Below are 243793 nucleotides of genomic sequence, written 5' to 3' on the forward strand. Positions count from 1 at the left end.
ACCTGGCCCTTTATGTAACATTGGTATAGGGCCCATCTTGCAACTGAAATCTTGATCTTTGATAAGTAGTGTGTGAGTTTGTTGAATGGGCCCGTGTGGTCCAAATTTGTTAAATGGTTGTCACATCTATCAGTGGGGCTGTGTAATTTTTAAAATTTCATTCATGAGATGTGGTGTCACTGCCTAGGCCAGCATTTATTGCCCATCACCAACTGCCTTTGACAAGGTGGTGGTGAGCTGCCTTCCTGAATTGCTTTGGTCCATGTGGTATAGGTACGCTTACAGTGCTGTGAAAGAACAGCGATATATTTCCAAGTCAGGATGGTAAGTAGCTTGGAGGGGAACTTCCAAGTGGTGGTCTTCCCATCTGTCTGCTGCCCTTGTCCTTCTAGATGGTATTGGTCGTGGGTTTGGAAGGTGCTATCTAAGGAGCCTTGGTGAGTTCCTGCAGTGCATCTTGTAGATGGTACATACTGCTGCCACTGTGCATTGGTGGTGGACGGAGTGAATGTTTGTGGATGGGGTGCCAATCAGGGGGGCTGCTTTGTCCTGGATGGTGTCAAACTTCTTGAGTGTTGTTGGAGCTGCATTCATCCAGGCAAGTGGGGACTATTCCATCACACTCCTGACTTGTGCCTTGTAGATGGTGGACAGGATTTGGGGAGTCAGGAGGTGAGTTACTCCCTGCACAGTTCCTAGCCAGTTGTAGCCACAGTATTTATATGGCTAGTGCAGTTCAGTTTCTGGTCAATGGTAACCCCCAGGATGTTGATAGTGGGGTATTCAGTGATGGTAGTGCCATTGAATGTCAAGGGGTGATGGTTAGATTCTCTCTTGTCGGAGATGGTCATTGCCTGGCATTTGTGTGGCGAGAATGTTACTTGCCACTTGTCAGCCCAAGCCTGGATATTGACCAGGTCTCGCTGCATTTGGATATGGACTGCTTCAGTATCTGAGTCATCATGAATGGTGCTGAACATTGTTTGCTGATGATTGCACATCGCCACTTCTGACCTTGTGATGGAAGGAAAGTCATTGATGAGGCAGCTGAAGATACCTGGGCCTAGGACAGGATATTTAATAGGGTGCGTTCAGTTGCTTCTAGCATTCTCCGCATACACCCACATGACCATCCTTCTCAAGGTGTTGCGCTCTGTGGGCTGTGCCAGAGGTAGGTGATGGCAGCTTTCATCCCCAGGAGGGCAAATAGCTTCAGTAGCACAGCTGGTTCATCTGCATTTTGCACCCTTTAACTTAATTTCCATCTCCACAGATGATGCCTGAGTATTTCCAGCATTTTCTGTTTTCATTTTGGATTTCTAGCATCTGCAGTATTTTGCTTCTGTAAATATCACTTATTTGACCGGTATAAATAATACATCACCCACCTCTGTCCCTACCTCTCAGCCCAATTGTTGTTGAAAATTTTATCCAATATCATTCCCAGGCTTGACTTCAGTGCCTCACAGGCCACCACCCTACATAAACTCCAACTTATCCAGAACTTCAACATCCACATTCTAACCCATACTAAATTCTGCTCACCCATTGGTCACATTCTTCCAAACATTCAGTAGATCCCCATTGCCAATCCCATTGAATTTAAAATTCTCATCCTCAGGTACAAATCCTTTCAGTGTGCGAGCTACCTCGACTCTTCAACCGTCATCCAGCCCTATTCCTCAACTCTCAGTCCTCACTCTTGTGAGAAGAAATTGCTGTGCAGCCCCCTCATTCCACCATGTAGTAGGACTGCAGGCCATTATAGCCGAGCACTCTGCAATTCTGACCTTAAACCCTTGCTTCATATTTTCTCACCTTCAGTAGCTTCTTTGAAACTGTCACTTTCCCTAACCACCTACTCCCCGTTCCTGACAGGTGTCTATTACACTTCACCCGGGTCGTATAGGGGTAAGTTATTGTTGTAGATTGAGGTGTAACTTCCCCTTTTAAAATTAGGGATACTACATACACCACTCCCCACTCCTCCAACAGGACTCAGGATTCCCTGCCAGGGGCTGAAATCCAAACCTAATTTTTCATGTGTATTGATCAAAAGTCAGCTGAACTTTACTCAAGTCAGCAAAGTGTCTTGATTCCTGCTCTAGATAATTACAAATTGTCAGAAAGGCATGCTGCAGGATTATTTGGAAATTGAGAAACAAATACTTACACTAAATGCCTCATAGCAGCACATGAAAATTAAAGCATTTTGTTCTGCCTGCCTCACAGAAGTGTAACAATTTGTTTTTAAAACAGTAGTCTACATGTATCCTATTACCTGATTTAAAAAAAATGAAAATGACAAACTCAATTTGTTGTAAGTAATGAACTCAAAAGGCAAAGAACTGAGTGTTTCCCTGTGTAATTAATTTTATTTCATATTAGGAGCTCAGATGATACACAACATCCTGTTAATGCCATCTGTTGTCAACGTACTATTCCTGACACAGGCCATGCAAATAATAGTTATTTAACTATTGGTACTTATTTGCCCAGGGCATCTTGGGCCAAATATGGATTATGTTGCAGTGAGCTATTGTGTAAAATATTGAATTAAAACACGTTTTTTACTGCCACACAGGCCCCAGGCAAATTAAAATGACTGCTCTTTGCTATACTTCTGTAAAAACACACTTCTTTTTAATCGTGAAGTCAAGCCCAGTAGTTTTCATCTTGTAATGACAGCTTGTTATCTCCAGGTGTCACTAGAGGAACTTTAATACTGATGCAAAATTGAACTTCTGTTTTCACTTTGAGGTAAAGTTTTGCCTCTTTCTCCTGCTCTGTCTCCTAATTAACGGTGATAATTAATTTTCTGCTATGCTTTTGCTGCTGTGCTTTGGTTAAGTGTTTCCTGATTTTAAGTTGTTAATGGCCTTTAAAAACTAAAACAAAGGTTATTCTTTAAATAGCAGTCAAACATACCACTGCAGATCATTGTATCTCTAAGCTCTGTTCATATTTGAAATGTTGCATTTGGAAAAATACAACTATGTTGTTAATGATTGTTAGAAAATGAAAGAAATGACATTTTGAACAAATAAATCCGAAAACATAATTCTTACAAAACCAGTTTAACAAAAGTTAATGAAATTATTACTTGTTACAATTGAACAGTAACATTGTATATATTTGATATCTTTGTAAAGATATAATGATAAATAAAAGATACGATGGTTGATATGCAATGGCAAACATTTTTTAAAATCCTAAGTCACAACACATACAAAACACAAACCCTTAAAGAATAAAAAACCCCCCCAGGAAAAGTGGTCCAATGGTGGCTAACAAAATAAGTTAAATATAGTATTAGATTAAAGAAAAAGGCTTATAATGTTTCCAAAGCATATTAAGCCTGAGGATTGGGAGCATTTTAGATTTCAGCATAGGACAGCCAAAGAAATTGATGGAGAAAGTAAGTAGAAGATGAGAGTAAACTAGTAAAGGACATAGAAACAGATTGTAAAAGTATGTAAAAAGAAAGAGACCAGCAGGAGTAAACATGTGTCAGTTACAGGCAGACAGGTAAATTATAATAGAGAATAAAGAAATGGCAGAGACATTAAACAAATTCTTTGGATTTGTCTTCACGTTGGACGATGCAAGAAGCATTCTAGATAAAGAAGGATCTTGAGATTGAGGAGTTTAAAAAAAAATTAGCATTAGTAAACAAATAATTCTGGAGAAATTAATGGGGCCAGAAGCTGACAAATCCCCTGGACTTGATGGTCTATGTTGTAAGGTTCTAAAAGAGGTGGCTACAAAAATAGTAGCTGCATTGGTTTTGATCTCCCTGGATTCCCCAGCTTTTAGAATGGTCTCTTTGGATTGGAAGGCAGCAAATGTAACCCCGCTATTCAAGAAAGGGCAGAGGAAACAGTACTCATGGGATTGTGGACAACATATTAGCATGCATCAAAGATTAGTCAACTGACAGAAACCAGACAGTAGGAATAAACTGGGCATTTTTGGGTAACCAGTGATATACTGCAAGGATCAGTACTTGGGCCTCAGCTATTTATAATCTATATCAATGACTTAAATGAAGGGACTGAGCGTAGCGTGTCTAGGTTTGCTGATGAAGGATATACTTGCCTTAGAGGGAATGCAACAAAGGATCAGTAGACTGGTTCTTCACATGAGGGCATTTTCCTATGAGATCATTATAAGGCCATTAAGGACTGAGATGAGGAGAAATTTCTACACTCAAAGGGTTGTGAATCTTTGGAATTCTCTACCCCTGAGAGCTCAGTCATTGAGTATATTCAAGACAGAGATCAACAGATTTTTTAATATTCCTGGAATCAAGGGATATGGGAATAGGGTGGGAAGGTGAAGCTGAGGTAGACAACCAGCCATGATCTTATTGAATGGCAGATCAGGCATATGAGGAGCCAAATGGCCTATGTCTACTCCTTATATTCTTATGGTGTATTTAGCTGACTATATCTGCAACTTTTCAAAAGTTGATGATAAAAACAGGCTATCATGTTTCGTTTTCTTTTTATTTATGCAATGGAATCATTTGGATAGATTTCAGACTGTGCGCAGTCATCATGGCAAATGATAGCATTTCTGTATGGCATACTGCCTTCATTTTGCATAATTAGCTACAATATTGCCCTAGCTTCAGTTTCAAATATATCTTTACGCACAAAATTTCAGAATGTAATACACTCCATTAGCTAAAGGCCGGTTGCCTTAGCCAGGACAAATCACAAGTGGAATTAAGTAACAGCTATCAGTGTTTTGGTGTTTGAAATCTTAAGACATCCGGCGCGATTCAGGACGTGATCGGACAACATTTACCATCAATTGCAATGTCACCTTCTTTGCCTTGTGAACATTCAGTATCTGCTTCTTTATCAGGCGCCTGTTTTAGAGACTGACTTTTGCTGAAGATGCATTTGTCGTGTACTATAGTAGGACATGCTGAAACCTAACAGGCCGAGAAATAGAGCCGAGCCATGCATCAATGTGTCTGTGCTGTTCAGTGTCACTTTGCTAGCAGATCGACTCTAAAAGTAAAAAAAAAAGCAAATTATTATTAGTTAATTAGAATTTATCGCAATCAAAGTAAAGTGTCTTTAAACTTTAACAAAAATAATTAAGCACAATTATATTATAGGCAACTTGTTCATGATGATGAACAATCAATAAGTTCCACACTTGCTTACATATCATTCCAGGTAAAATGGATCAGGGCTCTGCCCATTGATAACATTAAGATTAATCAGAATGTCAAGGAGTCTGCTGGGCAGCCATCTATGCTGCTCCAGAGACCAAGTGTATGAAATTTTAACAATATTTGGTAATATTTGAAAATATTTGGATGTGCGCTTGCGATGCCATGGCACACAAGGCTATGGGCCTAGTGTTGGAAAAAGGGACTAGAATAGTTAGGTACTTGTTTGACCGGCGCAGACTCGATGAGCCGAAGGGCCTTTTCCTGTGTTGTAGACCTCTATGCCTAATAGAAAACCAGTGCTATTTTATTCAACTTGTGTTGCATATTTAGGACACACAGATTAATTGTTTAATTATTGTCATTCAACACACTGAACTTTTAAATGAGCATTTCAAAATGTCAACATATTTTAATAGCGGATCTTCAAAACCACAGAATATTACGCACTTCAAAAATCTTGGCTCAGCAAGTATCCCAAATTTAAAGCAATCTGCATTTTTGTGAAATTGTGCTTGATACAAGGTTTTTGTTTGTTTACAACATACCCTACAATTGTGTTAGAAGGGTAGGATTGTGATGCAAGGTCATAGCAGTGTGAAAGGCACTCAACCCATTCATTTGGCCAGCTGCTACTTAAGTCACTTGTTTGCCTTGGGCCTGCTCCACAGGAAATGAATAATCATCCAGACTTCCTAAATTATTCTCTGTTAGGCCTTTGTGACTATCTAGGTTGAAACAAAATTCCGGTCTAACTTAGCAGCAGAGAAAATGACAGATAATTAATTTTTTTGAATCAAGCGGAAAACAACTTTAGTTGAAAAGCTTTAGGTGAGTCCAAAAGACTGCCCCGTTAGAATGCCAAGTCAAATATTTCTGATCTCTAACAAGACTTTACTAATTCTATGAGTAGAAACACAGTACTATGAAAACAGTGATGTTATCCATTTACAAAAGAGGACTCAAAACAGGTTCAAAAAAATTTGAATAGTGAGACTAAATTAATGACCCAATTGAAACCAGCGAAAAAGAGAGTCAATTTCCAAAATAGCTTGAATACAACAGGATCCCCTTTGCGATCCAAATAGATCACAAAAGCCTGCAATGTTGCTGCCCAGGTTGCAAAAGGACACCTTGGGAATAATTATAAAACTCAGCCTGTATTGACTGTACAACATATTTGTGCTTGCAGACTTTCAGTAGAATGTTCTGATAAGCCAGTTATCGGGGTACAGATGCACATGGAGATGCTGCATCCTGTGATTTACTATGGCTATGGGCATGAACTGTTTAAGCACACCAGCTACTGAGGGGCTGAAGGATAGGACCAAGTCCTTCTCACCAGTTGAAATTGCAGTTGAGAAAATTCCAAGAGTATTCCCATGTTGGCACCAACTAAATGGGCAAAGAGTCATAGTCATTTATGGCACAGAAAGATTGTTACCCTCTCTCTGATAATATTAGGTTGTGTACATTGGTTATGATACTTCCTCATATAGCCCCTATTCTAGTTCCTGGTGAAAACCATTGATACAAAGCATTATTTAACCCAGATCTACCAGAAGAACCATCTGTGCTATGCCTAGGTATGAGTATCACTATCATTCGAAAGTGAGAGGATATTATGCCCACTAAAATATTGTAGTTGAATTACACCTTGCCAAACAATGAAATTCTTGAAGGGGATCTTGCTTAATTCTCACAATCATCTCTGTCAAATCACTCATGTTGTGCTGTTTTCCACAAAAGTTTAAAGAATTTCTGCACCTGCTTCTGAAATATCTTTTTTGTCAAAGATTAGCTACAATAACTACTGATCTAGGTCCTATGGGAGTGACATGAAAATAAACTCATGGCAGTCTGCACAGCCAAACACCCAAAAGCAATGGATTTAAGAACACAGGCCCTCCAAGGCTACGCCACCATTCATAAGATCATGGCCCCCATATCCCTCGATTCCCTCAGTATTCAAAAATGTATCAATCTCAATCTTGAACATGCCCAACAACTGAACTTCCACAGCTCTCTGGAGTAGAGAATTCCAACAGTTCACAACCCTTTGCGTGAAGAAATTTCTCATCTGTCTTAAATGGCTGACCCCTTATTCTGAGACTGTGACTCCTAGTTTTAAAATAAAAGTAAAATACTGCAGATGCTGGTAATCTGAAATAAAAACAAAATGCTGGAAAAACTCAGCAGGTCTGGAAGCATCTTCGGACAGAAAAAGAGTCACATTCGACTTGAAACATTAGCACAGTTTTTCTCTGCTGAGTCTTTACTCCTTGTTCTAGACTCCCCAGCCAGGGAAACATCCTCCCAGCATCTACACTGGCAAGCTCCTTAAGAATTTTATACATTTCAAAGAGATTACCTGCCATTCAGGAATATAGACCTAGTCTACTCACTCCTTCCTCATGCTACAATTCTCTCATCCCAGAAACCAGTCCAGCAAAACTTTGTTGCATATCCTCTAAGGCAAGTACATCCTTCCTCAAAAACTGAAACCAAAACTGTGCACAGTATTCCGGGTGTGACCTTACCAAGGCCCCGTATATTTGTAGTAAGACTTGTCAGTGGAGAAATTTGTTCAGCGACATTGTGCAGACTACGCGATTCCCCAGAGGTAGGCAGCACCATGGCCACTACTTGTAAGGCATTCTTCAATAATATCAATGAATAAAGCTACAAAGGCCATGCGCGTAGCAGGCTGTGCAGGTAGTACCTCGTAACGTTGTCTGCCTCCAGAGAATCAACGTGAATCTATGCAAAATAATTTTTACCCTTTTTACTCTTATACTCCAATCCTTCCGTAATAAAGGATCACATACCATTTGCTTTCCTAATTATTTGCTGTGTCTGTATGCAAAATGCAAAATGTGCATTTCCACTTCTACAGACTATGCGCACTGGGAAAGAGGCAGCAACTAACCTTGGAAAACATTAATTAGTAGGACTCTCAGTCCCTGTGGAGGAGAATCTCCTTGTGGGTCAGAATCCCCACTGACTACAGGAACCTAGTATTCTACATTATAGGAAAACTATGGTTCTTATTGATTTTGCCAAGGTACCAATAGTTCTGTACAGACAATGGAATTGGCCAAGATGTAATGTTTATTGTTCTCTGGCACACTGTCAGACAAAGGGCTTCAATTTGAACCCTTTCTTCCAATGAAAATGGTGCAGGCTGGGATCAAAATAGTACAGGTAGAAATATGTTCTTAGTGGAGAGCTGGGAGTTACTCTATATGGGGGGAGGATACCAACACTTTGTTTGAATTTTCCAAGAGCAATTAAAGTCTGAAGGTACTAGTGACAATTGCCACTTGGGTCAGTAATAACTTCCTGGGTGATGCTGGAACTCTGACCTGAGGAGTTGTCTTGTGCTATCACACCAATGGGTGTAATCTATTCTTAGGTTGCATAGAATTGGATGACGGTTGATACTGAGGATATCACTGTACCAATCAATAGCAACATTATTTTAGTATTGATCAACTCTCAGCAGCAAGGGACATAAAAGGGTCCCCAATATTGACTACAAAGTCATCGAGTCCTCCGTACTGATAGGTGCTAATTTGCGTCCAGCAATGTTAGTGGGATTTCTTAGCCTGATTCTGGATGTGGAAGTAATGGTGCACCTGTTCTTTATTGGTGTGTTTTATGAACCCAAGGCAAATCTGGCATAATGCTTCATCATGTTTGGATGACAAGCAATTTCTAAGATGGTCATGAGTGAACTATTCACAATATTCAAAGCCTTTGGGACATGTTTTTACAGAAATGCTCACCCAACTAAACAAGCATTTTGTTTCTTTTTCCCCCAATGAAGGCACTGTATTGCAAAGGCATATTGTGTGTTCACAGTCCAATTGGAAAATTCCAGCTTGTGCCAGAGCCTCGCGTACACCACAACTTCTGTTTGTTTGCTTCTTTCTGCTCTGTTTGCTTTATTGAGTGTCACTGAGTGGAGCATATGACTGGTCACCAGGTGACCTAACAAATCATGGAAAGGACAGCTAGAATCATATTTCTGGAAGCTTGTTGTCCAGTGCTGATGCCTTAAACACTTGTGAAACACAACAAAGAGAAACAAAACAAAAACAGGTAGTCAAGATCAAATAATACATTTGTCTAATTTAACCCATGTTGTAGAGAGGTGGTAGATTTTGTTCAAACCATGATGAGGTCTAACATGAAGAGAAAAGAAGTTTCAGCAATAGAAAACTGGAGTGGTGAAACTGCATAGGTCCTGGGGCCCTGTACAAAGTTGGGAGCTGCAAATTCATGGAAAATTTTGATCTATTCAGCATGTAATTTTCCCAGAACCTATCAGGCATGACTATACTCCCAGGATGTGTGCAGGATGTCGAGTGAAGGTGAGTTTAGCATATCTATAAAAAGTACCATAGTTGATATAGACTTAACAGACAGCTTCAAATTTTAGCAGCTTTGTTATTCAGTCATCAGCAATATTATCAATTAGCATTGGTCTAAAGTGGATGGATCATTGTTCTTTATAAGAATGTTTTGATTATTAATTGCATGGGGACTTTGTGACAATATAAACAGGTCTATAATGTAGTGCTTAACAATATTTATGTTTAAAACTACTGTATTCCAAATAATAATTGTACTTCTTGTTACATATGTGCAGATGAAACATTCTTATATAACAAAAACTTAAACTAATATTTTGGAACGAGCAAGTAAAGAGCAATATTTATTGTCTGAATTATTCAGGCACTTTCTGCTTGTTCCTATGCATCAGATGGATGTTAAAGGTCCCATAGCATTCAAAGAGCAGGGTGTTCTCTGAGGATTATGGCCAGCATTCCTCCTTCAACCAGTACCCAAAAAAAGCAGACTAACTGATTAGTACAACACAGATTAACATTCTATGACTGCTATTTGTGGAATCTTGGTGTGCATAAAATTGCTGCCGAATGTGCCAAAATAACAGGTACTACTTTGCATATGAAGCATTTCTGAGTTTCTGATGTTCACATACAATGAGATGATTCTGAGTCACATGAAAAGCGTACCATGGAATGGAAAAATAAATAGGTACCAAAAGAGTTCATTATTTTCATTCAATAAACAGTCCACAGGCGATCCTACTTTACATCAGTTATTAAAATGAAAATATGAAATCTATACTGAGTGTTTCAGTTACTAGTTACAGTTTGATTAAGGTAATAAGCAACCACTAGAGTTGTTGTTTGAAATTAATATTAATTTACAACTCAGCTAAAAGATCTCACCATGTTAATTTATCTTTTTATATTTTAAGAGCTAACCTACATGATGTATGGTTTTAGGATTTTCTGTTCCTATTTCAGATTTCCACTATTCACACCTTTTCTTTTATCTTATCACTGGCTGTGAACTATTAAACATGCCTATTCTCTTTCCAAAAATTAAGCTTTAATCCATCCCTTTGAATCAAAGAACACCTGAACATGAGAATGACTGTGTGTTAAGCTAAGCAGCTCAACAGAAGGAACAACATACATTCTGAATTTTATTTGGTATTATTGCTATTCACATTTCTGATTGCTGTCAAGTCACAGTGATTTTGGAAGCACTATTATGCTGCATATAAGTATGACCCTATGTATTATAAAATTCTATTAAAATTTTTTTACTCATAATCCCTTTGTTCCCACCATGATTGTTTGCTTTCATTTTTGTTTACAAATTGCTTAGCACCATTCAAAGTGTATGGATATAATACAAGATATTGTACTAGTAACCACACATTGTGATTTCCTTTTTAACATTGAAAGCTGTGGTGCTTTTATGTTGTGATCTTACTCAAAATGACAGAAACTCTTAATATTATCAGTAGTGAATGACATGCAATGTTCTATTAATAGTCTAATAATGGTGGCTTCTTACATGCACTGGAATGCCTCATGCAGAGCATCAAGAATGGCCTGAATGCCATTTATTTTAGCTTTATGGTGGTTTTGTGACATTTTCCATAATTTTAGTAAGTGGATCTCTATGATCCAGAATAAAATACATTTTTACTTCCTTTTTGTGGGAGGGAGAAGTGAGATGGAAAGAGATAACTTTCCAAATACTCAGCTAAAAGTATCAAGCAAAATGTTTTTCAGATTATTGTATCTCCTAAAAACTAGTTTCATTTATTGTACTTTACTACTGCATAAATTGGTTGTGGGTACATTTGAATGGCAAAAATACTGAAATCACAAACGAAAAGTACATTTACAATACTAGATCACACTGACTTGAGCTTCAAGCAAGTCCTTTAAATTCAAAACATCCTTTTCTAATGCTCACCTGCAACAGTCTGAAGTATCCAGGTATCATTGTTCGCAGTGGAATAAACATTTTCGATCAAGTATTTCTTTTTTGATGCTGCAGAGAGATTGGAGGTTATAAGCGAATTATCTCTTCATTAGGATCTTTGTTACAAAATTTCAGCTTCTTCACATTCAGTTTGAGATTGTTTGACACTGCAGCATATGACACTGCTCTGCACTCAATGGCCTTTGTAAGCTCTTTATATACAAGCTTTAAGAATAAACTGGATAAATTGCATGAGTTGTCACGTGTTATCAATCTGGGTGCTTATATGTTGGCAGAAGGCCTTGAGCTAGAAGGCTAAGATTGTCTGCAATGTATTTACAGAGGTAGGTTCAGCTTTATCAGATTTTACACAATGCTGATGGACAGATTAAAAATATAGGACACCTTGGCCTGGAAATTAGATTATGCCCAAATGCTGGTGTAGGGCGAGCACTGCTGGCAGGACCACAGAAAATTAGTCCACTAATTAATTTGTTTACTACTGGAAAGCTACTGGCACTAGTTACAGCTGTTGAGGCAACACAGTAGTCATGATGGGGTTGAGAGGGAGGGAGGGAGGGAGGCTGTTGGGCTGAGGTCTTCAAAAGGGTGCAGGATTTGAACTGCAGCTGGGAAGGAGTGGGACATTTGTGGTGAATAGTTGCCGGCAGTGGCCCGTGGATTTATTATGAAGCCAGAAGGTGCACTCCTGTTCTTCTTGGCTCTACATTAAGGGAAGGGGAAAAACTTAAAACTTAATTTTCAGATGGCAACCTCCAGCAGGATCTTAAAGAGCCTGAAGCAGAAAGTGTTCAGATTTGAACTGTCCCTTTTACTTGTCTTGGTTTCGTAATTCTTAATGCCCTCTCCAAGCCCCGGAGAAACCCTAAACAATATGGCAGATGTTCTACTTCCGGCATAACGAGGTTGTGCATGCTGCCTGCCTTGGCTTGCGTTTAAACAGTTCCAGGTCAAAATCTGATTTATGCAGAACACAGTGAATTTTTTAAACGATACTGTGCTCTTACTACATGCTGATGGCATTTTTAATTTGATAATGTTGAACCCATGAGGCTGGAAAACAGATAGCTACAGAGCCTGAAACTTAGCCAAGAAGCTCATCAGAACAGTAGTAGTACACTTAGCCCCACGGGCCTGCTCCATCATTGAATTAGATCAAAACTCATATGTATCTCAGCTTCATTTATCCACATTAGGTCTGCGTCTCCTTACCTAACAGATTCTCAGCCTTTAAAGCTCCAATTGTCCCAGCGTCCAGTGTCTTCGGCGGGGGAGAGAATTCCAGACTTCTGCTACATATTGTGTGAAAAAGTGCTCGCTGATTTTCCTCCCAAGAGGCTGTGCTCTAATTTTAAGATTCTCTTATTGGAGGGAATCGTTTCTGTCAGATAGATTTTCCATGTTGGGCACAATTGGCAATTCCAGCACAAAATGCACCCAAAAATCATGTCCATTTTGAAGAGTATGCCCACCCCACTCCATGTTCCCTACATATCACCAAATGCAAAATCTGCCATGAACCAGTGAAATCAGGTAATATTTTAAAATGTAAGCTTTTTAACTTTTGTTTTTAAAAAATATTCTGCAATATATTTAAGGGTATCTTGGTAAGGTTTGATTAATATAGCTGGAAATGGATTTATCACAAAAAAAATCAGCACTTTAAAATCAATGCCAATCCTTCCTTTTGTGAGTAAACTGATGTTAAATTACTGAAAGTGACTAAGAAAATAATTTTGTACTTTTTCAAGTGTCAAATCAAGTGCAACAAATTTGTATATTAGTAAATTTGACTTTGGGTGTTAGCGGAAAACAGTCAATATTGATTCAGCTGTTCGTTTTGCATCTCTCCTGATTTTCATTTCTATTGACTACAAGGGTGTTGGTCAAGAAGCACTTTCACTCAAAGGGTAGTAGGAATCTGGAACACTCTTCCCTCAAAAAGGCTAAATCAATTGAAAACTGTCATTAATATATTTTTGCCAGAAGAGGGCATTAAGAATTACAGAACCAAGACAAGTAAAAGGGACAGTTCAAATCTGGACATTTACTGCTTTAATTACCAGAATTCCAAAACAGCAGGTTATAACATCACAAGTGGCTCGCCGCTAACTAATGACAGCAGCCCTCCAATGGCTGTTGTTGCACAGCATATTCCACACAGCATTGCTCTTGGCTCAATCTGGGAAGGGAGCTGACCTCTCTTTATTAGCAATACACTTATGTGCTATCAACAGTTGGTTTTCAATTTTAGGAGATAACTGTATCTAGAGATTTATACTTTTCTTTCTGACTACTGTGAATTTCAAAACCCATTTTTTTCCATGGCTGGCAAGGCTACAACTGAAAATTTTTTCACTAAAGCTATATCACAAATTGTAAATTGAGTGCATTGTTGAACATAAGCACCATCTACATTTCAGTGAAAAAGAATACCATTGCAGTTTCAAATATTAATTTATTTTTGGCCTTATTAACCTTTGGCACTACATTTGTGATTTGTGTATCCCCAGATTCTGCTGCTCCGCTATCCATTTAGACTTATTTTCCAGGGAGTACATGGCCTTTTTATCTACCTTATCAAAATGTACCACCCCACACTTACCTATATTGAAGTTCACTTGCCAATTACAGGTCCATTCTATAAATTTATTAATGTTTTTCTGTGCTTTGTCACAATCTTCCTCCTTAGTAACTACGCCCTCCAATTTGGTGTCATCTGCAAATTTTGAAATTGTACTTCCAATTACTGGGTCCAAATCATTTAAGTAGTGAACAGCAGTTGTCCCAGCATTGATCCTTGTGGAATATCACTTCCCAACTTTTCCCAGTCTGCTTAACTTACTTTAGCCCCTACCTTCTGTTTTCTGTTTTGTAACCAGGTTGGTATCCATTTTGCTAGTTGTCCCCTGGCAAACCACATGTTTTGGTTTTAGACATGAGTCTACTATGCATTATCTTATCAAAAGCCTTTTGGAAATCATTGGGTGGGATTTTCAATCACCAACGAGGTCAGAAAGGGTTGCGGGCGCGATTTAAAAATTGTGTTTCTGGAGGGTGTCGCTGGGTCCCGATGCTTCCAGACTCACTCCAATCTTCAAAGGGCAGGAGGTTAGGGAACTCACTCATCTTCAATTAACAGCCCATCAAACTCCTCAAACAGCTAACTAATGGGCTGGGGAGGACACAAAGACAATTTTCTGCAAACCTGGTACATATTAGGCACAGCTGTTGGGTTCAATGCATGGAGAAGTGAAAGTTCTTTCATACAATAAAAAAATCTCAGGACAAGGGGGAACTGAGCACTGGAGATGCGCATTACCTTTGATTTAATGGTAAGGCCATTTTCATGAGCATTCATATTGCTGGCTCTCCAAAGAGCATGGCAGATTCTGGAGCACAAGGCTTCAGAACTATTGTCGGAATATTGTCAGGGCCCTTGGCCTTTGCCATTTCCAGTGTCTTCAGCTGTTTCTTGATATCATGTGGAATGAATCACATTGGCTGAAGACTGGCATCTGTGATGCTGGGTACCTCCGGAGGAGGCCGAGCTGGATCATTCGCTCGGCACTTCTGGCTGAAGATTGTTGCAAATGTGATGGAGCCAGGAGGCAAGTTACTTGCTGCAGGATTCCTAGCCTCTGACCTGCTCTTGTAGCCACAGTATCTATATGACTAGTCCAATTCAGTTTCTGGTCAAGGGTAACCCCCAGGATTAACATCCTGGGGGATTCAGCAATGGTAGGGTGTGGTGGAAGCAGATTCAATTGTGGTTTTCAAAAGGGAATTGGATGAGTACATGAAGAGAGAAAAGAAATTGCAAGATTATGGGGAGAGGGCCAGGGAGTGGAACTAGCTAAATTGCTCTTGCAGAGCCTCAAATGGGTCAAGTGCCCTCCTGCTGAGCTGTAACCATTTTATGATTCTATGAAATTCTGGCATGCACTTATACCACTAAGGATGCATGTTATGATCTCCCTAGTGATCAATATCATTTAAACAGAAATCCAAACTTCCAGTTAATAGCTGTAAGAATGGCACATCAAGATTTCACGTTTAAAAACCTTTACTGTAACAAATGACTAAAAGCACTAACACTATCTTCTTTACATAGGCAAATTATACAGAGAGAAACATTCCCCTTTTATACTTATCACACTCTCCATGGAATTACAGTCTTTATAGCAAACAGTCCACATATTTGCTCCTGGCTTCCAGTGGGATCCTGTATTCCCACTTCAAGTAGCAACTTCGAGTGACCATCTCCAGATGTTTTCCACAGTTTTCAGAGTTTCTTAAATCTACCACCAGCAGTAAATACTGTTCTAATGATTATTCTTTTCCTGACCATGCCAGAACAAATCTCTCAAATTCTGTAGAAGGCGTCTCTTCAACTAGAAACAATCTCTCTCCCCCGCATCCGGTTGTGCTGCCTCACAATGTCAAACAGCTGCTTCCCTCTGATGGCCAAACAGAACTGATGTTTATCTATGAGATTCATTGATTTGTAGTGAAGCCTAAAAACTGATCTCAAAATGGCTTCCCCTGCCCTCTTTCTCAAGGCAATGTGAAACATATTAACCTTGTATCTAGATATAAATGTAATTAGCTATCCTTAATCCCAACTCCGTTTCATTTTAGAAGTAAATGGGCAGTTTACAGCATAACTTTTTACAAACTGGTACCAGAAGGTACCAGTGTCTAAACTCAGACTGCTGCCATTGTCTCCAAGCATAAATGCCTTGCACTTTCTTCTTAGTAAAATATAAGCCTTCCTTTGATCTCTCACAATCAAACCAACCAGAGTTAATGTCAGGCAGACTTCAGAGCAGGTCACATAACCTCCTTCATTTACCCTAATTTTAAAGATACAGTCCCAAAACATCAATCTTATAAACCTCAATTATAACATGCATAACGGGGACCCATCAGATGATGTGGTGGAGGTTGCCCACTCTGGAGTAGGTGGAATGTGCAAAGACCAGTTCCCATTCACAAGGAAAACATACTTTACATAGCTCATTGGCTCTTTTTAAAAAGGTGGCTTAAAAAGCTTCACAGGTTTTCAAAACATTTAGAGGTAACACCATGACTCAGGCTTGCATCCTCAATTAGGATCTCCCCCCCACCCCCAATTCATCGCTACTGAAGCATATATGCTTTATTTACTGTGTGTATTGGCCACTACTGTTCCATTCAGTTAGGGGTGAGGAAGCACCTGACCAAGGGGTCTCCTCCCACAGCTCTTCAGCTAGACCTATGGCAAGTGTGTAGAAGGGGCATGAATTTTCAACCCCATGGAAATGAATAGGAACCTAGAAATAAACTTTATCTGGCTCCCGAGGCGCGATGATACACAACTCCACTCTCCATTAAGACAAACCAGTCATGCACTCCATGCTGACACTTCAGTGTAGTACCGTAGGGATCAGGGATGAGACACTAAATCAAGCAGTCAGTTCAGGTGGACCATTAATGGTACTTATGATACACGGGCAGAGCTGAGATTTCTCCTGGTATTCTGGCTCAACATTTCTTTCATAGCCAACACTACCAGAACAAAAATGAATCACTCATTCATCTCATTTGCTGTTAGTTTTCCCCTGATTTTCATTTCCACCAAACATAGGAACAGGAATATTCCATTCAGTCTGTGACCCTTTTGAAGTTATGAAACAAGACAGACAGGCAAATAACCAGCTAATCTATTGGGTTTGTCTCATTCTGGCATGATTGTAACTTAAGCACACCATCACCCTTATTCCCATAAATCTCAAGGGAGAGAGAGAGACAAGAAAAAGGGGGAAAATTGGCTAATTAAATAAAATCTCTGGTACATTCCTCCTCTTCCTTAAAGGTGATTGAACAATCTCCAGAAGAATAGTGTGACTGGGTGACAAAACCATCATCTACCTTCTACATGCAGATATGTTTGCCATTCTTAGCAACTCATCCAGCTCCCTTTGGAATGCTTGCAGCAAATGTTTTGCACTTGCTGGCAACTTAATTCAGAGATTGCTGACAAAAAAAAAAATCAAACCTGGTTCTATTCTTACCAGTGTCCTTTAATCCTTCCTAACTTCCCACTTTTTTCTGCTCATAAGATAAGGCTGCCGATAACAGAAGAGGACATGAAGGAAGGTCTCACAATTATAATCTTCTAGACAGATTTCAGGAGGTCCTTCTGGCCTTAGACACTGCCAAAGGACTGTGGAAATCAAAGGATGTGGAGGCTTCCTTCAAGTTTGACACCTGTGCAATCCTTTATTATTCTTCCTCTTCCAACTCACTTACTCACTTAGTAACAGATGCTGTACCAAACAGCATCACAATGTACAGATGCCATTTCTTGCTGCCAACATTCTAACATAAATGACTCTTTTGCAATATTCATCTCCATCATTAATGAGACAGTCATTATGAGAACAAAGAAGGTATCATCTTGCAACACCCTGCACCACTGATTACTCTCACTGGTGATGCCACCAGCACAAGCATACTTGATCTGACAGATTGTGATAGATTGAAAAAGAAGCACTGAACAAAAGTGTGGAGGAGGAAGTGAAGGCAGCAAGAAACTTGAGCCCACTGGCTGGGCCCACTCAGCTGCCAAACCCAGGGATTGGAACCTCATGGGATCTACGTCTTGAGGTAGGCTGCAATCTGAGTGCCAATGCTTTCTCCAGACATTTGAGAGCATGAGAAAAGTTTCCAAGGTCTGGTAGAAACTGTGAACAAATCCATCAATCATTTCTGCAATGCCGCACGATGTAGCATCCAGCAATTTCATGGAATCTGCAGCTAAAGCCCCAATGACAAAGACGCCAAGCCCAGTCAGTCTTATCTCCTGAACTGAAATTGAGACACCAAGGATTCCAATGTACAGAAATCTTATCAACTTGTGAAGGACTCAGTTTGAAAGAATTTTATTGCTGACCAGGGTTTTCTCTCCTGTCAGCCTTCAGATACCTTGTAGAACCACCAGTAACAGGGAAATTGAATAATGCAATCGGATTTTTTAAGTCCACCTGTGTTGGTAGATGGGGCTTCATTGTAACATTTCAGCCAAAAGTCAGCATTTCTAACAAATAACGGGGATAAAATGACTGCATTTTCTTTCAACTTTGTTATGACTTCACTTCTGACATGGCAGAATAAGGCAGCAGCAGATGAATGATAATAACATGTACCAAGATGTCAACATGTAGTTGATAACGGTTGGTATGTTTACTGGGTCATTGCATTGTTTACACGTTAGGACAGTGGCTAGCATTAATATGCTCTTACACGTTTTGAGAAAATACTCTTAATCCAGATTCCACTGGCTGCAAAATTGCAGATGGCTAGAATTAGGCCTAAAGTTAGCAAATTCATGGTTATAATATCTGCTAAAACAGCTAACTTGTTGTATAAAAGATGACAGTCTCTAACATTTTGAAAAGCAGTAACTTAATAATTCACTGTGCAAAGATGGAAATTTCCAAAGAGAAACATATTGATTATTTACCAGCTACTGACGTACATTTTACGTCAAACAGGTAACCTATTGTGCAAAAGGAGACCCTTTTGGATATTTTGAAAGCAATTCATTGTGCAAAGCGAACATTTCCAAGAATCAAAAAATTGATTAGTTGCCATTAACCTATTGAGTCAATAATTTGTATTGACAAATTGAATTGTACTGAATTAACAAACCATGTTTAATTGAGATTCATGTCAATCACAAATTAAACTAAATTAAAAATGCCTTTGTTTTGGGGCAAAAAAATCCAGGATCAGGCAGAGAAAGAAACTTTGATAAAATGGTTTGTACCAATATGGATTGAAATATTCTGTTGTTCAGCTCAACATCAAATTAAATCTTCAGTAGTTACTATACCACCTATCCTGTTTACTAAATACTGGTCCAATCTTTATGTATGAATATTATTCCTATTATAATTCTATTATATTATACTATTATATTCATAATATTATCCATTTAGCATTCTACTAAAATGCCGCTGCAGTTCTAGGTTCCAATTTCCATACCACTACGCATTTGTATTTGTAGTGGATCTACAGTTCCGGTTGTACAGAAAGTACTGTATTGTACTGTATCGGCAGACCAATATATGTTGGGTCTTTACCAGGGTGGAAAGAAAACCTGTACGATCCTCAACAAGAATGGCAGAGAAACTATGTTATCTATAAATCCAATATGGATTGAAGAAAACAAATGAGTCGCAGTTGCCAAGCAGGAGAAACAACAGATGGCAAGAGTATTCCATGTGCTCAGTTAGGGTGACACTGTTTTTACACTAGGAAACAGAGCCACTAGCACCAATGAAATTTGTAAGCTCACAGGTGAAATTATGGCAATTTTTTCATACAAATTTAAAATCTATGAGAAAAATTATGTTTTAAAGCTTCAGGCAAATCAGGGTCAATCAGAATTACTAAAAAAACTATCCTTTTGTACTGGAGTGTCAAAGTTAGAACAGCACAGAAATATTCCATTCGACTCACTGAGTCCATGCTGGCGCTGTATAGCATTCCAATCAGTCCATTGCCCCACTAAATCCCCATAGCCTTGCAAGTTTATTTCCCTCAAATGTCCATCCAATTTTCTTTTGAAATCATGAATCGTCTTCGCTTCCACAGCCTTCATGTATTCCCTACCTAGAACTCGCAATCTAAGGTCAGGGCAATCCCCAATTGATTAGAACATTAACTATTTTGACATTTCATGAGGAACAATAGAAGCCACAGTAGCTGTGGCACAGTTGGTAGCACTCTCACCTTTGACTCAGAAGGCTGTGAGTTCAGGTACTACTTCAGGGCTTAAGTATAAAAACCAAGGCTGGCACTCTAGTGCAGTATCAAGGGAGTGCTGCACTGTCAGATGAATCCCCATCTGCCCTCTCAGGAGGACATTCCATGGTACTATTTCGAAGAAGAGCAGGGGAGTTATCCCTGGTGTCCTGGCCAAAATGGATCCCTAAATCAACGTTGCAAAAACAGATTATCTGGTAATGATCATATTCTTGCTGCTTGCAGGAGCTTGTTGTGTGCAAATTAGCTGCCGCATTTCCTACTTTACAATAGTGATTACATTTCAAGAGTACTTCATTGGCTGTAGTGTGCTTTCAGGTGCCAGTGGTCATGGCGCTGTATAAATGCATATCTTTCCTTCTTTTTATCTGAATGTTTTTCCTTTCAAGATAAACATTGCAAGCACAAACTGCTGTAATAAAACTCCAGGCACTTATGGGAATTACATTATGCAACACAATCTGAAACATCCGAGCTTCCACAAAATCTTAATAGCATCTCTGAAGATTGCATTGGATAGTAACAGTGTTTTATTCCCAAAGAGGAAAGTATATTTAAGTACTTTACTTAATAACTGCTCTTCAAAAGCAGTACCAACCATTGTCAACTTATTTTTAAAATATGGGATGACAATCATAATTGGATGAAAGCCAGTGTGAATTCTATCTCAGTATCAGATTACTAAGGCTGCCATAGAGTTGTTTCAGTTTAGATTCTCCATTGCCAGGTACATCATATTGGACCCAAAAAAGATCCCTTACCCTGCTGGTCCCCAAAAAGGGGTCGTCGCTAATTGTCAAAACTTGTGAGCATTATGATGAGTAGCACAACACAACACATTATGTTAATGTATTGCTGCCAATACCATCCTCTTGATCACAGTATAGACACACACCACATCCCAAAACACAATTTCATTATTTCGAGGTACGAAATTTAAGCTCGAGATCTTATAGACAGTTGTTACATTCGAATATAACTATATTGTTATGTGCACGTATACATATATACCTAGAATGTCACATTGTTATGTAGTAGTGAACATTGAGCATTGAATAACAATTTGAACATGAACTTCCGCATTGTGGCAGAGTCCGCTCCTAGTTTCCTACCTCAAAATCCAGGCGATCCTTTCTCGCCTGACTTTCCGACTCAAGCTGGGTGAGAACGCCCCCTTTTTAAGGCATTTGCTGTTGTAAAGCAGGTTAAGTTTAAAGCTCCAGCCACTTTCAGAAGCCATGGAGAAGGTAAGTTTGTAAGGCAAGTGGGTAGGATTGGGGGCCAGGAGGGAGGGAAAGAAGAAAAAAAATTTGGGTGGTCAGGGGGAGTGTTGGCTGGTCAGTGAGTGGGGCGGCTGCTGGGTAGGTCAGCTGGCGTGGAGAAAAGAAAAGGTGGGTCGGGTGGTCAGAGAGGGGGTTGATCAGGCAGCTGTCCCATGGGGGTGTTGGCTGCGGGTTGGTGGGGCAGTGGTCAGTACTATAGTTACCAGGAATTAGAAGTGGTTTTAAATTTTCTACCTTCTCCTGGGTAGCTATTACTATAAGACAGTCGGAACAGTCTGAAGTTTGCAATTTAAATCGTACTTTTGGGTTGTTCCGTTTGCAGGCCAATCGCCCAACGGAAGCTTGAACTTCCCGGGCAATCCGGTGGGTGGAGGGGGGGCATTCCTGAGCACATCTTTGGGGTACTCCCTAGTTAAACACCCCGGAGCCCACAGGTCAATATATCAATCTGCCAGCTGCAAAGAGAGCTGCAAGAAATACACTCAATGAAAGCTCCAGTCTGTCTAAAAAAATGTGATTATTTCAAACTTCTGGGAACCACCAGACCTAACACCAGCCTCCTGGAAACAACTTCCAGCAATTGTCAATCTCAATTTCCTTACCAGTGTGGTAAGTGAACCTTTTGTCCAGGTCAGCTTATGATGTGTCACCAATTTTATGTTTTAAATGCCCAAGTCCAAGGCAAATGACAAAATCACCAGACTTGTTTGCTCCTAACTGCTTAATCAGATTTTGCGAACGATTTTGGCAAAAGGACATGTCAGTTGACAGATTGACTCCCAATCCTTCCTTCCAACCACTACGTACTGAGCTACAGATTAATGTAGACACTGAGCAAAGAATATTGGGCCATGAACATAAGAAATAGCAGCAGAAGGCCATTCAGCCCCTCAAGCCTCCTCCACCATTCAATTTTGATTGTGGCCTTAACTCCATTTTACTGTCTGTCCCCCATAATACTTTTGACTCCTTCGTCAATCAAAAGATCTATCTAAAAGCTAAAAGCTACTGCGGATGCTGGAAATCCAAAACAAAAACAGAATTACCTGGAAAAACTCAGCAGGTCTGGCAGCATCGGTGGAGAAGAAATCAGTTAATGTTTCGAGTCTTCATGACCCTTCGGCAGAACTGAGTATAGTTAGGAGAGAGGTGAAATATAAGCTGGTCTAAGGTGGGGGGGGCGGGGGGAGAGAGAAGTTGAGGGTGTGGTGATTGTGGAGATAAGCAAGCAGTGATAGGAGCAGATAATCAAAAGATGTCACAGACAAAAGGATCAAAGAGGTGTTGAAGGTGGTGATATTGTCTAAGAAAAGTGCTAGTTAAGAATGGAAGACCTTGATCCTGTCTTCCATTCTTAATTAGCACTTTTCTTAGACAATATCACCACCTTCAACACCTCTTTGATCCTTTTGTCCGTGACATCCTTTGATTATCTGCTCCTATCACTGCTTGCTTATCTCCACAATCACCACACCCTCAACTTCTCTCTCCCCCCGCGCCCCCCACCTTAGACCAGCTTATATTTCACCTTTCTCGTAACTATACTCAGTTCTGCCGAAGGGTCATGAAGACTCGAAACGTTAACTGATTTCTTCTCCACCGATGCTGCCAGACCTGCTGAGTTTTTCCAAAAGATCTATCTAAATCAGCCTTGAGTATATTCAATGACTCAGCTTCCAGTCGCTAGGGGGGGAAGTCCCAAACAATAACAGCTCCCAGAAAAAAATTCCTCATCTTAATCTTGAATGCAGACCCCTTGTTTTTAAACTGTGTCCTCTAATCTGTTTTGTTGAATCTTATTTGGACACATCTTAAACATAAGGTTAACTGAACTACAATTAGCTGTTTTTTGTCCCCTGTTGAATCACATCTAAGTTTAAGTTAGCATTCACCAAAACCCCAAGGTACTGACATGAATGACCAAGCGGAATGGGTAACCTTGGTGTTTTCTGATCACCCACCACCATGTGCCACTGGTTTTTCCTTTGTCCTGGATAGCAAACAGAGCAGATTAATTACCACAGAAATTGCCAACAACACAAGATCATGTGTATAAGGAAGCAATGCAACTATTTCAAAAATATCTGGAATAGTCATTCCAAGACCTCTAATTACAATACATTATTGACAAAGACTTTGACTGGGCCAATGTGGATAGTGGATAACCTTGCCTCATTGTTCTGTTGAGAAAAGTAGGCACAGGGTCTTCCAGTTATCTTTAGCTGTCAGCTTCTTTGCAAGAAATACATCTAGCACTTGATCAAAAGCCTTATTATAACAACTGATTGAAAACAATCTGTGCCTTATGACATCATCATCAGAAAAAGTTACAGCATCGTAGGGGGCCATTTGGCTCGTCATGCATGTACTAGCTCCATGACTGGATTTGACAAGCCAACACTACAAATTTCTCACTATCATCCAATGTGCATGCCTGAAGAACCACTGATATTTGAGATTGCTTCGTAGGTTTTAGTCTTAGGAGCCCTCTTATGATAGAAATTACAAAAGCATTATAGAACACCATCGGTATGGATGTTTGAAGCATCATCTTATCTCCCAGCCTCAGATCAGTCATGCGAGTTTGCGTTCCAAGCACTGATCACTAAAATATTGACCACCAGCTTGTAGGAATTTGTCATATTATCCATGTTTGTCACCCTACCATTAGCTAAGCAATTCGTCCCGGACTCCAATTCATCCCAATGAAATGATGCATTAAAACTAACCCACTACAATGGTTAGAATAAAACATTAATATGTGCAACTTACCTTTTGTTCCTTCATGCATACCAAGGGGCAGGGATCAGGTCAAAGAAAGGAAGTTAATTTCCACAGATTAATAAGAACTACTTCATTGCTGATGTGCAATATCAGAGTGTGATGTTGATCTTTGCTACAGTTGTGAATGAACGTTGGATTAATCTTAAGGTGTGCAGTTTTATGTACATTAAAATTAGTAGCCAAATTGATTTTATTGCCATTGATTATGTCCTATGGAGTAGTAGATATCCATTCATATCATTTCACCAATTTTCAAACATTTCCAATGTTTTTTTGCTCCAAAAATCAAGCTTGTGACTTGTTTTTTGCAGATATCAAAACTTAAAGCTGCAAGATGATTTTAAAATATGTTTAGGGTATGGCCCTTGCTTGAAGACAGCATGGTTTGAAAAATAAGCACTACAATTGTAGCCTCTTTCTGACTCATAATCCCTTCTTGTAGAATGATGGGCATCACAAAGTTTACCCATGCACTTTATGAATGATCAATGTTGCAAACTTAAAATAAGTAGCTTAAAGCTGGTAGTCTAATAGCATGCATACTCACCTGTTTAAGTTCATGTTGTAATTCATAGTTATGAACGTGCTATTGTCCTACAGTAAACAAATCAACCTGTAGGTCATTCCATGTCAAAACTCCAGTGAACAAGATGGAACTCCAAACAATAAAGCCCTACTTCTAATCTAGAATTATTAACTTTACACAAATATCAAGTTCGCCCTCCAAGTCCTTGCTCTTTTGATTATAGATGCCATCAGTTAAAATGCAACAAGGAAAAGATGGAAACAATGAAATTAATGGTTTTTCAAAATTGTAATTCTTTATCTGTTAATTATGTTCGATGATATGGATAACCATAAGATATAAATAGGGGTTCTTAAAAATGTGGCAAGCCACTCTGTTTAGAATGAAGGGCCATACGGACTTGAAACGTTAACTCTGTTTCTCTCTCCACAGATGCTGCCAGACCTGCTACGTTTTTCCAGCATTTTCTGTTTTTGTTTCAGATTTCTAGCATCCGCAGTATTTTGCTTTTATCTGTTTAGAACGTGTTGAGTTATGTAATTTTAATATATAGATTTGATAGAGGTATTCAAAATCATGAGGGGTCTGGACAGGATAGGGAGAAACTGTTTCCAGTCGTGAAAGGATCGAGAACAAGGGGCCACAGATTTAAAGTAATTGGCAAAAGAGGCTAAAGCAATATGAGAAAAAACTTTTTCATGCAACGAGTGGTTAGAGTCTAGAATACACTGCCCGAGAGTGTGTGGTGGAGGTGGGTTCAATCAAGGCATTCAGAAGAAAATTAGACTTGTTATCTGAAAAGGAAGAATGTACAGGGTTACGGGTAGAAGACAGGGCTGATCAGAATTGACTTGCCAGCCAATCAGGAACCTTTTCTCATGTAGCATAAACTGTTGTAATCATTTGAAGTTCAACATTCTTGCATATGTCCTGATGAGTGCAAGCTGAAAAGCTTTGGCAACATATCTCTCTTTTCAACAAATTTTTAAAGTTAAAAATTTGATTCATTTTAGCTAATATTTTCTTGTATTAAATTCACTTTCCAAAGGGTTTTTTCAATATTTCAATTAAAACAAAAGCTAAATGTAATGGCAGGTAGAACAAAAACATTGAAATTGTCCAGTCACCAATGTTATAGGATAGAAGATAGTACTTCTACCTGCATCCCTAGTCAAGCAAGTTAAGTGTGAAGAAAGCATTTGACAGAAATTCAACAAGAAAATTGTAAATATAACAGGGAATTACTTAGTGAAGTTTAAAAAGTTATAAATTTTCCAATCAGGGAGAGAGCATTGGGGAATTCTAAACTTAAACAAGAAACCAGATTTCAAGCTGCAATAATTTGAAGGTGAACCTTTGTAAAATGTATTTCAATTACACAAAATCTTGTTGGTTTTGAAAATGTGCCTTTTCAAATGAGAGATGATGTAATGCAGATTTAGTAGGACTTTAAAAAAAGTAGTTTCTGAAATGTAATGATTTTTTTGTGCTTTTGGATCATAAAGTTTGTTATATAAATTAAGGTGATAGCAAATGATCCAAGTGTTTTAATTATCTCCCTGTTCCAATATTCAAGCAATAATAGCACTTATGCACTGAACTTGTTACTATTTGCGAGACAATTAAGAATTTGGATTTGGCACATTACATTTTTGTTCTAGTTTTACACAGCAAGTTTAAGAATTGCTCTATGCTATACCAAGGGGAAAAAGAAGCTTTCTACCTACAAGTTAACTAGCTCAAGTCTCCACAGCATAACCAAGTCTGACCAATGTACCAATGAACAAATTATTCCTTTTTTTTTTAAACAAAATATATAAACGAGGATTTAAGTCCCAAGATTACACCATGAAAACATGGAAAACTACAATCAAAACAAAAAACTATGGTGTACTGCTTAATTATGTAGGGAATAATTGTTAGTGAATTATCCACCACATTCAATCTCATCAAGCAGCTCGAATGACAAAGCTTGAATAGCCCAAGGCCACCATCTGAAACTCAAGATGACAGCTTTTGAGTTCACCTGATCTATTTATTTTAAACATACTGTGAAGCTAACAGGACAGACTTAGTATATTGTAGATCCTTTCTTCACCAGCGATTGGCAAAGTGGCACATGCTATTCAATTCGGTTGATGTGCAATAGAACTACACAACTACTGAGTAATTTTCCATGATACAAACTTGGACTGTAATCAGCAGATTTACTGCTTCAGTGCTTTTGGTTCACTACTTATAAAGCATGGAAAACCATCGGTTAGCATTGTGCAGTTCTGCATTGGGAAACACCAAAATAACAAAGAAATCCCTCAAGTTTGCCCAAATTTATGACATGTTCTAACATTTCTGCACTAAAGAATCCCAGGCAGATTGGAGAAAGAGGGCGGGAGGGTTGGGGGATTGGAAAAAAAAAACTCAAAATATAATTGGAAATGGTAAATTGTTTAACTGGTGTACAAATGCAAGACTAAAGTGAATCACAATGTACAGAATACTTCCTCTTCAAATCCAAGCAACTACCGATTATGCTACAATGAACACTGACATTAACTATTTATTCATTGTAGCATCTATTTATTTACTCAAAACGCAGAGTAATGGAAAGCTCAAAATAACACTAAGATCTCAAATCTAGCCCTTCTTTAGTGTACCTTAAGTGAAAGTTCAATTTTAGTCACAGCCAGGCTTCTTAAGTGATTGCATATGGCAGATTATTAAAGCCCAGCTAAATTATAATTCTTCGTTTATAGAACATTTTACAGCCAGACGAGAAGCCATCTGGTCTTTTTTCACATAAGCAGTTACCTTAGATCTCTTCAAGTATTAAGAGATATTGTGGAAATTAATTTGCCAAGATTAATCCTTAATACATTCACGCAGCTGCTTAGCCTGAATAGATTAATTTATTAAAAACATGAAAATTACTGAGAAAAAAATATTCTGAGAGTTGTAAACTAACCCTCCACATCCTAATGAAACTACTTACAGCCTCTTACAGTTGACTAGACCACTCCCAACACCTCACCTCCAGAGTCCAGCAACTGGGTGGGACTGCCCTCATCTAGTTTCATTCCTATCTATACAGTCATAACCAGAGAATCCCCGAAATGGCTTCTCTTCTCACTCTGTTACCATTTTGGCCCGCTTTATCTCTCATGTGAAAACAGATCAAGTCACACATGTATCATGCTGACAACCAGCATCTCACCTACACCTCACTCGACATCACCTCTGCTTCTGATCTGTCACATTGCTTGTAATGACATCCAATATTGCACGAGCAGAAATTTCCTCCAGTTAAATGTTGAAAAGATCAAAGCCTTTGCTTTTGGTCACTGCCACAACCCAATTCCCAATACACTGATTCCATTCCTCTACCTGACCACTGTCCGAGACTGACCCAGCGTCCTTGCCATCATATTGGACTGAGCTGAGCTTACAAACCCATACCCTTTCCATGACCAAGACCACTTACTTGCGCCTCTGTAACACTGACACTCTCCATTCCTGCCTTAGCTCATCTGCTGCTTAATTCCTAATCCATGCCTTTGTTACTGCTAGACCCAACTAACCTCATGCTTTAAGATAAAAGCAAATTACTGCTGATGCTGAAAATCTGAAATAAAAACAGAAAACGCTGGAAAAACTCAGGTCTGGCAGCATCTGTGGAGAGAAACAGAGTTAATGTTTTGAATCCATATGACTCTTGAGTACTGAAGAGTCATACGGACTCGAAACGTTAACTCTGCTTCTCTCTCCACAGATGCTGCCAGACCTGCTGAGTTTTTCCAGCATTTTCTGTTTTTATTTTAGCTTCATGCTCTTCTGACTGGCGTCCGTAAACTTGAGTTCATCCCAAAACTCTGCAGTCCATATTCTAATTCACACCAAGACCAATTCACTCCCCACTCTTGCTTAATTAATCTACATTAACTCCCAGTCAGGCAGCACCTTGATTTTAAAATTCTCAACTCAGTTTCTAAATCTCTCAATGGTCTTGCCCCTCCCTATCGCTGCATCCACCTCCAACTCTGAAATCTATATACTCCTCCAATTCTGGTCTCTTGTGCTTTCAGGATTTTCATTGCTCCACCATTGGATCTGTACCTTCAGCTGCCTGAGCCCCAAAATCTGAACAACCTTCCTTTTACATTTATGCTTCTATAAATAACATGTTTTTATTTCTGTTGGACTGTGGATTAAAATTACAATGGCTTCAGTTTGAAAGATATATCTACTGGAACAGTGCTATGGATATATACAATGTTGCTGACTTGGAACAGAATGTGCCATGAAAGACAGGATGGTGCCAAGGAGTACGGTCTAATGGGGAACTGCCTGGCAACGTCTTAATTGGTGACCAGGGTTTGTGTGAGAGCAGTGCAGAGAAAAAAACTCCTAGCCTGAAAAGACCTAAAACCTCTTTTCCCTGTGTAAGATTCCAGTAATTCTGCAATAGCTAGCTGGGTTTTTTTCCTCATATCTCTATAACCTGCTCTCTCTCTGAAAAACTCCTGTCAAGAGGAAAATCACCCTTAGCGACATTGAAAAGCAAGTGCTCAACCAGTGAACTAAAGACAGAGTGTGCTGGAAAGTCCACCATACGTCATCAACAAAGAACTGAAAGGAATTTGGAAGACATCGATCAAAATCAACCCATCAAATCCTGTATTCCAGAATTGGTGCTATTGAACTGTTTTATCCCACCCTTAAAACCCATGTTTTTGTGTGTCTTGTATGTGTGTGTGTGCGTGTATAGGGATTTAAGGGGGTAGAGTTTAGGTTAAAGAGTTAGAAATTAATTCATATTTCTTTCTTTTGCCACTAGTTAAAGACAATTTGTTCAATAAACAGTTTTTACTTATTAGGTTTACAAACCTGGTGCTCGTATTCTATTAACCTAAATTAAACAATTAGGTGTTTGGTCAAACTTTTCATATTTGTCGTGACTCGGGGAGCAGTGAGGCTTGATATTGCAGCCCACTATCCCCAGTGAGTCGTGACACTACTCTCCTCCTTAATGCACTCCTTAGAACCTACCTCTTTTTGTCACCTGTCCTAATATACTTATTTGCCTTGTATCAAATTTTGTTTGATAATGCTCCTATGAAGCGCCTTGGCATGTTTTAGTACTTTAAAAAGTGTTTATGGAAATCCAAGTTTATAGTAACAGGACTAAGCCTAGATTAAAACTCTTAGTAAATTTAGTTTTCATAGCACTAATTTTTCAAAGTTTTCCTGATGTATATTGATTACACAATTAGCAATCTTAAGAATCCCTCACTATAATAGTTAACCTCACAAAACAAAGCTTTACTGTGGTAATAATAGGTGCATTTTGCTTCTATTGCAAATTAAAGCTTGGCTGTCTTCTTCCTGATATTATTTGGCAGATTCACTTAATGAGAAAGAGCCCAGCTATCTTTGAAGCTTGACTTGAGTAGCTGAAAAAAATTACCATCAACATGCGTATGTTACAAAATACACAGAGAATTCATGATGCTACATAATTTCTAGCAAGCATTTCTAACAAGACACTGGCAGGCAATATTTTGAAAGATAATTCACAAGATCTAAATGTTAATTTCAGTCTTCAATGCAAAAACCAATTTTCACAGTAATGTCATGTTTTTGAAAGTTGCCTGCAAACAATATATTTAAATTAATTCAGTTATCTTGAATGCTTGAAAAGCAAGCATAGTTCTTCACAAAAACATTTTTGCTATTTGAAAACCAAGCAAGTATTATCCTTTACCCATTTCATTTCCTAGCCTGATTAAGTCAGGATTTCAGTGATCGAAAAGTGGAATAAAAAGTAGACTGCATTGGCCTTCTCTGAAAGAGATCACGAAAGTGACTCAATATTTAAATATTAATAAGGTGCATCTTTAAAAATTTATACATAATTACAACATTCACAAATTAGTACAATTGTGTATCTGATGATTACACATGGATCCTCTGCAGTGAATCCTTTCAGATGTACTCTTGCATCTCCCCATTTTTTTTCTATGAAAAGTTAGGATACCTCTGGTAACACTGGTTAAAATCCACCATCTTCAGGTGACTCAGCCACAACTGCCATGCTAAATATCAAAGCCCTTGGTTGTTGCAAGGACCAGTGGCAAAATGAGTAATAGGATTATTCAGCATATTCTACAAGAAACTTTTAGCGGGAAATCTAGTACAGAAGGAAGCCTGTGAGCATGATGGGATAGGGGAAAATTAGAGTCCTTTTGTGAATGAGATGGTGAGAAAGTTTAATGCCAGAACCAATTGCAGCAGTGGATCATTTTCCATCAGAAACTGCACCCATTACAACAGTGACTGAGCTTCAAAAGTATTTATTTGGCTGTAAAATACTTGGAACATACCAAGATTGTGAAAGGTGCTATATAAATGCAGGTTTGTTCTTTCTCTAATATAACCGTCAGCTACTGAATGCATAATTCCACAGTGAACTCTCTATATAGGTAATAGAAGATCATTACCAATACAGAAGAAGGCCTTGCAATCAGAGTGGGGCAGATCATCTCATCTAAATGGCACTTATTCCTGAAAGGGACAACAAACCTAAACAATGTCTTTCCTTTCTTTGCCTCCCAATGATTAGGTGGATTTATTTTCTCCAAAAGTTTGTCAAGTGTAATGAACAAATTACTTCCCTCCTTACTTTTTTAAACTCAGTTAAAATCTCACTCCAAATCCAAAACTTTAGAAACAACTTCTATTTTGAATATGGGTAGACCAATCTACAAGTCTCATTGATGAAAAACTGAAGTCATTCTACTGTTTAAGCAGTGTGCATCAATGGACACACCTTCATCATTCACTATTTTCTTCAATCTAGATCAGAAAATAAAGTATGCTACATCTGGCATTAAATCCCTATTGTCCTTTCAGGCTTGAATAGCTAGGTAGATGCTGAGAGGCTGTTTCCCTTGGCTGAAAAGTCTAGAACTAGGGAGTATAGTTTCATGATAAGGGGTCGACCATTTATAACTAAGAATAGAAAGAATCAGACAAGTGACAATAGATTACATTAGGCAAGTGTAATGAAGCTAGGAATCAATATTTTAATAAGATCAGCCATATTTCAGCACTGATTAAATGTACTTTAAAAATTAGTGAATAAACCATTCAAGTCAAAGCTATAATTGCTTTACCATTTTACAAGTGCTACTTCCATAAAGACCTACTACTGTACAAGTGCTCCTCTACTGAGCGCGAAACATAAATCAAAATATTTCTTATAAATTTTACCATTTGCTTTTTTAAGGCTGTAGGGTAGGAACAAATTTTGAAGGTAGAGTAAATTTCAAATGGCCTTGGATTTGGTAGGCAGCACTTCTTAGGAACCAAAATTTGTTCAACAGCCACTAAAACCCACTCAGCAGCAGTAAGCCACTTAAGTCTATTTAACAGAAGCCAATGCTCCTTATGTATTCTTCAAACATTTTGCATGTAATATTGAAAACAGAGTATCTTGACTTCCTCCAAAGCCATGAAAATCTCTTAATATTGTGTCAAACAAGAACTATAGGTATTAGAGAGGTAGCATATCAGAAGATGGCAAGAAGCCGTAGCACCTTAATCATAATTTCCAAGATGAAAGACACAGTGCCAGTTTTAGATTACCATAAAATTATTAGAACAAATATTCTTAGTAGTGGAAAAGGAAGGAAATACTCATCCACAAATAGTGTTTTTTTATATAAAAAAAAGCACCACCATCCATTCTACCACATCAAAATATTAATGTTTCTTTAACATTCAGGTTACTTAAATTGATACAATAATTACAACAATAGGATACAGAATAATAAACATGGGTCATGAGTCACAATAGCCCAGATGCTATCCAATCTCAATCATGTCACTTGGTTTTTTTCTCTGTACGATCCCCATGTAAATCAGAAATACAGAACTTCTAGCAGCTGCTTCTGGAATGGTACTATGAAGGACATGGGAAAAAAAAGCCAGTGGCCATTCTTTCACATTCCTAAACTAGCCACTGAAGTTCTTGAGAAAAATACATCATGTTGCCTCCAATAATCTTGGTGGTTATTTCTAAATTCAGTAGTGCTCAGGTCAGGCAAAGGAAGAATCGGGCAACATGACATATAGTTTGCATCACATAAAAATTTAACATGTTATAATTGTTCCAACCTCACTTATTTTTTACAGAAATATCTGCGGCAGAAAAGGATGTTATATTTCAAAATATTTAATTTTTCATTAACCTAGCTACATAATTTGCAAAATGCTTTTCTTTTAAATGTGAAAGAGAAACCTTTTATAAGAGCCTTATCAGTCTACAAGGCACAAATAAACTAAAAAATGAAGCAGACTTAATTTGACAGCTGGAGGGCAGACATGCATGTCTTAACAAAATAGGCATTATCTTTAACAACTGGGCAAAATTATGCTTTCAATATAAAATCATTTAACTTTCTCTATATCTAAAAAATTACGTATACATTTGATGCCAAAAAACTCTGACATGAAAAGCACCAAGTCAGGTTACAACTTTATTTTTTTAAGATGCTGACTTAACTCCAGTTATAATAGATGCAACTTTCCAATCTTAAGGGAGAAGCCAGATTAAGAAATGTTTTAGGGGGCAGGGGAAATTGATGCTGAGAAAGAGATTGTTGAAGATTATTACATTAAAGAATGGCAGAAAATACCACCAGAAAAGCACAATTCCTATGTTGTATTTAACAAGTCAATAACCTCAGCTGCTTTATCACCTTCAACAGCACCTTCTTCACTACTGCCCTCGCCTGGTTGATATGTGAATTCCACAGCTTTGGCTCTGGGTACCAGCCCAGCAGCTTTTAGCTTTTCTTTATGTCGCTTCTTTTTCAATTTTCGTCTCTTGTTTTTAGTTAATATTTCTGCTCCAGACTTTGCAGAATCTAGTTGCAGTGTCTGCAAGATTCCTGTTTGCAACCCCTCTGGTTGCTGAAGTGCAGATTGTGCATTTTTATTGATGTGGTCCAGCAATGAGCTATTGAGCTTTCTTCTCCGCCGACGCTTTCTTGGAAATTTTTGTGAAGTTTCTCCTTCTGTAATTGAACAATCGTTAGTTGTAATAGATAACTTCCTGATACAAATTGTTGTCTATTACTAGATTACTAAACATTATGTGCACTGTTCCATTTTGTTCACAATATGAATAGTTGTCTATTACAGGTCAAGTATCCTTTATCTGTAAATCCGAAAACCGAACACATACAAAAAAAACACACTTTGAACCTCATCGACCTTTAGCGTGGAAAGTCTCTGACCTGAGCCCATACGAACCTCGCTGGCCACACCCGGCCTTTAGCACGGGGAGTCTACTTGTTTGCGCTGTTTACCTTGCGAACCCTCTCCTACAAGCAGAATCACAGATGGCACTACGGGTGGGAACTTATGGCAGGTACCCTGTATTCATTATTCAATGGTATATAAGACCATAAGACATAGGAGCAGAAATTAGGCCAATCGGCCCATCGAGTCTGCTTCACCATTCAATCATGGCTGATAAGTTTCTCAACTCCATTCTCCCGCCTTCTCCCCGTAACCTTTGATCCCCTAACCAATCAAGAACCTATCTATCTCGGTCTTAAATACACTCAATGACCTGGCCTCCACAGCCTTCTGTGGCAATGAATTCCATAGATTCACCACTCTCTGGCTAAAGAAGTTTCTCCTCATCTCTGTTCTAAAAGGTCTTCCCTTTACTCTGAGGCTGTGCCCTCGGGTCCTAGTCTCTCCTACTAATGGAAACATCTTCCCAACATTCACTCTATCCAGGCCTTCCAGTATTCTGTAAGTTTCAATCAAATCCCCCCTCATCCTTCTAAACTCCATCGCGTATAGACCCAGAGTCCTCAAACGTTCCTCATATGTTAAGCCTTTCATTCCTGGGATCGTTCTCGTGAACCTCCTCTGGACCCTCTCCAGGACCAGAACATCCTTCCTGAGATATGGGGCCCAAAATTGCTCACAATATTCTAAATGTGGTATGACCAGAGCCTTATAAAGCCTCAGCAGCACATCCCTGCTTTAATATTCTAGTCCTCTCGAAATAAATGCCAACATTGCATTTGCCTTCCTAACTACCGACTCAACCTGCAAGTTAACCTTAAGAGAATCCTGGACTAGGACTCCCAAGTCCCTTTGCACTCCAGATTTCTGAATTCTCTCCTCATTTAGAAAATAGTCTATGTCTCTATTCTTCCTACCAAAGTGCATGACCTCACACTTGCCCACGTTGTATTCCATCTGCCACTTCTTTGCCCATTCTCCTAACCTGTCCAAATCCTTCTGCAGCCTCCCCACCTCCTCAATACTACCTGTCCCTCCACCTATCTTTGTATCATCTGCAAACTTAGCCAGGATGCCCTCAGTTCCTTCATCTAGATCATTAATGTATAAAGTGAAAAGTTGTGGTCCCAACACTGACCCCTGCGGAACTCCACTAGTCACTGGCCGCCATCCTGAGAAGGACCCCCTTACCCCCACTCTCCACCTCCTGCCAGACAGCCAATCTTCTATCCATGCTAGTACCTTGCCTCTAACACCATGGGCTCTTATCTTACTGAGCAGCCTCCTGTGCGGCACCTTGTCAAAGGCCTTCTGGAAGTCCAAGTAGATAACATCCATTGGCTCTCCTTTGTCTAACCTACTCGTTACCTCCTCAAAGAATTCTAACAGATTTGTCAAGCATGACCTCCCCTTGATGAAACCATGCTGACTTTGCTCTATTTTACCATGCACTTCCAAGTATTCTGAAATCTCATCCTTAATAATGGACTCTAAAATCTTACCAACTACCGAGGTCAGGCTAATCGGCCTGTAATTTCCCGTCTTTTGCCTCACTCCCTTCTTAAACAGGGGGATACACTAGTGATTTTCCAGTCCTCTGGGACACTCCCTGACTCGAGTGATTCCTGAAAGATCACCACTAACGCCTCCACTATCTCTTCAGCTATTTCCTTCAGAACTCTGGGGTGTAATCCATCTGGTCCAGGTGATTTATCCACCTTCAGACCTTTCAGTTTTCCTAGCACCTTCTCCTTGGTAATGGCCACCATACCCACCTCTGCCCCCCCGACTCTCTTGAACTTTGGGGATGTTACTCGTGAAGACTGATGCAAAGTACCTATTCAGTTCCTCCGCCATTTCTTTGTTCCCCACTACTACTTCTCCAGCGTCATTTTCCAGCGGCCCAATGTCCACTTTTGCCTCTCTCTTACCCTTTATATATCTAAAAAAACTCTTGCAGTCTTCTTTTATATTACTGGCTAGTTTACCCTCATATTTAATCTTCTCCCTCCTTATTTCTTTTTTAGTTGTCCTCTGTTGGTCTTTGTAGGCTTCCCAATCCCCTGGTTTCCCACTGCTCTTCGCCGCATTGTATACTTTCTCTTTAGCTTTTATGCTGTCCCTGACTTCCCTCGTCAGCCATGGTTGCCTCATCCTCCCTTTAGTATGCGTCTTCTTCCCAGGGATGAATTTTTGCTGTGTCTCTCAAATTACTCCCAGAAACTCCTGCCATTGCTGTTCCACTGTCTTTCCTGCTAGGCTCATTTCCCAGTCAATTCTGGCCAGCAACTCCCTCATGCCTCTGTAGTTGCCTTTATTCAACTGTAATACCGTTACATCCGATTCCAGCTTTCTCCTCTCAAATTGCAGGGTAAATTCTATCATATTATGGTCACTTCCTCCTAAAGGTTCCTTCACCTTAAGCTCCCTTATCAAATCTGCCTCATTACACATCACTAAATCTAGAATTGCCTGTTCCCTAGTGGGCTCCACCACAAGCTGCTCCAAAAAGCCATCTCGTAGACATTCCACAAATTCCTTTTCTTGGGATCCACTACCAACCTGATTTTCCCAGTCTACCTGCATATTGAAATTCCCCATGATCACTGTAACCTTGCCTTTCTTACATGCCTTTTCTATCTCCTGGTGTATCTTGTGCCCCACATCCTGACTACTGTTTGGAGGCCTGTACATAACTACCATTATGGTTTTTTTACCTTTGCGGTTCCTCAACTCTACCCACACAGATTCTACATCATCTGACCCTACGTCATTACTTGCTATTGATTTAATTTCATTTCTTACTAACAAAGCAACCCCACCCCCTCTGCCAACCTGCCTATCTTTTTGATAGGATGTATATCCGTGGATATTTAGCTCCCAGTCCTGATCCCCTTGCGGCCATGTCTCCGTGATGCCCACCACATCATACCTGCCAATTTCAATCTGCGCCACAAGCTCATTTACCTTATTTCGTATACTGCGTGCATTCAGATACAACACCTTCAGTCCTGTATTTCCCGTCCCCTTTCTGATTGTCGTCCCTTTATCTAATGTGCTTGAAGTTAGATTCCTAGCCCTTTCCAAACACTCTGTCCTATTTTGTGTTCTGGAGACTTTAATAGCCTCTCCTGGGGTCTCCTTTCTTTTCAGTTTTTTCATAATTTTCCATGAAGTTGAATCCACCCTCCCCACACGCTAACCTGCTGCTTTGTTTCCCATTAGACATACTTCTTGGAGTTTTACCCTTCCCTCCCCCCCACTTTCTAGTTTAAAGTCCTGTTGACCACCCTATTCAATTGATAAGAACTCAGGACCGACATGTTCCTGCTAGGATGAAGGATAAGTATGGCAAGTTTCAGGAACCTTGGATAACGAAGGATATTGTGAGATTAGTCAAAAAGAAAAGGGAAGCATTCGTAAGGGCTAGAAAGCTGGGAACAAATGAAGCCCGTGGAGAATATAAAGAAAGTAGGAAGAAACTTAAGCAAGGTGTCAGGAGGGCTAAAAGGGGTCATGAAAAGTTATTGGCAACCAGGATTAAGGAAAATCCCAAGGCCTTTTATACATATGTAAAAAGCAAGAGGGTAGCCAGGGAAAGGGTAGGCCCACTCAGGGACAGAGGTGGGAATCTGTGTGTGGAGCCAGAAGAAATGGGAGAGATACTAAATGAGTACTTCTCATCAGTATTCACCAAAGAGAAGGACTTAGCAGTCGATTTGTCTAGGGAAGAGTGTGTAGATAGCCTGGATCATGTTGAGATCAAAAAAGAGGTGTTAGATGTCTTGAAGAACATTAAGGTGGATAAGTCCCCAGGGCCAAATGGGGTCTACCCCAGAGTACTGAGGGAGGCAAGGGAGGAGATTGCTGGGGCCTTGACAGAAATCTTTGTATCCTCACTGGCTACGGGTGAGGTCCCAGAGGACTGGAGAATGGCCAGTGTTGTTCCATTGTTTAAGAAGGGTAGCAGGGATAATCCAGGAAATTACAGGCCGGTGAGCCTTACGTCAGTGGTAGGGAAATTATTGCAGAAGATTCTTCGTGACAGGATTACAGGATTTACTACCATTTGGAAGCAAATGGGCGTATTAGTGAGAGGCAGCATGGTTTTGTAAAGGGGAGGTCGCGTCTCACTAACTTGATCGAGTTTTTCAAGGAAGTGACAAAGATGATCGACGATGGAAGGGCAGTGGATGTTATCTACATGGATTTCAGTAAGGCCTTTGACAAGGTCCCTCATGGCAGACTGGTACAGAAGGTAAAGTCGCACGGGATCAGAGGTGAGCTGGCAAAATGGATACAGAATTGGCTTGGTCATAGAAGACAGAGGGTAGCAGTGGAAGGGTGCTTTTCTGAATGGAGAGCTGTGACTAGTGGTGTTCCGCAGGGATCAGTGCTGGGACCTTTGCTGTTTGTAGTATACGTAAATGGATTTGGAGGAAAATGTAACTGGGCTAATTAGTAAGTTTACAGACGACACTAAGGTTGGAGGAGTTGCAGATAGTGAAGAGGATTGTCAAAGGATACAACGGGATATAGATCGGTTGGAGACTTGGGCGGGGAAATGGCAGATGGAGTTTAATCCAGACAAATGCGAGGTAATGCATTTTGGAAGGTCTAGTACAGGTAGGAATTATACAGTAAACGGCAGAACCCTTAAGTGCATCGACAGGCAGAGGGATCTAGGTGTACAGGTCCACAGGTCACTGAAAGTGGCAACGCAGGTGGATAAGGTAGTCAGGAAGGCATATGACATGCTTGCCTTCATTGGTAGGGGTATTGAGTATAAAAGCTGGGAAGTCATGCTGCAGCTGTATAGAACCTTGGTTAGGCCAACTTGGAATATTGCGTGCAATTCTGGTCGCCACATTACCAGAAGGATATGAAGGTGTTGGAGAGGGTGCAGAGGAGGTTTACCAGGATGCTGCCTGGTCTGGAGGTTACTAGCTATGAGGAGAGGTTGGAGAAACTCGGATTGCTTTCACTAGAGCGACGGAGATTGAGGGGTGACTTGGTAGAAGTTTACAAAATTATGAGTGGCATGGACAGAGTAGATAGTCGGAAGCTTTTTCCCAGGGTGGAAGAGTCAATTACTAGGGGACATAGATTTAAGGTGAGAGGAGAAAACTTTAGAGATGATGTGCGAGGCAAGTTTTTTACGCAGAGGGTACTGAGTGTCTGGAATTCGCTGCCAGAGGAGGTGGTGGAAGCAGGTACGATAGTGGTGCTAAAGAGGCAGCTTGACAAATACATGAATAGGATGGGAATAGAGGGATATGGACCCTGGAAGTGCAAAATGTTTTAGTTTGACGGGCAATATGATCGGCGCAGGCTTGGAGGGCCGAAGGGCCTGTTCCTGTGCTGTACTTTTCTTTGTTTTTTGTTCAGTACTCCAGCTGTGGTCTCACTAGTGCTCTGTATAACTGAAGCATAACCTCCCTACCCTTGTACTCAAGTCCCCTCGCAATAAATGATAACATTCTATTAGCTTTCTTAATTACTTCTTGAACCTCCATACTAGCCTTTTGCGATTCATGCACTAAGACATCCAGATCCCTCTGCATCTCAGAGCTCTGCAATCTCTCTCCATGCAAATTATTTCCTTCCCTTTTATTCTTCTTGCCAAAAAGGACAATTTCACATTTTCCCACATTATACTTCATTTGCCACGTTCCATTTTATCTGTTTTTCACAAGGTTGGTTCAGTTGAAGGAAGATTATTGGCCCTTTAGATCTCATCTTTTCCAGAGTATAGGCATTTTACATTCCCATTACAGCTTTATCATCCACTGAACAACTCCAAGTGATCATCATTTAATTTCACGTCTAAAAAGTAGCAATTTTAATTAGATTCCCCATATGTAGTTTGACCTTTACTTCCAGTAATACAAAAGGAACTTTATTGTTTGGGTTAAGGATCGTTTATATGAACAAATCTGACATTTAAAAAAATTCTGGAGGGCTTTTAAGCTTTGGTAAAAAAAAAACCCTCTGAAACATGGCAGTCCTTTAAAAGTACAATTTTTCCACTTAATTGAATTCTGGATAAATTAATATTTGTTCAGATTTCATAAAACAGAACATGTCAAAGTGTGGCTGAAATTAGTTTCATACTAAACTAAATTATTTCTTATCACGGTCATGAGCAGATGTGAATTAAATCCACCCAAGCAAACAAAATTGTCTGAATATGATAGATAATGCAGGTACAGTGGCTCAAATCTGGCTATCCGAAAACAGGCCTTTTTTTAAAAAAAGCAGGCCATGCAAGAATTTTAAGTGCTATTAAATGAATGGAAAAACTTATTGGCTTGCTCTGGGAGTTGCTGCATTGTTGTGGTGGAGTGCCAAGTAGTTATTTGCTTCCTACGCTTGTCATTTCCAGCACTCCAAGTGGTTAGAGCAACACTTGACCCCACCTGACTCAGCTCAGACAAGTTCAGGGAGTTGTACTTCTCTGCACAATATCCATTTTGAGTGTCTCCCTAATGCGCGAGTGAGCTGAAGTGAACACATTTTTAAAGCTGTGGCCTTACGAAAGAGCTATCCAGCTTCAGTGTGGCTGCCGTAAACTTGATTGCTATCAATCTTTATCTAATTATACTACAGGTACTGTGAAATGCCTCGGGACCTTTTCCTGAAAACCGGCAAAATCCGAAATCCGGTACAGACTTGGTCCCGAGGTTGCAGGGTGAGACACTCTACCTGCACAACCCATGCCTTGTCTGTGGACACATGAACATCAATAGTTTGGGCCATAAATTCTATAAAATAATGCAGGTGAAGTGTATAAACACAAGTGACTACAGATCATGTACTATTTTTAATAACCAACAAAGTGAGTTTGTAATAAATACATGTCTTAACTTTCATCGCTGTTTCTATGTATATAACCTGAAACCACATGGCTCAAAATATTTGTAGTACATCACCACCACACTAATAGGCTGACCCACATTCAATGTTTCAATGAGTGCAAAAGGGTGTGCCAGGGCATTCGCTATGTACACCTCAGGATGTGGTAATAACCTCAGTTATTATATAGGGCAACACACACTTGCTAAACACTAAAAGCAGAAGTCTATGCCAGATGGATCACATTATCAACAGGTCAGAACCAAGTTCTTTCACTCTAGGACATCCACTTGAGAATGGTGGTGGACTATTAGGCAACCAAGAGAAGGCAGTGGCATCAATAAATATTTCTATCCTCAGTGATAGCCCAAGCATTTGAATATAAGAGACTAGGCTGAAATGTTTGAAAATATCTTTGATTAAGTGTTGCAGAGATGATCTCACTCAGTTCCTCCTGAAGTATTGTAAGAATATAGGCTTATGATTAGTGGGCCTTGTGCAGAAGAAGAAAAAGATGTAGTGAGGGGGTTGAAGATAGCTCCTCCCTGTAAAGGGGTCATCTATAAGAAGAGGCTTATGAAGGTATTTTGGGGGATTTGGAATAGCTAGAGCTAGAAGGCTCTTAAGCTTTTCTCTAAAAAAAACTGTTCTGTAGAAATACACTGCTTTGGATTTTTATGCTGACTTCTGGCAGGTGCAGTATGACAAGTGGCCTTGTTATTATACATACTAATAATTATTGCTAGGAGAGGGGAAAAGAACAGTGTGAGGCTTAGAGTCATCAACAGCTTTATCTTTCTCTTAGTAAGAATGTGCAAACTCAAATATCAAATATTTTGTTATACTATTTTCAGCTTTAGGTTGTGCTAGATGACAGCTTAACATTAAGGCTGCTAGTTTTTACGTTTATTACTTTGGATTTATTTCTTATCTGTTAGAATTAGGGGAAAGTATGTTAAAATCTAGATTTTAATTATTGACAGAACTCTTGTCCTCAATGAACTGTAATGTGTCATCAACCAATAAAAACAGAAGACAAGCATAGAAAAAGCTTGTTTAAGGTTAAGAAGCAGGTAAAGGAAGCCCAAGGTTGATGCCTGAACACAGAACTTGAAGTGCCTTTGATTGGATGGATTGCTGTGCATTTCTGGGTTCTGGGTATATCCTAGTGGATTTGGGTCTTTCTCAGGGTACAAGGGTCAGGAAAAGCACCAGATGGGTGTAGATGCATATTTAAGTAAAAGGAATGAGTTCATGTCTTCTACCCAAAGAAACAAAATGGTTAATTTAATTCTCAACTACACTTCATAAACTGCGTTTGAACACTGCAATATATTAAATGTCACTTAGGTTTAAATAAAATCATAATTGTTACTGATATAGAGTTAGTTTACTACTAAAAACAGAGTCCAAACGGACTTACAGGACCCACTGTTACAGGTGTCAATGTCCAGACAACTTGGATTATTCTAGCTGATACTGGAAAGTGTATGTGTACACAGTATGTAGTAAAAGCCACGGGTTCTGACAACATCCCAATGTTAATGCTGAAGGTCTACACGCCACAGCTAATCGCTCCCTAAAACACATATGTCCATCATCATAGAATACCAGCTATCTATGTCCTAGCCATAAGATAAAAAAGATAAATCAATCTTGGTTGTCTGCCATCCTATCATCTTCTTTCCAATCAGTAAAGGGCCGGAGGCATCATCTAGAGTTTGATTAAGCTCAGGTTCTGCTAGAATCATATCTAACAAAAAATAGCGGTCTTCAGGATCACAGCTGTAGATATTGCTGCAGAAATTCAAGTATCCTTGACCTAATCATCTTTAGTAGCTTTATCAATGGTGCCCTCCATAAATTCAGGAGTAGGACCATTTGCTAACTTCTTGTATAATGAAACAATCCATGCCAGCATATCGCAGGTCCTTAATAACATCTAGGTTTGGACTGACAAATGGTAGGGAATATTTGTAACACATAAGCAGCAGGTAACACCCATTTTGAGAGAAAACTTAACCCCTTCATCATCCACTCCCTCCCCCAGCTTTCTGTTCTATCACCATAATCAAAATTCACACTAAAATGGATGACCATTAACCAGAATTTTAACTGGACTAGGAAGATCAACACTGTGGCTGAAATAGCAGGACAAAGGCATTGCGTCTCTTGATAAGTAGCTCACCCTCTGACCCCTCCAAAAACTGCAAGGCTCAAGTCAGGCATGTAATAGAATACTCACGATTTGCCTATAACCATAACAACATGCAATACAGAGAGGTTTGCTTGATATCAATATATACCACCTCAATTACTAGTATACTGTGGCTCCAGTTCACCTCTACCTGATGCTGAATAGCATTATCAACACACCATCATCATCCTGGGGTCACCATTCACCAGGTACTCAACTGGATCAGTCATATAAATGCCATGACTACCAGAGTAAGTCAAGTGCTGAGTATTCTGTAGTAAGTGGTTCACCTCTTGACTTACAAGGAACAAATCAGGAGTGTGATGGAATACTCTCCATTTGGCTCGATGGGTGCAGCTGGAACAACAGTCAAGAAGCTCAACACTATCTAGGACAAAGCAGTCAACTTGATACCATTGAAGGCATTCAACAAGATATTAAAAATCTTGATTACTGGGGCCAGAGGGAAGAGCGACAATGAATGTCTTGATAATTCAGACCTCTTAAGTAGAAACATAAGAAATAGAAGTAGCCTGCTCTGCATTTAATAAGATCATGGTTGATTCATGACCTCGACTTCTCTTTCACAGGCAATCCTCAATTCCTTTAGCCCAAAAATCTATCGAGCTCAACATTGAATATCCTCAACAACTGAGAATTCACAGCCCTTGAGAGTTCTGAAACATGTCATTAATTATAACCAAAAAGAGATTCAAGATACTCAATGGAATAAATTAAATCCCAAACAATAGATATGCCATGATAGCTGCACATGCGAACACAGCTTCACCTTTGCGAAGAACCAACTTAGGCTAACTATAAACATTTCTTTAAACGGGTACTCAACAGCTGAACAGGTAGTCCAGAAGAGCAGTTGAGGGCAGGACACCGACTCACTTATGAAATTACATGCAGGAAGACAAAAGGCCTGCTTTTTGCGGAGGACAAGATCAAATAGGGCAACGTTTGTTCATGTAAACCCATCTTTAGGATATAAATGTGTGTTATGAGTGAACTGCTGACACTTGACATCACTGTTGTCGTCCGATTTAAAAAATGATTAGAAAAGGAACAAACTGATGTTGTTCTTACCTTCCGGCTCTTCACCACTTGAATCTTGAGATTCATGCTGTTCATTTGATCTGGTTGAGCACGCTTCACTTCCAGGAGGCGGCAGGCTCACTGTATAGACTTTCCTGCATACAGGAATAATTTGTGCATCACCTATAGAAAAGATTTGCAACAAGCTTTTGTATTTGATTTCTTTGCATTTAGCATTTTAAATTACTTTTTGCTTTAATAATTTAAGAGTTTACAGTAGCTACAATACAAGTTCTACAGTTAATATTTATATTCAAAAGAAATGCACTGAAACTTTGTGACAGGCTAAATGAAGTTAATAAAGATTGGTACATAAAGCAAAATACTGCAGATGCTGGAAAATCAAAATAAAAACAGAAAATGCTGGAAATACTGAGGAGGGCGAGAATTTATGGAATGAGAAACAGAGTTAATACTTCCAAGTTGATGACTTTAATCAAGAACTGGGAAAAGTTAGGAATGTAATTGGTTTTAAGCAAATGAAAAGGGGCGGGGGAGAAGAGGTTGGAAGAGAACAAAAGGGAAAGTCTGATCGGGTGGAAGACAGGAGAAGCCCTTTGGCCATGCACCACCAATTCTTTGGTCATTTTATCTCCCCTGTCTTTGTGGTTTTGACCAGTTTTCTTTCATGCTGTTTCTTAGCCCATCAATCTCTTTCAAAGCTTTACAGTATTGTCATGACTTACATTTCCATTATAGACTCAGACATCTGCAGAAGGAGGCCATTCGGCCCATCATGTCTGTGTCGATCAACAAAGGCCTGTCTACACTAATCTTATTTTCCAGCGCTTGGCCCATAGCCCTGGGGGCTATGGCAACGCAAGTGAATATCTAAATACTTCTCAAATGTTACGAGAGTTTCTGTTTCAACCACCCTTTCAGGCAGAGAGTTCCAGACTCCCACCACCCTCTGGGTGAAAAAATTTCTCAACTCCCCTCTCAACCTTCTACCTCTTATCTTAAATCTATGTCCTCTGGTTATTGACCCCTCTACTAATGGAAAAAGTGCCTTCCTATCTACCCTATCTATTCCCCTCATAACCTTATACACCTCTATCAAGTCTCCTCTCAACCTTTGTTGCTCCAAGGAACACAACACCAACCTATCCAATCTTTCCTCATAGCTCAGGCCCTCCAGGCCTGGCAGCATCCTGGTGAATCTCCTCTGCACTTTCTCCAGTACAATCAAATCCTTCCTATAATGTGGTGACCAGAACTGCACGCAATACCCCAGCTGTGGCCTAACCAGCATTTTATACAGTTCCAGCATAACCTACGTGCTCTTGTATTCTATGCCTTGGCTAATAAAGGCAAGTATCCCATGCCTTCTTAACCACCTTATCTACCTGTCCTGCTACTTTCAGGGATCCTGGATATGTACATCAAGGTCCCTCTGATCTTCAGTACTTTCCAGGGTCCTACCATTCATTGTAATCCCTTGCCTTGATAGCCCTCCCCAAGTGCATTATCTCACTTTTCCACATTGAATTCCAACTGCCACTGCTCTGCTTATCTGACCAGTCCACTGTTATCCTCCTGAAGTTTATGGCTATCCACCTCACTATTTACCACCCTACCAATTTGTGTGTCATCCGTCTACTACTTAAATGTAGGAGGTGAGGTCAAGTCCAAATCATTTATGTACACCACAAACAACAATGGCCCCAGCACTGAGCCCTGTGGAACCCCACTGGAAACAGACATCGAGTCACAGAAACATCCCTCTACCATCATCTTCTGCTTCCTGGCTCTCAGCCAATTTTGGATCCAATGTGCCACTTTGCCTTGGATCCCATGGGCTCTTACTTTCTTGACCAGTCTGCCATGACGGACCTTATCAAAAGCCTTGCTAAAGTCCATGTAGACCATGTCAAATGCATTACCCTCGTCAACACTCCTGGTTACTGCCTCAAAAAATTCAATCAAATTTGTCAAACACTACCTTCCCTTAACAAATCCATGCTGACTATTCCTGATTAATCCATGTCTCTCCAAGTGCAGATATATTATATTCTGTCCCTCAGAATTCTTTCTAATAACTTCCTCACCACTGAGGTTAGACTGACTGGCCTGTAATTTCCTGGTCTATCCCTTCCTCCCTTTTTTAATAATGGGACAACGTTAGCAGCCCTGCAGTCATCTGGCACCTCACCCGTGGCCAGAGAGGATTTGAAAATTACTGCCAGGGCCCCTGATATCTCTTCCCTTGCCTCCCTCAACAGCCTGGGATACATCTCATCCGGGTCTGCAGATTTATCCACTTATAAGGCCTCTAAACCCACTAGTACCTCCTCTCTTCTATGTTAATTTCCTCTAATATTTCACAGTCCTCCACCCTGATGTCTATACCTGCGTTGTCCTTTTCCATTGTGAAGACCGAAGCAAAGCATTCATTGAGGACTGCACCCATGTCTTCCAGTTCCGCACACACATCACCTCTATGGTCCTTAATTGGCCTTACTCTTTCCCTAGTTATTCTCTTGCTCCTTATATACTTAAAAGACCCCTTTGGGTTTTCCTTTATTCTACCCACCAATGCTTTCTCATGCACTCTTAGCTTTCACAATTTCCTTTTTTAAATTCCCCTCTGCACTTTTTATACTCCTCTAAAGACTCTGCCAAATTGAGCCCTCGGTATCTGCCATTAGCTTGTCTTTTTTCCTTAATCCTAACCATTATGTCCCTTGACATCCAGGGTTCTCTGGACTTGGGCACCCCACTTTGTCTCACAGGAACATATTTGCCCTGTACTCTCGCTATTTCCTTCTTGAGTGCCTCCCACTGCTCTGACAGTTTTATCTGCAAGTAGCTGCTCCCAGTCCACTTGGGTCAAATTGCATCTCATCTTAGTAAAATTAGCCTTTCCTCCGTTTAGAACTTTTATTCCCAGCCCAACCTTATCCTTTTCCATAACTATCCTAAATCTAACTGAGTTATGGTCACTATCTCCAAAATGCTCCCCTACTGATACACCTTCCACTTTTCTAGGCTCATTTCCGAATATTAGGTCCAGAACTGCCCCCTCCCTTGTTGGGCTTTCTACGTATTGGCTAAAAAGGTTCTCCTGGATGCAACTTTAGAATGTTGCTCCCTCCTTACCTTGCACACTAAAACTATCCTAGTTAATATTTGGGTAGTTAAAATCCCCTATTAATGCCCTATTATTCTTACACTTCTCTGAAATTTGATTACATATTTGATCCTCTATCTCTCCCTGACTGTTTGGGGGCCTATAGTACACACCCAAAAGCATGCTTGCCCCTTATGTGTTTTTTACTTCTACCCATATGGATTCATTTGATGATCCTTCCAAGATATCATCCCTCCTCACTGCTATAATTGATTCCTTGATCAATATTGCAACACCCCACTCCTCTTCTATCCCCCTCTCTATCTCGCCTGAATACCCTATAACCAGGAATTTGAACTGCCAATCCTGCCCTTCTTTTAGCCAAGTCTTGGTCATAGCTATGATATCATACTCCCACGTGCCTATCTGTGCCCTCAGCTCATCTGTCTTATTCCTCAGACTCCTTGCATTAAAATATATTCCATTTAGCCTTGCTAAACTCACTTCTTTCCTATCTAGCCTATGTTTCTTCTGCCTTCCAGACTGACTTACTAGCGTTTTAACTTCTAATTCCATCTCAGCTTCCTCTGAACTGTTTTCAGGATCCCATCCTCCTGCCAATTTAGTTTAAATCCACCCTAACAGCATTGGCAAACCTCCCCGTGAGGATGTTGGTCCCGTTCCTGTTCAGACGTAACCCGTTCAACTAGTACAGGTCCCACCTCCCCCAGAAACGGTCCCAATGCCCCAGGAATCTAAAGCCCTCCCTCCTGTACCAGCGCTCCACCCACACATTCTTCTGCTCTATTCTTCTGTTCCGATACTCACTACTGCATGGCACCAGGAGTAATCCAGGGATTACTACCTTTGAAGTCCTGCTTTTCAGTTTCCTACTTAACTCCCTAAAGTCTGCTTGCAGGACCTCATTTCTCGTTCTTCCTATGTCATTGGTCCCAACATGGACCACGACCTCTGGCTGTTCACCCTCCCCCCTCAGAATGTCCTGCAGCCGTTCTGTAACATCCTTGACCCTGGCACTTGGGATGCAACATACCATCCTGGAGTCACATCTACGGCTGAAGAAGCGCATGTCTACTTTTCTCACTAACAAATCCCCTACTACTATTGCCTTTCCACACTTCTTCCTCCCGCCCTGAGCAGCTGGGCCACCCACAGTACCATGGCCTTTGCTCTGGTTGGCCTCCACAGAGGAACCGCCACTCTCACTGTTTTCCAAGGCCGAAAAATGGTTTGCAAGCAAGATTCCCTCACCACCTGCCTGGTCCCCTTCTTCTGTCTGGTGATCACCCATTCCCTTTCTGCTTGCACTTCCTTAAGCTGCAGGGTGACCATGTCTTGAAACGTGCTATCCACGAACCTCTCAGCCTTGTGAATGCAGCATAGTGCCCTCAGCTGCCACTCAAGCTCCAAAACCTGGACCTCAAGTTTCTCCAGTCGGAGGCACCTCCTGCACACATGGTCATCCAGACCTCCAGGAGCACCTAGGATTTCCCACATAGCACGGGATGTGCAAATCACGGGACTGAGCTCCCCAGACATACCTTAACTAAATAGAATACGGACCCTTGCTTTTATATTACCCTTACTTCTACTTGAGTATAGACTAGATGCTAGATCCTCTAGGTGCTGCTGACTGCCTGTCCCAGGGTCCTCCTCTCGCACCCTCCTCTAGCTGTTGCTGACTGCCTGTCCCAGGGTCCTCCTCTCGCACTCTCCTCCTACCTTGCCAAGTGCTAATGACTATTTTCTTTTAATTTTCAAATTTGATTGATTGTCTTGATTTTCCATGGAATTCAGCCTTTAAAATAGTCCCATTTCCCCTTTCATTGAATGGAAAGGACAGAAATCACGCAATTTACCTCAATGGTAAATACTTAAACAGACTATGGTTCTACTTAATTTTACCTTGCATTTAATCTAGGCACAGCGCCATCCTATCATGTTTCTCTCAGCAATAATCTATTTTTTCCAGTAAGTATCCCTGTACTTTTCTGTTCCAATACTGAACTATGATTGCCATTTTCCAAATGTTCCCCTCCTTTTAAATTATCTACCTGTAGCGCTTCATTACACAGAATCAGGCCAAGCATTGCTTCTTTTCTTTTTAGCCAACAACACTGGCAGAAAAAATAGCCCTGAAGATATTTCAAAATAAAATCTAAGCTTGTTCACATAAGAACATAACCATTTTTACTTTACCCTCTCTATTTTGTGTCATTAAAACTTGGCAGTTATAATTTCAATATGCCTGAACCAATTCAGCTAAAAATATCATCCTCAATGCTCTTTCCACTGTTGAGAGGTCTATTATATACTTCAAATAATGTTACTGGCACGTTGTTCCTTAGACCCAATCCAAGGGAATTAATTCTGGACTATTTCTTTATTAAATCCTTATGTACTAGACCTACATAATTTTTTGTTATCTGACAAAGAACTGTCACAACAAAAACAAAAATTACTGTAAAAACTCAGCAGGTCTGACAGCATCTGTAGAGAGAAAGACAGAGTTAACATTTTGAGTCCATTATGATTCTTCTTCAGTCATACGGACTCGAAACATTAACTCTGTCTTTCTCTTCACAGATGCTGTCAGACCTGCTGAGTTTTTACAGCAATTTTTGTTTTTGTTTCAGATTTCCAGCATCTGCAGTATTTTGCTTTTAAAGAACTGTCACATATCTTTTTACCATATTCCTTTGAAAAGTTTTTAAACTAGGAATATTTAATTGCCAATTATTATTAGTTACAATCTCATACCAGTAAGCATTAGGTTCTAGTTAAATGAATGAGTAGTTCCCGGATGTTGTTTCAGATAACTCATTTTACATTTCATTCTTCTATTTGTGTTTTCATTCCCAATTTCTTCTTTTTACATTCTGATTCTGTTGAGTGTATTTTAGATTGCTCTCTCCTTACTACCTCCATAGGTAAAGATGCACTTATCCTTCCAAGCTGCCTACTCTGCTTTCCAGTGTTTCTTCCCCACATTCCCCAGCCCCGCTGTTTTAAGTAAATTCTTCCCCCAGTTCACTTTTCAACATGGATACTGGTCTCAGCTACGTTCTGGTATATTGGCTACAATGCACCAGAGATCTGAGGCCTCCGTCCTCCACTTTACTTCTAGCTGCACATTTACCTTCCTAATCTGGTTGGTCCTGCACTGGCCAGCATGTGATGTTGGTAGTCATATTAACATCTGACACCCTGCTACTTAACCAATCACCTAATTTCTGGAGCTATTTTTTCATGATCTGGATCCTAATCTTCCCTAGGCTGTTGGTTCTGATATAAACTATGACTTCTGGCTGATCTTCCTCCCTCCCTCTCTAAAAACTTATGCACCACTCAAGTCAGATTCTTGGAAGGTAGCTGGCAGGGCTCACATTTATGGTTAGAGATGTGCCCATATATTTTGCTCACTATTCAGTCTTCCATTATCAGCGTGTTCCCGGATTTCTCCCTGTTGAGTAACTAGGTTTTAAACAGTACCATGGCCTGCTTATAGCTAGTTACAAAGACAACAATTTGTAAGAAGTGTTTAGTGCTTGCATGTAAAGATAACACCCTCAGGAGTCCCTCGCACTTCTTTCACTTTCCTCTTCTCAACAGATGGCAATGTGCTTTCAGTGTTTATTCTCTATTACTGGCAGTCTGGTCCTGACCAGTTCTTGGAACATTTGTTCCAGAAACCATTCCCACTTCCCAAACATAACTTTAAGGCTGAGCGAATGAAACTCGACACACTTCCTCCCAGTATGATTAATGTAGCTGCTCAAATCATCCAAAAAATCCTAAATCCATCTAGATTTGCATAGCACAGATCACTATTATGCTGCCATCATAATACTTCAATCTTTATCAAATATTATATCTAATAGATATATTAAAAAAAAACTTCAATATAAAAGTCTAAACAGTGGGTCTACCAACATATATTGAGTGCTTGTCTTAACAATACTAAGTTGGTGTATAGCTGTTTCTCTAAAACAGCAGGGTGAAAAAATAATCAATAATTCCATCAAGATAGATGCAATACACTTGGTGAAATCTGTGCAATTAAATTGCAAGGCTGCTGGGCCACAATAGCCTCCATATGAGGGTATGTGGTGTCTCAGCAGTGCTGTCAAGTTAACCTCAGTTGCGAAATGGTAAAATGCATTCACCGTACCGTATACAAAAGGGTCTACTATGGTTCATTTGTTGTGGTGGAATGTTACACAAGTTACCTATTGAGTCGCCAGTGATTTTGTTTCTTTCCTCCTCTTTTTGTTCTTGTTTTGCACTTGAAGTTTTTGTTGGAGCTTCCTGTATCCTTCCTTCAGGAGGTAGTGGTGGAGTATATAGTTTCTTTAACACCTTTTGTTCAAATACTGTAGGGGAAAAGACTTACAATGATTAAGTATACAGCAAGACGGCAAATTTATTCAGATGAGAAACTAATCTTTTCACAGTTTGAGAACCGATCCAACCAATCCAATCCAAGATTTATATAGCCTTTCTGTATAGCAAAGCATTCCAGATTATTTAACAGTTGGGTGTCAGACCTAAGCAAAAATAGTTGATAGTTAAATAAGATTATTCTAAAAAGGCTCAAGGTATCACTCCAGAGCAATGTCAAGCCAAGTTTTACAAGCTGCCAAAGGGTCTACTGGATTGCCATAGAACATTATAAACTCAAGCATAGTATGCCTTAAGTGTTTTGAGTGAACAGACAATTGTTTGAATACATTTGAAACGCATCAGTCTAAAGGTTACCGTTATTAAAGACAGTTGGATTTGCGATCTTAGATCACAGTATAGCTACAGCCTCCATTAAATTTGAAACTGCCAAGGAAGCAGCACTTTAGAGAGCTTAAAGTCATTAGAACGCAAGTATGTTTTGATCATTATTGATCACATTGCAGCAAGTTTAAAAAAAAATGAGCAGTGTATAACTAATCTCTAACGTACATCAAGCACAATTACATCATTTTTTCCATCAGCTGTATGGATACGCGGTGTTGAAAACTATATGCCTGGAGTACACACTTGATCATGTTTCACCTTTGCAGCTATTAGATTTGAGGGGTTTAAATGATATCCTCTTCTACATTTACCATTGGTCCCACAAAACTAAGGCAGCAGCAAATTTGCTTTTGGAGAAACTAACCAATAGTCCCAAATCATCCATTATGGGTAATGCAATTTTTTTTTAGAAGAAACTAATCAAGTATTATCTAGCTAGAAGAGATTGAGTGCTGTAGGGTTAGAACATTAAATGCTGTATTGGATACAATGGCTGCTGTAGTAAAATAAAGTACACTCTATAGAAAATAAATCAGTAGTTAAACAATGGAGATATGACTATCACCAGTGTGATGTACTTGACCTATTTGACACTCAGGAAGTAGATACTGTATATTGTGTTGTTAATAATAAAATGAGGAAAGGATGGTTAATGAAGAAATAGAATATATGTGGTCTGTAGAAGCAGGCTGAATGGGTTAAACGATTATTCTTTATAGTGAAAAAAATGTTCTTCAGTTAACACTAATCATAACAAGGATGTCAAAATGATAAATGAATAAGTTAAGCTGCAGGAGCTAAAAATGGAAAGAAATGAGAAAATTAAGAAAGGAAAAAGAAAGTATGACTGAAACTGCATGGAAGTAGACTGAAACAGTAGGATTGTGAAATGCCTACTGAGTTTACCCACACTTTTCTTCAGACGTAAAACTAAGCTCACTTTGTGCCAGCAGTCTGCAGTTAAGTTAATACTTGGGAATACGGAATATGCTCACTTATTATTTTTGGAGACTACTCAATTAACAAAGATTAAACGCAGCTTAGCCTTATCAACTTATCTCCATATCTCATTCATACTTTGTCTCAATTACATAATGTTCCATTCTCATTTGATTTATATTTCATAAACCACAAACAATTTCAGGACAGGCCATCCTCTTCATTGTATCGATTCCATCTCTTTGCTAGAGTGATCCCAAACTAATTCTACTGCCCTACTCTCTATTGTAAAAGTTGTACACTGGACAGGAAGGGACCTTCAAGGGAAAGATGGATCAAAAAAGAACATGGTAACCTGATTGCAAAGGCACAGAAAAGCAAATGACAAAAGTTGGCATGGCATAAGCAACCATCATTTTGATGAAAATCATATGGCTTTGTGGCAGATATGATCAATGATTATTTTGGTACCAAAGCCCAAACATTACTGTCAGTGATATTGGCCACAATAACTTGCATTTATATAACACCTTTAGCATAACAAACCTGTCCCAAAGCTCTTCCCAAGAGCAATAACAAGCAAATTTTGACACCAAGCCATCCAAGGCAACATTATGGAAAATGACAAAAGCTTGCTAAGAGGTAGGTTTTAAGGAACATCTTAAAGGATGAAAGAGGGGTAGAGAGGACATTTCAGAGTTTACGGTACAGGCAGCTGGAGGCATGGCCCCAATGATGAGCAATTAAAATCAGACATGCTCAAGGGGCCAGAACTAGATGAGTACACATATCTCAAAGGGTCTTTAGGCTAGAAGAGATTACAGGGGTAGAGAGGGGCAATGGCATACAGGGATTTGAAATCAAAGATAAGAATTTTAAAAGAGATATCTTGATTAACTAGGAGCAAATGTACATTCGTCAGCACAGGGGTGATGGGTGAATGGGTTTTGGTGCGAGTTAAGATGCAGACAGCAAAATTTTGGAGACAGTGGAAGGTAGAATATGCAAGACAGAGCTGAGCGATCCCACAACCAACAAATCAGATAAAAGCTCTTCAGTCCTGCCTTCCAGCCATGAATGGTGGTGGATAATTAAACAACTAAGCGGAGGTGGTAACTCCACAAACATCCTCATCTGCAATGATGGGAGAGCCAAGCAGTTAGTGGAAAAGACCAGGCTGAAATATTTGCAACTATCTTCAGCCAGAAGTACGAGGGGATGATCAATCTGTCTCCTCTCAAGGTCCCCACCGTTATGGTCTTCAGACAATTTGTTTCACTCCACCTGATATTAAGAAATGGCTGAAGGGGCTGGATACAACAAAGGCAATGGGTCCTGACAACATCCTGGCTGTAGCACTAAGACTCAGAGTCATAGAGGTCTACAGCACAGAAAAAGACCCTTCGGCCCATCGAGTTTGCGCCGGTCAAACAAGTACCTAACCATTCTAATCCCATTTTCCAGCACTAGGCCCATAGCCTTGTATGCCATGGCATCGCAAGTGCACATCCAAATGCTTCTTAAATGTTATGAGCGTTTCTGCCTCTACCACCCTTTCAGGCAGTGACTTCCAGATTCCCACCACCCTCTGGGTGAAAAATTTCTTCCTCACATCCTCTCTAAACCTCCTGCCCCTTACCTTAAATCTATGCCCCCTGGTTATTGATCCCTCCACCAAGGGGAAAAGTTCCTTCCTGTCTACCCTATCTATGCCCCTCATAATTTTATACACCTCAATCATGTCCTCCCTCAATCTCCTTTGCTCCAGGGAAAATAACCCCAGTCTATCCAATCTCTCCTCATAACTAAAACTCTCCAGTCTAGGCAACATCCTCGTAAATCTCCTCTGCACTTTCTCTAATGCAATCACATCCGTCCTATATTGCGGATTCCAGAACTGCACGCAATACTCTAGCTGTGGCCTAACCAGCGTTTTATACAGTTTCAGCATAACCTCCCTGCTCTTATATTCTATGCCTCAGCTAATAAAGGCAAGTGTCCCATATGCCTTCTTAACTACCTGTCGCGCTATCTTAAGGGACCAGTGGACGCACACACCAAGGTCCCTCTGATCCTCGGTACTTCCCAGGGTCCTGCCATTCATCATGTGTTCCCATGCCTTGTTTGTCCTGCCCAAGTGCATCACCTCACACTTATCCGGATTAAATTCCATTTGCCACTGATCAGCCCATCTGATCAACCCATCTATATCCTACTGTAATCTAAGGCTATCCTCCTCACTATTTACCACCCCACCAATTTTCGTGTCATCCGCGAACTCACTGATCAACCCTCCTACATTCACGTCTATATCCTTTATATATACCACAAACAGCAAGGGATCCGACACTGATCCCTGTGGAACCCCACTGGACACAGGCATCCAGTCACAAAAACAGCCCTTGACCATCACCCTCTGCTTCGATACAGTGGGTCTGCTTCATGCTCCAGAACTAGCTGCACACCTCACCAAGTTGCTCTAGTACAACTACAGGGCAGACATCTATCCAAAGTGGAAAACTGCCCAGGTATGTCCTGTCCACAAAAAGCAGGGCAAATCCAATCCAGCCAATTACCTAACACAAAGGAAGACAACTGTGGTTGTTGAAGGTAAATTATCTCAGCCCCAGGACATCACTGCAGGAGTTCCTCAGGGTAGTGTCTTAGGCCCAACCATCTGCAGCTGCTTCATCAATGACCTTCCCTCCAACACAAGAATAGAAGCGGGGATGTTTGCTGATGATTGAACAGTGTTCAGTTCTATTCGCAACTCCTCACATATCGAAGCAATTCCCATCCATAAGCAACAAGATCCAGACAACATTCAGGTTTGGGCTGATAAATGGCAAGTAACTTCTGCGTCATACAAGTGCCAGGGAATGACCACCTCCAACAAGAGAGAATCTAACCATCACCCTTAGTATTCAATGGAATTACCATCACTGAATTCCCTACAATCAACATCTGGGGCTATCACTGACCAGAAACTTAACTGGACCAGCCATATAAACATCGTGGTTACAAGAGCACGTCAGAGACTGAGAATTTTGCAGTGATTAAACTCACCTCCTGACTCCCCAAAGCTTGTTCACTATCTATAAGGTACAAGACAGAGTGTATCCAGATGAGTGCAGCTCTAACAACACTCAACGACACCAGCCAGGATAAAGCAGTTGCTCGATTGCCACACCATCCACTACCTTAAATATTCACTCCCTTCACTACTAGTGCAGGGTCTGCAGTGGACATCATCTACAAGGTGCACTTCAACAACTTGACAAAGCTCCTTCAACAGCACCGTACAAACCCACAACCTCTACTACTGCTGCACACCCCCACCCCCCACCCACCATCGCCACCACCACATGAGAAGAACAAGGGCTCATTGGCACAGCACATCAGCAAGCTCCCTTCCAAGTCACACACCATCCTAGCTTCGAACATTATTGCTGTTGGATCAAAATCCTGGAAAACCCTTCCTAATTGTGAATGTACCTACACCACATGGACTGCAGCAGTTCACCATCACTGCCTCAACAGCAACTGGAGATTGGCCCAGCGACGCTCACATCCCAAGAACAATTTTAAAAATGCTCAGAGTGCATCAGAATAGTCAAGCGTAGAGGTAAAAAGGCATGAATGAAGTTTCAGCAGACGAGCTGAGACACAGGCACAGAGGGATAATGTTAGGGAGGTGGAAATAGGCGGTCTTCGTGACAGGGCAGATTTGTGGTTGGAAGCTCACCTCGGGATCAAAGAGGACACCGAGGTTGCAGACAGTCTGGTTCAACCTCCGACAGTTGCCAGGGAGAGGGATGAAAACAGTAGTTAGGAACAAAGTTTGGAGCATGGAGTGAAAACAATGGCTTCAATCTTCCTAATATCAAACAGGATGAAATATCTGTGCATTCAGTGGTGGAGATCGGATAAGCAGTCAAGACACATACCCAGGAGGCGAAAGGCGCTCTGGAAATGCCAGTTCTTCCTTCCCAGAGGGAAATGAGGAAATCCTGAAAATACTCAGCAGGTCAGGTAGTAACAGAGAGAGAGAACGAACAACAGGAGTTCTAATAAACCCTGAATTTTTTTTCTCTCTCCACATGTGCTGCCAGATCGACTGAGCACTTCCAGCATTTTCTGTTTTCATTACAGATTCCAAACCTACGCGGAAATTGCTGGAAGCTGCCAGACTTGTTAGGGAGAGGGAAGGGTGCATTTACTCAGGTCCGGGCAGCGGGGACTAGTCTTCCGGAGGAGGGATTCTCTCTCTCTCTCCAAGCTGATGCCAATGGCCAGGCGATTCTCTCTCCCACCCCATCTCCTGAGCACTGACCTGACCGCCAGCAGTATTCACATTCGCATTCCCAGCGTCAGCAAATTTCCGCTTGTTTGAGATGGGGGAAAGGAGAGCCTGGCTCTCCGGCAAAACCCGCCGTGACCGCACCCAGTAACTCTTGGGCAAGTGGCCTTATCCCAATTCCAGGCCCAAAGCCTCGGCCTCCCGAGCCTTATTCCGCTCCTTACCGTCCTGTCCCGTCCCGTCCCCCACTGCCGCCTCTCCCCTTACCCCACTGTCTGTCCACCATCACATCCTCATTGACATCACCTCCATTCAAAGCCACAGCTCGCGCCCCTTTAGTTTAACCGACCTCCGCCAGGCCACCAGCGGGGAGGCGGGACCTGACCGAATTGGGAGCTCTCATTGGCTGCTCAATGGCCCCACCCGTGCGCCGTCGGCGAGGTGAACGAACTATGCATGCGCGCTCCCGTCTGCCGGCCCCCCCTTCAAGGCTTCCCTCTAGCGCGCTTGCGCCAACCAGCCGTCTTGCTGTCCGTGCGGCGCAAGCGCGGCAGCCTGAGCGTTGCCTGGGAAAAGAGGAGGAAAATAATAATAATCAGAAAAGAGTCTGTGTCAAAACCACAAATAAGAATCACAAATCGGGGGGCTGCGGATCTAAGCGTACCGTGCTTACAGTGTCATGCATTGCGTGCTGAAAGGGGGATGATACCATGTCAGCGTTGAAGAAGGTAAACATTTGTGAGTGGTTTTGGTGATTACAGAGCTCACTCACTTCTTGTCCATCCGGCGCTGAGCTTGGAACCAGAGGGGAGCTTGATAGTGCCTAGAGCAGAGTCGGTCTCTGTCAGTGTGTGTGTGTGTTTATAAACTGTCTCTCAAGTTGTCCGCTCCGCTCACTCTAACAGCTCCAGGTGAGTTGCTGCTCGCCCAGGTGCACCGAGTGGCCGAGGGCGGAGCGAGGCGGCAATGGTCAACCTCCGGGGCGGAGCAGCCAGCCCGAGAAAGGGAGTGTGCCCCAGGGCAGGAGGACAAGGCAAGGGAGTTGTGTGTCCTGTAGCAGGAATGGGGGTGAACTTGCAATCCGAGGGTGAAAGCCATTAAACATTGCACCAGCCTTTAGAGGGAGGCAGGTGCATGTTAGATTGGGGTGGCACTGGGGAGGAGCAGTTTGGAGGGAGGGTTGGAACACGGAGGATTGGCGTGAGAGAGAAGGGAGAACACTGCATAAAAAGACATGGCATTGATTGAGGGATAGTCTGAGTGAGTGAGTGCATACTGAACTCAGCAGTAAGACAGCCCAACTGAGCAGAGCACAGGGACACATGCCGTCCACCTAGGCCAAATGTAGTGTGCTGTGACTTGCATTGAAGGTCGATTTTATTGGCCTTGGGTGTTTAGCATAGTTGGTTAGCCTGCAGCTGAGTTATAGACGAAGGGTAGTGCTGGCTCACATCGATGTCTTTGCAGAAGTAGAGTTCTCCAGAAGGGAACAGACCAGTTAATACAAAGTGGTGTGCATGTTTTTACCATCAGTGCAGGGTCGCCTGGCTCGAGGTATTCAAGGGCAGAAGAGAGCATGCACAGCAGAGGGCAGCCTTGTCTGATCAAGATTAGCACAGGGACCATTCCCCCACTGGTATTACCAACCAAAAACATTAGCATATGTTGGACCAAAGGACAGTGGAGCTCAGGAGCTGGGGCAGAGTACAAATTATTTTGCTGGAGGAACTGCTCAAGTGCAGTGGAGTTTGACATTAACGATCTGGTCAAGGGATGACATTTTTCTTTTACATTAACAGTGCTTGGGACACTGAAGAATTATGGCTACTGGTCAGTGTCCCAGATTCCATGCAACAGCAGCAGATTTCAAGCACCTTGCTTGAAATCCAAAATAAAATGCAAATTTACTCACTCATCCCATCTTGTAATGTTATTTTGCCAGGATACAAATGTAGCTATGAAATGTTATCAGTTTCCACAATATTATTCTCTATCTTTAAAATTGAATGGTTGAAGTGGAATACGTAAAATTCCATACAGTTTCTGATCCACTTCTCACAAAATGGCCTGTCATTGTCCTGAAACAGTAATGTACTAGTGTATAATTTGGAAAAGCATTTTTAAAGTTTCTAATGACCCATACTAGAATTGCTGTGTGGATATAGTGTATTGCTCTAATATTGAAAATAGGGCAGTGAAATGATTGCAGCATCACTGAAAACTACTGAAATGTGAATGTTCTGCACAATCATAGTTCTCTCGAGGGAAATTAGCTAAAGATTAACAGCTTAGAAATTTTGTTTCTCTGCATTGACCTCTACTGTAGTTGGAAGGTTCAAGGATGAACAATAGTTATGAGGTGCATAGTAATACTTTATGGCACACCACTGCATATCTATTTACATATAAAAATGTCCTTGTAATGCTGTTACAAATGGTGCACAAACGGGTTAATATGCTTTTTGAGGATAACAGCATGGTGATGTTAAAACTATCCTGGTATCATTAAGAAATAGACAACATGAGTTCTATCTCTAAAGGAAATACTGTGTGTGAACATACAACTAAAACAGGGAAGAATTATGCATTAGCACTGTGACAGAGGATTTGGATTTTTCAAACCACAGCAGGAAATCTCTTACTTTATAATTGAAACTTATGAAACATTATAAACATGGAATATAAAAGCAATTGATTCATAGCCCACCGTCTTTTACATATCATGTACAATTTAGACAAGTAAGTGGAATTATAGCCTTGAAGTATCTTCTATGCATTCATTTTCTTGTTTTTCAGAGTTTTTGTTTGTGCTTTGCTGGATATGGGTGACCTCTGCTGATGCTGTGCTGTGTGTAGTTGATGGTTGGTTGTCTCTGGCTTTGACATCCTGGCACTGATAAACTTGCAGTGAAAGCATTAAAGTTATTAATTAATGGAATAAAGCATAGACTGTAAAAGAAACATGAATGAGATTAAGATCACCGTCTTAAGTTGAGGATCAGATGCAATTTCAAAAAGTTTGAGGTGAACTCGTATGGTTTATGATGAACCTTGATTAGACTAGAACCATCTGGGTATTCATTATTGAACAAAATATGTAAATGCACATCTTCACTGCAGTTAAAACTTTACTTTGTGTATTTTATTTAAATCTATATGATACTATTTAAAAGTCACAGTAGTGCACACAAGTTTGCAATTCATACTAATTGCTCTTGACATGCATACCTTCACGTTACCCTGAAGCAGACCTAGGCCACTCATGGACTATCCTGGAATGTGATCAAATTGGTCTGCATTGCCAGCAAAGATCTGAAATCTTTCTGAAGTGATGTGGGGCAGAAGAAATTATGTGTGAGATCAATAATACCCTCTAGCAGGAACTTTCAATTTTGCTTCAAATGCAATTATATTTGGGGAAATATTTTACATTGAAAATACTCTGATTTTTTATGTGTTCATTTCAAAGAACATTCTAATTTGATTTCAGTGTACTTTCTTGTGATTATTCTTACTTCAAAAGAGGTGAACAGTGAAAACACAAGTTTAATGTATTAAATTGTACAGTATCCTAAAATGATACTGGTAACTTATCTATCTAAGACATATAAAGCACAGAGCTAAATAGATCGGATAATTAATCTGTAAAGCTCTGTTTCTCATTAAGGCAATGCTAGTGAATGTTATTGTTACAGACTGGGACAGGAGAAAACTGAAATTCTTGTACCCTTTCCCTTCCTGCCCATAATCAGTGTGTTTTTGGAAAGGAAGGTGTGTATGTTTCTTAACCCCCTTGAATGTGTGCGGCCAATTAAAATGATACCAGCAAGCTTTCATGTGTTTAAATAAAAAGAGTTGTTTCTTTATGCATTCACCCTGAAAGTCTAAATACTATGTCACTCGTGTGCATGCATGCACAGACACTCGCAAGAGAATATTGCATTTTTACCAATTACAAACAAGGGAACAGTTCATAAGAAGCAGTCATTGTGGGTTTGTTTAAACAATGAGATTTCACTCCTGAATGGGTAGTTTTGGTAGATTCAGATGGCTGGAGTCATATATCAGAGTTGTTGCAGGATTCCCTTGAAGAGATGAGTGTTCAGCAGGTCACGAAGCTAGACAATTGTAGTTTTCCTACCAGGAAGTCAGGTTTTTCTACAGGTGGACTTTTAGGAAGGCTGAGAGACTTATTTGGCTTAGCAGTATCTAGGTTCTTTAAAAAAAATGGCACAGGTGTTACCGCCTGTCTGCTGCTAGTGTTCTCTGCAGATGGTGTTCTATGTAGACTGTCTGTTTCTTTCTGGAACTTGGGATAAGTACAATTCATTATCTTAAGACAGTTTTAGTCACATGATCGACTTCCATTGTCTGCCCAGAATGATCTAGAAATATGAAGCCATGGTTACACAATGGGGTAAGGGGTGAATTCTTATTATGAATTGGTTTTCCAGCTCTCATTGTTAAGGTTCAAACTCGGAGACTTGGAGTCTGGACTTGTGCTTCTGCTAAATCCCCAAACAACAGTGAGTGTAAATTCCACAGATAGTTTTCACCTTGGTATTTCCATTCAAGCGGAAGCACTCCATCAATAGACATTCAAGTAAGAGCTTTCTGGAAACTTGAGGTAGACTGTGTAGAAATTGAAAAAGTGACCTGATCCCTGACGGCCATCTTAGCAGCCTTGTAGTGTCCATTATCAAATAAAAGACAGTTCCAGAAAGTTATGTACTGAGTGCAGTCCACATTTAAAGCTATGAATAGGACATGTCTTCACTGGGCGTGATGTGATTTTGTGCCACGTTGTCTAGCTTTCGGATGGAATGTTAAACCAACCACCGTCTGCTCTCTCAGACGCACGTAAGAGATCCTGTGGCACTATTTGAAGAAGAGCAGGGGAGATATCCCTAGGGTCCAGGCTAATATTTATCCCTCAGTTATCTGGTCATTATGACATTGCTGTTTTTGGGAGTTTGTTGTGCGCAAATTGGCTGCCACATTTCCTACATTACAACAGCGATTACTCTTCAAAGATAAAGCACTTTATTAGCTGTAAAATGCACTCAGATATCCGATGGCCATGAAAAATGCTATATTAAATGCAAGTCTTTTTGTTTTAAAATCACTTTCATCTATGGGTGTCTTTTATTTGAAAAATAATTTTACAAGTGTGATACTAGAACTGAGAGGTTCTAACTATCAGCAAAGACTGAACAGTCTGGGACTTTCTTCTCTGGAAATGAGAAAGCTGAGAGGTGACCAAATAGACGTCTTTAAAATTATGAAGGGGTTTGATAGGGTATACATAGAGATGTTTCCACTTCTGCGAGGAAAGCAAAACTAGAGGTCATAAATATGGGATTATCACAAATTAATCAAGTAAAGAATTCAGGAGAAACTTCTTTCCCTAGAGAGTGGATTGAAATTAGAACTTGTTAACCAAATTATGCATTGTGGTGAATAACGTAGAAGCATTTAAAGGGAAACTAGGTAAATACATGAGGGAGAAAGGAATAGAAGGACATGCTACTCGGGTTAGATGAAGAAGAATGGGAGGAGGCTTATGTGGAGTATAAACATTAGCACAGACCAGCTAAGCTAAATGCCTTGTTCCTGTGCAGTAAATTTGTGTAGCAGAGGACTGATGTCCAAAGCAACTGTTGAACATTATATTCAACTTCAATTGTTAGTATTATCTGGACAGCTCTAGATCGGGGTTGGTGGACAGAAGTTCGAGGAAGAACAATTTGAGAAGGAGGAATCTGGTGACTGAAGATTTAGTGAGCAAGGCAACGAGACCAGGTAAACTGACTAAGCGTGATCGAGAAATTAATATTGACTAGAATGAAGGATGTGTAGGCAAGTGTGGGAACTAAAGTGATGTGACAAGATTGTGGCAAAAATTGGTCGGTCCTCTGGATATGTGGTGACCAGATTGGTACCATGAAAATCGTCCAGTCTGAAAGAAAATCCATTGCTCTTGAATCATGTATGATGTTTAAATACACGATAGCCCCAATGGTGACTATATATTTTGTTAACATGGTGGACTAATAAGTTGGTGTAAACATGCTTTGCACTGGTAGAAGAAATATTCAGTGAAAGTTTGCTGCTTTATAAGAACGAGAGAGTGAAAATTAATAGTCCAGCCTCGTTGACCTATTTGCTTAGTTCCTGGTGGTGAGTTATCAGGTGAAATGGGTAGAGGTCGCAGGAGCATACAGGGGTGTGCAGACCCAAAAGAAGACAAAATAATTAAAATGGATTTTCAAAATATTGTACAGTGCATAAAAGAAATCTATTTAGGAAAACTATTTTTATTAATGGCCATGTGAATGCTGATGTTGCTGCGTATAGCTTTTAAACATAATAGTGAAATGAAAACAAAGCAGTTATTAGTTGAGTAAAATTCTGTTGTCTTCCCATCCTCTTTCTCATAAAGTTTTATTGTGGTGGAAAGGAAGAGTGGTAACGTGAGATAAGCAGAATAGGCTTAAAAATGTAAATGAACTAGCTAAAGCTAACCTTGCTAAATGTGATTTTGCTATGTTATGGCTTAATTTATTGTGTATGTTTATGGTGTTCCTCAAGGTGAAAAATAATAATTGCAGTATTTAAATATTCAGACAGCACTCTATCCTTAAAGGGTCATATTGCTAGCTTTGGCAGTAGAACAAAATGCTTTAATATAGTAAGTATTAGGGCAAATATATTATTTTCACATAATTTACTGAACTTTATACAGCCAGACATATTGAATAAAACAAAAACATAAGGTTTTTATTAGTAGTAGAAATACTATCCAATTTTTTAAAGCTAAAATTTAATTGCTAATGTGACATAATTTGCATAGTAAAATAATGTTCATTAATGTTGCTTGCAATAAAGCACAATTTTTATTCAGAATGTAGCCAGCCTAATAATTTCCTTTGATTTTTGGGATGTGGACAAGGCTAGCAAGGCCACACTTATTGATCATACCTAGTTTCCCTGAGAAAGTGGTGGTCTGTTTCCTTCTGGATTTTGGATCAACTGGATGCTTTTCTGGGGGAAGTCGAGCTTCCTGAATGTTGGTGTGAGTCCGTCCTATGAGATGAGTGGTAAGCATTCCTTTAGACTTCTGATGAGCCTTATGCAGAGACTTTGCAAGGAAATTAAGTGAGCTGTTCATTGCAGGCTATCAGATTCTGCCCCCCTCATGTTAGGCATCGCTGGTCCGGTTCAGCTTCTGGTGACTGGTGATCTCTAGAATAATGACAGTGGAAAATTCTGTGATGGTGATATCATTGCAGTTCAGGGGAGGTGGTTTGATCTTTTCTTCTTGGAATGGTTACTGTCTGGCGTTGTGAATATTACCTGACACTTGTTGGTGCAAATTGAATGTTGTTCTGGTCCTGCAGTCCCCTTGTGTAGGTTGCTTCATTATCAGACGAGCTGTGAACAGAGCTGCATGTTGTGGAATGGTCAGTAAATACCTACGACAAAAGGTCAGAAGTGGGGCAAAGTCACTGATAAAGCAGCTGAAGATTTTGGGCCAAGGTCATTGCTTTGTGGATCTCCTGCAGCAATGTCCTAGAGCTGTAATGATTAGCTTTCAACAACCAACAAGCACTGGTAAAGGAACAATGCATTGATCCAGATTAGGTGTTAATAGCAGAATAAAGGTCAGCGCTGTCTGAAAGCAAAAAACATGAAAACAAGATACAGACTGGCAGTTAGAAGAGAAAAAAATCAAAATGGAAGACAGGGCTCATGGTTTGAAGTTGTTGAACTCAGTGTTGAGTCTAAAAGGCTGTAAGGATGAGGTGCTGTTCTTCCAGCTTGCATCTTTCTATCAAGTACAACTACAGTCACTAGAAGGTATTTCTCTTGGCATGGTGCTTGACAAGGCTCCACATATTGACACACAGCTCCTGAAGGATTACCTGGACCATCTGGGTTGGAAAAACATCAGGTGAGAATAGAGTCACATCAAGGATCCAGCAACTTTGGAGGAATACTGAAAAATCAGGTTACTCTGAAGGAATCTCACTAAATATAGAGAATGAGATGCCAACCAGCCAGACAAGATGAGACTCTGACCTGATTAAAATGTTGAGTAGTCCGGGGCTGAACAGTCCTGCAGCACTGGCCAAATGCTTTACAAGCCAGCAGTAATACAGTCACCTGGATATGCACTGTGCTGAACCCAGCCTTTAATACTTTGCCCAGGACAATCCTGTCCGAGAACTAGAGTAAGGCAAGAATGAGCGGGCATGGAGTTCAAGCTGATCATCACAGGGCAATGATTTTCAAACATTTTTTTTTTGTTGAAGGACCTCTTTTCAAATGAATTAGTAATCATGGCTCCTTGTCAGCTAAATTATAATACTTCTGAGTACTTGTGCAAATTATAGAACACACATATAAGATTGGTTTTTCACAGAAATGTAAACTATATTTCCACTTGTATACCATAGTTTAGTCACATTGTACTTGCATTCCGTAATTACAGCGTCTTACCTACAACACGTTCTGTGTTCAACTCCATTTATCAGCTCTTATATAATAAAAGCAAAATACTGCGGATAATGGAGAACTGAAATAAAAACAGAATATGCAGGTCTGGCAGCATCTATGGAGAGAGAAACAGAGTTAACATTTTGAGTCCAAATGACTCTTCTTCAGAGCCGAAGAGGTAGAAATGTGATGGGTTTTGTGATGTGGAGAAAGGGGAGGTCCAAGAGAAGCAAAAGAGAAGGTCAGGGATAGGTAAAGGGCATGGGAAATTAAATTACAAAGATGTCCTGGAACAAAACGCAAAGAGAGTGTTCATGGTAGTAGGAAAAGAACAAAGCATTGATATAGAGTAGGTGTTAATAGCAGAATAAAGGTCAACACTGTCTGAAAGCAAAAACATGTAAACAAGATACAGACTGGCAGTTGGAAGAAAAAGAAATTCGAAATGGAGGACAGAGTTCATGGTCTGATGTTGTTGAACTCAGTCTTGAGTCCAGAAGGCTGTAAAGTGCCAAATCGAAAGATGACGTGCTGTTTCTCCAGCTTGTGTTGGGCTAAACTGGAACATTGTAGCAGGCCAAGGACAGAAACGTGGGCATGAGAGCAAGATGTTGAATTGAAATGGCAAGTGACCAGAAGGTCAAGGTCATGCTTGCGGACTGAGTGAAGGCGTTCCACAAAGCAATCACCCAGTCTGTATTTGGCCTCTCCAATATAGAGGAGACCGCATTGTGAGCAGTGAATGCAGTTGACTAAATTGAAAGAAATACAAGTAAATCATTGCTTCACCTGGAAGGAGGATTTGAGGCCTTGGATAGTGAGGAGAGAGGAGGTAAAGGGGCAGATGTTACACCTCCTGCGATTGCATGGGAATGTGCTGTGGGAAGGAGATGAAGTGTTTGGGGTGATAGAGGAGTGGACCAGGGTGTTTTCAGAGGGAATGGTTCCTTCAGAATGTTGACAGGGGAGGGAAGGGTAAGATGTGTTTGGTGGTGGCATCATGCTGGATTTGACAGAAATGGCAGAGGATAATCCTTTGAATATGGACGCTGGTGGGGTAGAAAGTGAGAACAAGGGGAAACCAATTCAGGTTCTGGGAGGGAGGGGAAGGGGTGAGGGCAGAAATGCAGGAAGTAGGTCTTATATGATTGAGAGTTCTGTGAAACACAGTGGGGGTGGGAAAACTTGGCTGAGGGAAAAATACATGTCGAAAGCATCATTGTGGAAGATGGTGCCATCAGAACAGATGCGATGGAGATGGAGATATTGGAAGAATGGCATGGAGTCCTTACAGGAAGCAGGGTGTGAGGAGGTGCAGTCAAGGTAACTGTGGGAGTCAGAGTCTGTCCCAGAAATGGAGAGAGAAGTCAAGAAAGGGAAGGGAAGTGTCAGAGCTGGACCATGTGAAGGTGAGAGAGGGGTGGAAATTGGAACCAAAATTTATGAATTTTTCCGTTTCTTGATGAGAGCAGGAAGCAGCACTGATATGGTCATTGATGTACCAGAGAAAGAGTTGTGGGAGGAGGCCTGAGTAGGAATGGAACAAGGAATGTTCCACACACCCCACAAAAAAACAGGCATAACTAGGGCCCATGCAAGTACCCATAACCACACCTTTTATTTGGAGGAAGTGAAACAAGTTAAAGGAGAAATTGTTCAGTGAGAGATCAAGTTCAGCTAGGTGGAGGAGGGTGGTAGTGGATGGGGACTGTTCAGGTCTCCTTTCAAGGAAGAAGCGGAGGGCCCTTTGACCACCTTGGTGAGGAATGGAGCCATAGAAGGATTGGACATCCATTGTAAAGAGGAGGCAGTTAGGGGCAGGAAACTAGAAATAGGTGAAATGATGTAGGGGGTCAGAAGAATCATGAATGTAGGTGGGAAGAGACGGGACAACGGGAGAAAAATAGAGTCAAGATAGGAAGAAATAAGTTCAGTGGGGCAGGAACAGGCTTAAATGATGGGTCTGCCAGGACAGTCCTGTTTGTGGATTTTAGGAAGGATGTAGAAGCAGGCTGTATAGGGTTGGAGGACTTTGAGATTTGCAGCTGTAGAGCGAAGTTTTCCAGAAGTGATGAGATAGGTGACAGTCCTAGAAACAATGGTTTGATGTTTGGTGGTGGGGTCATGGCCCAGGGGAGGTGGGAAGAAGTGCCTGAGAGTTGGCGCTCGGCCTCTGCGAGGTAGAGGTTGGTATGCCAGACAACAACATCACCATCCTTGTTGGCAAGTTTGATAACAAAGTCATGGTTAGACCTGAGAGAATAGAGTGCACCAACTTCAGAGGGAAACGGGTTAGAGTGGGTGAGGAGAGCAGAGAAATTAAGACGGCTGATGTCATGCCGACAATTCTTAATAAGAAGATCAAGAGTGGGTAACAGGCCAGAGGGAGGGGTCCAGATGCAGGGAGAATACTGGAAGAGGGTGAAAGGATCCATTGAGGAGGGGGAGGACTCCTGCTTAAAGAAGTGGGCATGGAAGTGAAGGCGACGGAAAAGAGTTTAAAGTCATACTGAGCCATAAGTTCATTAAGATGGGAGTGTAAGAGGATAAAACTAAGTCCTTTGCTGAGCACAGATCATTCAGCATCAGAGAGGGGAAGGTCAGAGGGTATAGTGAATACATGGCAAGAGGTAGGATTAGAAGAAGGGATGGGGTCAAAGGGACGGGGAATAAGGATCCAGGGGGCATCGGTACCCACTGGTTGTTGGAGCTTGCTTTCCATAACGCTTGAAGGGAAGAGAAAAAGTTTCTTGTTAAGGTTTCTTGGATGAGATGAAGAATTAAATGAAATGAAACCTATCAGCTCTCAGATAGGATTAGAAAGCACATATCTATACTCAGTAATCATATACTCATTAGTGTTAAAGTATCCTTTTGCTGAAGAAGTCTTTCTGGCGTTGATACACAAATTTAAACCTCCAGTGACTAACTGAAAGACCTACTTCATAAGATTTCACGTTTTCAAACAAAAACAAACTGCCATGTATTAATAAATAAATAAATAAATAAATAAAGCAAGTGCTACTAACTTAATACTTTAGTTTGTAAAGACTTAGATTATAAATCCAGTTCAACTTTATGCCCCACACCGCCCCCCACCCACGCCAACCCTCCTACCAAGAGTTCCTTTTAACTTTACAAGAATCTTGAATGTTCATTCATTTCTTCTAGGACCAACCCAGAGGTATGCCACAGCAACTCGACTCACTTCCTCCAAATAAAAGGTGTGGCTATGGGTACCCGCATGGGCCCCAGTTATGCCTGTCTTTTTATTGGGTATGTGGAACATTCCTTGTACCAGTCCTACTCTGGCCCCCTCCCACAACTCTTTCTCCGGTACATCGATGACTGCTTCGGTGCTGCTTCAAGCTCTCGTCTGGACCTGGAAAAATTTATTAATTTTGCTTCCAATTTCCACCCCTCCATCATTTTCACATGGTCCATCTCTGACACTTCCCTTCCCTTCCTTGACCTCTCTGTCTCAATTTCTGGTGATAGACTGTCCACCATTTCATTACAAGCCTACTGACTCCCACAGCTACCTCAACTACAGCTCCTCACGCCCTGCTTCCTGTAAGGACTCCATCCCATTCTCTTGGTTCCTTCGCCTCCATCGCATCTGTTCCGATGATGTCAGAGGAACTATTTTTGAAAGTGGCATGTCTTCTTTCTTCCGTAACTGAGGTTTTCCACCCACTGTGGTTGACAGGGCCCTCAACCGTGTCTGACCCATCTCCTGCGCATCCGCCCTCATACCTTTCTCTCCCTCCCAGAACCATGATAGGGTCCCCCTTGCCCTCACTTATCACCCCACCAGCCTTTGCACTCAAAGGATCATCCTCCGCCATTTCCGCCAACTCCAGCATGATGCCACCACCAAACACATCTTCCCTTCACCCCCCTGGTGGCATTCTGCAGGGATCGTTCCCTCCGGGACATCCTGGTCCACTCCTCCATCACCCCCTACACCTCAACGCCCTCCCAAGGCACCTTCCCATGCAACCGTAGAAGTTGCAACAGCTGCCCCTTTACTTCCCCCCTCCTCACTGTGCAAGGGCCCAAACACTCCTTTCAAGTGAAGCAGTACTTCACTTGCACTTCCCTCAATTTAGTCTACTGCATTCGCTGCTCCCAATGCGGCCTCCCCTACATTGGAGAGACCAAACGCAGACTGGGTGACCGCTTTGCGGAACACCTTCGGTCTGTCCGCAGGCATGACCCAGACCTCCCTGTCGCTTGCTATTTCAACACACCACCCTGCTCTCATGCCCACATGTCCGTCCTTGGCCTGCTGCAATGTTCCAGTGAAGCTCAACGCAAACTGGAGGAACAGCACCTCATCTTCCGACTAGGCACTTAGCAGCCTTCTGGACTGAACATTGAGTTCAACAACTTTAGATCATGAACTCTCTCCTCCATCCCCACCCCCTTTCTGATCCCCCCCTTTTCCAATAATTTATATTTTTTAAATATATTTTCCTTTTTCCACCTATTTCCATCCATTGTTTCATCTCCACCTTTTAGCCTATTTCGATCCCTTCCCCCCACCTCACCCCTCACTAGGTCTATCTGTTACTTGCTCGTCCTGCTTTCTACCCTTAATGTCACCATTAGCACATTTCTTAGCTAATATCACCACCGTTAACACCCCTTTTTGTCCTTTTGTCTATTACATCTTTGGCAATCTCTCATTTGCCTCCACCTATCACTGGCCCTCTACCTGTCCCACCCCCCTCAACCAGCTTATATTTCACCTCATTTCTATATTCCCTCAGTTCTGATGAGTCATATGGACTCAAAACGTTAACTGTCTTCCTCTCCGCAGATGCTGCCAGACCTGCTGAGTTTTTCCAGGTATTTTTGTTTTTGTTTCAGATTTCCAGCATCCGCAGTATTTTGCTTTTATCTCCAAAATTCATTTTGATTTCTCCTTCGTGTTCCAGCCATTCTCTGAGGTACAAGATTTCATGGGGATCCTTCCATTAGCTATTGGCAAAATGACCCTCCAACTTTCCTTTAAGTCCTTGTGACAGTGGACTCCATAGCTCAAGCCTGGGGCCTCATTGCATTCTCACTTAGTGACTTTTAAAAATCAAGAACACCCCTGATTCCTAATGTTCCTATGTTCCTGTTTCCACAGCTGGTTCACAGTTCCTGTTTCCTGGCAGAAACCCTTTCTGCCCTCTTCCAAGCTAACTGTAGACTGCCTGCTTTCTGTGAGAAGCACCCAGATAACTTCAAACAAAGGAACCTCCTTAACCCTACAGCCCATCTCTGAGGCAACGTGGCATGATTAGGGATGCTCCAAACAGAAAAGTAAACTATTTTTTTACCTTAAAAACAATCTTATGTTTTGGTGACCCTCATGAATATATTTATATATTTAATGGATATAATTGCCCTCTGTCCGGACTTGCTGATTCCACTAAGAAACCCCCAAGTTTACAAAACAGCTTTCAGCTTCCTTTGATCTGGGGCTACATGAGTTATTTAATTCCTTAGTGAAATAACTGTAGACGTCATAGTTCTAGCAAAAGCTCAAATATAGGCAATCTATTATTTAAGTTTTACTTCTAACAACTCTGCCCTTATTGAATAGACACTGGTTACCTTTTAATTGTAATCAATCCAGGCTTATGTGGTTTGTATTCACTTTAGAGGTTTACCAGTTTTTCAATCAAGTGTTTCCATTTGCCTACATTTAAAAATAATCCAATTCCCAAACTAAAAATTATTTTCTAAAGCATATGAATTATTGAACTAGATACTTTCAACAACACTTGAGTGTTGAATTTATACATGCAATTACTTAATTCACACACACTGTGAGAAAAACACCCCAGAGTATAACACTCATATTAGGTGAAACCTTCATTATCTATTAACTGCAAATTGGCTGAATGTTGAATCCCCCTGTTTTGTAGTCTTACACATAGGGTGCAACAATCCCTTATGCAGGAAAACAAAATCAATTACCATACACATTTTAAAAAATATGTAATTTGCTGTCTCGTGTAAAGTTTTGACATATGAAAATCTTGGCATTCAATCATGAAGCCATATAATTGAAAGGCAGATAATAGAGGTTCCACTTTGTACAAATATTATATAAGGTATAAATCAAATTAATTTCCAAACCGTTTACTTTGAAACATGTGATCATTCAGGCAGCCTGCCATCTGTCACTATTTGTCATGACATAGACCCACCATCACAGGAAAAATGAAAGGTACTACCTCTCTGATTTGTGGCTATACCATACATGCATACAATATATAGATTGGAGGTAGAAACAGAATGTGCCAACCACATGTTCCATAAAGCCTGCCCTGCTCGGTGCTTAATTTGCGGAGCCCCTGGAAAGTCTCTACAGACCCCAGGTATCCACGGACTCCAGTTTGAGAGCCACTGGCATGTGGCATGTACACATTGCTTGGAGCAATCGGTATGAGCCTTGCTATAGCAGAGGGATGAGTTGGCCGATTCTTGACTTTGACTTCTCTCATGTTTTTAAATTAACATAACTCCCTTAACCGTTATTGTCCTTAATTTTCAGGTCCTTCTGGATGAGTACAATTGTTCTTTTGTCTCAAGAATAACATATGGAGCACTAAACAACAAGTTTAAAATATTCGAATTTTGATTTACCTGGTTGCTTAGCACTTAAGGGAATTGTTAGAAGACAGACTTTATATACTTTATTGGATTATTAAGCCTTCTAACATACCAGGAAAGTGGACTGCTATGGGCTATTAACCATTCAAGAATTTAAGAAATAGGAGCAGTAAGCCCTTCGACCCCTCAAATCTGCCCTGCCATTCAATAAGATCATGGCTGATCTGCCCCAGGCCTCAACTCCTCATAGCCCTCAACTCCCTGATATTTCAAAAATCTATCTACCTCCTCTCTAAATACTTAGTGATCTAGCCTCCACAACTCTTTGGGGTAGAGAATTCCAGACATTCATAAGAGAAGAAATTCCTTTGCATCTCAGTTTTAAATGAGTGTTCCCTTATTCTCTAACAATGTCCCCTAGTTCAAGATTCCCCCATGAGTGGAAACATCCTCTCAACATCTACCCTGTCAAGCCCCCTCAGAATCTTAAAAACAAAAAGCTAAAAGCTACTGCGGATGCTGGAAATCCAAAACAAAAACAGAATTACCTGGAAAAACTCAGCAGGTCTGGCAGCATCAGTGGAGAAGAAATCAGTTAACGTTTCGAGTCTTCATGACCCTTCGGCAGAACGTACGTTTCAATAAGATCACCGCTCATTCTTCTAAACTCTAATGAATAAAGGCCTAACCTGTTTAGCTGTTCTTGATAAGTCAACCCCTTCATCCCAGGAATCAGCCTAGTGAATCTTTTTTGAACTGCCTCCAATGCCAGTATATCCTTTCTTAAATATGGGGACCAAAACTGTACGCAATACTCCAGGTGCGGCCTCATCAACACCCTGTACAATTGTAACAAGACTTCCCTATTTTTGAACTCCAACCTCCCTAGCAATACAGGCCAAAATTCCATTTGACCATTGTTGGCAAGGATGCATACATCCTTGCCAACAATGGTCAAACCTTACTAATATTTACAGCATGAGCGAACTGTAATCTTCATGATTAGGAATAATGTATTCTTGGCTTTTTAATTTTAAACGGGATTTCATTGTGTTAGCAAATGGTTAAGGATTATAACATTCTTGGGGACTTAGATTCAGCTGATATTTGAACAGCTATCCCTTAAGGGAAAATTAAACCAGCTAATAGAGTTCATTTCAAAGTGGTGACAGAGAAATTATATCAGTAGCTTTTGTTAGAACTAGCTCACAGCTATGTAAACACTGATGTGTGCAATATTTATCCACCTAGTCATTACCGCTATTCTCGTATAACCAACCCTCGTAAGACTGAAATATCTTGTCATCTTGGACTTCTGAATCTTTTTTTATCTAAATTCAAGTCATAATGAAATCTTAGGGTTGCTTACTAGATTTCTCCTTATCTGACACAAATCTCTAGACTTTGTGTCTGTACCCTACAGACAATTGAAGCTGGACTGATTATAACTTCCTATATTTATACTTAATGCCCTGGATTTCACAGTTGTAATGATGGCAAAAACTGAGAGCATTCACTGTCAGCATTTTGTGAGACTGAGAGCAAGTTTTGGTATCTACATGTGCAGTTAAATGTGGAAATGACGGAGTTGACTCCCTGACACTAGTACAGGGCGTGCTGTTGAAGTCTTTGCAGATGGAAATCTTGGAAATTAGTAGAATTGACATGAACTTGCACTTTTTAAGCTCTAATCACATTGTGAGATCCTCCAGAAAGGTTAGGCCTTGTTGAATGAGGCGTAACTGGGTTGTTAATGGAGTACTAAGTTCATGATCATTGCTGAACAACCTCTGGCCCTGAAAAACTAATTATATATTTGTGGAATGTCAAACTTCTCTATTGTGCTTAAAATTCCTTTTTTTTTAAAGTTTATTTATGATATGTCTGTTTCTCCCTTAATCCCATGTGTATGTCCCAATCTTTGTTTCATTTTTTAGGCTAGTGTCTTTATGTGGTATCAACAGAGTCCTTCATTGCACAATGTTGACCTTTTGACTGTCCCACTTAAGCTGAATCATAACCTGGTAGCCTTCAAGATTTGTGCAAAACACCACAATTGACCTCTTTCACCAGTGACTCTTTTCTTTCTTTGGGCGATATTTTCTCCCACCTTATACCTCTGCCTGATTGACTGATGGGGGAGTTGGAGGGTGTGAGGGTAAAGAAGAGGGCTGGGAATAATATTCTGTTTATAGGTGAGGGGTTGTTTGGTGGGGGGGGTGCGGTGGTGGAAATAAAATCCTGTTAAATCTCTTCTGGAATTCCTGGTACCTGAAGATAATTATTGTTAATAGTTTGGTATTCACTGTGGAAGTTATTGCTTATTCTGAATAGCTGTCAATTGCCAGATGTTCCAGTGCTCTGCTTCCTGATTCCAGGACAGTAATGTCTGTTCTGAGAACTCGAACATCTTGGTTTCAGACAAGTTTAACTGATCTGTAAGTATGATCATTTATGATTTAACACAGTTCACTGCCGTGGTTCAGTCAGAACTACATCGCCAGACTGGTTTGTTATTTGCACATGTATGCCAAGCAGGAAACCCTTTGGGCTGGTATTTGATTTGGAATATTTAAATTCCTAAAAGTAATTTTTCTGTCCTTCTGCACCCAGGATTAAATAAACATCAATCTCTAATTCACTAATCCTAGCTGAGTTCAGGAATGTCAGGCAAAACCAAGTGATTCCACATTCTATATATTTTGTCTTGTACATAATATTGTATATCTTAAAATTATGAGGTCATAAGAAATAGAAGCGGGAGTAGGCCATTTGGCCCATTAAGCCTGCTCCACCATTCAATAAGATCAGGGCTGATTGTGGCCTTAACTCCACTTTCCTGTCTGTCCCCCATAAACCTTGACTCCCTTGTAGATCAAAAATCTGTCTAACTCAGAAATCTGTCTAACTCATCCTTGAATATATTCAATGACCCAGCCTCCACTGCTCTGTGAAATAGAATTCCAAAGACTAACAACTCTCTGAGAGAAGAAATTCCTTCTCATCTCTATGCTAAATGGGGGACCCCTTACTTTTAAACTTTTCCTTCCCTAGTATGGATTTTCCCACATGGGAAAACACCTCTCAGCATCTACCCTGCCAAGCCCCTCACAGTCTTCCATGTTTTAATAATATTCTTCTAAACTCTAATGTGTATAGGCCCAACCTGCTCAACCTCTTCATAAGACAACCCCTTTATCCTAGAAATCAGCCTAGTGAACCTTCTCTGAACTACTTTCAATGCAAGTACATCCCCCCTTGAGTAAGGAGACCAAAACGATACACAGTGCTTTAGGTATCGTCTCACCAAATGCCCTGAACAGTTGTAGCAAGATTTTCCTGCTTGCAATAAAGGCCAACATTCCAAAATCCCCCTTGTTTAGGAACATGGAGAGGAACTTTACAGCATAAATAACTTTATGGTATAAATTACCTTAAACAATGATGCAACATTGGATATTTCACTTTTTTTTAACAGCAACACCAACTGGTCATGTGCTCCAAAAGTATGAGATGGACTATTTGTAATTGCGTACTTCCTATTGAATATAATTGTGACAATTGACCTCCTCCTTAGCAGAAATATAACCTGTGACAGAATGACTTATAGCTCTCACACTATCCTTTTAATCTTGGTGAATGTTAGCTCAGAATTCACGTTGAGCGTGGCAATTTTGTGCTAGGAGTTGGTTTGATGTTAAACCCATTTTGCTTCCTTCCACCTTTAAATTGTTGTTCATTGTACTGAAATGAGTGGCAGTGTGTTTCTGTTTACACACTAAACCTAGCATTTTCCAGGTATAAACCAGGGTTAAAAGTGGGGTGTTCGTGCCTGTCCTGTCTACGAACATTTTTGTGCCTATGCAGGAAACATTTTCCTGCCTCTGCGGGAAAATATTCAGCTAAATCTACGTAAAAATAACGGTGATTTGACCTGTACCTTTGTCCAACTAATTAATCATGTCTCTAGAGTATGCTGCAATACACACATTGCTTTTATCTGACAATGTCTTTTGATTTCTTAGCTTCCAGAAAGCCTATTTTTGGTTACAGATTATGCACAAACGGTGAAGAAAATTGAGTCTTGCCAATCTCATTTTCCAGTAAAGAACACTTTAGTACCTCATATTTCAGTTGAAAAATAGCTTATTCCTGATCTCAAAAGTAAGTTCTGTTGTATTGTGCTTGATTTTAATTTAAGAACATATTGCAGAAGCCACATACCCTTGTGTTAGTTATTGCTTTTAATTTAGTTTTCTTGATTTAGTGGAATAACTCTCCAAAGTTCACTTCCTCTGTTTTCTTGTGTGCAGCCCCCTTAATAAACACATTTGACAATCTTCAATTTTTTTTCTACCAGTGTGCAAACCTATATTGTAGTTGCAGTGAATATAGTACAAGTAATGAATACTAAGATTATTGTTTTTAAGTTTACTTTGAAGGTTCGTAGAAGGGCCTTATGCTGCTTCTAGTGTCATCGTAAATCACTAAATATTAGATGATTGAATCACTGGGCGGAATTGTCCCAGATTTCACCAGGTGCGTTAGCAGGAGGGAAAAAGGACGTTTACCCGCTGGCCGCAATGGCAGCTTTTCACACCGTATTGTCTCAATCCCACTTCATTAATTATGCATTCCCAGGAAACACGCCTTTTCGTTGGCGGGCAGGCTCTAATTCGCCCATCATGCCATCATCTCACTACTTCATTATGCCGGGTGCCATATTTAAAGTGCAGCCGCGTGCATACCTCTCAGTGCTCCCAGCCCAGGACTGCCGCACAGAAGACATGGCCCGAAAGGCAGAAGACTGCAGCCCCCCCTGGTTTAATGACACATCCCTCGAGCACTTTTGGACACAGTGGAGGCCTGCCGTGATGTCCTCTACCCTCACTCTGGGCAAAGACCAGCAAGCAAGATCACCAACCCAGCATGGGAGGTGGTGGTTAGTGCCAATGCCCTGCAAAAGTGGACAGCTATCCACTGCCACAACAGGGTGAATGGTCTCATCTGTTCTGCAAGGGTAAGTCGCTCTACTCATCACTCTCAACTCAGACACTCACAAACCCTTCACGCATCCAGAGGGATCTCACACCTCAAGGGACAACACCACTAACTCTCACACATACCCTCACAACTCTGTCAAGCTCATATCCTCCGGAGCTCGCAGCCTCATCTCGTCCATGTCTCAGCTCACCACACAAACATTCCAGCCAGAGCCATGTGTCCTGCTCACACCCTCCCCATCTGTTTTCATACAGGAGAAGCTGGTTCAGCAGGGAGAGATCCCAGACCGGGAGTGGAGTGGACCACATTAGACCCCTCACTTTGAGGAGTGTACAATTGCGCTGACTGATGAGGATGTGGACCCTGCCTGCGGTGACAGTGAGGTCGGCAGCAAACACCCACGTGAGGATCCTGCACCACGTCATCCCTCTTTCAACGCAGATGAGTGTGCTCTCTCTCCTGATTTCGACTCTACTGCCATGCCCTAATTATCCCTTCACAGGGAACTCTGCCAACTGACTGGTGGCCTCAGCCAACCAGCCCCTCAGCTCCATCCAGGTCTTCACCTCCAGCGAAGAGGACTCCTTCTCCATTGAAGAGCTGGAAATAAGCAGCCTGGAAGGCTTGTCACAGCGCTTACCCATACCATCCACCAGCGCAGAGATACACACCTCAGTGGGACCTAAATCTACAACAGGCTCCGGTTCACAATCTGGTGGCCACCGCTTGGACACATGTCAGCAGCAGGAGGAGGCTGGTTCAGCTGAGGTCCCTGGCATTCGGAGGAATGCTGGTGAAGAGGCATCTATGAGTTCCGAGTCAGATGACGAGCCCCTGGATTTGACTGTCCATGCCATCCTGGAGAGGCAGCAGAAGGCAGGGGAACATCATGCAAAGCTGTTGGAAGCCCTCAACAGAGTGGCTTGCAAGTCGGAGGAGTGTGTCCGCCTGCTCTCTGATGAAGTGGTGCCCACGTGTGCACGTATGGAGGTCTCCATGGGGAGGATGGCGGACGCCATGGAGTCCCTGATCCAGCAGAAGATACGCGGAGATACACACAGACCTTAACTCCATCGCAGTAACCATGGGTGAGCTCCTGCAGTGGCAATGGAAGAGGGAAACAGTGCACCTTAATGTCCCCCCAGATGCTCCTTCCCCTCAAGGAGTCAGATCGGGGCCCTTGGGCACCTGAAGGGAGGAGGAGCAGCAGCAGGACACTGCTGGGTCATCCACTCAGGAATTTCAGAGGCTGTCCTCTCCCTCCAAGTCCCCTTTACCTGTGAACCCCTCAACCTCGTCCTCTGTCACCATTGAGGGAGCAGCTGGCCCACAGGAGGACAGCCAAAGCAAGCCGGGCCCCCTGGAGCCTCGGCTCTCTAGAGGACCCATGCCAAATTCATCAGAGGCATCGGCCAGCCATTGCACAGGCTGTCTCCACCCCTGCTGTGGATGTCAGGGCAGCACCTAGAGTTTAAGGCTTTCAAAAGTTAAGAAATTCTGATCACAGTTGGTAGCATGGGTGAACATATTTTGTCACTTTACAACCTGAAAAAATTCACTTTCACTGAATAATGTATAATGATGCCTTTGCACTTCATTGACAGGCTTCGCGAGTCCTCTCACCATATTTCACCCACCCTCACCTGCCTCCTTCGAACTCCTCCCCCTTTGGAACTCCTTCCCCTCACTTCCCCTTGGAATTCTTTCGCACCCCCCCACCCCACCCCACCCCAAGATTCCATCCTCCACCGCACCCCCTTAGTCCTTCCCCCTTCCTGACTCCTTCCTCCACCCTTACATCTTCCTCCATCCTTACTCCTTCCCCTCTCGAGACACCTTACTCCCTCAACACTCCTTCCCCCCCACAACACTCCTTCCCTCCACAACACCCCTTCACCCCACCCTGGGCTCCTTCCCCTCTCTGGACTCCTTCCCCCCGCCTCCGAACTCCTTCCATACACCTCCCCCCCCCCTTACACCTCTCCCTCCAATTGCCATCTTCTCCCCCGTTACCCCCTCCTCCCCCTATACATCCTCCGCCCCCAACCTTGGGGCCCCCCACACCTACGTTCGCCCCTCCCAACCTCACCCCCTCTGACACACCCTCCTCTCCCAGTCGAGCCTAGACCTTCCTCTCCCACCCCTTTCTCCCCGGTACATCTTGCTCTCCCAAACACAGCTGGACCTTCCCTTCCACCCCCGCAATGATTATCCGTTGTAAGCAGACCCTCAGTGGTGATTTTCCACCTTCCGTGAGCTGCTTTGCGGCAGAGCCATGCCCATGAGAATCCACCCAGCATGAGATGGACATTCCTCCAGGGACTGTTGCTGTTGGACTCCAGCACCTTCTGCTCCTTGGATGTCTATGATATGATCAAGGACCTGGCAGTAAGTCCCGACTTCTGCACATCACACTTGTCAAGATGTGTTTTGCACTGGTGCTGGGGCAGGATGATTCAGGTGGGCTGGACTTATATGATATGCAGATGCATTACAATGAAGTTCCCGGCGTCCAATGGCGGGAAACGCGGCCCACCGTTGATGGGCAGAGCAGATGATTGCAAACTAATTTCATGACATCGTGAAACGTTTGGCCTTTTCACCATATTGTCTGCTCACTCTTGATGCCAGAGGGCACGGAAAATTCCGTCCACTGACTCTGTACAGGGAGTGTTACGGACAGGAAGGGGATTAATTTAAACAGCCCTAATTTCTCCATTCACTACCTGTCCATAAACTGAAAGGTGTTTTTGATTTTTGATTTCCCCTCCTTATAAGGTTCTGTATTTTCCCCAATCCTTCAGTTTTGGAGTGATCCAATCCTCTATTAATAACCCCACAACAAACTCAAGATAAGATTAAATAAGAAGGGTAGTTTATTTTATGCACGCACGCGCGCACGCACACACACACACACACACACACACAAGCGCAAAATGCGGGGAGCAGTTTTGCAACATCCGCCCCTTTTGCGTTCACACAATAAAGGAGGGATAAGGGAAAGAATGGGCTTCAGGGCAAAGACCACAATAAAAATAAGAATTAAGGTTTCACGTGAGTCCAGAGTCCAGAATCACAAATCCAAGTGGTATATTCCTTCAGAGATTAACAGGCTGAAACTGTTGCTGGGTGATCCGACTTTCCAGAAACGAGGACTTCCATGATGGAAGAAGGCACTTAGAGATGAAGGAGCCTTTGGCACCAATTTCAGAGTTCCAGTAATCCAGTAGTACACAGTGTAGATGAGGGCCAGGCAGTTTACTTGGGCAGTTTTTTCTGCAGCCACCTGCTAGATGGTAAAATGGTAGACTGCCTGGATTTAGTTCCAAACGACAATATTACAGGTTCTAGCAACTTGGGGGAGGTCATGTGACATACCTCCCACTGTTCTGAGGAAGAGTCATATGGACTCGAAACATTAGCTCTATCTTTCTCTCCACGGATGCTGTCAGACCTGCTGAGTTTTTCCAGCAATTTTTGTTTTTGTTTCAGATTTCCAGCATCCGCAGTATTTTGCTTTTATACCTCCCACTTTTCCTGGGTGTTGGACAAAGAATGTATTTTCCCAGGTCTGGAATCTTGAGGTGTTTAATGGAGGATTCAGGGTCCTTTTTGTCCTTTGCAAACATACCGGCCTGAATTTTCCTGTTGGCGATTTGGGGGTGGGGCCCGCTCGCCCACAGGAAAATGACGCGGGATGATGTTGGGAGGAACCCCCGACGTCATCCTGGTCCATTTGAATATTGAGGAAGGCGGACGGACAGCGAAATCAACTGTCCGCCTGCCGACCTGTCAATGGCCAATTAAGGCCATTGACAGGATAATTAAGGTAGTTAAATGCCCTGCCTGTCCAACCTTTAGGTTGGCGGGCAGGCCAGGCACCCCAGCGGGCTTCTGATAATACATGAAACCTCATCCACTGTCCGTTTTTAAAAACATTGATAAAGTTTAATGCTTCTTATTAACATGTCCCATCTCGTGTGACATTGTCACATGAGGGGGACATGTTGATAATTTTTATATTTTTCTGTTTTTAAAGTTTTTTAAAATGTCAGTGATCTCCCTGAGACAGCATTTAGTCTCAGGGAGCAGTGCGCTCTTTCGCGCGCATGCGCGAAAAAGCGCACTTTGACTGTCGGAGAATTACTTCCCCCCCTCCCCCACACACAGGAAGCGCATAGCGCTTCCTGTCAGGCAGGCCACTGGGTGGGCCTTAATTGGCCTGCCCACTTAAAATGGCGGTGGGCCCCGTTTTGGCGGTGGAGTTCGGCTGCCCGCCCGCCAACCAAGGGCAAAATTCTGCCCACCGTCTCCATTGGCCGGAGCTCTGCTTTAGAAATGTAAAGAGAGTTGGTACATTTCTTTGTGAGTGCCAACAATCAAATTCCAGTGGGCATTAGCATCTCTTTAAGATAACGAGATCCCTACCCTGAAGAAGGGTCACACAGACTCGAAACATTAACCCTGTTTCTCTCTCCACAGATACTGCTAGACCTGCTGAGTTTTTCTAGCATTTTCTGTTTTTGTTTCAGATTTCCAGCATCCACAGTATTTTCTTTTATCCCTGCTGATTTCTGAAGGTTAGAAATTCCTCTGGTATGAGTTGTGGCTAATCAGGGAAAAGCCTTTGTCCAATTTTTAAAATAATAATTTTGCAGAGTAGCCAGGTTGACGTAGATATATATTTTCCTTCCAGTCTTCTGGCCGGGACAGGAGAAATCACTGCAGCATTCATTCTGTTTACTGTAAAATTCGGTGAAACCTTAACAGTCTCAAAATATTGTCCTGAATTCACTGAATTAGGCTTCTTTCAGTCACTTACAGAATGTACATTTTTCTAGCCTTTCAATTGTGCAATTAATAATTGCATAGCTAACAACAGTATAACAAACATTTGTGAAAACAAAGAGCCTGACGTCTTTTTTTTAAAATCTGTAATCTACCTGTAATCTGAAATACTGATAATTACTTTTGAAAATAAATGATGTATCATAAAATTGTGTCTGGGGTTTATAATACAAGAAGCTCTAGTTTTTCAAATAAATTAATATTGGCACTTTTATGAAATATGCACTGGCAGATTTTAAAAATTGCTACAGTAACATCAAATACTGGTTTGGGTGAAGAATTGGTAAAGCTTCTCTTGGAAACAAAGTTAACTATGGTGGGATTTTTAGCCATCTTGTAGGGCTAAGTATTTCTCATTTTGAAAAACTTAGGGGAGAATTCTCTCCCCATCGGCGGGGCTGGCAGGAGCGGGAGCTGGCACGGGTGGGCACGCAGCTGATTGCCGCCCGTGATCGGCTGCGCGCCGCCATTTTACATGGGCGGGCCAATTAAGGCCTGTCCAGCATGACGCACACCCGAAAACCCTCAGCGCTTCCTGTGCAGGTGGGGAGGGGGGGGAAATAGGTTGAGTTGGGACCTGCGCTCTTTCGCACATACGCACGAAAGAGCGCAGAAATCTCCCTGAGGCACAGAGCTGCCTCGGGGAGATTAGTTTGATTTTTAAAAATTTTAATAAAAAATAAAAAAATTTTTTAAAACATGGCCCCTCATATGATAATGTCACGTGAGCTGGGACACGTCAATGAACTTTAATAAAAGCTTTCATTCAATTTATAAACACTTCATGAAACCTCATCCTACCTGTGGATGAGGTTTCATGATAAATGCAAAGGCTGCCTGGGCTCTTTGCCTGCCCGGCAACCTTAAGATTGGTCGGGCAGCTCAGTTAATTGCTTTAATTCGTTTTTAAATGGCCTTATTAGGCCTTTGACAGCTCGGCGGGCGCGCAGCCGACTCCACTGCGCGCCCACTGAACTGAGGATCAGAATGACGCACGGTGACATCGGGATGCATGGCCAACGTCACCGTGTGTCTTTTTACGCATTGGCGAGCAGGACCCGCCCCTGCTCATCGAGCCAAAGATTCTGGCCTTGGATTTAATTGACTGAGGTGACTGAGAAAGAAACATGTGATAGTCTTTCGGACATACTATGTGAGAGCAATCTTTTTATTTAGTTGAAAGTACTGGGTTGTTCTTATTAATAAATCAGTTCAAAGCAAAGTCACATATTAGCCTTTCTCTGACATAGCATCAGAAAGAAGAAAATTAAGCCCTCAAAACATGGCAGCATTAGAAACAGGAGTGGGCCATTCTGCCCCTCTAGTTAGCTCCACTACTCATTTAGATCATGACTGATCTGCACCTTAAAACCATTTGCTCACCTTAAGTTGATCTCCCTCGATGCCCTTAGCTAATAAAAATCTATCTCAGCCTTGAAAGATCCAATTGCCCGTGCATCCACACCCTGTTGGCGAGAGAGTTCCAGATTTCTATTATGAAAAAGTGATTTCACTCCTGAATTGCCTAACTCTAAATATAATATTTTGATTCCATGTTCTTGATTCCCCTATCAGAGAAAATCTGTTTCTACCTTTTTAAATCCTTTTGGCATTTAAGGACCTTGATCATTCCTCAATCTTCTATACTCAAGAGAATATATGCCAGGTTTATACAGCCTGTCCTGATAATTTAGTTCTCTGAGCCCTGGTATCATTCTGATAAATCTGTGCTGCCATCTCTCCAAGGTCAGTACATACTTCCTGATGTGTGGTGCCCAAAGCTGAACAGAGTACACCAGATGGTATTTGATCAAGGATCTGTAGAATTGGAACATAGTTTTCTTTCCTTTTTTTAATTACAGTTCACTTAAGATAAAGGCCCACATTCTATTAGCACCAATGTACATAGAATATATGCATCATGGCCAGGATTTTACGGCCCCACAGCGGTGTGTCCTCCATCCCCACCCCCCTCCACCCCGGCGGATGCGGCGAGCCATTTAAACCTCCATTCAGTTCAGTGGGACCGTAATATTCTGCCGGGCAGGAGGGGCCATAAAATCCTGGCCTATGTCTCTGTTTAATTTGCCAAACAGGTTTGGCTGGAGTGAAGTTTCATCCTTGGTCCTTTCTAGAATGGTGGAGGAACTGAGGAAAAACTAAGTATGCTGGCATCATTGAACAATGATGAACATAATGATGTGCATTGATTGTTCCAGTTCTAAAAATGAATGACAAAGTCTAAATCGCAAAGGTTATTTGAAGCTGTGAAATAGAAAATATTCATGCTTCTTACACTTTTTGTCTCCAATTTGGCTGAAGTACACGTTTTCCTCAGATACATCATTCAGGATTTAGCAACTACTGTTACATCCAGATAAGGTCCTCGCTATCACCCTTTTTAGCCCATTCGGTACGCTATGTTTTGACCAATGCCATTTAGAATTACATCAGTACCAGAAATATTTCAGCAAAAAAATGATATTCCATTTAAAAAGACTGGAAGGGATTGTTTATTTTATTCATGAGATTCTTGATTTTGGAGCATCAGATGCTGTCAACGTTATATGTCTGGAGACAGTATTAAACATTCCTTTTTGGAGCTTGGATTGAAATTGAACAACTAAATAAGCCAATGTTGGATTGTTTTGGACTCCTCATTGGTGGAAGCCAATCAAAGGTCTATTGGTGAGTTCCACACCTGGAGGAATGTCAATGAATTATGATACATTTTAGAGAAGATCAACTACTTGGGTTTCTGCCAGAAATATTATCTGTTTTGCACTCAATAACCGTGATTTTCCACTTCCGTTTGCGGCAGGCATGTTTGGCAGCATGAGCGGAAAACATCGCGAGATGGCCCTCATCACGTTTCCTGGCGACGTAAATCCATGATGTGATTGTCCCCTCCCCCTGTCAGTGGCAGGCCGCGTTTCCACCGTCCAATGGCAGGAACTTAATTTTAATGCACTTGCATCTCACTATTGTGCCTGCATGCTGGAATCATCCCCCCCATGTCAAATTTAATTCCCATGTCGGCGTGACATCAGAACGGCATGATTTACGATTGCTTTTAAAAGGCGTGCCTCTGGCGAGCTGAACTTCGAGGGGAATTCGGAGGTGAGTGCACACAACCTTGCGCAGTGCTTGCAAGGTTTGCCCATCGGACATCAAGAAATCCATGCATTTGGGGTGGGGGGGCGGTTGGAGGGGCATACAGGCAAGTCAGTTTTTCCCGGCTGGCTTTTAGTGCGGTGCTGTGGCAAGGGCTCCAGTGTGGGTGGAGCCAGGGCAAGGGCAAGGCAGCGCAGACTGATGGAAGTACACAAGCACATGCTGGGGGGAGATGGCGAGGGAAGCGGCCATGCACTTGGAAAAGCTTGGCAAAAGTGAGCATTCTTCAGCAGCTGAGACTGTTCACCAGCAGCTCCATTGACATGCTTGGAGTCGGGCCTCTCTGCCCACTCAGGCAATGTAAAAGCTTTCCTTCCCACTCAGGCAATGTAAAAGCATGAATGTGCCACCAAATGCTCCAGAACTTTTCACCCCTTGGGCACAGACTGCAAATTAATGAGAGTTTTAGGGGACTGCAGAACAATTGGATGACTGGACAAATTGTAAAATCCCCTTGCAAACAGTGGGCATGGAACAGTGTAAGGAACATATCTTTTTATTTCTGTTGGACTGTCATAAAGAACATATCTTTTTACTTTCTGTTGAACTGTGAATTAGAATTACAATGGCTGCAGGTTGAAAGACATGTCCACTGGAATAGGATGAGACATATATACAATGTTACAGAGTGTGCCATGAAAGATAGGATGGTGCCGGAAAGGAGACCTGGACCAGGGGAGCTGCCTGACAACAGCATTTTAATTGGCTCCTGATCAGGTGACCAATGTTTAGTGTGAAGAGCAGAGCAGCAGAATAGCTCCTGGCCTGCAAAGAGAAAACAGCTCTCGTCCTCATATCTCTATCACCTGCTCTCTCTCTGAGGCAACCACTGTAAAAAGGAAAAGGGGAAGACCACTGTTAGAGATATTGAAAAGCAATTTCTCAACCAGTGAACTAAATGCTGAAAGTGCTGGAAGACCACCTCGTGCCATCAACAAGAACCAAAAGGAATTTGAAAGACATCGATCAAAATCAACCCATTGAATCCTGTACTCCAGATTATTGCTATTGAACTGTTTTATCCCATCCTTAAAGTCCATGTTTTGTGTGTCTTATGTGTCTTGTGTATGTGTGGGCATAGGGATTTAAGAAGAGCATAGAGTTTAAGTTATAGTGTTAGAAGTTATCAATTCATATTTCTTTCTTTTGCCACTAGTTAAAGACAATTTATTCAATAAACAGTTATTTATATATTAAGTTTACAAACCTGGTGCTCGTATTCTGTTAACTTAAATTAAACAGTTAGGTAGAATTGGGGCAATCTGGTGGTTTGGTCACACTTTTCACATTTGTCGCAGCTCGGGGAACAGTGGGGCTTGATATTACAGTGCACTATCCCCAGTGAGTCATGATAACAGTTACTGATGAAGGCACTCAGACCACATTGTAATGTCCTCATTAAGGTTTGGACAAGTCTCCCCCATGGTTCAAGCTAACAGCGCAGCCTAGCGGTCCGGGTTAGGAGAATTCCTGTGCCTGAACTGAGCACAGCATGCAGTCAATTGGCCAGAGCTGTTGCCAATCGGTCAAGTGGAGGTGGGTGGCATTTTGGACAGCTGTGAAGCACTCTAAACACTGGCAATCCAAGTGGTGGTAAGCACTCTCTGGCATGCATGAAGGGGCCTTGCTCTTCGCAGCTGGAGCCGGAGACTTGACCAAGAGAGGTCCTTAGGAGACATATGTTAACCCTCATTCCTCTCTCTTTGATACTGCAGGAGGAGAACTCAGGATCATGGAGCCTGGTGATCTAGCGGTATGCCTCATGGCTTACAGGGAGTAGAGAAAAAGGAGAAGATTGCGACAGAGGCGCCTGGCTCGGCAAAAGGAGAAGCAGCATCCTCAAGATGAAGGGGCAACAGGGCCTCTTCCGGATGCAGCTGAAGATCCACAGCTCGTAGGTGCCTCACTAGACCCAAAGTCTAAAGATGGCGCTTATCGTGCCTGCAGATGAACAAGAACCAGTGTCACAGAAGACTCTGCAGGTTACTCACATATGCCATCTTCTGCAGAATTTGGTGCCACTAGGACTTGGAGGGCATCCACTGCCAGCAGCAGTGAAAGTTACCTCGGTGCTCAATTTTTACGCCAGTGGCTCTTTCCAGGACTCCACAGGTGATCTGTGCGGGATCTCGCAAGCCTCCACCCACAAGTGCATCCAGGGAAGTTACAGATGCTATTTTTGTGAAGGCACAAACTTTGTGTATTTTGACTGGGATCAGGCAAGCCAGGAAGCAAGATTGCTGGGATTTACGGTGACCTCTAGTTTTCCACAGGCATTGAATGCCATTGAGTGCACTCACGTGGCACTTAGATCTTCATGGCAACAAGCAGTCCAGTAGGTGAATCACAAGAGCTTTCACTCGCTGAATGTTCAGCTGTTCTGCAACCAAATACAAATGCATCATGCAGGCCTGTGCACGATACCCCCGAAACATCCACGACTCATACATCCTCGGCAGGTCTCAGATCCCTGACACCTTCCAGGGTTCACAGGGGTTGCAGGGTTGGCTCCTTGGGGACAAGGGCTATCCACAAACGGCGTGGCTGATGTCACCCAGGCGGCAGCCTCAGACTTCAGCAGAGAGATGGTAAAACGAGGCTAATGTCACAACCTGGACTTTGGTGAAGCACACGATTGGCATCTTGAAAATGAGGTACTGGTGCCTCGACCGGTCTGGTGGAGCACCGCAGTACCATCCCAAGAGGGACTGTATCATCATAGCTTGCTGCACCTTACACAATCTAGCACTGCAATGCAGGAAGGACCTGGCTGAGGAGGACATGGAAGAGCTTCACTTTTCCCCCAATAACTCTTTTCGAGTTAAAACAATTAACTAAATTAACAAAAACAAGGGATAAATCAAGCACAGCCCCTAAGTCAGGTCAGCTGTAAAATCAAGGAAAAACTTTAAAGGAAACTTACAAACATTAAACCAAAATGTGGTTAAAGGGCCAACAAAACACCCCAGTCCCCACGGTGCCCACCGGGCACGGAAGGCCTCGATGGTGCCGGCAGACACCGCGTGCTCCCTCTCCAGGGCCACCCGGCCGCAAACGTAGCCGCGGAAGAGGGACAAACATTCGGGCGGGACTCTCCCCTCGATCGCCCGCTGCCTGGACCTGTTAATGGCCAACCTGGCCAGGCCCAAGAGCAGGTTCACAAGGAGGTCCTCCTCCTTCCTGACCCCCTTCCGCACCGGGTGTCCGTAGATCAGGAGCGTGGGACTGAAGTGCAAACAAAACAGTAACAGAAGGTTTTTTAAATAACTAAAGGGAGTGCAGCCTATCACACCCTACGTAAATGTGGTCCACGGACTCCACAAGACCATAAAAAGAGCAGGTGTCCTGGGAGTCCGTGAACCTAGTTTCCCCCAAAAAGGAGGACATCAAAGGGGATGAGGGTGATGAGGTCCTGGAAGGCGACGATGCTGGTGGTAAGGTCATCGCACTGACCAGACGAGGCAGGTGCGCTCGTGAGGCCCTAATAGCCGCAAGATTCATGAAGGGATGATGACGACATGAAGTGAGGACACACCTGACATCCTCACATTGTATCTGTGAATGTCTGATACCTGTCTGGCTGAGGGCAGTGCCTGTGACCAGGCTCATGTCATGGAGACGCAGCGGAGGTCCTAATAGTTGCAAGATTCCAGGATGATGATGATGACATGCAGTGAGGACACTCCATAGATCTTCACATTGCATCTGTGAACGTCTGATCCATGTCTGGCTGAGGGCAGCTCACTTGCTGTCTATGAACAGGGTTATATCACTGAGATGCAGTAATGATACTTCTTCAGCATCTGATTCTCTGGCAGCCTTCATCACCTGCCCCCTTCTGGATACAAGTGCTGAAGAGAAGCGGGCCAGCCCCACCTCAAAGGTGCAAAGAGCACATAGAAACTCACGGAACTCTGTGACACCCGCCCACGACATTCTGGTAGCAATGACAAGCCACATCAAGGTGCAAGCATCATTGATGTGTCGAGTGACTGTGAAGTCAGGCAATCTCTCAGCTCTGAAGGTTACACACACTGCACAGGGAAGAGGCTCTAGACTGAGACATTTGCCTTCATCTTGTGCAGGAACGAAGATTTCACATTTAAATGACACGGACACTACTCATCATAACAAGGAACCATAGACAAGGAGACATTCTTGGGAGTTTATTTACATTATGTACAAGTGATTAACACCCATGTCCACGCTGTGCAACTACATCTTCTCAACCTTCCTAACCTTGCCGCTACATCTTGGTGCTCTCGCCATATCCACAGCTGAGGTGGAGCCAGCCTGCTACCTTGGTGGGCGTCCTCTGGAGGCCCCTGGTTGCTTTTGGGGTGATGCGGTGTGGAGTGGCATCCTCCTCAGCCTGAGGAGCTGGAGCTGCAGGGCTCACAGGGAGAGGGGAATCGGATGGGCCGGGCACTCCTGGAGTCACCTGGGTGGAAGGCCCCTGGGTGTGTGCCTGCTGACCCTCCTCCCTATGGGTGCCCAAGGGCCCCTGGCTGACTTTGTTTGAGAGAAAGGGGCAGCTGGAATAAGTTTGAGATGCCCCGACCCCCCCACCCCTCCCTCCCTCGCGTTAACACTGATAGATGCCAGCAAGTGCCTCAGCGATGGAGTGCAGCTGCTGCAGCAGTGCAGGACCTATGTCCTGGACCAAGGACTCCATGGCAGTTGCCATCCTACCAGTGTTGACCTCGCTGCATTGGCATGCTGGCACCATCACCCCAGACTGAAGGTGGATGGACTCCTCCATTGTGCCTTGCAATCCGATGAATGCAGCAGACAGCCTTTCTTAATGTTCCTGAGCTTGTCGTTGCAACTCCAGCAACTGAGGTAGAACAGAGTCCAGAGGCTTGACATCTGACTAGGACTCAGCAGATCCCTGGCCTCCAGCTGTCCACCGAGTGCCAGCACCCTTGGATTTCCCTGCCTCCTCCTGCTGTGGATCAAATAGTGCAGTGTGCACACAAGATTGTGACCTTGAGGCTAATTTCAAACGAGGTCCCACTGAGGCCTGTGTCTCTGCGCTGGTGGAGGGTATGTGTGAGCGCTGTGAGGGGTCTTCAATGTTGATATCTGTGGATTCCTCTTCTGAAGTGTGCTCGGGGATGGAGTCAATGACTTTGCTCGTGGCTGCCCCCAGCTGCTTCTCGGATGTGCCTGCGATAGAAAAGAAAGATAATTAGTGCATAACAGGGGACTGTGAAACAGGAGATATCATTCACAGTATGGTTGCCTGATGGATGTTGCAGTGCAGGATCCTCACTTGGTTGAGCGCTGCCAGCCTCACTGTCTGCACAAGAACAGTCCACATCGTTGCCAGCCAGCTGGATGGCCCTATTTTCAAAGGCTGTGAGGACCTTCAGCTTAGAAATGCCACCCCCAGTATGGGACATCTCACTCTTGTTGTTGGCTAGCTTATCCTGCATGGAGACAGATGGAGAGAGTGTAAGCAAGATGCCTACCAGGCCAGATGAGAAAGATGCTTGGCGTAAGTCGGGTCTGAGTGGTGACATGGACAGGCATGAGGACACAATGGGCATGGGAGATGAGGGTGTTTGTGAGAGAATGAATGGTGATATCCCTTGAGCTGGCAGTGAGTGTGAACCCTGTGGATGTGTGATGGTTTTGTGAGTATACGTGTTGACAGTGTTGAGAAGAATGACTTACCCTGGCAGAACAGAGGAGATCATTCATCCTGTTGTGGCACTCGATGGCTGTTCTCTTCTGGACGGCGTTGGTGCTCACTACCGCCTCCCATGCTGGATTGCCCTGAAGGAAAAAACCGTTCGGACAAGCACTCTTATTTCCCAGTTTTTATTGTTTTTCCCTTCCGGATGGTGAGCTTGATGGCTGGTCTTCGCCCAGAGCGGGGCTAGAAGAGTTCATGGTGGGCTTCCACTGCGCCCAGCAGATGCCCCAAAGAGAACCATAGAAAAGTTAAGGTGCAGAAAGAGGCCATTCAGTCCACCGTGTCTGCACCGGCCAAAAAGAGAAAAAAGAAACTAGCCACTCATTTTAATCCCACTTTCCAGCACCTGGCCTGTAGCCTTGCAGATTATAGCACTTCAGATGCGGATCTAGGTACCTTTTAAATGAATTGTGTCAGGAAAATATAATAATTTTCATAACGTTATTTGAATTTATTGTAGAGTAATAGTGGGGTCTGTGTGTGTCTCTCTGCGCGTGTGTCTCTCTGCGCGTGTGTCTCTCTGCGTGTGTGTGTGTGTGTGTGTGTGTGTGTGTCTTAGTTGAATTAAAGGCAGCCGGTCTGAAGGCTTTGATGTATCAAAAGATAAGCTGGGTTTAAAATGTTAAGTAGGTAAACACTTGGGAAATTTTAGAATGTAAGATGTAAAGGCACATTTGCATTTTTAAATAAACCAGACTAGCTTGAATTCAAAAGAGGGAGTGAAATATTATACCTAGCCAGGAGAAGTTAAGAAACAATGTGTCTGTTTTTCCCAAGGATTGGTGGCAGAATTGGCACTTTGATGGATTTTTATTATTCGAGAGGTAAAAGTCCGAAGACATAGGGCAGCATTTCTCCCCCATTAGGGAGTGGGTGTGAGCAGGCGGGTTTCCCATTGACACTGCCATTTTACATGGGTGGGCCAATTAAGGCCCGCCCAGCGTGACGTCCGCCCGGAAGTGCTGTGTGCTCTCTGTGCGGGTGGTTTGGGGGGGGGGGGGAGGGTTGGTGAGCAGGTCTGTGCGCTCTTTTGCGCGTGCGCGCGGAAGAGTGCACAGATCGCCCTGAGGCAAAGTGCTACCTCAGGGAGATTGGTTGAACTTTAAAAAATTTATTAAAGGTAAGAAAACATTTTCCTGACATGTTCCCTCATGTGACACTATCACATGGAGAAAAATTTTCCCACCATTTGGGGGTAAGTGCAGGCACAGGTGAGCGTGCCTCCAATCGCTACCATTTTATGCGGGCGGGCCGATTAAGGCTGGCCCAGCATGAAGTCCACCAGGAAGCGCTATGCACTCTCTGTGTAGGCAGGGGGGGTGGTTTCCTTCAGCTGGGAGTGTGCTATTTCGTGCATGCACGTGAAAAAGCGCACTGATCTCGCCGAGGCATAAATGCTGCCTCGGAGGTTGACTCCGAATTAAAATTTGCAATAAAAATGATAGAAAAATTTCCCTGACATGTCCCCTCATGTGACACTGTCACATGAGTTGGGACGCGTCCATAACTTTAACTGAAACCTTTATTAAAAATTTAAATACCCTCATGAAACCTCATCCTGCCCATGGATGAGGTTTCATGCTTATTCTGAAGCCTGCCAGGGCTCCTGGCCTGCCTGCCAACCTTAAGGTTCCATCCAACTTCACCCCACATCACTTTATGCGTCGGCACGTGGGCCCCACCCCGCTCGCCGACCAGAAGATCCTGCCCATGAGCTGGGACATGTCCATTAGTTTTATTTAAAAATTTTCTGAACATTTTGATTCTCTCATGAAACCCCATCCCGCCCATGGATGAGGTTTCATGCTTTTTTAGAAGGCCACCTTCCACCTTAAGGTTGGACAGGCAGGTCCATTAATCATTTTAATTACTTTTTTAATGGCCTTAATAGGCCGAACTGAAAATCTAAATGATGCGGGGTGACGTCGGGATGCATGCCTGATGTCACCCCGCGTCATTTTACATGTTGGCAAGCAGGTCCCGCCCCTGCTCGCTGACCAGAGAATGATGCCCAAAGTGAAACTATGAGAATTTGCATTCAGAGGGGAAAATATGTATAAAGGAGCGAAAGCTGCGTGTAAGGACAGGAATTCTAAGGTCTAACAGATGTGAAAAGCCTCCAGCATCTAAGCCTCAAGCTACTGTCCAAAATGAACTGAAGCTGAAAAAAACTCACTTTGAATTCAACTGTTCAGGGTATTGTGTGTTACTTTGCCTGGGTCTTTTAGAATCTATGTGCCTCACTGTTGCCTTAACAGAGATGTAACTGGGGTTTAGATTAATTAGGGGATTTAGAGGTTATCATAGTAGTAATTTGTAGATCTATGTATGTGCTTAAAATCATTTCTTCTATTAATAAAGGTTTAATTTAGTTTCATAAGAAACGTATAAGATTTGGCAGCCGCCTTTTTACTGAATTCAAAGCCCACATCTCGAAATAAGTACAAATTGCAAATAGTTGTGGCAGCTGCTTCAAGTTTCTCTCTGGGATTTGGGCAGCTTGGCATTTACCATCCGCTTGCTATAACAGTTGAGCATTTCAGCCTCAACCACCAACTTAGGCAGTGAATTCCAAACTCCCACTACCCTCTGGGTGAAAATGTTTTTCCTCATGTCTTCTGTAATCCTTCTACCAATCACCTTAAATCTATGCCCCCTGGTAATTGACCCCTCAGCTAGGAGAAACAAGTCTTTCTTGTCTACCCTATCTTAGGCCCCTCATAATTTTGTACGCCTCAATTAAGTCAACCTTAAGCCTCTTCTGTTCTAAAGAAAAAAACCCTAGCCTATCTAATCTCTCCCCAATCTTCAAGCCCTGGCAACATTCGTGTAAATCTCCTCTGCACTCTCTCCAGAGCAATTATGTCCTCCCTGTAATGTGACCAGAACTGTACAAGAAATTCCAGCTGTGGCCTAACCAACATCTCTGCTTTTGTATTCAATTCCTCGTCCAATAAAGTAAAGCATTCCATATGCTTTCTTGACCACCTTGTCCATCCTGTCACCTTCAAGTACCTGTGGACGTGCACTCCAAGGTCTCTCACTTCCTCAACCCCTCTTAATAGCTTCCCAAATATTGATTATTTCCTTGCTTTGTTTGCCCCCCCCAAATGCATCACCTCACACTTTTCTGGATTGAATTCCATTTGCCACTTCTCCGCCCACGCAACCAAACCATTGATATCATTCTGGAGTCGACAGCTATCCCCTTCACTATCAACTATATGGCCAATTTTTGTGTCATCTGCAAATTTCCCAATTATGCCTCCCACATTTAAATCTATATCATTAATATATACAACAGACAGCAAGGACCCCAACACTGAGTCCTGTGGAACACCACTGGAAACCGTTTTTCATTCATTCAATCATTCATCGACCATTACCCTTTGTTTCCTGTCACTGAGCCAATCTTGGATCCAATCTGTCACCTTCCCCTGTATCCCATGAGATCTCACTTTCCTGATAAGCCTGCCAAGTGGGTTTTGTCAAATGCCTAGAGTCACTAAATTTGGGGGCTACTGTCACCTTTGCTTTCAGGGCCATCTGTCACCTGGAGCAGCCCTGGCCTGTAAGCATGAAGTAGGCTGTGCTCTGGTGCGCTTTAAATATGGTGTCCAAAGCGAGGAAGTACTGAGGTCACGGCGTGGAAGGCAAATCTGAGCTCACCCACCAGTGATCTGGCATGTTTCCCGTGAATGCATTATTAACGAGGCAGGACGCGCTGGGAAGCGGATGATACGGCACAAAAACCTGCCATTGCGGCTGGAGGGAAAATGTCACTTTTCACACCTGCCACCGCACTTAGTGCAATTCGGGGAAAATTCCGCCCAGTGACTTAAGAAAGGTAGAGAGTTTGGATTTGCAATCATGCCAAAGATAATGTGAGAAAGTTAAGAACATGGTTTCATCAATGCCCCCAGTGTTACTGTTTCATAACATAAGCAAACCAGTTACTGCTTGTCAAGGTAAGTTTGCACTGGTTGCATTTTGCTTCTAAGCTTTGAAAATGAAAAGAAGCTACAGGTACATTGAAGAAATTGCATTTTAGTATTACTGAGAAAAGAGGCATGCTGTTGAAGCTTTTCATCTTGCACTCATCAGGATAGGTGCAAGAGTGCCAAATTTAGAGAACAATGATTTATACTGCATGAGAAAAGGGTGCCGATTGGTTGGCCAGTTGAGCCTGGTCAAAGCATTGCCATGCACTGCATCAGAGAACAATTGTCCCCCCATGCTTTTGTTTGATTCAAAAGAGGGGCAGTGCTGGTGGACAGACTTGAGAGGTTTGCTTAATGTAGTCAAACACATGCAACTTTCAAGTTATTTGCCAGCTAATAACTTTTGGTCCCCATAATGAACTGAGATTTGGATGAAACTTTGTTAGAATATTGGAATGTCCCATGGAAAGAGATAATTGATGTACAATCGAAGAATCCTATTTCAATATATGTGTGTTATTACTGATAAAAAGGTACAAAACTATGTTGAAGCAATTAAAATCAACAATTGAATGTTTGGGCAGAGAGTTGAACTTCAGAGGCGTTAATTGCAGACAGAAAGTTTAAAATGACTACAGGCTGAAGTGGAGAAGAATGTCTGAAGTATATTCAAAGTGTCCCCAGCCAATTTAGAGTTTATAGTGTGCAGGAAGGTTTCTGAGTATTGGCTCGTATTGGACCATTATTCTTGGTGGAATGTTGAGCAAAATTTGTGGTAGAATCACAAGGGCCAACAGGATATAGTAGCGAAAGTACTTTCATGTGCGTTTTGGTGCACTAATAAACTAGCTCAAAAAACGAGCCTGTGACCCTACCATTACCAAGCTGACAGTTCAAAATTGAACAGAATTAGAACAACACCTTGCAGGCAGTTTTTTTCTCATTTTCAGATGCACAGATTGCCTGATCCCACTGCATAGAAGAAAATTATGAGAGTTAATATGCTTAATGATTACTTCCTTGAATCATTAACAAGTTACTCCTGCAGTGATATTGCCAACATTAATTCATTCTTATTAATGGACTTTGGTATAAGGACATATGAAATTGCAGGAGTAGGCCATTTGGCCCGACCAAGCCTTGACAGCCATTCAGTGACTTTATGGCTGATCTTCTGACTCAATTCCTGTCTTAATCCAAAATTCCTTGATTCCCTTAAGTGCCCAAAAAGACCTATCGACCTATTCCTTGAATATACTCAATAACTGAGCATCCATAACTCTCTTGGGATAGAGAGCTCCAAAGATCACAACCTTTCAAGTGAAGAAATTCCTTTTTGTTTCAATCCTAAATGGCTGACCCCTCATCCTGAGGCTGTGACCCCTGGTTCTAGACTTCCTAGCCAGGGAAACATTAATCATCTCTCATTCTTCTAAACTCTAGGGAATATAGGCTTGGTTTTGATGAGAGATGGACTAGACTATAGCCTTATCTCGGGAATCTGTCTACTGAAGCTTTGTTGACCTCCCTCTAAGGCAAGCATTTCCTTCCTCCGGTAAGACTAAATGGTGTGGTCGTGCCAAAGCCATATATAATAACAGTAAGATTATTTTGCCTTAAAACTTGATAATACCCAAAAGCGGATGCAGGAATCATGATAAGCATGTTGCTTCCAATACAGGTGGCACATGCATTTTGTGTTGCCTGCTAATTTAAATTATAGTAGTGTGCAGACAGCACTATGTGCACTGTTGAGTGGCTGCAAGCCTTGGCTTAAAATTGTGAGAGGCATGTGCAATGCAAAATAGCTTGCATTGCCATGAACCAGCCTGCATGTCTTAAAGGGGAGGTGCATTCTCACTGTAGCAGGAGCTGGAAGTCAAAGTGAGGTTCTTAGAACAGAAGGAGGAAGTCTCCATGTTAGACTGTGTAACTGTGTTTCAGGAATGACTCATGAGAGCCTGTGATGTGGCCCGAGAGCACTTAAAAATCTCACAGACAGCTATGAAAAAACAGGCAGACAAACATGCCAGTGTCTGAACCTTTCAGCCAGGAGACTACATGTTAGTGCTCCTACTAATACCAGGTGAACCCTTAGAAGCCCGGTTTAGTGGCTCTTACAGAGTAGCAAAGAAATTCGGGGAAGTAAACTATCTAACTGACCCCAATCAGGGGAAAAAGCAAAGGCTGTGTCATGTCAACATGATAAAGCTATATTACAGCCGAGAGGGGGACAAGCAGGTAACCATTGCCACTGACCGAGAGGATGAGGGTAGTGGTGGGGATGAATTGGAGATGCGGGTGAGGCCCACATTGAACCCCAGACTACTCGACTAACCAACACAGAGATACTAGTGGACTTAGACTCCTTATTCACCCACATAGGTGCAGAACAGCAAGCAGACTTGATGAGGCTACTCACTGCATTTAAAGGCTGAAGCCAGACTGCACCACACTAGCTCTACATAATGCACATTTTTTTTATTCATTCACAGGATGTGGGCTTCGCTGGCTGGGCCAGCATTTATTGCCCATCCCTAGTTGCCCTTGAGAAGGTGGTAGTGAGCTGCCTCATGAACCACTGCAGTCCATGTGGTGTAGGTACACCCAGAGTGCTGTTAGAAAGAGAGTTCCAGGATTTTGACCCAGTGACAGTGAATGAACGGCGATATATTTCCAAGTCAGGATGGTGAGTGACTTGGCCGTTAACTTGCAGGTGGCGGTGTTCCCATCTAACTGCTGCCCTTGTCCTTCTAGATGGTAGTGGTCGTTGGTTTGGAAGGTGCTGTCTAAGGAGCCTTGGTGAATTCCTGCAGTGCATCTTGTAGATGGTACACACGGCTGCCACTGTGCGTTGGAGGTGGAGGGAGTGAATGTTTGTGGATGTGGTGCCAATCAAGCAAGCTCCTTTATCCTGGATGGTGTCAAGCTTCTTGAGTGTTGTGGGGGCTGCACTTGTCCAGGCAAGTGGAGAGTATTCCATCACACTCCTGACTTGTGCCTTGTAGATGGTGGACAGACTTTGGGGAGTCAGGAAGTGAGTTATAGGATTCCTAGCCTTTGTCGCAGGATTCCTAGCCTTTGACCTGCTCTTGTAGCCATAGTATTTATATGGCTAGTCCAGTTCAGTTTCTGGTCAATGGTAACTCCTACAGTGATGTTCTGGAGCTGAGATGACTGAGATGATGGCTGTAATGAGGTCAGGAGCTGAGTGGCCCTGGCGGAGCCCAAACTGGGCATCAGTGAGCAGGTAATTGCTAAGCAAGTGCTGCTTGATAGCACTGTTGATGACCCCTTACACTACTTTACTGATGATTGAGAATAGACTGATGGGGCGGTAATTGGCCAGGTTGGATAAGTCTTGTTTTTTGTGGACAGGATATACCTGGGCAATTTTCCACATAGCCGGGTAGATGCCAGTGTTGTAGCTGTACTGAAACAGCTTGGCTAGGGGTGCGGCAAGTTCTGGAGCACAAGGTTTCAGTACTATTGCTGGAACATTGTCAGAGCTCATAGCCTTTGCACTATCCAGTGACTTCAGCCCTTCCTTGATATCATGTGGAGTGTATCAAATTGACTGAAGACTGGCATCTGTGATTCTGGGGACCTCCGAAGGAGGAGACCGAGATGAAATATCCAGTCGGTACTTCTGACTGAAGATTGTAGCAAATCTTCAGCCTTATCTTTTGCACTGATGCGCATGTGGGAGAGGCCTTTCCCAAAAGGTAACATTCCTTTCATCTAGGCCCAGAAAAGCTGGTCCAGGTTCGGGAGGAGATTAGCTACATGATGAAGCCCAGGAGCAGTAGCTGGAGCTCCCCAGTTGTGCTCGTGCCTAAGCCTGACAGCTCCACAAGGCTCTGCAACGACTACCAAAAAGTTAATGCAGTGACCTGAGCTGACTCCTACCCGATACCCCGGCTGGAAGATTGCATAGACATGGTAGGTAAAGCAGCCTTCATTGCAAAGCTAGGTTTTAGATTTTAAAAAAGAGCGCAGAGAGTGGGGAGATTTCTTTTTAATAAGAGCATGGAGAGTGGGGAGACTTCAGTTTAAAAAGAGCATAGAGAGCAGGGAACCTTAATTTTAAAAAGAGTGCAAGGAATGGGGAGACTTTATTTTAAAAAAGAGCACGCAAGGGAGAGAGTTGGGAGCCTTCATAAAGAGGATGAATGGTAGAGAGCAACGAGACTTCATAAAGAGCATGAGAGGTAGAGAGCAATGAGACTTCATAAAGAAAGCGAGAGGGAGAGAGCAGCAAGATTTCATAGAGACGCGTGAGAGGGAGGGAATAGTGAGACTTCATAAAGAGCGTGAGAGGGAACAAGCAGCGAGACTTCATAAAGAGCATATGGAATGTGCATCTTGTGGGGTGTGGGAAGTCATGCAGGCACAAAGTGCCCTCAATGACTACATCTGCGGGAAGTGTCACCAGCTGCAGAAACCTGAGCTCCGCATTGTGGAACTTGAGCAGCGGCTGGAGGCAGTGTGGTACATCTGTAAGGCTGAGGATTACGTGGATAGCACCTTTAGAGAGGTGGTCACACCACAGCTAAGAAGTACACAGGCAGAGAGGGAATGGGTGGCCAGAGTATCTAAGAGAAACAGGCTGGTAGTGCTGGAATCCCCCAAGACTATCTCGCTCTCTAACCACTTTTCCATTTTGGGTACTGGTGAGCAAGATGGTTCCTCAGAGGACTGTAGCAAGAGCCAAGTTCCTGGCTCCATGGGTGGCTCAGCTGCACAGGAGGGGAGGTGAAAGAGTGGAAGTGCTATAGTTGTAGGGGATTCCATAGTTAGAGGAGCAGAGAGGCATTTCTATAGCCGTAGATGTGACTCCAGTATGGTGTGTTGCCTCTCTGGTGCCAGGGTCAAGGATGTCACAGAGCAGCTGCAGGATATTCTTTTGGGGGAGGGCGAGCAGCCAGAGGTCGTGGTCCACATTGGAACCAATGACATAGGCAGGAAAAGGGACAAGGTCCTGAAAGCAGATTTTAGGGAGTTAGGAAGGAAATTGAAAAACAGCACCTCAAGAGCAGTAATCTCAGGATTATTCCCAGTGCCTTGTGCTAGTGAGCATAAGAATAAGACGATTGAGCAGTTCAATAAATGTCTGGAGAAATGGAGTAAGAGGGAGGGATTTAGATTCCTGAGGCATTGGTTCTGGGGCAGGTGTTTTTTTTTTAAAGAAATACAAGTTAAGACACTGAGCAAAAAATGGCTGATAATGCAAAGTGACCACTTTCTGGAAACTTCCTATGTGGATTATATTGACATAAAGATTATGAGGGGCATGGACAGGGTGGATAGGGAGCAGCTGTTCCCCTTAGTTGAAGAGTCAGTCACAAGGGGACATAAGTTCAAGGTGAGGGGCAGGAGGTTTGGGGGGGATGTGAGGAAAAATCTTTTTACCCAGAGGGTGGTGTTGGTCTGGAATGCGCTGCCTGGCAAGGTGGTGGAGGTGGGTTGCCTCACATCCTTTAAAAAGTACCTGGAAGAGCACTTGGCACATCATAACATTCAAGGCTGTGGGCCAAGTGCTGGTAAATGGGATTAGGTAGGTAGGTCAGGTGTTTCTCATGTGTCGGTGCAGACTCGATGGGCCGAAGGGCCTCTTTTGCATTGTGATTCTGTAAGACCTGTCCTGAGAAAACATGGAATATCGCACATGAAAAGGTGTCATGGCCTTCTTCAAGCAGAGACACTTGGAAGGGAGACAGGAAAGATGCGGAAGACTGAACTTTAATCTCCTGCAGTTGCAGAGCCAAAAAACTGATTTTCACGTCTCAGCAGACATCCGAAATACAACTCCTGTTGATTTATATCTCAGAATATGTAAATGGTCTGAGATGAAAAGAACATGGACTCTGGGTGAGAGTCATAGTTTTTTCACTTTCAGAGTACACAGGGAAAAATCAGTTAAAAAGCTGGTGTGCTGGCATGTGATAGCAAGCAGAAGAACAAGCTAGTCACCCCCATGCAGTTTTCAGGCAAAAGATCGCTCTTTCTCTCTCTCTTTGTTGCTGGAGGCAAAGCTCAGCAGAAGCCACAATCCAAAGGAAATACGACAGCCTTTCAGCCACCCTGCAGAACCAAGTGCCTCCAAACTAACTGCGAAACTGCCGAAGTCAGCTCTACCAGAATCATCTACGCCTCAGGGACAGCCAAAGACTGATTTGTATGCTTTTAAAAACTTTTATTTGGACTCTTTACTTCTCATTTCTGATCTCTGTGTATGTGTGTTGACTTTTTATTGTTTTTCTTGGGTTTTAGTAACTCATAAACCTACTCTTCCTTTGACTCAAGAAAGCCAGGTTAAACTGGCTCCTTCTAAAAAATAAATACATTTGGACTGGGAAGAGGTATCCATGGGGGAAGGGATCCCTTTTAAATTAACCTTGTTGTGACCAACCAAGGGGATTGAATAAAGGAGGGGAACCAGCTCATTCCTCCTCACCTGGGAGCTATACAAAATTGGGGCTCCATTTGGGAATTTAACAAATTGTGAGACCTCGCCTAGGGACCGGTTGTAACAAAAGTCATGCAGTTCATGTAGTGAAGTTTATCATGGCATAGTTTGGATGTTTAATTTAAAGTCAGTTTATTTATGTCTGCTTCAATTTAGAGCACAGTATTATTTCTTAAATTAGCAATATGTAATCTGAATATGCAAACCCAAACTATGGCTAGGTCCTGCTGCTCACTGTTGACAAGTTAAACTGTCTCTGTTCATGGCCTGCTACTAGTTCATTTTGTTTGGTGACCACAATTTTTCATATTCCCTAGATTTTACTTGATATCTACTGATTTTCTTCCCCAAGTTTTTAACCATCCTCGGGTCATTTTTCTTGGTATCAGTTTTCCTCTTTGACCTGTTTTAATCCTCGTCAAGATTCTTTTGCTTATCTTGATAAAGTTACCTGCAGCTTGGTTCCCATGTCCCATTTGTTTATTACAGATATCTTCCAACTTAGCCAGTTATTACTGTTTCTTTCTTCAGGCAGATACTTATGTTCCAATTATCATAGTTTCACACTGGAGCTCAGTTTAACCCAGACATTCAAGAGTGACCAATTCTCACTCACGGTAGCTTTTCAAGGGTCCTTTTATGGTCTTGTTCAATGTTATTTTTTTAATCCAGGATGCTCCCAAACTGCTTTCTTTAGCTTCAGGCTTACCAATTTTATAGATTCTTCTCTGGCAGTTCACTGGCTAGGCCCGCATTTGTTGCCCATCCCTAACTACCCTTGAGAAAGTGCTGGTGAGCCGAATCCTTGAACTGCTGCAGCCCAAGAGGTGTAGGTACAGCCTTAGTCCTGTTAGGAAGGGAGAATTTTGACCTAGCAACATTGAAGGAATGGCGATTATAGTTCCAAGTTAGGCTGATGTGTGGCTTGGAAGGGAACTTGCAAGTTATGGTGTTCCTATGCATCTGCTGTCCTTGTTCTTCTATTCAGTAAATGTTGCAGGTTTGGAAGGTGCTTTTGAAGGAAGCTTGACGAGTTGATGTATATGCTACACACTCATGCTACTGTGTATCAGTTGTGGAGGGAATGAATGTTTAAGGTGGTAGATGGAGTGCCAATCAAGCCAGTTGCTTTATCCTGGGCGGTGTTGACTATGCAATGCAAAACACAACACAAAATGAAATTCCAAGTCTCAGTAACCATCTAGAGTCAAAAGAGGAGTGGATGATTTCTCACAATTTGCTAATATGGAATTATATTATGGAGGGTGTTGTAGAGGAATGTTTTGAAATCCATACACAAGGGGAATAAATATATCTTTGGGGTCATGTCATGGGGGAGAACTGCGCTTACACAGAATGGAAAGCCATTCCTTGACAGGTAGAAATGGAGCAGTGGGAGTGGACCGCAGAGCAGAAGTGATTGAGGAGGATGGAGTAGTCAAGCATGTCAAAGCTTGCAGAATTTTTGCGGAATAATGTATTACGGTCACAGTCATACACAATATCAGTGATGATTATGGCCATCAGCTGTGGGGGGAGAGTGATAGCATACTTGGTGGAGGCCTGGAGCAGATGGTTCTGATGAGGAAGCTGAGCAGAATTGATCAAAAATACAATATACAAAAGCAAACATCACGTCCACTTTAAAAATGCGATTAACTAAAAATACTTATGAGTGAATAGAAACGTAATAATTTGAATGTATTGAGGACTGTGTTGAAAGTTCAAAATGTTGTCATTTCAAATATGTATAACGTCTTGCATGATTGAAGCTAAGATATATCTTGGGTTTTTTGTAACATTTAAACAGGCTGGCGGGGTCCACACTGTCTCAGGATAAGAAATTTATCCTTTAACCAATTGTTAAGATATTTGCTGCATTGAATATAATTAGACCTGATGAAGCTGTGTATAGAATGATGCCTACTTAAAGCATCATTGAGTAATAAATTATTAGTATATTTCAGCATTTTGTACTGATTACATTTCCAAAATGGTTCATATTCTGGCTATTATTTGTATCACTGTATTTTGACTAACTTGCTGAGTCACGCCTTCAGATTTGATCAACGGGAGCTTGAATGTGACCATTGTGTTCTTTGTAGACAGTTTCATTTAAGATTAGTTTGAAACACAGCACCAAAGAGAATTTATGCTTATAAACTATACATTTTTTTCTACAATGGAGATACCCTTGTAGATAATTCTGAATCCTAAAGCATGATATTCTACAAGTATTCTCCAGGAAACTTGGACAACCTTTTCTCCTGGAAAGGAGCTGTGTTAAGCAAATTAGCACTGAAGTACTTCCGTGGACTTCTGGCCTGTGACCATATTGCTTTGTGTTCAGTAGTGTTTAACCTCTTCTAATTTGAATGCTTATTTAATTTCTGCGTCCTTCCGTATTTGAAATGTTGTAATCTTAATATCTGTCCAGTGGAGTACCTGGAGACATTTGATGTGCCTATGGCAAAGTCAGTATTAATCTGATTTCAGTGGATGAATCATCAGAGTGGGCATGTGACCTTTAAGGATAGAATGTGCAAGATATACCTTTTACAAACATTGGGGGAAGAAGTGCTACAAAGCCATTAAAAGAGAAAACAATACTTGAACAAGCATGAATTGTCACAGGGGCTGCTTCACTTATGAGTTATGCAGTTAGCACGACTCAATGTTCATTTTCTGTGAATAAATATCATTTCTCTATCTGCTGTCATGTAACTTCTTCCAATCCAAACATGTACACAAATGAAGAATTAGCTTTATCATATCAAAGCATGCTATCAACAGTACCATGTTTATTTGCACAATTGGTTTTCCACAATTTGTAAAATTCTTGGGAATGAAGCAGAGTGTGTTTCAATGGGGAGTATTTGGGGAAGTGATCCTAATTTCATCAGGTTTGGAATAGTTATGGAAAAGAACAAGGATCAACCCAGTGTAAAAATAATTAACTTGGAGGATGGTTAATTTCAGTGAGTTCAGTGAAAAGGGATCTATCCAGGTGCATGAGAATCAAAATTTGGTAGGCAAAACAGTGAAGGGCCTTCAAAGAAGAGATGGTTTAGTTACAGTGTTAGTTATATTTCCAAGAGGGGGATAGGAAAGACTTACAAAGCTAGAACTTCCAGGATGACTAAATATATTGAGGTTAAAATGAAACAGAAAAATATGGCTTGCAACAAATGTAAGATTGCTGAAAAAAAAAGAGACATTTGTTTGTCGAAGCTTTTAGTCTTGCACTGATCAAGATAATTCATAAGAATACCAAACATAAAGGGAACAACAATTTATATTGTGTGAGAAAAGAGTGCCGAGAGCCCACTTGCCAACCAACCAGCACTCCCTTCTCATACAGTGCAAGACTAAGTGCTTTGACAAATAAATGTCTCTTTTTTTCAGCAATACTCAAGTTCTGTACAACCAAATGACTAAATATAAGATTCATAATAAAGTAGAGAGCCACACAGAATAAAGCACAAAAATAATCTAAAAAAGAGAATGAGGCGCAAAGTGAGTATTTGAGAATAGATTAACAGCTAACTTAAAGGGGAACCTAAATGTTTTAAATAAACATAGAAATAGTAAAAGGATAATCAAAGGAAGGTTGGGACTGAATACTGATCAAACAGAAGATTATCTTGAGGAGGCAGAGGGCATGGCTGAGACACTAAATGAGTACTTGGCATCTGAATACTGCCAAAGTATCAGTAAAGGAGGAGTAATGGTATTGGCTAGGATGAAAATAGATAAAGAGGGGGCACTAGAAAGACTGGTAACACACAAAGTAGAGAAGTCACCTAGTCCAGGTGGGATGCATCCTAGTTTACTGAGGGAAATAAATGTGGGCATTGGAAGATTCGGGCCTGAGAATTCACAATCACCCTTAAATATCATCCCTGTTCAAAAAAACCTCTGCCTTGTGTGACTCATTCTCGATGGTGTCAATCTCCATATCCACTCCTGTGGTCCCCTCTCCTGTGTTCCCTAAACCCTTGTCTCCATATAACTTGTTCTTCTCATGTTCACAGCTACTTTGTTGGCCCTGCAAATTCACATTGCCTTTCTACTCTCAGGATCCTGATCACAAACAAGGCCATCTCTGACCAGTTTCCTGCATCTCTCACCCTCCACATCCCCTATCCCTTTCCAAATTTACCACCTTCTATTTTCACCCCTAAAGAAAATACTTAACTCCCTGTGCTAACTTCTCCTACCCCTTTTGTCTGAGTCCATCTTGTCCATGAGACCCAGTTCCAACTCCCTTGACTCCATTCACACTAAACTGCTGACCACCCATTTTCTCTTCCTGGACTCCACACAAGCAGACATTGTAACTGGTTCCTCTTAGATACTGTCCTCCTCATTTTTGAAAAGGGAGTGGTGAGAATGTAAAATGGGATTACCATTGCTGAATCCTCCAACATCAACATAGTGGGGTCACCACTGACCTGAAACTTAACTGGACAGCTATATAAATATTGAGGCTACAAGAGCAGGTCAGAGTAGTTCTCCTGACTCCCCAAAGCCTGTCCAGCATTGACAAGGCACAAGTCAGGAGCATGATGGAATACTTTCCACATGCCTGGGTGAGTGCAGCTCCAACAACATTCAAGAAGCTTGACACTACCCAGGACAAAATAGCCTGGTTGATTGACAACCTATCCACTACCTTAAATGTTCATTCCTTTCACTCCTTTCATCACTTGCACACAGTAGCTACAGTGTGTATCATCTACAAGTTGCACAGCAGCAACTCAGCAAGGCTCCTTCGTCAGCACCTTCTAAACTTGCAAACTCTACTACCTAGAAGAAAAAGAGCAGTAGACACATGGGAACACCACCAACTGTAAATTCCTCTCCAAGTCGCACACCATCCTGAGCTAGAAAGATATTGCAGCTCCTTTAGTGCTGCTGTGTCAAAATCCTGAAACTCCCTTCTTGACAGCAAATGGACTGCCGTGGTTCAAGAAGGCAGTTCACTACTAACTTCTTAAGGGCAATTAGGGATGGCAATAAATACTGGCCTTGCCAGCAATGCTCACATCCCATGAATAAATTTTTTAAAAACTTGCTACCACATGGAGTAGTTGAAGTGAAAAGCATAAGTGCAAATAAGGGGAACCAGGTAAGTAAATGATGGAGGAAAGAATAAAAGAATATGTTGATAGGGTGTGATAAAGTAAACAGAGTGGGAAGGGGCTTGTGTGGAGCATATGGCTGTATGGCTTGTTTCTGTGCTGTAAACGTTATGCCATTCTGTGACTATATTTGTATCAAAATAACTCCCACAAATGAAAAAATATTCTTCAACCTATTTGGCCTTCCAAACCACCATGCCATTTCTAACTGCCTATTCCTCTAAAACTCTCAAATGTGTTCTTGTCTCCCAAATTTGAAAATATGGTGAAATATTTCCCGCAACTCCACATTCGGACAGCCCAATTGGGTTTCTGCTTTTACCACAATGTTGAAGTGATCCTAATTAAAGTAACACATACATCTTTTAATATCATGATGATGGTGCATTTTTTCCTCTTGTCCTCCTTGCAGTCTTTGACATGATTGACCATAGCATCCTCCTTCAACATCTCTTCCCTATTGTCTGGCTAAGTGAGACTGTCCTTACTTCATTCTATTGTTATCTATCCAATTGTAGCCTTGCTTCTCCTGCAGAGGCTTTTCTTGCACATACACCATTACCAATAGAGTCCTCCATTAACCCTTGATCCCCTTTCTTCTTCACATGTATGTATTGCCCTTTTGTGGCATCATCTGCAGATACGGGAGCAGATTACATATATACACTTTATAGTTCTGTTTTGCCATCATCTTTCTTGATTCCTCCCCTACCTCTGTTTTCAGATGACTTATTCAGTATCTAGTCACAGATGAGCTACAATTGCCTTCGCTAACTAATGGGAAGATCAAAGCCATTTTCTTTGTACCCCCAACCTGCCTCCCCATCCACCCTGCCACAAACTCAGCGCGCTTGCCACTTCCATCCCCCTCCAGGCCTTGTCTCTAGATTGAGCTAAACTGTTTGCAGCCGTGATATCCTGTTCAACCCTGAATGACTGCTGCTGACAATCTCATTTGTGTTTTTGTCACCTTCAGACTCAACTGTTCCAGTGCTCTCCTGGTCATCTTCCCATCCGTCACACTCAATAAGCTTAGCTAATCCAAAATTCAGTTTCCCTATACTGTCCTGCAATAAATTGTGCATACCATCACTCCAGGTCACTTGTGCATTCCTTTATCCCCACTATTGAATGCACTGTGCGCATTCATCTGTAAGGTTCCAATCTGGAATCAGTAAAAGTGATCATGAAATTGTCAGTTGGTTGTTAAAACCCAATTGGTTTAATAATGCACTTTAGGGAAGGAAACCTGTTGTCCTGACCTCATCTGCCTACATGTGATCAAGCCATTCGGTTGTACACATCTCAGTGACAAGCAGTGGCCAATAAATGCTGGCTTTGGCAGTGATGCCCACATCCAAAGAATGACTAAAGACACTCTGAAATTACTTCTTAAACCACTCTGCCTTGCTACCTCTTTCATCCTATTAAGATTCTCCTTAAAACCTACTTCTTTTACCAAGCTTATGACCACTCTAATAGCTAATATCTCTATCTTTGGCTCAGCATTTTTTTTTTGTTTCGCCTCTGGTAAGTGTCTTGGGATGTTTTTTCTGTATTGAAGGTGCTATATAAGTGCAAGTTGTTGTTGAGAAAACTGTGATTTGCTTTTTATATTGGCAAAGCTCATTTAGACATTCATAACTTCTAGTCTCATTCTACAATGTAACAGGTTATTAGATTCATGACTAAATCAATCATAAATTCTGTATGTATATGAACATTGTGTGTTAGAACTCCTCATAAAACTGCTGTCAGATAAATTATAATAAGCTTTGCAACATGTAACAAAATAGATTCAGTCTGCACAGCTGACTTGAAATTCTAATGGATATTGTGTGATTTTTAAAGGGGGCTGCTACCAGGCCAATTGTCTGAAATTTGTCACAGGCATATTTTGCTAAACATAATTTTCTCCATTTTCTTTTTTTTTCATTTGAGATTAACTTGTTATTTTAATACAAAGTGTTTATGAGAATCAAGTTTGTCTATGTCACTATCCAAGCCTTGTATTTGATTCTTTTCCCTGTTAATTGCCCATTGTGATCAACCCAGTCGTGTATCAAAAATTTTACATTTTAAAAAGTGTGTATTACTGCAGTAGCACATAAGTGATATAAGGAATGTAATTTTAGATATTTGATAAGCTTTGAAATTCTATATTCATCTCCCAAACACCTCTTCCCCACGACTTTTGGTTAGCCAAAAAAAGACTTTTTACTTGGACATGGAGACACCAAAGTTATGTTGTTTACAGGCAACATGTTTGAGATCAATAAAGTTTGACGCCCCATCAACACTGAACTCTGGAGAAAAAACTGTAGTACTCTATGTTGAATAGATTGTCTATTTTGTTTTAAAATGGTAAATGTTCATGTTAGGCTACATCAAAATACTAATCAAATCTGTTGTTCATGTAATAGAAATCATCTTTCATGGCATTAGGACTTTTCAACAGCAACAAATTGTACATCGTGCCTTTAATGTAATAAAACATCCCAAGGCAATTCACAGGAGCATTATAAATTGATATTTAGCCACACAAAGGGCGGAATCGTCCCAGATTTGCACTAAGTGCAAAACTACGTTTTACCTGCCAGCCGCAATGGCAGCTCTTCATGCTGTGTCCTCCCAATCCCGCCTCATTAATAATGCATTCCTGGGAAACGTGCCATTTTGATGGGCCTGTCTCTCATTCGCCCACTACGCCATCATCTCACCACTTCATCATGACGGGCGCCATATTTAAAGTGCAGCCGTGCACACTCAGTGCTTTCAGTCCATGACTGCTGCAAAGAAGACATGACCCTGAAAGGCAAAAAGACTGCAGCCTCCATGTTCAGTGACGCATCCCTTGAGCACATATTGGACACGGTGGAGGCCTCCGTAATGTCTTCTATCCCCACTCTGGCCACAAGATGGGCAGCAACATCATCAATCTGGCTTGGGAGGTGGTGGCAGTGGTGGTCAGCACCAGTGCCACAAGAAGATTAATGATCTCTTCTGTTCTGCAAGGGTAAGTCACTTTTCTCATCTCTCTCAACTCACACTCTCAAACCCATTACACATCCACAGGGATCTCACTAACTGCCAGTTCAAGGGACATCAACATTCATTCTCTCACACAACACCTTCATTGTCCTCAACAACAAAAAGCAAAACATGCTGGAAAATCTCAGCAGGTCCAACAGCATCTGTGGAGAGAAAGACAGAGTTAATGTTTCAAGCCTGTATGACTCTTCTTCAAAGCTCTGAAGAAGAGTCATATGGACTCGAAATGTTAACTTTGTCTTTCTCTCTGCAGATGCTGTTAGACCTGCTGAGTTTTGCCAGCATTTTTTGCTTTTGTTTCAGATTTCCAACATCCACAGTATTTTGTCTTTATTGTCCTCATCCTGTCCATGGGACCACTCACCACCCATACATGCCAGGCATAGTTATCATCTGGCTTGGCAGCCGTCCTGCTTATACTCTCTCCATCTCTATTCACGCAGGACAAGCTGGAAAACAATAAGAGAGAGAGGTTGCAGGCTGGTGGAGGAATGCCTGAAATTAACTTCCTCATGGACTTTGTAAACAGAGCCATCCAGCTGGCCGGTGATGATCTGGACAGTTTCTGTGCTGATGGTGAGGCCAGCGCTGCTCCAAGTGAAGATCCAGCAGTGCAACATCCATCAGACAACCATACTGTGAGTGATGTATCCTGCTTCACAGGCCACTGCCATGCACTAATTATCTCTCCTTGCTTTCGCAGGCACATCTGCCAAACAGCCGATGGAACCCACGACCCAGGGACACTAATCAAGCCCTGAAGAAACCTCTGAGGAGGAATTTCAAGGCACCCTCCTTGAAGACCCTTCACAGTGTTCACGCACACCCTCCACCAGCACAGAGACACTCACCTCGGTGGGACCTAGCTTTAGAGTAGGCTCGGGATCACAATCTGGTGATAACATCACACTTTCTGATCCACAGCGGGCAGTTGCAGGGACTTCCAAGGTGTCTGGACTCGGCTGGTGGCCAGAAATTTGCTGAGTCCGAGTCAGATGACGAGCCTCTGAACTCGGTCATGTCTCAGTTGCTGGAGTTGCAAAGGCAAGCTGGGGAACATCAGGTAGGGATGTCCGTTGTGCTCCTCAGATTGCAAGGCATGATGGAGGAGTCCATCTGCCTTCAGGCTGAGGTGATAGTACCTAGTAGGATGGCAGCCGCCATGGGGACCTTGGTCCAGGAAATCGGGCTTGCACTGCTGCGTGGACCGAACTCCATTGCTGATGCCATAGTTGGCCTCCAACAGTGTGTACATGAGAGGAGTTACGGAGCGGCCCGATCTCACTGCAGCTATCCCTTCTGCTCAAGGAGTCAGCCAGGGGCCCCTGAACACCATAGGGAGGAGAATCAGCAGGTATACCCCCGGGACGATCCACCCAGGTGTCTCCGAGAGTGTCAGGCTCATCTGAATTCCCTATTCCTGAAACTGCAGCAGCTCCAGCTGAGGAGGGTTCCACTGCCACACAGCAGGACCATGAAAGCAGGCCGGGGCCCTGTATGTCTCAGTCGTCCAGAGGACACTCACCAAGGTCATCACAGACAGGGCGTAGCAGTCAGCAGGCTGCCTTCACCTCCGCCGTGGATGTCTGGGGAGCACCAAGACGTAGCGAAGGTTAAGAAAATGCATTTGCAGAGCCTGAGCACTGGTATTAATGACTTGTACATACTGTTCACTATTGAAAATAAACTCCCAAGAATGTCTCTCTACCTATAACTCCTTGTTCTGATGAGCAGTGTTCTTGTCACTCAGATGTGAAACCTTTCTGCACAAGATAAAGGCAGGCATCTCAGTTCAGGGCCTCTTCCCTGTGCTTCAGACCAAAGTAATGACCCAGCCTCGCACTTTCTGGACATTCTAGTGATGCCTGCAACTCAACAGTGCTTGTCATTGCTGCCATAATGCCATGGGCAGGCGTCACAGAGTTCTGTCATTCTGTGTGCTCTCAGCACCTTTAAGGTGGGGCTGGCCTCCATCTCTTCAGGGTCTGTGACCAGTGACGCTATGATCTTGAAGGGGTCAGGCACTGAAGGCTGGCTAAGGATCAAATGCTGCCTCTCCATGATATGACCCTGATTATAGAGTGCAAGTGAGCTGCCCTCGGCCAGACAGGAGTTAGACATTCTCAGAGGCTATGTGAAGATTGACCACTGCATGTGGTCATCATCCTCCTGCAATTGAGCGACTATTAGAGCCTCCATGACAGGAGCATTATCACAACGAGTATGTGTGCTGCCATAAGCCAGACTGGAGTCAAAACATTCACAGATAAAATGTTAGGATCTTATGGTGTCTCCTCACAGCATGCCGTCGTCATCCTCCACAAATCTAGCAGCTATGAGGGCCTTACGAGCGCTCCTGCCTCATCTGGCCAGTGCAAGAGCCTCATCTCCTTCATTGTAACCTTCAAGGACCTCCTCCCCCTCATTATCATCGACATCCTCCTCATCAGAGGAGACCTCCAGCTCCTGCATCTCCTCCTGTGCCAGCTCCTATCCCAGTTGCAGCGCCAGGTTGTAAAGAGTGCAGCAAGCGACGACGATGCATGACACCCTCTGCAGACTACATTGCAGGGCTCCACAAAAGCGGTCAAGGCACTGCAACCACATTTTCAGCATCCCGATGGTTTGCTCCACCAAGTTGCGAGTTGTAGCATAAGCCTCATTATACTTTCGCTCTGCTGCAGTCTGAGGCCGCCGCACGGGTGTCATCAGCCACGTCCTCTGCGGGTAATCCTTGTCCACGAGGAGCCATCACTGCAGTCTCTGTGGAGCGTGGAAGACTTCAGGGACCTGTGACCAACTGAGAATGTAGGAGTCGTTCACACTCTCTGGAAACTGCGCAGACCTGCAGAATGTGTTTGTGCTGTTTGCACACCAGCTGTACAATCAGCGAATGGAATCCCTTGCAGTTGACATAGTTCACCACGTGTTGCGACAGAGATCTGAGTGCCACATGAGTGCAGTCGATAGCACCCTGCACCCATGGGAAACCTGAGATCTGGGCAAATCCAATCACTCTTGTATCCTTGCTCTCCTGGTCCCGGGCGAAATGCAGAAAGCTGTGTGCCCTCGCCAAGATGGCATCCATGACATCATGGATGCACTTGTGGGTGGAGGCTTGTGATATCCCACAGAGGTCACCTGTGGAGCCCTGAAAGGAGCCACTGGCGTAAAAACTCAGTGCTGCTGTCACTTTCACGGCCACTCGCAGTGGGCGCCCTCCATGTCCACGTGGTGCCAAATCTGTACTAGCTAGCAGATGTGACCGACCAGTTCCCTACACAAGCGCAGTCTTTGGCAACACTGGCTCTTGGTCATCTGCAGGAATGAATGGTGGCGCCTACAGACCCTGGGTCTAGCTAGGTGCTGACCAGCGATGGCTCGCTGTGGTTCTTCGGCAGCTTGTGCGGGAGCCCCAGCTGTCCCTTCTTCCAGAGGGTGCTGCTCCTCCCTCTGCGCAGCCAGCCACCTCAGTCGCTCTCTTCTCTGTCATCTTTGCTCTCTGTATGCCACGAAGCATACAACTAGTTCACCAGGCTCCGTGATTCCGATGTATTCCTCCTGCAGGATGAAAGAAAGATGTGTGGGTTAGCATGGGTATACTGAGAACCTCTCTTGGTTAAGTCTGAAGGTCCCTTTATGCATCCCGGAGAGTGCTGGCCACTACTTAGATGGTCATAGTTTAATGCGCTGCATGACTGCATGAGACCCCACCCATGTCTGCCCCACTCCACCTGACTGATTAGCGGCAGCTTTGCCCACTGGACAGCATGCTGTGCTATCAGCTCAGGTGCAGGCATTCTCCTAACCCACACTGCAAGGCTGCACTGTTAGCTTGAACCATGGGGGAGACTGATCCAAACCAGAATGATGACATTGCAAGGGGCTGTGATCGGTGACTGCTCCATGGGCAGCTTTAGCAAGGAGATTGTACAACATAAGACCATAAGACATAGGAGCAGAAATTAGGCCACTCGGCCCATCGAGTCTGCTCCGCCATTCAATCATGACTGATAAGTTTCTCAACCCCATTCTCCCTCTTCCTCCCCGTAACCTTTGATCCCCAACTATCTCGGTTTTAAATACACTCAATGACCTGGCCTCCACAGCCTTCTGTGGCAATGAATTCCATAGATTCACCACTCTCTGGCTAAAGAAGTTTCTCCTCATCTCTGTTCTAAAAGGTCTTCCCTTTACTCTGAGGCTGTGCCCTCAGGTCCTAGTCTCTCCTACTATTGGAAACATCTTCCCCACGTCCACTCTATCCAGGCCATTCAGTATTCTGTAAGTTTCAATCAGATCCCCCCTCATCCTTCTAAACTCCATCGAGTATAGACCCAGAGTCCTCAAACGTTTCTCATATATTAAGCCTTTCATTCCTGGGATCGTTCTCGTGAACCTCCTATGGATCCGCTCCAGGGCCAGAACATCCTTCCTGAGATACAGGGCCCAAAATTGCTCAATATTCTAAATGTGGTCTGACCAGAGCTTTATAAAGCCTCAGCAGTATATCCCTGCTTTTATATTCTAGTCCTCTCGAAATAAATGCCAACATTGCATTTGCCTTCCTAACTACCGACTCAACCTGCAAGTTAACCTTAAGAGAATCCTGGACTAGGACTCCCAAGTCCCTTTGCACTCCAGATTTCTGAATTCTCTCCCCATTTAGAAAATAGTCTATGCACAGTCATCCAATTGTTCTGCAGTCCACTAAAATACTCATTAGTTTGCCGTCTGTGCGTGAGGGGTAAAAAGCTGTGGAGCACTTGGCACCTTCATGCCTCTGTGTTGCTTGAGTGTTCAGATAAGCTATTGGCCTGACTCTAATCATATCAATGTGGCTGCACCTGAACTATCTCAGCTGCAGAGGAATGGTCACTTTATACAAGGTGCTCCTAATGCGTGGCTGCTTCCTTCGCCCACCCGCACCACTTCGCATGTGCTTGTGCACTACCTACAACTCCAGTGCAGCTTTTGGCACCCCGCCCCCAAGTTGCCTCAACCACAGGGCAAGCTATGCAACCCCACCCCCCCAAGTCACCTCAGCCACAGGGCAGCCTTTGCTCTCCACCGCCCCCAAAGTCGCCTCATCTGCAGGGCAGCCTTTACCCTCTCCCCACGCGCCTCAACCTTGAAATTCAACAGGCGCCCCTTGTGTGCGCTCCACAACATTGCTATGTACTCACCTCCAAGTTCCCCTCAAAGTGCAGTCTGCCAAGTGCATGCCTATTATAAGTGTGCAATCACGCCGACATGGTTGGACAACCCAGTGGGTGGGGGATGAGTCCAGCAGGCTAGCCTTATAATGATATGCTGATGTATTACAACGAGATTCCTGACACCTGATGGCGGGAAACGTGGCCCACCATCAATGGGCTGAGTGGACAATTGCAAACTGGTTTCACAATGTCATGAAACCGATTTTTGGCCTTCTCAGCATATTGTCCACTCACGCCACCGAACACGCCTGACGTTAGCGGGCATGGAAATTTCCGCTGAAAGAAATATTAGGGCAGTTGACCAAAAATTTGGTCAAAGAGGTAGGTTTTAAGGAGCATCTTAAAGGATGAAAGAGAGACATGAAGATTTAGGAAAGGAATTCCATAGTTTAGGGTCTTTGCAGCTGATAGTGGACCGATTAAAATCGGGGTGCTCAAGTGGCTAGAATTAGAGCAGTGCAAATATCTGTGTTGTGGGACTAGAGGGTGTTGTGATATGAGGTACATGTCACTTTAAGTGGTCATATCTTAAACTGCTATCACTCACTACCACCTCAACAAGATGTGATGTATTTGGCCCATGACTTTTATTCAGTCTACAAGCAGCAGCAGTGGGAGTCAGATGCATATGCATAGCCTCCTAGCTAATATTGTATGTATATAGCCCTATCTTCATTATTGTTTCACATTATTGTTTCGCCAATCTTTGTCATATGATTGGTACGTTTATGTTAAAGAGAAAAATGTAACAAAGGAGATTGCAGAAATAGAAAATGATGAGGCTATGGACACATTTGAAAATAAGGATATTTTTAAAATGGACACATTGCTTAACCAGGAGCCAATATAGTTCAGTGAGCATAGGGGCAATAGGACGTATACTGAGTTGGGACCTGGGGATCAGAGTTTTGGCTGACCTCGAGACCGGGAAGGAAGAATTTGGGAAACCAGCCAGAAATGCTTTAGAATAAGCAAGTTTAGAGGTAACAAAGACATGGGTGAAGATTTCAACAGCAGATGAGCTCACGCAGGGGCAGAGTTTGGTGATGTTATGGAGGTGAAAATAGGCAGCCTTAGTCATAGCACAAATATGTAGTTGGAAGCTCATCTCGTGGTCAGATATGGCACCAAGGTTGCAAACCATCTTGTCCAACTTCAGACAATTGCTAGTGAGAGGGATGGAGCTGGTGACTAGGGAACAGAGTTTGTGACAGGGGCTAAAAACAATGGCTTTAGTCTTCCCAATATTTAGTTGGAAGAGATTTCTGTTCATCCAGCACTTGATATCAGAGAAGCAGCCTGACAGTTTAGAGACAGTGGAGGGGTCAAGAGAGGCGGTGGTGAGGTAGAGCTGGGTGTTGTCAGCCTGCATGTGGAAACTGGGGCATTGTTTTCTGATGATGGCGCCGATGGGTAGCATGCGGTTGAGAAATAGAAGGGGACCGAGAATTGATCCAGGGGGATGATATGGGAGTGGAAAGAGAAGATATTGCAGGTCATTCTCCGGTTACCATAAGATAGATAAGAATACAACCAGAATAGTGCAATCACATCCAACTGGATGAAGGTGGAGCTGTGATGGAGGAGGACAGTATGGCCAATCATGTCAAAGGCTGTGGTTGAAAAAGATGCAGAGGGATAGTTTACATTTGGCACAGTCACATAGGATATTGTTTGTGGCTTTAGTAAGAGCTGTTTCTATACAGTGGCAGAGGTGGAAACTTGATTGGAGAGATTTAAACATGGATGGGTATCCTAATTTGGGAGGAGACAACACATTCAAGGACTTTGGAGAGGGTGGTTGGAGGTAGGATGGTAGTTTAGAAGGATACAGGGTTCAAGGCTTGGTTTTTGGAAAAAACAATAAAACTTGGAAATGAAGGGTACCAGTAAAGCTTGTCTGAATTGTTCTTATGTACCTAAAAATGGAATTCCAGTATTACTGGTATCAGTATTATTGATTTTTACTGGGATTTGAAGATTTTGAACTTGTTTTTCCTTCTGGGTTGGTGGGGAGGGGAGGGGAGGGCTTTTGGTGGAGAGCTAGTGAAATACTTGTGATGTGTAATCAGTTCTTGTAATGTGTAATATAGGCAAGTGTAGTAGCCAATTTAGGACCAGCAAGGTTCTGCAAACAGCATTAGATAATTGACCAAATATTATATTTTTAATGATGCTGGTTGAAAGATAAATGTTGTCCAGGACAACAGATCTTCGGATGGGATCTTGTACATCCAGCTTAAAGGACAAATGAGGTCACGGTTCAACATTTCACCTTAAAGATGGCACCTTCAACAGTGCAGCATTTTCTCAGTACCAGCCTAGATTATATGCTTAAACTTCTTAGAATGGGATTTTAATTTACAACCTTCTGGCTCAGGCACGAGTTTTATTTGAATATTGTTTACCTTGAAAGATAAACTCATAATAATAATTTCTATTGCACTTCCTATTCTAAAACCCCCAGTAATCTCTCCCACCACATAGTTCTGATCCTAAGAAAGTTTACATTAAAAATGATAACATCTAATCAATATATTTGAGATACGAAGAAGTATGTTTAAACAATGACTTTGAGAATTGATGTCTCCCAAATACGTATTGGTACCAAAGTACCATTATCTCTTTTAGCAACTCGTTCAAACAGTGTTACTTGTGAGTCCAGCAAGCTCGATAAACATTCAAAATAGAAACTGCTGGAAATACTCTGCAGGTCTGGCAAAATCTGTGGGGAGAGAAAGATTAATGCTTCAGGATAATGACGCTTATCCAGAATCGGGAACACTTAGAGAAGCATTCAGAATCGGGAATACTTAGAGATTTAATAATTTTTAAGAAAGACAGGGAAAAACAGTGGATGGGAGGAAAGAACAAAATGAATGGCCTGTGTTAGGGTGAAAGGCAGGAGAGATCAAATGACAAAAGGTATGCTAGTGTAAAGCAAAACGAGGTGGCAATGAATGGGACATGTAAAGAAACAAAAGATGCGAGGAGCGGATACAGTCTGCAAAATTGAAAGAAGTAAATATCGATGGTCTGTTCCAAACCCCCTCCACCCTTTGGGTGAAAAGATTTTTCTCCAACTTTCCCCCCCTAACATATTACATTAAATCTATCGCCCCTGGTTATTGACCCCCTTGCTAAGGTCCTTCCTATCCACTCTAATAAGCCCCTCATAATTTTATATGCCTCAATTAAAATACTCCTCTCAGCCTCCTCTGTTCTAAAGAAAACAACCCCAGCCTATCCAATCTTTCCTCATAACTAAAATTCTCCAATCCCGACAACAGCACCTCTATACCCTCTTGCATCATGTGATCAGAGCCTTCCTGTAATGCATTGATCAGAACTGTACCAAGCACTTTAGCTGTAGACAAACTAGTGTTTTATATAAAAGCAAAATACTGCAGATGCTGGAAATCTGAAACAAAAACAGAAAATGCTGGAAAAACTCAGCAGGTCCAGCAGTATCTGTGGAGAGAGAAACAGAGTTAACGTTTCGAGTCCATATGACCCTTCTTCAGAGCTGAAGAGAAGTGTGATGAAATTTATACTGGTAAAGTGGGGTGGGGCAGGTGGAGCTGGATAGAAGGCCAGCAATAGTTGGGGACAAAGGAGGGATTGACAAAGAGTTAATGAACTAAAGGACAAAGGGAGTGTTAATGGTAGTGATTAGTGCTAAAAAAGGTACTGTTAGTGGCAAAAAGGTAAGAAAGTAGAGTGTGATAATAGCAGAACAAAGGTAGCATTGTGTGAAAGAACATAATGGAACAAATAACAAATGGCCCTGTAGGGGCCTACATCTGATGCCCTACGTCATATCAACAATTTCCAGTTCCCTGGCCCTAACCGCTTCCTCCTCACCATGGACGTCCAATCCCTCTACATCTCCAACCCCCACCAGGATGGCCTGAGGGCTCTCCACTTCTTCCTTGAACAGAGGCCCGAACAATCACCATCCGTCACTACTCTCCTCCGCCTGGCTGAACTTGTTCTCTCACTGAACAATTTCTCCTTAAACTTGCCTCCCTTCCTCCAAGTAAAATGTGTGGCTATGGGTACCCGCATGGACCCCAGTTATGCCTCTCTCTTCATTGGGTATGTGGAACATTCCTTGTAAGAGTCCTACTCAGGCCCCCTCCCACAACTCTTTTTTCGGTGCATTGATGACTGTTTCGGTGCCGCTTCATGCTCTCATCTGGACCTGGAAAAATTTATCAATTTTGCTTCCAATTTCCAAACTTAAGAAAATAAAGTACACTATAAGAGGCACCACTGATGGATTTTATGTAGCTTGGCAACCTTTCTTAGATTACTTTGAGGAAATACAGCTGTCTAATTTCATACAACTAACCTTAATGAGGTTGAATATATTATATCAGGTGAAACCATATCTGACCTATGATTGTTGTTGATTTTCTTATTTTTTTTCCCCTCTTTCCTGGTTCTTCCTCTTCCTCCTACTTTTTTCCTTTCTTTCTCTTTCTCTTCCAAATGTAAACAACCCTACCCGACGGGGGGAAATTCTACCCATGGAAGCAACATATCATCCTGGAATCATGCCTGCAGGTGCAGGAATGCCTGTCTTTTCTCCTAACTATTGAATCCTCAGCTGTTATTGCTTTTCTGCCTTTTCAACTCCGTCTGTCCTGAGCTGAGCCACCCATGATTCTATGGTCTTGGGTCTGGTTGTACTCAGAGAAACCATCGCTCTCACTAGCATTCAGAGCTGACTACTGGTTTGAATGCAAGATGCACTCAAAGAACTCCTGCACTACCTGCTTCATCCCCCTTGTCTTTCTGGTGGTCATACATTCCCTTTCTGTCTGCCCTCTTGAGCGGAGGAATGAGCTACTCCTGAAACATGCTACCTACATGGCTCTCAGCCTCGCAGATGCAATGCAATGAGGCCAGCTCCAAAACCCAGAGCTCGAGCTCCACCAGCTGATGACACACTTCCTGCTCTTGAGTTTGTCTAGGGCACAAGAAGCCACATGGCTTAGGATGTGCATTTGACAGGACTGAAATTTCCTGCCATACCTCCATTTATTAGACTTCTATCTAAAACTTAACAGAATTAAACTTAAGACATGTTGCAACAGCTACTGCTAATCAACTCCTTCTCTTGCTCTGATGTCACTTTAGGTGTTTTTACTTCTCTCCTTGATGCTAATGCTCCTTCACCTTCAATCTCTGATTCCTGAGCTAATTGGTCAGCTGCTAAAAATACTAACCGCACAAAAAAAGGTATAAAAATACTGACCTTAAGCACTTGAGTCCCACTGCTCCTTCCTCTGTGTTGATTGTGCCATTATCCTAATGTCATTTCTGATTTTGCCTGCTTTTAATTTAATCTGCTCCCGCTCTTTTATACCTGGGCTCCGGTTTCTTGGCATACTTCTTTAATCTCCTGCCTTCTACCTTACCCAGCAATCCCTTTCCCTGCCTTGTTTAAACACTGCTACATCTCTAAGTACTGCCAATTTTAACAAAGGCTCATCAACCTTTTGTCTCTCCACAGGTGCTGCTAGACCTGCTGAGCATTTCCAGCATTTTCTGTTTCTATTTTGGATTTCCAGTATCTCCAGTATTTTGCCCTTGCATCAATAATTGTTAAACTATGTTGACTTGTTTTTTCCCTGTCCTGAGTTAGACCACACAGGTCACAAGGCTTAGCACTGGATAAACAGCAGACAGCATTGCTCAAATAAAACCAGGCTCTTCTCATTGTCCAATCAATCACACCATTACTTCATTCCCTTAGCTTATTTAGGAGTGTTGCAGACCCTTTTATGTGTGACAGGCAGCAGCTTGTTATTATGGTCCAAATTTGTCAATAATTATAGTGATTAGGGTCTGAGCACTTGACATTATTAAGAAATAAATTGGATTGCAGCTTCTGGCCTCCGCATGCTTCACAATACTTTGCTGTTAGAAACCCCTTAAAAATGGTTAGAGCTTGTCCATTTAAGTATAAGTGAATTTTTAACAGTGTGTTAAGTCTTAATTACTATAAGAAATCTCTCTTTTGCACTGAACATTTTTACAAATGTGGAGTCTCATTCCTGCAGATTTTAATTATTGTTGGAAATTTAAAAATGTATTTTTCTAAGAAGCAATCTTTCATACCTGCTTTGAGTACCTAAGCCCCTGTATTGAGAGAAACCCTAACCTTCACTTTTTTCAATCACACATGCTGTGTAAGATGTCAGATGCTTCTCTGTGCCACTAAAGGCCTTATGGTGTGGAGGTTCTTAAGCTTAGCACAGATGAAGATTCAGAGGCGGATTCTGACACTGAATGGCAGGGATGTTTAACAGGGAAGGGAAATGACAGATTGAAACTATTCCCTAAATTGACAAGCTTGGAAACAGCAGAATACATTTGTGTAACATTCAATGTATGCTTAGAAATCTCTTCTGAAGAAAATGGGTATCTCTGCAAACTGCTTGCGGCAGTTGAATGATACAGGTATGAAGCTGATATCTGTATGCCTTCTTGTCTTATGCATATTTTGACATTCTTTGAACAATAACTGCTGATATGATGAGATCTTGTATTAGCATCAACCCTGGATGCTGACTTAAGTTGGCAAGCACTCTTTTTGGATAGAAATTATTAAATCTAAATGTAGATAATACGATAAGAAATCTGTAAATCTGTTGGAATTTCTTTCCTGCAGTTATGTGAAAGGGGGAAAAATAGACAATCAAAACTTTAAAATTGGTTTCAAGGCCCTGTGGATTAAATATAGTGATGTGCCCTTTTGACTTATTAACCTCAAAGCTTTGACTACTGCCAATTTTCCACTAGGATCCATTCAAGCATTTAGTGATTTACTCATTGAAGGTGACAGCCTGCAATTTGTAGTTGCTCAGACTGTTATTTTCCAAGAAGAACCTTGAAATAGTCTGAAGTGGCTTTATCGAATGATGTGAATGGAGGCCTTTTGGAATGTAAGGGAGTAACTCTAACCAATAATCCTGGATTTCCTCTGCGGAAACTTGTAAATTGGTGTCTTTCTTAACTGATTGCTACATTATTAAAATGTCAGCTGATGTTCCCTGCTAGAGTCTCATGGATTCTTCATGATAGTTATTATTGTAAAGGCTTACAGGTATATATTAACAACACAATGGAATAAAAAACTTAACAGCCATTAAATGGTGTTAATGCTGAAACACCTGCATCTTCTCACCAAATTGGAGGGATCTTGGCATAGGTTCATTGTATAATCATTCAAGAAAAGGAACGATTGAAACTGTTGAGACTCATTCCTGCAAGTAGTAAATTGTTCTCAGAGCTTTCTAAAGTTTTAAATTTATATTTTTACTTTTCCTTTCAGTCATTTTCTCTCTCTCAATTTAATCTGACAGTATTGGTAGGAGTAACCTTTGGACAGTAAGTCAGGAGACTTAGCCCTATTGTCACACTGAGGACATTCTCAATCATGTTGTGTAATACTACTACCTTGTTAAATAGGATACATTCAGAACAGATCTTGAAGCTCAAAACTGGGCAACCATGAGGTTCTGTGGCCCATCAGCAGCAGCAGAAGAATTGTATTTCACCACAATCTGTAACATCATGGCTCAGCATAACTGTGGCTCTACCATTACCATCAACCAGGTATGTAGAGGAGTATGTTAGGAGCAGAAAAAGGCATACTAAAAAAATGAAGTGCCAAACTGGTAAAGCTACAGCACAGGGCTACATATATGCTAAACAACAGAAGCAAAAGGCTATAGACAAATCACATACAAATGAATCAGATCAAAAATCTATAGTTCTGCCACATTGTGAATGTTGATGAACAATTAACCAACAGGAGGAGGAGGCTCCATAAACTTAACTGGACCAACCACAATTCCTGTGGCTGCAAGATAAGATCAGAGGCTGGGTATTCTGTAGCAAGTGACTCACCTCCTCACTCCCCAAAGCCTTTCAAGACACAAGTCAGGAATATAACAGAATAATCCACACTTTGCTGGATGAGTGCAGCTCCATCAACACTCAAGAAGTTCAAAAGCATCCAGGAGAAAGTAGCCCACTCAGCTGGCACCCCAACCACCATCCTAATCATAAGTTTTCTCCACCACCAGTGTACTGTGTCTGCAGTTTGGGCCATCTACAATTTACATTGGACCTGCTCATCTGGGCTCCTTCGCCTTACCAAGCCCTCAAACGAGAACGATAAGGGCAACAAACACATGGGAACACTACCTGCAATTTACTCTCCAAGTCATACACCATCCTGACTTGGAAATACATCAGCGTCCATCCCTTCATTGTCACTGGACCAAAATCCTAGATCTTCCAGCACTGTGGAAGTACCTCACCACAGGGATCACAGTGGTTTAAGAAAGTGACTCATCACCACCTTCTTGAAGGCAATCAAGTTTGTGCAATAAATGCTTGCCAGTGACACCCACTTCCCATGAACTAATTTTTTTAAAACTCTAATCAATTTTCTCCAACAAAATCTGTGCCAATGTTTATTTGGACTATCTGGCTTAGTGAGTTGACATGAATTTAAGGTAATTATTAAAAGAATGATGGGAAGACTAGAAGAGAAAGTAAAACATTCTATAGAACCTTTCACAATCACCAGATGTCTCAAAGTGCTTTACAGCCAATGAAATAGTTTTGATGTGTCATCGCCATTATATTCTAGGAAACTTGGCAGCCAATTTGTGCCCAGCAAGCTTCCACAAACAACAATGTGCTATAATGACAAGATAATTTGCTTTTTTGGGGGGGGAGTGGGGGGAAACTGATTGAGGGATAAATATTGGCCAAAACACTGGGGATAACTCCCCTGGTCTTCTTGGAATAGTGTCATGGGATCTTTTACATCCACCTGAGAGAGCAGGCAGAATCTCAGTTTAATCTCACCTGAAAGGCAGCACCTCCAGCAATGTGACACTCCCTAAGTACTGCACTGGAGTATCAGCCTTGATTTTTGTGCTGGAGTTGTGCTTGAACCCATGACCTTCTGACTCAGAGCTGAGATTGCTATCAACTGAGCCATGGCTGATTGGAAGAATTTTTGTAGTGTAGAGCATTGGTAGGGCATTCAACATCCTCCCAGAAATCTATAATATCTTTTAAAGAGGTACTGGATAAATATTTGAAAAAGAAAACAAAAGTATGGGGAGATACACCCATTTTATCTCTGCAAGGCATGTCCACTTATCCCCTTTTTCCCAGGATGACTAAATGGGTCACTATCTTACTACTCCAAGCTTCTCCACCATCTACTAGTAATGAGATGAAATATTCACTATTCAGATGGATGTCTATTCCTGCAAAAACACTGAAGAAGCTCAGTATCATCTAAGAGCATTCTGCTTGATTGCCGCTAGAGTCGATATCTATCCCAATGCTTTCCAAACTTTTTCCCGGTATGACCCCATTTCAGTGCCTCAGACTTCGTGTGACTCCAGGGTGAAAATTTAGGGGTGTGAGAGTGTTAAGTGGGTGGGGGGAAGGCTTCAGCTGTTGAGCAGGGTGTGGGGGTGGGGGCAGGGGGAAGGAATTGAATGTGGGGCAAGTTGATGAAAAGGCAGAGATTTTTCAAAAAAAATGAACACCTACCTTTTCATAGATTTTGTTTTGCAGCAGTAAGACAGAAGGCTGCTTTAGCGACTGGAAGCCAGTGTCCAGTGGGATACTAGAGGGATCTGTGCTGGGTCCCCTATTAATCGTCATTTATACAAACGACATAGATGACTGTGGGGGGTAGGATTAGTAAATTTGCGGATGACACAAAGATTGGCCGGGTGGTTAACAGTGAGGTTGAGCGTCTTGGGCTACAGGAAGATATAGAAGGGATGGTCAAATGGGCATATAAGTGGCAGATGGAATTTAACCCTGAAAAGTGTGAGGTGATACACTTTAGGAGGAGTAATTTGACATGAATGGCATGACACTAGGAAGTTCTGAGGAACAAAGGGACCTTGGCGTGTGTGTCAGTAGATCTCTGAAGGCGGAGGGGCATGTTAATGGGGTGGTGAAAAAGGCATATGGGACACTTGCCTTTATCAATCGAGGCATAGATTACAAAAGTAGGGAAGTCATGTTGGAGTTGTATAGAACCTTGGTGAGGCCACAGCTGGAATACTGTGTGCAGTTCTGGTCGCCACATTATAAGAAGGATTTGATTGCACTGGAGGGGGTGCAGAGGAGATTCACCAGGATGTTGTCTGGGATGAAACATTTAAGTTATGAAGAGAGGTTGGATAGACTTCGGTTGTTTTCGTTGGAGCAGAGAAGACTGAAGGGCGACCTGATTGCTGATTGAGGTGTACAAGATTATGAGGGGCATGGACAGGGTGGATAGGGAGCAGCTGTTCCCCTTAGTTGAAGGGTCAGTCACGAGGGGGCACAAGTTCAAGGAGAGGGGCAGGAGGTTTAGGGGGGATGTGAGGAAAAACTTTTTACCCAGAGGGTGGTGACGGTCTGGAATGCACTGCCTGGGAGGGTGGTGGAGGCGGGTTGCCTCACATCCTTTAAAAAGTACCTGGATGAGCACTTGGCACGTCATAACATTCAAGGCTATGGGCCAAATGCTGGTAAATGGGATTAGGTAGGTAGGTCAGGTGTTTCTCACGTGTCGGTGCAGACTCGATGAGCCAAAGGGCCTCTTCTGCACTGTGTGATTCTGTGATTCCGTAATCGGGCCTCAGAGAGCAGCCCATTAGGCCACACCCACCAACAAAAAAACACAAACTTTGAAAGGAGCCTCACAGATGGCAGAAATCAATTCGAGCTCCATTGTAGCTATGACTGCCTCAGAGCTCATGACCTCAAAATCTTATCTCGTGACCCAACTGGGGTCGCAACCCACAGTTGGGGAAGCCATGATCTAGCCCTTTCACCAGTAGTACACTCTGGCTACAGTGCAGATATCCCCAGTTTACAGTGTATTCTAAAAACATTTTTTTTGTTTCGCAGCAGTTTTAAAATAAGGGAATTTTCCAGAATAACCCTGCCAGCCATAACTTTGATTCTTGACTTAGCGTGGTTACTGTGCATGTGTCAAAAAGTGCATTTGGTCTGTCACTATTGCGCATGCTTCTGATCTCAAAACAGTATCTGGAGTCCATGGCTCTATAACCTTATTTAAATGGCATCTTGACAGGGTGGATATTAGGGCACAGATAAGATGCTCATTGGTCCACCTGTACAATTTTAGCCTGCTGCTCATGTAGCTCCCTTGATGTTGGTGTTCTAATGAGAGGTCCAAACTTGGACCCTTATGTGGGTACCAGTTCTGCCACTCTACTTTATCTGACATTCAGAGCCATTTTTGAGGTGGACAAAATTTACAGCTGCCCAGGCCCCTATGCAAAATGGCTGTGGTAACATCTTGAGCGAAGACCCAGCTTTCATTGGCTCTGACAGAATTTCCACCTCTACCCGATCTCTTGGGGTTCAATTTCCACCCCCAGGGGTTCATCACAGCCAAATAAGTTTGGTCCCAAAAGTTAGGCAAGTGGTTTGACGTGTAGGTACCAATGACATAGGTTGAACTAGGAAAGAGGTTCTGCTGAGGGACTATGAGCAGCAAGGGGCTAAATTAAAAAGCAGAACCTCAAAGGTAATAATCTCTGGATTACTACCTGAGCCATGAGCAAATTGGCATAGGGTAAATCAGATTAGAGAGTTAAATGCATGGCACAAAGTTTGGTGTGGGAGAAATGGATTTTGATTCATGGGGCACTGGCACCAGCACTGAGGAAAGTGAGAGTTGTACTGTTGGGACAGTCTTCACCTGAGCCATGCTGGGACGAGTATTCTGGCGAGTTGCATAACTAGGGTGGTAGTGAGGGCTTTAAACTAAAGAGTGGGGACAAGGGATCAAGTTTGAGAAGATGTGATAAATTAAAAAGAAAAGACATAACGAAACAGACGAATTGACAGCACAAGTAGAAATAAATGTATGTGATCTGATAGCCATTATGGAGACATGGCTGCAGGATGAAAAGGACTGTCACCTGAATATTCAAGAGCACATGACATTTAGGAAGAACAGGAGCTAGGAAAAGGTGGAAGGGCAGCTCTGTTAATTAAGGATGACATGTGTACAATAGAGAGACATGACCATAGTCCTGAAGATCAAGATGTAGAATCAGTTTGGGCAGAGTTGAGAAATGGTAAAGGTAAGAAGTCATTTGTGGGAGTGGTTTATAGGCACCCTAACAGCAATCACACTGTAGAATGGGTTATACAGGAAGAGATAATGGGGCTTGTACAAAGGTACGGCGATAATCATAGGTGATTTTAATCTAAACATAGATTGGACAAATCAGATTGGCAAAGATAGCCTGGATGATGAGCTCATAGAGTGCTTTCAGGACAGTTTCTTAGGGCAGCACATTTTAGCACCAACCAGAGAGCAGGCTATACAAGGTCTGATAATGTGCAATGAGACAGGATTAATTAATGACCTCATAGTGAAGGCACCCCTAGGTGGCAGTGATCATTTCATATTCAGTTTGAGGGAGAGAGGTGTGGATCTAAGTCTAATGTTTTAAACTTTAAAAAATGGTAATATGAGGGCATGAAGACAGATCTGACTGAAATGAACTGAGAAATTAGGTTAAGGGATAGGTCAGGAGAGATGCATTGGCAGACATTTAAGGAGATATTTCAGAATATTCAGAAAGGATACATTCTAGTGCGAAAGAAAGATTCTAAGGGAAGGACGCACTCCGTGGCTAACTAAAAGAGTTAAAGATAGTATCAAATTGAACGAAAAAGCATACAATTCCACAAAGATTAGTGGCAGGTCAGGAGATTGAACATTATATAAAGAACAGCAAAGAATGACTGAAAGATTCATAAGGAGGGGGAAATTAGAGTACGAGAGAAAGCTTGCTAGAAATATAAAAACAATAAGAGTTTCTACAGGTATTTAAAAAAGAAAAGAGTAAGTAAAGTGAGTGTTGATCTAGAGAGTGAGAATGGGGAATTAATAATGAAAAATAAGGAAATGGCAGATGGACCTTATGATTGGACGGGCAGGTCCATTAATTAGTCTAATGACTCTGCCAATGGCCTCAATTGGGCATTGACAGGTCGGCGGGCGCACAGCTGATTTTGCTGAGCCCCCGTCCACCTGAAAATTTAAATGGGGCGGGGTGATGTCGGGCGTTCCGCCCGACGTCATCATGCATCATTTTACACGTCAGCGAGCGGACCCCGCTGACCGGAAAATCCTGGCCATAGAAAATAGGAGCAGGAGTAGGCCATTTGGCCTTTCGAGCCTGCTCTGCCATTCATTGTGATCATGACTGATCATCCAACTCAATAGCCTGCTTCTGCTTTCTCCCCATATTCTTTGATCCCTCTCGCCCTAAGAGCTATATCTAACTCCTTCTTGAAAACATACAATGTTTTGGCCACAACTACTTTCTGTGGTAGCAAATTTCACAGGCTCATCACTCTCTGGGTGAAGAAATTTCTCCTAATCTCTGTCCTAAATGGTCTACCCTGTATCCTCAGACTGTGACCCCTGGTTCTGGACTCCCCCACCATTGGGAACATCCTTCCTGCATCTACCCTGTCTAGTCCTGTTAGAATTTTATAGGTTTCTATGAGATCCCCCCTCATTCTTCTGAACTCCAGCGAATATAACCCTAACTGACTCAATACCTCCTCATATGTTAGTCCCGCCATCCCAGGAATCAGTCTGGTAAATCTTCACTGCACTCCCTCGATAGCAAGAACATCCTTCCTCAGATAAGGAGACCAAAATTGCACACAATATTCCAGGTGTGGTTTCACCAAGGCCCTGTATAATTGCAGCAAGACATCCCTGCTCCTGTACTCGAATCCTCTGGCTATGAAGGCCAACATACCATTTGCCTTCTTATGCCTGCTGCACCTGCACGCTTACCTTCAGCGACTGGTGTACAAGGACAGCCAGGCCTAGTTGCACATTCCCCTCTCTCAATTTATAGCCATTCAGATAATAATCTGCCTCCCTGTTTTTGCTACCAAAGTAGATAACCTGACATTTATCCACATTATACTGCATCTGCCATGCATTTGCCCACTCACTCAGCTTGGCCAAATCACACTGAAGCATCTCTGCATCCTCCTCACAGCTCACCCTCCTGCCCAGCTTTGTGTCATCTGCAAATTTAGAGATATTACATTTAGTTCCCTCATCTAAATCATTAATATATATTGTGAATAGCTGGGGTCCCAGCACCGATCCCTGTGGTACCCCACTAGTCACGGCCTGCCATTCGGAAAAAGACCCATTTATTCCTACTCTTTGTTTCCTGTCTGCCAACCAGTTTTCTAACTATCTCAATACACTACCCCCAATCCCATGCGCTTAATCTTACACACTAATCTCTTATGTGGGACTTTGTCGAAAGCCTTCTGAAAGTCCAAATAAACCACATCCACTGGCTCCCCCTCATCAACTCTACTAGTTACATCCTTGAAAAATTCCACTAGATTTGTCAAGCATGATTTCCCTTTCGTAAATCCATGCTGACTCTGTCCAATTCTGCCACTGTTTTCCAAGTGCTCAGCTATTAAATCTTATATAATGGACTCTAGCATTTTCCCCACTACCGACATCAGGCTGACTGGTCTATAGTTCCCTGTTTTCTCTCTACCTCCCTTTTTAAATAGTATGGTTACATTAGCTACCCTCCAATCTGTAGGAACTGTTCCAGAGTCTATAGAATCTCGGAAGATGACTACCAATGCATCCACTATTTCTAGGGCCACTTCCTTAAGTACTCTGGAATGTAGATTATCAGGCCCTGGGGATTTATTGGCCTTCAATCCCATCAATTTCCCCAGCGCCATTTCCCTACTAATACTGATTTCTTTCAGTTCCTCCCTTTCACTAAACCCTGTGTTCCCCAACATTTCTGGTATGTTATTTGTGCCCTCCTTTGTGAAGACAGAACTAAAGTATGTATTTAGTTAGTCAGCCATTTCTTTGTTCCCCATTATAAATTCCTCTGTTTCTAACTATAAGGGACCTACATTTGTCTTCACCAATCTTTTTCTCTTCACATACCCACAGAAACTTTTACAATCAGTTTTTATGTTCCCTGCAAGCTTACTCTCGTACTCTATTTTCCCCTTCTTAATCAATCCCTTGGTCCTCCTTTGCTGAATTCTAAACTGCTCCCAATCCTCAGGTCTGTTGTTTTTTCTGGCCAATTTGTATGCCTGTTCCTTGGATCTAATACTATCTCTAAGTTCCCTTGTAAGCCATGGTTTGGCCACCTTTCCTGTTTTACTTTTGCGCCAGACAGGAATAAACAATTGCTGCAGTTCAGCCATGTGCTGTTTGAATGTTTGCCATTGCCTATCCACCGTCATCCCTTTAAGTAACGTTTCCCAATCCATCATAGCCAACTCACGACTCATACCATCGTAGTTTCCTTTATTAAGATTCAGGACCTTAGTCTCAGAATCAACTACGTCACTCTCCATCTTGATGAAGAATTCTATCATATTATGGTCGCTCATCCCCAAGGGGCCTCGCACAACTAGATTGCCAATTATTCCTTTCTCATTACACAATACCTAGTCTAGGATGGCCTGTTCTCTAGTTGGTTCCTCAACGTATTGGTTCAGAAAACCATCCCGTATATACTCCAGGAATTCCTCCTCTGCAGTATTGCTACTAATTTGATTTGCCCAATCTATATGCAGATTAAAGTCACCCATAATTACAGATGTTCCTTTATTGCATGCATCTCTAATTTCCTGTTTAATGCCATTCCCACCATTATCACTGCAGTTTGGGGGTATATATACAACCCCCACTAATGTTTTTTGCCCCTTAGTATTTCTCAGCTCTACCTATACAGATTCCACATTGTCGGAGCTAATATCTTTCCTCACAATTTTTACCTTTTTTTACCTATGTCGTTTGTACCAATGTGTACCACGACCACTGGCTGTTCACCCTCCCCCTTCAGAATGTCCTGCAGCCACTCTGAGACATCCTTGACCCTACCACCAGAGAGGCAACATACCATCCTGGAGTCTCGTTTGCGGCCACAGAAACGCCTATCTATTCTCCTTACAATTGAATCCCCTATAACTATTGCATTCCCACACTTTTTACTCCTCCCCTGTGCAGCAGAGCCAACCCTGGTGCAGCAGAGCCAACCGTGGTGCAACAAATTTGGCTGTTGCTGCTTTCCCCTGAGAGGCCATTACCCTCAACAGTATCCAAAGCGGTATATCTGTTTTGCAGGGGAATAACCACAGGAGATTCCTCCACTGCCTGCCTAGTCCTCTTGCTCTGCCTGGTGGTCACCTGTTCCCTTCCTGCCTGTGGACTCTTAGCCTGCGGTGTGACCACCTCTCTCTATGTGCTATCCACGATCCTCTCCGCCTCGCGGATGTTCCAGTGTCCCCAGCCGCCGCTCCAGCTCTGAAACCCGGGCTTCCAGGAGCTACAGCTGGAGACACTTCCCGCACACATATTGCCCCGGGCACCGGAAATGTTTCCGGCTTCCCACGTAGAGCAGGAGGAGCACACCACGGCTTTGAGCTCTTCTGCCATGACTTACCCCTTTAAATTAAATTAAACCTTTTGGAAGTTACTTCATATCAAATAATATCATTACTCTAGGGCCCTTCTTCCCTGCTCCTCGTTGTTACAGAATATAGCCCTTACAAACGATGAACCACAAAATATAAGCGATAAAAGTTGTAAACACTTACCCAACCGTGCTCACAGTACTCAAAGGATCACCTGGTTCCCTCCTCACCAAACTCCCTCAGTCACCTCTGCTCTCCCAACTCCTTTTCAACTCCCGACTCCTCTCGTGCTCCTTTTCAACTCCCTTCCAAACTTCTGAAGAAGAGTCATAGGACTTGAAACGTTAACTCTGTCTTTCGCTCCCAGATGCTGTCAGACCTGCTGAGTTTTTCCAGCACTTTTTGTTTTTGTTTAAGTTAGGTAGCCTAGTTAAACATTACAGTTAACTGTCAATCATCTGAAAGCCCTTTACCTGAATGGGCCTAAATTAGGTGTTGATAACTGTAGCAGGAAGCTAGGCTAGAGAGTGACTCATCACAGATCTGTGAAAGAAAGGGACTTTTTGAGCATATGATCAGTAAGGGGCGCACGATCAGTGAGGGGAAACTTTAGTTTGAGTGAGACTGAGACCGAGTGAGTATATTTGGGAATTTGGTTCATAGTGGGAATTTAGTGCATGGGAGAAAGAGTTGCTTTATGTAAGGTGCTGGGAGTTGGGTAATTAAGGGAGTTAGGGAAGGAAGGGAAAGAGGTGCTCTTTTGCTTCTGCTTTTTGACTTTCCGGGCCTTTGGGAAGTGGTCATACTCTGCTACAAGAGAGGAAGCTAGTTATTTGGTGAGTATCTGGCAATTGACTGAGGTTTATTCTATTCCTAAAGTTCAAAAAAGTCTCAACAACTGGTGGTAAGGCTATTAAAATATATAAAACAGAAGTAGAATATATAATTGAATAAAATAATTAAATAGTTAATTGGAACACATTAAGGATGTCAGGACAGGTGATGTGTCATAGCCTCAGTATGTGGGAGCTCCTGGATGCCAGTTTGATCCAGGGCAAACACACCTGCAGTAAGTGGAGTTTGAGCAGCTTCAGGTCAGAGTTTGAGCTGGAGGCTGAACTACAGACACTACGATGCATCAGGGAGGGGGAAAGGTACCTGGATTCTTTGTACCAGGAGGCAGTCACACTTCTTAGGACAGGATCTTCTGATTTTGTCAGTGGTCAGGGACAGGAGAGTGTGACTGTGAGTGAGGCAGGTAAGGAGACTCAGAGGGCAGGAGCACAGGAACCTCAGCCTTTACAATTGTCCAACAGGTCTGAGGTCTTTTCAGCTTGTTTGAATGAGAGTGGGGGCTGGAGGGTGAATGAGTTAACTGGCCAAGCACCATGGTACAGGAAGCCATTCATGTGGGGGGAGCAAAAAGGAATGTAGTGGTAGTAGAGGATAGTATAGTCAGAGGGATTAACACCATTCTCTGCAGCAAAGAGTGTGAGCCAAGACGGCTGTGTTACCTGTCTGGTGCCATGGTGCGGGACATCTGCTTGAGGCTGGAGGGGAAGTTGCAGTGGAAAGGGGAAGACCCAGTCGTCATGGTCCTTATAGGTACCAATGACATTGGCAGGGCAAAGAAGGAGTTTCTGCATAGTCAGTATGAAGATCTAGGCAGCAAATTAAGAAGCAGAACCTCAAAGGTCATAATCTCTGGATTATTATCTGCACCACATGCAAATTGGCATAGGAAAAATCAGATTAAAGCGATGAATGTGTAGCTCAAAGACTGGTGTGGGAGAAGTGGGCTCCGGTTTGTGGGGCACTGGCATCAGCACTGGGGAAAGTGGGATCTGTACTGTTGGGACAGTCTACACCGAACCGTGCTGGGACTGGTGTTCTTGGGAGCTGCAGAACTAGGGAAGTAGAGAGGGTTTTAAACTAAATAGTGGGGGCAAGGGATCAAACTTGGGAAGATGTGGTAAATCAAAGAGTGGAGAAAAGACAAAAGAAAAATATATCATGGGAAATGAAAAACAGACCGTGACAGGAAGGGATAGAAAGTACAAATCTAATAGTAAATCAACAGATGAAACTAGGGATTATAAAAAGAATAAAAGGATAAAACTAAAAGCTCTGTATCTGAATGCACATAGCATTCGAAACAATACAGATGAACTGGGAGTGCACATAGAAATAAACGATTACGATTTGATAGCCATTACAGAGACATGGCTGCAGGAGGACATGGATTGGGACCTGAATATTGAAGGGTACAGCATATTTAGGAAGGACAGGAAGTGAGGAAAAGGTGGAGGGTTGGCTCTGTTAGTTAATGATGGTATTAGCACAATAGAGGGATGACCTAAGTTCAGGAAACCAGGATATGGAAATGGTTTGGGTAGAGATGAGAAATGGTAAAGGCAAGAAGTCACTTGCGGGAGTTGAGTACATGCCCCCAACAGTAACCACATGGTAGAGCTGAGCATAAAGGAAGAAATAATTGGCGCTTGTCAGAAAGGCACAGCAAAAGTCATGGGAGATTTTAATTTACATGTTGGCTAGAAAAGTCAGATGGGCAAAGATAGCCTAGATGAGGAGTACATTGAATGCTTTCAGGATAGTTTCTTAGAACAGCATGTTCTGGAGCCAACCAGAGAGCAGGCTATACTAGACCTGGTATTGTGCAATGAGATGGGAGTAATTAATGATCTCATAGTGAAGGCCCGAGATAGCAGTGACCATAATATGATTGAATTTTACATTCAGTTTGAGGGAGAGAGGAGTGGGTCTGAGACTAAGTTTTTAAACTTAAATAAGGACAATTATGAGGGCATGAAAGCTGAGCCAGTTGATGTGAATTGGCAAATTAGGTTAAGGGATAGGTCAATAGAGATGCAGTGGCTAATATTTAAAGGGATATTTCAGAATACACAGAATAGATACATTCCAAGGAGTAAGAAAAGGTCCAAGCGATGAACACACCATCCGTGGTTAACTAGAAAGGTTAAAGATAGTATCAAACTTAAAGAAAAAGCATATAATTGTGCAAAGGCAGGTGGCAGGCCAGGACATTTGACAGAATAAAAGGAACAGCAAAGAATGACTAAAAGACTAATGAGGGAAAAATTAGAGTATGAGAGAAAGCTAACTAGAAATATAAAAACAGATAGTAAGAGTTTTTATAAATACTTAAGAAAGAAAAGCGTTAACAAAGTGAGCATTGGAAAGTGAGTCTGGAAAATTGATAATAGGAAAAAAGGAGATGGCAGATGAATTGAACAGGTATTTTGCATCAGTTTTCACTATAGAGGATACAAATAACATCCCAGAAGCAGCTATAAATCAGAAAATTTGGGGAAGGAAGTCAAGAAAATTACAGTCACCAGAGAAGTGGTACTGCATAAATTGTTGGAGCTGTGGGCTAACAAGAGCCCGTGTCCTAATGGACTTCATCCTAGGGTCTTAAAAGAAGTGTCTAGTGAGATAGTTGATGTATTGGTTTTAATTTTCCAAAACTCCCTAGATGTGGGGAAGGCCCCGTTAGATTGGAAGATAGCAAATGTAACTCCATTATTCAAAAAGGGAAGGAGACAGAAAGTGGGAAACTACAGGCTAGTAGTATCTGTCATAGGAAAAATGTTAGAAGCTATTATTAAAGAAGTTATAGCAGGGCACTTGGATAAGCTCAAGGTCATCAGGCAGAGTCAACATGGTTTTGTTAAAGGAAAATCATGTTTAGCCAACTTATTTGAGTTCTTTGAGGAAGTAACATATGTTGTGGATAAAGGGGAACCGGTGGATGTACTGTACTTAGATTTCCAGAAGGCATTTGATAAAGTGCCACATCAAAGGTTATTGTGGAAAATAAAAGCTCATGGTATAGAGGGTAACATATTGGCATGGATAGAAGATTGGCTGGCTAACAGGAAGCAGAGAGTAGGCATAAATGGGTCTTTTCCAGATTGGCAAGATGTACCAAATGGTGTGCCGCAGGGATTAGTGCTGGGACCTCAACTGTTTACAATTTATATAAATGACTTGGGATGGTTGCCAAATTTGCTGATGACACAACGATAGGTGGGAAAGTAAGCTGTGAAGAGGCTAAGGAGGCTACAAACAGATATAGATAGGTTAAGTGAGTGGACAAAGATTGGGCAAATGGACTATAATGTGGGAAAATGTGAAATTCTCCATTTTGGCAGGAAGAATAAAAGAGAAGCATATTATCTAAATGATGAGAGATTGTAGAGCTTTGAGGCGCAGATAGATCTTGGTGTTCTAGTGCATTAATCACAAAAGGCTAGCATGCAAGTTAAGCAAGTAATTAAGAAAGCTTGTAGAATGTTGTCATTTATTGTGAGGGGAATTGAATACAAAAGTAGGGAGGTTATGCTTCAGTTGTACAGGGCAATAGTGAGACCACATTTGGGGTATTGTGTACAGTATTGGTCACCTTAATTAAGGAAGGATGTAAATGCGTTGGAAGCAGTTCAGAGAAGATTTACCAGACTAATACCTGGAATGGGCAGGTTGTCTTATGAGGACAGACTAGGCTTGTATCCGCTGGAGTTTAGAAGGGTAAGAGGCGATTAATTGAAACTTATAAGACCCTGAGGGGTCTTGACAGGGTGGATATGGAGAGAGTGTTTCCTCCTGTGGGAGAATCTAAAACTAGGTGTCACTGTTTAAAAATAAGGGGTCGACCATTTAAAACAGACATGAGGTGAAATTTTTTCACTCAGAGGGTTGTGAGTCTTTGGAACTCTCTTCCTGGAAGGGTGGTGGAAGCTGAGTCTTTGAATATTTTTAAGGCAGAGGTGGATAGATGCTTGGTAAGCAAGGCTTACCGGGGGTTATCGGGGGTAGGTGGGATTCAGATTTCAAGTTACTATCGGATCAGCCATGACCTTATTAAATGGCAGAGCAGGCTTGAGGAGCTGAATGGCCTACTCCTGCTCCTTGTTTGTATGTCACAGCATGCTGTAACTAATTATCCAAGTATCTGAATTTGGTACACCTTTGGTAAGTCCTTATTCCTTATGCATGTGTTTCTGTGTTTAATACATAATTTAATGTATTTAACATAATTTAATACATAAAATAGGTTTTTCGTCTAAAAATTACAAGTCAGGAACATAACCCACCCTTATCACATGCTTTCTATGGGAAGGTTTTTTTTCATTTAACATTTTTTTATTTAGCACACCATTTTGGGGAACACATTAGGTATGTTAAATGAGGGATAGCTGTATATATCTATTGGGCGTAATATGTCACCAATGCACTTTGAAAGCGCTTGACACACCTACATTTTTTTATCAGCGAGAAGAACAAGAGCAGCAACATCATGGGAACATCTTTACCTCAAACACCTCTCCACGACATACTCCATCGTATCTTGGGCATCTGTCACTTCTTCACTGTTGGGTTCACCTCCTACTTAATACAATTTTAGTAATGCCATCATCACAAAGGCTACATCATGTTCAAGAAGGTCCACAACCACCACCTCTGGGCAATTGGACATAGGTGATAGATGCTACTTTGTCAATGTCCTTCACCTTTTGCAAAAAATTCTTTTAAAAAGAGAATATTTGACCATCTGCATCAACTCAGCTACTTTGACAAGGAATAAAATGGATGGGAATATCTGTGGAACTGCAACATTGCAAGGTTCAGTGCCTTCAACAAAATGAGGAAAAAACAGCAGGTTTTTTTGCTGGGAGAGGTGGTGGCATAGTGCTATTGCCACTAGACTAGTTTTCCAGAAGATCCAGGGTAATTTCCTGGGGACCACGGCAGGTGGTGAAATTTGAATTCAATAAAAATCTGAAATTAAAAGCCTGATGATGACCAAGAAACCCTTGCCAATTGTCGTTAAAAACCCACCTGGTTCACTAATGTCTTATAGGGAAAGAGATCTGCTGCCCTTGCCTGGTCTGGTCTACGTGTGATTCCAGACACGCAGTAATGTGGCTGACTCTTAAATGCCCTCTGAACAGGGCATTTAGGGATGAGCAGTAAATGCTGGCCTAGCCAGTGATGCCCACATCCCATGAATGAATACATAAACGACTTTGGTGGCAAGGAAGAACAGAAATGTGGAGAGAATGATTTGCCATAAATGTCAGAGCAGGCTATTTTTTTTATTGTTTTTGAGGTCTTGGGTTGACAGACCTTTCAGACAGGCATTCAGTTGTAATCTCCTTCATTTAACGCTTGTGATTTCCAATCATTTTCCAATAAGCATTATTTTAACACACTAATAACAGTTAAGTTGACACTCAATCAGAGGTTTAGTTGCTTTCATATTCAAATATACTGCGAGTGAGGCACTTCACAAATATTAGTTTATGCTAATGATACAGATGAATTTTATATTTACTTTGCTGATATTAAAGATGCAGAAGGAGACAAATTGGCCACGTTTGAGTTGGAATTATTTATTGTCAAATGGTTTACAAGTCTTAATGATACATTTTTGGAGCAGTGATGATGCTTTGATAATGGACTACACTTCAAAAGTATTTCATCGGCTGAGAAGCACTTTGGGACGTCCAGCAGTCATGAAAGGCACTATATAAAAATGTAAGTTAATTTATTTGTTACCTGGACATGTGTACAAATGTGAAGCTAATTAATAACAACATTTTATTTGTGGCTACTGATGCTTCATAAGGAGAGGCAATTGGGACAAGAAGAGTAAATCTTTCTAACACTCAGATTGGCAAACAAAATTGAAACTTTTTGGAAATTAAAGATATACAGAAGGTAGTGTCTTTTGACACTAAATTTGAGTTCTACATTTGCAGTCTGCCATCTTCAATCCTAGGTTCTTTGTTTAATGCTAGCTCATTTAATAGTTATTTTAGTAATTTTTGTAGTAGATGATGTATGAGTTCTCTCCATGTCAAAAGGGATTTCTGTAAAATTGAAATTGCATCTCTAATTGAGAGAAGATTACAGAAATTAAGATTGTGCCAGTTTGATACCAGATAAAGGTGTGCCCCTTGGAAGTAAAGTTTTCCCCAAGGTAAAGGATGATAAGATTTAAGCCAGATCATACCAACATAACTACTTGTATGGTTGGGGCGTTTATCCAGGGCCAGAGGATCCATGAGGAATGGATAGCACCTCTACATTACTCTGCCATCTCAGAATGCTAACACCGTGCTCCAGGAGGAAGGTGATGCAGCCAATTCATTCACATCAGCTCATAAGGGATATGGTAATGCAAGTTCTGAGAACTTTGCTAGCTACAAACATACTGAGTCTAATCTGTCTAATCAACTGATTATCCAATGTTATTAACTTGTCATCCATCTAAGGCATATGACTCTAAATTAATTTCACGAATTTATTTTAATCTCTGACACTAATCTCAAATGTAGATTTACAACCGAGCAGTTAATGCTGAATTACTGCGGCCGAACTGAACTGCCTTTGTAACCTCTCTTATTTATTTTGGCTGGTGCCCTTGATGAATATTTTTGTCAAAATACTGATCCCATTGATCTCAAAATAAATATGTTTATACTAGGCATATTGATAATTTTAGGTGGAATCATTTATTTTTTTGAATTTCAATAGTAATGTTTCTCAAAGGGATGAATATGTCTGAATTGAGACTGTCAATAATTTAGTTCAATCCAAGATATTCATAGACATTTGGATTAATTAATTAGGGTTTTGTGCCATCAAAGGTAAATATTGTCAACATTTTTATACATCAACAATTCAACAAATGGATGTTTTTAGTGGTTCATATTTGTGAAATCAATTAACAGATTAAAGCAAAGTGAGAACAATGTAGCAATGATTAATATAACAAACAGAATCTTTGTCTACCACTCAATCTGTTTCATTACCCTTGTATACTTACATTCTCCCAGTAATCAAACATTTTAAATAAAATAATTTTGGGTTCTGGCAAAGAGGGATAAGCTATTTTCAAAACCTGAAAATTATTTGGTGCTAAATCATGTATATGAGCTGAATACATATTGCTATAAATTCAGTTAGACCAATTAAATACCTTTTATTGGGGTGTGGAAGTTGCTAAGTGGTAGTCCTTGCTATTGATTCCCTTATATTAAGATGTTGATGTTGGCTGAAGCAGATTGTGTAAATTCTGGGAAGTGAAGCATGCATATATAGGAAGGAGATCAGTTCATATGAAAACTCACTCTAAAAAGAAATTGCAAGTGTACACTTGCTTTACAGCGAGATCATTGTTGTGAAGAAGTTTTGCATTAAACTATAACAGCAATATAGAACACCTGCCTTTTCTCTTAAATTTAAAGCATTTTTGGTTTGAGATTGAAAATGTTCATCATTTTATTAAGAATTTGAGGGCTTATAGTTCTTTTATTGCTTAATATTACTTCATTATTAGAGTAAAATATGACCAAGATGGATATTCCCACCAACTGACCATGAAAAAGGCAGAATCGTCCTAGATTTGCACTAAATGCGGTAGCGGGTGGGAAAAGAACGTTTTGCCTGCTGGCTGTAATGGCAGCTTTTCACGCTGTATTGTCGCAATCCGGCCTAATTAATAATGTATTCCCGGGAAACATGCCGTTTTGATGCCAAGCGGGCTCTCATTCGCCATGCCATCACTTCGCCATGCCATCACGCCTTGTGCCATATTTAAAGTGCAGCCACATGCACACCTCTCAGTGCTTCCAGCCCAGGACTGCTGGAAGACATGGCCCCAAAATGCAAAAAGACTGCAGCCCCCGAGTTTAATGACACATCCCTTGAGCACCTTTTGGATGCAATAGAGGCTACACCCGCTCTGGCCACAGGAGGGGCAGCAACATCACTAATCCAGCATGGGAGGCGGTGTCTGCAAAAGGGGACAGCCATCCACCCAGTGCCGAAAAAGGATGAATGATCTCATCCGTTCTGGCAGGGTAAGTCACTCTTCTCATCACTCTTAACTCACACACTCACAAACCCATCACACATCCACAGGGATCTCATTCACTGCCAGTTCAAGGGACAGTCTTAGGATACTGGGCAGGCCATTTAGGACTGACATAAGGAAATATTTCTTCACTCAGAGGGTGGTCAACCTATGGAATTCTCTACCACAGAAGACTGTGGAGGCCGGGTCACTGAGTATATTCAAGAAGGAAATTGATAAATTTTTGGATATTAGGGGTATCAAGGGATATGGAGAGAAAGCGGGAATATGGCATTGAGATAGAGGATCAGCTATGATCATATTGAATGGCGGAGAAGGCTTGAATAGCCGAATAGCCTACGCCTGCTCCTAATTTCTATGTTTCTACATCACCATTCACTCACTCAAACACACCTTCATTGTCCTCATCCCATCCATGGGACCACTCATTGTCCTCATCCCATCCATTGGACCACTCATCACCCACACATGCCAGGCATACTTATCACCTGGCCTGGCAGGCATCCTGCTAACACTCTCTCCATCTCTATTCATGCTGGACAAGCTGGCACACAACAAGAGGGAGAGGTCCCAGACTGGTGGAGGAACGCCTGAAATCAAGGTCCTCACAGACTTTGAAAACAGCCATCCAGCTGGCCAGTGAGGATCTGGACAGTTCCTGTGCTGACGGTGAGGTTGGCGGTGCTCTACCAAGTGAGGATCCAGTTGTGCAACATCCACCAGACAACATGCCATGAGTGATGTGTCCTGTTCCGCAGTCCCCTGCCATACAATAATTATTTCTCCTTGCTTTCGCAGGGAAACAGCCAACGGAGTCCATCACCCAGGGCCTCCAATCAATCCCTGAAGAAACAGCTGAAGAGGAATCTGAAAGCACCCTCATTGAAGACCTGTCACAGCGCTCACCCACACCCTCCACCAGCACAGAGACACAGACCTCAGTAGGACCTAGCTTTAGAGTAGCCTCAGGATCACAATCTGGTGAGCACCATCACACTATCTGATCCACAGCAGGCAGTGGCAGGGACTTCCCAGAAGGACTGCTGGAGGCCAGAAATCTGCTGAGTCTGAGTCAGATGACGATCCTTTTGACTCGGTCATGTGTATGAGGGTGAGTGAGGCTGTGTGAGGGTGGTCGAGTGTGTGAGGGTGGGTGAGTGAGTGAGTGTGAACGTGGGTGAGTGAGTGAGTGTGGGTAAGCGTGGGTAAGTGAGTGAGTGTAAGGGCGATTGCATGTGTGCAGGTGGAAGAATATTGGAGAGTGTGCGAGGGTGGTAGAGTGTACGAAGGTGGGAGAGTGTATGATGGTGGTAGAATGTGCGAGGGTAGGAGAGTATGGGTGAGTGTGTTAGTGTAGGTTAGTTTGAGAGGCTAGGTTAGTTTGTAAGGGTAGGTTACTGAGTGAGAGTGTGTGAGGGTGGGTGAGTTAGTAAGTGTGTGTGAGGGTGGGTGGGAGGGAGTGTGAGATGTGTGTGTGAGTGATTGGGTGGGTGAGTGAGCTCGTCAGTGCGGGTGACAGAGTATATGTGAGCATAGTTGAGTGAGTCAGTGTATGTGAGTGTGGGTGAGGAGTGTGTTTGAGCGTGGGTGAGTTAAATGTGAGTGTGTGAGGATTAGTGAGTGAGAGTGTGTGAAGGTTGGTGAGTAGGTGTGAGTTGTAAAGATGTGTGAGTGCATAAGGGTGGTGAGTGAGTGACTGTGGGTGAGCGTGGGTGAGTGTGTGCTCATGGGTGAGTGAGTGTGCATGAGCTTGAGAATGTGAGCCAGGTGGGCAAGTAAGAGTGCATGAGCATGGGTGAGCGATTGAGAGAGTGTGAGATTGAGTGAGACAGTGTGAGGTTGAGTGAGACAGTGTGAGGTTGAGTGAGACAGTGTGAGGTTGAGTGAGACAGTGTGAGGTTGAGTGAGACAGTGTGAGGTTGAGTGAGACAGTGTGAGGGTGGGTGAGTTTGTGAGGTTGGGTGAATGTGTGAGGTTGGGTGAATGTGTGAGAGGGGTGTGAGCGTGTGAGGGTGGGTGAGTGAGAGTGTATGAGGCGGGTGAGAGGGAGTGTGAGAGGGTGAATGAATGATTGATTGTCTGAGGATGGGTGCGTGAGTGAATGTCTGATGGTGGGTAAGTGAGTGTGAGTGTCTGAAGATGTCTGAGTGAGTGCACGTCTAAAGAAGGGAGAGTGAATGAGAGTATCTGAAGGTGGGTGAGTGAGTGAGAGCGTGAGTGTGAGTGAGGGACTGTGTGTGAGTATGGTTGAGTGAGTCAGTTTATGTGAGCATGAGTGTGTGAGGGTGTGAGAGTGAATGGGAGTTGTAAGGATGAATGAGAGTGGGTGAGTGAGTGATTGCGGTTGAGCCTGCATGAGCGAATGAGCGTGGGTGAGTGTGTGCTCATGGGTGAGTGAGTGTGCATGAGCATGTGTGAGTGATTGTGAGAGTGTGAGGTTGAGTGAGAGAGTGTGAGGTGGCGGAGTGTGTGAGGGTGGGGGAGTCAGTTTGTCTGAGGGTGGGTAAGTGATAGTGAGGGAATAAGTGTGTGTGAGGGTGGGTGGGTGAGTGAGTGAGAGTGTGTGAAGGTGGGTGAGTGAGTGAGAAAGTGAGAGGGTGTGTGAGAGAGTGAGGTGGATGGGTGAGCGAGGATGAATGTATGAGGGTGGGAGAGTGTACGAGGGTTGGACAGTGTGCAAGGGTGGGTGAGCATGAGTGAATGCATGAGAGTGTGTGGGTGGGTGAGTGTGTGATGGTGGGTGAGTGTGAGGGCAGGTGAGTGAGTGAGGGTGGGTGAGTGAGGGTGGGTGAGTGTGTGAGGGTGAGTTGAGTGTGTGAGGCTGGGTGAGTGAGGCTGGGTGAGTGAGGCTGGGTGAGTGAGGGTGGGTGAGTGAGGGTGGGTGAGTGTGTGAGGGTGAGTGAGTGTGTGAGGGTTGGACAGTGTGCAAGGGTGGGTGAGCATGAGTGAATGCGTGAGAGTGTGTGGGTGGGTGAGTGTGTGATGGTGGGTGAGTGTGAGGGCAGGTGAGTGAGTGAGGGTGGGTGAGTGTGTGAGGGTGAGTGAGTGTGTGAGGCTGGGTGAGTGAGTAAGGGTGGGTGAGTAAGTGAGAGTGTGAGATATAGCTCTTGGGGCGAAAGGGATCAAAGTATATGGGGAGAAAGTGGGAGCAGGCTGTTGAGTTGGATGATCAGTCATGATCATAATGAATGGCAGAGCAGGCTTGAAGGGCTGAATGGCCGACTCCTGCTCCTATTTTCTATGTTTCTATGTATGTTTCTATGTCTCAGTTGCTGGAGCTGCAAAAGCAAGCTCGGGAACATCAGGAAGGGATGCCGGTGCACTCCTCGGATTGTAAAGCACGATGGAGGAGTGCGTCTGCCTTCAGGCTGAGGTGATAGCGCTGGCATGACAGTGCACTAGGAGGATGGTAGCCGCCATGGAGACCTTGGTCCAGGACCTCGGTCCCGCACTGCTGAGTAGGCTGAACTCCATTGCTGATACCATAGTTGGCCTCCAACAGTGTGTACCTGAGAGGGGTATGGGGCAGCTCGATCTCACTTCAGCTACCCGTTCTCCTTAAGGGGTCAGCCAGGGGCTGCCAGGCATCCATAGGGAGGAGGATCAGCAGGTGCTCACCCCAGGGCCATCCACCCAGATAACTCCAGGATTGTACGGCATCATTCGAATCCCCTCTTCCTGTGACCCCAGAAGTTCCAGCTCCACAGGCCAAGGAGAGTGCCATTGCCACACAGCAAGACCCAGAAAGCGGGCCAGAGCCCTACAGGTCTTGGCCCTCCAGAGGACGCCCCCCCCAAGGTTGTCATAGAAAGGGCATAGCAGTCAGCAGGCTGCCTCCACCTCCGCTGTGGATGTTGGGGTAACACCAAGATGTTGCGGCAGGGTTAGGAAGGTTAAGAAGAATTTGTTGCACAGCCTGGTCATGGGTGTTACCCACTTGTACATAATGTTCATTATTGTAACTAAACTCCCAATAATGTTTCCCTGCCTATGGCTCCTTGTTCTGATGAGCAGTGTTCGTGTCACTCAGATGTTAAAAACTTGGTTCCTGCACAAGATAAAGGCAGGTGTCTCAGTCCAGGGCCTCTTCCCTGTGCTTTGTGCAGCCTTCAGACCAAAGTGACGATCCGGCCTCACACTCACTGGACACACCACTAATGCCTGGACCTCGATGGTGCTTGTCATTGCTCCCAGAATGTTGTGGGCAGGCGCCACAGAGTTCTGTCATTCTCTCTGTATGCTTTCAGCACCTTTAAGGTAGGGCTGGCCCCCATCTCTTCAGCAACTGTGACCAGTGACGCTGTGCTCCTAAAGGGGTCAGGTGTTGAAGGCTGACAAAGAATCAGGTACATTTAAAGTTTCATGGCTGTGTCTCTATGATATGACCCTGATCACAGAGCACCAGTGAGCTGCCTCATCCAGACAGGAGTCAGATATTCACAGAGGCAATGTAAAGATCAATGGAGTGTCCTCACTGCATGTCGTCATCATCCTCCTGGAATCGAGAGATTATTAGAGCCTCTGCTGCATCTCCATGACAGGAGCCTTATCACAGAGGGCATGTGCACTGCCATAAGTGAGACTAGAGTCAAATATACACAGATGCAATGTAAGGATCTATGGCGTCTCCTCCCTGAGTGTCATCATCCTCCACAAATCTAGCCTCCCAAGCGCACCTCCTTGCCTGGCCAGTGCAATGGTCTCATTGCCATCATAGTCACCTTCAAGGACCTCCTCATCCCCGTCGACATCCTCCTCATCGGAGGAGACCTCCAGCTCCTCCATCTCCTCCTCTGCCAACGCCTCTCCCTGTTGCAGCGCCAGGTTGTGAAGGGCACAGCAGGCAACGATGATGCGTGACACCCTCTGTGGATTATATTGCAGTGCTTCACCAGACCAGTACATGCACCAGAACCTCATTTTCAGCATCCTGATGGTTTGCTCCACCAGTTTGCAAGAGCCTCGTTATACTTTTGCTCTACTGCAGCCTGGGGCTCCGCACGGGTGACATCAGCCAAGTCCTCTGCAGGTAGCCCTTGTCCCCCAGGAGCTATCACTGCAGCTTCTGTGGACCCTGGAAGAACTCAGGGATCTCTGACCAACTGACCAACTGAGAATGCAGGAGTCATGGACAGTCCCTGGGAACTGTGCATCGACCTGCATTTGTGGTGGTTGCACACCAGCTGAACGTTCAGCGAATGGAATCCCTTGCGGTTGACATAATTGACCCTTTGTTGAGACGGAGCTCTGAGTGCCACGTGAGTGCAGTCGATGGCGCCCTGCACCTTTGGGAAACCCGAGTTCTGGGCAAATCCAATCACTCTTGCATCCTGGCTGTCCTGGTCATGGGCAAAATGCACAAAGTTGTGTGCCCTTGCAAAGATGGCGTCCGTGACGGATGCATTTGTGGGTGGAGACTTATGATACCCCACAGAGGTCACTTGAGGTGCCCTGAAAGGAGCCACTGATCTAAAAATTGAGCACCGCTGTCATTTTCCATGCACAGTGGATGCCCTCCATGTCCACATGGCACCAGGTCCTGCAGCAGCTGACAGATGTAACCGACCAGTTCCCTAGACATGCACAGTCATCACCGGCACTGGTTCTCGGTCATCTGCAGGACTGAAAGGTGGTGTCTATAGACCCTGAGTCTAGCTAGGGGCCGACCAGCAACAGCTCAATGTGCCTCTTCAGCAGTGTGTGCGGGAACCCCAGCCGCTCCTTCTTCCTGAGATTGCTGCTCCTCCCTCTGCGCAGCCAGGCACCTCTGTCGCTGTCTTCTCCTTCGTCTTCACTCTCTGTATGCCATGAGGCATATAGTTATTGTCACCAGGCCCCATGATCCTGATATACTCCTCCTGCAGGATGAAAGATAGAGATGCGTATGTTAGCTTGGGTGTTCTAAGAACCTCTCTTGGTTAAGTGTGCTGGCCAACACTTGGATGGCCAGAGTTTAGTGCGCTGCATGGCTGCCTGAAATCCCGCCTTCCTCCACCCTACTCCACCTGACCAATTGGCAGCAGCTTTGCCCACTGGACAGCATGCTGTGCTCTCAGCTCAGGCACAGGAATTCTTCCAACCCACACTGTTAGCTTGAACCGGGGGGAGACTGGTCCAAACCGGAACGATGACATTGCAAGGGGCTGTGAGCACCTCCACCAGTGACTGCTCCATGGCCAGCTTTTGCACAGAGATTGTACAACATGCATAGTCATCCAACTGTTCTGCAGTCCACTAAAACACTCATTAGTTTGCAGTCTGTGCCCAAAGGGTGAAAAGCCCTGGAGCACTTGGTGGCAATTTCATGCCTCTACGTTGCTTGAGTGGGCAGATAAACTAGAGGCCCGACTCCAAGCATGTCAATGTGGCTGCGCTTGGACTGTCTCAGCTGTGGAGGAATGGTCACTTTGTACAATGTTTCCCTAATGCGTGGCCGCTTCCACCCACCCACCCCCCACATGCTTGTGCACTGTCTTGTTTCTTGTTTTAATGATGCACACAGGGCGTCGACGTTGTAACTGAGCTAACTTTATCGATAACGCATTTTTCTAACATGAACACATACCTGCAACATTTGAACCCTATCAGGACAAGTTCCAACATGTGCTATCTGACCTTCAACCTTCAGGTCAGGTGACCCCACATATAGAACAGAGTACCGTATAGTATCTAATACTGGAGTCCACAACCACAATTAGCTATTATCATGACATTTCCCTTTAAAAAAATTTTTTTTATACAACTCAAGTACACAAGTCTCATCTATTCTTTCTCACTCAGTTTTGATCAGTCTGTTTTGTCTTTTACTCATCTCTGTATCTCTGTGGTTTTTTCACAATTCTTCCACTGGATGTTCTGAATGGTGACAGGGTCGATTTTGAAAGACAAGGGGCCTCCTCCAGCTCTGTGTCGCTATCACCCCTTGGATCGTTTTCAGGACTCTCAGGCTTTGTCTGATTATCTGTTGCTTCACTGGTGCATTCTGGTTTTTGATCTTCAGTTACACTTTCTGGTTCAGAGCAGGGTTGCATTTCATTTGGTTTCTGTAACAATTTCCGGTTTCTCCTGTACTGTTGTCTGTTTGGACTCTGCACTATGTAAGACCTTGGTTCTCCTGTGATTCCTGTGAAAACAGCAGGATTCCAGATCCATTCATGCTGAATCATCACTGTCTCTCCCAGTTCAGGTCAGGCAGAGGTCGGGCGCCTTGATCAAAGTACTGCTTCTGCTTCTGTTGTCTTAGTTTGAGCAGGTCCTACAATCTGTAGCTCACTGGCTGTGGAAATAACAGTTGGGTTGCAGTTGGGAGCTTAGTTCTTAGACGTTTCCCCATCAGGAGCTGTGCTGGAGATGATCTAATGCCCTCTAATGGAGTATTCCTGAAATCCAGCAGAGCCAGGTAGGGATCTCTGCCATCCGCCTTTGTCTTCTTCAGCAGGTGTTTTAAGATCTGCGCAGAACATTCCATCATTCCGTTGGATTGTGGATATTTGGGACTTGAAGTAATGTGGCAAAACTCCCAATCCTGTGCAGATTTGCGAAACTCAGTGCCCGAGAATTGTGGACTGGTTATCTGAGATGAGCACTTCAGGTATGCCGTGGCAAGCAAAAAGTGATTTTAAATGATTTATTACAGTGATGCTCTTACTCTCACTTCTCAGCAGCACAGACTCAAAAAATTTTGAGTAATAATCTACTGCTAGTAGGTATTCACTGTTGTCAAATGTGAACAAGTCCACTCCAATTTTCTGCCAGAGCCTCCCTGGAACAGTGTGTGGTTGAAGTGTCTTTTTTCTTGCGATTTACTGTACTTTTGGCATACTGCACACGCATTCACCATTTCACTGATTTGTGCTCCCATTCCGGGCCAATACATTACACTTTGAGCTCTTCTCCTGCATGTTTCTATGCCGAGGTGCCTTTCATGTATGCACTGCAGCATTTCTTTCCTCAGTGTTGCAGGAATTATGATCCTTTTTCCCTTGAAAAGTATTCCTTCTGCTACATGAATTTCCTCACGAAAGTTCCAGTACTCTTGTACAGCAGAAGAGGCTCCGCTCTGATGTGTGGGCCAGCCAGTTTGCACAATCTGTTGCTGTTTTCTCAGGGTGGCATTGTTCTTGGTCGTTTCCCTGATCTCACCCAGTTTGGTTACAGCCACAGGTAAGTTCTTTGTCAGCATGTGAACCTGTGCTTCCGTTTCTTTATCCTCTTCCTCTGTGATGGGTAGATATACACGTGACAGTGTGTCTGCAGTATACATTTCCTTGCCCAGTTTGTATTTAACTCTGACCTGGTATTTCTGCAGGCGCATTAGTAATCTTTGGATTCTTGGTGTTGCACATTTCAGGGGCTTTTTAAGTTTAGCCTCCAAAGACTCTACCTCCACGTCTTTGCCATAGACAAACTGGTGGAAGCGTTCTAGGCAAACCCAATTGCTAGCATTTCTTTCTCTATGTGGACATACCGCTACTGTGTTTCAGTCATTGTCTTTGAAGCGTATGCCATTGGTGCCTCATTTTGCAAGAGGGCACCTCCCAGGCCAGTCTTTGAAGTGCCCATTGAGATCTTGGCCGGCTGACTGACATCGTAATACTTTAACACTGGTGCCTGGGTCAGTGTTCTCTTCAGACTGGTCAAAGCTTCCTGGTGACTTTGTTCCCAGTGCCATTCCAAATCATTTTGTAGAAGTTCTCTGAGAGGTGCTGTCAGGACTGACATGTTCGGAATGAATTTTCCAAGATAGATCACCATTCCCAAAAACCTGTCCAAGTTTTTCTTACATTCTGGGGGTGGCATGTTCACGACTACTTCGATTTCACTCAGGTCCAGCTTCAGTCCCTCACTTGTCAGCAGATATCCCAAGTACTTGATTTCATGAAGACCTATTTTGCACTTTTCCTTCTTCAATTTGAGGTTCCTTTCTCTAGCTGTGACCAGTACCTGCCTCAGTCTGTGGTCGTATTCTTCCCGTGAGGTTCCCCAAACCAGCACATTGTCGATATAGGTTACCATGCCCTCTGAGCCTTCAAACAGCTGCTTCAGTGTTCTGTGGAACCCCTCCAGAGCTGAATTAATACCAAAAGGTAAGTGTAAAAACCTGTATTGCCCGTATGGTGTGTTGAAGGTGCAGAGATCGGAGCTCCGTTCATCCAGCTTGACCTGCCAGAAATTTGAACTCGCATCCAAGACTGAATAGTATTTAGACTCAGCTAGCTTACATGTGATCTCTTCTACTGTGGGCAGCTGGTAATGCTCTCTTTGTACTGCCTGCTTTAGGTCTCTGGGATCCAGACAGACTCGCAGATTCCCATTTGATTTTTCTACAATTACAATTGAATTAACCTACTTTGCCGGTTTCACGATGATGTGAAGTTCCTCCATTCTGTCCAACTCTGCTTTCAGTCAGTCTCAGCATTACTGATATTTTCCTGGGTGGGTGTATTTTGGGTGTCACAGTTTCGTCAATCTTGATGGTATGTTCTCCTTTTAGGCAGCCAATCCCCTGGAACATATCTTTATACTCTCTCAGAATGTCATCAGTGGTGACAGTCATTACTCTCTTGATTAGCTTCAGATTTTCACAAGCTTTGATTCCAAGAATAGGTTTTTATCAGTTTTCACCACTATGAATGGAAATGCTTGAGACTGGTTTTTGTAGTTCACTTTAAGTATAAGCAGACAGCTTCACTTTTGTTTTAGTTTAGTTAGCTGTTTTTCTTTGCTTATCTTACAGTACAGGCTTATGGGAATTACATTTGCTTGTGCTGCTGTGTCAAGCTTGAAATTCACCATCATGTTGGCAATTTTTAAATCAACCTTCTACTAGTCTTTAGAATTTGTTGTTACTGCACTAACGAAAAGTTCAGTTTCAGTGCCTGTGTCATCATCTGCAACCTTGTGTACTTCGATTTATACATCTTAGCGAAGTGATCTAGTTTATCACAATTCTTACACTGCTTTTCGTAGGCTGGGCAACCACCGTGGTAAATGCTCTATTCTGCATCGGCTGCATTTAAATGTTTTGATAACAGTTTTGTTCTTTTTACCTTCAGGCTGTCTATTTCCCAGGGCTGTTTCTGTTTAATGGCATCTATGGCATCTAACTGCTTGACCATGTGCGGCTTATCATCTTCTGTCATCTGTTTAATCTGGCATTTTGTTGTCTCTGCCGCTCTGCAGATATTTATTGCTTTCTCTAGCGTAAGATCAACTTCTTTCAAAAGCCATTTTCCCAGAGACTCATTTGTGATCCCGCAAATTATTCTATTTCAGATGAGTGATTCTTCAAGCTTTCCAAATTCACACGATTTAGCTTGTTTTCTCAGCTCAGTTACATACTGACTAATATTGTCACTGCCTTACGTGCACGTAAAAAATTGGTATCTTTCAAATGTGACGTTTTTCTAAGGGTTGCAGTAGGCTTTGAATTTTTCCATTATTTCTTTCAAGTCATTTCGTTTCTCATCACTTTCAGATGTGAATGTGTTATAGTGCTTCTTCCCCTGCTACATGAAGAAAGATGGAAGACTATAACTGAGGGTCTTTTTTATCACTGCCTGTGAGGCACAGCTCGAATTGCTACCAGAAACTCCTCCAGTTTTTGGTGAGATTGCCCTCCAAACTGAGCTCTGTCGGTGGCTTCAGAACCTCCGTTGTTGCGTTTAGTTTACTTCTGACACCGTGTATTGTTTCTTGTTTTAATGATGCACACAGGCCGTCAACATTGTAGCTGAGCAAACTTTATTGACAATGTATTTTTCTAACATGAACACATATCTGCAGTATCTGAACTCTATCAAGACAGGCTCCAACATGTGCTATCTGGCCTTCAATTCCCAGGTCAGGTGACCCCCTATATAGTACAGAGTACCATACAGTATCTAACACTGGAGTCCACAACCACAATCAGCTATTATCATGGCATGCACTACCATCAACTGCAGTGCAACCCTTGCCGCCCCCCAACAATTTGCCTGAACTGCAGAGCAGCCCTTGCCCAGCACTGCATAGTCAGCCAGCAGGGAGAAAGCGACTTGACTGTGCCCTCCCCTGAATGTGCGGCGCCTCAACATTGAAGTCCAACAGGTGACCCTCGTGAGTGCTACGCAGCGTTCCTATGCACTCACCTCTGAGTTCCCCTCGAAGTGTAGCCTGCCAAGTGCACGTCTTGTATATGCTGTTGTAAAACACATCAGTATGTGTTCGGATGATCCAGCGTGGGGGATGATTCTGGTGGGCTGGGCTTATAATGATAAGCAGATGTCTTAGAATGAGGTTCCCGACGTTCGACAGTGGGATATGCGGCTCACCATTGACGGGCAGAGCAGGTGATTGCAAACTGGTTTCACGAATTTGTGAAATCGATTTTTGGACTTTCCACCATTTGTTCGCTCATGTCGCCAAACATGTCCAACGTCAGTGGGCACGGAAAAAAGACATCCTGATAGTGAAGACTGGTAGAACTACAAGACCAGTGTGATCGCTACATATTTTCATATTCGGAGGTGTGGGGTTCTCACTCAGTTAGAGACTTCCACCCTGCAAGAAATAAAGAATGCAAAGATTGCTTTCTGCTTGTAGATGGAATTAGAGAACAGCTGCTGCAACAGCTGTTAGGGAATTTTGTTTGTTCTGTTGGCCAAAAGTATACTCTCAAATTCACTGCCTAATTGCCTGATTGAAAATGTTGACTTAGGTCCCTCGAAGGTAAAATGTGGCTTCAAAGCAAAACGTGGCTCTGTCAACATGTTTAATAGAAATATGTGGAATAGAAGGACTTCTGTAGAATTTGCATGAACTGGCCAAGCTAATTAGTCATCTGAAAATGCTCTTGAAGTTTGGGTCTCTGAAAGATTTATTTGGTGTGTGTTAGCCCCAAGATAGAATGCTCAGTTGTGTGAGAGTGGTTTGAGTCTTTTGGCATTGCCAATAGACACAAACAAGAATGTTTGTTTAATAAAAGAAAGAACACTTTACATTGATACTGTGCCTTTCACAACTTCAGGACATCCCAAAGCACTTTGCAGCTAATGAAGTATTTTTTGAATTGTAGCCACTGTTGTAATGTAGGAAACACAGGGGCCAATTTGTGTACTACAAACTCCCAGAAACAGCAATGTGATAATCACCAGATGGTTTGTTTTAGCAATGTTGGATGAAGATAATTGTTGGCCAGGACATCAAGAACTCTCCTACTCTTCAAAATAGTGGGATCTTTTATGTCCAGCTGAGAGGACAGATAGGGCCTTGGCTTAACATCTCATCTGAAACATAGGAGCACAAGTCCTGTACTGGAGGATCAGTCTAAATTTTGATGCTTAGATGTGGCTGCTTATATATTCTTCTAGGTATTCTGGAAGTTCTTCAATCTCAGCAGACTATAATTCTCAATAAATATTGCAGAGGGAGTTATACACAAGACTTTGTTGCAGATTGACATATTCTACAGGCACCCAGTCAGTGGAATCTGCAGTAGTAACTGGCCAGTTTGTCACAGTAACAAACCACAGTCATCTTCTCTAAGTCTTGAAGAAAATAGAAGTCATTTATCATTCTTTGGCAGCCTTCTGTCTTGTGAGATGATGGTTTGTGCCTTAAGGGTCAACTCTATGTGTGTGGCTCAGGAGCACCACTCTGACATGGCGGTCTCTGCTGCATTTGCTGCAGATGAAGCCTGTGGGCTGAGATAGTGCAGGATTTTCTGGCCTGTTTCTTCTGTGCTTTCTTCTTGGCCAGCTAAGTTTTCAGTTTTGCCTCACCTCTTCCAATGCCCCTCCAGTCAGTTGGTCTCCAGAAACCACAGCTATTGGCAACTGTTTCCCAGTTGTCTGCCATCTTCATATCTCGCTCCTTGTAACAGAGGTATGGATGTCCAGCAGGTCGTGACCCAGTGTGCATTTCACAGTTCATGAGGCCTTGTGTAATATGGCCGTCATCCATCCGATGAATGTCTCTGAGCCAGCTACGTCGTTGGCTTAGTAATGAGTGTGTGCTGATAGAATTAGTATGCTCCAGGTAGTTGGTGACCTTGTTCTGCCAAGTGATGTCAATAATATGTTTGAGGCAGAAAAGGTGGAAACTTTTCATCTCATTCTCCTGCCTAGCATATGTTTTCCAGATCTCACTACTGTAGAGGAGTGCACTAAGAATGCAGGCTTGGTAGACTCGCAGTTTGGTGTTCTCAAGTTGTTGTTGTTCCATACTCTTGTACAAAACTTGGATATAACAGCTGTAGCTTTTGCAATGCATGTGTTGATTTCACATCAACTGACAGATTGCCGGTGATTGTGGAGCTTGGAAAGTGAAGCTATCGGCAACCTCCAGTGTCGGATTGGCAATGCTGATTGGCGATATGGCCAACATCCTGGATCATGACATTTGTTTTCCTGATGCTGATGGTCAAGCCAAACTCTTTACCGGCATGAGAGAGTCTGTCCATTTGCTGTTGAAGATGTTGCTTGGTATGGAATGTTAATGCGAAATTGTCAGCATAGAGCAACTCTCTGATGAGGACTTGGCGCACTTTTGTCTTGGATCTCAGGCGGGCAAGGCTGGACAACTATCTGTTAATTCTGGTGTGTAAGTAGACACCCTCTGAAAATGAACTGAAGGCATATGACAGCAACAAAAAGAAGAATATGCCAAAAAGTGTCAGTGCCAGAAGCAACCCTGTTTGACTCCATTCCGAGTCTCAAAGAGTTCCAATGTTGCTCCATCATAGCTGACCTTACCCATTGTATTGTAATGGAAAGAGGAGATCACACTGAGCAGCTTCGGACGGCAGCCAATTTGCTTCTGTAGCTTAAATAGGCTGCCTCTGCTCATATAGTCAAATGCCTCGTGAGATTGATAAAAGTAATATGTAGTGGTCTCCTATGTTTACGGTATTTCTCTTGCAAAAGGTGGTGAAATGTAGAAATACCTACCATAGGAGACAGAAGATGCTAGTTTAATTAATAGCTTTAAATGTAAGATTGTTTAGCAAAAATCTATCGATAGCATAAAAGGATATGTAACCAATGCAAGTTGATGGAGTTGAGATCTTGATCAGCCATCATCTCACTGGATGGTGGACCAGGTTTAAGGGGCTGAATGGCCTATGCCTGTTCCTAATATGAAACATGACTCAGATTCAAGCTCATTACCCCTATACCTAAACTGAGGGTCAGCAATTTGTTTTGGATTACATACAGTACTGTTGTGCTACTTCGCAAGAACAGCGTCTTTTAAAACTGAAAGATTGGCTCTGTCTTTGATGCAAAGGGAGGTAATGAAGTTCCAAAACTTTTTTTTATTATTCTTGAATAAGAAAGTTATTTTATCGTTAGTGGGTCTCAGCTGTGAAAATTAATACAACTTCATCTACTATGTTTTATCTTTCTGGATTTCCTCATAGGAATAGGAACTAAGGGTGGAATCATCCCAGATTTGCATTAAGTGCAATAGTGGGCTGATAAAAAGACTTGCCGGCCGCAATGGTGGGTTTTCACTCCGTATCATCCCAAACCAGCCACATTATTTATGCATTCCTGGGAAATACGCCGTTTCGATGGCGGGCGGACTTTCATTCGCCTGTCCTCTATCACCTTGCCGCCTCATCATGCCAGACACCATATTTAAAGTCCATCCGCGTGCACTACATCTCAGTGCTTTCACGCCATGACTGCTGCAGGGATGTCCACGAAAGGCAGGATGACTGCAGCCCCCAGATCATGTGACATGTCACAGGAATGCCGTTTGGATACTGTGGAGGCCTGTTGTTATGTCCTCCACCCTTGCTCTGGCAGCAGGATGAACAGTGACGTGACCAGCCAGGCTTGGGAGGTGGTGGCAGTGGTGATCAGTGCCAATGCTGCACAGAAGAGGTTGGCCATCCAATGCAGATAGACGATGAATGATCTCATCCATGCAGCCAGGGTATGGCAACCATCTCATCACTCTAAATTCACACACTCAAGCCCATCACATTCACTGGCATCTCACTCACTGCCAGCTCAAGGGACATCACCACTCACTCTCTCTCACACACATACCCTCACATGTCCATCTGGCCTCATCACCTCTGGAGACTGCCTCCTCAGCCCTCACCATCTTGAGGCCACTTGCACAGATCAACATGTGTCCTACACATGCTGGGTTACCCTCCTTCCTCAGTACAGCCCTCGTGCTGCAGCCTCTTTCCTTGCCTGAGGCCATTTCTCCCCCTCCCCTGCAGCCATTGAAAAACCACCCACATATGGCTGATCTGGTAGGTAGAGACCTGCCTACAAGTGATGTAGTGCTGCCTGTGAAGCTTGGTTCTGATGACTTCAAGTACTGACCGAAGCAAGGTAGGCAAACAAACCTTGAAGTCCTGAGAGAGGTGCAGGCCGCCAGGTGCTGTTGTGAAACACGTTGGCGTGTTTTCCCGACAATGTGGGTGGATGATCCAGCGTGGGCGGACGATTCCGGCGGGCTGGCCTAATAATGATATGCAGATGTATTACAATGAGTTCCCGATGTCCAATGGTGGGAAACGCGGCATGCCATCAGTGGGCTGAGCAAACAATAGCAAACTGGTTTCATGCCGTCGTGAAACCAATCCTGCCATATTGTCATGCCCAATGCCGGTGGGCACAGAAAATCCTTGCCTAGGTATAGAAATAATTATTATGAGGGAAATCTAAATTGTTTTCTGGAATTTCTCTTGGAGAAGCTGTGATTATGTGAAGAGGATGCAGTGCTGACAACTGGATCCTGTTGTTGACTCATGCAAACTTAATTAGTTGGCTTATACGTTTTTATGTAGCATTTCACAGCACAGTAACTGGTAGAGATTCCTGTATTCTAATCCCCCTAATCTTTACTTTATTAATTCTTGGAATGTATTGTCAGCATAATCACTATTGCACACTGTGTTCTACTAATGTTGAATGCTGCATCAATTAGTAGCAATGTCAGAATATATAATAAGTGTCCTGTCCAGAAGACAGGAAGGAAAATATATATGTACGTCAACCTAGCTACTTTATAAAATTATTTTATTTTAAAAATGGACAAAGGCTTTACCCTGACATGCCTGACTAGCCATGACTCATACCAGAGGAATTTCTAACCTCTAGAAACCAGCAAGGAACCTGTTACCTTTAAAGAGGGACTAATGCCCCGTGACTGCAGAAAATCAAATTCCAATGAAATGCACCAACCCTCTTTACATTTCTAAGGCAGAGATGTGGCCAATGGAGACAGTATGTCTGCAAAGACAAAAGGAACCCTGATTCCTTTATTAAACCTCTCAAGATTCCAGACCTGGAAAAATACATCCTTTGTCCAAAACCCAGGAGAAGGAGTGGCAGGTATGTCATATGACCTCCTCCAAGCTGCTAGAACCTGTAATATTGCCGTGTGGAACTGAACACAGGCAGTCTAGCGTACCTAGCAAGGTCGCAGCAGAAAGAGCTCTGTCCAGGTAAATTGCCTGGCACCTAATCTACACTGTGAACTACTGGAACATTGGAACTCCTGTATCTAGGCCTATAAGACCAATGGATCTCTATGTACCTTCTTCCATTGGGGAAGTTCTCGCTCCTGGAAAGACAGATCACCCTGCAATATTTTCAACCTGCTAACCTCTGAAGGAATACACCATTGTACTTTTGATTCTGGACTTTGGACTCACATGAAACCATGACTCTTATTTTTATCATGGTCTTGCCCTGTACCCCTTTCTTTCCCTTATCCCTCTTTTACTGTATGAGTGCAAAAGGGGGCAGACATTGCGAAACCCTTCCCACATTTTTCACGTGTGTAAAAGAAACCAATCCTCTTATTTTATCTTACCTCGAGTTTGCTGTGGGGTTATTAATAGAAGATTGGATCACTTCAACCTGAAGGGTTGGGGAAACTACTTATGAAGGGGGAAGCCAGAAATCAAAAACACTCCTCTGTTTACAACAGATAGTAAGATAAGAAATCAGGGCTGTTTAAATTAATCCTCCTCTTGTCCGTAACAGAAACTGGGGGTTCACATCCAGGGTTGGTCGAATTTGAATTTGACCAGGATCCAAGTTAAGAGACGAGCCAAATTAGAGATAAGTGTCAATTGGAAGCCAAAAGAAGGAAAGTCAGTGGCTGGAACTAATTTTAAGAGAAGTAACTTATCACAGCAAATTCTTTGTCCTAACACTAAGAGAATGGCAACATTTGATGCCCAAATGTTTGTTCAGCAAGAGAATTTAAATGGGCAATCTTTGACAGCCCTTAGCACAAGTCAATTGAAAGCTGTAGCTAGGGATATACTGTTCAAATTGCCCAGCAAAATCAAAAGAAGTTAACTAATCCTGGTGTTGGGAGAATGTCTGGATCTGACATCACCAATAGAACAGTCAGATGAAGAGCTCAATCATGACTCCGAATCCCCTCCCCTAGCCAATTTCGAGCTGGAAAAGCTTAAATTGCAGCTAGAATTTCAGGAGAGGGAAAGAGAGAGAGAGGGGGAAGCTCAGGAGAAGGAAAGAGAATTCCAGCTCTGAAAATTGGAAATGGAGCTAGCAGCTCAAAGGGAGAGAGAGAACAGACAACTAGCCGCTGCAAGGGAAAATCTCTCTCTACCCAGCAGCATCCCCTACCCTCTACCCTGGAACCACTCTCTGAGGCCTCCAAGAATACAAGATTCCTTCCCAAATTTGAAGAGAGTGATGTGGAGTCATTTTTTACCACCTTTGAGAAAATAGCAGGACAGCTAAAATGGCCCTCAGAGATCTGGACATTTTTAATTCAAGGGCAGCTGTCAGGGGGAGCCCAAGAGGTCTCCTCCATGCTGCCTTCTGAGGTGTCCCTAAATTCTGAGCAGACTAAGGCTGCAATCCTAACTGCCTATGAGTTAGTCCAAGAGGCATATTGCCAGCAATTCCGGAACACTCGTAAGAAGCCAATCCAGCCCACATTGAGTTTGAATGGCTGAAACAAATCACTTTGACCGATGGATAAGATCCCTAAAAATCCCATACGTCTATAAGGGGTTGCGTGAGCTAGTACTGTTGGAGGACATGAATTGCCTGCCCTCCAACCTGTGAATACACCCAGAGGAGCAGAGAACCCTCACAGCCAGGGGTGCAGCAGTCACAGCACACAGCTATGACCTCACCCATAGGCCTGTAAACTCAGGCAGACCCTTTCCAAACAACAACCATGAGCATTGGATAGAGAAGCGAGGTGATCTAGATAGGAAATGGCCCTCACCCAGAAAAGAAAACACAAAAGAGGGTACGAGAAGCCCCCCTACAGCCCAAAAGGAGAATTCCCGAAGGTCAATGTGTTCTCATTGCAACAAAATAGGCCATTCCAGACCCAAATGCTGGAGATTGCGAGGCAAGCCATTTGGCCCAGTGGGGCTTCACATGAAGGACGCCAAGCCCGCTCGAAGGTAGCAAGGCCGAAGCCAGACCAGTAAAATTAAACTGGGCCCAGAGAAGACTCCTAAAATCTGAAATAAATCCCCAAATATTCTCAAGTTAAATAGGACCCAGGGAAGTCCTAAAGCAGGGAAATAAATAGTAAGTGAGATCTCCCAAATAGCTGAACAGCCTGAAAGAAGACAGGTTATTAGACCCAGAAAGGAAAAGGTTAAGGACTTGCCTGAAGTATGGCTGGCAGAAACCTTTTTTGGCATTAAATAGGGACAAAGGAAGCCCAAACCAATAAGCAGATAGGGAGGGAGATGCCACCCCAAGTTGAAAAACCACCAGGGAGCACAGCTGGATCTGCATCTCCACTTAAGGGCTGTGGTGTTCCAGAGGATATGGAACACGTTAGGAGAGCGCCACCTGCAAAGCCAAAGGCCTCGGTCTGGAAGCCAGTGATTGATTTTGCTGACCAATTATGGCGAATTTAAATGTGGAACAGAAAAGTTCCCAAATTAACCCAAAGAGTGACGGTGATGCTTCACCCAATTGATAAACCACCTGGTGGTACCACAAGAGCTGACTATCCCCCAAAGGGCAGTAGTGTCCTAAAAGACACTGCTTCTTCTTCTTAGGCAATCTCTTGAGGATGAGAATGACTTACTTGCACACTAAAAATAAGTTCTCAGGTGACTGAAGAGTCAAATGCGCGACCTACAGTCTCTGTTGCATGTGGGGCAGATGGTGGTAGGAGGAGCAGGTGGGTGGGGTGCCTGGGTTGCCACGTGCTCCTTTCGTTGTCGTGCTTGGTGATGGGACTCGAGGTGCTCCTTCCCAGATGCTTTCCCTCCACTTTGGACAGTCTTGAGCCAGGGATTCCCAGATACTGGTGGGGATGTTGCACTTTTTCAAGGAGACTTTGAGGGTGCCCTTGAAGCATTTCCTCTGCCCTCCTGGGGCTCTCTTGCCATGTCGAAGCTCCGAGTAGAGCTCTTATTTCAGGGCGTCTCGTGTCAGGCATGTGGACAACGTGGCCCGCCCAGCGGAGCTGATCAAGCATGGTCAATGTTTCGATGCTGGGGATGTTGGCCTGAGCGAGAACACTGACGTTGGTGTATCTATCCTGCCAATGAATTTGCAGGATCTTGCGGAGGGAGCACTGGTGGTACTTTTCCAGAGTTTTGAGATGCTTGCTGTACATGGTCTCTGAGCCATATAGGAGGGCGGGTGTCATTACTGTTCTGTAGACCATGAGCTTGGTGCCGGGTTTGAGTCCCTGATCTTCAAACACTCTGTCCCTCAGATGGCCCGAGGACTGCGCTGGCACACTGAAGGCAGTGTTAAACCTTGTCATCCATGTTTGCCCTTGTTGATATTGGGCTTCCAAGGTATGGAAAGTGGTCCACGTTGTCCAAAGCCTCATCGTGGATTTTGATAACTTGGGGGCAGTGAAGTGTGGAGGGGGCAGGTTGGTAGAGGATCTTTGTCTTATCAGGGACGACCTTGGGTCTGGCCTGCAGCCGGCGGAGGTTGAACAATTTCCTGCTTGTTCTGTAGTTTAGCTCCACTCCAGCAGGGAGCTTGCTGAGGGTGAGATGGAGCATTGCGGCAAGGGAGATCGAGAAGAGCATTGGTGCAATGCAGCCTTGCTTGACCCCAGTCCAAATGTGGATTGGGTTTGTGGTGGATCCGTTGGTCAGGATCACAGCTTGCATGTCATCGTGGAGTGGGGGGAGGATGGTGACAAGCCTTTAGGGGCAGCTGAAACGGAGGAGGATGCTCCATAATCCTTTGTGGTTGACAGTGTCAAAGGCTTTTGTGAGGTCAAAAAAGGCCATGTACAAGGGTTGGTGCTGTTCCCTGCATTTCTCTTGCCGTGTGGTAAAGGTCATGTCCATTGTGCCCCTTATTGGGCGGAATCCACATTGTGACTCTAGGAGGAGCTCTTCAGCCACAGGGAGAAGATGATTGAGGAGGGTTCTTTGCTGTGGCCAACAGCAGGGAGATTCCTCTATAGTTACCGCAGCCGGACTTGTAACCTTTCTTGAAGATGGTCACGATTACAGCATCTCTGAGATTTCCTGGCATGCTCTCCTCCTTCCAGGTAAGGGAGATGAGAGGCCATGTATTCACACCAATAGTGCTTCTCCGCCATGCTTTCGTGCTTTGGCAAGGATTCCATCTACTCCTGATGCCTTGTTGCTCTTTAGCTGTTGAATGGCCTTTTCTACCTTGTGCCAAGTTGGGGTTGTGCTGAGTTGGCGGTGGGTTGCATGCTGCAAGATGGAGTCAAGAACACTCACATTGCAGACAGAGTCTGTGTTAAAAAGATCTTCAAAGTGTTCCTTCAAGCGGGCGCTGACTGTCTCTCTGTCCTTCATGAGCACCTCTCCGTTCTTGGCCAGCAATGGAGTGGGGCCTTGGGTGCTTGGGCAGTAGGTGGTCTTGACTGCGCTAAAGAAACCTTGCATGTCATGGTTGTCAGCTAAATGTTGGATCTCCTGCACTTTCTCCATCCCCCATTTGTTCTTTAGGTCACAGGTTTTTGCTGGACCTCAGCCTTCAGCCGTCTATTGAGCTATTTACTTGCTCTGGAGTTCAGTTGCTGTTTCAGATTCAGAAATGTCTTGCGCTTGCGGCTTATCAGCTCCTGGATCTCCTGGTCATTCTCTTCGAACTAGTCTTGGTGTTTCCTGGTCGAGTGACTTAAGCATTTTTCCACAGGTGCCGATTATGGAGGCCTTGAGGGCAGACCAGGTGCTGTGGACAATCTGTGTCTCTGGGTCACCAGGAGTTGCCAGGTTGGCAGTGAGGCACTGGCTGAATAGGGCTCTCTTATTAGGGTCCTTGAGTGCCTCAGTGTTGATTTTCCTGCGACATTGTTTCTGTTGCCGTCGCTGCTTTGGAGCTACATTGATGTTGTTGACAGAATGGATTAGACGGTGGTCCATCCAGCAGCCGTCGGCTCCTGTCATGGCGCAGGTGATACGTACGTCCTTGTGGTCCCTCACTCAGACAATGACGTAGTCGAACAAGTGCCTGTGCTTGGAGCAAGGGTGTTGCCATGAGGCCTTGTACTTGTATCACTGATGGAACAAGGTGTTGGTTATGACAAGGCTGTGTTCTAGGCATTTTGTCAGGAGCAGGGTACCATTGGTATTGGATTTCCCTACCCACCTCCCTGCCAATTATATCTCCCCAGAGATCTGTGTCCTTCCCAACTCTGGTGTTGAAGTGCCAAGGGGGATCAGCTTATCACCTGCTGGGACTTCGGCCAGGGATTGTTCGAGGCAGGAGTAAAACTCCTTTTTGGATTCGTCTGTAGCATTCGTTGTTGGGGCGTATGCACTGAGGACTGTAGCACATTGGTTCTGGGCTAGGGTGAGCCGAAGAGTCATGAGGTGCTCGTTTATCCCGCAAGATGTGTCTTTGAAACGGCCAGTTGGTTCGTTTAGTTCATTTTTAATGAACCCCGTGGAGGCGGCAGTCTTCCACTGGTTTACCTTTCCAGAAGAAGGTGCAACTGCCACCTTGTTTCTTGAGCTGGCCTTTCCCTGCCTGCCGGGTCTCACCTAGGGCAGTGATGTCAATGTCGAGCTTCCAGGCAATGATAGAAGTATGCCATTCTGGTCTGTCACTTTTGGGGTTGTCCATGAGCGTCCTTACGTTCCAGGTCCCGAACTTCATCTTAAGGGGGTGGAAGATGCCTGTGCGTGAGTTCTCTTAAAGTGGGTGGCTATTGCACACCAGTTGTGGGGTTATTAATAGAGGATTGGAGCACTCCAAAACTGAAAGGCTGGGAAACCACGTCACTACTTATCAAGGGGAAAATCAGAAATAAAAACACCTTTCTATTTATGGACGGGTAGTGAGAGGAGAAATCAGGGCTGTTTAAATTAATCCCGCTCTTGTCCATAACAATAGTTTTAAAAAAAATACTTGCAGGAGTAGCCATGAGCCAGAATGGATTTTTGTCTGCTTATTGTCAAAATATTACTTGATTTTATCCTGTTGTCCTTATTGAAAAGGTTGTTTTGAATAAGTCAGGTGATTTGGGAGGTAAGTCATTTTTCTGAAATCAACATGCTAAACTAAATTTAGTGAGGAATTATATAGGAAAACTTGATTTAGAATATTTTTTTAAGTGAAGAAAGTGTGAAAAGAGAATATGACATTTTTGGGACTTGCTGCCTTTCTTAGCCTAGGTATTTTTGATTATCTTAGTGAGTCTTTGTTCTCTTCCTGGGCTTTGATATCCAGGTAGGTTTTGTTGGTGTGACCAGATTAGTGAACAGTGTTATGGAAGTATAATAATTTTCATAATATTTTTCTGGCTTATTGTGAAGTAGGTTTATGGGTGTAACTATAGCTGGTTCTGTATGCATGATTTAATTACATTTGGAGTCAAGTAGATTACAAGCTTGGAATTATCAAAAGAAGCTAGGTGCAGAAATGTACTTGAAATGCTAATGAGTAAACATATATGCTGGCTTAGCATGTAAAGTATGAAGGGGATTTGCATTTTTTTAGATAAATAAAGGGATTGTTTGAATTTCAAAGGGATGTTAGTCTGCTTACAACTGGCCAGATAAGCAAGGCTAAGATGTGTGTTTATTTTTCCCCAAAGGTTGCTGACAATATTGGCAACATGAAAGTTTTTATATTATGAGGAAGATACAGTTTCAAAGACATATGGAACAATAGAATTTACATATTAAAGAGAGAGAAACATATATAAAGGAGAATGAAAGGCTATGTGAGGAGAGGGCCATGTAAGATCTAACAGGAGTGTGTGAAACAGCCTTCAAGAAGCCTCAAGCCATTTGTGCATAAGTCTGCTATGAAAAGTAACTGAAGTTGGGGAAGTCATTTGGAATTCTACTGTCAAGTGGGTACTGTGTTAACTTGCTGCTTTTGTTTTAAATCTAAAATCTATTTTGGACTGTTGCTTTAAAGGGAGGTATGTAACTAGGAGTCAGGTTAATTAGGAATTTTAGGAATTGTTATAGTAGTAAGTAATTTGTAGTCTTATGTATGTGTTTGAAATCTTTTATTTTGTTAATAAAAATATTAATTTATTTTTTAAAATCTCTAACGGTATGGCAGACCTATTACTTCTGAATTCAGTGCACACATCTTCCCATAATAAATACAAATTGCAAAACCATTGTGAAAGTGCAATCAAGTTTCCCTTGTGGATTTGGTCTGCCAGGCACACATCATCTGCCATGTCATAACAACAGGAAATCTTTTTGATATCTTCAATTACCAGATCTATCTAGTGCCTTCACAGGAGTTTCCCCACATCTTGCAGCAATGTACCATAATACCAGACCTGATTTTGGATGTTAGCTATCAAGCAAATTTATTGTACAATAGATGTACCAGCAGATATAGTAATTGTTATACCATATGAATGTAAAAACAGAAAATAGCTTTACCTTTCTAATGCTATACTTGAGGGACTTCTTCCTTCTGCTCCCAAATCCTAAGGTCACAATTGTTAATAAACAGCTTTCTGTCACTCTCTTACATTTAAATAGGTCTCTGTATTGCTCTGAGTATGGGTAAATTGTCTTTTTGGTTGAGATATTGGCTCAGATTTTGCTTAGAGCATCAAAGGAACAGCACTCCCCATTGAACCTGCTGGCAGCTGCCTAAAGAGTTTTTGTGTGCTTTTCAGTGGAGATTTCTTCTAATCCAGTGTCTGATCCAACTCAACTGGGACATCTATGACATTTTTGAGCAGTGTAATAAAACTGTGGCTTTTAATCAATCGGACTGAAGAATCCTTACTGAGACACGTAAAGTCTAAACCAGGAAATATAAATTTTATTTTAAATCAAGTGAAATAAAGATTTGGGGAAAGCAGATGGATTTATGAAAAAGGGATAAAAGGAAGACGTATGTGTATGTATATATTTTTTAAAATTACATTTCTAGCATTAACTTCTGAGGGAATGCGATTCCACGCCTGTAAAATTAGATGTTTAGGGTCATTAATAAATTTACTCAATACACCAATGCACCAGTCCTAACTTTTGCTGACATCTTTAGTGGGGAACTAAAAGGCACTGACCCCAAGTTTGAGCCATGACAGTGATTTCAGTGTTGTGTCTATTGGCGGGGACAATTATATTGCGCCCAGTGGAGAAGCATGATATTTCTGACAGCAACTACTGGATATCCACATTTAACTACGCATGTGCAGGCTCCAGAAGTTGCTGTCAGAATTTCTCCATTTTAATGGTGAGTGCTGATGGCCTCACTGTTATCCTGACAGTAAAATCCGACCCATTATTTTTGATCATCTGGCCAATTATTTGTTGACTAAAAGATGAATCAAATTTTCAGAAGGTGGTGGAAATGCTCCTTCCATTGTTTTTAAAACACCTAAATATCCTGAACAAGATAGTTATCATCCTTCAATCAGAGATGTCCCCCAAGATCATAAAGATGAAAGTTTCATAACCATATCTAAGGAAAAATAGATGAAAATCAGATAGTAGCAACTATTATGTCAATAGAGGAGAAAGTTCTATCTATAATTCTGTCTAACTGCGTGTTTCTCCCCTCAGGATCCTTCCTGAAATCTAGAATAGTTTCAGAGCTGATATGGGTACTAATGACATTTGGAACATGCTGTTTACAGGAAGAATGTCCATGGTAACACTGTGATGCATGCATACATCGATCTGCTCAGGCTTATGATTCAGTGAATGGGAAATTTTCTGGAAGTTTTTTAATCCCAAAGGTTTTCTCAATTGTCAGATTACTTCATGACAAAATGAAAGGAAGGATATGCTACAGTGGGTATCCATTCAAATCATTTCCCATTGAAACTGGAGTAAAACAAGGGTAAAGACAAAAAGCTAAAAGCTACTGTGGATGCTGGAAATCCAAAACAAAAACAGAATTACCTGGAAAAACTCAGCAGGTCTGGCAGCATCGGTGGAGAAGAAATCAGTTAACGTTTCGAGTCTTCATGACCCTTCGGCAGAATTACAGAGTTCTGCCGAAGGGTCATGAAGACTCGAAACGTTAACTGATTTCTTCTCCACCGATGCTGCCAGACCTGCTGAGTTTTTCCAGGTAATTCTGTTTTTGTTTAAAACAAGGGTATGTCATTTAACTAGTCCTGTTCCATCTTGAGCAACTCCTGTCAATTTATCCTGTGGCAGAGAAATCAAGTACCAACTAGATGGCAACTTTTTCAATCTGAGGCATTTGCAGGCAAAAATGAAAGCTCCTACTACCATCAGCACACAACTTCAGTAAGCTGAGGACTGCACAATTATGGCTAATTTTGTGAGCAATCGTCAAAAGATCTAGATAGATTATTTTAAAAGCCAATAATTTCTCCTGATGTTTCCAAAAATAGTGTTGCATCAACCTACATTCTGGCTATTCTGGCTTCTCACCTATCAATAAGCATTAGTAGGACGATTCTGGAAAATATCTATCAAAGAATGCAAACCTTGATGAGGTTTAACACCACTTTATATGTGCCCCAGCATCTTTAGGCCATCTGAGGAACTCATGTCTTTGATGAAAAAAGACCGGATATATCTACAAAGATTGTTTACAAGTCCATTGTTCTCTCAATCCTACTAAATGATTTTGAATCCATTGGGGGAAAATTTTCCCCCCACCGGGTAGGCCGGTCAGGAGCAGGCACGGGCGGGCGCAGAGCCGATCGCCGCCCGCAATTGGCTGCGCACCTCCATTTTACGTGGGTGGGCCAATTAAGGCCCGCACAGTGTGACCTGCGCGTGATAGTGCTCAGCGCTACCTGTGCGGGCGGGGGAGGAGGGAGAGTCGGGGCCTGCACTCTTTCACGTGTGTGCAAGTATTGCCCAAAGCAAACAAGCCTCAAAGCCCCGAGTGAAGTGCAACTCGCCAAGTGCACATCGCTTATGTTCTGTTGTGAAACATGCCAATGTGCAATAGAGACATAGAAGCGTAGAAAATATGAGTGGGAGTAGGTCATTCGGCCCCTCGAGCCTGCTCCGCCAATCAAGATGATCATGGCTCATCCTCTATCTCAATGCCATACTCCTGTTCTCTTGATGCCTTTAGAGCCTAGAAATCTATCTATTTCCTTCTTAAATATATTCAGTGACTTGGCCTCCACAGCCTTCTGTGGTAAAGAATTCCACAGGTTCACCACCCTCTGAGTGAAGAAGTTTCTCCTCATCTCAGTCCTAAATGGTCAGCCCCATATCCTGAGACTGTGACCCCTTATTCTCGACCCCCCCCAACCAGAAGAAACATCATCCCTGCATCCAGTCTGTCCAGCCCTGTCAGAATTTGCATGTGTCAATGAGATCCCCTCTCATTCTTCTAAACCCCAGTGAATACAGGCCTAGTCGGCCCAATTTCTCCTCATATGACAACCCTGCCATCCTAGGAATCAGTTTGCACTCCCTCTATGGCAAATATATCCTTTCTTGGGTAAGGACACCAAAACTGCACACAATACTCCAGGTGTGGTTCTCACCAAGGTCCTGTACAGCTACAGTAAGATATCCTTGCTCCTGCACTCAAGTCCTCTTGCAATGAAGGCCAACATACCATTTGCCTTCTTAACTGCTTGCTGTATCTGCATGCTTGCTTTCAATGATTAATATACAAGGACACCCAGGTCCCTTTGTACATCAACTGGAGGAAGGGTGATCAGCCAGAGGTCGTGGACTTAGGTAGGAAGGGAGATGTAGTTCTGCAATCAGAATTTAGGGAGCTAGGTAGAAAATTAGCAAGTAGATAGTAATCTCCAGATTACTTCCAGTGTCACGTGCCAGTGAGTACAGAAATAAGAGGATAAGGTAGATGAATGCATGGCTAGAAAAATGGTGCAGGAGGGAGGGCTTTAGATTCCTGGACACTGGGACAGGCTCTGGGGAAGATAGCACCTGTACAAGCCAGACGGGTTGCACCTGAACAGAGCTGGAACTGAGTTCCTTGTGGAGCATTTTGCTAGTGCTGTTGGGAGGCTTTAAACCAACTCGGCAAGGGTGTGGAAACCAAGAGAAAATATTAGAGAGGAATACCAGGGTGCACAAGATACTGGGGTGGACAGATAGCACTAGTATAGGGAATAGTAAGTTAATAGGTAAGCCTGGTAAGGGAGAAAGTAACAAAATCTAAATCAGGGTTACTTTACATGTATGTGAATGCATGGAGTATAGTAAATAAGATTGGGGAGTTACAGGTGCAGATTGCCATGTGGAAATATGATGTTGTAGCGATAACAGAAACCTGGCTCAAGGAAGGGCAGAATTAGGTGTTAAATATTCCTGGTTATAAGGTGTTCAGAAGAGATAGGAAAGGAAGGAAAGGAGGATGGGTGGCGGTATTGGTTAAGGAGACATTGCAGTGCTGGAGAAAGAGGATGTCCCAGAGGGTTCAAGGACAGACTCAATTTGTCTAGAGCGAAGGAACAAAAGGGGTGCAATTACATTGCTCAGTGTAGCCTATAGACCGCCAAATAGTAAGAAAGATGTAGAAGAACAAATCTGCAGGGAAATTACAGAGAGATGCAAGCATTACAGAGTAGTTATAATGGGGTACTTTAATGACATAAATGTAGACTGGTACATTGGTAATGTAAGGGGCGGAGAGGGGCAAACGTTCCTAGATTGACTTCAGGAGAATTTTCTGCATCACTATGTGTCCAATCCAACAAGAAAAGATGCACTGTTGGACATGGTTCTTGGGAATGAGGTGGGCCAAGTAGATCAAGTGTCAGTGGGGGAACATTTAGGAGACAGTGATCATTGTATTGTATATTTTAGGATAATGATAGAAAAGGACGATAGGCAATCCAGAGTAAGAATAATTAACTGGACTTCAATGGGGCAAGAACGGAGCTGGGCCAGCTAGACTAGAATGAAAGATTGGCAGGAAAAACTGTAGCTGAACAATGGGCTACCTTCAAAAAATAATTGGTTCGGGCACAGTCAAGGTATATTCCATCGAAAGAGAAAGGGAGGGCAAACAAATCTGGAGCTCCCTGGATGAAAAAGGAGATTGAAATTAAGATAAAGAAGAAAAAATACGCTTATGACAGATGTCAGGTAGAAAATACAATTGAGAACCAAGAGGAATACAAAAGGTTTAGAGGCGAGGTGAAAAAGCATATTAGAGAAATGAAGAGGGATTATGACAAAAGACTGGCAGCCAACATAAAGGGAAATCCCAAAGTCTTCTGTAGGCAAATAAATGGTAAAAGGTTCGTAAAAGGAGGAGTCGGGCTGATTAGGGACCTAAAAGGGAATTTACACATGGACAAAGGGGCTATGGCTGAGGTATTAAATGAATACTTTGCATCCGTCTTTACCAAGGAGGTAGATGCTACCCAGACAATGGTGACAGACGAGGAAACTCAGTCAATAGAAGGGTTCAAAACTGACAAGGAAGAAGTGTTGAATAGACTGTCGGTACTTCAAGTTGACATTGCACAGGGACCGGATGAGATGTATCCAAGGATACTGAAGGAAGTGAGAGTAAAAATTGCAGGAGCACTGGCCATAATCTTTCAGTCTTCCCTAGACTTGGGGGTGGTGCCAGAGAACTGGAGAATTGCAAACATTATGCCCTTGTTCAAAAATGGCTGTAAGGATAAGCTCAGCAATTACAGACCAGTCAGTTTAACTTCAGTGGTGGGCAAGATTCTAGAAACAATTATTCGGGATAGAATTAGTAGTCACATGGAAAAATATGGGTTGATAAGGAACAGCCAGCATGGATTTCTAAAGGGGAAATTGTGTTTAACTAACTTGCTGGAGTTTTTTGAAGAGTTAACAGAAAAGGTCGATGAGAATAATGCTGTTGATGTGGGGCAGAATTTTCCCCCATCAGGGGGGAAGTTGATGGGCGGGCGCGCTTCCGATTGGTGACCCCAATCGGAGGCGCAGTGCCATTTTATGTGGGCGGGCCAATTAAGGCTATGTGCTTCCTGTGCGAGTGGGGAGGAATGCCTAAAATCGAGAGTGCGCTTTTTCACGCATGCGCACAGAAGAGTGCACTCATCTCCCTGAGGCTAAGTGCTGCCTCAGGGAGATCGCCTCTACTTTCAAAAATATTAAAAATGGAAAAAAAAATTCCCTTACATGTCCCCTCATGTGACAGTGTCACATGAGTTGGGACATGTTCATAATTTCCAAAAAAACTTAATTAAAATTTTTAAAACCCTACATGAAACCTCATCCCGCCTGTGGATGAGGTTTCATGTATTTTCTACTTCCTGCCGGGGCTCCTGGCCTGCCTGCCAACCTTAAGGTTGCTGACAGTAAAATCCTGCCCGTGGTGTACATAGACTTTCAAAAGGCATTTGACACAATGCCACACAACAGATTTGAGAGAAAAGTTATTGCTCATGGAAAAAAAGGTCTGCATAAATGGGTCTTTTTCTGATTGGCAGGATGTGATGAGTGGAGCCCCACAAGAGTTTGTACTGGGGCCTCAGCTTTTTTATGATTTACATCATTAGCTTAGCTGAGGGGAGTGGAGATATGGTAGCTAAATCTTCAGATGACACAAAGATAGATAGGAAAATGTGTTGTGAATAGGACATGAGGAAGTTGCAGATGAATATAGATAGGTTGAGTGAGTGGGGAAAGATCTGGCAAATGGAGTTTAGTGTGGGAAAATGTGAAGTTGTTCACTTTGGCAGGAAGAACAAAAAAAAGAGTATTACTTAAATGGAGAACGGCTGCATAATTCTGAGGTGCAGAGGCATCTAGGTGTTCTAGTACGAGTCACAAAAAGTTAGCATGCTGGTACAGCAACTAATTAAGAAGGCTAATGGAATGCTATCCTTTATTACAAGAGGGATTGAACATAAAAGTAAGGATGTTATGCTTCAGTTATGCAGGGCATTGGTGAGACCACATCTCAAATACTGTGTGCAGTTTTGGTCTCCTTATTTAAGGAAGGATGTAAATGCATTGGAGGCAGTTCAAAGGAGGTTTACTAGATTTATACTTGGAATGAGTGAGTTGTCTTATGAGGAAAGGTTGGACAAACTGGGCTTGTTTCCACTGGAGTTTAGAAGAGTGAGGAGTGTTTTGATTGAAGTATACAAGATCCTGAACAGCCTTGACAAGGTGGATGTCGAAAGGATGTTTCCACTTTTGGGTAATTACAGAGCTAGGTGGCACCATTTTAAAATTAGGGGATGCCCTTTTAGGACAGAGATGAGGAGAATTTTTTTCTCTCAGAGGCTTGTGCGACTTTTGAAGGTGGTGGAGGCGGGGTCATTGAATATTTTAAGAGCAGAGGTAGATAGATTCTTGTTAAGGAAGGGAATCAAAGGTCATCGGGGTTAGATGGGAACGTGGAAATTGAAACACAAGAAGATCAGCCATGACCTTATTGAATGGCGGAGCAGGCTCGAGGGGCCGAGTGGTCTACTCCTGTTCCTATTTTCTTATGCTCTTATGGTCTTAAAAGGGACAGTAGCAATGTGGATACAAAATTGGCTGAAAAATAGGAAGCAGGGAGTATTAGTCAATGGATATTTTTCAGGCTGGAGGAAGGTTTGTAGTGGAGTTCCCCAGCGATCGATATTGGGACTTTTGCTTTTCCTGATATATAATAATGATCGAGATCTTGATGTGCAGGGGAGAATTTCAAAGTTTACGGATGATACAAAGCTTGAGAGTATTGTGAACTGTGAAGTGGACAGTGTGGAACTTCAAGAGGACATATATAAGTTGGTGGAGTGGGCAGATGGGTGGCAGATGAAGTTCAATGCGGAGAAGCGTGAGGTGATGCATTTTGGTAGGAAGAACATGACAGACAATATAAAATAAGGGGTGAAATTTTGAAGGGGATGCAGGAATAGAAAGACTTGGGTGTATATGTGCATACATCATTGAAGGTGGCAGGACAGGTGGAGAGGGAAGTTAATCAAGCATATAGTATGCTGGGCTTTATTAATAGGGGCATAGAGTACAAGAGGAGGGAGGTTATGCTGAATTTACATAAGGCACTCATTAGACCTCAGCTGGAATATTGTGTACAGTTCTTGGCACCACGTTATAGAAAGGATGTGAATACATTGGAGAGAGTGCAGAAGAGGTTTACAAGAATGGTTCCAGGGATGAGAAACTTCAGCTATGAGGATAGATTGGAGAGGTTGACACTGTTCTCCCTGGAGAGAAAAGAGTAAGAGGAGATTTGATAGAGATGTTCAAAATAATGAGTGGGCTGGTCAGAGTAGTTAGGGAGAAACTGTTCCTGCTCATAAAAGGATCAAGAACGAGAGGGCACAGATTTAAAGTGATTCGCAAAAGAAGCAAATGTGACATGAGAAAAACCTTTTTCACACAACGAGTAGTTTGGGTCTGGAATGCACTGCCTGGAAGTGTGGTAGAGGCAGGTTCAATCGAGGCATTCAAGAAAGCATCAGATGATTATTTGATTAGAAACAATGTGCAAGGGTACAGGGAAAGGCAGGGCAATGGCACTAGGTCATAATGCTCATTTGGAGAGCTGGTACAGACATAATGGGCCGAATGGCCTCCTTCTGTGCTGTTAAAATTCTGTGATTCTGTGAACATTTCCCAATCTATCACCATTTAAATAATGCTCTGCCATTCTGTTTTTCCTACCGAAGTGGATAACTTCACACTTATCCACATTATAGTGCAAATGCCGTGCATTTGCCCACTCACTCAACCCGTCTAAATCGCCTTGAAACTGATGTTAGGTTTACCAGCCTGTAATTTGTTGTTTTCTCCCTCCCTCTTTTTTTAAATAATGGGGTTACATTTACCACTCTCCAATCTGCCAGAACTGTTCCAGAATCTACATAATTTTGGAAGATGACAACCAACGCATTCACTTTCCATGGCCACCTCCTTTAGTACCCTGGGATGTAGATTATCAGGCGTTAATAATATCAGGGATTTATCAGCTTTCAGTCCCATTAATTTATCCAGCACTATTGCTATAGAAATACTAATTTCCTTCAATTCCTCCTTCTCACTAGACTCTTGTTTCCCTAGTATTTCTGGGAAGTTATTTGTGTTTTTCTCTGTGAAGACAGAACTAAAGTAGTTGTTTAATTGCTCTGCCATTTCCTTGTTCTGTACTATAAATTCTCTCTTTTCGGACTATAAGGGACCTACATTTGTCTTCACTAATCTTTTTCTTTTTAAATACATATGGAAGTTTTTACAGTCCACTTACATGTTCCTTGCAGGTTTACTCTCATACTCTATTTTTCCCCTCTTAATCAATCTCTTGGTCCTCCTTTGCTGAATTCTAAACAGCTCCTAATCCTGAGGCTTGCTACTTTTTCTAGAATCTTTGTTTGACTTCTGTTTGGATCTGATACTATCCTTAATTTCTTTTGTTAGCCATGGTTGTGCCACTTTTTCTGTTGTGTTTTTGTGCCAGAAAGGAATGTATAACTGTTGCAATGCAAACATTTTTTCCTTATATATTAGACATTGTCTATCCATCATCATGCCTTTTAATGGAGGTCCCCAATCTATCTTAGCCAACTCATGCCTTACACCTTTGTAGTTTCTTTTGTTTAGATTTAGGATCCTAGTTTCAGATTGGACTACTTCACTTTCCATCCTAATGAAAAATTCTATCATGTTATGGTCACTGTTCCCTAAAGGACCCCTCACAACAAGGGGCAGAATCTTCTGTTCGGCGAGCAGGGAGCGGGGTCCGCTCACTGACGCGTAAAATGACGTGGGGTGACATCAGGCGTGTGTCCCGACATCACCCAGCATCATTTAGATTTTCAGTTCGGCTGCGCGCCCGCCAAACTGCCAAAGGCCTATTAAGTCCATTAAAAAATGATTAATGGACCTGCCCATCCAACCTTAAGGTTGGTGAGCAGGCCGGGAGCCCAGGCAGGCTTCTGAAAAAACATGAAACCTTATCCATGGGTGGGATGAGGTTTCATGAGGGTATTAAATTTTTGTTACATTAAATAAAAGCAATTGACATGTTCCAGCTCATGTGACAGTGGCACATGAGTGGACATGTCAGTAATTGTTTTCCCCTTCTTTATTGAAATTTTCAAACCTGAGCCAATCTCCCTGAGGCAGCGCTTTGCCTCAGGGAGATGTGTGCGCTCTTTTGCCCGCATGCTCGAAAGAGCACACACCCGGCTCAGGGAACCCCACCCCCACCTGCACAGGGAGTGCTGCGCTTCCTGGCGAATGTCACACTAGGCGGGCCTTAATTGGCCCACCCAGGTAAAATGGCGACATGCCCCCAACTGGGGGTGCCGATCGGGAACCTGCCCACTCGCATCTGCTCCCGCGCAAACCCCCCAACGCAGGGAGGATCCTGCCCAAGATTATTAGTTAACCCATTCTCATTGCACAATACCAAATCTAGGATAGCCTGTTCCGTAGTCGGTTCCTTGACATACTGGTCTAAAAAACCATCTTGTACACACTGTAGAAATTCATCCACCACAGTATTATTACTAATTTGTTTTACCCAGTCTATGTGTAGCTTAAAGTCGCCCATGATTACTGTAGTACCCTTGTTACATGCACCTCTAATTTCCTGATTAAAGCCATCCCATACCTTATCACTACTGTTTGGAGGCCTATAGACAACTCCCACTAATATTTTCCACCCCTTGTTCCTTCTTAGCTCCACCCACGCTGGTTCGACATCTAGAATTTCTAAACCAATATCCTCTCTCATGATTGCACTGATTTCATCCTTAAGTAACAACACCATGCCACCTCCTTTTCCATTTTGCCTATCTTTCCTAAACATTACGTACCCTTGGGGGTATTCAGTTCCCAGCCTGGTCACCCTGCAGCCATGTCTCCATAATCGCAATCATACCGTACCCGTTTACATCTATTTGCGCTGTTAATTCATTTACCTGATTGCAAATACTCTGTGTGATTCAGATACAGTGCCTTTAGTCTTGTCTTTTTAGCATTTTTACACATTTTTTTTGTACTATGGTCCTATTTGACGCCAAAGTGCCCAGACGATCTAGTGTGGGGGGATGATTCTGGTGAGCAGGACTTCTAATGATGTGCCAATGTATTAAAAATAAGTTCCTGACATGTGGCGGCAGGAAACACAGCCCATCATTGACGGGCGTAGCAGACAATTGCAAACTGGTTTCAACATCATGAAAAAGATTTTTGGCCTTCCTATTATAGCTCACGCCCGCCATGGTGTCCGATGCCAATGGGCATGGAAAATTCTGCCCATAACCTTTGGCCAGAATTTTTCAGTTGGCAGGTGGGCTCAATGGGAACTGGCAGGGGCGGTCGGCAATCCGACCGCCGCCCACGATCGGGTGTGCACCGCAATTTTACGTGGGCGGGCCAATTAAGGCCCGCCCAACGAAATTTGTGGCTCCCAAGATCAGCGGGAAGGGACGGGTGGCGGCAGGAGGCCAATGTCTGCCGAGTCCAATGGCGACCCAGCGGCCTATTCATAAACGGCGCAGACAGCTGCCCTAAGGCTACCACTGAGGTCGCTTAGCTGCCACTGAGTTTGGCCATCTACAACTGAGTTTGATTAGCTGCAGTGGACAACATCGTCGGAGAGCAGGCCAGGTGGGAGGGCAGGTCGGTGGGGCAGTCGGCCGCAAGGTTCTCCGATGAGTGCCTCGCTGCCCTCCTCGGGCAGGAGGCCCCCCCCACCTAACCAACCGTGCCTGGGAGGAGGTGGCATCACGGATTAGCTCCCATGATGTGTTGAGGCGCACCTGGGTGCAGTGCCACAAGCAGTTTAATGACCTCCTGCGATCAGGAAGGGTGAGTACCATGTTGGCATGGGTCATTTAGCACAGCAGTTAGGTTTCACCCCCCCCCCCCCCACCCCCCCGTCTCAGAATTTTGTTTTTTTTATTCATGCACTCATTCACAGGATGTGGGCTTTGCTGGCTGGGCCAGCATTTATTGCCCATCCCTAGTTACCTTTGAGAAGGTGGTGGTGAGCTGCCTTTTTGATCCGCTGCAGTCCATGAGGTGTAGGTACACCCACAGTGCTGTTAGGGGGCGAGTTCCAGGATTTGGACCCAGCAACAGTGAAGGAATGGCGAAACATTTCCAAGTCAGGATGGTGAGTGACTTGGAGGGGAACTTCCAGGTGGCACTGTTCCCATCTTTCTGCTGCACTTGTCCTTCTAAGTGGTAGTGGTCGTGGGTTTGGAAGTTTTTAGAGTGTGAGTGGCAAATGTCATCTGGGCAAGGGGGTGAGCCCTGGCTGCTTGGAACGAGTGCATTGTGGCTCCAGGGTCACGAATCGGATGAGCCCTGCAAGGTTTTCCTGAGGTGAGGGTGGCCAGGCTGCAATGGCGCTGCAGGTACAGGGTGGAATAATCAATGCTCCTCTCTCCTTTCAGGAGAAGACAGTACACAATAATGCAGAGCGGCTATTGACTGACAGAGAGCAGCCCCACCTTCTAATCCTCACCGGGCCAGGAGGCACTGGAGCTGAGAGGCACCATGCACCTAGATCAACCAGCCACTGTGAGGTTGGGGTGCCACTGGGAGGTAAGAGTGCCGTGCACTGAGGTCATAATGTCTGTCATTGCAACCATTCCACTGTTGACTGTATATTGACTTCAGCCTCCAACATGGGTTTCCCATTGATAATGGAAAGATGTGCGCACCCTGATCCGGGTGCCAGACATGCACAGTAACAGTGTAACTACTTCAACTAATCAAATGCCCTTGTTCTTCCTTTCAGCCTCACCAGAGCATGCCCAGTCTCAGGAGCCTGAGGGACCACCACTGACCCATGAGGGCACAGAAGATATGAACGCACAAGCGTCACACCATCTCAGCCAGGCAGGCACCAGCGCAAATACCAGCACCTCGGTGGGAATAAGATCATCGGCTAGTATCTCAGTGCACAGCGGTGAGGGCACTTCACACTCACATGAGGTGCAGGCAGAGGTAGAGAGTGCCCAGGGCGCCGGCAGTCAGAGGACTGCTGGGGTCTAGGACAATGCTTAGTCAGTGGCTGATGATGTGCCTCTGGAGTCATCCCTGAGGCAGCAGTTACTGGACATCCAGCAGGGTGTGCGGGAGGATCTGGCAGAGACACATAAGGGAATGTGTGCCATGGTCTCCGTGATGGAGGAGTCCATGTGGAGCGTAAGCAATGCAATGACCCTCATGGCCGAGCGCCATGCTTCCTCCATGGAGAGAGTGGCGACTCTCATGGAGAGGCTCGTCCAGGGTTTCCTGGGGACGCACTCGGACCTGCAAGCCCTCACACCGGCAATGACCTCAGATGGTCACTGCCAGTGTTGGAGATGGATTGGGCACCCACTATCCCAGCTAGGTGCCCATCCATAAATGGTGAGCAGGGAGGTCCAAATCGACCTGACGTTGGCGCACGAGCTGCCTGTCGTCTCTGCGGGCTCTTCTCAGGGCGCTCCTAATGACGGCAGCAGCTCCTCCGCCCCTCTGCCAGTGACTGTGGCATCTGATGAGGCTGCAGCGACTGGGGAGATGCCAGCTGTGCCACTGGCCGCTCCCTCCCAGGCAGGGCCAACACAGGCTCCACAGGCCAGAGGTTGCCCACCAAGATCATGAAGACCAACAGGACAGCAGAGTGAGCAGGCTGTCTCCAATGCCGGTGCCAGCGAGGGGGGAGCACCTAGACGTAGCACCCGCAAGTGTGAACGTAAACGTAAGGAGTGAGCTTGTCATTAGTGGTTTTGTTTTGCCCCATTTTTAAATTATTGTTAAGTTGGTGTGATGTTCAACACCTTTTCATTTAGTTTGATTTCTGTATGCCAAGTTGCAAATCATTAAATGTGTTGGTTCTCAACAAGCCTCTGGGTGCTTCATTAGTTCTGCAGATGAAGGGTAACCCATGATGTTATGAGCGACTTGTTTGTCATTGAACTTTATTGAAATGGCACATAGTTTATGTTACTGACCAAGCAAATGTTGCTCTCAGGTATTGAATATGGAGCCTGCAGCCCTGGCATGTGGTGGTCATTCTTATTTGGTAGGCTAGCTGAAAGAGCGTTGGATCAAAGCCTCCCTGGTGTCCCTGCCTCCCTGGAGGTTGCCCAGGTCAGCGTCTATGCCCTCAGCATTCTCCTGACCATGCTCGTCCTCGGACTCACTCATCGTCTGCTGCCAGAGCAGCTGTGTCAACATCTTCTTCCTCCACTGCGTCCCCTCTTTCCAGTGCCAGATTGTGGAGAGCGCAGCATGCAACCACTATCAGTGATACACCACCTGGGGGGTATTGCAGTGCACCCCCTGAATGGTCCAGGCATCAGAAGCACATCTTGAGAAGACCTATGGTTCTCTCTATCACAGCCCTTGTGGAGGCGTAGCTCCTGTTGTACCGCTGCTCGGCCTTAGTTCTTGGATGGCAGAGGGTTGTCATGAGCCACCTTTTATGGAGATAACCCTTGTTACCCAACAGCCATCCATCCAGTCTGGCTGGAGCACTGAAGAGCCTCGGCACCTGGGAGTGTCTCAGGGAGTGTCATGGGAGCTGCCAGGGTACCTTGCACAGACTTGCAGAATCTGCATCCTGTGGTCACACACTATCTGGACGTTCATGGAGTGGAATCCCTTCCTGTTGACAAAGGCTCCCCGCTTACCCGCTGGTGTCTTGATGGTCACTTGTGTGCAGTCGATTGCACCCTGGATGCGGGGGAACCCACCAATTGCGGCAAAGCCTCTGGCTCGCTCTGCCTAGCTAGCCTCGTCCGTGTGGTAGTGAGTGAAATTAAATGCATGCCTGAATAGAGCATCTGTCACCAACTTGACACAACTGTGGACAGCTGATTGGGAGACTCCACAAAGATCACCCACCGACCCCTGGAAAGAGCCAGAGGCATAGAAGTTGAGAGCCACTGTGACCTTCAGCGCCTCTGGCATGGGGTGTCCACCCACACAGTCGGAACTGATCTCAGGGCCGATCCTCTGACAGACAGACGTCACAGTCTCCCTTGAGAGGCGGAGCCTCCTTCGGCATTGTACCTCAGACATATTGAGGTAGCTGCATCGTTGCCTGTAAACCCTGGCAGCAGCATAGTGGCGTCTTCTGCAGCCCCTTTCCGCCTTGGACTACCTTTTGGCCCTGCGCCCCTTGTGCCTGTGCCTGTCCTCCAACAGGTAGCTCCCCTGGAAGCTGAATATGGACTCCTGGCCTCCTCCCCTTCTGGCCCTCTCTTCCTCCTCAGAGGAGGTGCCTCCAGCAGAGACCACAATCCTCATTCCCAGGGTAAGAGAAAGCTGTCTGATACCTGGAAGGCCCCAAGTGTTATGATTCCTCCCGAGTCCTGAACTGAAGCCTGTTATTTCTGTCAAAGCAGCTCTGAAGCGAAATGAAGTTGTCCTGTTCGCACAAGCAAGTAGCAGTAAGTTATAAACTAAAGTTCTAACAGCTTGCATTAGCGACCCCACTCACCCCTCTTATCCCACCCGTGGATGAGGTTTTTAAAAATGTGGCCTACCTGCCTGTCCATTGCACCCGTGCGACGTCCTGAAAATCTCATGGGCTGCGCAAAATCATTGTCAATTGCTGCCTCAAGGGCCTTAACTGGCCTGCTAATTAATGGCGGGCACGCCTCCGAACTCACAGCACGTCCGCCTTCTGAAATATCACAATGACGTGCAGTGACATCAGGACGCATGCCTGACGTCATCGCACGCCACTTTACGCACATGCGTGTCGGGCCCGCCCCCACACGCCAACTGTGAAATTCTGTGCTTTGGTTTTCTTTTGCTTCCTGCTTTGCTGGCTGTGTAAACTCTTCAATCTGATTGGCTAATCACTGTTTGTGGATGCCACAGATCCCCTGTAGAGGGTGCTAAATTCAAAGTCATGTCGGAAAAGAGGAAATTTATGCTCCAGAGTGCACTAAATCTTCGGAAGCATATTTTCTTTAAGGGCAACAGTGAATGCCATCACTTTGCTGCTGGCTGCAAAATCCAGGCCATTATCACAGAATCACAGAATCTTTACAGTTCAGAAGAAGGCCATTTGGCCCATCAAGCATGCGCTGACTCCCCAAAAGAACATTCTACCTAGTCCCACTCCCTTGCCTTATCCCCATAACCCTGCACATTCTTTTCAAATAGCAATCCTTTTGAACACCTTGATCGAACCTGCCTCCACTACCCTCTAAAGAATTTTGTTCCAGACTCCAACCACCCTCTGGTGAAAAAATCTTTCCTCGCATCACTTTGACTCCTTTTGTCAATTATTTTGAACCTGTGCCCTCTAGTCCTTGATGCACTCTTGATTGCAAAGTTTCTCACAATTTACTCTGTCCATGCCCCTCAGGATCTAGACTACCTCTATCAATTCTCCTCACAGCCTTCTTTTCTCCAAGGAAAACAGTTCAAACCTCTCCTATATATCCTCATAGCTACAGTTTTTTATCCCTGGAATCACCCTTGTGAATCTTCTCTGTACTTTCTCGATTCCCTTCACATCCTTCCTCAAGTATGGCGTCCAGAACTGGACGCAGTACTCCAGATGAGGCCGCACTAGTGTCTTATACAAGTTCAACATGACCTCCTTACTCTTGTACTCAATGCCCCTATTAATAAAGCCTAAGATACTATATGCTTTATTGACTGCTCTCTCCACCTGCCCTGTCATCTTCAATGATTTATGTACATATAAAGTTAGGAATTAGAGAGAGTTTAAATAAGTTATATGTGTATTTGGGTGTGTTAGGAATAAGGTTTATCTTTAAGTTTAAGTTTAATTTGTATTTCTGTATTTGTGGCATAAAAGGATGAAACCTGAGTTTTAATGAGATTTTATGACTCTTGTTACAACAAGCAGGGTAGAAAAGAACTGTAAGATAAAAGCAAAAAACTGCGGATGCTGGAAATCCAAAGCAAAAATAAATTTTTATTTTTGTTTTTGCTTTAGAAAAGAACTGTGCTGTTACCCGGTGACAAGAGTCCAGAGAGAGAGGCCCCATGCACATACAGACAAAGAAACTGAAAGAAGTTTGAGTTCAGTGTGCTCTAAAGTTGAAAGGAGTTGCTAGCAGAAGCAGTATAAGAGAGGGACAGATAGGAAGTCCCAAACTAAAGTTGAAACCAGCTGCCAGGAGAAGCTGGACAGGGAAGAGCTGCAGGAAGCAGGTTTCCCCAAAGAACAGAAGGGGCGAAGTCCCGAGAAGACCTTCTAGTCAAAGGGAGCGAACGGGAATCTGGAAAAGTTTCTTTTAAGTGAAGTTGAGAGTGCGGAACAGAGAAAGGCTCCAAGCTTAAAGGGAGAAGCTGCAGGAAGCAGATTTAAAGCAATATAGTCTTGTGAGAAACCAGAAGATCCAAGGAGACAGCTCAAGGTCTGTAACTCATTACTATGGGCAAAGGTATTCTTTTGGTATGGCTGGGTCAGTGAGAGAGAGCACCTGGAAAGAAGCTTGATTGCACATGGCGATCCAGGAGAGCTTGAAACCCTGGAGGTGCACCCTTGTGGAAGGGATCTGAGAGAAAGCATCGGTTTGGGAGAAGTTTTCAAAGTGAATTCTTCGAAAGTGGAGATTGGAAACCCTCGTATGAAAGACAGCTCAGTGAGACCGGTTGGCTCATGGTGTGACAAGCATCTGGGGGGAGTTGAGGAGAGACCCAGAGCATCTGTTTGGGCTGGCATCTGTCACTTGGTTTCAGAGTGTGGTGTGCCTGACTACGATTGCCTGTTGATTTACATGGACTGTGAACAGAGTATACGATAACTTTGTAACTTGTAACTTGCAAATTTGTTTATATCTGTAAATGTATAGTTGTGGGTGAAGGAGTATTGTAATGTAGTTCATCTTTTCTTGATTAAAAAATGTCAACGGTGATGAGGATAGTCTTGAACTTCAAAAGGACATAGACATGTTGGTGGATTGAGCAGACAAGTGGCAGATGAAGCTCAATGCAGAGAAGTGTGAGATGATTCATTTTGGCAGGGAGAATATGCTTTTATCTATAGATTCTTTTGTTAAAAGTTCAATAGCTGACTCCTGTGTCTCTGTTCAGTAGCCACTTTCCACATATCTAAACAAAAAATAAAGGTTATGGTCTATCAAGCCAGGTACCACCCTGGAATCTGGCTTGTCCAGTAGTAACATCAGCTGCGATCATAAAAATACATCAAGGTGCCTCTGTTCCTGCATCTCCTTTAGAGTTTCTCACTTTATTTTATACTGTCTCTCCATATTCTTCCGGCCAAAATGAATCACCTCACACTTCTCTGCATTGAGCTTCATCTGCCACTTGCCTGCCCAGTCCACCAACATGTCTATGTCCTTTTGAAGTTCAAGACTATCCTCATCACCGTTGACAATGTTTCCAGTCTTTGTATCAAATTTTGGAAACATGCCCTGAACACCACAGTCTAGGTTATTAATATATATCAGGAAGATGAGTTGGGACATATCCACAACTTTTATTTAAGCATTTGATAAAAATTTAAGTACCCTCATGAAACCTTATCCCACCCGTGGTTGAGGTTTCATGCTTTTTCCGAGGCCCGCCTGGGCTCCTGGTCCGCCCGCCAACCTTAAGGTTGATCGGGCAGGTCCATCAATCAGGTTAATTAATTTTTTAATGGCCTTAATATGAAGTTGACAGTTTGGCGGGCGTGCAGCCAAATCGGCTGCGCGCCTGCCGAACTGAAAATCTAAATGACACGGGGTGACGTCAGAACACACGCCCAACGTATTTACACGTCGGTGAGCAGGCACTGCCCCTGCTCACCGACCAGAAGATGCTGGCCCGGAAGTTTTCCTACCACTAAAGTCAAACTGACTGGTCTGTATTTGCCAGCTTTATCCTTGCACCCCTTCTTTGAACAAGGGTGTGACGTTCACAATTCTCCGGTCCTCTGGCACCACCCCTGTGTCTAAAAAAGACTGGAAGATTATCACAAGTGCCTGTGTAATTTTCACTCTCACTTCCCTTATATCCTTGGATGCATGTCACCTGGTCCTGGTACCTTATCTATTTTAAGTAAAGATAGCTTTTCTAACACCTCCTCCTTCTCAAATGTAAATTTGTCGAGTGTGCCAGTTACCTCCTCTCTCATCTCGGCCTGGATAGCATCCTCTTCCTTTTTAAAAGCAGATGCATTTTACTCGTTTAATACTTCCACTACTCTTCCTGTCTCCACATGCAAGTCCCATTTTTTATCCCTAATTGGCCCTACTGTCGTGAAGAGATAATAATGTCTATGGTGTTATTGGAAATTATTGTTAAATTGGAATTGTAGTAGAGTCTGTGTCTACGTATGTGTCTATGTGTGTGCCTGTGTGTGTCTTAATTGGATTAAAGCCAGCTAGTCCAGGTGCTTTGATGTATAGTAGTTTTGATATGTTAATTAGATAAATGTAAGGGGGAGAAGGTAAAGTGTAAATTTGCATTTGTTGAATAAACCATTCAAAAGAATGGATAAAATGTTGCACTTATCTGGGAGACGCCAAGCAATGTGTTTATATTACTTACAAAATTGGTGGAATGAAAGAATTATTGTTAGGACAGATCAAATTTAAAAACCTAGTAATACAATGGAAAATTTACATTCAATGGGGAAGCTGGGTATAAACAGAAAGGAGTTTGTGTGTGCGAGGCAGAGGCATTTAAGATCTAACCAGCCTGTAAGCCTACAACTATGTCTGGCAAAGGAGCCAAATTGCAAGGAATCTCATTTTGAATTTGTACGGTCAAATGTGCTTTGCCTGGTGTCTGTTTAAAGTCTATGGGTTATTATTGCCTTGGTGAAGATTTACCTGGGAGTGATTAATTTGGGGATTTGTTTAAAAGTTATTATGGTAGTAATTTGTAGACATGTGTATGTGTTTAATTTGTTGTTAAATTAATAAATGTTTAACTGTTGAGGCTTGGTGGTTTTATTCCTGAATTCAGAGCTGCATCTCAAACATAACAATTGAAAATATAGGTTATGACAGTTGTTCAAGTTTCCCTCTGGGATTTAAACAACTCAGCCTTTACCAACTGCTGTGTCATAACAATATTCTTTCTTTTACCTCCCTTTTATTATTTATATGCTTATAGAAGACCCCTGTTATGTTAGCTGCCTGTTTCTTTTCAGGCTCTTTCCTTGCTTTTTTAATTTTTTTTTTTCACTTTCCCTCTGTCCTTCTATATTCAGCCAGATTCTCCTTTGTATTTTCTACCTGACATCTGCTGTACACGCACTTCTTCTTTTTCATCTTCACCTCTATCTCTCTTGTCATCTAGGGTGCTCTGGATTTATTTGTCCTACCTTTCCCCTTCAAGAGAATACACCTTGACATTGCCTTTTCTGTCAATGTGGCCCATTGATCCACCATCGTTTTTTCTGCCAACATTTGATTCCGCTCACTCGACTCAGATGCATTCTCATCCCATCGAAGTTGGCTTTCTCTCAATTAATTATCCCTGCTCTGGATTTTTCCTTGTCCTTTTCCATGACCAACCTAAATCTTATGATACAATGGTCACTGTCCCATAAATGCTCTCCCACTGATATTTGGTCCACTTGGGCCAACTCAATTCCCCAGAACCAGATCCAACAGTGCCTGCCCACTCAATGGACCAGAAACATACTGCTGCAGAAAATTATCTTGAGCACCTTCCAGGAACTCTCACCCCTCTTGTCCCTTTGTACTATTCCTGTCTCAGTCTATATTTGGAGAATTGAAGTCCCACCTTATAACTACTCTATAATTCTAGCACCTTTCTATAATTTCTTTTCAAATTTGTTTCTCTACATCCCTTCCACTGGTTGGTGGTCTATATACCACAACGATTAATGTTATTGCACCTTTTACATTCCTTACCTCTAACCAGAGAGATTCCATCCTTGACCCCTCTGGAACATTCTTTCTCTCCAATAATGCCTTCCTCAATCAATACTGCCACTAACCCTGTCCCCTCCTTTTCTTCCTTTCCTGTCTCTCCTAAACACCTTATACCCAGGAATATTTAACGCCCAGTCCTGCCCTTCTTTGAGCCAGGTGTCTGTTTTAAAAATAATATCATTATTCCATTTGTCATCCTGTGCCTGTGGTTCACCAATCGTATTAACCACACACTGTGCATTCACAGACACATGCACATTGACCCCGATTTAGGCTTTTTTACTTCCCCCCCCTTACTCTGACCCCATCAAATAACTCTAATTCTACCAAACTCTCCTAATATTCTATTTAACTTGATACTACTCTCTGATATATTCTCCATATTAGTTAATATTTCTCTACTTCCCACTGCCAGTTTTTCTCCTCTCCATTCTGAATTTCCCCTCAGGTTCCCATCCTTTTGCCAATCTAGTTTAAACCCACCCCAACAGCATTGGAAAACCTCCACACGAGGATATTAATCCCAGTCCTGTTAAAGTGTAACCTGTCCTTCTTGTACATATCGCACCTGCCTCAGAACCGATCCCAATGTCTCAGAAATCTAAAGCCCTCCTTCCTATTCCATTTCTCCAGCCATATGTTGAACTGCTCAATCTTCCTAGTATTATGCTCACTAGCACATGGCACTGGAAGTAATCCTGATATTTCTGCTTTTGAGGTCCTGCTTTTAATTTCCTTCCTAGCTCCCTAAAACCTGCTTTCAGGACCTCATCCCTTTTCCTACCTATGTCATTGGTCCTAATGTGGACCATGATCTCTGGCTGTTCACTCTCCCCCAAAAGAATGCCTTGTAGCTGCTCTGTGGCATCTTTGATCCTGGCACTAGGGAGGCAACTCACCATCCTGGAATCATGTCTATGTCCGCAGAAATACCTATCTGCTCCCCTAACTATGGAATCTCCTACCACTATAGCACTTCCACACTCTCTCTTCTCCTCCTGTGCAGCTGAGCCACCTGCAGTGCCACGGGTTTGGCTCTTACTACAGTCCCCTGAGGAACCATCTCACTCACCAGTATCCAAAGTGGACACGCAGTTAGAGAGCGAGATAGCTTCATGGATTTCCTGCACTACCTGCCTGTTTCTCTTATATACTCTTGTGGTCACCCATTCCTTCCCTGCCTGTCTACTTCTTAGCTGTGGTGTGACCACCTCTATAAACTTGCTATCCACGTAATCCTCAGCCTTGTGGGTGTACCACAATGACTCCAGCTGCTGCTCGAGTTCCGCAACCAGGAGCTCAAATTTCTTCAGCTGGTGACACTAACTGCAGATGTAGTTATTGAAGGCACTCTGTGTCTGCATGACTTCCCACATCCTGCAGGATGCACATTCCACAAAGCCAAGCTGCACTGACATAACTAAACTTTATATAAAGTGTTTACCACAGAATGGTATAATATAATAACTCACCTGTCACTCACCAATCATCTCCTCTGTGCCGTGTTTGAAAGGCCTTCACTTACCAACCAATCAACTTATGGGACTCCTGTGATGTCACTTTTAGATTTAATCTATAAATTCCTGGGTCTCTCTCTCTCTCTCTCCTTTGCTTAATGGGCTCTCACTCCGAACTCCTGCTGCTTGCTGGGCTTCCCCTATATCAAAGTAGCAGCCAGCTATTGGAGGATGAGGAAAGATAGAAAATGAAACTCATTCCCTCTTCACTGAACTCCATCACTCACCAAATTCCCAATTTAAGCACTCTAATGCACACAAAGCAGCATTTCAGTTTAGTCAAAAGCAGCACTGAAGAAGGTCTGTTTTTATGCTCCCTGATTCAAGCTTCTGAAAACCAGTTTAAGCCAGTTATCTAATTAATTCTGCAGCTCCAATCAGAGCCTGTGTACCCCTGATTTAAAGCTGGACTAAACCTCAACTTCTCCCAACCTAAAAAGCAACTTTTAGCTGATTGCTGAATTAAAGAAAAGACTAGACATTATGTATGTCCTGTCAAAAAATGGTTGCATCAATATGGAAGCTATGGTTAGCAAAGCCCAACTTTGTTGGTCTGGCTACTTATGTGGAATAAATTACTCCAGATTCCCAGAACTTGGAATTGACCTTTGTCCAAAGGGGTGTTCGCAGCCAAAAAAAGAAATATAAAGATAGTTTTAAATCTAGCCTAAAGAAATATGGTATTAGCATTGATTCACTGGCGGAAACCATCACAGACCACAAAACATGGTGATCCTTATACATGCAGGAAGATTGTAAGGTTGCACAATCCAGGATTGCCAAATGAGAAATGAAATATAGACAGAGGAAAGAATGATTGTCTTTTTCACGTGTACTATCAACTAGGTTAACCTTCATATGTCAGTTTTATGGTAAAATATGTCTTAAAAATTGGTTTACAAAGACATCAAAATGCAAGCTATGATCAATCTAAAAACTGAGATCTCTTTTTTTTTGAATGCTAAGGAATAATCCTAATTTATTATTGAGGGATTGCATTACTAATAGTGGACTATATTTTATAATTAACTTTCTTTATACGTTGTAATTTTTATCTTCTGCTATTGTCAACTATAGGAACTAACAGAGCTGACTGGTCTTTTAAAAAGTTCTAGGCCAACATTTCGGTTTGAAGTTCGGGCCACTAAATAATTCCAAACCTGCTGGAATGTTGTGGGTTTGATTAGCTGTCAATAAATTCAGGAGGAGTCATTGGTTATACAACTAACTAAAAATTGCAGAGTTTTTTGTGGTCAGTTTCTCTCACAAGTTATGGAGGCAGCCGAACAAAGGATCTGTAAACATGTAGATTAAATTATGATGGGAGCATGAATCAGAATACAATTGATTTTAAACTCCTCTGAGCTATTTTTGTGTCTGCACTGCATCTGGAAACAAAAGCAAGTCCCTTTTTGGCCCCTCTGCATTGCTGCCTGCACTTTCCCTGATTCTCCAATCTAAGCATGGTGGATGCAAAAGCCAAGGGCACCACCCCATTTGGGCCCTTGACTAATGGAAACCCAACAAAATAAGACTGGGATGTCATGTCTGCTTCAATTGCATCCTGTTTAGACAACTCAGTTGGCTTAATGTGTTTTAAACATGGCTCATAAATGATGACACCTTGTCCCTTTCTGAAGCCTCGCTGCCTAGCTACACTTTTTTAAAATCAAGGTCTCACCTCAACTAACATACTGAGTGTTAACCATGCTTTTGTTATCTCCTGGCTCGATTAGCTCTCCTGGCTAGCCTCCCATTTTCTATGTTTCATAAATTTGAGCTCATTGAAACCTTTGCCTGCATTTTGATTTGCACCAAGCCCTGTTCAATCATCACCCCACTGCTCAGTGGCCTCTTTGGATTCTGGTTCAGCCATGCCTCAAATTTAAAGTTGTCATTTTTATGTTGAAATCTATCCATGATCAAGCCCCTCACTATCTCTGTAATCTCATCCAGCCCTCCAAGAACTGTGCATTCCAAAACTTCTTGCTTCCCCGATTTTCATCCTTCCATCAAGTTCAAAGCTCTGGAATTTTCTCCCAAAATTTCTCATCTCTCTACCCCTCTCTCTCTCCCTTAAAACCTAATTCTTTAATTTAGCTTTTCGTTGCTTGTCTTGGTAACTCTGTGTCAACTTCTGTCTGACGAAAGCTCCAGTGAAACATCTAATGACATTTTACAATTTTAAAGGTGCTTTTTACTGTATATGAAATCATGTAAAAGTCAAGGGTTTTTGGAGCAGATCTTTAGGCAAAAAGTAGGGAGTCAACTTGTACATGAGTAATATTTTCAAGGGGTTGAAATCCATGCATGTTTGAGGGACAACTGTTATTTTAAAACATGAAAAATATTTACCAATTGCCCGTAAGGTACGCCATGCTTCCTGTAGGCTAAGCAGCGATAACTGTAGCTTAGATTTCTTCTTGGGTACGATGAGGGAAAAAGCACACCAATCACCATATTCCTCTTTAAATCTACAAATAAAGATTTATCTCACACTTCAACTTTTTGCGGAGGTACTTCAGCTGAGTGTAAAGTTATCAGGTTGGAGACTGTTTCCACCAATCCCGCCCCCCCAAGATGTAATATGGAGTGTGGTGCCAGAAGATATTATGATTTAAGTGTCGGTAGTCTAGTGGTATTGGTAGTATAACTATAACATCAAGAAATTATGATTACCGGCAGTAACTGTGTTTACATTATTTTGATGTAACATTGTACACCAAAAAACATGAAAAAACATGTTGCTCTACTATCTCTGAAAAATTAGGGTTGACTTATACACAAGATATATGAAAACTTAAGTACTTTTTGGCCAAAAGTCGACTATTACTCAAGTATACATGATAAATTCAAGTTGTCATTATTGAAAGATCCTCAAGGGGTGTTACAAAATTTAAAATTTACTGCATGGTGAAAGTGTGCTGAAAGGCAATGGGCATGTTTTCATTCATAGAATTAATTGGTTGTTAATCTGTAAATACTGATCTGAGAGCAATACACCACTGCCAAAATCAGGGTACATTACAAGCTGCATTTAGCAGGTTGCATTGATCTTGGCATTAAAGGTGCTCTGCATATGCATGTGATGGATTACAGTGTCATTTCTTTGATATTAAAAAGATTCTTACAAGTTTTAAATATCACAGTTAAATCTAAATGACTAGCTGGACACTTCTAAAACATGTCTTTGCAAAGATCTGGAATTTTGCTCGACTATATGCAAAGTCCAAATGGTTGGAAATTATTTAGTGAAGGTAATCTTCCACCTCCTGTGAATTGAAAATTGATTTTTTGAATCAAAAACAATTACAAAAGTATCTAGCTAATTTTGTTTTAAACAGTAATGCACTCTCTTTGAACATGTGAATTTAGTCTGAATGTCTCCTACATTTTATATTTGTAATAAAGATTAAATGATTTTCTATAGCACTAATAGTTTGAAAGGAATGTTACGGAGACTAATTTTATTATTGCATTTTATAAATATTATTAATTTGTATTCCTTGCACAGATACTGCCTGGTATTCTGCAGAAGCATTGCTGTATTTTACCTGAAAGGAACACAGGTAAAGTATTTATTTTGTGCTATTTCCCTATTTTGTTGGGATGAAGAAAATTTTTATAATTTTGAAACTATTACATTATTGGCGGATGGTATCACCTGATAGATCATATCAAATAGCATGTCCCTTTGACTGTTCGCAATAGGCAAAGTACTGATCATACCCAGCCAGCCCATTCTTGCAAAACTCAAAACATAGCGTCCAACATGTGATTCCATGATTGGACATCACTTACTAACAATCCTGATTGTGCTAGGAATTACACCAATAACCAATTTAGGATTATCAGTCGGGCTCACAGTGTGGCTCACTTATGCATGGTGGAAGCTACTTTTTTCACACACAGGGCCCTGTCCTTTGCAGACAGAAGGAGCATGTCCACACATTGCACCTTTTTCAACTAAACAAATGCTTCTGGGACAGCCATTCCCTGGTTCATTCCCCATGGCAATGCCTTGGCCAGAGTTGACCTGTCTAGTTTGAATTTAAACAAAAGCTTAGTAGTTAACTTCTCCCTGATGTTTTCTCCATGCCAATGCCTCTACCAATCAGAGTCAACTTTCCAACCAATCAGCACTCACTTCAGTATAAACTGTTGTTCCCTTTACAATTCATATTCTTACATATCTGACCTGATGAGTGCAAGATGAAAAGCTTTGACAGCATGTCTCTTTTTTTAGCAATACATTATTTTTGTTTTCATAATTGTAGTTTTTAGCAGTTGAGAGCCATACATGTGTGACCTCTGCATGACTGGCATTGACAGGTACATTTCTTGTGAGGAATTCTAAACAAAAGACATACAGACCAAAGTTTTCTAAATAATGAACTTTAAGGAAAGAAGGAAAATGTATAGAATTGATCTTCGCGTGTGTGTGTGTGTATTTATATTATAGGCATATTTTGAAACTATCTCATTCCTAGTGGATTTGCTGCACATCATCTTACGTAGATGGAAGGACACTGACAACGATTTGGAGAAGGAAGTTAGGAACATTGTCAAAAAAAGTTTTAAAACCAAAGGATTCAAATTGTTTAAAGATAAACTCTTCACTGAGAAAGACAATAGGGAAATAGGTCCTTCGTACATCAAGTGGGGCACAATTGTAGATTGATTTATAAAGAATGCATTTGTGGTTTAAGTACTTGAAGCACACACAAGATCTTTTCTCATAGCATCGAGTCAATCCTGAGGGATTAACAATTATGCTTGTAATGGATGAGTTTAAAACTCAATTGGTTCTTCCTGAAAAACAAACATTTCCCTCAGCTTGCCGTGTTACTACTTTTTCAGTTTTTTTATACACATGTAGAGAGAAGTTACTTTTGTTGTTCACAGATTTTTTCACATTATGGATTGAAATACTGCATCAGGCATTCTGGCAATCACTGTTCAAATCTAAATTTAGAGCTTTTTAATTTGTATTTCAATCTTAAAATAGAATTTTAGAAATTTTAAACATGGGCGAAATTTATAGATTGCAAAAGAAATAGCTTCTCAAAGGGAATTGAGGCCAACTATAAAGATGTGTATGTGAATGTTTAACATAATAGATACAATAGTACAATAATAGTGCAACAGGTTAATGCATGTATTAGTGTCGCTTTGTGAGCAATTTAGATATGTAACTGTTTTCTGCTTTTGTATTGGCATAATTTGATGCAGTGGTTCTTGCTATCTGCAATCACCAACTCTCCATTTGGTGTCAGAGCTAGTCCTTGCGGACCCCTCAATCCCACTGTCACAATATCTATCAACCATTGCCCCTCATTGTTTAGAAGTACAACTTTGTTTGTGGCATAATCTGATACCAAGATATGATTATGCCTGTCCACACAGACACCCATTGGTTGTTGAAGTACTCTATTACTTCCATACTCTGGACCTGTACTCCACAGAAGGTTCCCAGTCCTATCAAATAATTTCACACTATTAGTGGTTGTGACAACAATGTTATCTTCTCTAGTACAAGACAAAAACCTTGGCTTCGTGAGACCTTTCACTGCTTGCAAGTGCAAAACTTCACCACTGGTCCAGTCAATGGTCATAATGTAAAGACCTCCTTGTCCACCACTGTCTGTCACTAAGATCTGTCCCCTTGAATTCACAACAACGCCAAATGGAGACTGCCAGTTCAATTTTAAATAAAAAAGTATCTGTCCATCCCTTGCATACACAGAAACTTGTTGTTTATTGCATTCAACAATAAGGACTAAATAACCCCAGCTAGTGACTGAAATACCTGCTGGACTGTGTGGCCTTTTAGAATTTGGCTGCTTGTCATTAAAAGGGGTGTAAAACTTGCCTGAACAATCTAATGTTTGCACTGTGTGAATTGTCTTGTCAGTGATAAATATTATGCCATCGTTAGCTACTGCAGCTCCAATTGGACAGTTGAAAAGCTCCTGACCTTTGTCATGACTGCTGAACTGTTGAACTATTTTGTTGGAGAAAAGAGCAGTGTGATTTGCCATTTTAGTGGTGTAATATCTTGAGATAACAAGCTCCTCTTGACCAAGATGTGAAATGTACCAGAATGTAGGAGGCACTAAGTTAACCATTTTATTAGTTTTGTGTGTGCTAACCTCAGGCACACATTCAAGAATTGGAGCAGATGCATGAGAAAAGGGTATGCATTCATTTAATTCTTGTAGTTTCTGTATCTGTGACAATAATTCAACATCAGATGCATTGTTCATGAGATGCTCCAAAGATTGTGAAAGATCTTTGGTCTGTTCCATCTGTTTGAATGCTTCCTGAACAGTTTTCTCAAGCTGCTTCTGTTACTCCTTACAGAAATCCAAATTTATGCGAATTAGCTCTCTGTAGTTGAATGCCAACTCAACATTTGTTACTTGATGCGGCTTTTGTTATGTGTGGTTAAGAGCACAGCTAGGACATAACAGCCTGTCAGAGGAAAACAAATGCTTTTAAGAATCCCGTATCTGCAAAAGTTAGTAAAAGTTAATAAAAGATCAAATGATTCAACAGGGATGTAAAACATTTATTATCTTAATTCCCATGTACAATTATTGCAAACACAAAGACACGGCTGAAGCATTTGCAATAACCTTCAGCCAGAAATCCTGACCAGATGATCCAGCTCGGCCTCCTCTGGAGGTCCCCAGCATCACAGATGCCAGTCTTCAGCCAATTTGATTCACTCCACATGATATCAAGAAATGGCTGAAGGCACTGGATACTGCAAAGGCCATGGGCCCTGACAATATTCCGGCAATAGTACTGAAGACTTGTGCTCCAGAAATTGTCATGCCCCTAGCCAAGCTGTTCCAGTACAGCTACAACACTGGCAGCTATCAGCAATGTGGAAAACTGCCCAGGTAAGTCCTGTACACAAAAAGCAGGACAAATACAATCCGGCCAATTACCACCTCATCAGTCTATTCTCGATCATCAGTAAAGTGATGGAAGGGGTCACCAACAGTGCTATCAAGTAGTGCTTGATTAGAAATAACCTGCTCGCTGACACTCAGTTTGGGTTCCGCCAGGGCCACTCAGTTCCTGACCTCATGGTCTTGGTTCAAATATGGATAAAAGAGCTGAACTTCAGAGGTGAGGTGAGAGTGACTGTCTTTGACATCAAGGCCGCATTTGACCGAGTGTGGCTTCAAGGAGCCCTAGCAAAATTACAGTCAATGGTATTCGGGGGAAAACTCTCTAATGGTTGGAGTCAAACCTAGCACAAAGGAAGATGGTTGTGGTTGTTGGAAGTCAATCATTTCAGTTCCAAGACATCACTGCAGGAGTTCCTCAGGGTGGGGTCTTCGGTCCAACCATCTTCAGCTGCTTCCGTCATAAGGTGACGATTGCACAATGATCAGCACCATTCGCGACTCCTCAGATACTGAAGCATGCATGTCCAAATGCAGCAAGACCTGGACAATATCCAAGTTTGGGCTGACAAGTGGCAAGTACCAGGCAAAGTGCCAGGCAAAGACCATGTCCAATAAGAGAGAATCTAACCATCAACCCTTCAGATTCAATGGCATTACCATTGCTGAATCTCCCACTATCAGCATCTTTAAGGTTACCATTGACCAGAAACTGAACTGGACTAGCCATATAAATACTGTGGCTACAAGAGCAGGTTAGTAGCTCGGAATCTTGCAGCGAGTAATTCACCTCCTGACTCCCCAAAGCCTGCCAACCATTTAGAAACATTAAAAATAGGAGCAGGCCAATCAGCCCTTCGAGCCTGCTCCGCCATTCATTATGATCATGGCTGATCATCCAACTCAATAGCCTGCTCCCGCTTTCTCCCGATATCCCTTGATCCTCTTTGCCCCAAGAGCTATATCTAACTGCTTCTTGAAAACATACAACATAGAAACATAGAAAATAGGAGCAGGAGTAGACCATTCAGCCCTTTACAAGGCCCAAGTCAGGAGTCTGATGGAATACTCTCCAATTACCTGGATAAGTGCAGCTCCAATAACACTCAAGAAGCTCGGCACCATTCAGGACAAAGCAGCCCGCTTGATTGGCACCCCATCCACAAACATTCACTCCCTCCACCACAGACGCACAGCAGCAGCAATGTGTACCATCTACAAGATGCACTGCAGGAACTCACAAAGGCTCCTTTGACAGCACCTTCCAAACCCAAAGGCAGAAGGACAAGGGCAGCAAATGAATGAGAACACCACCACCTGGGAGTTGTTCTCCAAGCCACTCACTATCCTGACTTGGAAATATATCGCCGTTCCTTCACTGTCGCTGGGTCAAAATCCTGGAACTCCCTCACTATAACAGCACTGTGGGTGTACCTACACTACATGGACTGCAGCAGCTCAAGAAGACAGCTCACCACCACCTTCTCAAGGGCAATTAGGAATGGGCAATAAATTCTGGCCTAGCCAACGCCTCCCACATTCCCTGAATGAATAAAATAAAAACTCTTCCATGTTTAAACACCACTGATGTTAAGTAAGAGTGAAGAACAAACCAGACTGAGGGATTACTCATTCGAGAATCAGCTTAGAACCTTCAACTAAAATTAACAGAAAAGGGGGAAAACTCTTCTCCTCCCCAGATGCTGTTATATTCCACATACCATAGTTAACCTAAAATGTAAAGTAAGGAAAGTCTGAGAAATGTCTGTCAGTTTGTAGGTAGAACTATACAATCTTTCCATACAGTTCCTAAAATTACCTTCCTATTAAGTTACATTTACTTTCTCTTGCTGTTGACACCATTCTAAGCCTCATGATTCTTACCTGCTCTAAAATACTGCATAAACCCTTGACATTCTTTACATGGAACTGGCATACATGCAAGATGTCTTTGGAAGATGCAAGATGCCAAAATCTGTAACATTTGTCAACAGAGAAATCTGGAAAAAGCTTTACAGACAGCACTTAACTCAATATAAAATGGCAGGAATAACACATCAACAAAATGCAAGTGTTCAAAGAATGTGGAATGAGCACAATTATCCTGCTGACAAAGTTTATAAAAGCAAAAAAAAGTCAGGTGGATTTTCCTTATATTAGTCACAGCTGCTTTTGAAATTGCCTCCAAAACATAAAAATGTAGATATTCCAAACAGGCTTGTCCCAAAATCCAATTTCAAGAAGTAGAATGACAATTTTATTTGCCTATTTTGTAATGTATCTTTCCTTTATCCTTCTCTAAGCATCTCTAAGCCTATTTCTTTGTTCTCAGCACTGAATCAAACATCTAGTTAATCCTCTCTTGAAGTTTTATTTAGCCTTAGCTTAAAGTTTCATTAACTGTTATGACCAGGTGAAAAGGATTAGATTGGCTCCCCTCTTTTTCCACTTGTTGTTTGAGCGTAACAGGCTTTTTTTTTAAAGAGTACACTTGCCAATTCAGTGAATGGTTATCTGTTTAAGTGCTGTGACTTTTATTTAATGAATGCAAATCCCTGAAGCCAAGCAACAGCCTTCCTCATTTGCTGAGTTTAAGATGATTAGTCCACCACTTAGTCTGTAGACGGGACACTCCTCGGTAATGTGCAGCATTGTTGTGTCTTTCCACAAGTGCATAAGGTTCCACTGATAGAGGACAGCTGCACAACGTCCCTGGCCTGTACTGAACCTATTTAGCAAGGACCACACTCGTCATGGTAGTTCAAAGCTTGCCATTCAACCGATGGGGTTTATCACAAGGAACTTGCTTGTGACTTCCCGTGTTTTCCAGTCCTTGATCCTGAGGATGTTTGCTGGTGGATCTTGTTCAGGAAGGTTGCTCATATGGGGTGCCGAAATGGAAGCAGGCAGTAACTGGGTTGAACAAGTCATCATGGAATGATAAGTGAGGTGCAGCACGGATGCTTTCAACCAGGTTGTGGGTTTTCGTCAGTCAGCGGGATGTATGGGGGAGTGATGTTCATGAGGGCAGGAAACCAGGGGAGGGGTGTTGAGTGGAGGGTTCCAGTTATGATGCGCATTGTTGCATTCAGTTGAGTGTCCTTTGCCATACAGGTGCACAGTACTCTGTTGCGGAGTATGATAGGACAAGTTCTGAGGTCCGGAGTGCTGTGACTGTAAAAGACACACACAAACAGGTTTCCTTGCAAGTTTTTGAAAAGAAAAGAGTGGTGTTTATTGTACTTAAAACCTGATCTAAATAAAAATAATAAAAATATTAACAATGCTCCAACTCTCTCACACATGCATGCGACACACACACACACAACTGAGTTACAGAGTAGGACGATAAATTAAGCAGTTTTTAAAAGTCTAAAAAGGTCAGTTTGATAGATTGATGCCTTGGGCGGGCCCAGGAGTCAATCTGAATCCTGTGACACGATGAGTTAAAGTTGTTGACGGACTGTTTCTATTTGATCTCCTGGAATTAGCAGGTTAGTTTTTAGGTACTGCCAGCAGTGTTTAGCTAATCAAACAATAGGCAGGCTTGAGCTTGCAGGCTGCTTAGGGGGAGAGAGAGAGTGCACACTCGGGGACCTCTTTCTGTGTCTCTTCTGTTCTACGGCCTGGAGAAAGTCAGTTTCTTAAAACACAAAAGAGGGTTAGTTGGGTTGTCATATAATTACCCTCTCACCAAATGACCAATAACCCAAACATGGTCATATCAAGTTGATTTCAGGTCCATGGTTTAGACATGATTAGATTATGGCTGGAAGAGTTCCCTTCTTAACTGGAGTTCATTGCCCAAAATGATTGTGTCTAATGCCTTGCTCTACACCCAGTTATCTGGATATTTTGTGAATGGATCAGGAGATGGTGATTCCTCTAAGGTGATATGTCTCTGATGGGTTCTTCTAGACAGTTTGGCTCCATTACAATGGCTTTGTAATTTACAGGGCACAGCTGTCTTAATGTTCGGCCATCTTAGAAGTTGAGGTGTTAAGTCAATGAAATGCTGTTCAGTCTTTTAAAACTCAACCAGTGGTTTCAGCCCAGTAAATACATAGAGTAACTTTTGACATAAAGCATGGCTTTATAGCAACTGATAATACATTAGCTTCCCTGGTTTTGCACAGAATACCCATACATCCAGCTATTAATTGAAGTTGCAAGAAATTCAAACTCAAATTTCCTAAAGAATGCCCTGTCTTTTATGACCAATTTGTGAAGAGTGACTGTGCCAAGCTACTTCTTTGCAACACTGAAAACAACAGAGAAATTGTTATGGAAATTGCAGCTCTGGTCACAAATCATTACAGCTAACACTACTGGATTCCTCATGATGGAGGCAGGGGTTTAATCCTATCCAGGGTACAGAGTTCAGATATTGACATCTATTCCAAAAAATGCCCAGAGACTCAAACAAGCAACCATGAGGGCTTTTAGTCACAATACTGCATTTAGAAATTTTGTCGTCAATGGGATTACATTGCTAGTTAAGACCTTTGAGGCATCCTTTGGCTTCTCAAATGAGGGCGCAATGTTTTTCCCTTGTCTTGTTCATTGTACACCTCCAGTCTTAATTTAGTTGCAATAAAAAGGAAGACAAATTACACTGAATCATCATCGGAGGAGGAGGGTGAATAAGAAGAATTGGACAGCACCAGCTGGATGCCTAACAAATCTTATTGAAATCTTAACGTCAGAGTGATGACTATAATCAAGATAACATTCACTGCAAGATCTTTTTTATTTGTTCTCAGGATGTGGGCTGAACTTGCGGCAGCACAAGAAACAAATTGTGGAGCAGGTCTGTCTCCGGACTTAGCTGCCCCATGATGAGTGATGCTTCAGTCTCAATAGGTTCAGGATGACGTGAAAGAGCAGGCAAATGTTGGCAGTAACAGTAAACATTATGCTAGCAGTGAAGTTGATGCACCTGGAGACAGAGTGGATTTTAACTCCCCAAAAATGGGCATGTTAATGTTGGGGGTCAGAGAATGAAATTTTAAAAATTTCAAACTCAATCTTGACCCACCTCCAACCTTCCTACTTTCCAGTTTAACTGAGGTGGGACAACGGCCAAGCAACCAACCTGCTCCCAGGAGGCGGGCTAACAATTTAAATATTTTAATGAGGCTGAGAGTATTGGATTTAACTTCTTTTGCAGGTTCAACAATGGCAAACCTTGGGAAAGCAGCAAAAGGATGGAAAGGACAGCCATGGAGAGAAGATTGGTACCTTTACAGCATTGCTTGAGGGCTAGGAGGAGCTAGAGTGCTTCTTACTCACACCCAAGTTCCTGCCCACAGCATGCCCCCCCACCGCCACCAGCCCCCAACCCTACTGAGGCTACAGACTGGACCAATCTACTGAGGAGTCCTTCTCGCCCAACTGGAATCCAAATCTGTTAATCAGGCTGACTTCTAGGGAACCTGTCATGTGCAAAAACTCTGTAGCCTGCAAGAGACCCAGATTTCTGTCCGAAACGATGCTTTTCCTCTTTCTCTGTATCCTGCCCTGTTAATAGACAAGCCATTGATTTTGGCTAGTGTGGAAATTGCTTTTAATGAGGTCTTTATAATGGGAGCAATTTGCATACTGTAGAGCGACAGTAAAAGAATACATTTTTGTGATGGGAGTGGGGAAGACGTTTCTCGAGCCATTCATGCATCAGGTTTCCAGGAAAGTTCTCCTGCAGAAAATTTACATAAATTTATTTAATGTCTGGACAAAAGATATTTCCTGTCACTAATTCAAACTACTGCTGCCCTTGGATGCCTTTCTCTTGCTACTTTAGTGCATGCGTGAGTCATCCTCAAGGCAAAGCTGTGAAGCATGGAGCTGATCACAACAATCTTTGACACCACATCTAGACTACCTAGTACCAGCCCTGCCAATGAAGCCAGGCGCTAGTGGTACACCACTTGTGGCTTTGATAGAGCTGTTGCTTATTTGTCTTTGGGCTTCCATTCAAGGAAATACCATAAGAATCTCCCCAGATAAATATTCTTGGGACAGTATTGATCCCAGTGCTTCTAATTGTGTTGTCAGAGCTGGAATGTAGGTCTATTCAGCTTATTTTTCTGTACTGAGAGAAGGCAACAGTATGGTATTAGAAATAGGGTTAGGCCAGCATCCTTAGAGCAAGTGAAAAAGTTCTATTAAAACTACAGATCCTATTGATACATATAGTACAACTAAATATGTTCTTTAGTATCTGGTCTACACAGGTGTGAATTAGCGCAAAGGCCAAATATGAGGCGCTACCAACTATGTTTAAGTACAATATATTGTGCTATGATTTAAGTTTCATGCAAGCATGGTATATTGTGCTAAAATTATTTTATTATCAATACAATGTGTAAACATTCTATGTGCCTATTTCTTCCTGCATTTTACTAAATATTTGTGTTTGGATGGATCAAGGAGTGCAGAGGGTGTGGAGGGGCGCTGGAAATTCTTGGTCCACATTCTGCTCAGCAACTGCCTGGAGCAATGTGTTTGAAAGTGACAGCACGTTGTTTGAGGAATAATGGGACCAAACCTATTTCCAATTATTCAAAAACAGTTCCTCTGACATGTCTTCCTTCTTCCTTAACCGAGGTTTTCCACCCACGGTGGTTGACAGGCCCCTCAACCGTGTCCAGCCCATCTCCCGCGCATTTGCCCTCACACCTTCCTCTCCCTCCCAGAACCATGATAGGGTCCCCCTTGTCCTCACATATCACCCCACCAGCCTCCGCATTCAAAGGATCATCCTCCGCCATTTCTGCCAGCTCCAGCATGATGCCACCACCAAACACATCTTCCCTTCACCGCCCCGGCGGCATTCCGCAGGGATCGTTCCCTCCGGGACACCCTGGTCCACTTCTCCATCACCCCCTACACCTCAGCCCCCTCCCACGGCACCTTCCCATGCAACCGCAGAAGGTGCAACACCTGCCCCTTTACTTCCCCTCTCCTCACCGTCCAAGGGCCCAAACACTCCTTTCAAGTGAAGCAGCATTTCACTTGCACTTCCCTCAATTTAGTCGACTGCATTCGCTGCTCCCATTGCGGTTTCCTCTACATTGGAGAGACCAAAATCAGACTGGGTGACCGCTTTGCGGAACACCTTCGGTCTGTCCGCAAGCATGACCCAGACCTCCCTGTTGCTTGCCATTTCAACATTCCACCCTGCTCTCATGTCTACATGTCCGTCCTTGGCCTGCTGCATTGTTCCAGTGAAGCTCAACGCAAACTGGAGGAACAGCACCTCATCTTCCGACTAGGCACTTTACAGCCTTCTGGACTGAATATTGAGTTCAACAATTTTAGATCATGAACTCTCTCCTCCATCCCCACCCCCTTTTTTCCAATAATTTATATAGATTTTTCTTTTCCCACCTATTTCCATTATTTTTAAATGTATTTCCATCCATTGTTTTACCTCTACCTTTTAGCCTATTTCGATCCCTTCCTCCCACCCACCCCCACTAGGGCTATCTGTACCTTGCTCATCCTGCTTTCTACCCTTAATGTCACCTATTAGCACATTCCTCAGATAATATCACCACCTTCAACACCTCTTTGTCCTTTTATCTATGACATCTTTTGGCAATCTCCACCTATCACTGGCCCTCTATCCAGCTCTACCTGTCCCACCCCCTTTATATTTCACCTCTTTTCTATTTTTCCTTAGTTCTGTTGAAGAGTCATACGGACTTGAAACGATAACTGTGTTCCTCTCCGCAGATGCTGTCAGACCTGCTGAGTTTTTCCAGGTATTTTTATTTCCAGCATCCGCCGTTTTTTGCTTTTATCTATGTATCAAAGCAGTTTTGATCACCTGCACTTTAATAAGACACAGATTGGATGGACCAACGGAATATTAATTGTGGTTCCTTGTACCCATATTAAAAATAAAGGACAGCATTTTATTCTCAAATAAAATTGGTTGGGGAGAATCAATATTTTATGAAATCAAAAACAAAAAGAACTCAAACAGAACATAGCTCCAAGGAGCATAAAGGTACCACATGCATGTTAATATGAAAATCGCCTACACAAACATATTGTAATCAGCCCCTCTCCCTTCAGCATATACACAAATGCTCCTCTTCCCAGCCCCCCACCCACTAACTCAGCAGCCTTGAAACACCCCCCCCCCCCCCCCCCCCCCCGACCCCCCACCCTCGCCCCGGGTGAGACTTGGAACCATCACCATCCTCGCTTTCTCGCTGCTGAGACTCAGGCCCAGCAACTGCGGTTGAGACTCTACCACATATCCCCTCCCCCGATGGACACTCACCTCACTCAACACCTCTGCAAGGCTGAGTGACAGCTCCCCCCAGGGCTGCTGCAGCCCCTTTACCGGCAGAGATTCCTTGCTCTTTTCTCATTTTCAGATTCTTCTGCTGGGCCTCCTGTCAAATGATTGATGATACCGCAGCTAAAAGTGCTCTGAGTGGCAGTTGCAGGAAAGGCCAGAATAACTTCTCTAGCTCCTTCAGTCACAGGTTTCCTCTCTCATGTGCCTACTGTGCCTTCAACCACAGATTCTGTCTCACAAGGAGCAGCAGGAGTGGGAGAGAGGAAACCTGTGATTGGAGGAGCTGGATCAGTTAGCCTGGGAGAGACAGAATATGTGATTGGAGGAGCATACCTCACAGATTTAGTCCTTCCCACATACAAGGGCACCTTTTCTCCCCATGATTGGCTGCTCCATGATTGATTTTTTTTCCTGGCTTTACGGAGGCTTTCGAGAGTGAATTCGCCTACTACCCCTGTGTATTTTGAACCATCCCAGGATGGTGAGTGACTTGCTGATGACACCTAGCTCTACCTCACCACCACCTCTCTTGACTTTTCCATTGTCATTAAATTATCAGACTGCTTATCTGACATCCAGAACTGAATGAGCAGAGATTTCTTGCCATTAAATATCAGAAAGACTGAAGCCATGGTCATTAGTCTCTGCTACAAACTCTGTTCCCTAGCTACTGACTCCATCCCTCTTCCTGGCAACTATCTGAGGCTGAACCATACTGTTTGCAACATGGGTGTCACATCTGAGCTTCCTTCTGCATATCTGCGCCATCACTAAGACTGCCTATTTATACCTTGATAAGAATGCTGCCACAGCCCATTGGCTGCTGAAACCCACATCGGTGCCTTTGTTACCTCTAGACTTGACTATTCCAATGTACTCATGCCTGGCCTCCCACATTCTATCCTCCATAAACTTAGGGTCATCTAAAACTCCATTGCCCATGTCCTTACTCGCACTAAGTCCCATTCACCTCTCACCCCTGTGCTCGCTGACTTACATTGTTAATGTTGAGGGAAACTTGGAGGTGAAGTTGTTCTCATGTACCTGTAGACCTTGTCCTTCTAAGTGATAGACAGTGCTTCATTTTAAATTCTACATTTTACAAATAGAAAACTGCAAACAGGATTAACTTTTAAAAGTTTGACACCAGATTTTGCAGCTGTAAAATTTTACAAGTTCAGCACTGCTGCCCCCTACCTCTGTAGCTGGGGGCAGATAGAGGAATGAATGTCATGGGTACATTGCATGAAAAGGTTTTAATGAAATTTAGATGTTTTAGCATCAACAAGAATTCCTAAAAATTGACTGATATATGATGCAATATGAAACATGAGAAGACACCGCCATGAAATACAAGAGGTTAACTGAAGAAGAGCTACAGATTTCACTCATCACTGACTTCTTTGATTCTAGATTTTTAACTTCATTTTTCACTAAGCTGGCTATAAACCAGTTCTACATTTGATCAGACTAATTATCTCAACTGGAAAAACCAACCTTTGACATATAGTACAGAAGAACTTGACCCTTTTACCTCTGTGCTTTGTACAGTAAAGACATGTTTTCTCCACCTTGCAGCTAAGGTATCCAATTATCGCAAAATTATCAGCAAGATTGGAAGTATTGAGACTTGGGATCAATGTAATTTGTCGACAAGTTGGACATGCGAGACTCTGTCTGCTCCTATCTGAAAAATCATTTCTGCGAGTTGCCTTGAAAAGTTCTTCCAGACACCTAAGGCAGAAGGTGTGTCCGCATTGGAGAAGTTTTGGACGTCGATTTCCTTCATTGTACTGTTCAATACAAATAATGCAGTTCAGAAGAACATTCATGTTATGAAGGGAAAGGCTCTAGGTTTTTAAATACAGTCAAATTAAGCTCAATGCAAGGCACAAAACGTAAAGCTGCAGCACCTTGGCTTTGCTTCCGTTGTGGAATGGGAGGTAAGCAGGGTGGGCGAAGAATAAACAATTACTGCCTTGGTGACAGTATCAAGGAGACGAGGTGCCGGTAACCTATTTATTTATCCTTTGTATTAAGTGAAGTGAGTAGTGCTTCTTGGATGGTTGTTTATGTTAAGAGTGCTATTGATTGTAGCAAATATTTACTCCAAGAATTTACAGGGCATATTTCAGGAAGTTAGTAGCTGAGAATGTACATTTATGCCCGTTAACCAGGTTAGCATTGCTTCAGAACAAAAACAAAAATACCTGGAAAAACTCAGCAGGTCTGGCAGCATCTGCGGATAGGAGCACAGTTAACGTTTCGAGTCCGAATGACCCTTCAACAGAACAAAGTAAAAATAGAAGAGAGGTGAAATATAAGCTGGTTTAAGTTGGGGGGGGGGGGGGGGGGGCACGGTGGGACAAGAGGAGCTGGATAGAGGGCCAGTGATAGGTGGAGATAACCAAAAGATGTCACAGACAAAAGGTCAAAGAGGTGTTGAAGATGGTGATATTATCTAAAGGAATGTGCTAATTAAGGGTAGAAAGCAGGAGGAGCAAGGTACAGATGGCCCTAGTGGGGGTGGGGTGGGGGAAGGGATCGAAATAGGCTAAAAGGTAGAGATAAAACAATGGATGGGAATACACTTAAAAATAATGGAAATAGGTGGGAAAAGAAAAATCTATATAAAATATTGGAAAAAAACAAAAAGGAGGGGGAAAATCGGAAAGGGGGTGGGGATGGAGGAGAGAGTTCATGATCTAAAATTATTGAACTCAATATTCAGTCCAGAAGGCTGTAAAGTGCCAAGTCGGAAGATGAGGTGCTGTTCCTCCAGTTTGCGTTGAGCTTCACAGGAACAATGCAGCAGGCCGAGGACAGACATGTGGGCATGAGAGCAGGGTGGAGTGTTGAAATGGCAAGCGACAGGGAGGTCTGGGTAATGCTTACCGACAGACCGAAGGTGTTCTGCAAAGCGGTCACCCAGTCTGCGTTTGGTCTCTTCAATGTAGAGGAGACCGTATTGGGAGCAATGAATGCAGTAGACTAAGTTGAGGGAAGTGCAAGTGAAATGCTGCTTCACTTGAAATGAGTGTTTGGGCCCTTGGACGGTGAGGAGAGGGGAAGTAAAGGGGCAGGTATTGCACCTTCTGCGGTTGCATGGGAAGGTGCCGTGGGAGGGGGTTGAGGTGTAGTGGGTGATGGAGGAGTGGACCAGGGTGTCCCGGAGGGAACGATCCCTGCAGAATGCCGCCGGGGGGGTGAAGGGAAGATTTATTTGGTGGTGGCATCATGCTGGAGTTGGCGGAAATGGCGGAGGATGATCCTTTGAATGCGGAGGCTGGTGGGGTGATAAGTGAGGACAAGGGGGACCCTATCATGTTTCTGGGAGGGAGAAGAAGGTGTGAGGGTGGATGCGCGGGAGATGGGCTGGACATGGTTGAGGGCCCTGTCAACCACCGTGGGTGGAAAATCTCGGTTAAGGAAGAAGGAGGGCATGTCAGAGGGACTGTTTTTGAAAGTGGCATCATCAGAACAGATGCGACGGAGGCGAAGGAATTGAGAGAATGGGATGGAGTCCTTACAGGAAGCGGGGTGTGAGGAGCTGTAGTCGAGGTAGCTGTGGGAGTCGGTAGGCTTGTAATGGATATTGGTGGACAGTCTATCACCAGAAATTGAGACAGAGAGGTCAAGGAAGGGAAGGGAAGTGTCAGAGATGGACCATGTGAAAATGATGGAGGGGTGGAAATTGGAAGCAAAATTAATAAATTTTTCCAGGTCCAGACAAGAGCAAGAAGCAGCAACTAAGTAATCATCGATGTACTGGAAAAAGAATTGTGGGAGGGGGCCGGAGTAGGACTGGAACAAGGAATGTTCCACATACCAACTAGGCACTTTACAGCCTTCCGGACTGAATATTGAGTTCAACAATTTTAGATCATGAACTCTCTCCTCCATCCCCACCCCCTTTCCGATTTTCCCCTCCTTTTTGTTTTTTTCCAACAATTTATATAGATTTTTATTTTCCCACCTACTTCCATTATTTTTAAGTGTATTTCCATCCATTGTTTTATCTCTACCTTTTAGCCTATTTTGATCCCTTCCCCCACCCCACCCCCACTAGGGTAATCTGTACCTTGCTCATCCTGCTTTCTACCCTTAATTAGCACATTCCTTTAGATAATATCACCACCTTCAACACCTCTTTGTCCTTTTGTCTGTGACATCTTTTGATTTTCTCCACCTATCACTGGCCCTCTATCCAGCTCTTCTTGTCCCACCCCCCCTTAAACCAGCTTATATTTCACCTCTCTTCTATTTTTACTTAGTTCTGTTGAAGGGTCCTTCGGACTCGAAACGTTAACTATGCTCCTCTCCGTAGATGCTGCCAGACCTGCTGAGTTTTTCCAGGTATTTTTGTTTTTGTTTTGGATTTCCAGCATCCGCAGTTTTTTGCTTTTATCTTAGCATTGCTTCAGAATCAATTTCCATCGTTAAGAAGTGACAGACAAACTGGAAGAATTTGTGAGTGACTACATGAAGCTCAAATAAGTATTTTTCTAACAGTTAAACATTTTCATGCAATCCCAATAGGGAAATCTGTTTGATGGGGCTTTTTGTAGAAGGACCACACCACTTCAGAAAAGAGAATTTGTGTATGCTGATTCTCGCCCACGAGCTAAATCAGGCAACATGGCCAAAATTCACTGGGCATTGATACAACAGTTGGCATAAACAGTAGTGCACCCAAAAGCAAATGCTATTTATAGAACTAATTATCAGCCTCACCCTGTAAGGCTCGCACCCTAACACTTTATATCATGTTCAGGTACTTTGTGTACCTTAAAAACAATGCATTGTAACTGAAGAATAACTGCACTAAAAATACCCTATTTAGAGAGCAGTATGTTTTCATCAGCGGCATAACTGACTGACATCTTCCAGCATTTTGTGCAATTCTTACTTAATCCCTGTTGTGATATAGGGCAACAAGCTGCTGGTATAAATTGGTCTTCAGTTAACGCATTTTAGCCTTGCTTTTAAAAGGATAATAATGTCTTCATGAAAATGTGAGTTGGCAAAACTTTTTATATTTGAGGAGTGAGTAAAAGCAGAAGATCTCTGATTTTTGTTGCGTTGACACCCATGTATAAATAATACAAAGGTGTGTCTCAATGCATGTTCACAATAATGCAATCTATTTTATGCAAACAGGAAACGGATCTGTCATACAGTTTTTCACAAGGCTGTTTGACTGTTTAATGGCTTTAGCAATGTTTTCATTTTATTTTAAGTGTGCTTATATACTACATAATAAGAATAATTACTCATGTTGATTCAGGAGGCAATATGTTTGTACCATAAACCCACAAATTAATTTCTAGGATCAAAAAACATTGTTAGACCACTTAAACTTAATTTTCTTGGTTTATGAAATATAAAACTGGTGATTGTTCAATGAGTAGTTGACCTGTACAGATCAGGGAATCCTTAGTTTGGTTCCCAGCCTGCACTGATTTGAGCTGATTAAGCAGTAAGAGCATTGTAATATTAATGGTTGAGGAGGGGAAAATATACTGGGGTTCTCATTGTTACATAGTGAGCATAGCTAGAAAGTGCACACCTGTGAGTGTCCGAGTGGGAAAAAGATCTTTGTTGGTTGTGATGCTCACTGCAGTAAAATAGCAAATCACTGGAGCCAAGAAATAGCTTCCTCATTTGTTGTATTTAAGGTGATTAGTCCACCACTAACTCTGTGGAGGGGACACTCCTTGGTAACGTGCAGCATTGTTTGTGTCTGTCCCCAAATGCATAGGGGATATGTACTAAGGCCCCAGAGCCTGTCCTCAACCTATTTAACAAGGACACAACATTCACGGACAAACCTATTGAAATTTTCTTTCCAGCATATAGACCTGTGTTTTCCGATAGACCCATTCATTGTCATGGGTTACATTGTAATCTGAAAATGCAGGTTTTGTAGTTTCCTCAATGAACAAAGTATTGTCAGGTCTGCAGAGGTGAATAAAATGTATTATTGAAATTAGACAGTGCTTCAGAAAGTCTCACACCCTTGGCATTCTGGCTTCACCCAGCATTCATCAGGTATACTGGTATGACGTATAGATGCTTGACTGTGGTGCTTGACGTCGAGCACACAATTATGTTTGTAAATAACTAGGTAATGGTGGAGACAGCAGGAGTACACAGTACTGTCGTGTCCTTTTAACAGAACTACTTCAAGTGGGCCCTGCTTTAGATACCTAGTGCTGTACAAATAGCCCATTTTACATTTTATGTTACATTTTTAAGTTACATTTCATGTGTCGGTTTCTGATAGTTGAGTCTTCTTCAATACCCTGCAAAACCAAACGAGAGGAACCATTCACTCTCCTGTCAACCAGAAAAGATAGGGGAAGGGAGTGGTGTAGTGGTATTCTCACTGGACTAGTAATCCGGGGAATCCAGAGACCCGGGGAATAAAGGCAAAATACTGTGGATGCTGGAAATTTTCAAGAGTCATATGGACTCAAAACATTATCTCTGTTTCTCTCTCCACAAATGTTGTCAGACCTGCTGAGTTTTTCCAGCATTTTTTGTTTTCGAATGCTCTGAGATCTGGGTTCAAATCCCACCATGGCAGATGGTGGAATTTGAATTCAATAAAAGTCTAATGATGACCATGAAACCATTGTTGATTGTCATAAAATTGGCCGTCCTTACCTGGTCTGGCCTAGCCTACATGTGACTCCAGACCTACAGCAATGTGGTTGACTCTTAAATGCCAAAAGTGGCAGCAAGCCACTCAGTTGTATCAAACCGCTCCAGAAAATTAGATGAGGAATAAAACCAGATGGGCCACCTGACATCAACCTAGGCACTGGAAATGACAACAGCAAACATAGCCCTGTCGACCTTGTAGAGTTTTCCTTGGCTCATCTGGGGGCTTTTCCCAAAATTGGGAGAGCTGTCTCACAGACTAGTCGAGCCACAGCCTGACACAGTCATATTCATGGAATTGTCTTGGGAGCCGTCAACATCAACTCTGGACCCCATGAAGTCTCATGCGATCAGGTCAAACATGGGCAAGGGAACCTCCTGTTGATTACCAAATACCGCCCTCCCTCAGTTTATGAATCAGTGCTTCTTCATGTTGAACACCAATTGGAGGAAGCACTGAGGGCAGCAAGGGTGCAGAATGTACTCTGGGTGGGGGACATTATTGTCCATTACCAAGAGTGGCTCGGTAGCACCACTAATGACCAAGCTGGCCGAGTCCTAAAGGACATAGCTGCCAGACTGGTTCTGCTGCAGGTGATGAAGAAATGAAGAAATTTACAAATGGATATGGACAGGTTACGTGAATGGGCCAAAATTTGGCAGATGGAGTTTAATGTGGATAAGTGTGAGGTTATCCATTTTGGTCGGAAGAATAAAATGGCGACTTATTATTTAAATGGAGAGAAACTTCAGAACGCTTCAGTGCAGAGGGATCTGGGTGTCCTCATGCATGAATCGCTGAAAGCTAGTGTGTAGGTACAGCAGGTAATAAGGAAGGTAAATGGAATTTTGGCATTTATTGCTAAAGGAATAGAGTATAAAAATAGGGAAGTATTGTTGCAACTGTACGAGACATTGGTGAGACCGCACCTGGAGTACTGTGCACAGTTTTGGTCCCCTTACTTGAGGAAGGATGTAATTGCATTGGAGGTGGTTCAGAGGAGGTTCACTAGATTGATTCCAGAGATGTGGAGCTTGTCTTATGAGGAGCAATTGAGCAGTTTAGGCCTATACTCGCTAGAGTTTAGAAGGATGAGAGGAGATCTAATTGAGGTATATAAGATGCTAAAGGGGATAGACAAAGTAGACGTGGAGCGGATGTTTCCCCTTGTGGGGCATTCTAGAATGAGAGGCCATAGTTTTAGGCTAAGGGGTGGTAGATTTAAATCAGAGATGAGGAGGAATTACTTTTCTCAAAGGGTTGTGAATCTGTGGAATTCACTACCTCAGAGTGCAGTGGATGCCGGGACGCTGAATAAACTTAAGGAGAAGATAGACAGATTTGTAATTAGTAATAGGTTGAAAGATTATGGGGAGAGGGTGGGAAATTGGAGTTGAGGTCGAAATGAGATCAGCCATGATCATACTGAATGGCGGGGCAAGCTCGAGGAGCTGAATTGCCTACTCCTGCTCCTAGTTCTTATGTTCTTATATTCTTATGTTCTTATGTGAGGGAACCAACAAGAGGAAAAAACATGCTTGACCTCATCCTCACCAACCTGCCTGCCACAGATGCACCTGTCCATGACAATATCAGTAGGAGTGACCACTGCACAGTCCTCGTGGAGCAAAGTCCCATCTTCACATTGAGGACACCCTCCATCGTATTGTACGGCACTTCACCATGCTAAATGAGATAGATTTCGAACAGATCTAGCATCTCAAGACTGGGCAACCATGGGACGCTGTGAGCCATTAGCAGCAGCAGAGTTGTACTTGACAACAAACTGTAAACTTTTGGCCTGGCATATCCACCACTCTGCTGTTAAATCAAGCCAGGAGATCAACCCTGGTGCAATGAAGAGTGCAGGAGGGCATGCCAGGAGCAGCAGCAGGCATACCTAAAAACAAGGTGTCAGCCTGGTGAAGCTATAACACAGGACTACTTGCGTGTCAAACAGCGCAAGCAGCAAGATAGGCAGAGCTAAGCGATCCTACAACCAATGGATCAGATCTAAGCTCTGCAGTCCTGCCACATCCAGGCGTGAATGGTGGTGGACAATTAAACAACTCACTAGAGGAGGAGGTTCCACAAATATCCCCATCCTCAATGATGGGGGAGCCCATCACATCAGTGCAAAAGATAAGGCTGAAGCATTTGTGACAATCTTTAGTCAGAAGTGGATGATCCACCTCGGCCTCCTCCGGAGGTCCCTAGCATCACAGATGCCAGTCTTCAGCCAATTCAATTCATTCCACATGATATCAAGAATTGGTTGAAGGCACTGGATACTGCAATGGCTATGGGCCCTGACAATATTCCAGCAATAGCACTGAAGACTTGTGCTCCAGAACTTGCCCGCCCCTAGCCAAGCTGTTCCAGTACAGCTACAACACTGGCATCTACCTGGCTTTGTGGAAAATTGCCAAGACATATCCTGTACACAAAAAGCAGGACAAATCCAATCCGGCCAATTACCACCCCATCAGTCTACTCTCAATCATCAGTAAAGTAATGGAAGGGGTCAACAACAGTGCTATCAAGTGGCACTTGCTTAGCAATAACCTGCTCACTGATGTTCAGTTTGGGTTCCGCCAGGTTCACTTAGCTCTGAACCTCATCACAGCCTTGGTTCAAACATGGACAAAAGAGCTGACTCCCGAGGCGAGGTGAGAGTGACTGCCCTTGACATCAATGCAGCATTTGACCAAGTGTGACTTCAAGAAGCTCTACCAAAACTAGAGTGACTGGAAATCGGGGAAAACTCTCCACTGGTTGGAATCATACCTAGCACAAAGGAAGATGGTTGTGGTGGTTGGAGGTCAATCATCTCAGTTCCAGGACATGACTGCAGGAGTTCCTCAGGATAGTGTGCTAGGCCCAACCATTTTCAGCTGCTTCATCAATGTCCTTGCTTCCAACATAAGGTCAGAAGTGGGAATGTTCACTGATGATTGCACAATGTTCAGCACCATTCGTGACTCCTCAGACACTGAAGCAGTCCATGTCCAAACGGAGCAAGACCTGGACAATATCCAGGCTTGTGCTGACAAGTGGCAAGTAATATTTGTACCACACAAGTGCCAGGCAATGACCATCTCTAACAAGAGAGAATCTAACCATCGCCCCTTGACATTCAATGGCATTACCATCGCTATCCCCCACTATCAACATCCTGGGGGTTACCATTGACCAAAAACTGATCTGGACTAGCAATATAAATACTGTGGCTACAAGACCAGGTCAGAGGCTAGGTATCCTGTGGCGAGTAACTCACCTCCTAACTCCCCAGAGCACGCCTACCATCTACAGGGCATAAGTCAGGAGTGTGATGGAATATTCTCCACTTGCCTGGATGAGTGCAGCTCCAACAACACTCAAGAAGTTTTACACCATCCGGGACTGAGCAGCGCCTTTGACTGGCACCCGATCCATAAACATTCACTCCCTCCACCACTGATGCACGGTGGCAGCAGTGTGTACCATCTACAAGATGCATTGCAAGAACTCACCAAGGCTCCTTAGACAGCGCCTTCCAAACCCATAACCTGTATCAGCTAGAAGGACAAGGGCAGCAGACACATGGAAACACCACCACCTGGAAATTCCCAGCCAAGTCATTCACCATCTTGACTTGGAAATATATCGCTGTTCTTTCATTGTCGCTGGGTCAAAATCCTGGGACTCCCTCCCTAACAGCACTGTGTGCATACCTACACCACATGGACTGCAGCAGTTCAAGAAGGCAGCTCATCAGCACCTTCTTAAGGGCAATTAGGAATTGGAAATAAATGCTGGCCCAGCCAGCGATGCCCACATCCCATGGTTAAAAAAAAAGCCAATGTATAATTTAAGGCAGTTGGTGTACTGCTGCTAGAAACAGCATTTCTGTTAATAAACCTTACATTCTCATTCCCTTTACTGTGAATAAATTAGCAATGCTGTTGAAAACAGTTTGGTTAAGTGAATGGAAAGTGAGGCACACCATGCAAAACGTATTGTACAATGGTCGGAATTTTCCACTCCTATTGGCGGTGGGTGTCATGGGGGCGGGGAGGGGCTGAAATTGGTTTCATGCCGGCATGAAATCACCATGGGATCATCCAATGGTATCCGCCCGCGAATCCTGCTGGAGGTTAGCGTGAACCCTATTTGCATCCCGCTAATGGAATGTAATGTAAGGCCTGACTGGAATTGTGCCCCGATGCCCGATTTACCGTTACACTGGCGAGAAAACATGCTGGCCCAGAACAGAGCTGGACAAGTGTGATAAGACCATAAGACCATAAGACATAGGAGCAGAAATTAGGCCATTCGGCCCATCGAGTCTGCTCCACCATTCAATCATGGCTGATAAGTTTCTCAACCCCATTCTCCCGCCTTCTCCCCGTAACCTTTGATCCCCTTACCAATCAAGAACCTATCTATCTCGGTCTTAAATACACTCAATGGCCTGGCCTCCACAGCCTTCTGTGGCAATGAATTCCACAGATTCACCACTCTCTGGCTAAAGAAGTTTCTCCTCATCTCTGTTCTAAAAGGTCTTCCCTTTACTCTGAGGCTGTGCCCTCAGGTCCTAGTCTCTCCTACTAATGGAAATATCTTCCCCACGTCCACTCTATCCAGGCCTTTCAGTATTCTGTAAGTTTCAATCAGATCCCCCCTCATCCTTCTAAACTCCATCGAGTATAGACCCAGAGTCCTCAAACGTTCCTCATATGTTAAGCCTTTCATTCCTGGGATCATTCTCGTGAACCTCCTCTGGACCCTCTCCAGGGCTAGCACATCCTTCCTGAGATACGGGGCCCAAAATTGCTCACAATATTCTAAATGTGGTCTGACCAGAGCCTTATAAAGCCTCAGCAGCACGTCCCTGCTTTTATATTCTAGTCCTCTCGAAATAAATGCCAACATTGCATTTGCCTTCCTAACTACCACGTCAACCTGCAAGTTAACCTTAAGAGAATCCTGGACTAGGACTCCCAGAGTCCTCTTTGCACTTTGCACTCCAGATTTCTGAATTCTCTCCCCATTTAGAAAATAGTATATGCCTCTATTCTTCCTACCAAAGTGCATGACCTCACACTTGACTATGTTGTATTCCATCTGCCACTTCTTTGCCCGTTCTCCTAACTTGTCCAAGTCCTTCTGCAGCCTCCCCACCTCCTCAATACTACCTGTCCCTCCACCTATCTTTGTATCATCTGCAAACTTAGCCAGGATGCCCTCAGTTCCTTCATCTAGATCATTAATGTAAGGAAGCACCGAGGTCACGCGTGGCAGGTAAATCCGAGCCTGCCCGCCAGCAATCCAATGCGTTTCCCATGAATGCATCATTAATGAGGCAGGACGCGCAAGGAAGTAGAGGACACAGCATGAAAATCCGTCATTGCGGCCAGCAGGTAAAATGTTGTTTTTCACACCCATTTCTGCACTTAGTGCAAATCTAGGATAATTCTGCCCAATGTGTTTTCACATTTGCAACTCAGATGATGCTGGAGATGGATTGTTGAATTTTAGTTAATCATGTAAAGCTTGACCAGATATAATTAAATCAATTTGGGACACAATGCCAGGTCAGTAAGAGGATACGCTGCTTTAATTAAGAGGCTGCTGCAATAATAAAATCAGATTTGCCTGATTTCTATTGCTTTTTATTTTTATTTTATAAATGAATGAGCTTTGTACAGAGCTGGCATAAAAAATGGTCCGAAGGAAATTAGAGGCTTACCAACTCCCCTCCATTCAATAAATTCAGTGGAAATTTGCAGGTGATGTGATCTCACACGTTCTAATCTCAGAATAATGACGACACATGCATATGGATGTTTTCAAACTGCTAGGTAGAGGAAGTTTTTGAGTAGATTTTTTCATGTAGAATCCCATTGCCAGTGACTTCAAAAAGGGGATTAGGTGGAGCTGGATAGGGGGCCAGTGATAGGTGGAGGCAAAGAAGAGATTGCCAAAGATGTCATAGGCAAAAGGACAAAGGGGTGTTGACGGTTGTGATATTAGCTAAAGGATGTGCTAATGGTGACATTAAGGGTAGTAAGCAGGACGAGCAAATGACAGATGGCCCTAGTGGGGGTGGGGTAGGGGGAAGGGATCGAAATAGGCTAAAAGATGGAGATAAAACAATGGATGGAAATACATTTAAAAATAATAATAGAAATAGGTGGAAAAAGAAAAATGTATTAAAAAATATATAAATATTTAGGATAAAGGGGGATCGGAAAGGGGGTGGGGATGGAGGAGAGAGTTCATGATCTGAAGTTGTTGAACTCAATGATAAGTCCGGAAGGCTGTAAAGTGCCTAGCTGGAAGATGAGGTGCTGTCTTTTTGATCCCCCTTTTTTCTAAATATTTATATATTTTTTAAATACATTTTTCTTTTCCCACCTATTTCTATTATTATTTTAACAGCTTATATTTCACTTCATTTCTATTTTTATTTAGTTCTGATGAGGATTCGAAACATTAACTCTGCTTCACTCTCCACAGGTGTTGTCAGACCTGCTGAATATTTCCAGCAATTTTTGTTTTTGTTTCAAATTTCCAGCATCCGCAGTATTTTGCTTTTGTCAAAAAGGGGATAGTTGAGTTGTGGACAGCATGAATCACAAGACAATGGATTGTGGCCCTCTACTGGCAAGTTGTGAAAAATTACCATTGTTGCAGGCTTCTTCAGCAGTATGTACTCTTCAAATAAAATAACTTGGACTCTCCATAACTAAGTAAAATAAAGTAACTCAAATAAAGTGACATAAATATTGAAAGAAATTTCCTTCTTATTTAAGAAAATTAATCCTTTTTATTCCATGCAAATCTTATTTCCATCTTCTATGGGTGGAAGAAACCGGTGCGAGAGGTTCAAATGCTCTTTCCTTCCACTGTTGGCATCGAGCAACAACAACTTGTATTTATCAAGTGTATTTAATGTAATAAAACATCCTGAGGCACTTCACAGGAGCATTTTAAAACAAAGTTTGACACCAAGCTACATAAAAAGACATTACATTAGATGACCAAAAACTTGGTCAAAAGATAGGTTTTAATGAGCTCTTAAAAGAGGACAGAAAATTAAAGATGTTAACTGTTTGTTAATTGGATGTTTAATTGTATTTAGGTAATTTAAATGGGCATTTATTGAGGCCTTACCTGTGCTCATATTTATATATATATATATATATATAAAAACTAGAGGAGCAGGCTGAAGCTGTGTTAATGAGTTGAACATGCACAATATGTAATGTGTGCCTCTGTAAATAATAGATTGTAAGTATATAAAGACTTGGCTCCAGTGTTCTATCCTTCACTGTTTGGCTATCCAAGTCCTAACGAGAGATGGAGAGGGAATTCCAGTTCTTAGGCACTTGGCAGCCGAAGGCATGGCCACCAACATTGGAGCATTTAAAATCAGGGGTGCACAAGAGATCTGAATAAGAGGAGTGCAGATATTGGAGGGTTGTGGGGCAAGAGGAGATTACAGAGATAGGGAAGGGTGAGGCCATGGAGGGATTTGAAATCAAGAATGAGTGTTGTTTAACAAGGTGCTAATGTAGGTCAGCAAGCACAGGATTCATGAGCATAATTTTGTGTCAGTTAGGACATGGGCAGCACAGTTTTGGATGAGCTCAAGTTTACGGAGGGCAGAATGTGGGAGGATGGACAGGAGTGAGCTGGTATAGTAATGTCTCGAGGTAACAAAGGCATGGATGAGGGTTTCAGCAGCAGATGAGCTGAGGCAGAGGCAGAGTGGAATGATATTATGGAGGTGGAAATAGGTGGTCTTAGTGTTGATGTGGATATGTGATTGGAAGCTCATTTTGGGGGTCAAGTATGACACAGAGGATGAAAACAGACCATTGCCACCAGAGGGGTGGAGTGGGTAGCTAAAGAATGGAATATGTGGTGGGAATGAAAGATGATGGCTTCAGTCTTCTCAATAGTTAGTTAGAGTAAATTTCTGTTCAGGATAAATGGTCTTGGATTTGGGAGGTGAAAAACATTCAAGGACTTTGAAGAGGAAAGGGAGGTTGGACATGTCATAGAAGCGTTATGACACAGGAGAAGGCCATTTGGCCTATCCAGTCCATGCCGATAGTTTGCAAGGACAGAGAGGTTAAGGGTTGCTCTTTGAAAAGAGGGCTGGTGACAGCATATTTGAAAGTTAGGTGGACAGTACTGGAAGAGAGAAACCATTTAAGAATATCAGTGAACATGAGACCAGAAGGGAAGTTGGCTGGAGAAGGTTTGTCTCATAAAAAAGGTGTACTCAGAGATGGCATGAGGGTAGACAGGAGAGAAAGGTGCAAGTTCAGGGCTAGGGTTGAGGGGAATATTGGAGGAAGTTAGGGGAGGGTGAAAGGAAGCAATTCAAACATGGGGCTGAACTTTACAGGTCATCATGGCTGCCCCCAGTCCCTTCCCCACCCCCCAGCTAAAATGTCAGAGTCGGGTGGGAGGCGGGGAGGTGCCCACCCATGATCCTGATGGATGCCCTATAGCTGGGAGCAGCGTTAATTGCTTTAAGACGAGACGTCTGCCCCTATCTCGGGAGGAGGTCCCGCCTTACAGAGATACCGGCTAGTTGGATTAGCAGGCAGCTCTGTAGTCGCACCTGCGCCACCGGTAGCTACTTCTGGGACTACAAGCAGTCCCCAGTGCTAAGGGGCCAAACTGACAGGCGTGCTGGGGTTGGGGGTCATGCGATGTAGGTGAGACAGGTGGAAGGCCAGGGGGAGGATTAAAGGGAAAGGATGACCTCGATGGGGGGTGCTTTCGATAGGCTGAAGGGCCCCCAATGGAGGTCCACCCCTTTGCCTGACACCAGCCCATGCAGCTAAAGCTGTCAGGCTTCCTGCATAGCGCGGGCTCTACACCACTGTGGGTAAAATACTGGCAACGGTGGGATGAGGTTCTTAAGTGGTCATTAATTGAACACTTAAGGGCCGCAATTTGCTGTCTCCCACACCCTCTATAAAATTTTAGACAGGGTGGAGGGTGGGTAGATGGCAGGAAGGTCACCTGTTGAATTTTGCATGCCCCCCGCCTCCTCCGCATACCCCCCCCACCCCCCCATCCCCACCATCCTCAAATCCATCAGAGTGAGAGCGGAAAATCCAGACCAGGGAATGTGTGTGGCTTAACTGAAAGGTATGGTCCACAGTGCATTGCTCCTACAATTTATCTTTACCCGAATTGATGAAGAACATTCTGGCGCACCGGTGTGATATTTATTTTTCCCTACACCACCCCTTGTAGTCTTTAATTGAGACTGGTAATTCAGTGAATATTGGTTTAGAACTGTAAGAAGTATTTTGTTGTTGACTTGGAGCCACCTCCCAAGCTCATTCAATTTTGAGTCCTTACGGACATCAGAAAAAAGACTTTATTCCATCAATCTCAGCTTGATTTCAAACTGCTTCAATAGCTAAATTAAAATACAACAGAATTCAATCCCTATGAACACTTTCCAGCTATATAGCAAACCTTTTGGTTTCAATTTCAATTTAACCCACAATGATCTAACTACTTTTAAGCAATATCATTGTATTTCCAGCTGGAGGTACTTTGATTAGGAGGGGCAGATTTTCAAATGCTTTGTTGTTTTAATATATGATTATCCCAGTTTCTTCCATTTAATGCATATCCTTTTTCCCTCATACACGTGAAGTGTGCACCTCAGATTATGTCTTCAGACCTAAAGTAAACCCACTTAACATCCATTAAAAATGTTTTTTAGTCTTATTCTCAGTATTGCCATATCAACAGGACTGCCCAATTAAGTTGTTCTCATTCCAACTATCTATCACTTCTAAACCGAATCGGCATGCAGTCCTTCATGTTTATCTTTTGCACTGATAATAAATGGTTAGTTACGTAGGCTGGAGTAATACAGACTAAATTTAAATGACCTTGCTGGCAAGGCTGACATTAACTTTGAAAGGATCACAGTATATTCAGATAATGGAATGACTAACTGTAACTTTAATGCAATATTCCCAGTAATTTTACATTGTCCCTGGAAGCACCATTTTACTGATATGAAACATGGCCTCTAGATGAATGAGTGTGAAGAAAACCTCCTTTCAGTCAAGCTGTGACATACACTGAGCATAATCAATGTAGCTCCACATGGAATATTTTGCATAATTGTTCAACTGTGTTGTGGAACAGGATGTGACAGGATTTAATGAGCTGCAAGCATTCACAGAACATAACATGTTATGAAGAGAATACCTAATGAGTAAGTGGCACTGCCATAATTAACTAAGAGAGCTAAATCATTTATGCAGATGAGAAATCAGACATTCCCTCTTGGTTAAATTATCATTTTAGTAAATTAACAAACTTAACAAAAATGTAATGAAATATTCCCTTAAAAGCCACGTCACGAGCTGCAACTTTTCTGCAAAACAGTTTTCGTGATTTGGGGTAATAAGTTGTAATTATTCAAAACACATCAAAGTAACATTCATGTATTTTACAATTCATGTTTATGATTATTGTTTGAAAGTGTTATTGTTATACATCATGTCTCATAACATATTCAAATGGTTGTCCTCTTGGAATTATTCTTTAAACTTTTTACGCATGTTACAGATAAATAAATTTGAGTATCCACGGTTACAGCAGTGGTTAGTTGCATGTATATAGTTTTTTAAACAATTGCCAAGTTAATTATTACAATGATGTGTTTTGAGGTTCATTTTGATTCAAACCAGATTCTGAATTGGGTCAGGTGGCAGATGAGATCTCTATCACAAATTTCCATTTTATTGTTGCTGATATGGCCCTCAAACTTTCCTCTTCCCTTTCTTCTAATCCCCCAGTATTTTATTCAGATACGCCAAGCTCCTCTTCATGCCCTTCTTGTAACATGGCGCAATTCTTGCCACACTTCAACCATCATACTTTGTTGAAAGGCTCAAAGTAGAATTAAAGAAGTGTCAATCAGAATTGAAGAGATAAGGAAATATACAAATCAAAGGTGAGGAACATAGCTGAAAAAAGTCAGCAATTTTGATACATTATCTGTCATATAACATTACACCACATAGCTTAATCTCACTGTGAGAAATGTCAAGGGAGATATACGAGTATCAACTATTATGCAGGCTCAGTGTTAACAGTAACACATCTCGACTAAGTTAAATTATAATTTAAATTATTTCATAGAATCAGGAAATCATAGAATGATGCAGCATAGAAGGAGGCCCTCGACCCATTATGCATGTCCTGACTCTTTGAAAGAGCTATTCAATTAGCCCCATACCCCCACTCTTTCTCATATCCTTGCAATTTTTTCCCCTTCAAATATTTTGAAAGTTACCACTGTATCTGCTTCCAGCTCCTTTATAGGCAGTGCATTCCAGATCCCAATACCTCGATGTGCTTTTTAAAAAATTCTCTTCTTGTCTCTGATTCTTTTGCCAATTACCTTTAAATGTTATCTCTGATTACTGACCCTTCTGTCATTGAAAACTGTTTCTCTTTACATTATTAAAATCCTTCATGATTTAGAATATCTCCATTAAATCTCCCCTTAACCTTCTCTGCTTAAAGGAGAACAATCCCAGTTTCTCTAGTTCTCCAAACTGAAATCCCTCATTCCCTGGTACCATTCTGGTAAATCTCTTCTGCATTCTTTCTAAAGCTTTCATCTCCTTCTAAAGTGTGGTGCCCAGAATCAGCCCAAAACTCCAACTGAAGCCCAGTCAGTGATTTGTAACGGTTTTGCATAACCTCTTTGCTTTTGTACTCAATGCCTTTTTGTAAAGCCAAGAACCGCGTGTACTTTTTAATCACCTTCTCAACTTGTCTCGTCACCATCAGAGATTTGTATATCTACATCCCCGTGCCCTCTGTTCCTGCATCCCCCTTGATATTGTACCATTTAATTTATAATGCCTTGTCTCACTTTTCCTATAAAAATGTATAATTTCACAGCATCTGCCATTGTCTTCGAATTTCACCAGTCTGTATTCACTCGAAATATGTTACTATCCTCCTCACTGTTCTCTTCCAGAAATCCAGTTGATGAATGAAAATACTGAAGTACTTATTCACGGAGTAAAACATTACAAGCACGCACCTTCTAACTCAATGATCAGTACCATTTGCAACTCCTTAGATACTGAAGCAGTCCATGCTGACATGCAGCAAGACCTGGACAACACTCAGGCTTGGGCTGATAAGTGGCAAATAACATTAACGCCACACAATTTCCAGGCGATGACCATCTCCAAAAAGAAAGCATCCAACCATCTCCCCTTGACATTTAATGCCATTACCATCGCTGAATACCTCACTATCAACATTACCATCGACTGGAAACTGAATTTGACCAGCCATATAAATACTGTGGCCACAAGGGCAGATTAGAGGCTGGGAATTCTGCGGAGAGTAACTCACCTCCTGTCTCCCAAAAGCTGGTCCATCATCTACAAGGCACAAGTCAGGAATGGGATGGAATACTGTCCATTTGCCTGGATAAGTGTAGCTCCAACAACCCTCAAGAAGCTTGACACCGTCCAGGACAAAGCAGCCCGCTTGATTGGCACCCCATCCACCAACTCAAACATCCAGTCCCTCCACCACCAATGTACTACATGCAAGATGCACTACAGCAAATCACCAAGGCTCCTCCGGCAGCACCTTCAAAATCCGTGATCTCTACTGCCTTGGAGGACAAGGGCAGCAACCACATAGGAACACCACCACCTACAAGTTACCTTCCATGCCACACACCATCCGGACTTGGAATTATATTCCTGCTCCTTCACTGTCACAGGGTCAAAATCCTGGAACTCCCTTCCCAGCAGCAATGTGGGTATATCTGCACCAGATGGACTTCAGCAGTTCAAGAAGGTGGCTTACCATTACCTTCAGAAAGGACATTTAAGAATGGACAACATATGCACTTGCCAGTGACGCCCAGATCCCATGAAAGAATATATAAAAAAACACACCACAGTTTCAGTATTTCCTTATATATGCTCAAGTGAAACTTCAATTCACCTGATACCATTAAACAGAATTAATTTAACACTCACTGTTTACTACATTTCTTAGTATTGTTTCATTTACTGTACAAATATGCCCCCAATTTTTTTATTCATAGCGTGTGGACATCGCTGGCAAAACTGGCATTTATTGCCTGTCCTTAGTTTTGGTAAAAAGTTGATGGGCCTCCTTCTTGAACCGCTGTTATCTTTGTAGCAAGTTTCTTCAACTGGGTAACTTGCTAGGCCACTTCAAAAGGCAATTAAGAGTCAATCACAAAGGTATGGTATTGGGGTTACACAAGTAAAACTTGGTAAAAACCGCAGATTTCTGCCCTTAAAGGACATTCATGAAACTTTGGGATTTTACAAAAATTAGGTGGTGATTGCAACTTTTGTTTTCAGATTTTTTAAAAACAAATTCTAATTCTAACGTGTCAATGTGGGATCTGAACTCCCATGGTGTGGATTAGTAGCCCATGGCCAGGATTTTTCAGTTGGTGTGCAGGGGCGGGCCCGACACGCTAGCGCATAAAATGACATCAGTCGTGCATCCCGACGTCATCGCACTGTCTCGCGATGTTTCATTCGGCGGGCGTGCGCCGGAGTCAGCTGTGCGCCCGTCGATAATTGATAGGCCTATTAAGGCCGTAAACAAATTAATTAATGTCAAGTTAACGCTGCCCATCCAACCTTATGGCTGGCGGGCAGACAAAAAGGCCAAGCAGCCTTTACGTTTTTTAGGAAACCTCATCCACGAGGGGAAGGATGTTTCCTAAAGTTTTTATGAATTAAATAAAAAGTTTTCCTGAAAGATAAAAACATGTCCCATCTCATGAGTCACATGAGGGGACATGTTTCATTAATTTTTTATTGATTTTATTTATTATTTTCAAAAGCGCTTCAATCTCCCTGAGGCAGTTCCATGCCTCAGAGAGATTGAAGTACTCTTTCACGCACATGCGCGAAAGAGCGCTGGCTCTGACCCTCACTCCTCCCCCCGCCCGCACAGGTAGCGCTGACTGCTCTAGTATTACGCTGGGTGTGCCTTAATTGGCCCACCTGAGTAAAATGACGGTGCAGAGCCAATTGTGGGCGGCGGTCGGCTCTGTGACTGCCCCTGCCGGGCCCACCCGACACGGGAAAAATTCAGGCCCATGTTTCTGGATTGCCAGTAGAAAAACCACTACACCACCAAACCCCATTTGACCTTCTTCTGACCATGGCATTTGCAGCTTACACACAATTGTTGGCAGCTTTTCTTTGCAGTTTAAAGGATTGAATATCCTTAACTATCAGCTGCGGGTCAGTAATCCCCGTTCTCCTATTCTGTCACATTTAATGATTTAGGCGAACTCACCAGTCTTGGGACCTTTCAACAACAGTATTGACTAACTGTAGTGGTCCAAAGCTACAGCCAGTCAGCAGACAAGTTAATCATTAAATTGAAGAACATCCTCATTACTGCAGCACATTTAAATGTCAATATTCTCCAGAGATCTAACTAATTATGTTGGGTCAATATAGAATTTTAAAAAAACAAAAAGACATAGCAATTTTGCATGACTTTTTTGAACCAAATTGAGCACCCGGTTTGTGAAATCAGTGTCAGTTGAAGTAGGGATGTTTTAAATTATAACCCAAGAGCCTCACTATAACAGCTGGTTTGGCAATTGCTTCTGGGGGCATCCTGCCAGCAATGTAAGTGTTGAAAATGGAGGCACCTATCTTTTCAGATGTCTCAGTTCCATGCAGGCCAGTGAAATTCCTATGTGGATCCCCTGCACCAGCAGCCAGAACCAACATTTCAAACAGAGACTTTAAAACAATTGCTCATAAATCAAAATTTGCATGCACAGTCATTTTGTAATTCTAGAAACCACCCTGCAATCTGAATAGAGTAGTTGCCACAGCAACTGGGTTCTCAGGCTAAGGGGTTCTACAATATAAATACACCATGAGACAATGAATGAGGAGCCATCTAGACACATGAACCTGTTAATTAGATCATTGTCTTCTTCAGGCTCTTGTCATGAGCACCACAGCAATTGCAAAAAATAAAATTTTTCTATTTTCTTCAAAATTTGGTATTCTTTATGTGCCCATTGAAGAATACTCAGTGCAATGGCTGCAGAAGAAAACCTCAAAATCGTGGGGAGATCTGAACTAATCTGGCACATTGCCCACCAAGAGAGAAGCAAGGAAGTTAAATAATATGATACTGAATGTGCCAGTCATGAAGCATAGACTCCCATCATCTAAATCTGTGTTTGACAAGAAGAGTTCCTGGCAGGAAATACATGAGATTGAGATTTGCCTGTTATGATGGATCTGCAATTTGGACATGGGGATTTCTCTGAGTGCATTAAATATTTAGGGGGATCATTCCACTCTTTTCTGCTATCCTAATAACTCAGTTTTTGCAGTGGGGTTATCTGCATCATAGATTGTCCTGCTATACATTTTTCTGCTTCAGAGGTTGTGCAATTGTTCTTCCAGTTTTTTTAAGGCAGTTTACTGCATTATAAATATGGCTTGGAACAAAATTGCATGCTGTGAAAATCCCTTTCTTATACCAGGAATTTCTGTCACGATGGTGGCCATCGTTTGGTCTTTGAAACAATGAACGGTATTAACAAAGTAATTAAACAATTTCAATTGCACAACAAGGTAAAGGTGTAAGTACAACATTTTCAATCCAAACTTCAAGGAAGACAAGGGATTAGGAAAACTTTGTCAAAAAGCACACCCACCCTGCCCCCTACCACCCTCCCCACACAGACATGCGCAGACACACACACACACACACGGACAGGGTAGTGGATGTATGATTGTCATGACCGATGCAGTTGGTAAAGTGGAGTTATTTAAAAATTCCAGAGGGAAACTTTAAACATCTGTCAAAAACTATAACTATAATATAATGCGACTCTAAATTCAGGAATCAGAGCACCAGTTCTCGAGATTTTACATTAAACTAAATGAAACCTTTTATTAATTTATGCAGGTTAAAATATATATACGCATAGCTACAAATTACTACTATCATAACTTTTAACAAATTCCCAAACTAATCTCCATTAAGGCAACAGCAACCCATAGATTTAACCAAACACCAGGCAAAGCATTTTTACCTTACAAATTCAAAATGAGGCTCTTTTCATTTTGGTTCCTTTGGAGACAGTTGGAGGCTTACAGCTGCCTTTTGATCTTACATTGCCTCTGCCCTGCACACCTGAAAACTGCTAAAGTTATACCTAGCACCGCCCACTGAATGTAAATTCTCATTGTATCAACAGCCTCTGAACTAAACCTCTCTAACAATAAAACCCCTTTCATAGTACCAATTTTATTAGTAATATAAACATATGGCTTGGTATCTGCTAGATAGGTATCAGTTTTCACCCCAATCCTCGAATGCTCTATTCAAAAAATGCAAATGCACGCTGTCTCTCTTACATATCAAAACTAGCACATATCAAAGCACCCAGACTAGCTGGTTTTAATCCAATTAAGACACACCCACAGAATAAACCTCTATTTTTAAAGATAAATCTTTTCCAATAATATTATATACATTAATAGCTTCATGACAACGATGGACTGCCAGAAAGGGCAGTTGATTTTGAGTCATTTAAAATCTTCAAAAGGAAACTGTTTTGAGCCCTTTAGAGAAGGGGAATATAGGACTGTAGAGTTGTTAATAAAACTGTTTGATATTTTTACCCCCAGAGGAAGTAAAGAATTGAATATACCTTAACATATTGACAGGTGTCAGTGGTAGGAGGATAAGTTTATAATAGAATAAACATCACTGACTCTGAATAGTTTAGCTTAATTGGCTGAATAGTCTTTTCCTTCTACAGTACTACTTGACCTCAGCCAAAAAAATGGAAATCAAAAGAAGGTTGCTTCAAAGATATCAAATTGTCCTTAAAGTTTTAGTATGTAGCTGTGTGAGATTTTCTAGAAATCAGCACCAGTTTGTGTGTGTTGGCAATTTTAATGATCGTGTGGGGAAGGGTGCAAATTACAGAATATATTCCAGTTTTAGCTGCTTGGTAGTGCAGAATTCAAGTATTGCTGAAAAATGAGACCTTGTTGAAGCTTGCGTCTTGCACTTGCTGAACAATTCCACGTGTGCTAAGAACTACACTAACAACCAATTTAAGCTTATCAATCGGGCTTGCAATGTAGCTCATTTATGCTTTCTAGAAACTAAATATATTCATATGTAGGGGCCTGTCTGCTGCAGGCAAAAAGAATATATCCAGACAGTATCCCTTTTTTAAATAAACAAAAGCATGGGGGACAATAGCTCCCCCTCTGATGCATTTGCCATGGCAATGTTTTGACCAATCAGAGCTGACTTGCCTACCAATCAGCACTCCTTGTCTCATGCAGTATAAATTGTTCCCTTTGAAACTTGACATTTTTGCATCTGTCCTGATGAGTGCACAATGAAAAGCTTTGGCAGCATGTCTCTTTTTTTCAGCAATACTCATAGTCCAGTCTGTTTAGCACTCAGTTAAGCTTTATGTATAGATTATGCTGGTTTAAAAAAATTGACCATGCATCATCACATTAGTGATAACCTTATAGGAAATGCCATCTGATATTTTGTGCTATGAGGAAAATAATTTATTTTTATTGCCGTCTCTTGGACAGTTTGGCTTTCTAACAAATTCACCCAAAAGGAGAATGTTAGGATGATATTGCTTAGCCCATTTTCAAGCAGTCTTTCTGTTTGGCTAGTGGCCATAGAGCTGCACAGCACATTTTTGTACAAAAGCATATTGCTTTCACACCTAAAGTACTAGTGACTCACCATTCTGGAAATAGGTTGCCAAAACAGCAAAGTATGGAACTCAGCTAAATTTCTTGCCAATGAAAAAAAAATGGCTGTAAGATTTTTTTGCAGGGTGTACCCTCCATTGGCCTTAATCTCTAACACATCAAGATGTAATTTGTTTATCAATGAATCTTTCAGCAGCAAATGGTTTCAGAAATGGTTTGCAGAAATATTTCTGCTATCACATCCCTTAGAGATCAAACAATAGACAGTGTAGGAATAGCTGTAGTAAACCTGACACTATAGGGTTATGTCTCTGCAGGGTTTGGAGATGATGAGATGGCTTACAAAGTTTAAAATACCATTAAAACAAGCATTTATCTCCTTTTAGTTCAGTTCTGGAGACATAATTATTGAAAACAAAATACTAGGTGCAATATTTAAATTTAAGGGCAGTGTTAAAGGAGGAGAGTTGGAGAGGCAGAGAGGTGTAGAGAGGACACTCCAGAACTTAACACTTAGATGGTTGAATGCCTAGCCATGAATAGTGTGGCAAAGAGAATGGGGGTGCACGAGAGGCCTAGGGATCCTGGAGGGTTGTAGGGTTGGAGAAGATGACAGAGATACGGAGGGAGCAAGTTCATGAAGGGATTGAACGCTTGGATGCAAATTTTAATTAGGAGGTTTTGTGAAGCTAACATAGATCATCAATCATAGGGCTGTTGGATGAAATACGATTTGGCATTTATTATGTCACAATCCTAATGGGGGAACCATAATCCAAAATAACCAAATTTACCAAATGACCCCCAAATGAAAAAATTACCAACAAGATTTCACATTTTGTAACTTATACTTTGACACAAATCAGAGTCAGCATAAATTAAACATGAAGTAACAGGCAAATTATGGTTGGAATGAACTACAAATTACACATGGGCCAGGATTTTGCCCTCATCGGGCGGTCTCGGTGGGGTGGGTGGGAGCGGTCGGGAAGCCGACCACCGCCCACGGTCGGTGCCCGACTGCGATTTCACACTGGCAGGCCAATTAAGGCCCACCCAGCGTGAAACGCATGCTGCAGTGCTCAGCACTGCCTGTGAGAGGTGGGGGAGTGGGGAGGACAGGGTGGGAGGTGGGCGAGCGGAGAACTTCATGCATGCGTGTGGGTGAGCACAGGAAAAGCTCCCTTAGGCACAGAGCTGCCTCAGGGAGATGAAGATTTTAAAAATTAAAAATAAAAACTTTTAAAATGCTAAAAAAAAAGTCCCCTCATGTGATTCTGTCACATGAGCAGGGGCATGTTATTACTGAAATGTTACAATTTTAATTTAATCTTTAATAGCTGTTGGAAACCTCATCCCGCCCATCGATGAGGTTTCCTAAAAAATCCAAAGGCCGCTTGGTCTTTTCGTAAGGTTGGACAGGCAGCAAAAAATTTAATTCAGTTGGGAATTTAATGGCCTTAATAGGCCGGTTAATTGTCGGCAGGCACGCTGTGTGCGCCCGCTGACCAAAAGACCGCGCGTCTGCGTGATGATGTCAGGACGCTCGTCCGACGTCATCATGCGTCATTTTACACTCGTTCAGGTCGAGCGCTCGCCCACCCAAAGAGCAAGGAACTCTGGCCATGGAATAACAGATGCAATAAAGACTCTCACAAGATTACAAGCATTCGCATCGCTCCCCGCACAAATGTGGCACCACATGCAATCTCACAGTCTTTCCAAATCTGAGTCTGGTACGTCAGATCTCTCACTTTTCTCACTCAATGGATTTGGTCCTCAAGTCACCTACAACAGTAGCTCCACTCCTTTTGAGTTCCCCGGAAACACCCTGCACAACCGCTTTAACTAGGTTCATACGTTCCTGATGGCACAGATTGCCCAGAGATTCCTTTAGCTGATTCCTTTCATAATCCTTGTTTAATAGTCAGGTTTGCTTTGGCAAAAGTGAAGCATAGCAGTAGAATTGTTCATTTCACTATCTCTGCTCTGACCCTGTCTTCAGCTTTCGGTCCCTTTTAACTGTATTACACTCACTCCTTGTAAATATGCCTTCTCAGATCTTCCCATGCTGCAGCTTCTTTGACCCTGGCCACTTGATGTCCGTATCTTAACTTCCTTCCTGTTGGTACTGCTTCCAGGCCAAGGGTCACCAGGTCACAAGAACCAGTATTTTTTTACTATTTAAGAAAATTACAATTGTCCCATTTACAAAATGCTTGTGGATTGAATAGAGGTGATCCACAAAGCAGTCCCCAATCTCTGTGTCTGGTCTCCCTAGTGTAGAGGAGTCAGCATTGTGAGCAGTAAATACAATGTTCTAAATTGAAAGAAGTACAAGTAAATCATTGCTTCACCTGGAAGGAGTATTTGCAGCCCTGGATGATGTGAAGGGAGGAGGCAAAATGGCTAGTGTTACATCTCCTGTGCTTTCCTGTGTAGGCGGGAAGGATAGATGTTTTTGGAAGTGATTGAGGAAAAAGGAACAGTTCCTTGAGAATGCTGAAAGAAGAGGAGAGAGGGAAGGGAAGATATATTTGGTAATGGCATCACAATGGAGTTGACAGAAATGGCAAAGACTGTTCCATTGAATGTGCAGGCTGGTGGGGTGGAAGGTGGGAACAAAGGGAACCCGTTCATTGTTCTGGAAGGGAGGGGAAGGAATGAGAGCAAAACCACAGGAAATGGGACTGCCATTTCCACCAGTGTGATGCTACCATCAAAAATATCTTCTCCTCCCCTCCTCCCTTCCCCTCCTCTTTCAGCATGGTGAAAAGGGGGTTTTGTGACAGAGCAACTGAAAAGATGATCTGAACATTAGCGACAATAAAGTCAGTGGACTACTTGCACTTAGATAAAGGCAAAGTTCTGCGGATGCTGGAAATCTGAAACAAAAACAAAATATGCTGGAACAACTCAGCAGGTCTGACAGCATCTGTGGAGAAAAAGACAGAGTTAACATTTGAGTCCGTATGACTCTTCTTCAGAGTTCTGACGCTCCGTTCAGGCATGCATTGACTTTCATTCACTACCGCACGGACGAGGCCAGCCAGGCAAAGCAAGCCAGAGGCTTCGCAGCGATTGCTGGGTTCCCCCACATCCAGGGTGCAATCGACTGCACACTTGTGGCCATCAAGGCACCAGCGAGTGAGTCAACAGGAAGGGATTCCACTCCATGAATGTGCAGATAGTGTGTGACCTTAGGATGCAGATTTTGCAAGTCTGTGCAAGGTACCCTGGCTGATCCCATGATGCTTAAATCCTGAGACACTCCCAGGTGCCAGGCTCTTCAGTGCTCCAGCCCAGTTTGATGGATGGTTGCTGGGTGACAAGGGCTATCCCCTCAAATAGTGGCTCATGACGCCTCTCTGCCATCTAGAAACAGAGGCTGAGCAGCGGTATAATAGAAGCCACGCCTCCACAAGGGCTGTGTTAGAGAGAGCCATAGGTCTTCTCAAGATGCGCTTCCGATGCCTGGACCGTCAGGGGGTGCACTCCAGTACCCCCCAGGTCGTGTGTCACTGATAGTGGTTGCATGCTACATTCTCCACAATCTTGCACTGGAAAGGGGGGACGCAGTGGAAGAAGAAAATATTGATGCAGCTGCCCTGGCAACAGACGATGAGTCCAGTAGTGAGTCCGAGGACAAGTACGGTCAGGAGAACACTGAGGGCAAAGACGCTGACCTGGGCAACCTTCAGGGAGGCAGGGACACCGGGGAGACTTTGATCCAACGCTCTTTCAGCTAGCCTACCAAATAAGAACCACCATCACACGCCAGCACTGCAGGCTCCATACTCGATAGATGAGAGCAACATTTGCTTGGTTAACAACAAGCACGATGTGCCATTTCAAAAAAGTTCAATGACAAACAAATCACTCATAACATCATGGGTAACCCTGCACCTGCAGAACTAATGAAGCACCCAGAGGCTTGTTGAACAGAAACACATTTAATGTTGTGGTGCCTGGCATACAAAATATAAATTAAATTGAAAGGTGTTTTCCAACACACCAAATAATAATTAACGTAAAAGTGGGGGAAAAAATATCGCCAGTGATAAGCCCGTGTTGTGCTTAAGGTGCTTTAAGTTTTCGCTTGCGGGTGCTACATCTAGGTGCTCCCCCCTCACTGGCACTGGCATTGGAGACAGCCTGCTCATTTTGCTGTCCTGTTGGCCTTGATGACCTTGGCGGGTGCCCTCTGGTCCATGGAGCCTGTGCTGGCCCTGCCTGAGAGGGAGCGGTCAGTGCCACGGCTGGCATCTCCCCAGTTGCTGCAGTCTCATCAGATGCCACGGTCACTAGCAGAGGGGCGGAGGAGCTGCTGCCATCATCTGGAGCACCCTGAGAGGAGCCAGCAGAGACGACAAGCAGCTCATGTGCCAACATCAGGTCGCTTTGGACCTCCCTGCTCACCATTGATGGATGGGCACCTAGCTAGATACTGGATGCCCAATTCATCTCCCACACTGACAGTGACCTCCTGAGGTCATTGCCAGTGTGAGGGCTTGCAGGTCCAAGTGCATCCCCAGGAATCGCTGATACAGTTCTGGAGGAGCCTCTCCATGAGAGCCGTCACTCTCTCCATGGAGGAGGCAGTGTGCTCGGCCATGAGGGTCATTACATTGCTCATGCTCCACAAGGACTCCTCCACAACGGAGACCATGGCACGCATTCCCTTGTGTATCTCCGTCAGATCCTCCCACACAACCTGCTGGACTTCCAGCATCTGCTGCCTTAGGGATGACTCCAGAGGCACATCATCAGCCACCGACTGAGCATGTTCCTGGTCTCCAGGAATTCCTCCAATTGCTGGCGCCCTGGGCACTCTCTGCCTCCGCCTGCACCTCAAGCGAGTGTGAAGTGCCCTCACCACTGTGCACCAAGATACTATCGCCGATTTAATGCCCACCGAGGTGCTGGTACCTGCGCTGGTGCCTGCTTGGCTGAGAGGGTGTGACACAGGTGCATTTCCATGGTTGCTGTCCTCTGGGGTCAGCGGTGGGCCTTCAGGCTCCTTACCCTGATGGACTTCTGGTGAGCCTGAAAGGAAGAACAAAGTCATGTCATTCGTTGAAATCATGACACTGTTACTGTGCATGCCAGGCACCCAGATCAGGGTGCCCTCGTCTTTCCATTATCAATGAGAATTCCATGTTTGAGGCTCAAGCTCACATCAATATAGAGACAACAGTGGAATGATTGCTATGATAGACATTCTGACCTCAGTGCACTACAATCTTACCTGTGAAACCCCAACCTCACCACAGCCAGCTGACCTAGGCGCATGGTGCCTCTCCAACTCCAGGGCCTCCTGCTTGTACCTACTCAAGATTAGAAAGTCCTCCGCCAGTCCACAACCTCTCTGCATTGTGATGGGATGTCTTCTCCTGAAAGGACAGAGAAGCATTGACAAGTTCCTGTACCTGAATTGCCATTGCAGCCTGGCCAATCCCACCTGAGGAGAACCTTGCAGGGCTCAGCCGATTCATGACCCTGGAACCGCAAGTCACTCATTCTAAGCGGCCAGGGCTCACCCACTTGCCCAGATGCTGCCTCATTGACATTTGCCACTCACACTCTGAGGTCCAGGCCGGGGGTGGGGTGGGGGGTTGGCGGTGGTGGGGAAGCTCCTAACTGCTGTATTAAGTGACCTTTGGCAAAATGGTACTCACCCTTCCCGATTGTAGGAGATCATTGAAGCGCTTACAGCACTGCACCCACGTGCACCTCACCACATCATGGGAGATCACCCTGGATGCCACCTCCTCCCAGGCATTTTTGGAGAGGTGGGGGGCCCTCCTCCTCCCGGACTGGGGACACGGATCTCTCTGCATGCTGCCACCTCCCCCAGGAGGGCAGCGAGACATTCATCAGAAAAACACAGGGCCGACTGCCCTCCCGCCTGCCATGTTCAGCACTTAAGAGCTCCATGATGAGGTGCGTCTGCTTCACTGGCAGCCTTCGCATGGCTGCCACGGCCACTTTTGAGTCGGCCACCAGGTCGCCATTGGACTCGGCGGACATTGAGCTCCCGCCCCCACCCACCCTTTCTCCCTGTTGCCGCTGTCGCACCTTATGCTGGGCGGGCCTCAATTGGCCTGCCTGCATAAAATGGCGGTGCGGAGCCGATTCAACCACCCCCACCCACTCCCACTGAGCCCGCACGCCGACCGTAAAATTCTGGCCTTTGTGATTCATGTACCAAGACACCCAGGTCCTTCTGTACCATCGAGTTCTGCCATCTTTTTCCATTTAAATAGTGTACTGCTTTTCCATTCTTCCTGCCAAAGTGAAGAAGTTCATATTTACCCATGATATACTCCATTGATAAATTTTTGTCCACTCACTTAAACTGTCACATTTGCAAACTCTCTACTTCCCTTTGACAACTTACTCTCCTACCTATCTTGATGTCATCAGCAAACTTAGCTACCATACATTTGGTCCCTTCATTCAAGTCTTTGATATAGATTGTAAACAATCAGTGCCCTGGCACTGATCTCTTTGGCACTCCACAAGTAATAGCTTGCCAACCTGAAAATAACCATTTATCCCTACGCTTTGTTTCCTGTTAGCTAACTAATCCTTTATCCATACTAATATGTTACCATCTGCACTATGAGCTCTTATTTTGCAACGGAACCTTTGATGTGGCACCCTATCGAATGCCTTTTAGAAATTCAAGTACACAGCATCTACAGGTGCCTCTTTATGCATATTGCTTGGTACTTCCTCAAAGAACCCTAACAAGTTAGTCAAACACAATTTTCCTTTCAAAAAACCATGTTGACTCTGCCTGATTGTAATATAATTTTCTAAATGGCCTACTATTACCTCCTTAATAATGAATTCTAGCATTTCCCCTTTGACAGATGTCATAGACCTGACATGTTAGTCCTATTTCCTTCTCCAAAATCTATTTTTTGTATCTAAGGTTCTTATTCCCACATGTACCTTTGTATCACAAACTTGTGGGCAGTTCTGCCAGTCTTCAATCACTGATTGACATAGTGACAGCATGATGCTATCAGTCAGATGCAGTATGTAGTCACCACATTTTGGAAGGAGAAGCAATAGTGGGGAGGGGGGAATGGCTCTGAGGAGTCCAAGGCCAACCTTTGCATGTCTGACTATTGTCTCCAACAAGAAAGCCCCTCATAGAAGATAAGTACCTTGGGCTGAAAGTGTGAGATATTCTTCATTCTTTTGGTGAAGTCCTGGATTCAGTTTAAGGCAAAATTTATTTAGCTTTAACAATTCATAAAAGAAATAATATAAATAGTTAATTAGTGTCCCCATGAATTTTGAAAATGCCAACAGAAATAGCTGCTTTGTCAGTGGATGATTACATAAATAAATGGTGTTCAGCATGAGCTTGCATGGATGGTTTCACTAATTCCAGTTACATGACCCCCTCCCGTTACATGAATCAATAATACAACTGAATCTGAGCTGATAGAGGTTCAGAACCTGGGTATCAGCCCAGCAGCTTCCTGCTGAAAGTGCTAGTAGCACTATCAGGTTGTTTGTTTTATTTTCCCATAGGCTGTGCCTTTTTTTTAAGGGTGAGCTTCACATTTAAAATGTGCCTGTTTCACCAAAAGGAATTGTAAATATATCACAGGGTGTTTACTCCAGTTTAGACCACAACCAAAATTATTTTAATGATTATTATTTGTGAGTAGTTATTTGGGGGCTCAGTTGGTAAATTACACTGGACAGGTCAGAAGTTCCAGCAACGGGCCTGAAAGTGGGGCAACTCTGCTTTGGTGGTCTGCCGGACCTAAGGGTGCCTCTTGTCAGTAGCAGCTGGCTAATTGGCTGCTGCTGGCTGCCAATCAGGGGGCCAGCAGCTCAGCAGCACCACCAGGAGTGTTGCCAATGCTGGGACTGTGCCTGGAATAAGCGGACACCATGGAAGGATGGTGTCCTCACAACCACGCGAGTGGGGTCTGGGGGCGCCAGGGCCTGACAATGAGTGTGGGGCTGGTGAGTGAAGGTGGCACATTGCCACGAGAGCAGCCATTGCTGCTGATGCATCCATCCATGGACCAAAGAATGACCAAATAGGAGGATACCCCCTACGCCCGAGAGCCCACTGAGAGGCCGCCAGGGTTTACCTAGCAATCTCCCCATGCGGCAGAAGGCTTCCCCATCACTGATAAGTGCCAGCAGCAGTGGGAAAAGGCCTTTAATTGTCCACTTAAAGGGCTCAATTGGCCGCTGGGCGGGAGGGAAATTTGCCACCTGCCTCGCTGCTGACAAGATGGCATGGCAGTGGGAAGATGACAGGAATGCCATCCTCTGCCTTCCTGTGTCATTTGAAAGTTCTCCCCATCTCCTAGCCTGTTCCCAGAGGGCTGGTAAAATCCAGCCCCCTGTGTAACTGAGCCACCCTTGTTTCTGTAGAGATAGCTGATCTCAACTTGAGTGGCACCAGGAACATTACAATTAGCTTCAGCATCCATAGGCTAGACAGTGGAATATCATTCATGAATTTATATTCCGGATGCCATGATGTGACTCTTGCTAAAAGTGAAGGTGTGTGGACATAGATTGGATGCAGGCACAGGCCTGGCTGGATTACTCCCCTTGGTCAAATGGCCTCCCAGCTTTCACATGCAATGAATGGCTGCTTGATTGAGGTACTCAAGTGAACTATCTGCATGCACACTGTGCTCCAATAAAAGTTAATGCTTTCAAAGGAGGAGGGGAAAGGAGCAAAATTAGCAAAAACAAACTATTTAAACAAGATGTTTGGAATCATAATGATCTTTTGAGAAATATTTTTACTTGTCGCAATATTAAAATGGTAGCTAAAACAACAACATTTTGGGACCCTTAGTTTTATTGTAATTTGATCCTATTTCTATATTTTTTATTTAATTACCCATCCTTTAGAACATTAACCCACTTGCTCATGAATGCCAGTGAATCATTTAGAACAAATTTTGATTGAGGATATTTAATTCTGCCACAAGCCCTCAAGTTCGACTATTAATAAGCAAATGAAAGGAAACATTTGTTTTTGTGCCATCTGTATTTATCCCTTTATATTTGATTCAATGCCACCACCATGGTCTATCACAAGATGTGGTGAACAATGCTGTGTAGCTAAATTCAAGTGCTCTGGTTAGCAGAGTGGACTATGTAAGACATAAGATCACAGGATACTGAGGAAACATTTACCGCATCTGAGCTTATCCATCCAGGAAGACCCCAAAGTCTCCCCACTGCAGGATCCAATTATTTTCTGGCTTTTCCCTCCAATACTCTATTTTCAAGTATAAGCTGTGTGTTGATTACTCTTTGTGTAAAAAAGAACATGCCAAAATCAATCCTAAATTTACCTATTTATGTTTGAACCTTCATCCCCTTATTTTGCTTTCATAATTTTGTTTGAATCAATTTTTCAGATTTACCTTTTCCATACTATTTACTATCTTGGATGCCCAAGATCATCTTCCTAGCACCTCCTTAAAGGATAAATAACAAAAGTTTTCCAGTCTTACCTCCTAACTCAGATCTTTGATTTTAGAGATCTGCCTTGTGGCTGTTCCATGCATTTCCCCCAGTGCTTGAATGTCTTCCTTGTGCCTTGGGGACTGGTACTGGATGCAGTGCTTAAACTGTAGCCTGAGCAGAGCATTATACAGTTTGATTGTGGCTTCCTCTGACTTGTAAGAAATAGCCGCAACACTGGAACGTAAAATTCTATTGTCTTTGACTGATACTCTGCACAGTTTGGGAGGTCTATTTTCGCTTCATCAAGAGTTATCGCTATATCATTCACTGTGTACGTCTCTCTTGTTTATTTTTTCATTCTATGTGCAATATTTCACACTTGACTGCACCTATTTTCTTTTGACTTTGTGATAAGGGAGACACAATCTGGTTGAGCAGAAGATTTAAGGTATTCTTTATTTTGGTCATCTTCTGCTCCCATACTAAAAGTCCTATATAAAATTTGGAATTGATTGTCATTTGATTTATTCAAGGTGGAGCCCACTTATGCTTAGAACAACATCCGTGCCTTCTTTCTGCAGGTGTCTGGGGGTAGGGTGTCAGTAAACTGTAAGACAACACATCTGTCCTCACTCAATGAAAGTTTCAATCAAATACACTTCAATCAGGAACCGTAGGAAGTAATTAAAGGCAAGAAGATGTTCCGTTTTTGCTTTTCCAAACTCAAGAATACAGAACAATTGCAACATCCTTATTATTCTGGCTGAGACTGACAAGCTTTTCATAGGCTAGTGCTTGATTCTGAGAACTTATTTTCTGTATGACATGCTATCATATGAAATGGTATATTTATCCCACTTTGCAAGCTTCACAATGGGCACTGTTTCCAAGCATTTTGCTTAGGCCTTCCTGCTTAGGGCCGCTTGATATTCAGATACATATCAAAATGCAGTCTTTCTGCTTGATACATGAGTGGCGGAAAGTAAGACAGAGAAGCAGAGTGATTAGGGAATGAATTCCAGGGGGCAAGATTTTCCACTCAGTATGTGGGCGCGCACCGGACACGCCCAAGTGTGAAATAGCATGTGATGATGTTGAGCAAGCATCCCAACCTCATCGCGCACACGCACGATATTTCGGTTGGTGGGTACGAGCAAGAGTTGGCAGCATGTCCACTGACAATTAAGAGGCCTATTAAGGCCATTAATCAATTAATCAACCTGTATTTTTCACTGCCCGTCCAACAGGCGGGTGAATCGGCCAGGCTGGTTGACGTTTCTGTAATTAAATTTTAAAAAATAAAAATGTTTGGACAGAGTTTTTCAAATATACATGTTAAGGTGGTGTACATTTTTTCCGGATTTTTAAAAACTTTATTCATTGGTTTAAAATTCTTTAGCTCCCTGCCTTCAGGGAGCTTTCAGTGCGCGCTCCCCTGCGCATGCACAGACTTTTGTGCTCGCCCTGCTCCTGCCCCGCCCCCGCCCCGGCAGCGCTGAGCCTTTCAGCGCGCCTTTCATGCTGGCTGGCCATTAATTGGCTAGCCAGCTTGAAATCGCGGTCGGGGGATGATCGTGGGAAGCGGACCATTTCCCAGCCACCCCCAGGGCCGCGTGCCACGCCCATCCGACAGTCCAAATATCCTGCTCCAGAGATTAGGGCCTAGCCAGCTGAAGGCACACAGCCGCCAATGATGATGTGATGAAAACCTATACCAAAGTCAAATGAAAAGAGCAAAAAAAGCTAAGGTCCTAAAACCAATCTCTGCAGGATACCTTTGATAAAAAGCAGATCCAGATCTATTGATTATAACTTTCAGAAAATGGATTTTCAGACAGTTCTCAATCCACTACATCAGGTTACCATTAATTCCACAAGATTCTGGAGGTTAAATCTGATAGATCCTGGAAACAGGTGCAGGGACTGCATAGCATGATGAACACTCACCTATTGATTGTGATCCAGACAGCATGGCAACTTTGTGCTGCTTACTCATTTAAATGATGTCAGCATTCAGCCAGCCCAGCAAAACTGTACTATCATTGGCTGATGTCAGCACGGGCTAACAGCACTTAAAGCTAGCCCACATCTTTTAAAGAGAAAGTGCATTGTGGCTGGAGTTGGTGCTGGCAGATGTGTAGTGAGTGAACCTGACCAGGAAAATGCTGAAGGGCATAACTTGTGTGCAGGCTGCAAGGTTTGTGACATTGCACTGAAGACCTTGGTGGAGGAGATGGAAATGAGTAGAGATGTTTTGTATCTGCATGGGGTGAGGAGTTCCTCAACATATATGATGAGAAGGCAGCGGAAGCAGATAGCCATGGAGGTCAATGCCAGGACTCACGCTCCGAGGACCTGGATGCATTGCTGCAAGATGTACAATGAACTAACATGAGTGGTCAAGGTCAGTGAATATATCATGAAATGCTATAAGCTACCAACTGTGCTACTAACTTCAGACTTTGTTCAATTCACTCCAAACTCACCTACTAACAGCCTCTTTAAATCAGGACTCATACCTAACCTTTATATACTTCACCTCACCCTCACATAGTTAATATTGCTGCAAGCCGTAAACCTATAGCTCACAGGCTGCACACACCCCCACACATTCTATTCAACCATGACAGCAACATCAGCAAAACAGACTGCACTCACAGACAAACCTCTCTCTCTCTTGCAGGGCATGGTGCCACATCGCCAGAGACAACAGGAGCTAACCAGAGGGGAGCAGGCATGCTTGCATATCTTCACCACCCTGGAAGAAATGATGCTGGCTTTAACTGGGGCAGCCATTACTGAGGCTGTGGCCAGCTGCAAGGGTGAAAGCATTGAAGATGATCGTATCCTCATACAAAATCATCCTCCTCATTCCACGCTCTCTTTGATTTACAAGTTGCATATGCTGTAAGTAGGTGCATCTTATTCCCCTTTCCCTAACACTACAACCCTACCTTTTGTGCCTTTCTCCTTTCCGATATCCAAAATATGTAACCTGGCCAGGCTGTGGAGGGGCAGCAAGAAGAGAGTGGTGATGTGGACACGCAGTCATGTGATTTCAAATGCACAGCTACCAGCTTAGATACTGACACCGTTTGTATTTTAGCTGATAGAATAGAGGTGGGATCTGCACATAGTGAGACATTGGGTACGAGTGATCTACAGCCAGTGCAGGGGTGAGCACAGTGCAGGTACCAGCTCATTGGAGGGCGAGGTTCTTCTACAGAAAACCCAGATGAAGACTTTGGTGGATGGTCTACAGAAGAACACCCATGAGTATGCACAACCAAATGCCTGTGCATTAAGAAACCCTGTGACCATATGAAGGAACATGGAGGAATCCAACACCAGCTTGGCACAGGGTTTTGTGGGGAGCCGAGAGCCTATTCTTTCCGGAGTGGAAGTTGTGGCCAACTCACTTGCACGCTTGTGCACCCAGCCATGATACTGGGTCTGATGGCCAATATCAAAGCTTCCATTGCAGCACTAGCAACAGCCATCCAGCATCTTAGTGCTGTCATGTAAGGTCAGCCAGCCGCAACTACTGCTACAGACTACTGCTATCCTGTCTATGAATTAGAGGGCAAAGGGGCTTGTAGAGTGTCACAGCGGTCCAGCCATCTATCCTTCAACCGGTTACTAGGATTGGTAAGGCACCAGCCTGGAGTTGTGGCAGTGACTCTAAGGCGCACAAACCTGTTATCCTCAGGAAGTGAGCATTCATCTTCCCACTCCATCAGTGCCCTTACTGTTGTCTGTCAACCAGCATGTCCTGACTGCTGCCACTCATGTCAAGGTGGTGCAATACCAAGCCGGGCTTTCTAGACTCAGAGTCGCTCAAAGTCATTCTGCAGTGCCCTCCAATGAAAGTGAGAAGCATTCCACCAACTAAGCTGCAGCCACTAGGGTAGCACTGCATGCTTATTTTGTGGTAGCTTATGTTTGCGCATTGTGGCCATCTGATCATCAGTGACAGATGGCAGGGCGTGGGACAGTTGGTGAATGGCGAATTGCAGTTGTGTTTACAGTTGGATAAGTCAATCATGGACAAACAGGCTAGAAAAGGGCATTCAAGGTTGCCTCATTCTTCCTCCTCCTCTTCTTTTTCCTGCTCCTCAGCTGCTCACCTTATAGCTGGTGCCAATGGCTGTCCTCATGATGGTGAGGTTGTGCAGCATGCAGCAGACCACCATGAACTTTGACACCTACTCTGTCGAGTACTGCAGGACTCTTCCTTCAAGGGCCTATCCTCGCATTTGTATGTGGCAGCATAGCTTTTTCTGTATGCTGCATGGGTTGCTCACTGGAGTCATCAGACATGTTGTCAGCAGATAGCACTTGTCACCCAGTATTCACACTTTGCTCCAAGGGCATTTGTAGTGTCTTGACAAGCCCAATTTCTTGCTCTCTATCTCATTGGGAAGCCTCCTGTGAGTTACCTTTTCAAAGACTTTCTAAAACTCAGGTAGACAGTGTCTACCAGGTTATCCTCATCCATTCTTCAATCAATCAAACTTGTAAGACACAACCTTTTTTCCAATGTTGAGTGTCCCTGATAAGGCCTTTTCTACGTAAAAGGGCATATGGGACATTGCTGATGGTACTTTTGAGCATCTTGCCAATTGCTGAAGTCCAGCCACTGGGCCTATATTTACCTACCTCTTCCTTACAACCAGTTTTAAAAATTGGAATAATGTTTAGGTCCTTTCAAGCAGAGGGCACATTGCTGACTATAGAGAGTTACTAAAGAAGTGGGCAAGGAGTTTGCATGTCTTTAAATGACCCAAGGTCAGGTATGGATGTTATTTGCATTTTTGCATGATATATTGTCCTACTGGCACTGTCATGGAACCGCATTATTTGACCCATTGGATTGTTTTTTTCATATTTTCATGGTATCAATGGCACAAAGTGCAGACATACAAATTGGAATATCATTTTTAAGTGGCAGTTTATTAGTACTTGTCTTGTTTGAGTTGGAGACTATAATTTTGTTCATAGAGCTATACATGGTTTAGCAACATAGCTGTGCAGTCAAACTCATACCATATAAAAGGTGGTATCCAATTCCTTATACTGCAAATGTCTTTAATCATGAAACATTTATTTTTTATTTTGGAGTGCTGTTTTGCCTTGAATCTTGGCAGTGCGCTGCTTTAAATATGTTATGACCAACTATTGTAATATAAAGGGTTAACTGATGGGATATGCTAATATATGATCCCTCTAATCGATAAAAGCCTCAATTTTAATGAACACTCCATTCAACTCTTTTTTGAAAGGTTTTAATCAATTCAGCATTAACTACCTCATCTGAGAGCCTAGTCGACAAACCCACTGCTCCAGGGACAGGAGGGAAGGAAAATTCCTTCAAATCTAAAGCTTTGTTTATGCTTTATTAATGTAGTGTTTATATTCTCTTGTTAAAAATCTACAAATCAAGTTAATTAAAAGCTTGTATCAACATTATCCTTTTTTGCAGTATTTTAAAAACGTGAATGATGCATTTTCCCAGTCTTCTCTACAACAAAAACAAGTTTCTGTTCTGGGAGTCTTTCTTCCTATTTAACTGTTGCTCATATTCCTGAAGCACAGTGTTGGAACCTGTGTAAGAGCCTCCATTTAACTTATGCCAATGTGAACACTTGAGTGCAACTGTAAAAAAAATCAATTTCTAGGGGTCAAGCCAGTACCTGTATCAGCACTTAAAAAACTAATATTGGCAATAATGATCAGGAAACTGCCGAATTGTTGTTAAAAACCCATCTGATTCATTAATGTTCTTTACGGAAGGAAATCTGCTGTCCTTACCTGGCCAGGCTTTTACGTGACACCAGATCTACAGCAATGTAGTTGACCCTTAACTGCCCTCGAAAATGGCGTAACAAGCCACTCAGTTGTACTCTTTGAATCAACCAAATAAACTAAATTAACAAAATTGGGGATAAATTAAAAAGCAGCCCCTTAACGGGAAACTGCAAAAACAAAGACAAAATTTAAAGGAAACTTACAAACATTAAACCAAAATGTGATTAAGAGGGTCAATAAAACGCCCCAGTCCCCGCGGGTCACTCAGTTGTATAGGGATCGGCAATAAATGCTCTCCTTGCAATTCTTGCCACATCCAATGAATTATTTTTTTTTTAAAGCTGTGAGATGCCCTTCTCCAGCAAAATCTGGGCTAATATTCTTTTTCCAAAATTATCCAACAATAACTGGTAGAATTTCCATCAGAACATTTCAACCCTTGTTTCCAACTGCTAAAAGGTTTCTGATAACCTATTTGTGATTACCGCGAATGTAAAGGTCCGGTTTTCTGTGTGCGCAAAATCCCAATTCCTCTTCCTCTCACTGACAATAGATCAGTTGGAGCAGGGATATTGATGTGAACCTCTCCTGTATAAGAAATGAGACCAACCTGCCACCCCTTACCTCCCTATCCTCCCTACTGGAGAAACTTCTTAGCTTTCTGACACGTTGTCACGGATAAAGTTATACATTTCCAATAAATGGAAAATCCAGCCCTTTGTTCCCCAAAGGGGCAATGGTAAATTGAGATGAGGTCTGAGCTGCTAGAATAATTATGGAATGTTTGTATTTCAAATGTGGAAACAAGTTGGCAGTGTTATGAACAGGTGAGGAAGGGCTGAATGGCTCCCCTTTTTCCCTCTCCTCATTTGACCACAACAAGTTTTTTGTTTGAGGATATACTTGCCAACTCAATGAATACATAACTGTTTATGTGCTGTAACCATAAAATAACAAATTGTGCAGGTTTCCTTAAGTTTAACAAAAAAAACATTAGTTTTATTATACTTAAACCAATCTAAGTAAAATAGTAAAATATGCACTATTTCGTACACACACTCAAAGTCCACCCACACACAAATACAGATAACAGCGTGGGGAAGGATGGATTGGGCAAATTAGAGTCTGCTATAAGAAGGTAAAATAGTATACAGTTGGTAGTTTGGCGACTAGGCTGGCTTCAGGCTGAATGTGAAGGTCTCAATGATTCCAGTTTAAAGATGTAGACAACTGAGTTGGTTGCCCTTCAGGAGACACAGCTGTGGAGCGGAGTTCTTTCGTTAAAATCTTTGTCGGCCGCACATGGAGGAAAATAGTAGACAGGGCCCGAGTTGTGTTGAGAGAGAGAGGTAGGAGGGACCCCATTTAGCTTATCAGCTGCTTGTACAGTTCTGCTGAGCATGTGCTTAAAACACACAAAAGGGGTTTGTTTGTCATGTGGCCTCTCTTCTCCAATTGCCAACAATTTAATCAGAATCATTCATTCCAATTGTAACTCAATTCGCTCATGTCTGGAAAACTATCTTAAACCAGAGTCCCATTGTCCAAGCAATTAGCTTTTAATGGTCCATGTCTAGTAGTCGAATCCCTCAAGTGATTGTTATAGGTGCCTTGTTAATAAGTCAGGAGATCTAGGGTCTTTCACACTCCTCAGGGGTATCATTGTCTTTGGTGGGTTTTGCAGACTTGCTGTCTTCATTCCAATGGGGTTGGAATGTGGAATGTACAGTGGTGCAAATTAGGTGGCCATCTTGGCTGTGAGCTTGAGTAACTTTTAGGGTAGAATCATCCAAGATTTGCACTAAGTATGTTAGCAGGCTGGAAAAAGGAAGTTTTACCTGCTGGCCACAATGGCAGCTTTTCATGCCATATTGTCCCAATCCTGCCTCATTAGTCATGTATTTCTGGGAAACATGCCAGGTCCCTAGTGGGGCAGCCTCTCAACTGCCTGCCCTGCTGTTACATCAGGCCTTCAGTAAACCGGGCACCATATTTAAAGGCCACCCCTGCAGCGAGCTAGCTCCCTTCAAGGGAGGAAAATTGCTGCCCCCAGATTTAGCAACATCTCCCTTGAGTGCCTACTGGACGCAGATGGAGGCCCGCCGCGAAGTCCTCTACCCCCACTCTGGGTAAAGGCCAGCAAGTATGGTCACCAATCCAGCAGGGTTGAAAGCGGTTGGTGGCAGCGGCAGTCACCCAGTGCCGAAAGAGGATGAATGGTCTCATCTGTTCCACTAGGGTAAGTCACTCTTCCCATCACTCTCAACTCACACATTCAAAACCCATCAAACATCCGCAGGGATCTCACACCTCAAGGGACAACACCACTAATTCTAACACACACATTTCCATCAAGCTCATATCCTCGCGAGCTCGCATCCTCTTCCCGTGCATGCCCCCACTCACTATACAAACATTCCGCGCAGTGCCATGTGACCCGCTCACACTCCATCTG

General features: G+C 43.0%; 2 protein-coding genes and 1 long non-coding RNA gene across 3 annotated transcripts; 1 reads left to right on the forward strand and 2 right to left on the reverse strand.

The window, feature by feature from the left end:
• Positions 1–3061: 3061 nt before the first annotated feature.
• On the reverse strand, positions 3062–11962 carry LOC144680660 (uncharacterized). The gene is made up of 2 exons (XR_013576598.1): positions 11495–11962; positions 3062–5021 (listed from the first exon to the last, which is right to left on the reverse strand). It is a non-coding gene; the product is annotated as an uncharacterized LOC144680660 (long non-coding RNA).
• Positions 11963–31990: 20028 nt separating this feature from the next.
• On the reverse strand, positions 31991–57946 carry erich1 (glutamate rich 1). Its single transcript, XM_078541887.1, has 4 exons — positions 57791–57946; positions 51726–51869; positions 44397–44528; positions 31991–34005 (listed from the first exon to the last, which is right to left on the reverse strand). The coding sequence occupies exons 1-4, from the start codon at positions 57807–57809 to the stop codon at positions 33644–33646; spliced, it is 657 nt and encodes a 218-aa protein (XP_078398013.1). The 5' UTR covers positions 57810–57946; the 3' UTR covers positions 31991–33643.
• A 17-nt stretch (positions 57947–57963) lies between these two features.
• On the forward strand, positions 57964–221283 carry LOC144680658 (uncharacterized). Its single transcript, XM_078541889.1, has 3 exons — positions 57964–58251; positions 189869–189923; positions 220287–221283. The coding sequence occupies exons 1-3, from the start codon at positions 58234–58236 to the stop codon at positions 220640–220642; spliced, it is 429 nt and encodes a 142-aa protein (XP_078398015.1). The 5' UTR covers positions 57964–58233; the 3' UTR covers positions 220643–221283.
• The last annotated feature ends 22510 nt before the right edge of the window (positions 221284–243793 follow it).

The sequence above is a fragment of the Cetorhinus maximus genome, chromosome 5 (genome assembly GCF_964194155.1).
Source record: "Cetorhinus maximus chromosome 5, sCetMax3.hap1.1, whole genome shotgun sequence".
Taxonomy (NCBI): Eukaryota; Metazoa; Chordata; class Chondrichthyes; order Lamniformes; family Cetorhinidae; genus Cetorhinus; species Cetorhinus maximus.

Coding starts and splice junctions, on each gene's coding strand:
- erich1 (XM_078541887.1), bottom strand. Junction 44,529..51,725: donor AATCACTGGCGACTCAATAG/GTAACTTGTGTA, acceptor TCTTTTCTATAG/GTGATGCACAAATTATTCCT. Junction 34,006..44,396: donor AAGTGGTGAAGAGCCGGAAG/GTAAGAACAACA, acceptor GTTCAATTACAG/AAGGAGAAACTTCACAAAAA.
- LOC144680658 (XM_078541889.1), top strand. Junction 189,924..220,286: donor TTTACCTGAAAGGAACACAG/GTAAAGTATTTA, acceptor GTTCTCTTCCAG/AAATCCAGTTGATGAATGAA.